Consider the following 288,358-nt stretch of genomic DNA (forward strand, 5'->3'; position numbering starts at 1 on the left):
GCGTCGAATTGCCGCGAGGCAACCGCCAGAGAAATGACGCGGGCGGCCCGCCGTCTGACCGCCGGTGGCATCTCGCAAGAAATGGGCGTGACGAATTCGGCGGCAAACGCTGGATCACCGCCAGTGGGACGCACCTATAGCCGACAGCTTGGGGACAGCGGCAAAAAGAAGCCGTGCGGACATTTTTTGCTATCTGGGTCCTGCAGAACACAAATTAGGATTTTTATAAGACTATTGGATAGATGCGTCCTGCTAAAGAGAGACGGACTCCATCCCTCCAGGGAAGGTGCCGATCTACTCTCTAGTAATTTGGCTCATAGTCTTAATAATGATATTATTTGACTAACTGGGGCCCAGGTCAGGAAGCAGACAAACTGGTTAATCCAAACGTCTGCTAGCTGCCTTGAGATGTCACACAGGTCACATAAACAACACAGAGACTGTATCACCTAGATATCTCATAGAGACTGTGTCTGTTCCCCGAACTACCAAACACAACACCCTCAATAAATAATTTAGAACAAATCTGATTAAGGTCAAATTTGAACAAAACAAACAAATTAAAAATAAACCGCATTTAAAGATAGGGCTACTAATCATTAGATCTCTGTCACAATTGACTGACATAAAGTGTTGGAGGTGGGTCTAGAACCTAGGTCTTCCAGTAAGAGAAAGCTAGTTCTCTACCTCTGGTCCACTGGGGAAGACAGTTTATAGAATTGATCTCTCTACCCCTTATCTATATATATATATATAACTGGATCGCTCATAGAATTCTAAACTGCCAGCAGTAGGTGAAGCTACAGGAAGTGCTCTGGCGGCCATCTTACTATTCCCTACCGACAGAGGGCATCGCGGCATGTGCAGCGTTTAACCGCGAAACAACACTCACTTAAGGATGCGGCTAAAGTGCCCACAGGTTGTAATTTATGACTATGTACATATTAAGCACACATTAGTCGTTATCCCCATGTAGAGTGGGCAAAACGATCATAATCTTTAATAATCAACAGTAAAAATACAACAACAAAGTGTATTAATACCCCTTTTTAAAGTTATCCATCTGCAGATTGTTACATGATGTAATGATTCTCTGCCTTCCTAGTTTAAATCTGTTGACGCTTATTGTTCATAATGTTGATATTGTAACTAGACAGTACCTCTTCAGAATAAATCCAGAAGAATCAAATATAAAAACGTAGTATACACACAAGTTCATATACAGTATGTGTGTGTATGTATATATCTATCTATCTATATATATCTATATATATATATATGTATATATATATATATATATATATACACACACACACACACACACACACACACACACACACATAAATTAATTTACTTAATGGAATTATCCATTTGCATTCATTTCTGGAATATGTACATCACAGCTTGTGAGAATTTAATTATTTCAACAATAATCTGATCTTTTAAATCATAATTAGAAATAAGTTTATTGACATATGCACACAAGGAAATCATACATATTTATTTGTTCAATAACAAAAGCTTCCAAGTACACACAAAAATTGACTTAAACTGAACAATACAATAAAAATTTGCAGATATGTGGGAACAAATCTGCTAATGGATTTAACAACAATCCCACATTATTCAGCTTTCAAAAGAATGGTAGCAAGACATGCCATAAGAGCTAGTGGCAACAGTTCTCCACCGGATAGCACAGTGACATTGGAGGCAGCATCTTCTGATACGCTGGCATTTCAGGCAGTGACGTTCAGCCTGAAACAGAAGACGCAGAGAAAAACATCACTGTATTTCTTCCCAGCTTGTCCATGTTCAAATAGGCTGTGGTAGGGTACATAGCAGGCTTTGCAGTTAAAACAACTATGAAGATGATTCTGTGCACTACCTGTTTATCAGCACTCAGTGTCGAGAGCTCTTCCCAAGATGAACACACTGATCGACATGAAGTCCTGAGGTGGATTTATAAGACCGTCAGACAGCGTCCTGAAAGTCTGCAAGACAGCTGAGAGATTTCTTCAACAGCACACACTCACAAGGCCCATCTCTGTCCCCACAAATGTTCTGGATCTCCATGGTGGTTCTGCATTCAAGGAACTTGAGGCAAACATGTTCAACCTAGAACCATACAACAATCACATCTTCATACTCCGTGCATTGCAGAAAGCTGCACAAACATCAGCCTCCACTTCATTGCCAAGGAAACATGTGCTGCATCACACTCCAAATGGCTTAAGAAAACTCTGGGCAAGCTTGTACTGCAAAATAGAAGAAAAAAGAAAAGTTTGATATAAAGATCAGGAGCCGGTTGCACCAGCTATACAAAAGTTTAAACTTAGCCTAGTTGTGGCGTAAATGGGCACGAAGTCACAATTTACCAGTGGTGTAAAGTAACGAATTACAAATACTCTCGTTACTGTAATTGAGTAGTTTTTTTTAGGAATTGTACTATTTAAGTAGTTTAAAAACAGTGTACTTTTACTTTTACTTGAGTACATTTTAAGTGCTGTATCGGTACTTTTACTGCGCTATTTTCCCTGAACCTGCCGTCGCTACATTTATATTAATATTTATTATTTTTATAATAAGTCATGTGACTCCATGCGTGATTCCCGTCAAATCAAACCAGCATCAACAGACTTCGAGACACCTGGCGCCAATTTATTTTAATCATGGAGGAAGAGCCGGAGGGAGGAAGGGTGGTGGTGGATGCGTCAGCATGCGACAGCTCAAATTCAGCACTTCAGCATCCTTGGCCATACCTGAAAGAGCTGTTTGAAGTGAAGACGAAGAAGGGCAATTGTATGATTATGTCATGCCAACTTTGCTTGCCTAAGCCAGTTGAAATCTCGGCATTCAAGAGTTCTACATCCAATTTGAAAAAACACATTGAGGTAAGTTTCGAATATCTGTTAAGTATAATTTTGTATAAAATTCATCATATAATGCGCATGTTTGTTCATGTATGGGTTTATTATGAGTGTGAATGTTTGACAACCAAAATTATTCTGCCAAAAATAGCACTGTGATCGACACAGATCGAATAAATTTTACCGGACAATGCATGGTGTTTTTGATGACGCGATCATAGCAACCATGATAGCAACCAGCCTAGAGTAAAGGCACGCACGCTTTATAATTGTTGCTGGTTACTGTATGATGACAGAAATCATGAACTTGCCTAAACAATTACTAAAAATAAACTGCAGAATGTTACATTTTCTAATACACGCACAAATGGTATGTATTCTGTTAGCACTGCACTGAGCTTGCGATGCCATCTGCTCGAAAAACTTAATTTAGTTTGTTTACCGGGCTTCAAAGTGCATTAGGCATTAACCTATCATCATCACTGCTAGATTTTTGTCCCTTACATCAATTTCGTTTAGCATAAACGCATTAACCTCCTTTCTGTTGACTTATTGAAGTGGATATTATTTTAATGTAACATGTTCTCAAATGGCGATTTACTCCCTTTCATAAAACATCAGATTTATGTTTAAATCAAGTTTATTTTTTTAATTGCACGCAAAAATGATCAGTGGTGAAAATTGTGAGTTACTCAATTCTGTATTCTTTTTACAGAGAAAACATCCAATGAAATTAAAGCAGTACAATGAATGCATCTTGAAAAGAAAGAACTCAGAAGAACAGAGGTGTGATTCAGCTGTGAAACAGATGAAGATTAAAGACTTCTCTGTGTCCTGCAGGCAGGTTACTCAGTCCACAGTTGACAGGCTTGTAGTTGATTTTGTCTGTGAAAGCCTTCAGCCCTTCACCATAGTTGAACTTCCTACATTCAAAAATCTAATCTGTACAATGCAACCTAGCTGTACAGTTATGTCCAGACCAACTGTGAAGCTGAGAATTGAGGAAGCAGCCGCAAAGATAAAGAAAAACATCATTGCTGAGATGGCAAAAGTCAACTATATAGGTACCACTACTGACTGTTGGACAGCACGACAACGCAGTTACATTGGTGTAACAGCACACTGGATTGATGAACCTACTCTGGAAAGAAGGTCTGCTTCCATTGCCTTCAGACGCTTGAAAGGTTCACATACATTTGATTTGCTCGCAGGGACCTTGGTTGACATCCACTCGAATATGGCATCTCAGAAAAAATTGTCAGAACGACAACTGATAGTGGATCAAATTTTATCAAAGCCTTTAGAGTGTATGGTGAACAGAGTCAGCAAGAGTTAATTGATGCTGAGGCTGACTCTGCTGAGGCAGTGACACTGGATGATGAGAATGATGCAGAAGGATTTGAAGTTCAGGACACCTGTTCCATTTTCAACGCTAACAGTGGGTTGGAGTATCATCTACCCAAGCATCAGCGTTAGCATGTCATCTCCTTAATTTGGTGGCTACTGTGGATGCTTCCAAGGCAGAGGACAGCAGTGAGGTATTTAAGAAGCTTTCCGTTCAACATTTGCGAAATGCCAGGCATTATACAATAAAACCAGCCGGTCTGCCATCAGTGCTGAGATTGTGCAAGAAGAATGTAAGCTGCAGTTCATTCAGCCCAACCACACACGATGGAATTCAGTGTACAATGCTGCAGAGAGGGTAATGCGGATCCTAAAGGAGCACGGAGAAGCATCCCTTCGGAATGTATGTGCAGCATTCAAAATTAAAATGTAAGTCTGTTTGCTCGATCTCACTTTGTTCTAATTGGAATATTAAAGGAATTGCTCACTTAACTGAAAACTGTCACTCACACTCCCTCAAGTTGTTTCAAACCTGTATGAATGTCTGTCTTCTGTTGAACATAAAATAAGATATTTGAAGAATGTCAGTATTCGGTAACCAAGAAGTTGATGGACCCTATTGACTTCCATTGGTAGGAAAAAAAATAATAATACTGTCAATGGGGTCCATCAACTGTGTGGTTACCAAAATTCTTCAAAATATCTTCCTTTGTGTTCAGCAGAAGAAAAAAACTTCATACAGGTTTGAAAAAACTTGAGTGTGTAAATGACAATTTTAATTCTTAAGTGAACTATTCTTTTAAGATGTTTGTTTTGATTTTGACTTTTATTTATTTATTAAATAGGCTAAATCCTGCTGAAGTTTCTTACCTCTCCGAATACTGCATTGTGATGAAGCCTGTATCCATGGCCTTGAACATCCTTCAGTCCGAAACAAACACTCAGATGGGGTGGCTGCTTCCCACAATCTACCATCTTGATTCAAAGCTCAAAAAGATGGAGGCTTCAGTCAAGGTATGTCTTTCCCTTATTCATGCTCTGCAGCAGGGTCTACAAAAGCGCTTTGGGGAGTTCATGGAAGATCCGGAACTCATCAGTGCTGCAATTCTTCTTCCCAAATTCAAAACGTCATGGACAGACAAGGCCCACATCATAAAAGCAGGTAAGATATTTTGTATAGGAGTACAGATTACTTGATGAAATTGATATTATGCCAATATCTGTTAAAGCGTGAAAACATGCAGCTTTTTGTTTTTTAATATCAGGCCGGACTCATGGGTACATTTCGCTTAAAATCCCACTTGTTACTGTTCCACTACCGCGTATGGAAAAAGTTTGTGTGGAGTTAAACTATCGGTTCAATGTTTATTTACTTGCCTAATCTAGCACAGTCAGACTGTGAAACGATGTTAGAAAAGGCAAGGGTATAGGGTTAAATGCAGCAGTGCTTATGTAGCAAGTGAACGGCTTTATTTAATTTCTAAATTATCCATGACAACCCCAATACTTGGTCCATACCACATATTTTGTCTATCAGCATTATCCACAATTATCACTAATTTCTGTATTATGTGTATATCATAGGTATGGATTACATCCTGCGTCGTCTTGATGCCATGAAGGACACCCAGGAAAACGAATCACAGCATGTCTCTGACGAGGATGACTTCTTTTCTTCCATTAAGACTGTTCCATCAACAAGAGCATCTGAATTGGATGGATACTTGGCTTGTGCCTCAGAAGAGATGGAACTGCTTCACTCATTTCCTTTGGTGAAAAAGCTAAGCCTTAAACTGAACACACCCTTGCCTGCCTCTGCAGCATGTGAGCGCCTTTTTAGTTGTGCTGGGCAGCTGCCCAGCACAACTGTTTGCTCGTCTAGGTGTAAACTGTCTGTTTACACCTAGACGAGCAAGGCTGGACAGTACAAATTTTGAGAATCAGCTCATTGTAAAACTGAACAACAAATTCAAAATGTAAGCTCGTTGTTGACCCCTACATTAAAATCGCTGCAAGTCTGCGTTCATGCTGAGAGACTTTGTCAGTTATTGCATGTTATATTCAATTTATTAATCCTATCACCTTTTATGTAAAATTGTTAATGTACAACGCTTTGCAACCTTTTTCAATTAACCTGCAAGAAAACCTCTACAGAATGGTTGTCATAAATGTTACCAGATTATTGGTTGCTTTCTCAAATATTACATGGCTGTATTTTTAGTGCTAGCAGTCAAAAATAGAACTGTTGGAGAAATACTGAAATACTGTTTCTTTTTTCTTTTTCTATGAATCTGTGATAAAAGAGTAAGCTACATTTTCAATTTACAGGGTATAAGGTGGACTAACATTCATAGCATAATACTTACTACTCACTACTCTTGAGTACTTTTAAAAGGGCTACTTTTTACTCCTACTTTGAGTAGTATTTAGGACAGGTACTTTTACTCTACTCTCACTACATTTTTTGACAAGTAACAGTACTTTTACTTGAGTATGCTTTTTCAGTACTCTTTCCACCACTGCAATTTACGCACTACTAAATATTTGAGCATTGCACCATTAAACTTCAGTACTGACGTAACCCTAAGTATAAACTAAATATTTACAGAAGACTGTAAGACTGTAGAGCAGGTGTAACTGATGGAATAAAAAGAAGACTGATGTTTTATGACATCAATAAGCTCATGTTTGGCATCAATCAAATAATTGTGATTATGACAATTAATTGCCTGTTTTAGGTGTTTCATAAATATGATGAATAATTACCATACAAACTAATTCATTTATAAACATTTTTACAAGCTTGAGTCATATAATAAAATAAGGGTATGATTTCCTTTTCAGGCTTCAAAATCATATGAATGACAGTCAAATATAAAAGTATAAAATGTTAAATAATTAAAATAATATCTTAATTATCAAAATATGTTTCTCAAGAGAGCTGCTCTTGTGACGTCCGCAGTGACAGTTACGTAAGCAAACAAGGTTTGTACATCAACCGTAACAAAATCAAATTGAAGTTCATGGATTTTTAATACTTCTGTGTACAAATATGAAGGTGCTTATTGGATCAATGCAGGTAAACGTCATAGTATGCGAGAGTTTACAACTTACTAGTTAAGACTTTAAGAACAGGTGGAGCAACCAAATTAAGCACCGACTTAGTTGCAAACTAACTAGTAGTTACGAAGCCTTGAACTTTATACCCCAACTTAAGACCTTACGCACAGCTATTTACTCAACCTCATGTCCTTCCAAACCTGTATGACTTTTTCTGTGAAACACAAAAGATGACATTTAAAAATAAATTTTGTCCATAAAATGAATGCCATTGGTGACCAAAACAAGCTATTTTGCTCACCATTCACTTTCCTAATATGGAATACAAAATACGTTTTTGGGGGTTCTGCAAAAGAAAGTCACATGGATTTAGAAGGACATGAGGTTGAGTATATGACAGAATTGACATATTTGGGTCAACTTTTCTATTAATATTAAATGTTATACTATCTGAAACACAGTAATTTTATGAGACTTGTACTGCATGTTGCAAAAGTATCTTCATTGCAAATAAAAACAGATAGTATAAAAATTTTTACTCTGTTAAAACAGCTCTTCAGTCAAGCCAGGCTGACTCCTCATACAGCTTTTCCTGCTGTTGCAAACCAATTCCAGCTTTATCTAACATTCAGTGCGATGTTTATTGAAATCCAAACGGCAAACTTACCTTGTTTAACTTCAACAATATCCATGTGCTCCTTGTCAGGGCTGGACTGGGAAGAGAAATCGGAACGGGATTTGACATAACTGGCCCAAAACTTGTTGGGGGGAGAGTGTTCGCTAACGCGGCGGCTCGTTTTAGCTTATCGCGGCCGACACTGCGGCCCGCTCGGTTCACCGGAAAAATGTCCGGTAGGCCAGATTACCAGTCCAGCCCTGCTCCTCGTCTATTCCAATTGATCACTTCATAAATGATGCCCGTGAGCTGGACCGTATTCAGGCCTGCAGTGCAAAAAGTACAAATCACACACAGAGAATTAGGCTAATGAAAGCCCACATTATATTTGTCATATGTAACCGGTGTTGATCTGCAATTAGATATTCAACTTGACCAAAAAAGCTAACTTGGTGAGTTATACTGTTATTCATTGTGGTTATTTTCCTAAGTTAACGTTAGCTGCATATTCATTTATCCTAAGAAAATAACCACAATGCACGTTCAACGTAAACAAAAGCTACAAAACATAATTATGTATTCAGAATAAAAACTTTAAAGCCTGCTAAAAATATGTTTGAAAATGTCTACTGATATCTATGGAAGCCGGTTTCCGCCACAGTTAAATAAAAAAAGGTGATTTTGTAAGTCAATATAATGAGATACTAAGTCATTATTATGAGAAACTTTCTCATAATAATGACTTAGTATCTCGTAATAATGACTTAGTATCTCATAATAATGAGAAACTTTCTCATAATAATGACTTAGTATCTCATAATAATGAGAAACTTTCTCATAATAATGACTTAGTATCTCGTAATAATGACTTAGTATCTCGTAATAATGAGAAACTTTCTCATAATAATGACTTAGTATCTCATAATAATGAGAAACTTTCTCATAATAATGACTTAGTATCTCATAATAATGAGAAACTTTCTCATAATAATGACTTAGTATCTCATAATAATGACTTAGTATCTCGTAATAATGACTTAGTATCTCATAATAATGAGAAACTTTCTCATAATAATGACTTAGTATCTCGTAATAATGACTTAGTATCTCATAATAATGAGAAACTTTCTCATAATAATGACTTAGTATCTCATAATAATGAGAAACTTTCTCATAATAATGACTTAGTATCTCATAATAATGACTTAGTATCTCGTAATAATGACTTAGTATCTCATAATAATGAGAAACTTTCTCATAATAATGACTTAGTATCTCATAATAATGACTTAGTATCTCGTAATAATGACTTAGTATCTCATAATAATGACTTAGTATCTCGTAATAATGAGAAACTTTCTCATAATAATGACTTACTGTGCGCATGCGCAATGTGCTCAGTCAGACGAATTGTGCGTTTCAGATTGAGACGGATCACACAAATGACAACAGCACAACTCTTTTGAAAGTAAGTATAGTTTTATAGCAAGAGGTTTGCAAATAACAACAATTTAGCGCGATGTAAGTGCAGGGCAAGTGTGTTGACTCGCGAATCGGTTTCACACCGCAAGCGAGGTGTGCATTATTAAAATACATATATAATAATCTCGTTTATAATACCACAGTTGTTACACCTCAAGACATTTTCAGGTTTTAATTCCTAAAACGCTCTTGTGAGTATAACTACGTTCTTACGTCAGGGATTCAGGGGTGAACCTCACTGTTTTTAGTTCTTCACCTAGGGTCTTGCGTACAAAGTCTCCGTTACGGATTCGAAAGCGTCACTTTAGACCTACTAACGGAGGTTTATTGGAGTAACGTGTGTGTGCGTGCGTATGAGCGCTGGAAAGAAAGTGTTCAGACCTGCGTGTGTACCTGTGGGTTCGAGCTGTTATGAATCAACTGGGGATCGTTTTAACTGTGGATGTGCGCTTGCACACTGTGGTAAAGTTAGTTTTACGTTTACTGTTACAATGTGATATGTAAATAAATAATAAAACAATGTGACAAGCAATACATCTTGGAAAAATGAACCTAACATTTATATACTTGCACTGTTTTAAAAAGATGCCCATCCAAAAACGTAGGTTTACATTCCATGTTTAAAAAAAGTTACTCTGGGTGCTATTGGATGTTATTTAAATAAAATACTTGATTTTAAATTTGTTATTTAGGTGATGGCTTAAATTTCATAACTGACATATGTTTGTCTACAGGATGGAAGATCTAAAGGGATTCTTGAGACAGAGGAATGTCCCTGAGGAAACAATAGAGACACTGGAACATGAAACGGTGAAACAGATACAGATTAACACAGATAATGTTCATAAAAGTTTAAAAGTATTGTGTTAGAGATTAACATTTTAGCTCCAAACTCAAATATAAGCCGCCAAATCCATTCTTGCACTGACATTGGTAGTATTACAACATGTTGCACAAGTAATTGATTAATCGAGTACTTGTTCAGCTTTAAACATTCGACTAGAAAAACTTGATTTTCATTTGTGCCAGCTGTGGGCAACAATGAAACTGCTTTTCTCACTAAAATCTTGCAGTTACAACCAAATGTATTGGCTGGCATTGTACACTCCTGAGCACAAAAAAAATGGGTCAAGCCCAAAATGTCAAAACATTAAGTGAGGAATATTAGCAAGAATTAAACAAATGCTCTCCGAGGCCTTCTGTGCCACCATTTGTTCATTAACTGTTTGGGGAAAAAGCTGGAAACGGGGAAATGCACTTGTTTTTTTACCAAATTTGGGGAAAAAAAATTATATTTCTTGTTGCTTAGTATCTCAAAAAATATTATCGTGAAGAAAAAACATATGTGTGAAAAACACTTTGTTGTCAAGTCACTTCATAGACTTCAATGTATTCTGCAGTGCTGATGCGAGTCATGTGAAAGATTCTTAATGTGTATAAATATCACTCACTTTTGCACATTAATCATTGTTCTTCACAATCACAAAAGTGACAGATTGTGGTTTCATAATGGCGAATTTCTCCGAAAGGTGAGCAGTTTAGATCCCTGAAATTATTATTATTTTCATGCATTTATTTATTTTGTGGAATTTGATAATTTTCCACGGCACACCTGACAATCTTTCACAGCACGTGGCACAGTGGTTGGGAAGCACTAACTTAAGCCAATTCAACTTTGAAAACATCAACATCAGACATCAAACAACATCAGCAAGATGGACAGTGCTGTTTTGTCACAGTATAAGCTTACATTAAGCAAAAAAAATAAACGGTAGAAAGGAATAAAGGTAAATCGTCCTCCACCTGCAGCCTTGATCTGTATTTGCTTTTAAGCAGGGTCAAAGCTGAAAACCCGCACTCACATAAGTAAGAGGAGGGAAGGGGATGAGGAATTTCATAGCCTTTCGAGAGAGCCTGCTGGAGATACGTCACAATATTTGTTTCACAAAAATGTAACCTGAAAAATTTAATGAAATACAGAAATAAAGAAAAGAAAATCTTAAAGAAAGCCCAAATGTTAGTTTGGGATTGTTTTGAAGCATTTACCTAACTGCAACAAGAAATATTAAAAAAACTATTTTGAATGTCTCAATTTACATGCTCATTTAATTGCAATTAATTTAAGTAATTTTTTGTACAATTAATCGCACTGAATTAATGCAATTAATCGCATGCCCACGGACCATAATAAGGAAGATTCCTGAGAAATGCAAGCTTGTAGTACCACCTAGTAAGTGAAATTTCAGCTGTATGAGCAACGCACAGTTTATACAGTGAAGAAAACACTTTAGTAGGCAGAACAACATGCGTTAAGTTCTTGCGTTCAAAACACTTGGAGCGCAAATGCAATCTAAGGGATCTCAAGATGTGTTTAAAGATTGAGTATTAAACTATATTTAACTTGACACAGTGACCTAAACATTTTATGTTTATGATGCAACACACCGAGACATCTGATGTAGGTGTAAATTGAAAATTTTGTATGGTCTTATCTATGATTAACTCTTCTGCTACAGGAATGTAATGCATTTTAATTATCTGAATATTTGTTTATTTTATATATATATATATATATATATTTTTCTTTTATATTTAAAGATAACTATGTATCATTATTTCATCATTATATATTGAATTATTGTTATATGAGGGGCTTTTTCAGCAAATATTTGTAAATGCGATTAATTAATCGGGACACCATGTAATTAATTCGATTAAAAATTTTAATCAATTGACAGCCCTACTTTATTTACATCGTTACTGATTTGGAGTGCACACAAGTTAGTTTCGTTGTGTCTGTTATTTATATTTGTTTCAATTTGAGTTTAAGTTTACCGGTGATGAGTGGCGATGGTCTTCAGACAAGGATGGCAGAAGCAGCATATTGTGGTGATGAAAATTAGAGTCCGGGCAGGATGAGGAATTTAAGCATTATTGGTTCCGATCCGCACATACCATTTTGCTCAGATTGCATGGGGGAGGAGGAAAAACTGATATCTTTATTAATTGACTTCTTTAGTTCTATATTTATGGTATCTTTATAAAATTTGCTTTTCTTCAATTTTGATTTCATAAATGTATTTGTTGATTTGATCATGATTTAAGTAGAGTTAATTGTTAAATGTAAAGTTACTTTGTTTTCCCTTCTTGTGATGTAATGGGCCCATCCTTTCCTTTATAAGCTGTTGCTTTGTTCATTACAGGGGACAGCTTTAGTTTGTTAGTTGTTTTCTATTGAATGTTGTGTTATTTTATTTTATTTTTGTTTGTGGATTTTGTTATAAGAAATTTATGAGTTTGTAAGTCCTTTTTTATTTGGGTTCAAATAAAGACCAATCTTTTCAGTTAAGAGCTTGTGTTCTTTGTTTCTGACCCTCTGTCCCTCAAAGTAGGCAAGTTCACAGTAGTTTAATTTGCTTCTTATCATTCATATTCTGTTAAAATTCACCTCTGGTGCCGTTCTAAATGCATGAATGTGAACCGAACTATTGAGCATCTACATCTGAGATGCTGTTCTTGAGTAGCGCTCAAATATTGCGCACCACTGTGAAGGCTAAGTGACATTTTTGGAAAATGTTATCAAGGTTTTACATTTGCCTATAGTAAGACTATATAAGTGAATTTCCCCATTTCCATCTTTTCCCCCAAACAGTTAATGAACAAATGGTGGCACAGAAGGCCTCGGGAGAGCATTTGTTTAATTCTTGCTAATATTCCTCACTTAATGTTTTGACATTTTGGGCTTGACCCATTTTTTTTGTGCTCAGGAGTGTACAATGCCAGCCAATACATTTAGTTGTAACTGCAAGATTTTAGTGAGAAAAGCAGTTTCATTGTTGCCCACAGCTGGCACAAATGAAAATCAAGTTTTTCTAGTCGAATGTTTAAAGCTGAACGAGTACTCGATTAATCAATTACTTGTGCAACATGTTGTAATACTACCAATGTCAGTGCAAGAATGGATTTGGCGGCTTATATTTGAGTTTGGAGCTAAAATGTTAATCTCTAACACAATACTTTTAAACTTTTATGAACATTATCTGTGTTAATCTGTATCTGTTTCACCGTTTCATGTTCCAGTGTCTCTATTGTTTCCTCAGGGACATTCCTCTGTCTCAAGAATCCCTTTAGATCTTCCATCCTGTAGACAAACATATGTCAGTTATGAAATTTAAGCCATCACCTAAATAACAAATTTAAAATCAAGTATTTTATTTAAATAACATCCAATAGCACCCAGAGTAACTTTTTTTAAACATGGAATGTAAACCTACGTTTTTGGATGGGCATCTTTTTAAAACAGTGCAAGTATATAAATGTTAGGTTCATTTTTCCAAGATGTATTGCTTGTCACATTGTTTTATTATTTATTTACATATCACATTGTAACAGTAAACGTAAAACTAACTTTACCACAGTGTGCAAGCGCACATCCACAGTTAAAACGATCCCCAGTTGATTCATAACAGCTCGAACCCACAGGTACACACGCAGGTCTGAACACTTTCTTTCCAGCGCTCATACGCACGCACACACACGTTACTCCAATAAACCTCCGTTAGTAGGTCTAAAGTGACGCTTTCGAATCCGTAACGGAGACTTTGTACGCAAGACCCTAGGTGAAGAACTAAAAACAGTGAGGTTCACCCCTGAATCCCTGACGTAAGAACGTAGTTATACTCACAAGAGCGTTTTAGGAATTAAAACCTGAAAATGTCTTGAGGTGTAACAACTGTGGTATTATAAACGAGATTATTATATATGTATTTTAATAATGCACACCTCGCTATGCGGTGTGAAACCGATTCATGAGTCAACACACTTGCCCTGCACTTACATCGCGCTAAATTGTTGTTATTTGCAAACCTCTTGCTATAAAACTATACTTACTTTCAAAAGAGTTGTGCTGTTGTCATTTGTGTGATCCGTCTCAATCTGAAACGCACAATTCGTCTGACTGAGCTCATTGCGCATGCGCACAGTAAGTCATTATTATGAGAAAGTTTCTCATTATTACGAGATACTAAGTCATTATTATGAGATACTAAGTCATTATTACGAGATACTAAGTCATTATTATGAGATACTAAGTCATTATTATGAGAAAGTTTCTCATTATTATGAGATACTAAGTCATTATTATGAGAAAGTTTCTCATTATTACGAGATACTAAGTCATTATTATGAGATACTAAGTCATTATTATGAGAAAGTTTCTCATTATTATGAGATACTAAGTCATTATTATGAGAAAGTTTCTCATTATTACGAGATACTAAGTCATTATTACGAGATACTAAGTCATTATTACGAGATACTAAGTCATTATTATGAGAAAGTTTCTCATTATTATGAGATACTAAGTCATTATTACGAGATACTAAGTCATTATTACGAGATACTAAGTCATTATTATGAGAAAGTTTCTCATTATTATGAGATACTAAGTCATTATTACTGAGATACTAAGTCATTATTACGAGATACTAAGTCATTATTATGAGAAAGTTTCTCATTATTATGAGATACTAAGTCATTATTACGAGATACTAAGTCATTATTACGAGATACTAAGTCATTATTATGAGAAAGTTTCTCATTATTATGAGATACTAAGTCATTATTACGAGATACTAATTCATTATTATGAGATACTAAGTCATTATTACGAGATACTAAGTCATTATTATGAGAAAGTTTCTCATAATAATGACTTAGTATCTCATTATATTGACTTACAAAATCACCTTTTTTTATTTAACTGTGGCGGAAACCGGCTTCCATAGATATCTTACCTCAGTTTCTTAAACTTGTTTCTATTGAGGTAGTAACACGAGCGCCGCTGAACGTAATGCTGCTGCAATAAAGAGTAACATAACACGCTCACATTCAGACTTAAGTAAAGTTAGTTTTATATTCGCACATTCGCGTTAAAGAACTTTTTCAATTAAATAGTCAATAAAGCTATTTTTTTTTTCAGATTCGAAGCAGCTACATGATATTGACAACAAAGGTTGTGAACTACAACATTTTTTACAATCGATCAAAATGGGCAAGTATATTTTTAAGCATGTACTTTAGAGATGAATACTCAATGTGTGTCGTAACCAAGATAGGGACCGTCTAAAAAGTTAATATTTTTTTCATCGTGTGCAAACAGACGACTACATTTTAGCCAACTGCAGATGTAGCCTACTGGCAAATATCTCTCACATTATGTGTTCTGATGCTATAGAATGTCCTTTAGCAACAAAACCTGCATTATAATGATGGTGTTTAAAAATGTGTTTATGAAATAATAATGAATGAATCTGTACATGAACTGTAATTTGGTAACAACTGCAGAACTGTAGAACTTCCAGACTGTAGAAAGGAAAATCATGTTTAATCTCCTGAACATAGTTAATTGCTTCATTTTACAACCGTTTATATTTATTTATTTATTTGAGGAAAAAAAATGATAAAGAACTGTGTAAGTGTGGTGGTTTTAATAATGACATATGATTTATTTCAAAAGGTTTTGAAAAGCATCGAGATGACTGCTACAAAGCAAGTTGGATCATCTTGTCTGGACTCTACAGAACATACTACAGGCCATGTCTTGCTGTTTTATTCACCTCTGTTTTTCTGTTTTTATCTGTGATAAAGAGTGTGTAACAGTGTTCTCCAGGTGTTGAATAAAAAGAATGGCTAAACTCTATTTTATGTTTTCCTGTTGTATGACATCTGTGTTTAACATGGAACTCTAACAATAACACAATTCATGTACATTGATTGATGTTTACAGTCCTGCAGAAATATTACTCTCCGTGGTACTGAATCCATCAGATTATTGACAAGTACTCAGAAAACATAACAGCAAACATGATGTTTATTTTGGGTGTGGATTTTGGAATAAACTGCTGCTTCAATGTAAATGTAATAAGTGACTTATCAAGGTATTCATCAATATTTTTCTTTCTAAATATCACATGAGTTGAATGACTTCTCTAGGCTTGTGAGATTTTACTTTGTTATAGAAGTTACCAGTGTAATTACTGAAATGTTCTTTTCATGTATTCTTTAATGTCTGTATCTGATATCTGAATGCAGTAACAGTACTTGCTAATTTAGCCCGGCTTCCAGAAATGAATCTGGAATCAGCAATGTTGAGATATTTTGTTGATATTAAGTCATTGAAGGAAAATTATATTGTCTGTTTTATAAAGGGAATTATGGGGCGGAGATAATTTGCCAGGACAAGTGGGGTGAGGCATACACACATTGTCTGGTACCCTAAAAGTGTCAGTCAGAAAGTTGTTTATTTTATGTTCATCTTAATACAATACACAATACAGAACTGCACAACATGTCCCTTCTGCAAGAGGTTTAGCTAAGAGAACATTCATTTGTCACTTTATTCTGAGACATTCAAGCATTTGTGGTCTGTCTATGGACACTTACAGACTTCTAAATCATTTGAGGCATACAAATGAATAAAAGAAAAGCAGCAAGCATACATTTCAAATGATAATAATGGTAAACACATCAACCTAATAGTAATGTTTCTTACAATATGAGTGATTAGATTTGGTTAAATGATATTTAATATACAAATGATTAAATGATAAAGCATAAGCAAAATTGATAAAACATAAGCAAGAAAATATATATACGTATGTATTTTTTCTGCTTCATCAAATACATTCATATTTTTTACAATTTAAACACACTTTTAGCATGAGCTCCTCTAACTGAATAGCTTACAAACACAAACCACAAATCCATGGTTCCTCTTTTGGTGGCAGATTAATTTCGAGGCACTGGACATGAAACCACCTCTGGCATAATTCACATTGAACCTGGAAGAAAAATAGGACATTGTTAGATTTATTCAGAAACTGTTGTAATTATGAAATGTATTTGTGAAAACTCATTTTCTCTTCAATTTCTTTTCACTTTCAACAAATAGGCAATAATGACATAAAGAATACCCAGGTGCAGAGCTTCTCTGTTTGGTCCTTAGTGTCTTTTTGTCCACATACAGAGCAATACTCATCTCTCGACACTGCAATTATGATAATGTAGATAATTATACTCCATCACTCTGTCTCTGGAAATAAACTGTTCTTTCAAAATAGTTTGCCAATACCTGATGCCTGCAAAATTATTTTGGCAACATTTTTCCTGATGTGGCACATCTCCTCTTTGCTGGGTATTATGTTGATGCTCTCAGGAATTTTTGGAAAGTGCTCCACCACCTGCTTGGCCATCTAGAAGGAGAGCGGAGAACATTACTAGTCTCATATGGGAAAATGTGAGAACAGTGTTTATGTAAAGTAGTTTTCCCTCCATTTACCTGCATCACAAAGACAACACAGCTGAAAGCATCCTCCTGGAACGAATGGTGTATTGTCCCAGGCTTCCACATAGTGTCCACCCAGTCTTTTCTTCCATGCTGGTTTCCTCTCTTCCTGAAATATTCCCTGTTGTAGGAAAAATACAGTGTGTGGGGTTGTGGTGGTCTTCAGCAACATCCATATGCTAATATTCCAATATTAGTGTTGTAGATCGAAAAAGGTTACAGATTTTTTAAACAACATAACATACACAAATTTTTTGCATGCTTGTGTGGCAAGTTTCATTTCATCACTACCACGTTGAGGGTCAAGTATGAAAATGGTGTTAGTTGTAGCATGTAGACACTAAATATTAAATATTAAAAAAAATAAGAATTAGTCATTCAATTAAATCTCTGTGAAAAGGTCAAACATTTATGTACGGGTGTATCAATGTTTATATGTAATAGTCATACAACACAATAATTGTATTTTTTACTTATAATATATTTTTACTTACCACAAACCTCCAGTGCACGTGTCTGATATTTACAACAGAGATGACCCCATCATATTGCTCAAAGTTGACCTATATATCAGAAATGTAAATAAACGTATTTGTGTACTGTAAAATACATGTACATATAAAAATGCAGAATCATAAGTAGTTGCACTCACTTTTTTCAAACCTTGTCATTTGACCAGGTCTTCTGGGCCATTTAAAATGACACCTGTGGTGTAATGGCTTAGCTGGTAGATATTTGCACCCTTTGCATTAAGTACAGCTCTTAAATAGCACTCGATCGTCTGGGGAAAAAAAAGATAAATCATTGCAATTATTCAATTTATTTAAATTAGTACGTACATTGAGAAAAAAACATTTAGTATCTGGCATTTACTTTTTCTTAGGTACAACATTTTTTATAGTTTATAAATGTATATATAGTACAATTTTGTATTTACTAGATATTTTTGTTATGATATGTGTACCTCTCCAAATAACCAGTCATGCGGCTTCAGTGTTAGGAACTCCTCGTGATGTAACAGGAACTCCAGATTCTGATCGTCAGACTTCACAATGGCTACAACCAGTTCATTGTGCGGTTTTGTCCATAACATGTCAATCTGTGAATGTTACACACTTCATATAGTCAATAATAAGTTAGCTGAATATATGCAATAAATAGTTTCATTTGTTGTACTAACTTAATTACCTCTTCCTCTACAGGGAGTGCCTCTGCAGGAAGCTGCATTGGCTCAGGACTTGACTGTTTGTGGCTTTTTGGCTTATCTTTGTGGATCCTTCTTTTCTTTTTTTGTGGAACAGTCATTCTCTGAGGAACAGAAAAGAATTTGGATTTGGTGTTTGGGAAACGTTCTTCCTTCTTCTTCATCCAAGTTTCTTTACACTGATCAAGGTTCAGAGGTGGCTCAGGCTGGAGCAACAGCTTTTGAGGAAGGTTATGCAGAATGATGTGCTCTGTATATCTTGTTTGCAGAGACTGATGTATTTTTCTTATGAAGATTCCTGGTTTGACATTTTGTTCTTTATGCATTATGGAATGTTGGACAATTCCAAACCACCTTTCTATGTGACAATTGGTATCTCTTGTTTTTGGTAGTGTCAATGTTGTCACCAAATCCTGTTCACAAGATTCATACCTACCGGTAGTCAGGTCTCCCAACAGCAAGCCACTCCAAAGAGGAAAAATGGCAAGGTAGGTATCAAAGAGGACAGTGAGGATGCCCGGACAAAAGTATGGGTTGTCCTCTTTGGCCAAACATGTCTCATCACCTTCCTCTTCTTCCTTCAGCTCTTTCATGATCTGCTGGAAGAAAGCAGTGAATGGTGATCTGCCAATGATGGTCATTGCATGTCTTCTCTCTTCACTTTCACACATTTCCCAGTCTTCAGATTGGGAAGTTTCTTCCAGTGTATCCTCTTTGGATCTTGAAATGACACTCTCCAAAACACACAGACTTTCTTTGACAAGGTCTGTGTTTTGTGGGGTTGTGAGCAGGCCACAAAATGCATGGAACACAATTCTTGATTCAGTCATGTTGTTGGCATTTTGGAGTCTTGCGAAAGCATACGTGGCAAAGTCTCTCAGTCCTTTGTCATCTGTTTGCCTAGAGATTGCCTGTCTGACAGCTTTCAAAATGTGTGCAGAGCAAATGTGCAAGACAGTATATGACTTCATTTCATCCCATGATGTTTTCCCAATGCAGAACTTGTATGCTCTGTCGAGGTAAGAGCTGATGTGCTCTTTGTTGAAAGCAAGCATTACACTTTGTATTAAAGCCCAGCTGTAATCAGTCTCGACCTGGTGAACATTTATTTGTGTGTATTTTGACAAATGCAATGTAAATAGCATGAGCCAGAATGTGATTGGTGGTATTGAGTGATTGTTAGAGAGCATTTCACAGATGGGAAGAGGTGGAGCATCTCTAGCGTTCCCTGGAAGAACGAGTGCATAGTACAGCACACGCTTCGGCTGTTCCGGTATTTTTGACACAACTCCTCCTGTGGCATCAAGATAGAGGGACACAGGAGACTTACTTCGCAAATGATGCACAAGAATGCTGATGCCAAGCTCGGTGTACGAATGAACAATGAACGGATTCATACTGAAAAGCTGTACATAGCCTGGTACCTTGAAGTATTTTGTGTCACATTCCTTGAGCAATGTCTGCATTAAGTATATTTCCATCATGACATTGGAGTGAATGGAATCCTTTTTCCTCATTTCTGAGCCTATAACTTTCAACACTTTTTTATTGAGAGATTCCGTCATGTTCCCAGCCAGGAGCTGCTCGTTTGGTGTTGATTGTAGTGCGCTGTAAAAATACTGACTGGGTCCATGCATTAGGGCCTTTGCTATTTTCCCTCTTTTTAGTTTGGTTGCTGGCCTAGCCTTTTTCTCTGAAAGTTTGTGGTGTATATCTCCAGTTTGTTGGACTAACATTTTCACATCACATTTTCCCAGTGCAGCAGGATTATTTTGCATGTGAAAGTGTATTTGGCTGGGCAAGTTGAAAATGTGCAGACTGCCTTTATATGTAAATATGGAAGTTTTTTGTTTCTGCTCCAGGGAGTCTTGGCATGTTGATATTTAAATGAGAGAGTACAACATGGATTTTGTTCTTTAAAGCTGTCATACACATGGTCTGTCCAAGGTGGTCTTAATTTTGAGGACCATATTCATGGCTTGATCCCATTCCACATTTTTCTTTTCATAGAGATAACAAATTGTTTTGGTACCTCTGGACATTGTCTCTGAATATTTACTCCAGGCTCTCCTTCCTGTACCTTTGTGGGCTCAGGTGTACTCTCTAGACCCTCCGAGTCAGTATCTGGCTCTTGGTAAATAGGTTGTGAGTCGAAGTCTGTCTCTCTTTTCAAAATCTCTGTGTCAAACTGGGTTTCCACATCTGCCACTTCTGTATCTGTGGTAGATCACTTTAATCAATTAATACATTTTTCCAATACAATAAATGTTTTTTTATGTGCAAATTTTACCAATCATTTCATTTATAAATGGAAAATGACTGAAAAAATATTTTATTTATTATGAATAAAGAAAATATTAGGAATGAATAAATATATGCACCGAAATAAAAATGTTGGTCCTTAAAAACAAACAACCAAAAAACAAATATATATATATATATATATATATATATATATATATAGTTATTAATTTCTTATTTTCAATAATTTTTTAGAATTGTATTAGTATTATTATTATTATTATTATTATACTTTTAAATTAAAAGCAATAATTTTACTGAATCTCAATAAAAAAAAAAAAAAAAGGCAATAATATAAAATAACCACACTTTTATTTAAAGTAACAGAAAAATGAAACAGAAAATATCCCTATATTAAAATAAGTGGGGCGTCATAGTTGCAGTTTATATTTTTGACTTTTTTCTCTTTCGGACAAAAATTCAGTGTATCCCTGTTAGGACCAAACAGAACCTTGTTATTTGTCATCTTTCATTTCTATATTTAATTACAGTTTTTTATTCGCTTGGGTACTATTTTCACAAGGTGAACATTTTCAAAACTCTTAGTACAAATATCCAAACTGATCACACTTGTAACACAGCTAGTCATTCAAAACCTGATCTCATGCTTTCATTACAGTTATACACTTTTCAGTCCACATAATCATTGTTTCAAACACAAGATTATTGTAATATGTCATGAGGACGTTTGGTTTAATCCCCGAAACAGTATGATCTTCTTTCAATTTAGTACTTTTAACAATCACTTCATTCAACAGCAAACAATGCAAGATACATGTTTCAAATCACCATTGTTGCTGAATTAATTACAATACAGTAATACAGGCTACAGTTGCCACATTAGAAGTAATTGAATCCATAATGTTTGTAATATTATCCAGTGTGTTATCAAAAGGTGTGATGAAGTACAGCCATGAGGTTCTGTGCTAACAGAGTTTGCTGGTAATACAGTGAATGATTTCACTCTTTGACCAAATCTATACAGTAGTGGACCTTTACAGATGAAGGTTGAGTTACAATAATGTAACTACCATTTTTACAGTATCACATGGCATACATACTGTAATGTAAAATGCATTTTATTCCATCTGTCTCCCTTCCACTGATGCATCTCTGATCAATCTGATGTTTTCATTGAGTGTTTCCTCTCCCTTATACTCTATTCTGCTTTACAGTGTTTGCACAAATGACAAATTTATCCATATCTCTCTCTCTCTCTGTCTCACTCTCTCTCTCTCTCTCTATCTGTCACACACACACACACACACACGTTGTGTTTCCATGTTTTATGGGGACTTTCCATAGACATAATGTTTTTTATACTGTACAAACTTTATATTCTATCCCCTAATCCTAACCCTACCCCTAAACCTAACCCTCACAGAAAACTTTCTGCATTTTTACATTTTCAAAAAACATAATTTAGTATGATTTATAAGCTGTTTTCCTCATGGGGACCGACAAAATGTCCCCACAAGGTCAAAAATTTCGGGTTTTACTATCCTTATGGGGACATTTGGTCCCCACAAAGTGATAATACGCTCACACACACACACACACACACACACACACACACACACACACACACACACACATGCTTGTGCACACACTTTGAACATTGTGGTGGTTAATATCTATAAATCACTTATGTAAAAATAATTCATTTGGTTATCCATATCGAAAAATTGCAAACAAGTTCTATAGAAACTGTGTATTGAATCAATATCTATAGAAATGCATAGGTGTACCAAATGATTCATTGATTAACCATTAAGATCATTTGGATTAAATAATAGACAAATGTAGTAAACTAAACAAGAAGAGATGCAAATCAAAAGTTTGATAGTAAGAGCTTTCTGAAAGACAGTGACTGTGAATGAAACATTTATAGATGAAACACTTATTTTGTGTTGTGAACAGGATACTTTGTGATTTTGTGAATTGTACTTACACAATTGAAAACATGATGAAATGTTTGAAAAAAATGCACTTTTGATGATCTGTTGTGATATTAGCACTAAGAGTTTGGAAAATGTACATCTTGAGAAAATAGTACCAAAGCGAATAAAAACTTTTAATACTTTTGTTATCTTAAACAAATAATATAAAATATTGAAATAAATAAGCACACTGTAAAAGCTTCTTATTTATTTTAGTATTGTGATTTAATTATTTTACCTTGATCTGTGGGTTGGATTTCTTCAGTCCCATTGGTATGATGTGGGGATTCCAAAGGTGCTTCTGCAGCCAGATGTACTTGTTCTCTCAGGCCTCTGCGGTTATGATGGTCCAGACGACCCATAACCAATGGCGATTTTTCTGTGTGTCTTCATTAAGTAAATCTATGGCAAGTTGGGACCATATCTCTGAGGAATATTCTGTGTTTCTATTCAAAATATCAGCTTTCTGCAGCGTCTTTATCATAGAATCAATCCCTCCAGCCTGTGACCATAGATCTGATCTTACAGGTTTGGTGCCTTTTTTAGGCCTCCCCATTCTACAGTGTGAGAGATAGTGTCAAAGTCTGACTATGCCGTCCACATCCCTATTCAATACTGTCTCACTAAACCTCTGTCCTTCTCTCTGTCTCACAGACTCATTGTTTCTGACTTCATCTGACCAGCAGATGATTACAAACTTTCTTATGGGAAAGTTTGGAGATGGACAACATTTTTACCCTATCGCTACTTGTGATAAGATTAAACAAAGTTCACATCGAGGCCTGTGGTAACTTTCCATTGTTATTCATACTTTCTTTGGGGGGGAATTAAAGTCGTTATTTCTGGGAAAGACAGGCACACACAGCCAGTGTATTGTGAGCTGAACACGCAGTGATACGGGCTGGACTTGAATGACCCAGATCAATTAAGGCCACTGGGAGCAATATGGAGCTACACCGACGACCATGGCATCCTATGAGACTTCCTGGACACTGCGGTCTGAGAGCTACGACATGCGTACTGGTTGTTCTGTCATTATTGATTGTTTTACTGCTCACTCCAAAAAAAGGCATTGATCCTGAGCCTGTGAGGATGATGATGAATGGTACTGCTTCAGTTAACCATACTTTGCGACCGAGACGAGTACGAGAAACAGCAGAAGATTTTTTAGCAAGCTTATCTGAGTCCTGGATGGACCATCCCAGCCCTCCTCATCCATATGCTACGAACCTGTGGTGGAGATTAACCAACCATACAGCAAAGAAAAGTGGGTTTCTGAACCGCTACGTGTGCACACAGTTTGCGCACAGTACCGCTGGAGCGGACTTGTGGCCGCAACAAGATCACAACACATCAACCTTCATATCTACATTGGCTGTGGCAGCAACTTTATATAACGACAATACTATCCTCTTTTTAAACAACAAGGAATGGACAACAATGAAGGTGACAAAAAGAATGTTTGGCAAGGCAGCAACTGTTCGGAACATACCAACTAATCTCACATGTTACAGCAGAGTTTCAGGAACTTATGCTTTAGGGGAAACACCAAAGAGTAAATGCAACGTAATCTACAAAGAGAACGACACTAATCCTATCACACAACGACGTTGTTATAGATGCTTATTTGAACCTAATATTGCCGTTGGGAGTTCGACACAAGCTGTAATGGCTTTCGAATACTTGAAATCACACAAAGCCATAGCCTACGTGATGCATGTAAGGCTGCTTGTGCATGTACCAGATGAAGAGGGCACAGGAGTACTAGAAAATGTATACTGGCAGTGTGGGTATACAATCTATGTGTCTCTGCCTATAAACTGGACAGGAACATGTGCTCTAGTTCAACTGCACGGAGGAGCAATGGTCATACAGCACCAACCACATGAAGTTATGAAACGAAAGAAAAGGGGACTGCTTAACATTGTGCAAGACAGCCCAGTGCCAAGAAATCATCACATCTGGAACATAGCTGAGAAATTGCTGGCTTTTTTTGTGCCTGGAATAGGTGTTGCATCAGTAATGGAAGAGGTACAGGTAACCAGGTATGAACTGATTTCTTTCATTGACACGACACATATTATGATGGAAGGCATCAAGGAGGAGCTGAGAGGACTAAGACTCACGGTTCTGCAGAATCGTTTAGTTTTAGACCAATTTACGGCATCACAAGGTGGAGTTTGTGTGATAGTGGGAGAAACGTGCTGCACATACATTCCAGATAATAATGCAAAAGGCCATGTCATTGAAGAAGGGATACATAAGTTGACCTTCATGTCAAAGACTCTGACAGATCGTTAAACTAATTCATTCTCTTTTGGATGGGGATGGTTTAAAGGTATTTTTAGTAATGTGACAAATGCGATGATGATGGTAATTTGTATAGTTTGCTCGTTCTTGTTGATCTTGTGTTTGTGGCCATGTGTAATGAAATTGATTAGAAATGCTGTGTCATCTACGTTTCAACATCAAACGCGTCATCATGATTTGCATGTATGTGACACATATGATTCCAGTCAAAGTGGCAGTGAAGATGACATTTAAACTTAATTACCTAGGGTGACAAGGTAATGATTAGAAGGATAAGAGCAGACGTTATCTGTGGTACGAGATAACCGTTGTAAGAGTTAAGAAGAAGGGTTTATGTTAGCTTGCTTAAATGTAAGAGATGTCTCACAAAAAAAATGCTTTTGCTTTGTTGTCTGAAAAATTATGGTGTGTTTTGAATCCATGTAAATTAGCATGTCTGATGATGTACTGTTGTAATGTAAATACTATGTGTGATCAAAATTATTTAGTTCATGCATGCATGTAGTTTACTGAGTCAATCTTAGTTTAATTTTAATCAATCATAATTAATCAATATTAATTATATTTTGTGCTGAAGGGTTGGGGTCAGAATCCCTTGTCTCTTCACTATATCTATATATCCTTTTGAGTTTTTATATTATTCCTATAACAAGTGCGAATCAAGTTATATAATCATTACTATATTCAACAATATAATCATTACTATATTCAAAGAGTGATTCATATATAGTTTTAATCATATTTTGTTGTCAGCATTTCTACCATTATATTTTTAAGTGCATTATGGTGTCTGATTTTTCTTGACCAAGTAAAGGTTACAGGGGTCAACCTCTATGTGATTTACATGATCTAGTTCACAAAATTTTACTTCTTTCATGTGTATGTCTCTAAAGAATAAAGTATAAATGTATAATTGTTTAGATTTTATGTTGTCTTAGCCAATCAGAAGTAGCAAAGATGTAATGCATGTCCTTGTAAAAGGCATACTTGTGTGAGATTTGTTTGTAAGGTAGAGTTGGCTTGCGACCTCCTCGTGACTTTGACGCTGGCTCTACCAAACTATTCTTCAGTAAAATTTTACTTATTTCATTGAATTTCACGACTCCTGGTCTTCTTTCATCATATCTGGACCTGGAGCTGACAGCTGTTAACCCCATAACAGTCCTAACCTTAAAAAACACTTAAATGTCAGCCCCTTTTTTGTGCATAGACATAAAAATGCACTAAATTAAAATGACGACTCGTTGGGCCATGTTTTCTCATTAAAATCAGATGATTTCCTATAGAATGTAAGGGAATAACTCTAGAATAACCTCCCTGATCATGTTTGGGGGCCCAGAAACACTATCCTAATTTAAATCTAGATTAAAGACACATCTCTTTAGCTAAGCATTCAATTAACACATATCATAATTTTGTACTATGTGATGAAATAGTAAAAAGTGCACATGACCATCTTTTGCCTGAAATAATATGACCAGCAGCAATGCTAATCTTTCTCCTGTTGTCTCGTTGTTTGTATCTCGGGATGCTCAGCATATTTTACTAGAGATTACAGCAGCTCCAGTTCGGATCCAGCCTCACTTGGTAAGACTTCTAATGACATCAACACTCTTGAAGACAATGTGTTTGAACAATTTTCAGATGTTAAATGATATTTTAAAGTGTTTAAACTAATTTCAGTTTTTATGTCAGGTGGTACAACAAAAATATTATGTTGTACCACCTGACATGGAAAGTGTACCACCAACCTACCCATACTTGAAATTAGCATTTTTTTTATCAGTATTTGAGAGAGCTCTACAAACTTTTTCACTCTGCCAAAGAGATCAGTTAGGCTCCTCTGGATGATGCATTATCATGTTTACTGTTATTACCTTGTAAATTCATAATAATATTTGAGAATATACAAATTGCTGGACAAAAGTTTCTCAATTACCTCAATAGATTTAAAACTACTGATATTTATAAAAAAAAAAAAAAAAACAATAACATGAAAGGCTTCAAACCTAAAATAATGGCACTGTTTTACATTTTTTATTATTAAGACACCATGTTAAATTGTTTTCTTAGTCTGTTCATTTGTTCAGACAGTTGCACCGCCACCTGACATTTTGGAGGTTTAATGCTGCCTTCAGCAATAATCATAAATAGGCCTAGTTTCCTAGTTTTAAAAAAAAATGATCGTAATCACGACTTCAGAAGAAGAAAAACAAAATAATATGTATTATTAAATGTAAAAAGTAATGATTTCAAACTAAGGTTTTCTAGATTATAGTGATACATGTCATGAAGTTATAAACATTTTGTAAAGGGAAATAATGCACTTGCCACAACATAACTTTGTGACAATGTTTAGAAAAATATATGAGCGATTTTTAAACAAAACTGTCTGCTTATACAGATTCTATCTTTCAATGCTAATTGCTTTGTGTATTTAAATGTTCAATTGGAAAACACTGAACTGTTCTTATTCTTGCATTTTTCTTTTCTTATTCTTGCTTTGTTATTAGGGCCACCAAAATGAAGACGTCAAGCTTTTGGGGAAAACCTTGTTCATTTAAATGTATAACCTGTTTGCATACTGTTTTTGCTGTTTGTGCTTTGTTCTATAGTAATTTTTGAATTTTTGAGTCTGTATCGTTCATATGTCGTTGAAAAAGTCCCTAAAATAGTTTTGGGCCAATGAGGACAACTTAAATTAGACCACTTAATGTCCTCCCATATTATTAAAAATGTTGCAGTTATGTAACAGTTACGTATTTGTGTTAGCTGGGTGAGAACCTCTGAAAGCATCAAAAGCAAAATATAAATATTTCTCAATAAAATGTTATTGTCACTAAATTGTTTTTAACCTCACCATGTCCAGTATTCAGAATGCAAAACATTTATTCACAAATGTTCTATTTTTTGCCAAGCGGATCCAACCAGTCCTTTGCACGTATGCCAATTAACCATGTGCGCCAAACAGAAGAAACTGAGAAGTCATACTAAAAATGTCTAGCAAGCAAGCGATAGCTAAACCAGAATGTATCACTCACACACTTTGGGTTCACATCGAAGTCAAGCCAAGGCATAATACTCTATTCTAACTTAAGGTAAGATGTTTTTTTTTTTTTAATTTTCAATCTTTGCAGTGACTGAATTGTGATTATAGAAATGATTTTTGAACATAAGATGAGTGTGTGCGCGTGTCCTTTCCGGTGTTGTGCCGAATTTCGACCCCTTGCCAAATTATTACCCCACCCCTCGTTGAACTCAGTACCTGATTGCCTAATCCTAACCCTAACCACTCCCCATAACTAATCCTAAACGTACCAATAGAGGGTAATAATTTGGCGGGGGTTGAAATTTGGCACAACACATGTTTTTCGCACGCTGGAAACGGCGCTGTCCATGGTTCTGAATTTCTTACATTATCCTGTATTCCAGAATCCACTTCTTCAGGACTTCATAACAAAAACTTAACTTGAATCATTACAATAAGGGTGTTGCTTATTTATAACGTTGAAAATATGATTAATCTAAAGTATCTGAATTTCTTTAATCAAAGAAAGAAATGTGTTGTACAAGGAACAGCAGTTATAATACATACTTTTACCTAATACATTGATTAAAGTTAATTGAGTAGAGTGATCACTAGGAACATGCTATAACCTCTGGAACATGAAAAAAGGTGAAATTAGAATAATTTCTTCAGAATAATATGATTGTAGTATACTTACAGTAAGGTAGGTATTGGCAGTATTCAACATGTAGTAAGTCAGTCTGATCACTAGGAAAGCACTACAACCATTGGAATCTAAATATAAAAAAACACTATAGGGGAATTACAGTTTATTACATAAACATATGTAATAAACACATGTAATAATGTTTATTACATAAATATATTTGATAATTGTACATTAAGGGAGTTATTGTGAAAATTTCACCTGTAGTAAGTCAGTCTGATCACTAGGAAAGCACTACAGCCTTTGGAACAGGAAAAAATACTTTAGGGGAATGACAGTAATGTTTTCTTGAACTTATTAGTTTATTGTACGTACAGTAAGGGAGTTATTGTCAAAATTTCACCTGTAGTAAGTCAGTCTGATCACTAGGAAAGCACTACAGCCATTGGAACAGGAAAAAATACTTTAGGGGAATTACAGTAATTTTCTATTGAACTTATTAGTTTATTGTACGTACAGTAAGGGTGTTCTTGTCAAAATTTCACCTGTAGTAAGTCAGTCTGATCACTAGGAAAGCACTACAACCATTGGAATATAAATATAAAAAACACTATAGGTGAATTACAGTTTATTATATAAACATATGTAATAAACACATGTAAAAATGTTTATTACATAAATATATTTGATAATTGTACATTAAGGGCGTTCTTGTCAAAATTTCACCTGTAGTAAGTCAGTCTGATCACTAGGAAAGCACTACAGCCATTGGAACAGGAAAAAATACTTTAGGGGAATTACAGTAATGTTTTCTTGAACATATTAGTTTATTGTACGTACAGTAAGGGAGTTATTGTGAAAATTTCACCTGTAGTAAGTCAGTATGGTCACTAGGATAGCACTACAGCCATTGGAACAGGAAAAAATACTTTAGGGGAATTACAGTAATTTTCTATTGAACTTATTAGTTTATTGTACGTACAGTAAGGGTGTTCTTGTCAAAATTTCACCTGTAGTAAGTCAGTCTGATCACTAGGAAAGCACTACAACCATTGGAATATAAATATAAAAAAACACTATAGGTGAATTACAGTTTATTACATAAACATATGTAATAAACACATGTAAAAATGTTTATTACATAAATATATTTGATAATTGTACATTAAGGGAGTTCTTGTCAAAATTTCACCTGTAGTAAGTCAGTATGGTCACTAGGAAAGCACTACAGCCTTTGGAACAGGAAAAAATACTTTAGGGGAATTACAGTAATTTTCTATTGAACTTATTAGTTTATTGTACGTACAGTAAGGGAGTTATTGTGAAAATTTCACCTGTAGTAAGTCAGTCTGATCACTAGGAAAGCACTACAGCCTTTGGAACAGGAAAAAATACTTTAGGGGAATGACAGTAATGTTTTCTTGAACTTATTAGTTTATTGTACGTACAGTAAGGGAGTTATTGTCAAAATTTCACCTGTAGTAAGTCAGTCTGATCACTAGGAAAGCACTACAGCCTTTGGAACATGAAAAAATACTTTAGGGGAATGACAGTAATGTTTTCTTGAACTTATTAGTTTATTGTACGTACAGTAAGGGAGTTATTGTCAAAATTTCACCTGTAGTAAGTCAGTCTGATCACTAGGAAAGCACTACAGCCTTTGGAACAGGAAAAAATACTTTAGGGGAATGACAGTAATGTTTTCTTGAACTTATTAGTTTATTGTACGTACAGTAAGGGAGTTATTGTCAAAATTTCACCTGTAGTAAGTCAGTCTGATCACTAGGAAAGCACTACAGCCTTTGGAACAGGAAAAAATACTTTAGGGGAATTACAGTAATGTTTTCTTGAACTTATTAGTTTATTGTACGTACAGTAAGGGAGTTCTTGTCAAAATGTCACCTGTAGTAAGTCAGTCTGATCACTAGGAAAGCACTACAGCCTTTGGAACAGGAAAAAATACTTTAGGGGAATTACAGTAATTTTCTATTGAACTTATTAGTTTATTGTACGTACTGTAAGGGTGTTCTTGTCAAAATTTCACCTGTAGTAAGTCAGTCTGATCACTAGGAAAGCACTACAGCCTTTGGAACAGGAAAAAATACTTTAGGGGAATGACAGTAATGTTTTCTTGAACTTATTAGTTTATTGTACGTACAGTAAGGGAGTTATTGTGAAAATTTAACCTGTAGTAAGTCAGTATGGTCACTAGGAAAGCACTACAGCCATTGGAACAGGAAAAAATACTTTAGGGGAATTACAGTAATTTTCTATTGAACTTATTAGTTTATTGTACGTACAGTAAGGGAGTTCTTGTCAAAATTTCACCTGTAGTAAGTCAGTCTGATCACTAGGAAAGCACTACAACCATTGGAATATAAATATAAAAAAACACTATAGGTGAATTACAGTTTATTACATAAACATATGTAATAAACACATGTAAAAATGTTTATTACATAAATATATTTGATAATTGTACATTAAGGGAGTTATTGTGAAAATTTCACCTGTAGTAAGTCAGTCTGATCACTAGGAAAGCACTACAGCCTTTGGAACAGGAAAAAATACTTTAAGGGAATGACAGTAATGTTTTCTTGAACTTATTAGTTTATTGTACGTACAGTAAGGGAGTTATTATCAAAATTTCACCTGTAGTAAGTCAGTCTGATCACTAGGAAAGCACTACAGCCATTGGAACAGGAAAAAATACTTTAGGGGAATGACAGTAATGTTTTCTTGAATTTATTAGTTTATTGTACGTACAGTAAGGGAGTTATTGTCAAAATTTCACCTGTAGTAAGTCAGTCTGATCACTAGGAAAGCACTACAGCCATTGGAACAGGAAAAAATACTTTAGGGGAATTACAGTAATTTTCTATTTAACTTATTAGTTTATTGTACGTACAGTAAGGGAGTTCTTCTCAAAATTTCACCTGTAGTAAGTCAGTATGGTCACTAGGAAAGCACTACAGCCATTGGAACAGGAAAAAATTATTTGATTATTGTACTGTTTGGGTGGGTACAGTTGTAAGACCCAGGACCAGATAATATGATGAAAGAAGACCAGGAGTCGTGAAATTCAATCAAATAAGTACAATTTTACTGAAGAAGAGTTTGCCGTTAAATTGGTAGAGCCAGCGTCAAAGTCACAAGGAGGTCGCAAGCCAACTCTACCTTACAAACAAATCTCACACAAGTATACCTTTTCCAAGGACATGCATTACATAATCGTTTACTTCTGATTGGCTAAGACAACATAAAGTCTAAACAATAATACATTTTTGATAGATAAGTGGGTATATCGCTGTTAATCTGAATATTTGTCGTCCATTTCCGAGATTTAAGTCCGTGGTGACCTTCTTCCAGGGTCCGAGAATGTTTTAGGCTATATCACAAAGTTCAGAACCTGCAAAGACTATCAAACGCACACACACACAGAACACTGACAAACAACAGTTCTCTTAGAGGCTGAAGAAGGCCTGAGCTCATTATCAGAACAGCAGTCCACCTTAACAGGCTGATAAAACATTTCACTCCAGGAAAGCAGGAACGATAATATGCCCCTTTACTCCACTCCCTAAAGAAATACACATGAGATGTTCACTTAATGAAAATAAGGTGAAATTATGTATAAATTGACCCTCAAACTTATACAAGTCAACTAAGACAGATATATAGATGCAGATATGTGGATATTGTTGTGAAATACGCAATTATTGTATTCTAATCATGGCTTTTGGTATATGAAGTATTTATGGGTCATAGTAAACCACAATTGTAACTAATAAAAAGTGGTTTTATAATGAAAGGTACCATAAGTAGTTGTTAAACAATTTATTAAGAAACTGTTTACTGTAAAACACTTGTATTAATAATCATTGTAACCATATATTGAGAAAATAGTTTATTAAGAAAAACACCTCAACTTGTTTTATAAAGATTTTTATCATGAAGCTGGTTTATTAAGGAAAACACTGTAACTTGTTTTATAAATATTTTTATTATGAAAATGGTTTATAAAGAAAAACATACCACACTGAATGTTGTAAGCATTTATTAAGCAGATGATGGTGGCAGAGTAGAGAGGAACTGAAAATGTATTTGAAAGAGCTTTGCAAAAGAAAGGAGAAAAATGCCATCATTACCGTCTATGTGTCTACGAGATACAGAAGATACAGCGATGATGGAAAGGTCCAGCAAAAGAGGACAAAGAGACAAAGAGTTTTATATGCAAAAGTCCTAAGGGGTCTTCAAGAAATAATGACAGTTCAAGATTTTGTGTTTGACCAATTGGCTGTAAAAGACTGAATGTATGCAGAGGGAGTTTCCAGGAGGGATTTCTGAACATGTCAAAAAGTTGATGGACTTTAAAAAGGACTGTAAAGGAATGTCCAGCCAGAGGCAGATTCACCAAGGACGTCTCCGGTGTTAGATACCTTGCCATTGCACCTCATTAAGTTAAAAGCTTGTAAATTATTTGGTTTTGATTTACTTACAATATATATATAATATATATGCAATACATGAGTACAGAGTCTCTCTCGCCGCTCTCTGAATCCCAAGACAATTATCATCAAAAGGCCCCTTGCATGTGAGCACAACCCAAGGGCACACACTGGAATGCACCTAAAAGAAAATGAATACAGAAATGATTAGGATACATACTTGATTGTTGAATTTTTAATAAGAATAAATTAATCATTCAAAAGGATATATATAAAAAGGATATATATAATTAAATTGAAGAGACAGGGGATTCTGACCCCAACCCTTCAGTACGTACAGTAAGGGAGTTATTGTGAAAATTCCACCTGTAGTAAGTCAGTCTGGTCAGTAGGAACATACTACAACCTTTGGAACATGAAAAATCCCTTTGGTGAATTACTGTAAGTTTTACATAAAACATTTTTGCGTACTGTATGTACAATAGCCTACACAAAAGTACACTAAAGCAGTCTTGGTGAATACGCACCAAATATCAAACCTGAAACTATTTTTACCCTGGTTGGGTTTTTTTTTTTAAACTTGACTATGTTCATGGTGCTGTCCACGTAGGCTATGTGGTCCTGAAGGTCGTACATGATCAAGTCTGCAAGTTGCTTTTTATATTCGCTTCGCATATTTGCGGAGTTCAGCGTTCAATATCTCATGAGCTGAATATTGTTACTACACAAAGAACATTGTTTTTAATATTTTATCACAAGCTTTCCTTCGGGTTTGCACTTTGCAGATGGTCCCTTCTTAGCAGCCTGCGCATAGAGATCAATGTATTTTGTCCAGTGCGAAGGAAAGATCGTTTTGAGGAAATTTATGTTGTAGCTTCTGGTGTTTTATCTGTAGTTATATGTGATAGGTGTTGTGTGTAGCAACAACGTTTAATTCACGAGTTATTGAACGCGGAAGTCCGCGAATGTGCGAATATGCGAATATAAAACCAACTTTACCTAAGTCACATTTAGAATAAGCAGGGGGAAAAAAATGAAAGTCAAAATAAATAATGAATTACATATTTAGGAAGATTGCATTGTGATGCAGTGTATGCAGACATAAAACATTTTTTTTATGTGACTAGATAGGTAAAAATTACTCAACAAAACAGACGATTTCCCTTTGAGACCCATAGGAATACAGAACGTTAGGGAATACCAAGATGGCGGCGCAGTAGCTTCACTGTTGTGACGTCATGAGCTATCCAGTTATATATATAGATCAGTGGGTGGAAGTGGTGATTTGGCCAAGAAAAGACAAGCAGTTGAAGACGAGGTTATTGAGAAGCTAGCGTTTCTTTCTCAAAAAGAGTTTCTATCTAATGAGGAAAGATGTGAGTATATGAAATTACAAAATAAATTAGATGACATTTATAAATCAAAAGCTAAGGGAGCCTATATAAGGTCAAGAAAACAATGGATAGAAGAGGGTGAACAAAACTCAGCCTACTTCTTTAGACTTGAAAAGAGTAAAAATGTACTGGGTACTGTAGATCAAATTGAAGAGGAGGGAAAAATTATTGAAGATCCAAAAGAGTTAGCCATCCACTGCTATAATTTCTATAACAATTTATACACATCTAATTACTGTGAGGTAACAACTAAATCATTTATGACCTCTATAGTCATTGTAGAACTATATCCCCAGAAGACAGAGACTATTGTGATGATAGCATTACCCAAGATGAGGTGTTGAAGGCGATCAAAAATCTCAAAAACAACAAGAGCCCAGGGTGTGATGGTATAACTGCTGAATTATACAAAATGTTTGATGAATTACTAACCCCCTTTCTAGTAAAAGTTTTCTCAGAGAGCTTAGCGAAAGAAGCACTTCCAACAACTATGACACAGGGTGTCATCACATTGATTCCAAAACCAGAAAAGGACAGAAACTGGCTAGAGAATTGGCGTCCTATCACTCTCTTAAATAACGATTACAAAATTTTTGCACTAGTTTTCGCTAATAGACTTAAAGAAGTGTTAGACTCTATTATAGATGAATCACAATCTGGGTTCATGAGGAAACGACATTGTAACGCTTCCCACAGGAAGGAGGACAGGAAACAGGTTTTCAGCACAAGGTAAGCTTTTATTCTCTTTCTTTACAACGTAATACAAGCGCACTGAGTTGGCTTGTCGTCACCTCCCGACTGGAGGCTCTGTGTCTGCTTTTATGCCGCTCTCCTCGTGCTCACTGGAATTAGAGACAGGTGTTAGGCATAATTTAGCTCAGGTGTAAGCGCCCTTACCGCTTTCCTCTCCCGGACGGGCGCTTGACCACGCCCCCGCTGCCACAGACATATTGCAAATAACATTAGATTAGTGCTAGATTTATTAGATTATAATGAGCTCATCACTGACAACAGTTTCATTCTGTTCCTTGATTTTTATAAGGCGTTTGACTCGCTTGAACATGGTTTTATCCTGCAAGCACTTAAAAAATTTGGATTTGGAGATGGCTTTTGCAGAACTGTCAGGACCCTGTATACAAATGGTAGTAGTGCAATAAAATTGAAATTCGGTACTTCCCCTAGATTCAAAGTGTCACGTGGAATCAAACAAGGGTGCCCAATCTCCCCATACTTGTTTTTGATCGCCTCTCAACTCTTAGCTCTACATGTCTCTAACAGTGCCTTGGAAGGGATAACACTGGCTGAAAGAAGTATCATCCTTAGTCAACTGGCTGATGACACCACCATCTTCCTGAGAAATGCCTCCCAGAGTTGATCAGAGGATTTTCACAAGCTTCAGGTCTCAAATTAAACTTAAGAAAATGTGAACTAATGGCAGTTAAAGATTGTGATGTTTCAAACATATGTGGCATTCTTGTGAAGGATTGGGTTACATACCTGGGAACAATAATAAATAAAGACCAAAATATAAGAAGTCCATTAAATTTTAGCCCAATCATTGAAAAAACAAAAAAAGTTAAACTCTTGGCTACAAAGAGACTTATCCTTGAGAGGAAGAGTATTATTGACAAAAGCGGAGGGAATTTCCAGACTTGCTTTTTGGCGCCTCTTTGGATGTTGATTGTGGGGTATCGAAAAGAATTGACGATATGTTGTTTAATTTTGTGTGGAAAAACAAAACCCATTATGTCAAAAAGTCTGTAATAATGAACACAAATCAGTGTGGGGGCTTAAACTTTTGGACTTCACAACTTTAAGCATTACCTTCAAAATCAGCTGGCTCAGACAATTGTCCAACATCACTTTGGAACTTTATTCCAAACTATATTTTCTCTAAAATCGGTGGCTTGAATTTTCTGTTATTATACAATTATAATATTAGCAAAATCCCAATCAAACTGTCCAATTTTCATAAACACATGCTTTTGGCTAGGTCTCTCTTTGTGGCAGCGGGCGTGGTCAAGTGCCCGTCCGGGAGAGAAAAGCGGTAAGGGCGCTTACACCTGAGCTAAATTATGTCTAACACCTGTGTCTAATTGCAGTAGCATGAGGAGAGTGGCATAAATAGCAGCAGCAAGAGAGCCTCGAGAGAGAGAACCTGACACCACAAGCAAGAAATGTGTGATGTCATTTGTTATAATTGTTAACTCATATTAAAAGGAAAAAACTTTACCTTTGACGCCGTTTCCTGTCCCTTCCTTACTGGAAAGTTCCACACTCTTATTTAAACATAACTTCTCACCTCATCATTATTACATTTGGAATAATAAAGACATTCTCTACAAAAACAAATCTTTATTTTTTGAAAACTGGTACAGGAATAATATTGTACTTGTTGGCCAACTCTATGACACAAGTGGCGGACTGTACAGTTATTCAGATTTCTTGCGGAAATTTAAAATTCCTGTTTCAGTCAAAGAATATGCAATTGTCTTTGATGCAATTCCTTCTGGTATCAGAATGCTGATGGGAGGCATTGATTTCCCATGGCCACTGATTCACAATATGGATTTATCTGATACTGCTGTGGTGAGTTTATGCTTTTCTGCGGTGCACCAGATGAAAAATAAAATGATTAGGACTTTATACCAGAGGGATATAGTTACTATTCCTTATATAATCCCATATTGGAACAGGATAATAGAGAATGTCCCTTGGAAAAACGTTTGGTCTTTGCCTTTCAAATATATGCTTACTAATAAAGTGAGAGAAGTTACACACATAAACCAAGATGGCGGCGGCGTGAGTGTTTGGTGCAGACTGGTCTGCTAATTATGGAATTATTTGCCTTCAATTAAATTTGCGATAAGAATTATATTTAATCTGAAAGCCTACATACAAAGTTTTCAGCTGATTATTGATTTAAGCAAGCTCTACAAAAGGAGCAGTCAGCTCTGATCTGTGCAAGTACTACAATGGAGCAGTCCGCGTCAAACAAATTTCTCTTGGACGCACTGCAACAATTGAAGTCCGAAATGGTTTCCCATTTTGATGTAAAGATGGACAATCTACAGATGAACTTAGATACAATAAAGCTTTCCTTATCAAACTTGGGAGAACATATATCGGAGCTTGAGCAAAGAGTCGGTGGCAATGAGGATAATATATCTGATCTTGGAAAACGAATCACAACACTTGAGAGTGAAAACGCTTACCTGCGGGACAAGGTGGATGATGCCGAGAATCGTAACAGGGTTTATAACCTGCGCTTTATTCACGTTCCCGAGGAGTCGGAGGGCAAAGACACATGTGGATTTATTTCCAGTCTGATCCAGCAGCTATTCGGGAAAGAAAGCTTCACTACACCCCCAGCTATAGAGAGGGCTCACCGCTCTCCAATGCATCGGATCAAGGACAGCGCCAGGCCAAGGGTGATTATGGTAAAGTGTCTCAGTCTCCTTGATAGGCATAAAATCCTCCGACTTGCCCGGGAGAAAAAACAACTTGAGTATAATGGTGATCGTATCCATATATTTCCTGACTTTAGTGCTGCTTTGCTTAGCAAGCGACGTCAATTCGATGATATCAAGAAACAACTCCAACAACGTAAATTGGAATATACTCTGATTTACCCGGCCACTCTCAGGATTATCTTCAATGGGAAACCTCATCTGTTTAAAACTCCAGCAGAAGCGAACTGTTTTCTACAAGGCGCTGTAAAACGCTGACTGACTTTACTTGTTGATTTATTGACGTTACTTTATTCGACGGAACTTGCTGCAAAATGATGTAATCTGTAAAATGGTGTAATTTAATTGCCTATAGATTTATTTATTTATTTATTTTTTTATTTTTATTTTTTTTTCTTTGAAGGTTTTGATTTGATTTGATCATTTTAATTCTCCCCTTACTTTAAGTAAATTGTGCTCTATAAGCCATTGCTGATAAAAAGTTGAAGCATATTCCCCTTAGTTGTATTGTGAGATTTACTTTTACAAGAATGTGCTTTCTATTGTTTTGTTCATATTGGGAGTTTAAAAAGTAAATAATGTAAATACAACATTCAGTAGGCTATATATTGGCAGATAGTCTGTTTCCTTTTCCCTTTTTTTTCTTTTTTTTCTTTCAATGTTCTGGATCATGCAGTCTGTGCTTGTTTATGTATGCATGGAGAAACGAGTGTGGATGTGTGTGTGTCTGTGTGTGTTGCTCTTCCTACAATCCCATGTCCCTCTCTCTTATCTACTTCTGAATGACTATGGTTAAAGGCTTATTAGTTATCCACTTAAATATTAGGAGTCTGCCTCATAAAATTGATCTTCTTAGAGCATGGCTCTCTTATAACGAACCTGCTGTTATTACTCTGTCTGAAACTTGGTTAAATAGTAATGTACGTGATGATGAAATAAGTCTTGATGGCTATAATGTATATAGAGCAGACAGAGGCAGTCGTGGTGGAGGAGTTGCTACTTATGTTTCCGCAAATTTATCTTCTGAACTTATTATTGCAAGTGAAAGCCCCATGCACTTTGAATGCCTTTTTGTTAGAATATGTCTTCATCAAAATAAACGGTTGATCATAGGAAACATATACAGACCCCCTAACTCTCCATCTGAATCAACTAATAATATTCTTCGTACTATTAATTCTTTAAATTGTTTTGACGAAATTATAGTATTGGGAGATTTCAATCGAAATTGGCTTGATAGGTCCTCTTTGAAAGCGAGGAATCAGTTTGAAAGCTTAAATCTTACTCAATTAATACAGGAGCCTACCAGAGTGGAGGGGAACTCCAGGTCTCTCTTAGACTGGATCCTGGTTACGCATCCCAACAGATTCGCTGATTCAGGTGTTTTATCCGACTGCTTCAGTGATCATTCAGTTATCTTTTGTATCTGGAAAATAAGGTTACCTCGTCTACCACCTAAAATAATCAAGGTAAGACAATTTAAAAATATGAATAATGATGCATTTACTCAAGATTTGTTATGTATTAACTGGGACAGGATGGATTTAATTCCTTATGTTGATGATGCCTGGAATTTCTTTCATACTGAGGTATTAAAAGTTATAGATAAACATGCTCCATGGGCATCAGTCAAAGTGAAGGGTAGACATCTACCATGGATTGCTGGTGACTTAATATATCTCTTTAAGCAAAGGGACAAGGCCTGGGAAAGATATCATTTAACAAAAGATCTGTCAGATTGGATTGAATATAAGCTGATTAAGAAATGTATGTACTGTTAAAACAAGAAATGCCAAATCTGACTATTATAAAAATTCATTATCAAATGATTTTACAAATCCAAAACATTTTTGGAAAAAACTTAATTGCCTGTTGAATAAATCTAATAAGAATTCCCTTGCAAAATTAAGAATAAATAATAATATTATAAGTGATCCAATTTCTGTAGCTGACGCCTTTAATCAGCACTTTTCTTCTGTTTGTAATTTACGTCCACCTGATTTCTGTTACTCCAACCCTGTAAATAGTAATGTAGTAAACAGTTCTTTTTCATTTACTACAATTCTTCCCACTGAGGTACAGCAGGCAATCTCCGAAATTAAATCTGGAAGTGGTGTTGGTATAGATGGTCTGGAGATAAAGTTTATTAAAATTGCCTCTCATGTTCTAGCATATCCATTATGTGATCTATTTAATTTATCTATATCTACTTGCAAAGTTCCAGTCATGTGGAAGTGTGCTAGAGTAACACCTTTATACAAAAGTGGTGATCCTCTCGATCCTAACAATTACAGACCAATCTCAATTATTAGTAATGTAGTAAAAGTATTTGATAAAATTATATTCAAGAGACTGTTTAAATACATTAATGAGTTTTCTATTTTTTCTTCAAACCAATCAGGTTTTAGGCCCAATTACTCCACCACTACTGCTCTTACAAAATTTGTTAACGATGTTACATCTTCTTTGGACAATAATATGTCTACTGGAGCAATATTTATAGATCTTTCCAAAGCGTTTGATCTGGTTGATCATTATATTCTCCTTGATAAATTATACAACATTGGTCTCTCTGAACAATCCATTTTATGGTTTAATTCATATCTTCACTTCAGACGTCAGTGTGTACATTTTAATGGGGCTTTCTCTCAGTTCATGATAATGGAAAAGGGTGTTCCTCAAGGTTCTTGTTTAGGCCCTCTTTTATTTTCCATTTTCATTAATGACCTCCCACAAATGTGCTCTGATAGTCAAATTCTCATGTATGCTGATGATACAGTCATTTTTTTTCAAAACGTGATATTAATTTAATTAAATCATCACTGCAACTTGATTTTAATACTATTCAAAAGTGGTTCTCGAATAATGGACTTATTTTGAATAAAAGTAAGTCTTATAGTATGTTATTTTCCACTAGATCTGCCCGACATAACCATGGTAATAGTTTAACATTTAAATTCTCAGATGGTACATTTGTGGAGAATGTTGAAGAATTTAAATACTTGGGCCTCTGGCTCGACTCCAGCCTCTCCTTTAGGCCTCATATTGACTATATAGTGAAAAGAGTAAATTATAATTTGAGACTATTCTACCGTTCAATTAATTGCTTTACACAATTGATTAGACTAAGAATTGTAACTCAGCTTCTATTTCCTATTATTGATTATGCTGACTTTGTCTATATGAGTACAACAGAATCACACCTTAAATCCTTAAATATAGTCTATAACAGTCTTTGTCGATTTGTGCTGAGATGTCCGTTTCTAACCCATCATTGTCATATGTACCAACAATTGAATCTTTTATCACCAAAGGCTAGACGTCAGCTACACTGGTTTCAGTTTGTTTATAAATGTATATTTTTTAATTATCCTTTTTATTTGAAGCAACATTTAGTCCTATATAGGTCAACTTATGGCCTGAGACACCTTGATCATCCCTTTTTTCTGTCCCAAAGATATCTAAAGAAATTGGAAGACGTGCTTTCAGATTCAAAGCCCCTCTGATTGGAACAGCTTACCATGTTCCTTAAGGTCCATCTCTTCCTTTACACTCTTTAAGTTAGCCCTTTTAGCTTATTTGCAATCTTGTGACCAATGTATATGTTTTCCTGGTATATGAGCTGTTATTTATATAATATCATTATAGACATGCATGCATGTTTGTGTGCATATGTGTATATAGGTATGTATTTTTGTATTGGTATGTATATGTAGGTTATATTTGTTTGTTTTTGTGGGTTCGTCAAATATGGTTCTCTCCTGTAATATCTTAATGTCATACTATATTGTTTATGTGAAAATGCTTTGGACAGAGGTGGGACAGGTTGGGGTGGTTGGTTGTGAGGAAGAGCTTTAGTATGTGCGAATGTGTAAGTGTTTGGTGTTATCTTGAGGACCCCCTCGAAAATGAGATGTTCCATCTCAAGGGGTTATCCTCTAATAAAATGAAATGAAATGAAAGTTACGTTTAAATTAATTCACAGATTCTACCGTGCTTAAGCGGTATAAACCAGATATTGAATCTGAATGCTCTTTCTGTAAAAGGTCAGATGAAGATATTTGCCATTTATTTTGGAAATGTTCATACACAGAAAAATTCTGGTCAGATGTCCTTGAATTTATCCAAACCTTTTTCGTTACGGATTTCTCATTTTGCTTTAAAGATGTTTTCTTTGGTGTGTTCGACCTCAAGACGGACAAGGAAGGAAAGTATTTCATTATTAATCTTTTATTTCTATTCGCTAAATATCACATCCATAAATGTAAGTTCAGGGGCTCTAAACCCTTCTTTCCTTTGTTTGAGAGTGAAGTCAATGAATACTTGGACTCCATAAGATATTCAAAGAACTGTAAACTCTGAAGACTGTGCAGATATATTCAAATCTTGTGACATCACGTGACTGAATGAAATTGGAACTTATAACTGTAAGTGATGCTATGAATTGGACTGCTTGTTGATTAACCTTCCTGGACTTTGCAGACCCCACTGGATATGATTTATTTATGTATGTACTTTATTTATTTTTGTATAGTTTATTTATGTATGTACTTTATTTATTTATGTATAGTTTATTTATTTATGTATTTGTATGTGTTTGTAACTGCAATTGCTGTCAAGAAATAAAAAATAAAAAAAAAGATCAGTGGGTGGAACACATTAACCTGATTAGCAGTCATAACTAAAGAGTTCACAGCAGGTGGTGCCACCTAGTGGCTGGGAGTGTAATTTCAGGAGGGAGCAGACAGCTCACCCTAGTGGTTTGGAGTGTCATTGCAAGAGGGATCAGACAGTGTTCCCTAGTGGTTTGGAGAGTCATTGCAGGAGGAGTCTTACAATATCTTTCTACCAAAGCACTAATTGTAAATTAAATTATTACAGATCACATTTGGATATGCTCTGTTTTACTGAAACCTGGTTTAAACTGGATGAATATATTAGTTTAAATGAATCTACTCCACCAGGTTATTGTTATAAACATGAGCCTCATCTGAAGGGTCAAGGAGGAGGTGTTGCTACAATTTACAGTGAAGTTTGTGGTGTTACTCAGAGGACTGGATATAAATGTAAGTCTTTTGAACTAATAATGCTTAATGTGATACCGTCAGATATAAATAAAAAACTCTGTCCTCTTTTACCCTTGCTACAGTATATAGATCAACCGGGCCTTATTCTGATTTCCTTGGTGAATTTGCAAATCAGATCTTGTAGGTACTGTAGATAGAGCTTTAATTGTTTGTGACTTCAACATTCACATAGATATTTAAAATGACACATTGGGATTAGCATTTATCGATCTTGTCAACTCTCTTTGAGTCGGACAAAATGTAACAGGACCAACTCATTGCCATAGTCATACGCTAGATTTAATTCTGTCATATGGAGTTGATGTTGATAATATAGAAATTCTATATTCTATAAAATCATTACCTCGTCTCTTGTAAGCTGCGATCAATTAATTTTACTCAACCTACACCATGCTATCGTTCAGGTAGGACTATTCTTAAAATAGGGTCACTAATAATCTACCAGATCTATCTCATACACTCATTAAACCCCAAAGCCTAGAAGAACTTGATCAAATAACAGAAAATATAAATACAGTCATCACTAGCACTCTTGATAGTGTAACCCCCCTTCGACTAAAGACAAACACCCTGCACCATGGTACAATGATCACACTCATGCTCTCAAGAGAGCAGCTCGGAAAATGGAGGACAAGTGGAAGAATACAAAATTAGAGGTATTTCAAGGTGTATGGAAGGATAGTGTCTGTAGCTACAGAAAGGCATTAAAAGCTGCCAGGTCAGCATATTTTAATTACCTCATAGAAAATAACCACAACAATCCTAGTAGTTTATTCAGTACTGTGGCTAAATTGGTTAGGAATAAAGTCTCAGCAGAACCAGATATTACGTTGCAGCACAAGAGTAATGACTTCATCAGTTACTGTCATAATCTCTGTTCCCTGAAGGAGGGAACGAGACGTTGTGTCGATGTAGTGACACTAGGGGTCACTCTTGGGATCCCCAAAACACCTCAGATCTTAGAGAAAAGGCTAATGAAAATTGGCGAGTGGAATTTGCATGCCACTCCCCCGGACATACAGATATAAAAGGAGAAGGAATGCCCACTCTCATTTAGGTTTTGTGCTGAGGAGCCGAGAAAGGTCCCGGCCATTTCAGTAGCTAGTAAAGCTAGACCCCACGGAGACCACATCCTGCCCAAAAGGGGAGGTCAACATGTGGCAATATGACACATGGGCTCACCAGCCGCGTGTGGAAATTGCACGGTGGTAGGTCCTGCCTCGAAGGGAGGAGCTCTACAAACACAGTGACCAGGGGGCAGAGAGAGCTCTGCCCAAGGAAGATTCTTATTTCCATACAGGGAGACCGTACCACGGAAAATACATCACAGGGGGTTACTGGAGTAATCAGCACCTGCGTGAGCAGGGCATATTAGTACTTTAGTGGGTCTGGCTGCGGAATCCTCAGCTGAAATCATGAGCCACAGGGCTAGGGAGGAAGGACATCCAGGGTCCACAACTTTGTGAACTCGACTGGGAGTAAAAGCATGCTTTCACCTCAGGGGAGGGAAAGGTGCTATATGCAAGCAATACACCCGGCCAGCTATTCCGTATTATCAAACTCTACCTGTTCGGTACCTGAAAAACACTGGACCGAAACCGGCTCAACTGGAGATTGAAAAATCTTGTGAAGGTATTGGGTGTTGCCCAGCAGGCTGCTCTGCAGATGTCTGGTAGAGAGGTGCCATTGGCCAGTGCCCACAAGGAAGCCACACTCCTTGTAGAGTACACGGCCTGAGTCTAGTAGGCCAATGCGACGGTGTCCACGATCCAGTGGGCAAGCCTCTGTTTGGAGACAGCATTCCCTTTCCGCTATCCACCAAAGCAGATAAAGAGCTGCTCAGAGCGTCTAAAGCTCTGAGTGTGATCTAAGTAGATGCTAAAGCATGCACCAGACACAGCGAGTGTTAAGGCTGGGTCTGCCTCCTCCTGGGGCAGCGTTTAAAGGATCACCACCTGATAATAATACTCAAACATAATACACTTATCTTGCTTAAAATGTTGAAAAGAATGTTTCATCTTTAACTTTATGCCTTTTGGAGATCAATTCAAATTCTACTCACTTAAATATTCACAGCAACAGAAATTTTGGCCAGGGGTGCCCAAACTTTTGCATGCCACTGTAGCTAACTCCATATGATGAGCCAAAGGGGATGTCTAACATGCATGTCAGCAGAGCATGAAGCAGTTGACAGTGCTCAATTGTGTCAAAGGCTTAAGTAAAATTGACAAAAACAGCATGAATGTCAATTTTGGGGTTGCTGTTAAGTGCTTCATGCCAGTATTGTATAATCTGAATCAGAGCAGTGACAGTTGATTTGTTCACCATAAAGCCATGTTACAATGGTGCAATCTTTGTAACTGTATCATTCAAAATGGCATCTCTGAGGATTCCTTCATACACTTTCCCAACACAGCTGATTAATGAGATCTATCGGTAATCTGTTGGAAAACTTGACTTTGCTTTTTAGGAACAGCTTTGACCATAGCCTCCTCCCATTGTTTTGGGAAAATGTTATAGTGAATACATGTGTTAAAGATATCACATAACACAGATGCCAGTTCTTCATAAAAGGTCTTTAATACCCAAGGAGGAATGCAGTCAGGACCTGCAGCCTTAGCTGAATTAATTTAGCAAAGCCTGGCCTTAACTTGCACTCTTAACTTGCACCCTTAGCCTCAGGGCCAATAACCTCATAAATGTGAGTAAAATTTGTAGTATTTATAATAATGTCAATTTGCATATTTGTCTCAGGGGTTCATTTTCTGCAGAAGATGTGCTGAATGGGCTTGGAGGGCAATTAACCAGCTTTCAACATGATATTCTGATGATCAGAGGAACCTACAGATGGCAAATACTCAGGGATTCATACATAGAAGAAATGTTGGTAAAAATGTAATCAAGTTGACTGGTCTTTCTTGTTGCTCCAGACACAACATGCTTCAGTCCATGTCTGCAACAGATGGTTTCTGACTTATTTGTCTCTCCAAGTAAGACAATTGCAGCTTGCTGATAGTTGCATTCAATATTGCCAAGGCAGCGATTCAAATATTGAGTAATTTGCATATAAATATCAAACAATACAACTTAACTCTCAAGGAAGACGATTGGGCCACAACCAGACCCTGAGACGATGGGTTCGGTTTCGCCGGGTAAAACCCCACGAACCACTGGCATGCTTGCTTGCTTCAGTCTGAGCTCGGGACGAGTGCGGCTTGCTTTGTGGCCAGCCGGCATTGTCCTTCGAGCCCCCGGAATTGGATGGCGATTTTGCCGCTGCATCGAGAGCGTCACAGCGATGTCTGATGCTGATGACTCGCCTGGGCTGCCACCTTCGGGTCCGCTCGCCCAGTCTGAGCCTGATGCACCGGATGTCCGCTATGCTTTCCTGGGCCGCCGTGAGCACGAGGCAGGCTGGAAACCTCCATCCCCCCTCACGGCTACTCGATCGGTTCCGCGGGCCAGGGCGCCGCTCATAGCCAAGCCCACCCTTACTTACCCACCCCTTACCTTACTTCCCGGAAGTGCATGACAAGCTGACGAGTTCGTGAAGGGCAACTTTTACTGCCGGAACCAACCTCCTCGCTCGTCCACTCTCACTACCCTGGACGGTGGGGTGGCCCATGGGTACACAGAGGTCCCTCAGGTGGAAAGAGCGGTTGCGATCCACATGTGTCCCGAGAACGCCACTACCTGGCGGGACCGTCCAGTTCTCCCCTCCAAGGCCTGTAGGACAACATCGTCACTGACTGCGAAAGCCTACAGCACCACTGGACAGGCAGCCTCCACCCTGCAAGTACACCAAGCCAAGTCCAGCCCCGGCAGGTCAGGCTGAGGAGTCTCGAGGACATCCCTGCAGGATCTCCTCCTCTGTCTATAACCTGCCCCTGCCGGGTACGCGGAGCAAGGTATGTACTTTGAGGTTTTTCTCAGCACTCAAGCCTCGGGATGCACCTTTGCCTACCGATGCATTACCTATGCATTACCTGCTCCCCCACCACGAGGCCCCACCTGGTACGTCCAAACGATCGTCCCGTTAAAGCCCCTTGCACGGAGCTTAGACACGTGGCTTGCACTTCCAGCCTGTCACGATGGCTGGCCAGGACCATCCGACTCAGCTACGCGATTCAATTTGCCAGGCTCCGCCTCGTTTCAACGGTATTCGCTCCACGCCAATGTAACCCAAAGAAAGGCGGTAGGTTGCGGCCAATCTTAGACTTGCAAGTTCTCAACCGGACTTTACACAGACTCCCGTTAAAAATACTCATGCAGAGGTGAATTCTAACCTGTGTTCATCATCAAGATTAGTTTGCGGTGGTAGACCTGAAGGATGCGTACTTCCACGTCTCCATTCTGCCTCGACACCGACCCTTCTTATGGTTCACATTCGACGGCCAGGCGTATCAGTACAAGGTCCTCCCCTTCGGCCTGTCCCTGTCCCTCAGCGTCTTCACCAAGGTCTCAGGGGCATCCGCGATACTCCACTACCTCAATGACTGGCTCGTCTTAGCGACTCTCGAGAGTTAGTATGCACCCACAGGGACCAGGTGCTCGTGCACCTCAGCCGCTTAGGGCTTCAGGTCAACTGAGAAAAAGAAAGCTCTCTCCGTTCAGAGCATCTCTTTTCTCGGTTTGGAGTTAGAATCAGTCTCAATGTCAGCACGCCTCACAACCAAGCATGTGCAGTCAGTGCTCACGTGCCTGGCTCACTTCAAGCCAGGCACAGCGGTTCCTCTCAAACAGTTCCAGAGGCTCCCGGGGCATATGGCATCCTCGGCGCGGTCGCGACGCTCGGGTTGATGCGTATGAGACTAGTCTGGGCATATTTTACATTCTGCATTGGAATAACACTGCTGTTCTGTTTTTGTTTATTGTGTTATTGTCAGTCTTGTGGTTTCATTTTTGTTTTGTATTCTCGGTTGGCTTGAGTTTTGTTGATCGTGTGTGTGTGTGTGTGTGTGTGTGTGTGATTTTGAATAGTGTCCTACGTGTTAGCTTGGGGATGCTCTGGCTAATGCTGTTTGTGGTGATGTAATGCCAGAGCAACGCTGTGGCATGTGATTTTTATTGTAATGTGTTTTTTCTGTATTTTAAGTGTCCTTGTGATCTGAGCTTTATGTAACCTCTTATGAGTGACACTGTTTGCATGTAGTATTTTTGTAGGTCATTTCTGGTTTAATTGTTTCTATTATGAATCTGTTTTTTATACATTAATGTGAGTTTAGCCAAGTTGTGCCAATGTTTTGGAGTGTTAAACTTTGAACACTAATGTGTTAATTTTATGTGTTCACAAGACTTGGGTGCCAAAGGCAGGAAGGCTGGCTTTATTCTTTCACAGGGGGGTGGTGACTGTGTGCAGTGCTCGTCACTGAAATCCTGATTTTAGGTGTGAGTGTGAATGCTGTGATTCTCTATTATAGGTGTAATATAATCTCTGGTAGCCCGCCCCTGCCGGAAAGCCCCAGGTTCTTTAATTGTTGTAGTTTATAATTGTTTTTATAAACTCCAGTGGCACCTTGGCTAAGGCCTTTTTCATTTTAAAGTTTTGTCTTAAAGTTTGTTAAAAAGATGAATATTTTTGTAATGTTATTCATGTCTCCGACCTTTCATTGAGTAAGAGATTTGGTCCTTTAGTTCCCTGGGTGAAATTCCCAGGGTGGCGTAGTCTTTGGCGTATTTGTGTGTTTGCCATACTGTAGTTACACTGTTCTTTTAGCGGCCTAAGGTCTATTGCCACATCAGCATGACTTTACCATGTTAATACCATGTTTTATACCATGTTTTTGTTTCAGGAAGTTTAATATGAAATAACAGGGCCTGGGGAATCTCAACTGTGGAGGCTGTGTAGCGAATCATGGGGAGGTTTTTGCAGCTCCTTGACTAAAGATGGAAGGATTTTTGTACTCCGTAAGTTAATGCATTATACATGTTTGTGTAGTACATGAGTCAGCAGTTAGTATAAAGCTAGTTTACTTAAATTTGTACTTTACATTTATTCATTTAGCAGACCTTTTTATCCAAATCGATTTATAAATGAGGGATACAGCAACAGCAATTCTTCCTTAACCATGACATCTGCAGCTCATGTTATTGGCTATTGGAGCCCAGACATCTCTGATCTTTGAGAAAGGCCAATGAGAATTGGCGTGTGGAATTTGCATGCCACTCCCCGGACATACGGGTATAAAAGGAGCAAACACACTCTCAGGTTTCAGCACTGAGGAGCCGAGCCAAAGACCCGGCCATTTCAGTGGTTGGTTCAGTGTTGTGGCAAGAGGGACACAACGTCTCATTCCCTCCATCAGGGAACAAAGGTTACATCAGTAACCTTGACGTACCCTATCTGTCATACACTCGACGTTGTGTCGATGAGTTGACACTAGGGGTCGCAAAGGAAAGCGCCACAAGAGCTGAACCGAGTTACGCAGACAGGTGGTGCGTAACAAGCCCCAACACACTGGCAGGCATGAAGTGGTCCCTTACACCTTGGGAAGCGGCTAACTGCTCAAAAGTTTAAGGACTGGCTGGCCCAGCCGTAGCCTTCTCTCTATTGTTCTCCCCGAAAAAAGCATGAAATCGTTCAGCCGGGGACCATATAAGTTCCATGTTGGGGGGGCTTCTAAGTGGAATACAACACTCTGTCTTACAGGTCGAGCGGAAGCACGTCGTATGGAGCGGTGCCGAAGTTAGGTCCTACACAAGGAGGGGAGGAGTTACTACAAACACGGTGACCAGGGAGAGAAGGCCATCTGCCCAAGGAAGACGCGGTTTACCAGCGAGGAAACTATTTTGTGGAATATACATCACACGGTTTACCTAAGGAGACAATCAGCACATGTGGAGCACTTACCTCAGTATGTATGCCTAAGTGACGCACGTACTGGGATGGCACAGAGCCTTTCTGAAGACACATTGGCAGCTGGGCTAAAGAGAAAGAACATCCAGGGTACACTCTTTTGTAAACGCCACTGGGAAAGAGCGCACAAGTGGTACACCAGGCCAGCTGACCCGAACTTACCTGTTTGTGTCACCTGATAACACACGGGACTGAAACTGGCTCAACCCTGAGGTTATATGCCGGTATGCCATAGTCTCCCCTGAGTGCTGAGTCTAGAGATATCAAAGCACTTACCTGGCTCCTTGTGACCGCCTCCGGAACAGCCTGGGACGGGGAGGAAGATCTTCCTCCTCGTAGCCCGTGGAGACCATCATGAGACCATCCGTGATGGAGTTGTGGTGCCGTGAGTGGGCTAAAGCACTGAACTGGTAAGCAGAAGGCACTTAACTACAGTTTGCTCTAGGGGATTGTCCCTGTAATATGTGCACTGTAAGCCGCTTTGTCTGCCAAATGCATAAAAATGTGAAATAAATATAAAAAACTAAACATTGGGGGCAGGTTTGAGGGTGCGCTGAAGCGGGAGGCCTGGTTCTGGGGCTCATACCTGCCAAAGAGAACCGGTGGCCGGCGGTCGGAAGAGAGACTGGAAATAGGGCCCAGGGAATGAGGAAACGGCTCTTTTATTGAAAATGTGGGTACCGCAGCAGAGGAGCAGATGGAGTGCAGGGTCTGTGGCTCTGCCGGGCAGGATATGTTGTATGGCCTCCACCTGGCAGTTTTCAATGGTAAGAAAGCAGACGAAGACTCCAATGGTGTCGCCAAACAGTCTGACCTAAGAGATAGGGCGCCAAGGAAACAAACGTTGTCGGCCTCTCGCGACTCGACCAGGTTGAGCCAAAGGTGGCGTTACTAGACCACCAGGGTGTCCATGACCTTCGTTGCTCGGAGGGCTGAAGTCGGTCACCGAGCACAGCTCCTACATTAGTCCCGGTCAGGACTACCCTTGTGCAGTTCTCTAAGTGCCTTGGCTAGTGCACCTGCAGGAGACGGCAACCTTGCCATCTCCTGCAGGTGCACTAAGCTCCAGAGCTCAGTCAGAGCATACGAGCGTGACAGGGAATGGAAGTTCCCTGGGGAATACCCGCTAAGAAGCTCCCATTGATGTCCCCATATCAGCCCCAGTGCTAACCGACCCCACCTCATACCCGTGAGGTAGAAGGACATAGTCGTGGAGCCGCTGGGGTAACTTGCTCTCTTACGGAGGCGAGCCGTGACGCTAACGTAGCCAAGGTCATGTCCTCGCAATGAGGACATGAACCATTCAAGAACGCTGACTCTACGTGGGTTGCACCCAAGCACGTAAGCCAGTGTTCGTGGCCAGTCAGAAGTGGAGAGATATCGACCGCAACCAGGAATTCTACACAAAAGGTGCTTTCGCTTGAGACACTCTTTTAGAGAAAATATATACTTATTTATAGAAATATATACTCTTTTGTGATTTATATATATTTATACGTACGAGGCTCTGCTGTACTGCCGAGCGCCTAGGGGTGTTGCTCGACACAACCATAGTGTGCGAGGGGGAGATCCACTGTAATACACCGTAGATCCAGCAGCTTTAGCGAGAGGGAGAGATGAATGGAATGGCAGGAAGGATTCAGCTCAATGAATGAGTCTGCTCGGCTCCGAAGAACAAATCTGAGTGTGTGTTTGCAAGCGGCACTCCTTTATACCCGTATGTCCGGGGGAGTGGCATGCAAATTCCACATGCCAATTCTCACTGGCCTTTTCTCAAATATCAGAGATGTCTGGGCTCCCAAGGGGGACCCCTAGTGTCAACTCATCGACACAACTTCGAATGAGTGACAAATAGGGAAACAAAGTTTCAAATTGCTCAGAGAAGTACAAGTAGTGAAGAAGGTGAGAGACAGTGGTAAAAGAATGTACTAAGAAAGGATAAATATTTACTTGGATATATGGTGAATGTGTATTTTTGCTGCTAAAACAAGCTATGTTTTGTTGTTTCGGTAACACTTTACAATAGGGTTCCATTTGTTAAAATATTTTAACAACATTATTTAACTTGAACTAACAATTAACTATATTTTTTTTACAGCATTTATTAATCTTTGTTAAAGTTTTTAGTTAATAAAAATAAAATTGTTTATTGTTAGTTCATAGTACATTAACTAATGCATATGTATTAGAATAATTTAATAAAAGTATTGTTCATTATTAGTTCTTGTTAGCTGATGTTGTTAAAATTGGAACCTTATTGTAAAGTGGTAACATTGTTAAACTATCATTGTTTCGGACCATGATGATAAAGTGTATAGCAATTCCAGCATTATGGACGTGACATTTGCAATGACAACATCAAATGTAACTTCTCAGAGAATGTAAAAATGACCACATACATACACATACAGTTTTATCATTTATTGTTTATGAACATGTCTAAGAAATGATTTTTACAATAAATAGTTAAATAGTACATTTAACTTTTACATACACTTGTAACTGAAAATATACCTGAATGTAGTAAAATGTTGAAATTATGAAATGTATTAAGCAATTAATCGGTTCCCAATCGGCCTGATGGGTCGCACGAGGGATAAAGGCGGCCAGACGGAAGCCACAGCCCACCTGGAGATTCCCAAAAGGCACCTGAAGGACTATCAGACCATGAGAAAAGAAAATTCTCTGGTCTGATGAAAGAAAGATTGCACTCTTTGGCCTGAATAGCAAACGTCATGTCTGGAGGAAACCAGGCATTGCTCATCACCTGGCCAATACCATCCCTACAGTTAAGCATGGTGGTGGCAGCATCATGCTGTGGGGATGTTTTTCAGCAGCAGGAACTGGGAGACTAGTCAGGATTGAGGGAAAGATGAATGCAGTAATGTACAGAGATGTCCTTGATGAAAACCTGCTCCAGAGCACTTTGGACCTCAGACTGGGGCAAAGGTTCATGTTCCAACAGGACAACGACCCTAAGCACACAGCCAATATAACAAAGGAGTGGCTACGGGACAACTATGTGACTGTCCTTGAGTGGCCCAGCCAGAGCCCAGACTTGAACCCAATTGAACATCTCTGGATAGGTCTGAAAATGGCTGAGCACCGACGCTCCCCATCCAGCTGATGGAGCTTGAGAGGTCCTGCAAAGAAGAATGGGAGCAACTGCCCAAAAATAGGTGTGCCAAGCTTGTAGCATCATACTCAAAAAGACTTGAGGCTGTAACTGGTGCCAAAGGTGCTTCAACAAAGTATTGAGCAAAGGCTGTGAATACTTATGTACATGTGATTTTTTTATTTTTAATAAATTTGAAAAGATTTCAAACAAACTTCTTTCACGTTGTCATTATGGGGTGTTGTTTGTAGAATTTTAAGGAAAATTATGAATTTAATCAATTTTGGAATAAGGCTGTAACATAACAAAATGTGGAAAAAGTGAAGCGTTGTGAATACTTTCCGGATGCACTGTACCTGTGGGGTGGGACATTCACATTACACATGGATCATCAGGCATTAACCACTTACCACTAAATGAGGTGACCTCACAGGAATGTGTTTTGTGCGCTGGACTACACGCTTGCTTTGTTTCTATTATGAGGTGATCTACCATCGGGCTGTCACAACTCCACTGCAGACGGTCTGTCACATCTTCCTCTGCCTGCTGAATCCATGGAAAATTATTCTGAAATTGAGCCTGAACTAGTAGCTATGCTAACCACAAAAGATTTTGCCACTGCTTCTTCCTCCTGCCCCGAGATGGGTCAACTGCACACACAGATACAGCGAGGCTGGCCGCCCTCTTCTTCACGTGTTGAACCTCTCCTGTTGCCATTCTACAAAATAAGTCATGAACTCTCTGCAATGGATTAATTTATTTTGAGGGGATCATGTCTCGTTGCACCTGTGTCATTACACCATAAGTTGTTGATGCTTGCGCACAAGGGTCACCAGGGCATCATGCACACAAAGCAACAGTTACGCGACATATACTGGTGACCGCAGATGGATGAGTTGGTTACGCACTTTGTTTCATCCTGCCAACTGTGTCAGGCTTTGGACAAAACCTCATAACTCTCTCCTGCTCCACTTCAGCCTGTGCCCTTTCCTGCTGAGCCATGGAAAGAACTGGCAATTGATGTGGTGGGCCCATTTGAGCCAGCTACGTGGGACTGCCACTAAGCTCTGGCTCTAGTGGACTATCATATCAAATGGCCCGAAGTTGCGTTTGTGTCTTCAGTGTGTGTGCAACAAGATATTAATTTCCTCACCACATGCAGGCCCGGATTACCCAATGGGCATTATGGGCACGGGCCCAGGGGCCCATGCGCACTTGGGGCCCAAGCGAGGGAAGATTTATTTGTTTTTTTTCATTTCCAAAACGGAGCGTATATTTGCACTACATGCCGGCCCGGTGCCTGTCTTTTAGCAAAAAGACGCTCGACACAAAATAACTACTGTAACGTAAGGCGTGTGGTGCATGATGGTAGCTTTTGACGCGTTCGGCCAGAGTTCGAATCCGCCTTTTGCCGAACTCGCTCTTCTCCCTTTTCCCAACACATGCAGGTACTTACTGCTGGTGGTGACACGTCACGCATGCATTTGAGCAACACTGGCAACAAAACTAGCACTAGTGTAATTGCTAAATAAGTTAATTGCCATTATGCAACGTTTTAGAAAAGTATGAATTAGTAGAATATCCAGTGTTATGAAAACAGTAGGTCAACATAACTACAATGCATTCTTTAATTCCCTGTCTTATTCTGCCCTCTGGCATATCGAAATTAATACAAACCTTAACATAAAGAGACGGACAGTGTTATTAACAGACAGTAAAAATCATACTAATAATACTATGTAAAAAAATCTGATGAGCCCAGAATACAAACTCAACGTGTTTAATTACACGTTATAAGCATTGCCGAATACACTCAAATGAGATCGACTCAGAAAAGACGTCAATAAATGCACGCGTCACCCGCTACATCCTCTTTGTTGCATGCGCAAATTATGATCACTAATACAAAATACAACATTTTATTCACAAAAATGTCTCTATTTGTAGAAATTGCTGCACATTCGTTGAATTCTAAATTTTGCACACATAAGTTGAAAGCAATTTGTTTGTGGATAGTAGGCACAAGAACAACACAAACACAAAAGCGCCTCAGTGCACTGTCACTGATGGCCATTGAATCTCAGCTGGTCATGGACTTGGATTTTGATGACATTGTAACTGAGTTTGCTAACAGGAAAGCCAGGAAGAAGTCTTTTAAGGGCAGCCGGAGAGAGGAGAGGAGGAGAGACAGACAGACAGACAAAAAGTGAGGAGAGGAGGAGAAAGACAGACAGACAGACAAAGAAGTGAGGAGAGGAGGAGAAAGACAGACAGACAGACAGACAGACCCTGAGGAGAGGATGAGACAGACAGCCCCTGAGGAGAGGAGGAGAAAGACAGACAGACAGACAGACAGACAGACCCTGAGGAGAGGAGGAGAGGATGAGACAGACAGCCCCTGAGGAGAGGAGAAAGACAGACAGACAGACAGACAGCCCCTGAGGAGAGGAGGAGAGCATGAGAGAGACAGACAGACCCTGAGGAGAGGAGGAGGTATTGTGTGTGTGTGTGTGTGTGTGTGTGTGTGTGTGTGTGTGTGTGTGTGTGTGTGTGTGTGTGAGAGAGAGAACAACTTACATGAAATATAGTATTATCAAAAAAAAAAAAAAAACAAGCTGCTTTATTTTACATTTGATTTACATTTACATTTAGGGCATTTGGCAGATGCTTTTATCCAAAGCGACTTACATGTAGTACATTTGTCAATAGTTGGACAGGTCATACACCAGCAATTGTAATTTGTATTGTAAGCAACCAATATTATACCATAATACTTACAGCATCTTGTAATGTGTCTACTACCATTTCACTATCATTCAATCATCAAACAAAGTGCCATTAGGGGCCATGAACAATAAAGTGCTAAATACATAAGTGCAGAATTTTTTAGTATAAAGAAGAGAGAGTATAAAGAAGAGTAAAAAAGTTGAGTTAAGATGACCTATACTGTTTGCATCCTTTTCATCACAGGAAGAGGAGAGGGGAGAGAGACAAAGAGCGGCAGCCCCTGTAGAGCCAAGGAGTAGAGGACAGGAGAGGAAGAGAGAGACAGACAGGAAAGCGCTTTAATGAGTGTGTGTGCGTGTTTGTGTGTTAATTATGGAAGAATTTGATTCATATAACTGGATTGGTAAAGGTGAGGCACTATGTGCTTGCATATGCCAGCTAGCTGCTCGCTATAGGTGTTACCAGCAAATAGTATCCAAAAATTCAAAAGCTTGATTGTGTGGGTGGGGTGGGGTGGGGTGGGGGCCCTACAAGACATTGTGCCCAGGGGCCTCTGAATTCTTAATCCGGGCCTGACCACATGTTTAGTAGTCATGGGAATCCAGAGTGCATAGTGACTGATAATGGGCCTAAATTTACAGCCACTGAATTTTGTGCATTGCTTAAAGTGAGGGACATCCAGCTATTAAGGTGGCACAACCAGCTATTAAGTTCAAGGGGCAGTTAGTTTTTCACATGGGTGATATAGGTGTTGGATACATTTTTTGCTAATATATATATATATATATATATGAGTCTACTCAGGTTGCCTTTGTTTTATGTTATCTCGTTTGAAGATCTAAAGCAATTTAGTATGAAAAATACACAAAAATAGAAGAAACCAGGAAGGGGCAAATACTTTTTCACAGCATTGTAAAATCTTAGTGATCTGATGATATCAGACAATGCTGCACAAAGAATAAAAAATTAAAAAACCTTAAAACGATTTAAAATATGTTCTAATAAGCAAAATTTCTTAGGTTAGAGTTATGTCTTTAATGATAAAAAAAAATTGCCAAGGGATTCAATACATATTCTCTGAATACAAGTTAATATCTTCAATGTAAATTAATTAAGGCTAAAAGACATAATAAAATATTAACAATGAACAATAAACAGTGATAAATAAACAGTGTTAGGTGTAACGCATTAAAAAGTAACGTGTTTCTGTAATCTAATTACATTTTGAGATAACGCAGTAAATGTAAAGTGTTACTTTAAAATTAAGTAATCTGATTATAGTTACAGATATGAATAAAATTTGGTTTCTTGGATTGCACATTTATTGCTAAGACAATAACATTATTTAAGTAGAATACATTTTAAAATGTGTTCCTAATACGTTCCTATGTTAGTACTTTTAAGTGTGCTGCTGTTTCAGCTAATCAGCATGCGCACCAACAAACCACCATGGCATAGACAATGTGTAACGAGGCAACGAAAGATGAGTGGATGCAGCTGAGTGTAGTTGATTATTCAAAATGAAATGAAAGTAAAACATTTCAAGATTTCATGCGCTCACAATCAATATCAGCGAGCTCTGTGTAAGCGTTGTAAGGGTATTTGGTATGCTACATTTAGAAGGGAACGTTAAAGTGCCCTCATTCTCACACCATTATATGTAAGGGAATTTAGGGTCACGAAATATGTAAGCTATGAACTAAATTAAACTGTCTTTATACTGCATTATCAGGTAATGCACTGTATAATGGAACTAGTCACATTTGACAACTATTATAAATGAGATAAATGACAAATAACTAGATTATTTGTCTGAATAAAATTCTCCACCATTAAAATCGTAATACAACATCTCATTGTATCTGCTGACAATTTCTACTGTAAGGAATTAGTGTTAATAAATTAATTATTATTAATTCACTTATTGGAGTGATATTATTCTCATGGCTTATTGAAAATAATATCACACGTATTTGAAGGACAGCTTTAAAGCTGAATCTTTTAGAAACAGGGATGATATTATTTATCAAAAGACAGGTTGGTGCTGAAAAGTGACAGAATGTGAAATAAATGATCAATACAGTGAAAATGAACTTTATGGAGTCTGTTGACAATGCCTCAAGAACCATTTAACCTTATTTGAGTCTACATCGAGTTGCTATCGGATTACCCAAAGTATTTAACAAATAGACCAGCATTTTGAGCACAATATAGGAGATGTACTTGCGTGTCGTGGTGTTTCCTTGCGTTCCTTGTGTTGCTTGGTTCTTGGCTCTTGGTCGAAAGTTCGTTCCGTCAGTGTTTTGGACCTCTGTAAGATCAGATAGTTGTTTTCTGTATGAATGATGAGGTTGGCTTTGAAGCGAGGCCTTCTCATGGAGGATCCGTTGGAGAGTGAGAGGCTTCCTCGGGACTTCGAGTCCCGAGCTTAATTGGACCTCACATGGCATGGATCTGGTTCCAAAGAGATCCATAGGAGACCACAAGGGAAGAGCCAGAGTGAAGTCTGAGCAGTCAGAAGAGCAGAAGCAGAAAGCAAGGGAGAAGAGACAAGAGAAGCTTCCTGTTTGGAAACATTTGACCTGAAAATGGACGCAGCCCCAAAGGTGTCCTGCGACAATCAAAAGTGACTTTTCAGAGTCACATGGTCAACTGGGCTGTCTTTTTCGACATTTGATTTTATGGTCCAATGTTTTGGATTCTTACAAATCTCCTGCTCAAAAATAGTGGATATTTAATCATGAACTTTTATATCTTGAGAATGGTACAAGAGACATGAGGCATTCATTGTCATCAGCTTCCACTATGTAATCAATCAAGCGTTTGCATTCTAAACTTGACATTCTTTCATGAATATTATACATGTAGGTAACAAAATATGAAAATCCCTGGTTACAAATCATACTGGTTAATTCCTTGGTTATACTGAGATGGATAAAACATTACACACATTTTAAAGAGGTACATCAGGCTATAATCATTCATTTGTCAGTTATACAAGTTACCACAGTTCAAAGCAATTGTCAGAATTACCTAGCATGTCTAGGTATTGTATAAATCGTGGATTTAAATGCATTCTGCACATTTTAGAAAGTTAAATCCATAAAGTACTGTGAATGTGTAGAATGTTCCTGGATTAAGATGAAATGTGTTAGTATTAGAGTCTGATGGTGTTTTGGAAACCTTTCAAGGAAAAGTCTGCTTTAACTCTGTGTGGAAGTTCAGAAGGTCATGCTGAAGGGCCTTTCTGACCAATGACCCTTTTTTCTTTAAATTAGGTTATTTAGATTGTCTTGACCATTTTATTGTACAAAGACAGGCCTTCAGTAGGAAGTTGATGCTTGGTTCGTTAATTTCAATGATGAGGAATTCCAGGATTAAAAAGGTTATGTTTTTCCTAGATTCAAATCATATAGTTTCAATTCATCTACATATATAATACTACAGTGTGTTTCCAGCCCTGGCTGGAAGAGAGATGCATGCAAGGCTGCACCGGTGACAAATCCTCCTCAAATCTCAGTGCTCTACCCCATCCTCACACGCCTCCCTCATGTGTCCCTCTGCAGCTTTCAGGGAGGAGAGGGATTGGCTTCATGTGTATATGGAAAATATTGCACGTTCCATTCTGACAGAGGGATATATCGCTCACAAGGTGGAAACATTTGCAGACCAGCGTCTTGAAAAAGCCATCGCTAAGGAAACGGCTCTTTTATGTTATTTATGTACTGTACAAAATTAAACACACAATGGCGTTGCAGATGTGCAAGTGATAAAGGATACTCAATTCGTCTGAGCTGCAAGCAGGAGGTGGAAATAATCCACTCTCTGTAAAGTTGTGTAAACAGACACATGTTGCACATGTACACACACTAACAGACATACTTTACATGCACACATACATACTATCAAAGCTGTTTGCAAATGTGTTTTCAGTTCATTAGTATTCTTTTTCTGTCTTTCATACCAACACAAACATAGGTAAACAAGCACACTCATACATGTCACACACAGCAAAGAAGGTTGTAGAGACAGGGACACACATACACACACCTGAAGATACTACTATAGCATATTTGAGATAAACAAGTTACATGTTTTATAAGTCCTGGCCTGAACACTTCTATATGCCAAAATGTAGCTATAGTCATAGCGCCACCTATTGGCAAAAGAAAATGACGACAAAAAATACAAAACAAGAAATGTGACATTCCCCTGGCACTGCAGCCCCAACATAATCCAGGGTGCGAGGGCCCATTCATCGCTGCTTGCAGCTTTAATTTTGTTATTGTTTTCAGTCAATATTAAAGTACTAAAAGAGCTATTAGTGTCACATTGGATTTTTCGCAGGTTTGATTGGTTTTAGAAAATAACATCAAAGTTAAAAAATGTTAATCTAATTACTTTCACGCAAAGTAATTGGTAAAGTAATCAGATTGCAATTTTAGAGAAGTAATTCACAATAAGTAGCGGATTGCTTTTTTAACTGTAATAGCAATTTTTTTAAATTGCTTTTAAGTAACTGTAAAGGGATTAATGGAAAGGAGGAGGCGGAACTGGCTTGAGAATATAAATAATATTTTAATTATGAACGTAACAAAAAGACAAACACACAAAGGTGTCGGACAGCTGCCCGAAAATCTCTCTCTCTCTTTCCCACTGCAGTTTCCAGTCGGCCTTTATCCCTTTCTGAGGCTTGATTAGCCTGATTAGGGGATGGGTGTGTAGCATCACGACCCGGCCCCGCCCTCCGCCCTGTCACAGTAACTTTTTACAACATTGGAAATAAATGAAATCACATTTTGATTGACAGCTAAATGCTCACCAAAAATAACGCTAGCTCCATCTAGTGTTCTGAAAATTATCACATTTGAATTCTTTTCTGATCGCTTTGACAGATATTTTCCCACAAAGAAATCTGAAGTAATCATATGAGCATATTTCTCTAAATGTGTACACTTCGGACTAAAAGTTCAAAGTTTATTCAATCATTGACATGACATGGCCTATTCAGCAGAGCTTGCATGAAACAGGTATGTAATTATTACATTCTTTATTACAAATCATTAGTCACACTTTGATTTTGCTTTGATGTGTACTCCTGACACAAGTTAAGATATTCCTTTGGATGCGGCATTTCTGATGTAAAATATGGTCTAATATTGATGCTGGAGAACTGGAGTTTGAGCTTTCTATTAATAATGTAAAGATTAAGTAAGAATTTTAAATATGATAAAAAATACATACCTTGTCCTTTCTTGACCATTTCACTTTCCTGGTGTTTCTCCTTTTTTTGTTCCTGACGTGTAGTAACCATAGCCATTAATATCTACTACGTTACGCATCTTATTTTACCTGCAAATGTTCGAAATGGAAACAAAATAAGTCATTATAATAATTATATCAACCCCTCCTCTACAGTTGACAATTTTCTTTGCATGTTATTATTATTATAATTATTATCATACTGTTATGGATATGCTGCATTGTTTTTTATTTTTTTATTTAACCTTTATTTATCCAGGTAAACTGTTTGAGAACCACTTCTCATTTACAAACATGACCTGCTAGCTATTGGCGGAGAGGAGATGGTAGATTGATGTAGCCAATTCAGGGATGGAGATTATTAGGAGGCCATGATATATAGGGGCCAATGGTTGCCTAATCAGTTAACGGCTTAACCGACACAGTTTTGAACTTTTGAATGAATGGAACTCTTAAGGAAACTGCCAACGTACAGTTAAAAACTTTTTTGATGAAGGATGTACTTACCTTATATTCATCCTACCTCCATACTGTAACGCTTGGTGTCAGTGGATACAAGAGGAGAGGAACTTTAAATCCTTTAATCATAAAGCTGGAGTAGAGCAAACACTGGAGTAGCAGCAAACACTGGAGTAGCAGCAAACATAACACATCAAACATCACGATTCATTACAATTCAAGGACTGACCCAGACTGACAAAACTAAAGAGTATATATACACTAGGATTAAACGAGGGAATGACACACAGGTGGGGATAATGGAGTGATTAGAGCAGTGACTTCTGGGAAATGTAGTGAGGGAGAGAACTTCAAAATAAGAGTCCTTGAATAAGGTGCAGACAGACTGTGACATTACCCCCCTCTTTAAATGGGCGACTCCTGGCGCCCCAAGGCAGATGACGGAGAGGAAATGGACAAGAATGATCCCAGGAGGATGATTGGGGCCTGGGAGGTGGCCGCAGGACAGGGACAGGTTCAGGAGGCCTGGGAGGCGGCCGCAGGACAGGGACAGGTTCAGGAGGCCTGGGAGCCGGCCACAGGACAGGGTTTGTTCAAGAATGATATCAAAATTATTTTATACATATTATTAAAATCGTCTAAGTTACGGATGTAACCTCTGTTCCCTGATGGAGGGAACGAGACGTTGTGTCGGAGAAGAGACACTAGGGGTCTCTCTTGAGCACCGAATATACCTCTGATCTATGAAAAAAGGCCAATGAGAAGTTGGCAGCTAGTATTTGCATACCCCGCCTCCGGACATACAGGTATAAAAATAGGAACTACTATGAGTTCATTCAGGATTTTTCTGAGGAGCCGGAAATGGTCCGGCCACTACAGTGGCTCGGCTCAGCGACGTTGCCGGGAGGACACAATGTCTCGTTCCCTCCATCAGGGAACAGAGGTTACATCCGTAACCTGGGAGAAAAAAAACGCACAATTTTACCTCAACCGAGGGAAAGGGCGCTATATGCAAGCGATTCAGCCAGTCAGCCCATCAGCGTGTTACCGAGTTCTACTGGCTCGGACCTGAGAAAACACAGGATGATACTGACTCAACCCTGAGATTGTAATATCTCGTAAAGGTATCTCATAAACCCGCTGCTCTACATATGTCTGCCAGGGAGGTTCCCCTGGCCAGTGCCCATGAGGACACAACACTCCTTGTTGAGTGAGCTCGGACCCGCAAGGGGTGGGACACGGCCTGGGTGTGATAGGCTAATGCAATGGCATCCACTACCCAGTAGGAAAGCCTCTGTTTGGAGACAGCGTTTCCTTTCCGCTGACCCCCAAAGCATACAAAGAGCTGCTCAGAACGTCTAAAGCTCTGCGTACTGAGAAAGAAAGTCCTTCCTCAGGGGAATTTGCCAGGGAGGGGCTGTCGTGAGGAGTATGAGTTCCGAGAACCAGACCCAGGTGGGACAATAGGGAGCCACTAGTGTGATTTGTCCCTCGTCCTACCTGACCTTGCACAGCAGCTGTGCAAAGACGGCTCACTGGGAGAAATGCGTATTTGCGCAGCCCCACGGGCCAGCTGTGTGCCAGTGTGTCTGCCCCGAGGGGAGCCTCTGTTCGGGCATACCAGAGTGGGCAGTAGGAGGTCTCTTGGGAGGCAAACAGATCTACCTGGGCCTTGCCGAATCGTTCCCAAATAAAAGCAGACGGCCCCCATCTCACGGACCCCCCTCGAGGACCCGGAAGGCTCCCAGGCACTCCTGAGACGGACGACCCAGAGCCTGAGATGTTAGCTCCGTCCCCGGTGGAGGGCCGGGAGGAGAATCTTCTGTTGAATTTATTTTATCTCAACAGTCCCGGCATGCTGGACGCAGTTCCCCCGCTTTCAGCCCCACGACTGTCCCCCGGCCGGCTGGTTCTGACGAGTCCAGAGGATGCCACTGCAGGACCTCCTCCTCAGTCACTAAACTCCTGTTCAAAATGCACATCCTAACAAGCATCCGGCACCTAGATTGGTTGGCAGCGGTAGACCTGAAGGACGCCGTACTTCCACGTCTCAATTCTGCCGCAACACCGACCCTTTCTATGGTTCGCGTTCCACGGCCAGGCGTTCCAGTACAAAGTCCTCCCCTTCGGCATGTCTCTGTCCCACCTTCGTGGCTGTTGCCTCGAGCACGGACGGAGTCAATGAGCGTGCCGGGGACGGGTGGTCCGAGGGGGTACCCGACAGAGCCGTACCGCTGCCATCCCCAGATCGCTTCCAGCACCACTCGCACTGTCCTCAATCCCGTGGGAAGGAGCAATGCGGGGAGGCTGGAGTGGCTTGCTTTCCGCTGAAAGCGAGCCGCGATCACTAACGTTGTCATGGTCATGCTCTCGCAGTGAGACCATGAGCCATCCACAAACACAGCCTCGGTGTGATTGCTGCCCAGACACATGAGACAACACCTGTGGCCGTCTGAAGCGGAGAGCCCTCTACTGCATCCAGGAACTACACAGAGGCGGAAAGGCATCTTTAGAAAGACGCGTCCTGAAAAGGACGCTCAACGCCGCTATGTATTGCTCTTTGTGGCAGGGCGGAGGGCGGGCCGGTCGTGATCCTACACACCGGTCCCGTGATTAGGCAAATCAAGCCTCCGAGAGGGATAAAGGTCGACTGCATAGGATCGCATGTGAGAGAGAGATCGCTTACGGACATGTCCGTCATGTGTGTTTGTCTGTTAAAGTTTCAGTTTATTATTAAACCATTATTTATATTGTCAAGTCGGTTCTCGCCTCCTCTTTCCATTGATCCCATTACACTGGTGACGAAATCTGGGAAGGAGGAGCGATACGCCGTAGTAGAGTTCTAGCCACTACCGTCCACCCCAACAGAGCAGCCGCGGCCATCTGCCGGGGGACGAGGAGCCCAGCCGCCTGGAAGAGGATGATGGCCGCTGACCGCGAGGGGAGAAGGGGCTCCTAACCGACCACCTGGAGCGGTCAGGGCCGCTGCCAGGGGCACAGGAGTCGCCTACCGGCCGCTGAAACGCAGCAGGGTTTGAGACCACTGACCGCAAGCGGGAGGGGCTCGCTGCCGACCGCCTGGAGTGGGAGAACCGCTGCCAGGGGCGGGGAGACCCCTTCTGTTCCCCGAGAACTCGGCGGGCGTTCTGTCTGCCAGGGGCTGGAGGTCTGCCTCTGATCCGCCTGGAGAGGCGCGCTGTCGCCTAATAGAGGGTGGAGGAGTGGCCGAGGAACAAGCTGCGGCATATCGGAGAACTGGCGAGTAAGAGTTTTATTTTTCATCTCTCTCTCTCTCTCTCTCTCTCTCTCTCTCTCTCTCTCTCTCTCACTGAGAGGCCTTTTCCCTCTCGTTTAAATTTTACAGTGTTTTTTTGTTTTTGTTTTTTTGGTTTCTGCACTGTCGAAGCGCCCAGGGGCAAATTGCACTGCCGTGCAAGAAGGAAAAATAGCCGCTGTAATGCGCCGTCAATCCAACAGCATGCAGAGCATCAGAGGAATACTGGAACTGGTGTGATTTCACGTGAACAGCATGCACAACCATTGGCTCCGAAGAAATTTTCTGAATGAACTCATAGTATTTCCTTGCCTTTATACCCGCGTATGTCCGGGGACGGGATATGCAAATACTAGCTGCCAACTTCTCATTGGCCTTTTTTCATACATTAGAGGTATATTCGGTGCTCAAGAGAGACCCCTAGTGTCGCTTCTCCGACACAACATCGAAGAGAGCGACAGACGGGGAACTGATAACATCTGGGATTTTCAAGTCACTTGCCCAAGGTTGGGGTCATCTTATAGAACATGCTAAACTTAAATCTAATTATGTTATAATTTTTCTTAACAGTTTGTTAAACAAAGTCCTACACAACTACCTTTTACTCAAATTGTTATTCTGAAAATAAAATTTGTAATGAATACATTGCATTAAGATGAGTTCCCACATAAATATACAAATACCAGTAAAACTTTTTACAGTGTCGAGTGGTCTTTAGATCTCAAGTTGTATGATATATTGATCTATGCTGATGTCGCTTTGGATGCAAGTGGTTCCTGATTTAAAACCTCTTCATGTAAAGGCTACAGCTTTTTAACAAAACTAAGTCAAATTGATACTGCATAACAGTTGATAGAAGAAACGGATGAGCAGTTGATTACATATTACGAGATTTCTTTGAAACAGAGGTCAGACCACGGCGTAATACATAAGTGGAATGTACACGGCCCGCAGTGTTGTTGGACAAGACTGAGGATTGATTTTAGTTCATTGAAAAGGGATTATGCAAAGATTGCATTCAAGATATGATGTTATTACAACTATCGACCAGAAGAGATCGCTTGTTCTTAGCAGACCTGCTAATTACTGTAAGATTATTGCATGCACTCTCTTGTTCATCATTTATATGGTATATTGAGCAACATTTTACCTCAGCTAGTCAGTGAGCTAGTGCGCACTAACGTTATAGGGATAATTCAACCAAAAATGAAAATTCGCCCATTATTTACTCACCCTCATGATATCCCAGGTGTGTATGACTTTCTTTCTTCACCAGAACACTAACACAGAAAAATATCTTGGCTCAGCAGGTCCTTAAAATGCAAGTGAATGGAGATTTTTCTTTTGAAGCTCAAAAATCAAAGACAGCATAAATGTCATCCATTTGACACCAGCTGTTATATGAATGTCTTCTAAAGTGACACGATGACTTTTAGTATGAAAAAGATAAATAAAAAGTGCTTCTGGTTATGTGTATGTCGTAATCGCATTGGCATTTGAAACACGCAAGAACTGACACACGTGCATCACAGCAGGAAGAGCAGTGTTGTTTATAAGTGAGAAGGAGGAATGCTGCACAGTAGCTTGTTTGGATTGGGTTTAGGTCTGTATTTATCTGTTTCTTTACTCACAATGGTGTGTTTTTTATCCTGGATGTCTCAACCCAAAGGAGAACATGAGATTATGTCTGTATCATAGCAACGCAAATTCTACCCTCTCAACAGAAGCGATGGTTTATAAAAAGTACTTAAATATTGATATTTTTTCACACCAAAAGTGATCGTATTGCTTTAGAAGACATTAATTTAACCACTGGAGTCATATTGATGACGTTTATGCTGACTGTCTGTGATTTTTGGAGTTTCAAAAGAGAAATCTTTATTCACATGCATTTCAAGGACCTACTGAGCAAGATATTTTTCTTCAAATGTGTTCTGGTGAAGAAAGAAAGTCATACACACCTGGGATTTCATGAGGGAGGGAAATAATGAGAGAATTTTCATTTTTGGGTGAACTATTCCTTTAATGTAAACAGGGAAACCCCTGCCTTTTGTTTGCCTGGATATGAAATCTGTCATTAAAGATTTCATTTACATTTACATTTATGCATTTGGCAGACGCTTTTATCCAAAGCGACTTACAGTGCACTTATTACAGGGACAATCCCCCCGGAGCAACCTGGAGTTAAGTGCCTTGCTCAAGGGCTCAACAGTGGCATCTTGGTGGTGCTGGGGCTTGAACCTCCGACCTTCTGGTCAGTAACCCTGAGCCTCAACCACTGAGCCACCACTGCCGAATTTCACAAATTTCAATTTTGCCATTACACCACTGATCAGAAACTTCTACAGTATGAGAGATACACACAACAATGCTGCCAGAGATGCTCTCCTCACAGATGTAAAAGGTAAAATACATCAGCATCAAAACTTTTTACGAAATCCGTGGTATTGACCATTTTGGCCAATTACAGTTTGAGGTGCAATAATTCTCTGGTGCGAGCGTGATTCAAAAGGTCGCCATTCTGACCATGAAGTGGTTCTTAAACTTTTATGATTTATATTTGTATGGTTAGCACGTTAGCACCAGACGCGGCGTCAGCCGATTTTGGCGGGGCTTCAGCCCCAAATGTTTTGAGTGTAGCCCCGAATGTATTTTGAAAAGTTGACTGACAAATATGAAACCGGACAATAGCCTATGTAAACCCCCGAAATCATAAGTTGCCTTATTTCATTGTGCTTTGGCTTTGCACATACTGCATACAGCCTGTAAAAATAGACATCGGTCTTAAAAATAATCTAGCCTATAGAATATGTTTCTTTGCTGTCGGTAGCCTATGGGCTACTCCGTTTCTTCCTCTCTGTTGAATATACAGCAGGTAGGGGAGGAGCTGACATCAACTAACTAGTGGCGAGTTAACAGCAGTTAGCAAGAAAGAGGCTTTGGGGATTTTTCCAAAAGTCGTCAGTGGGTAAGAATTCAAATTTCTTTTTGGTCTTTAAAGTCTGAAGATCATCATCTGGCTGGCTTTCACCCACAGTAGTAGGGTGACCATACGTCCTCTTTTTCCGGACATGTCCTCTTTTTCGGACCTTAAAAATGCGTCCGGCCGGGATTTCTAAATTTGCGAAAATGTCTGTGGAAATGTGGATTCGGCTGTAGTTGCATTTTGATGTGTATCTGGTCTAATACTTTATTGTGAGTGTGCGCATGTTTGCATTGCTTTAACCCCTCTTTGTAAGTCCCGCCTTCTCGCACACCAATTGGTCGATTATAAGAGGCTTGCAGCAACTATTGGCAAAATTCCTGCCTGTCAATCTCTCCACGAACGCACAAAGCGATTTTGTGTTCGGCATTAAACAGTTGCTTAACCGTAGCAGCAAATGACAGCTGAGTGGAAACAATGCCCAAAGAAAAGTGCAAATTTACAGAAGATTTGCACAAATAATCCCCATGCTTTCGTCCAGGTCGAGATCCGTAGGAAGCAGAAAGTATGACATGTAAAGATGGCACTTATGTGTCAGTTGCTAATAAAGGTGCAAGTGATTTAGAAGCACACATTAGCTCTGCGAAGCATAAAGGGTCAGCGCAAAAGGTGAAAGTTCATCAGGTAAATTAACTGACTTCTTTTTCTGACCAGGTCATATTGTTATGACATTGCTTCATCTTCCATGAACATTCAAAATAATAGTAATAGTAAATGAAGGTACAATAATGGCATCACATATTTTATTTTAGTACATGGACATTCAAAAGAATGTTGGAAATTGTTATTTATTTATATACATATTACATGATATGTTGTGCTAATTGAGTGTCTTTTTCACTGTATTAAAGTTTGCATTCATTGTAACACTGTTTATCAGGTGTTGTTTTCTCTAAGGATAACCAATAAGCATTAACATAAAATGTATGTGACTTGTTTTGTGATATTAGTTTGTAGTACATATACACTTTGATTTAATTAAATGGTTTTGTAGAGGGTAGGAAAGATGAGCTACAGACTGAGGAGCCAGCAGCAGCAGCTGTGCCAGAATCAGGCATGGAAACTGGTAACAATGAATCAGTCACTTTACTTTAGAGAAAGTTAAAAGTGAAACATTGTTTATACCAATGCTCCTAATGATCCTAATGAAAGGATTTTGACAGATGAACATTGAGAATTATATACAGTTCGATGCCATGGTGTGTCAATGAACTTAGACTAAAGTCATTCATGTATTGCTTTATCTTAGGATCTTATACATCATTTTGACTATTTATGTCCAAAAATATAAATTATTTATATTAAATATTTTTTTTTTTACCTCACTTTACTATAATATAACTCTTTTGTGATGACTTTATGGTAATGTACATGAACATTCAAGAATCATGATAGATCTTAGGGCAACCCCACTGATCTGCTCTTCCCAATACATTTTCTTCAATGGTATATGTCTACAATTTGACATATGTAGCGCTTGATGAATTAGTTGTTTGAAGCTGATTTGCAATACGTTATGTGCTGTATCTGTTCTTTTGCATCACAGATGATTCAGGGAGGAGAGAGGATGAGTTAGTCGAGGATAGTAGGCTACTAGAGTGGAAGATTTAGGAACTGTAGAAACAGGCCCAGCCAGAGCAAAACTCAAAGAATACCCTCTCACCAGCTTTGGACTACAGAGAAGTGGTTGCTAGTGTGAAAATAAAATTGTCTTGGCTAAGCCCCGGATGTCCTTCAATGCTGGAAATGCCTCTGGTACATGCTTGTGTATTATTAGCCAAAATGGGTTTATTCATGGCATAAGGTTATAGCCCACTGATGGCAGAGTGATGTAGCCTACTGCTGTGTTGTGATGCAACACAGGTCAATAAAATTCCTTTCTAATATTTATTTACATGTCCACTGTAGACATGCAACATGCAATTTACTTTCAAGCAAATGTAGCTGTCCCTTATCATTTTATTTAAGTTTATTTGGGAATGAGGGCTGATACAAATCATTATAACTTAAGTGTCCCATAAACATTGTTAATTATAGTTGGATTTCTTATTTATTTTTATGTATAATTATGTTTCAAATAAACCAAACATGCAAGACAAATATAAAGATAAATTATTTAACAGACAAAATGGCGGACGGCAAACAATTTCAGAGATCGTATTGTTTTTTGCACTAGTAAGAATGTTGATTCGAGATATCTCTTATTATAATTCTTCCCAGTCAGAATGCTTATTAGATATATCCAAATAAAGTTCTTCCTGGTCAGTAGGCTGATCAAATTGAGAGGCTGACTGGCCCATCGGGAGAACAGGTGTTCTGACAATAACGACAAAGACGTTTTCTAGCTTGGAAATTGCATGTCTGAAGACACCCCATAATTATTCCATAATCTTCCGATGGCCAGTCAGCCTTTCACTGTAGATATCTTGAATGTCAATTATGTCTAGTAAAAATCACATTATATGAATGATTAATCAAAACTGAATAACGACTAGTCATGCATCGGGCATTAAATAATAATTAGGCGATGTGCGATGCGAACACACCTATCCATTTTATCAGCAACAGCGCATGCCATGAATGTGCATCTCGCGATATCTGCTTTTGATCTCGAAGGTCCACTACGAGACGAGAGAACTGTATCATATTATTTCGCTCATTCCTTGACTGCAGCAGACTTATCTCGTCTACTTTCAAGGCATCTCAAACAAGCCTTTATTCTTGCCCTCGGTTTCGATAGTAACTGATAGTTATAGCGACTTTCAGAATGGTCCACACAGTTCCTCTTTCCAAATAAAAAATTACCAAGAGTTCTTCTACCATCAGAGGCGAACCAACATTGAGTGGGGGCCGCAGGCAAAATTAATCAATGAGGCCCTTCTAAAATATTTTTTTGTAAATATATCTTTGTTACCTAGAGATATAATTATACAACATACAAATTAGTCAAAACACATCTAACAGAACATAAATTGTTTATTGTTTACAACATTAAAGTACTTAAATGATATGTTGGCTTTAATTAACTTTTTTATGTCAACAGGTTCCATAAATTAACTTATAATTTATTTGAGTGTACATAAATCTTCATATTAATAATGTATTGTCACCTTAAAAACGCTGCTTACGAGCCTTAGCTACGGCAAATGCTGCCACTATGTCCTCCATATCCAAAGACCTTCGTGTGTTCCGTTCAATGGAAATTAGTGCCAGTGCTGAGAGCCTCTTTTGGTTCATTGTTGACCTGAGGTATGATTTAATCAGCTTTAAAGCTGAAAAACTTCTCCATCACTTACCGCAGTCATGTTTTCTCTTTTCCCCATCATCTTGTTTTTTTTTCCGCTTCTGGCTGCCAGATGGATATGTCCTCTTCATTTTTAATACACGAATTCATGCATTTTCGGGTACAGACAGTAAAAGAAAGACAGAAACGCGAGTAGGCGCTGCGACAGTTTGAAAAAGGCACCAGAAGCAGCAAAAGCATACGCAGCCTTGCGAGAGAGGGGGGCCCACTAAGGGGGATGCGGAGGTGTTGCGGCGTCACTGCGTGTTATATTGATATGAACATTTCTGATTGTTTAAATGATCGGCCCTCGGGGGCCCCCTCAAAATTCGGGGCCCCAGGCAATTGCCTGCCTTGCCTGCCCTATTGCAGCGCCTCTGTCTACCATGCACTGTTTGTGGAAGTCTTGTACTCTTTTTTCCATCTTTCTAATCAGTGACCTCAGCTTTACGCACGGAGGTCATGTCCTCGTGTTACCCGGAGAGTACAGTCACTGGACCACCATGCGCAACATCGTGGATGAACTATTAGACCGAAATCACAACGTGACAGTGTTGGTGAGCTCAGCCTCACCGTCTGTAAACTTCAGACAGCGGGAGAGGTTTGAATATCTGGTGTTTGATGTACCTCTGGATGCACATGAGGTGCACAGTCTGAGGGAACAGCTGCTGGATATCTGGATGCAACACCCCAGACCAAACATTGTCCGGATCGGTCTCCAGATTATGAACTTGCTGGGGAAACTGAAAGAATTTCAACGGACCATGTGCGACTCCATGCTGCGAAGTGAAGAACTGATCAAACGCTTGAAGGCGTTTAAGTTTGACGTGCTCTTATATGATCACATGTTTATATGCAGTGACCTGCTGGCTGAGATTCTGGATCTACCAATTGTCTTGTCCCTCAGGTTTACACTGGGATTTTCCATGGAGAGGATATGTGGACACATGCCCGCACCGCCCTCGTATGCACGGAGATGACAGATCACATGAGCTACGTGGAAAGATTAAAAAATGTGATCGTGTATGTTGTTTATTCCTTTGCATTTCGGATGGCCTCTATCAGTTTGGACAATTACTACAGCGATGTATTAGGTAAGATCCTTCAAACAAATTCATTCTTTATATCTGTTAAGTCTTATTTAGATTTAGGGTTATGTGAAACCAGACGCAGTCTCTGCGTCGGATAGCTAATTTTGGTAATTTGTGCCGAAACAGGTGACCTTGTTCAATAGACTTTTTTTTATTTGTATTTTTTTTATTAAATATCACAAAGCATAAAAGCAATACAGATAAACATGAAAAAAAAAAAAAAAAACATAGCCAAAGATACACAAATAAGTTGCCAGGGTAAAGAAAAAACCAAAACCACAACAATGCAATGCATTTACTTTAAGAGGACAAAAAGGATGAATATAGAGCTACAGTTTTCAATGCTTTGGGATTAACGGAGCTTTGGATAGTGTCCATGTATTTGTCTAGATCATCTTTGAATAGAGAAAAAGAGAGGTTTAGAGCCAGTACATTTTTGTAATGTATGTGAAATTTAGCTTAGAAAGAAACACAAATTAATTATGTAATATTGTCCTGTTTTCTCTTTTGAGTAGTCAGACAAACCAAAGAAAACATCTTTAAAACAGAAAGAAAAGTCACTTACAAAATAAGATTGGATAAACATGAACAAATCTGTCCAAAATTTCTCTGTGTTTGCCAAAACAAGTGAATGAAATCTTCCTCAGGAGAGTGACTAAAACAGCAATACACTTCAATGTCTGACTTATATTTCCTAAGAAAGGTTTTGGTTGGGTAACATTTGTGAATTAATTTAAATGTTATTTCTTTTACTTTATTGGTAAGCAGATACTTATGAGACAAAGACCACTTTTTCCCACGATAAATTCTCTACAATATTATTCCAGTATGGTATTACATAAGGAATTGTCATTATCTCTTTCTGGAAGAGAGCTCTGATTTTATAATAATTTTTTGTTGCTCTACAGAAAAGCATACATTTTCGATCATTGTGTCAGTTAGGTTCAAAGAGCAAGTACATGGCCATGGAAATGTAGAACATTGCAACAGAAAAGACACTCCAGAGGGAATTGCATTGAAAACAATAGCATATTCATTAGCAGTTATAGGAATTTTATATTTCTGTAAAAAATCTAAATAGTTGTGAAGTCTACCCTATGAATTAAAAAGCTGACCAACTATAAGAAGATCGTTTTTGACTCAGTTGTCAAAAAAAAAAGTGATTTATTCTTAAAGAGAATATCCATAAGTAATATCTGTGTAAGGAAAAGTTGTGTTTGTATATTAGGGACCATGCCAAGAGCATCTGCATATGAAAATTAGAGAGTTTGATAGGGATCTTTGTAACATTATAGGAGTATTGTAGGAAAAAAATTCAGGCCACCTACTTTTGAGAAAATATAATTAGGGATAATATTTCAAAGTGAAGAGGGACACTGGCGCGTCATCGGACGAAACCGTGGGAGACAGAACGCCGTTGAAACAGGGTGGCCGGTGTGCAAAAAAAGGATCGTATGTTCGATCGTTTTTGCACCCATTCTGAAATACCTGTTAGGGCTCGCCACGCATCCGCATAATGGGACAGAGAGCAGTTTGGTTTGCTCACTGTATGATATGATGCGACGCTCACTCTAGGGAAGCGGTTGCGCATAATGTGTGTGCTTTGAAGAGGAAAAAGGGGGCTCTTTATTGAGAATGTGTGAGCATCTCGTGCATTTGCAACGAATGCTGTATTCTTTTTTGCACTTATTGCATTTCTGGAGCATCTAAAAGAGTGGCTTTTCTTTATCACTCATTTCTGCCCTGGAGCACCGCCATTGTGTGGAGTGCTGATCCAGCTTGTTCTGCTGCTGAGTAAGCTTTTCCCGCCAGTGCGGACCTTTGTCAACACTGTTTGGAAGGATGTACGTTACTCGCTGGGCAGAGGTGTGCCGCTACCGCCTCCTCCACAGGGTGTAATTGGGCATAACCGTTTTCTTTCCCATGATCGTCACTGCGCGAGCGCGCCATATAAGGTCGCGCGCCAGGACTTGAATAGTTCATTATGAACTTCGGGGAAGAAATGTGCGGGATGCTGCTGTTTAACGGCGCCCGGACTGCTGGAACCATTCATCGAGGCGAGACGGTTACTCTGGTGGAGACCAGTCAGGGTGAAGCTCTTGTTTACCCTTACAAAAATTAACAGTAGCCTAGTTTAACCATGGTATTTAGTTAAACCATATAGTTACCACACAACTGACCATGGTTACTTCTACAATATTACTGTAGTAAATCAATGGGTTCAATGGTATAGTAACTTCATGCTAAATATGTATTTAAATAAATAGGTGTCATTATTGTTCCTTTTATTATGCTACTATGAAAATTGTTAATACTCGATTATTATTTTAACTAATAAACAAATTCATAATACGCAATAAACTTTTAAGCATTAATATGAGTTTAGTAGGCTAATGTTCATGTTAAAACTTTATCTTGTATTACCATATATAGCTTACATAAAAATTTATGTTTTTTTATTTTTATTTATTTGTGTAATATTATGTGCTTTTCTGTGTAGAGTGAAGTTGTTTTCCTACTTAGAAATATAAATTATTTGATGTCACGAGAAAAGGGCTCCACAGACAGCAGAAAAGGGCAAAAAATAAATAAAAAAGAGCTTCAAAAACTGTCAGGGGGTGCAATAAGATGCAGTATTTTCACAAAGTTTAATTGCACAAGTTACATTTTAATGTATATACAAATATTTACGTTTAGCAGGGAAATAAATGTGCAGTGCAAATTATACTTTCTCCAGGGCTGCTTGTGTGTCATACGCTGGAAATGTCCTGCCCCTTACTGAAACGGAAAATATGATTGGTTGGGAAAAATCCAATCTCATCTGAAATGAACGTTCTGATTGGTGGATCAGTTCAGTCGAACTGTCTGTCTTGCCAGTGCTCCCCATTGCATCTCCGTGCACGTTTAGAGAGAACCTCTGTACATTTTTTTAAATAATAATAATAAAACACAATTCACTCAACTAGATCAAAAAGTTCCGTGTTCTGGCGGCCACACGTGTCATCAGTTATTTCATCTGGGCATACGCAAAATCCTAAAACTGATAGGATAGCATAGGACATATATATGCCCTATATATGGCAGTTCCCCTCTGGCTAACATCATGAATATAATGCAAATTTTACTTATGTATAGTGCAAGTCATGGTTTAAAATTATTAAACTAAGTAACGACTAATGTCTTTGAAGTCCAACCTGGATTAACTGCAGAAGTTCACATAGATGCAATTGTCCTTGTTAGTTTGCTGATGAAGGGTTTTTTGGCAATTAATTGATAGTCTATATATTCCATTTCAAGAGTGAAGTCCATCATTAGACCAAGGTGATGCAGGAGAGATCAGTTAGGTGCATCTCAGTTCAACCTGGCTGAGATGCACCTAACTGCATGGTTCAGGTTCAGGCAATGGCATATGAAATATCCCATATCTTATGGTTTGAGTTGACATCAGTTCATCCTCTGAAGTCCATCGTAATGGACTGAAGTGATGTTTGGCTGGCACCGGCTACTATCATGAGGCTTTTCCACTGCACGGTACAGCTCGACTCTGCTCACTTTTTAGTGGCTTTCCACCGTGGATAGTATCTGGTACTTTTTTTAGTACAACCTCGGTTGATGTTCCAAGCGAGCCAAGCAGATACTATATGTGACATCAAAACCCTGCAGATCACTGATTGGTCAGAGAGAATCTTCACTACCAACGTCACTGGATTTGCGACATAGGACATGAACCCGCTAGTTTTAAAGTTAGCAACAGTGATAGCAGTATCATTTGTTCACGCGACTTTCAAAATGTGGAAAGAAATGGCTGTGCGCAAAACCACGCCTTGGTCAATAAACAAGGTGCAGACGTTCCTCTCGTTAGCAACGAACAAAACGTAAAGGTCTTTCAGGAAGTGTCACTGCTGTTGGCCACACTTGGCTACCATCGGACCTACCAACAGTGTAGGGAAAAGTACAAAAAACTTAAATGTGACTACAGAACCATCAAGGACCACAACAGCCAGAGTGGTTAAAACCGAAGAAAGTGGAAGTGGTTCAACCTAATGGACGCTATCTATGGCAAGAGATGCGAGCAATGGGAGGGAGAGTGCGTTGTTGGGGTCCACGATGGAGAATGGTATGTTTTGTTACGTTAACTCTATACTCTGCTTGAAAGCTTCACTTTATTTAGTTGACCAGCTACTGGAAAGCTTGCTTCTAAAACAACAAGGCCAATTTAACCGTTACAATTGTGTAAAATCACCATGCAATAACTGCTTTATGCACCACAATGAGCTAGTAGCTAACATCTAGCAGCCGTGTTATTGTTTATGGTCAGTAATGTTTGTGTCGCATTTAAGATGACGTCACGGCAGAAGAGGCAGCGCAACTATGACGATCAGCCTATAATCCCACCCACGTTGAGGCGGCACTAAACTGCAGTGGAAAAGCAAGCTCAGAAAAGTAAAGTGAGCAGAGTCGAACCGTAACGTGCAGTGGAAAGTGCCATTATAATCATCACACAGTGATGCATAGCAGTGGAGTCCATCACGAAGCAGGTATGAAGCTTGATCCAGACAGTTCGGGTGACCTCAGGAAAAGTGTCGGTTGAGACAGGGAAATTATATTATCATAGATGCCATTCAATTTGAGTTATAGATCATAGTCACGGTTTCTTTTCCGGCAGACCTAACTAAAGCAGCCTAATTGTGAGTTGAAGGATAAATGTGTATGGATGGCTATATAGATGACTTAAACTGAGTGTGTGTGTGTCTGCATCTCGAACAGTGTTAGGGAGACTATTCCATAGTTTAGGAGCCAAATATGAATAAAATGTACCTCCTTTTGTTTTATCTGCATTATTCTTATTATTTCTAATGAATTAATGAAACATATTATCTTCACTGATTGTTCAATTTCATTTAAATTTGTATAACTCATCTCACTCGTAAATTATATCCAATAATCTTTGTGTTTTAATCTGTCAGTAATTTTCCATGATGTAAAATTAAATAATTTAATCCATTTATTTCTATGAACGTCTGGAAAACATATACATTTAGTTGAATATAAAAACTCATAGCCAGATATCAGTCTTGTTGTTTAATTTATTTTTTTAATGTGATGGACAATAGTGTTGTCAAAAATACCGGTACTCCGGTACCAAGTTGGTACTGAAACAAAAGTTTTTTTAAGATACCAGGATTTCTGAAGGTACCGGAGTACCGAGTACTGGGTCTACCCGGTACCCATGCAGAGTCGGGAACTTTTGAACGCTCACAACAAGCAAAAGATGGCAACAAGCAAAGCTGCTGTGGAGTCTCAAATTAATCTTGTCGAAAAGAAAAGTGGAAAAAGCCAGGTTTGGAAATTCTTTGTATTTGAGGCTGGTGAAAAGGGAAACATCATACAGTATATCAGCAAAAACCTATTTGTAAACGCTGCTTTCACAATGTTCTGACGAAAGGAGGAAACGCATCAAACTTAATAAAGCACCTGAAAGACAAGACACCCAGATTTATTCAAGCAACCAAACCAGGTTAGTTTAAAAGGATATTATCATTTGCATTAGGGCTTAAATAATTAGTCGACATTATCGACAATGTCGAAAATAAAAAAAATGATTAGAAAATTTGTCATTGTCGAATAGTCGTTTGATCTCATTTAACGTAAAATGAAATCATATTAAACTGTAATGACGCGGGAGAGCAGCACAGCACAGCACAGCAGTTCACGCCTGACTGAGGAGAAGAATTAAACCGATCGGTCCAGATGCACTCTAAACTTTCACAGCTTCATTTTATGTAGATCCCAAAGTATTAGAGAATTATACAAAATAAAAGTAAATTCAGTCTTGTTGTGGAATAAGCGGAGGCGGAGCTCTTTAAAGGACACATCCCGGCGTTACAAATGCAGTTATATTTAATGTGTTATAGCTTTATTAAAATTCAAATAATACAGAAGCAAGTCATGTTAATAACTTTAAACTCAGAAACTGGCATTTCTCTGTGTGGTAAGCTCTCTTCAATGATTCTACGCAATGTCTCGATCTAAGGGGAGACATTTATACTGCACCGGCTGAGAGAGACTGCCTCGGGACACTCCTCTCTCGAGCTGGACGCTTAATGCAGCTAGATTAGAATGCGATGGCTCATGACTTATTTAATCATAATATATGTCACTGTGCATTTATTATCATGAAGAAAAATGGCAATATGAAGCTTTATTAATATGAGAGCACTTTGCACATTTGTTTGGAAATTGTTTTGATTCATTCTATTGTATGCTTGTTTATTTAGTTTTTTTTTAGTACTTGGTAAAAACTTAAGGTAAAAGTTGCAAAAGTTGAAGCAAATCTTATATAAGTGTATACTTTTAAGCATACATTGTACAGTTTTGTTATAATTCAAAAATAATATATTTAAATTAAAGTGTTGCTCAATGGCATATTTCTGTTCTTAGTTCTGCTGCTAATGTTTTATTAACTTTGTTAATAAAAGAGTGTTGTTTAGTAACCTGTTTTGCTACCGTGAAATTTCAATGGTATTGGTACCGACTACTGAAATTTTGGTACCGTGACAACACTAGTAGACAATACAAATGAATACTATAGGCATAAAATGGATACTGTATTTAAATAAAACAATAATAAATAGTAAAACAAATATTAATGTGTTGTAAACAGTATATTTAAACAAAATAATAAACAGTAATAATAAACACTTCCATACTTTATCCTTTACATGAACAAACGGCCTATGGCAGTGTTTTCTGAACTGGGCTACACATACCACCTATGCTCGAAGTTGGCCTGCAATGCTGTACTTGCAATGATGCACAATTCCAGGCACAGAATTGAACGCTATTCTTGCATACCATGATGCGATGAGGGGAGAGTTTTCAAGTTATGCAGTTATGTCATATCTAGCATTCCCATTGTAGGGTATCTAGGTTCAGGTTTGGGGAATGTACAATTAATTTTAATGATCGTAATCAATGATTAATCATACGGATTGAACTAGATAACAATACATACCAAATTGCCCCAAAAAGGGCTTATATAGTCCAAGAGTCTGCTTCAAATATATATAGATAATTAAACACAACGAATTATAATCAATTAGGAATATACATCATATGCAGACAGGCTATATTAATTTTCGAACACCTTAAGGGAATTGACCCGTATTGCAACTAACCAGTTCGGTCCAGCTGAACCGCTTTGCTAAATACTCTTGATCAATTCTCCAGAAGGTTTATTCTTAGTTATAAGCCAACTCATCAAAGCACGTTAACTTACTTTGATAATATCAGCTCGTAGCTTTAGATCGCACATTGAAGAGGCTTTGTTTTATGACCAGCAAACACAGACAATCAAGCGTATAATTGGGTTCAATACAAGGAACTAGGATATATCACTACACTTAACAAACAAACATTTAACATATAACATGAAACAAACAAAGTAAAAACAGTGAGGAAAATAAAGAGATTATGGTATAGCAAACTTGTTACAATTCGTTAAACCTTCAGAGCCATCAAGGAGTTACACACTTTAACGCATTGGAATTTAGATGAAATAATACTTGCACAATGGACCTTTGTGTCGCTGAACAAGACTGCGTGTTTATCGTGTCCTCGTGGCATCCGTGAGATGGAGGATTTCTCTTGGTGTTTCCCCGAGCGTGGGTCGCTCGCGGGGAGTTCAAAGCATCTTAGGAGGAACGGTTGTTGCTGAGAGAGAGTCCTTTCACCCGGAGGGTATCGGACTGCTCTAGAAACGTAAAGTGTTGAGCTTTGTCTGAAGACAAATAAAAGACTGAGATAAACGCCAAATAAAATAAAAGACATGTCTGACGAAAGTAACACAAAGAAAACGCAAGAGAGCTTGGAGAGAGATCAGAGGACACAGGACAAGAGAGTAAGAGGACGATTCAATGCCGGATGCTGACTTTTAAGGTAGGGAGGTCACGCCTCCTTTGGGAGGAATGGCCCAATGGGACTCCTCCGTTTTGGGCGCGAGATGGTTCCCTTTGTCTTGTCACGGCTAGTCATTTGCATGATTTATGACCAGGTCAGGATTTTGGGTTGAATCACTCAAAAGATGGTAACACATAGCAGAATACAATTTTAATGTAACCTTATATTTATATTCAGCTAGGACAAGTCGTAAGGTTTAATTTGATACCAAGAAGCGTGTATTTGGTGCACTTAAAAGGTGAATATAGATACTTAGGCTCTTTATTTAAGCCATCAGAGTTTAACTAACACAACTTATAATTTTAACTAGTTTGATCTAACAACAAAAATACACAAGCATACGGGGATAAAACATATTTCCTTAAAATTAAGCCCTTCTGGGTTTTAAATGTTAGGAACACATTGTGCCATTCAAAGTCTCACATTCCTTTCCCATCTCAGAAGGGGGTTTTAGAAGGCACAAGGATGTGTGGGGTTTTATGACCCTCTGCAAGAATGTGTGCATTGCATTCAGAATCATGCTTCTCCATTCATACTCTACACCATCTCAATCAGTAAGCCATTTATTCAATATGATTAATATACTGTAACATGTACAAATATAACATGTTTAATATATACCATTTTTCTCTTCCGGTTCCGCTACCTGAAATCTCAGTATCGGCCGATACCGATCCCAATCCGATAGCAGTGTTGTTTTTTCATATTCAGTTTAGAATAGAATGTCTGCTAATTGGGGATACTCTTTTATATGTAACGAAACACAAACCTCAAACTGCATATTATTTCAATAGAAATGTGCAGCCTAATAAGAAAAACTTTACAGTTGTTGTTAGTGTACTGGATAATTTAGCAGCAAAATTAACAGTAATTCCCATGAAAGTCTTCAGTAGAAAAGAAGGCAGTCAAACAACGGATGAACACACATTCTACATGCGTCCTCACTCAATCCAAGTAAGCAGTTAACGTCTGGGCAGAGATAGAATATTTAGGTGTGTTATTCTTGTGGATCAAGGTTATTGTTTGTACGGTTTACGGACCGCCGAGTCCGCTCATTGTTGCAAATAATACTCAAGGTATTAATGCAACATACTGTTATCACAAATGAGAGTTTGCTGTGTTGTAATCAAACCATGTTGGACTGTTGTGTATTTACACCATAGCGGATGAGACCGGCACACTGTGTTTATCCATTAAAGGACCAAAGGCCGCGGGACGGGTTACGAGCCGTTCGCCACGTCTCTTAGTGATAAACTAACAGTTGCCTTCTCTCCCACGATCGCGAAACCGGCTTCAGCACCGCCACATTATTCTCTCTCTCTCTCTCTGTCGTACTAACCACACACACACACACGCGTGCATGACCCCTCACAAACATTTGGCTAGTAGATAACTTTGTGATAAAGCTCAGCTTTGTCCCTAATTTATCGTACAAACGGAGACACGCGGTAAATTAGAGAGGTGGGGGTTTAGCTGCTCTTTTTAAAGATGTCTATCAATGTAAGCAAATATCATTTGGGAATTACCCATCTTTCGAATATCTGGGTAGTGTGTTAAAAGGTGCTCCACGCATTTTACTTAGCAAAGGCTGGAGAGTATTTTGGAGGCCTGTAAATAATGATGAGGACGTTACAGAACTGTTATCAACAATTACCTCAGAGTTTGACTGTTTTGCCATTGCTGGAGACTTTAACATTCACATAGATAATGCAGAAAACAATATGACAAAAGAAATCATAACTGTTTTAAAGACTTTTGATCTGACTCAGCATGTAGATGGACCCACACACAATCATGAACACACTCTAGATTTACTTATCAGTAAGGGTCTAAACACTTCATCGATTGTTATTAAGGATGTAGCACTGTCTGATCATTTCTGTATTTTCTTTGATATATTAATCTCTCCTGCCATTGAAGCTAGATCTGTGTCTGTCAAGAAGAGATGCTTAAATGAGAACACTCGTGTACTATTTATGAAGTCTATATCTTTAACACCAAGTATATCTGCTGGCTCTGTTGATTTTCTCCTTGATTCTTTTAACTCAAAAGTTAAAAGTGTAATTGATGATATTGCTCCTGTGAAAGTCAGGAAGAAGAGTGGCAGACAAAAAGCACCTTGGAGAAACTCAACAGCAGTGCAAAATATGAAAAGACAATGCAGAAAAGCAGAGCGCATGTGGCGGAAGACAAAACTTGTAGTCCATTATAACATCTACAAAGACAGCATCCATGCTTTTAATATGGAACTAGGCAAAGCTAGACAGACTTTCTTCTCGAATATTATAAACAGCAACTTAAACAACACACGCACTCTTTTTGCGACTGTTGAGAGACTGACAAACCCCCCCCAAGCCATATTCCCAGTGAAATGCTCTCGGACAGCAAGTGTAGTGAGTTTGCTTCTCTCTTCTCTGAAAAAATCTATAATATCAGAAAGGTGATCAGCACATCCTTGAGTTGTGCTGGGGTCAGACAAATCAAACTATGTCTGATTTCAAAGAAATTGATGGCAAAATTTTGGAAGAAACCATACAGCACCTTAAAACATCAACCTGCGCCCTTGATGCACTTCCCACATCTTTTTTCAAAAGTGTGTTCAACTGTTTAGAAGTAGATCTCCAAGAAGTGATAAACTCTCCACTTCTCTCTGGGAGTTTTCCAAACTCCCTGAAAACTGCAGTTGTCAAGCCCCTCTTGAAAAAGAGCAATCTGGATAAGACCATATTAAGCAACTATAGACCGATCTCAAATCTTCCTTTCATAGGCAAGATCATTGAAAAAGTTGTCTTCAATCAGCTGAACGAATTCTTGAACTCAAATGGATACTTTGACAATTTTCAATCTGGTTTCCGATCGCATCACAGCACAGAGACAGCGCTCATAAAGATAATAAACGATATTCGCTTAAATACTGATACAGGCAAATTATCAGTACTGGTATTACTCGACCTCAGTGCTGCATTTGACACTGTTGATCATAACATACTTCTTGACAGGCTGGAAAACTGGGTGGGGCTTTCTGGGATGGTCCTAAAATGGTTCAAGTCATACTTAGAAGAGAGAGGTTATTATGTGAGTATAGGAGACCATAAGTCTGAGTGGACGTCCATGACATGCAGAGTCCCTCAAGGCTCAATTCTTGCGCCACTCCTGTTCAACCTGTATATGCTCCCAATGAGCCAAATAATGAAAAATAACCAAATTGCTTACCACAGCTATGCAGACGACACACAGATCTACTTAGCCCTATCACCTAACGATTACAGCCCCATTGACTCCCTGTGCCAATGCATTGATGAATTAAACAGTTGGATGTGCCAAAACTTTCTTCAGTTAAACAAAGACAAAACTGAAGTCATTGTGTTTGGAAACAAAGATGAAGTTCTCAAGGTGAATGCATACCTTGACGCTAGGGGTCAAACAACTAAAAATCAAGTCAGGAATCTTAGTGTGTCTCTAGAGTCAGACCTTAGTTTCAGTAGTCATGTCAAAGCAATAACTAAATCAGCATACTATCATCTGAAAAATATTGCAAGAATTAGATTCTTTGTTTCCAGTCAAGACCTAGAGAAACTTGTGCATGCTTTCATACCCAGCAGGGTGGATTATTGTAATGGACTCCTCACTGGCCTTCCCAAAAAGACCATAAGACAGTTGCAGCTCATACAGAACGCTGCTGCCAGGATTCTGAGCAGAACCAGAAAATATGAACATCACACCAGTCCTCAGGTCTTTACACTGGCTCCCAGTTACATTTAGGATTGATTTTAAAGTATTATTACTGGTATATAAATCACTCAACCTCAATATATTGCAGATATGCTCACTGAATATAAACCCAACAGATCACTCAGATCATTAGGATCACATCAGCTAGAAATACCAAGGGTTCACTCTAAGCAAGGAGTGTCTGCTTTTAGCTATTATGCCAGCCGCAGCTGGAACCAGCTTCCAGAAGAGATCAGATGTGCTCCTACAGTAGTCACATTCAAATCCAGACTCAAAACACATCTGTTTAGCTGTGCATTTACTGAATGAGCACTGTGCCACTGTGTGTCCGACTGTTTGTACTGTATTTTATTTTATTTTATTCTAAACTGTTTTAATTATTTTATTTTAATCTCTTCTATGTAAAGCACTTTGAATTACCATTGTGTATGAAATGTGCTATATAAATAAACTTGCCTTGCCTTGCCTAAATGGGCAGACACCATTAACCGGCTTCTCACGCCCACATCCGCCCATACTCTCTGGCCAGAATTCTCGCATTCCACTAAGGTTAGCTTTTGTAGTCGAGAAATTCCGCACAAATATATTTGCTTCATCTCAGAGCAAATGATTAAAAAATAAATTCACAGATCGCGAGAAAAAGATGTCAAACTGTATTTTATTTTCGAATTTAATACCTCAATCAGCTGGACCGGTGTTCTGACGATTTGTGCTGCCTTGTCGAAAAATGCTACCCAAGCGTAATCGATCACAGAGAATGTCGATTCATATTAAGACATCGTTATTTCATTTAAAACAGGGTAAGTGTATGGGGAGCATATTTTTATATTTTAAATGAACCAGCAATTATCACATTTGATATAACAAGTAAAAATGACATTATTGTATATTATATGAAATACAATTATAATAAAATTATAAGTTATGAGTACTGTATACTGTACTGTTTTTATTTTTAAAACTGTGTGAAAACTAAAAATTATCATAAAATATTCATCTGTAAGGCGGTGCCAGTGAGTCTGGGCTACTCCTCGAGAAAACAAAAGGCTCTCATGAGAATTAACATCTGAACTCTCTCTGCAGATGTAACAGCAACATCCGAGATGCAACATACTGTGCAGCTAACACCTCCCTTCTAAAGTATCTTCATCTTACTCCTCCTCCTCACTTAAAGCTCACTAAAACCTATGCAATGTGAAGTGTGTACAAAAAGTAACTATAACATGTTTGGTATCATTTAAAGTCTCTCAGTGCGCCTGGTAAACTGGTCTCATCCTCTCAGCCATAATGAAAAGCTAAAAGAAGTTATAAAATATGTGAAATGTGGTGTGCCCCTTAAAGGTGTGCCCTCCCCAGATCCTCCATACCTCCTGTATGTTAATCTACAGGAACCCCTCAACAGGGGACCAAAATCTAATTATAATGACAGACACCACCATTTGGTAAGCATGTTGAATTATCGGGGTATTTAAGGAGAGGCCACACATTGCTCAGGGCTCTCTGTAATCAGATGATCCCAAACAGTTTACTGTTTGTAGTTTATTTCAGGTGATTGCAATTCGTATTTCTTATGTTTTGATAAAATGTCTAACTTTGACTTATCAATGTCTAATTGGAATTGATGAATTGATTATGTTACCTGGTCAATAAATTGTCAACATTTGATTTTATTCTGACTGACTCTGACATTGTGTTTCCCAAACAGATTGAATGATTCAGTATGTTACACGCAAGTCTGCGTCAGATTAGTGACGACTAATATTTGGCATCGATTCAAGTGTACTTGGTTTGCAAAGACAAAAAGGGAATTTCCGTTTAGAACAGCAAACGCTGCTTGACCAATCTAAATCTGGGTGTCTTACCTCTGTTTTAATTTGATGTTTCTCCAGATAAGTGTACGTGGGAAACCACGCATGGCCAATCCAAAGCTATTATAAGAGAAGTTATGTTGGTCAACTTACATCTATAATAGTGGCCGTGACCTCTACTGAAGAAAACGTTAAGTTACATTCAAGTGTATGCAATTCCATGGGGCTATACTGAAGTATCTTTGATTGTGTGAACTTAAAGATCTCCGGTATATAGCAATTACCTCTGTTTGATGATCCAATACTGGCCGCTTGTGATCGTGAGACCCGCGGTGTAGAGAAAAACACGCGAGGACCTCAAAGCGACATAGTTTCTTAATCTAAACGGGTAAAATATAATTAAAGAGTTAAAGGAATAATCAAACATTCGCTCACTTTTAATGATACTCAGATATCATTAAAAACCTTTTTCATTTATGGAGTCAGATGAAATAACGAGGTAATACATAAGAGAAAATGTATTTCATTTAATATTGTTGTGTTGCGTACAAGAAAGACTGTAACGCGCAGAGACCTTCACCCGTATTATTGGAGACCGTCATTGGACCGATAAACGGGCTTACACATCTTTGACCTGTCAAAGCACACCTTTCCTAACTGAAACTTTCAGTTATTCTTGTTCAGCTGGCTGACCGTACAAATATTCATATGGTAGTTAGCATTTTTTGATGCATGAATATTTACCTTATGTTCACTGTCATTAGAAAAAACAATACTACATAATAATGTCTTCAAGATGTAAGGAGTTGCATATTTTGATAGACCAACGTGCCCTATCAAATAATACTCCCAGTGCAAATTCACTTTATTTTACATCACTACTCACTCCATATGCACCTTATGAATATGGAGAGTATGTTGAGATATTTTGTAATTATGCCTTCAAGATGTCAGGAGCAGCATATTCTGTAATAGCATCTTTAAGATGTCAGGAGTTGCATATTTTGATAGACCAACGTGCCTATCAAATAATGCTCCCAGTTTTTTAAACTAAATAAATGATGAAAGTACTCTGAATCTGGCAAAACAGTACATTTATTTATTTATTTATTTTAAAGCCTCACGCCATATCACACTACATGAACATTAGCACATTCTGATTACTTACGTGTGAAAGTAACTTTGTACACATTTCACACACACTGGCACTTTTGCACGTATATGTTGCACAACTATCTTTTTCATATTTGGCACATTGAAAATGTGCCCACCTACAGCACAAATCACACTGCACCTACAAAAAATAAAAATCAGCATTAGATACATAAAACTCATTGAGGTACAATATATACGCATTTTTATGTTATACTTTACCATTTCAATCGTGCTCTGATCTGCATCTTTTTCAAGCAAGGAGCGTACAACACAGTATGTAAGCACATTTCAATCCTTGAAAGCATACAGGTTAAAAATCAAGAATTTTCCAAACTTTCAAAACTCTGAAAGAAGTAGAACACACGATGAACGTAGGTCATTCATAGCTAATTGCTATATTATGCTGAAAATAAGGTGTGCATGCTAACATTTACACGTTCACATGTCAAATTATGTAATAAAAAAAGGATTAAAGATATTGCAATGCTCACCGTCAAGTCTCCACAGCAAGGATGCATAGATTTATGGGCGTGGTAACGCAGAACAAAACTGTGAGTCTGCACATGCGCATAACCAGTAAGTAGCACATATCGATGGGTAGCACAAATCGTCAGAACACCTGTATTCTCTTCCGCTGAGCCCTGGCTGTTACAGACAGATCATGGTTCACGCTGTCAATGCAGTGGTCTGCGTTGCGCTGATCTTATCCACACTATTGAGTGTAGGTGCAGCATTCTAACATTTTGAGTCATAATGAGCTGTTTGTGAAGAAATTATCCGCTTCCAAATAATGTCATTTTAATCACGCAATAGGCCTATTTCACAAAATGGCGACCGCAACCGGAAGTAGGGTAACGATTCTTCCGGTCGCGCCGCCGCTCTCTACGATCCCCATTCATTCTTGGACATTCTTCGCAAAATGGACTGTGAACAGCGTGTTTTTTCTCAGTCATTCATGTACTTGCCAAAAGTACATATATCCGATGTTGTCCGTTTTGCTGACATTTTTCAGGGAGATGTGAAACGATCAAAATTGGACAAAGGTTACAAATTCTTTTTGAGCAATTTATTTTTGATTACCAAGGTATGTATTATTTACTGATAGGCGATGTACCTTTTGTTGGTTTTATGGATGAATTTCAAAGTGGTGTAATAAAAAAACCGAGTTTTAACCATGTTTGTGTGTATTTGGACACTTCAGTCTCAAATATTATTGCAGGGACAGTGGTAATTAGGGCCAGATGTTATAGGTCGTTAAGAAAGCATGAGGAACCACATCAACTTGAGGTAAATACATACTGGATTTAGCTAATGATGAATGGTATATTTTTTGATAACCAAGATAAATTCTACTTGTCTCAGTATCAATAGTAACGTCAGCAGCTATAGTTAGAAAAAACAAAACAATGTTACATTCATTAAAATGGCATTGCACTTGATGACACTTACTATACCAATCTTCACCCACAAAATCAATAAATAAATAGAAATGATGTCTGATTGTATGTGTGATATCTAGTGGCTTTAAAAAAAATCATGTTATTTAGTTGTCCAGGAGAGTGCAGCAATCTTACACTAGATTATAGCTCATTTTCATGTCATCACCATGAATGAAACTAAGAATTGTACATCTTTACAGTAAATTTAATTTAACTTTGCTATTTTATCTAAACATGAAAATAATGAAATTAAGGCAAATAAATAATAAAAAACTAATTTTACACTAATGATATTACATTTTAAAAAGTTACAAAAACATTTTTGTATGTCCCCAAAAAATCCCAGTGTACACCCTAAATGAACAACACACAAAAGTTAAATAAAGATGTGAAATATATGAGTCTTTCTATCACTTTCTCCAGATCACGCTTGAATCTAACCATCCACCTCAAATGGCAGCTTATACTTGTACTTGTGCTGCTGGAAGAAGTTTGTGCAACCACCTGGTTGCACTACTTTACCAGACAGCACATTACAGTACATTAGGAACCAAAAATGTTCCAGCTGCCCTTGCTTGCACAAGCAAACAGCAGACATGGCATAGGCCACGCACCCAGGTATAAAAACAAACTCCTCAAACAGTTTTAATTTAGCCAACAGTAAATAATAAATAAAAAAGTATGTAAAATGCATGTGCAAATCAGATTACAATCAAATGCAATATATACATGTTTTGTCAGGGCATCACTCCTGAACCAGTGGATCAGCTTGTAGTGTGCAAGCCGAAAGCCTGTGGTAGGAGCTGTGTGCAGTCTACTCTGTATAGAGCATATGGAGGTAATCTCCAAATACTAATACAATACATATTCACATTAGATAAGACACACTGATAATTAACACACTGAGGCATTATTTTATCATTTAATAATTTTACATTTACCCAGATTAATGTAGAAACAACATAAAATGACTAAATAAAGACATTAATAGTTATTATTGAAACACACAGTAGACACTTCAAGTAGACATACTTTGACAAATGTCATGTGGTTTTAATACTTATGGTTTAGAACTTTGAAATTATACATATTCAAAGTCAGTGGCCTACACACTATATCGGAGTTAAAAGTTATTGTATACTTAGCAGTGTTCGTTACTGGAAAAACTTGGAAACAGCAACCACCAGCATGTCTGAAAAAGAGAAAGGGTAATAGCATCTTGGCTTTAACTCTCAACACATCTAGCCTGGCTTAGTTAGAAGCCCACTCACCACGTCAAGGTGCAGGCTCAGAGTGGGTAGACAGGACAAGACAAACGTAACAAACAGACGCCTACAAACAGACAACACTGAAACATCTGAACATTTGAGTGTAACATTTGAACAGAACGTACTGTATAATCACAAAAAATAACAGTTTAACCTTAAAACTTCATATAAAACGTACTGTATAATCACAAAAAATAACAGTTTAATCTTAAAAACTAAAGGCAGGTTCTCACAGCAAATGCTTATGCCCCGTTGATGCGGGCTCTAAGCAAAGCAAGTGTGAGCTGGTATGTTCAAACTGTCCAGTATTTTACCTCACCTTCAAAATCTAAAGGACCCTGGTAATTTGCCATCATGCAACAGCAGGACCACATCTGATTCACTGTGCCTGCCAAGGTGAGTGGAATTGAGCAATCCCAAATGTGGTACTCTTTTACTCGCCTAATTACACGTTCAACCAGGATGCAGAGTCTGGCTATGGCCTGGGTTCTCTCTGTTTCCTCTCTGCTGAACTGGTCTCTATGTTTGAAAGGTGGAATGATTAGTTTTGCCCCAACAACCTCCAAAAGCTTTCCAATAAGGAAGCCCTTGTCTGCCATAACCTCATCACCTGGCTCCAGTAAGTCCAAGATTCCTGACTGCCTTGTCAACTCCTTATCAGAGATAGAGCCAGTGAACAACTTTGATGCAAATGTGATTGCACCACAGGGTGCAACTCCAATCAAAGCTTTGAAGGTGGTATGGCTCTTGTAGGTTGAGAATGTTTCAGAGTGAAGGGTAATTGCCTCTGGGCTCTCACATCTGAATTCTGTGCAGTCAATAATGACCCTCACATTTGGGCAGTACTGCTGAAATTTCACAGGCATTGTTCGTCTCACCTGTTCACGGGTCATCCATATTTGAATGGATCCCAACACAAGGTCAAGTAGTTTGCCCATGTGATTACAATGCGACTCACTGTAGAAGTGCTCACTCCAAATATCTCAGCTAAAACTCTCTCTAAGGCCGACAGCAACCCGCAAGCAATACATGAAAAACTCATCAATGAGTTGCATCTTACGCTGGGGGCTTGGCTTCACGACCTCTTTCTCTGCAGTTGAAATTCCAATCCTCTTGGCTTTGGACCAGTACACAATATTGGATGCAGAGGGCTCAATAGATCTCCAGAAAATCATAAAAATGTTTTTGGATGAGAACCTTGTGAAATACCTGAAGTCTTCATCAGACACACACCATCTATCCAGCAAAGATCGGGAGATGGTAAGCCTTGACACCAGTTCTTCCAGCTCCTTTATTTTTTCCAGTGCCTCATCAAGAGCACCTAATTAAATAGAACAAAATAAAACATTTTTAGTGTTAAACATGACACTTTATCATTAGAGGGGGAAAAAACGTATTCATTTGGTAAATTGCAATTACATGTATGCAGTTATAAAACAGTTAGAACATCAGTGTAAATTTTTTATTCACCCCAACAGCCTCACATACCATTTTTTATTTAGTTCTGTTTAATCAATTGTTCATATTGTCTCCATTGTTGCACATTTAATATATGCAACAATGGAGACAATATGAACATAACTGGACAAGAACTGAAATGGGTGTCAGACAAAAGAGACATGCAAAATACTGGGGTCCTCTGAGCTAAACCACAGAATGCAGTATAAAAGGGGCTGACAAGAGAAATGATGACTTATCGTGCTATCGAATGATCGTAAATACTAGTTTCCTAGTTTAAAAAAAAAAATGGAGACGAACGCCCTGACAAGTTAAAATTTGAATGCGCTCGTAGTCACAACTGTGTGACTACGAGCTTGAATGAGCTCGTAGTCACAACTTCAGAAGAGGGAAGTAGGATGTTTCCGATGGCACGTAAAGGCAGCAAAAAATTAGCTGCTACCAGTAATAGCTAACTTAGGCCTATATTTTAAATCGTGGTATTGGTCGCACCAGACCATGCTAAAAATAATTAAATACAAATTCATCTTCCTAACATGCTCCACTGCTAGCATAACTGCTACTATATGCTACAGCAATTTTATAAAATCTAACATATTGTATTGGATAATAACATGTTACACTCACCCGGGGGAGCGCGGCTGTCGTAATCGTGCTCCTGCACCAGCAGCGTGCATCAGCACTTTCCACTTCTGCTTCCTTGAGTACACAACAGACACCTCTTTTTGCCGTCAGTGTCTGGCGTAATTTAACTTCTCCCCAGTTGTTCCAGGAAAACCGAGAAGGTACGGCCTGCGGTGTAAGATACTTACGACCGGACTCTCTAACACAGACTTCGATCCTCCGTGAAGTGCTTAGCACACAAAAAAGTACTGCCTTTCCTCACTGTGAACGTCGGCCCCTCCTCTCTTCAGTATAGCCCATATCCAACGCCTTTTCAACATTTCATAGCAAGGAAAGCTGTGAAATGATAAATAGGGTTGTTTCTTTTCGAGTTGAAACATAAAGGTCGCTAACATGTCTGACTGCTTTTAGATTCCGCCATTGTTCTCCGACTGCTGCTGCTAGCGCGTTCACCGGAAAATAGTTTACCCTACTTCCGGTCTCGGCGGCCATTTTTGTGAAATAGGCTAAATGAAACATTAAAAACCATTTTGCTTTTTATGGTGTGCGAGTGATAGAGCGCGGCAGCAACGAACCAACTGATCAGCTTACAGCGTAACAACATTGAATTCTCGGCCGAACAGCTGATCATGATAGCTGTACAGGGCGTCTTATTATTCATCAACATAAATATATCTAGTAGTAAAGCAAGGGCTAGAAATCAATTAATCTTTTGCTGATACTTCCTTGTCATCATGGAGAGCGCAGTTCATGGTTGCATAGCAACGACAGACGCCACGGGAGAGCACGCGCTTGTAGAAAGGAGTTCTTAATATCAATTTGAAGGAGAGCATGGCGTATTTTGTATGAAGTTTAAAAAAAAAAAAGCAAAGAATTGAACTGAACTGAAACACATGAACGACACTGAAATAGAGAGACATTAATATATAGCCTAGGCCTAGTTTAAACTGAGGTCTTAATGTCAATTTGAAGAAGAGCATGGTGTATTTTGTATAAAGTTTTTTTGTTATTGTTGTTATTAACTGTTTTGAGAACTGGAAATGCACAATTCATGCATACAAATCTGTATATATTAATAAATGAAGATGATGAAATTAGCAATGCATCAAAAGTTACCCCCAATAATCTAGATCCCCCATGTGACCCATGTAAGGGGAATTCCCCCAGTTTAAAAAACGAAATTCAGGCCCTGAAACATAGACTTTTGCAATTCACAGAGCTATTGCGTGTCTTCAAGTGGCTTTGAATAAAATGCACAAGTTATATGGCTTACTTAAATGGTGCCTTTATTGTTATTTTATGTAATTTGTGGAGCTTGACAGTAACGAATATGACTAACACGTATTGGGCTCGTCGGACCAGTACCTGATGCGTCTAATAACGTCAGTAACGGAGCCAAAACAGATCCAGGTTTTTGATCGGTGCATCCCTAATATATATGTGTGTATATATATACACCGATCAGCCACAACATTAAAACCATTGCCTAATATTGTGTAGGTCTCCCTCGTGCCGCCAAAACCGAGCCAACCTGCCAACCATTCTAAGATGCTATTCTTCTCACCACAATTATACAGAGCAGTAATCTGAGTTTCCGTAGACTTTGTCAGTTCAAACCAGTCTGGCCATCCTCTGCTGACCTCCTTCACAGTTTCACAGACTTTCAAAAATGGCCAAGAGAACAGTACAAGGGAATTGTCTTTCTTAAAAAGAAGATAGTATAACGTAAGATATTGCTGTGAAAGTATACAGTTACAACATGTACATGTTTTTAACTCAAACAATTTTCATCGCTTTTGTGTGTAAAACTTTCATTATAGTTTGGTTATTGGAGTAGAATAAATGTTTTTGTGTATTAGTGAGTGAACAATTGAGAGAGCAAAACACAACATGATTCTTTTCACAAAATGAGTAAGAGAGGGTAACAGGTGCATATTATCAGAGATTATTTAGCAGAGATGGGCCACTTCTGTTAAAAATGAATGGGAGAAATTGGAACACACAGCAAGGAGCTCTGAGCTCCCAATGGTCAATGGATATAGAAAGGAAGTCCTTATAGTTAAAAGAGCCAATAACCTTTTAGAAACAGACAACACCTGTCAATCAACTCTACAATGTGCATAAGCTATACTAATATGATGTAAAGAATCACAAGTTATGATTCCCCTATTGTTCAATTTTATTGCTGATTTGAAATATTTTCTTTAATCGTAATCTTGACCAACCTTTTTTGAGATTTTGGTCTTTCTCCATTCATGACTGGAAATAGCCTCCCGAGAGTGTTCCAAAGATGGCTGATAGTGGACTGACTTGCTAAAAATACTTTGATATTATGGCCATGTATAAAGGCCTTAACATAATTCACACATGTATGCAGATGCGAGCACTTCGCCAATGCATGGTCCTGTTGTATGGGGTCCCTTTGGGGTAAAAATTATGACTGTATCACGCACTCGTCTCTTTAACACAACGTCTGCGAGAGCCTTCACATCGCTTCACTCACTCATCTGTATGAACGTGACATCTGCGTCTGCTACTTCACCTGCGCCTCTGAATGAACGGATTTTCTGCACCTTTTCACAACTGTTATGACTCTTTTCCACCTCATTTAGCAAGCAAACCATTTTTTTTAAAGATTGAGTGTAAGTTTATAAATTATGCTTTGTGCTATATTACCCTGGAATTAGTTAAAAAAATAACTTACCACAGCTGTGAGGGGGGTTTCGATTTACAGCTGCTGAGAGAGTGACAGTGAATATGGCATCATCTTGCATCTGTTTTAATCCACCGCACTCTATTTTTTTTTTATTGTTCTGGGAAGTCATTCAAATATAATAGTGGATTTTTTCTTTTGGTCTTGGAGCAAATGGGTAAGTGAAAATAATATTCACAATACTGTGATCTCCCATTCACTCCCATTCACCGCTGTCGAAGTTTATCCTGCAATTGTTTACTTCCGCGTTCCAAAACCCGGAGTGTAAAAATGGTCTATTGTTTTTAAGGAGTGTATGGCAGGTATGGGCTGAAATATGTGCCACCAGAAACTGAATTTGTACCATTTATATTTGAATTTGAATGGCTAAACTTGAATAATTGCATTGAAAAACTGAATTTGAATCACATAATTTGAAATTGTATTGTTTAATTAAAATTGAATTTATTCAAAAACTGAATCTGAATTGTATCATTTGAAATTGAATTTATTCGTTTGGAACTGAAGTCCAATAAAATTTGATCCTCACTGAAAATTAAACTCTCTATATATCTTCACATTCACTTCTCACAATTCAGATTCAGTTCTCAAATTCAATTTCAAGTTACTGAAACAGACATCCGGGTAGTTGGAGGATGAAGGAAGAGCAATCGAGCGCAGATCGATAGATAGCGTTCATTGGCGCACAGGACTCCTCTTGGGCCAATCAGCACCAATGTTTTTGAGCACAGTACGTTACCCGCCATGACGATTATTAGACGATCAAAGGTCTCATATAATATTAAATTATATAATTATAGGTCAAATATTATTTACATATTGTTAGTAAGTAATACAACAAAGCACGACGTATTACATAACTACAAATCACCGCTAGAGCTTTCCAATATGCGTGCCACTGAGTGACGCTCTGTACATCCGGGTCAGAGAGCACCTGTCCATCAAAAGCTCACTATCCAATCAGAGTAGATCACTGTTAAGCCCACCCCCACGAGAGGTTTGTCTCAAAACAGCAAACTAAAAACTGCTAAGCGTAAGCTTAAATCTGTGGCAATGTATTCAGAATCCACGATTTGCTAAAACGAATCTTTGAAAAACATTAACAAAAAATGCAGCATATTTGAAGAGCCTTTTAAATTGCATGCGACTGAGTTCATTTTTTTCATTTTAATTGTGTTTTTCTTCTTTTGTAATGGAATATTTTTGATAGTTTCTGAAAAAGTTACGCTCAGTTTTATAAAGTTACGCTCAGTTTTATAAAGTTACATTCATTATTATTGTCACAATCGTAATTCCATAGTTTCATGGCGGTAACGTACTGTGCTCAAAAACATTGGTGCTGATTGGCCCAAGAAGAGTCCTGTGCGCCAATGAACGCTATCTATCGATCTGCGCCGATTGCTCTTCCTTCATCCTCCAACTACCCGGATGTCTGTTTCAGTAACTTGAAATTGAATTTGAGAACTGAATCTGAATTGTGAGAAGTGAATGTGAAGATATATAGAGAGTTTAATTTTCAGTGAGGATCAAATTTTATTGGACTTCAGTTCCAAACGAATAAATTCAATTTCAAATGATACAATTCAGATTCAGTTTTTGAATAAATTCAATTTTAATTAAACAATACAATTTCAAATTATGTGATTCAAATTCAGTTTTTCAATGCAATTATTCAAGTTTAGCCATTCAAATTCAAATATAAATGGTTCAAATTCAGTTTCTGGTGGCACATATTTCAGCCCATAGGCAGGTCGGATGATTCAAAACATCTGATGTACCAAGTGAAATGTAGTTCTTTACCATGTATTCCGTATCAAACAACATTTTTAAACAGTGAAGTTGAGAACACAGATGGATAGATTCAATGGAAGCATATACCATCGATGAACAACCTCAGTAGCTCAGAGTAGGACTGTCTTTAAAGTTTTATAAGTAATGGTTGAAAATCAATTAGTCTATGAGATAAAGTAATGGGATTTTCAGTTCGGAACCAGACTGGTGCACCGTTCCTAGAATAGAAAGTAATGCAATACCACCACCTTGTGGGCTACTTGTAAAATATCTTACTCACAAGTCCCCGGCTGAGCACTGCTATGTTGGAGTTTACCCCAGTGGACAAGAGGGTCACCTCCCTACGGGTTGTGGGTGGGGGGGGGGGGGGATCTCTGACTGTTGTCTGTGCATATGCACTGAACAGCAGTTCAGAGTATTCTGCATTCTTGGAGACCCTGAATGGAGTCCTGAATAGGGCCCCAGTAGGGGACTCCGTAGTGATGTTGGGTGACTTCAACGCGCACATGGGAAATGACAGGGACACCGGGAAAGGCTTGATTTGGAGGAACGGCCTCCCCGATCTGAACCCGAGTGGAAGTTTGTTATTAGACTTCTGTGCTAGACATGGTTTATTTATAACAAACAACATGTTTGAACATAAGGATGCTCATAAGTTTACGTGGTACCAGAGCACCCTAGGCTGAAGGTCGATGATCGATTTTGTAATCGTGTCATCGGATCTGAGGCCATATGTTTTGGACACTCGGGTTAAGAGAACGGCGGAGCTGTCAATCGATCACCATCTGGTGGTGAGTTGGGTCAGGGGGTGGGGGAAAGACCTGGGAAGCCCAAGCGAGTAGTGCGGGTGAACTGGGAACATTTGGAGGAGGCCACTGTCCGCGAGATCTTCAACTCACACCTCCGGCAGAGCTTTTCAGGCATCCCTGCGGAGGTTGGGGACATTGAACTGGAGTGGGCAATGTTCAAAGCTTCCATTGCCGAAGCCACGGTGGAGAGCTGCGGCCTCAAGGTTTTAGGTGCCCGCAAGAGGTGGTAACCCTCGAACACCGTGGTTGGCACTGGTGGTCAGGGAAGCCGTCAGAAAGAGGCCTTACGGATTTGTTGTCCCGGAGGTCTCCGGAGGTAGTTGCAAGGTACCGACAGGCCCGAAGGGCTGCAGCCTCTGCCATGATGGAGGAAAAGGAGTGGGTGTGGGAAAAGTTCAGAGAAGCCATGGAGAAGGACTTTCAAAGTGCTTCTGGAAAACCGTCCGCCACCTTAGGAGGGTGAAACGGGGAACCATCCAAGCTGTATATAGCAAAGATGGGACTCTGTTGACTTCAACCAAAGAGGTTATTGGGAGGTGGAAGGAACACTTTGAAGAACTCCTAAATCCCAACACACCCTCTATGCTATAGGCAGAGCCGGAGGCTGATGGGGGATCAGATTTCCCTGGGGGAGGTCACTGAGGTAGTCAAACAACTCCGCGATTGGCAAAGCCCTGGATGAGATCTGACCAGAAATGCTGAAAGCTTTGAATGTGTAGGGGGTGTCATGGATGAAAAGGGGGATCAGAGAGTGTGTGCCAACTACAGGGGTATCATACTTCTCAGCCTCCCTTGTAAAGTTTACTCCAAAGTGCTGGAGATGATGGTTTGATCGATTGTCCCTCTTCAATCCGAGGTTCGACAATAGTTTCCGTCCTGGCCGTGAAACGACGGACCAGATCTTTACTCTCGCAAGGATCCATGAGGGGTCCTGTTAATATGCCCATCTGGTCTACATGTGTTTTGTGGATCTGGAGAAGGCGTATGACTGGGTCCCCCAGGAGAGACTGTGGGAGGTGCTGTGGGAGTATGGGGTGGGGGGGGTCCCCCTTCTTAGGGTGATCCAATCCCTGTATATCCAAAGCGAGAGCTGTGTCCGGGTCCTCGGCAGAAGTCGAGTTTGTTCCATGTGGGGGCTGGTCTCCGCCTGGGCTGCGCTTTGTCAAAATCCTGTTTCTGATATTCATGGATAGGATATCGAGTTGGAGTGGGGAAGGTGTGCTCATCGCTGCTTTTTGCAGATGATGTAGTATTCATGTCATCATCGGTCCGTGACCTTCAGCTCTCACTGGATCACTTGGCAGTCGAGTGTGAAGCGGCTGGGATGTGGATTAGCAGCTCTAAATCTGAGGCCATGGTTCTCAGCAGGAACCCGATGGAGTGCGTACTCTGGGTAGGGAAGGAGTTATTGCCCCAAGTGAAGGAGTTCAAGGACCTCGGGGTCTTGTTCACGAGTGAGGGGACAATGGAGCGGGAGGTTGGCCGGATAATTGGGGCATCGAGGTATTGTACTCTCTCTATTGCACCGTTGTCAGGAAAAGAAAGCTTAGCGAGAAGGCAAAGCTCTCGATCTACCGGTCAATTTTTGTTCCTACCCTCACCTATGGTCATGAAGGCTGGGTCATGACCGAAAGAACTAGGTCGCGAGTACATGCGGCCGAAATGGGCTTCCTCAGAAGGGTGGCGGGCTTCTCCCTTAGAGATAGGGTGATTAGCTCAGTCATCCGTGAGGAGCTCGGAGTAGAGCCACTGCTCCTTTGCATCGAAAGGAGTCAGTTGAGGTGGTTTGGGCATCTGGTAAGGAAGCCCCCAGGGCGCCTCCCTAGGGAGGTGTTTCAGGCACGTTCAGCTGGGAGGAGGCCTCGGGGAAGACCCAAGACTAGGTGGAGAGATTACTTCTCCACACTAGCCTGGGAATGCCTCTGGGTCCCCCAGTCAGAGATGCTTAATGTGGCTCGGTATAGGGAAGTTTGGGGCCCCCTGCTGGAGCTGCTGTCCCCGCGACCCGACTTCGGATAAGCGGTTGAAGATGGATGGAGGGTTACAAATTAAAATACAAACTTTTTGTTTGTAGAGTCATCTCTATGATATATCTATTTTTAACCATTTAATACACAGCTTATGAAACAATATAACAGTGAAGTACACACTTATAGCTACTTCAATTATTGTGTGGGTATGATCCAAGATGGCTGCGCGGTAGCACGCAGAGGCCACTCCGGATCCAAAATGGTGCTATTTTTGTCACTTAGCCCGACTTTTACAGCACATTGACATCGGAGAAACCGGTTTTCGTGTCTACCATCTCTAAAATATGAGATTCATGCAACAACTAAGCTGCAAACTCGGCTTGCTCCAGTCGTTGGCGTCACCTGATGCCGGTGACCGGGGGAGGGGACGTCGTAAGCGGTGTGCGAGGAAGCGAAAGTGTGGCAAGAGGGCGGCGGTCTTGTTTTGTCTAAAAACAAACCCTTGCCGGCCGGCTCTCCCGTCTATCCTGCTCTAAAATGTTTGCTCCCTGGACAATAAACTGGATAAACATCCGACTCCAGCAGACTACGCAGCGTGAGCTTAGAGACTGCTGCGTCTATATTTTCACGGAGACGTGGCTCAGCGATAGAGTTCCAGACGCTGCCATTCAGCTAGACAGTTTCGCCTCGTTTCGTGCCGACAGAAATGCAGCTCTGTGCTGTAAGACTCACGGTGGTGGCTTGTGTGTTTACATCAACACGGAATTGTGCAATAACTCTATGCTAGTCTCTAGTTATGCTAGTCTCTAGTTACTGCTCATCGCTGGTGGAGCTTGTGACTGGTAGATGCAGACCTTTATATTTACCACAGGAATTCACCACTGTTATCATATCCGGAGTTTACATTTACCCAAGTGCTAATGCTAAGGAAGCGCTCAGTGAACTGTAATGGGCTATTAGTGAACTGCAGAATGTTCCCCCTGACAGACTGTTTATAGTCGCCAGAGATTTAACCATGATTTAACCTAAAGACAGTGCTCCCTAAATTCCATCAGTACGTGGACTTTGCAACGAGAGGGGCGAACACGCTTGATCTTATTTACACAAACATCCCAGGCGCGTACCGAGCGGAGCCCCGCCCCCACCTCGTCTACTCAGACAACATCTCTGTTATGCTAATTCATCATACAGACCGCTCGTCAGACACACAAAACCGCCCCAGAAGCAGGTGAAAACCTGGCCAGCAGGAGCCATCTCTGCACTTCAGGACTGTTTTGAGTGTACTGACTGGCACATGTTCAGGGAGGCTGCAACATATGGCGACTCTACCAACTTGGACGAAAACACAGCATCAGTGACCAGCTACATCAGCAAGTGCATTGATGATGTCACCTTCTCCAAGACCATCACCACATGCTCCAACCAGAAGCCGTGGATGACTGAGGACCCGAGACTCCGCCTTTAGAGCAGGCGACAAGGCTGCCCTAATAACAGCGAGGGCCAAACTGTCCCGGGCCATCAGAGAGGCAAAGCGCGCACACTCCCAGAGAATCCACAGTCACTTCCAGGACAGCAGCGACACGTGGCACATGTGGCAGGGCATCCAGGCCATCACCAACTACAGGACAACATCAGTTGCATTTGACAAAGATGCCTCCCTTCCAGATGCGCTGAACGACTTCTACGCTTGGTTTGAGGCGCAGAATGACGTGGTGGCGAGGAAGACCACCCCTCCTCCCAACGACCAGGTGCTCTGTCTTACCATGGCTGATGTGAGGAAAACCCTACGTAGAGTCAACCCACGGATGGCTGTTGGACCAGACAACATTCCTGGCAGGGTGCTCAGAGGATGTGCAGACCAGCTGGAAGATATTCTTACCGACATCTTCAACATCTCTTTGAGCAGCGCCGTCGTTCCAACGTGCTTCAAGGACACCACCATCATCCCTCTGCCAAAGAAGTCTTCGGTGTCCTGCCTCAACAAGTACCGTCCCATCGCACTCACACCCATCATCATGAAGTGCTTCGAGAGGCTCGTCATGAGGCACATTAAGACCCAGCTGCTCCCCTCACTAGACCCACTACTGTTTGCGTATCATCCCAACCGCTCAACAGACGACGCCATTGCCACCGCCTCCATCTGGCCCTCACCCACCTAGATAAAAAGGACACATATACTCAAATGCTGTTCATAGACTTCAGCTCAGCATTCAACACAATCATTCCTCAGCACCTGATTGGAAAGCTGAACCTGCTGGGCCTGGACACCTCCCTCTGCATCTGGATCCTGGACTTCCTGACTGAGAGACCTCAGTCAGTCTGGATCGGGAACAGCATCTCCACCACCTCCACAATGAGCACTGGGGCCCCACAGGGCTGTGTGCTCAGTCCACTGCTGTTCACTCTGCTGACTCACGACTGTGCAGCAATGCACAGCTCGAACCACATCATCAAGTTGACCGTGGTGGGTCTCATCAGCAAGAACCACGAGTCAGCATACAGAGAGGAGGTGCAGCGGCTAACGGACTTACGAATTTATGGAACTGTTCTGTACTGTTTGCATGTGCACTTTATATAGGTATGTTATTTAGTCTGTGTAGTCTCATGTGGTTCTGTGTTTGTCCTATGTTGTTTTATGTAGCACCATGGTCCTGGAGGAACTTTCTCTCTTTTCACTGTGTACTGTACTAACTGTATATGGTTGAACGATATTAAAAACCACTTGACTTGACACCATGCGAGGTTCGGACGTGTGAACGGCGTGCTCTGTGCACTTTGCTAGTTTTGATACTTTTTGTGTCATTAACCGGTGAGATTCGATACACCCTGATCCATAACTGTTTTAGGAAGACAATATGTCAAAGATTTCAAAATCCTCGGGCTCTGGAGACAATAAAAGACACTTATGTGAAAGGATCCCGGCTCAGCGATCTGGTGAGGGAGACAAGTCTGATCAATTCTGCCAAAATTTCAGATATCATCCGATAAAGATCTAGTGTTATGCGAATCCAGGAGTAAAGGAAGGCTTTCTTGGAAGAACTTCTGCATTTTCTTGTTCCCAGACTTTGCAAATTCGACAAGAGAGAAACACGATTGATTCAAGGAATGCAAGATACCTTACATCAACAGAAATTCGCTTTTGCACTGATGTTCCCAGACAAATTGAGAATAGATACTAAGGATGGCCGTAAAGTATTAACATGTCCTCAGCAAGCAGTGTCCTTCATAAAGTCAATGGACTGAGTAAGTTTTGTGGGTCTCATGTTGCAGCCAAGTGAACCGACTCCCTGAACATCCACTTGATTGTCTGAGGAAGCTGAGCACCTTTTTTGTTTCTTTTTGTGCTGGTTCCGCCTATCGGCTGGAGTTTGTTTTGTGGAATAACACCCCTTCGGGACAGTTTGTGGATGTATCTGCACGTTCTCTATGCTTATGCCTCTTATTGGTTGGAGTTTGTTTTGTGGAGTATTTCTTGCAGGACAATGGTGTGATTGGGCTATTTGTTGCACTCATGTAGCAGTTGAATGGGACGGCTCACTGAAAACTTGTTTGACGGTCCAAGGAATATGCCTTATTAAATTGTATTTATTGTATTTTTTTTGTGCTGGTTCTGCTAGAGGCTGGGGTTTGTTTTGTGGAGGAACACACCTTCGGGACAGTTATGTGGATGAATCAACGTGTTGTTTGTACTTGTTCCGCCTATTGGCTGGAGTTTGTTTATTAGATAGATTATCTTCTGTTGTGTAATTCTGTTTTACACATTTTTGTATAGAAACACCGGACTTGTGCAATCAGATGACAAAGTTGTCAAGGGGGCTCTCAAAGGCATACATGGACTGTTTGAGTTTAGAGGGATGGATGCCGATTGGGGCTGTCGTGCGCAGGGTTAATGCACACGTGTAAAGCAGTTCAATGGAAAGGAGGTGAGAACCGGCTTGACAATATAAATAATATTTTTAATAAATAACTAAAACCAAAAATACACAAACACACAAACACATACATAGGAAGGACAGCTGCCCGTAAACGTTCTCTCTCTGTGTTGCACCACCATCCGCAGTCTGCCTTTATCCCTCTCGGAGGCTTGATTATCCTGATAAGGGGCCGGGTGTGTAAAATCACGACCTGGCCCCGCCCTCCGCCCTATCATAACACGTTTTTCTTTTTTCTGTTTGTTTGGTTTGTGAGGAAGTTTGGGGTTTGATTGTTGCACTAATGTGGAATGTGGTCTTTTTTATTTTTGACACAATCTATTTTCTAAAATATCAAATGTTAATATGCGTGGATTGTCTCTCTCCACGTGAAATGTGAATGGGTTAGGGCAACCTATTAAAAGAAGGAAAGTTATTTATCTTCTTAAATGTAAGAAATATGATAAAAGTGCATCTTCCCCTGCAGGAAGCTGAAAAATTTGGGAAGATATAGGGTGGACATGTTTTCTTTAGTGCTGGGTTAAGTTACAGCAGGGGAGTCATTACACTGATAAGTAAGCATCTACAATTCAAATGGTTTAAACAGATTAAAGATAAATTAGGAAGAGTCATTATTGTTTTGGCAGAAATTCAGGGGCAAATGTTGATATTATCTTACATAATAAGCTAATATTTACTTACCTAACGCTGGTGATCAGGGCTTTTTTATAGATCTTGAAGGGATGCTCAAGCCGCTGGCACTCCTTATGATATAATATTGGGAGGAGAATTTAAACTTTTGATGGACTCAGTCCTTGATCATAGTGAAGCAAATGTGTCTAAGCCCCCTAGAGCAACATTGATGCTTAAAAATGATAGATATTTGGAGACTTTTGAACCCATCTGGTAGGGACTATAAATTATTTTTATCAGTCAGATTTTTTAAGTACCTCATTGAATCTGTTGTTGATTGCTCAATTGGAAACATCTTAGTCTCAGATCATGCCCTGGTGAGTTAAGAGATGTTGCCACATATGGAGAAAAATAAATCACTTGTGAAATGGCGCTTTAATGTATCCCTTTTGCATAATCCTTAATTCCAACAAATGTTAAACTTTGAAATCAGTGTTTATATGGAGAACAACTGGTCCTTGGTATCCTCTGTGGGCGTGGCTTGGGAGGCACTTAAGGTGGTTATTAGATGTCAGATCATACAGTATGCCTCATTCACTAAAAAGTCCAAAGCATGAGAACTCGTGGAGATGGAAGGGAATATTAAAAGTGCAGAAGCAAGGGGCCTGGGTAGCTCAACGAGTAAAGACATTGACTACCACACCTGGAGTTGCGAATATGAATCCAGGGCATGCTGAGTGACTCCAGCCAGGTCTCCTAAGCAACCAAATTGGCCTGGTTGCTAGGGAGGGTAGGGTCACATGGGGTAACCTCCTCGTGGTCACTATAATGTGGTATAAACGCTCTCGGTGGGGCATGTGGTGAGATGAGTGGGGATGCTGCGGAAAATAGCGTGAAGCCTCCACACGTGCTATATCTCGGCAGTAACGTGCTCAACAAGCCACGTGATAAGGTGGTCTCAGATGCGGAAACAACTGGGATTCATCCTCCGCCACCCAGATTAAGGCGAGCCACTATGCCACCACGAGGATATGGAGTGCATTGGGAATTGGGCATTCCAAATTGGGAAGAAAAAGGGGAGAAAAAATGGATAAATAAAAGAGTGCCAAGGCAGAGCTGAAGCGCAGAATATTGTCTGATGGCCTCAAGAATTTACCAGATTGAAATACAGATATAATACTATTTTGTCATTTTTATAATTGGCCATAAGTATCAAGTCAGGTCTGCAGTCACTGTCTCATCCGGATACTCACGAGTGGAGAAAGAAGTGACACACACCCCAGAGCATATCAGATCATTCTCCAAAGTTTATTGCCCAGCTCATCATTATATGGTCCAGCAAAAGAACATTCCACTAGACCCACCAATGAAATAGTTCTTTACCCTTTATGGGGGTGACATATATGTATTAGCTACGTGTGAAACGTGAGAGTACTGACACAGGAAATACATTCCTATAGACACATCCTCTTGCAAGAACAGGGCCAGTTGCAACTGTGTTTTGTGATGACACAGCAAGCTACATCAACAAGAGAAGTTGTTGAGAGGCCTTTATTATTTTATATTGCCCACTTTGATCCTGAAAGGATCATGTAGCCTCTCAACCAACTTCAGTATCAGGTATACGTACAGTACATAGTGGAGCATGGTAATTTTATGCCTGTTTATCACCACATTCAACTTTTGCATTAGTAATTGTAGCAAACATGGGCCTAATAGAAACATAAGCAGAATACATTATTTCTAGGAATTGGAATTACACTTCCTTGCTGTTGTGTTGATGCTGAACGGGTGTAGGCAAGCACGACCCCCTGCCATATAGGAACATTTTCATGTTGACTGTTCCGGGTCCCTCTGCAGGTCCTCCTGATTCGCAGATTCCTGGTTAGGCACTGGCGCTGTGTGTTCAGCTCCTCCAGTGCTTTCACCATTCACCCTTGAATCAGTAAGGCCCCCCTCTGGTGCAGGCTTCACGCGGCTTGTGTGGATTGCACTGCGGTTGAAGGTCAGTCAGCACCCCGTTCTGGTCATCGGCAGTACAGTAATTGGGCCCAAATACTTTGGTTCACCTAACTTCGTAGGTTTCAAACACTTCACCAGAACCTGCTGATTTGGAATAAATGGATGAGTAGGGCTTCCTGCAGGCAGAGGGAGAGTGAGAGAGACAATGACATTTATGCCATTTAATGTCTTAATGAGGGAATCCACATATTCTGCAATTACCACCTCTGTGTCACCTGTGGAGAGAGAGCCAGTACAGCCTTTGACCCAAGGGGTCGGGAAAGGCCTACCCATTAGTATTTCAAATGGAAAGAGTTTAATAACAGAGGATGGTGACATTTTGAGTTCAGTCAGCACAGCCGGTTTCGGTTTAGGCTTTGTTTAAGCATTCTTTTAATAATCTATTTGTCTGTTCTACCACACCTGCTGACTGGGTGATACGATATGTTGAAATGCCAATTTATGTTCAATTCCTTCGAGTAGTTGCGTAACTTTGGAAGCTAACAGAGTGCCATTGTCACTTTCAATAATGGTTGGAATGCCGAATCTCGAAAATCTATTTGCAGGTGTTGGAACGGCAGTTTCGGGTGTGGTAATGAGTCGTGCTCATGAGTCCAGGATTAATTTGACTGCATTTCATACCCCATTTATACAATAAGTTTGATTTATTGACTGGATTTTTCTTTTGAAACGTGCGAAATACTGTGATAATGTCTAGAGAAAATTACTATTGTGGTCTTAGGCAGAGCCAGACACCCTTGTTTTTCTATTTACAAATTAGTCTGGTCTGGTTTCACTTCATTTGAGGCCCAATGTTGAATGTCAGATTCAGATGGATTTGCCTTTAATAATTTTATGCCAATGTCTCTTACCAGGGTTGATTATATCATGGAAAAAGTCTCTTCAGCTTGATTCAGGTCTGGGCTTACCAAAACTTCCTTTGCAGCCCACTTTGCTACTTATCAGCATACTTGGAGTCTGTATATTGATTGATTTGCCTTTAGCCAATTGGCATGCTCTGATCAACGCAAACAAATCAGCAGCTTGTGCAGATTTATATGGGAGCGAATAAGCTTTGATAATTTGATTCGGGAGTTCCGTTACATCATAACCAAACCAGTATACAGAATAATTTGGCTTGGAACAGGACCTGTCAAGTCAATATAACAATTGTCCCCCTCCTCCAGGGTGGATGATGAAACATCTGGCCTGCATAAAGTACATGTTTTCAGGTGATCGATGCAATCATGTGAATCGTTGTAAAATTCACCTTTAGTTAGTAATTTGTGTAATGATAAAGTCTGGGCTTGTACAACGGAGGTTGGTTTAATGGTCAGATTAGCAGTAGCCAATAAAATAGCTTCATACCCCGATCAACGTTGTGCTGTCATGTGTTGTGTGGTAATGTTGTGCATGATTGCACGTACCTAGTGAGAGGTGTGCACAACTAATGGATGTGAGAGTACAATGCATTCTGCATGTTGTACCATCAACGCCGCAGCAGTCACTGCTCGCAAACATGCAGGGAGGCCTTTGGCGACTGCATCTAAAATTTTTGACAAGTACACCACTGGTCTATATGTTCCACCAAGGGACTGAGCGAGGATCGCTGCTGCTGTGCCTGCCGCCTCATGCACGTAGAGATGAAAGGGTTCACCATAATTTGGTAGCCATATCCATTTCAGCAGTTCACTTGATAGGTTCTTCAGCCCATGAGAGTGTTGCTTCTCTTAGGATTTTGTGGTATTAAGAGCAGTTTGGCACCCATGCTCGACAATAGTTCACTAAACCCAAGAAGCTTTGCATTTGAGTCTTTGTTTTAGGGTGTTGGAAGGTGATAATCGTCTTCACACTGTCTGTGGAAAGACGAACTGTTCCTCTCTTTCACATGTCCCAGATTGTTTCAGTTTCACCCATTGCAGATTTCTTTTGATGCCTTGAAGCCAGCTTTCACTAATACATTGCACACAATAGTAAAGCAGCTGTGCATGACTCAACGTTCAGGCCGCAAACCAGGATGTCGTCAGCATATTGCAATAGACAGGTTCGTGGTGGCAGCTTGGTGTCCTTCAAAGTAGCGTGCACTACAGCAGAGAACACAGCAGGTGAGTCTCTAAATTTCTGGGGCATTCTGGTACTGTTGGCCTCCATATGTGAATGTGAACAGGGGCTGCGTAACAGGCACGACTGGCACACTGAAGAAGGCAGAACACAATCAATAACAGTAAAATGAGTGTGGTCTGCTGGAATTGAGTTAAATGGTAGTGCACATCCGGCACCACTGGTGACAAAGGAACAATTAAATCATTAATTTTCCTCAAATCTTGTGTTAAACGCCATATACCATTAGCTTTCCTCACAGGATTAATTGGTGTTTTATATGGTGAGTGAATGGGTTTCAAAATACCTTGTTTCAGACACTGTACTATTGGACCAATACCCTCCTCTTTTGACAGAGGATACTGTTTGCAGTATACTGGCAAGTTAGAGTGGAGTTTGGCAACATATGGTCTTATGTCAGTGAGGCCCGCCTCATTGTGGGCGGCCCACGGCGCTGGGTCAACTTTGAGCATTTCCTGTTTTGCAGCAGAAGTGTTGACAGACGTTGAGCTGCAAACTTCTCCACAATGTCCCACACAGACTGACAATATACTGAGGGAAACAGTAATTGTAGTGAGTTAGAATCAAAAGTTATTTTTGCCCCAAATGTATGCATCGGATCACGACCCAGTAGGCAGAACAGAGAGTCAGGCAAAATCGCAAAATCATGCATTTTAAACAAGTTTGGGTTATGTGGAGATCTTACAGGTAATTTTGGTGTCATATGACACTTAATGGGAACGCCATTAATTCCCACAGAGTTAAGAGTGCATCCCGTAATAGCGCCCTCATAGCAATGCACTGTTAATGAACTTTTAGATGCACCAGTATCGATGATAAAGGTATATTGTTTATATATGGTAATTCTTTGCATATAGCCAGTGTCTCTGACAATGTTAGTGGAATGATTTTATATCCGTCTGGGCACTAGGTAAAAGGAAATGCAGCTGTTGTACCTTCGCTCGTATCTTTCTTTGACACTGAATCAGATACGGCCGCGGCTGCAGTGATTGAGTTGCCTTTAAATTGTGTTAAGTCGGGATATAATAGTGCGCATGTTGTCGTTGGGGTGTTGTTAAGGCTCTGTTCATGACAATATAATATTTAATCGGTTGTTCTGACACAGAGACCGCTGCATGCATTTGATTAGCCTCTTTTCGTTCAAGATCTTTGTCTCAGAATGGTTTAATTTTTTTACACACCTTGGATGACTCTTTCATGTATTTATAATCACACTGAGGGTCCCCCCATCCTCTTTAAACCATAGATTTATATATCGCTCCTGAATCGATCACTAAATGAGCCATCTCTAGGATTTGGATCTAATTATGTTTTTAGTTTTTTTTCTTTCTTTCTCTGACCACCCAGCCAAATTGCTGATATACAGCTCAGTATTATAACCTTGATTATTGCAAAACATCCATTGTTTTGGTGTTTCCTCCGATAGAGGACGGCTTATCTCCTGTCCCATTATGAGTATTAACCTCAGTATGAGTATTCAGGTATATAATGGTTAGTCAAGAGAAATTAAGCAAGTTAGTAAAATGCTAAAATGCTAGAAAACAGGACGGCAGACCAATATCTACATTTTTGTACCCAGCTCAATTTCAACTATAGTCAGCTTTTGATGTGTAAAACCTCCTTCCTATTTATCTTTCAAAATAAGGCTTCCCTGACTATATTTGCACTTGAGATTAAGATGATCCTACAGGGACAACTGTGTTTTGTGATGACACAGCAAGCTACATCAACAAGAGAAGTTGTTGAGAGGCCTTTATTATTGGAATAAAGGCCCCTTTATACATGGAAGGTGGAGTTTTGTCTATTCAGGGCAAGATTGTCATACTTTGAGTCGGGGGACAAAGCAGGGAAGCTTTTGGCTAGATATATAAAGCAGAGTGAAATCTGCTGGTGGTAAAGTAGTTAGTAGTTACTAGTTATATTTATTGATATAAATAATGCTTTTAAATAATTCTATCTTGTTGTATATAGTTCCATGTCTTCGACTACTGATGAAGATATTAGAAACTTTGTGGAACCATTAGAACTCCCTAAACTGACGACTGAGCAAAATATTCTCTTGATTCTGAGATAACCTTGGAGGAGATTGACGAGGTAATTAAGGCCTTGCCTACAGGCAATGCTCTGGGGCCAGACTGCTTTGCCGCTGAATTTTTAGATATTATGCTACAGAACTGGCTCCACTTTTGTTAGAAGTTTATATGGAATCATTAAAGAAATTACAATTCCAAGCCCTAGTGACAGTTCTATCAACTGGCCTGAATCTCTTTGATACTGGCCCCAGGCCATCTGGCAGTCAGTTTTGTTGAGCCCTAAAAGTGAATGTTGAACATTTCACAATGCAAGTTAATAGTCTCCTTTATTTTAACTTATATAGCTTGAGGGCAAAGACATACCTTTTCACTGAGAATGAAGTGCATCCACCCTCCCTAATGCAACATGACCTTTGCACAAATCCTGTTGCACAAGTAAACTTAACCCTTGCTTCCAAAATCATACTCCACCATGTTTTTGGTTCTTTATTTGTTTTTTGCTCATGCTGGAAAAATGTTGGTGATGCCAGGCGAGTACAGCCACTGGCACAATCATCGATCAACAATCAAAACAACAATCTTGTTGATCGGAACCACAGCATGACAGTTCTGGTTAGTTTTTCCTCCCCTTCTGTACCGTTCACATGGAAGGAGTGTTTCATTTTTTATTTTCTTTTAAGTAAATAAAAAGAAAGAAGAGTCAGAGGCTTTGTGGATTGTCTTTATCAATCTCTGGATGAATGACACAGCCAACAAATATGAGAGAATCTTCTTGTTCTGGTAAATGTTGTCCAACTTCAAAGTGCTTGCTTTTGATGTATGCAAGGGCATGGTTCACAATGAGGAACTATTGCACAAAGTTAAGGAATCTAATTATGATATGATTTTATCTGATCTGATGATGCCGTACGCTGATTTGATGGTGGAGATTCTTAATACGCTGCACTTTACCTTTGCGTATAGTTTTGAGCAGATTTGTGGACAGCTGCCCACGCCACCGTCTTATTTTCCTGTGGTCGGTATGAATGACCACCCCACTTACCACATGAACTTCCTAGAGAGAGTAGAAATCATGCTCCTCAACATCCTACATACAACTATATTTCAGTTAAACACAAAGATTACTTTTGAGGGACTTTACACTGATATAAACGGTAACTTGTTTATTTTAAGAAACAAGCGATAACGGGAATTTGTGTTTGTACAACGCATTAGGCATATGGTCTTTTTATATTAGTATAGTGCAGTATGCCTCTGTATTTATTTTTGTATGAAATCTATGTAACATGAGATAGTGATTATACAAAATACATAACACAATGTGTAATACAGAACATGTGTATCTGTCTGAATTTCTGAAGTTTATCTACACATCAACAGATCAGAATAATTTATCTGTATGTTACAGGCAAACCTACAACAATGTGTGAGACCATTGGAAAAGCTGACATCTGGTTGATTAGAACTTACTGGGATTTTGAGTATCCATGACCGCTGCTGCCTAATTTTAAATTTGTTGGAGGATTACACTGCAAACCTGCAAAGCCTCTTTCACGGGTAAGAACTTTGCTTATGTTGCCAGATATTTCTTTGAATTGATATACTGTATTATTGGCCAATAACTGGGAAAATTCACTTATCACAATGTATTCTACTATAATTTGTTGCTGTTTATTTGCTTGTGGCAGAGAATCTCTTGACTGCTTGCGTCTTCCCTTCTTGTCAGGTAGTCTCAAGCAGTGCACGTGTGCACACAGAGCATGACCTGGAGAGATTGCATGTCACATTGCTCTGTAAGGAGCATTTCAACAGCTATGCAGTGTTACATTATTTTGCGGCTCCTTATTCATCTGGATTATCTGCTGTAAGTAATGATATGGCAACTTCTATATTCTGTCCATGAAGTAAGCGAAAACGTGACAAACATTATAAGGCACAACTAAGGGGCAATCATTGCCACGTTTTTGCCTATTACTTTATGAAACAGAAAACAGAATATGGACAATGCATATCATTACTTACAGCAGATACTCCTCATAAAAAAAGCCCAACATGGTGCATAGATGTTGAAATTATCTTCACAGAGTGACATAAGATGATAACATGGCTAAAACACAGGTTTGTAAGTGAAACTAATGTGCTTGTTATATTTTACTAGAGATGTTTCCAACGTTATAACACATGACTATCAGGGTATTTTGACCACTTGTGCTTGGATTTTGAGGGTAGAGTCTCTGATTTCATGAGGACATATATCAATCATTATGTCTGTGTATTACTGTATGACAATGAAGTGCAAAATAAGTTAAAAAAGTAAAAGAAAGCACTAAAAACCAGCACACAGTTTCTCTTAATTATACTAACTTTTAATCTAAGTGCAAACATGATGTTTAGAGCACAATTATTAGCATTTTTTTCTTTCTTTTTTCTTTGTTTTGTTTTGTGGTATACATGTTCTAAAACTGAGCTTCTAATGTGCGTTCTTCTCACATATGTGACTCATATATCAGACTAGTGCCCACCGGACGATGTTAGACTTTCACCAATATATTGGTATCGGCGTATGTTTACAGATATGCGCAAATATATAAAAAAAAATGTCAGAAAATATAATGCAGAAAACAATGCTTTAGAATTGGTGTCATAATGTAGTTTGTCAAGAAGGGTGCGCTCCGTCTCCATTGTTTACAGAGCTGAATCTGAACTAACGGTGGCTCTGCAGACAGGGCGGAGTTAAGCATTGCGGAGTTAAGTGGTGTCTTCTACGTAAGTTGCTAACTAGTTTATGAAATACATACTGGAAAGTTAATAAACAATGACCCCATCATTTTCCCGTCATTACAGCGGAAACAACATACAATTCTCTGTCATTTTGGGGCATACAGATAAGTGTAAGACATCATTAGAGACTATAAAGGGTCTACTTTTATTTGTGTAAACTCACAATAACAACAAAACCTTGTGCTTTTGTTGCAAAAATTAACTGAAACTCTGCTAATACTTATCACACAAACATGAAACATATGTCTAAAGAAAGCTTAAAATGTCTACTTTCAAATAAAACAATTACAATTTAAAACAAATATTGTCCTGCAGTGTAATCTGTATGAAACAAGTTTTCTTGGCTCAGCTAATTTATCTCTAATGTGATCCCACCCACCAGCAGAGTGCACCATTCTTACGCTAATGTGCTGAGGCGATCAATGCAAATGGTAAACGCTCCCGACTTTGTCTTAAAAACAACAAGTTCATTCATTTTTCTGCACATTTGAAAGACAGCACGATACACATGTGAGAAAACTCCTGGATAGTGACGAAGAGTTACAATTTTCCTCAGAAGTTCGGGATTCCGATGAACGTTTGTATTTTGAAGAGAGACCTGATCCAGCCGAGGATACAATTTTGGACGAGTAAGTCATTTAGTTTTAATTAGTTGACATGCTATTTTATATAAACATGTACATATTTTAGTAGTGGGACTGTTTCCAGACTTGTCAGCCAGGATTCAGAGTATTGACATTTGAAATATGTCCTAATAAGCAAGTTTTAGTTATATGTAAATGTTGTTTCGACTAAAGCAGGTATTTAAATTGTATGCTGTATGATATAAATATGATATGTAATATGATATCAAAATAATATGAATGTTTAGATTATATTTTATCTAGTGTTTATGCTGCCTCATTTTCATCAACAAAGCTTTTGATTGCAAATATGGGTTCAGGTGTAAATGAGTAAAATGCTCTTTAAATATGCCCATATTAGAAAATCTGCATATTATTATGATTTCTGAAGGATCATGAGACACTGAAGACTACAGTAATGATGATGAAAATTCAGCTTTGATCACAAATTGCATTTTACAATATATTCAAATAGAAAACTGTTCTTTTAAATTGTAAACATAGTTCAAAATATCACTGTTTTTACTGTATTTTGGATCAAATAAATGCAGCCTTGGTGAGCAGAGGAGACTTCTTTTAAACTGTAGTGTAGGTCTAAAATTAAGTAAAGTCTTTATGTAAAGAAAATGTATAGTCAGATTACTTCTTTTAACTTAAAACTTGATTTTGATCATTAAGTCACCTCACATTCATTCTCTTTCTGTCACATTCCTCATTGATAGGCCCATACAATCAATATTCATTATAGTTCAGGCCTCCATGCATATGACCTTTCTAACACTAAAAGTGTCATACAAAAGTTAAATTACTGTATTGTTTTGTATGATTATTTTGTTAAATTACTAAATTGTTTTGTATGAATGAGTGATCAGGATGGTTTTCACATCATTTTGTATCAAAAACTCTAGGCTACAAGATCCAGTTCTCAAACGGCTTTTGGACAAATATTTTGTATGTGTTATATGGCCTTATTTTAATGACTTAAAAATGTAGTTTTTTCAAAAACCATGCATAAACGATATTGTCTCAAAAATACAAACATCAGAATCAGCTTTATTGCCAAGTATGCTTACACATACAAGGAATTTGTCTTGGTGACAGGAGCTTCCAGTGTACAACAATACAAACAATACCAAAAACAGCAGCAAGACATAGGTAATTAAAACAAAAAACAAAAAAGAATAAAAAATAAATAATTATACATATACATATACATATACGTACGTACACTCACCTTCATACATACCCACATACACACACGTAGTGCAAATCTATTACAATCTGTTATATAAAGAACAAAAATACAGTATATTATGTACAGAGCAATGTAAGTAATGGCAGAAGTGGATATGTTGGATAATATAAATAGACTTAAACTGTGTATTGCACATAATTATTGCTCAATGGGGCAATTTAATTGTTCATTAAATGGATAGCCTGAGGGAAAAAACTGTTCCTGTGTCTGACGGTTCTGGTGTTCAGAGCTCTGAAGCGCCGGCCAGAAGGCAATAGTTCAAAAAGGTAGTGGGCAGGGTGAGTGGGGTCCAGAGTGATTTTTACAGCATTTTTCTTCACTCTTGAAGTGTATAGTTCTTGAAGGGGGGGGCAACCAATAATCCTCTCAGTAGCTCGAACTGTCCTTTGTAGTCTTCTGATGTCTGATTTCGTTTCTGCACCAAACCAGACAGTTATTGAAGTGCAGAAGACAGACTCAATGACTGCTGAGTAGAACTGTTTCAGCAGCACCTCAGCTGGCGAAGGAAGTACTACCTCTCGATGTCGATGTGTATCTCCCACTTCAGGTCCTGTGAGATGTAGTGCCCAGGAACCTGAATGACTCCACTGCTGCCACAGTGCTGTTTAGAATGGTGAGGGGGGACAATGTTGGGGTGTTCCTCCTAAAGTCCACAATCATCCACCGTTTTGAGCGTGTTTTGAATGCACCAGACAGCCAGCCGTTCAACCTCCTTTCTATATGCATACTCATCATCATCTCGGATGAGGCTGATGACAGTGGTGTCGTCTGCAAACTTCCGGAGCTTGACAGAGGGGTCCTTGGTGGTGCAGTCATTTGTGTAGAGCGAGAAGAGTAGTGGGGAGAGCACACATCCCTGGGGGGCACCAGTGCTGATGGTACAGGTGGTGGAAGTGAATTTTCCCTGCCTCACAAGCTGCTGCCTGTCCGTCAGAAAGCTGGTAATCCACTGACAGGTAGAGGTGGGAACAGGGAGTTGGTTTAACTTAGTCCGGAGTATAGCTGGGATGATTGTGTTGAAAGCCGAGCTGAAGTCCACAAAAAGGATCCTTGCGTATGTCCCCGGTCTGTCCAGATGTTGCAGGACGTGATGCAATCCCATGTTGACTACATCATGTAGTGTGTGCACAGGTCAGGTTTGGGGAATGTACAATTAATATTACTGATCGAAATCAATGATTAATCATACAGTGTGACCCGAACACCCATACATGTAAAAACGCCCCAAACTGGCTTATATAGTCCAAGAGTCTGCTTCAAATATATACAGATAATTAAACACAACGAATTATGATTAATTAGGAATATACATCATATGCAGACAGGCTATATTAATTTTAATAACACCTCAATGAAATTGACCCGTAGGCTACCGCAACCAGTCAGTTCGTCCGCCGAACCACTTTATTTGGTACTTTTGATCAATTCTCCAGAGGGGTTATTCCTAGTTATAAGCTCACTCATCAAAAGCACATTAACTTACTTTGATAATATCAGCTCGTAGCTTAAAATCGCACATTAAAGAGGCTTTGCTTTGTAACCAACACACACAGACAATTACGCATATAATTGAGTTTAATACAAGGCACTATGATATATCAGTGCAATTGACAAACATACATATAACACAGAATAAGCATAAAATAAACAAAATAAATGCAGTAAGGGAAAGTGAAGAATTATTGGAGGTATGGCAAACTTATTACAACAATTAACCCTTTAAGAGCCAGCAACTGGAATTACACACTTTAACGCGTTGGAATTTCAGGTGAAATCATACTTGCACACTAGACCTTTTGTGTTGCTTGAGCGAGACTGCGTGTCCTCGTGGCGTTCTTGAGACAGAGGACTTCGGTGCGGTGTTTCCAGAGCGTGGAGTTGAAACTCACTTGAAGAGGAATTGAAGGGTTGTTTCGAGAAGTTCGAAGCGTCTTAGGAATACTTGTTGAATAGTTGGCGAGTGTTCCGGAGGGTTGCAGAAGATCGGGAGAAGAAGTGAGAGATGTAAGATGGCTTGAAGAGGTCCGGGAGAAGAGGGTTGAAGTAAGCAGCAAAAGAGTTCGAAGACAAGAGTTCGAAGATAAGAGATGAGCAAAAGAGAGATAAGAGAGCGAAGGTCCGTTGTTGGTGCAATTTATGCCCTTAGCAAATGTGTCCCACCTCTCATTGGCTCGACCAATAAGAAGAGTGGAAGTTTCAGGCGGGAATTTGGTTTATGGCCCTTTGTTCTGAGAGGGGTGGTAGCTGATGAAGAAACTAGAAAATCTTCTTGTAATACTAATATGTTGTTGTTATTGACATATCATGTACACAGTCATTTCAATCTTCAAAATACCAAGTTATAGAGACCAAATATGCCACACATATGATTTCGGTTAACCATAGTATGCAACGTCTGAAACATTAACCCATTAGAGTTTGCAAGAAACATAGATCAAGCAACATTTAAGGAAATTGTGAGATGGCACATTAGATACATGTCAATATTTTTATCACGTGGATTACATATATATATATATATATATATATATATATATATATATATATATATATATATATATATATATATATCGAATATATAGGATTAAAAGTGTTCATTTCTCCTTCCCAGTACGAATTTAGTGGTGAGAGTCTGCACTCTCTAACATTCCTTTGGGTAGGAGAATGCTTCCTTTGTCAAGGCTCATTTGCATGTTTATGACAGTAAGAGATTTTGGGCTGAATGACTCTAAAGATAGTAAAACATCACGTAATATCATTCTACAGAGATCTTATATTCGAATTCAGCTCGGACAAATCGTAAGGTTTAATTTGATACCAAGAAAGGTATATTTGGTACCTTTAAAAGTGGGTTTAACATTCTTACACTCAGGCTATTAAATATAAAGCCTCTTATTAAATATAATGAGTTCTCCTACACTACTAAACAATTCTACTAATTTTGATCTACACCAAAATACATAGCACACAGGGATTACAACATATTTCATTAAAACTAAGCCCTTTTAGGCTTTATAAGAAAGACACACATTTTTACGTTCAAAAGTCCCCCCTTCCTTTCCACACGATAAGCACGTGGTGAGCATGTGGATGTCACATGCGGCTCTCCGTCAATAGTTCTTTGTCCTCTTTATCAACAGTTCATTGTACTAACAAGACCATTTCCGTGATTTTACAGAGGCTCTTTTGTCTCCAAAATAGCCGAGTCCATGATTCTCCATTCATTGATTCCTCCAGACGCTACAGTCCCCCTTTTTCGTCAGGTGACGTCCCTGTTGGAGACATCATCGGACGACAATCATCACAATGGCGGATGGCAGGTGAATCATGAGGGTGTTGTAGTAGGTGGTTATTCGGATGGACGGCTCAATTCGATGAGGTTCAGAGTGGTCTCTGTTGTGGTCCCCTCTTTCCGGGGGTTCCGTCGGAAACCTACGGACATGGCTTTCGTGAGCTTGGCTGTGGATGTTTGCATCTCGTTGAGCCTCCTGTACAGGATGAAGGCCAGGCCTAGTGTCAGGAGGTGGCTGATTCCCATAGAGATACACAGCGCAGTGTCCGCTGCGGTCCAGGCTCGGACAACAGGTGAGGTGGTCAAGATGGGCATTCGAGACAAGGCTTGGAGGGCTGTGTCGATAGGAGCAATGTCAATTAACTGGGAGCCCTCTCTTTCGATCCATAGTTCCAGTTCTGGATCTAGGGTGAGGTTTTGATTCTGGAAGAAAGATGGGATTTCCAGTTCTGTTTCGTACTCTTCACCTGGGAGATGGTATAGTGCCAGGTCATCGAGGTGGAGGATGGCACCTTTCGGGACTTGAATCCACATGCTCTGGTTGGGCAAGGTGAGACGGGTGGCGGTGTCATGCTGGTCGTAGGTGAGTGTCGCTGCGCGCACAGGAGTGTTAACGAGCCACCTGTCGCCTACGATCTCGGCTTGTGTCTCGCTGACTTGAGTGCGAGGCTTGGCATCGGCGGGGCAGCGGGTATCGCTGCCCAGGTGTTGCAGCCCGCAGATTCCGCCAGTGTTGTCTCTGAGGAAGGGTTTGCTGGGGCAGAGGTAGTGAATGTCTTTGGTCAACGTGCACATGTGCAGATTTGGGGCCAGGTACAGCCGTGGGTCGCTGTCGTGGTAGGCCACCACGTCTGGGGTGTGGATCTTTATGTGTGTGTTACTTTTCCAAAACCCGATGTTGACAATGTCCTTGAGTCGGTAGATTTGGCTTGACTCTATGATGGGTAGGTTCAGGAGAAAACCCACTTCCCTCTGCTCGGGGTCGACGTAGAGTGGGATGGCGCTACCCAGAGAGTAGGCAAGGTGTAGTTGTAACGGGTCAGTCGTTGTGGTGATGGCGGAAGCCAGCACGGTTTGTACAAGGCTTAAGGGTATCAGGTTAGTTTGCATTGGCCCCTCCCCGCTTTTCCCTGTCAGCCATATGTCGTTTTATTTGATTACGGTGGACCCATTTGAGAACCGGCTCTTTCTGTCTCCGGTTTAGTTGGATTCGGTACGCCACTGGGGAGAGTTTGTCAATGATCTCATGGGGTCCCGTCCAGTGGGGCAGTAATTTCTTTGACAGCCGATGGGAGGCTGTGCGGGATGGCTGAATGAAGCTATAATACCAGACCCTGTCGCCCACGTCCAGTTCTTGGTGCGACGCTTTCTGATCATAGTATGCTTTCTGTCCTTCGGCACTCTTTTGAAGCTGTTGCTGTGCAAAAGCAAATGTTGCTTTCAGGTGCCGGTGTAGCTCGTCGAGGTACTGGTGAGTGGTGCAGGCTGTGACGAGGCTGGAGTCTCCTGGCTGATACAGCAGATGCAGTGGCAGTGTCATCTGCCGCCCAGTCATTAGTTCGAAGGGAGACATGTGAGTCGAGTTCTGCGGGGTGGCTCTGAGAGCCATTAGCACCAGCGGGAGTTTTACATCCCAGTCCTTCTGATTGGCAGACACATACTTCTTCAACATACTGACCACGGTTCGGTGCGATCGTTCCACTTGGCCAGATGAGATTGGATGATGACTGACGTGTAGTTGAACTTGGACTCCCAGGAGTTTCCAGATCTGTTGCATAATCTCAGCCGTAAAGTGAGTGCCTCTGTCTGAGTTGACTCTCAGGGGCAGTCCGAACCTGGAGAAGATGTGGTTCATCAGGAGGTATGCCGTGGTCTGGGCAGTGTCGTTGGGTGCTGGAAGACACTCCACCCACTTTGTGAACTGGCACACGACTGTGAGGAAGTATTTGTTGCCCCTCGTCGACCTGGGCAGAGGTCCTACCCAGTCGATTTGGAGGTCTGACCATGGGAATGTGACTCTCCTGCGTTGCAGTGGAGCTCTGTGGTTTGGGTTTGCCGGTTGAAACTGGCAGCAAACCAGGCATTCTCTGACATATTCTGTCACATGTTCCTGCATGCGGGGCCAGTATGCCACTTGTTTCAGTGTCTCATAAGTGGCTCTGGCGCCGTGGTGCCCGGCACATGGTGCATCGTGGGCATAACTTAGCATGACCCCCCTTAGGCACTGTGGCACCACGAGCCTTGGCGCTGTGATGTCATCAGGTGCATACCACAAAATGTTGTTTATCACACGCAGCATGTGCTTTATGTCATGCAGTCGTCTGAGGCATGGGTCGTCAGTGAGGTCAGACGCTAGAGGGTGGTTGGTGGGGTCAGAGAGGTGGTTCAGGAAAGTCTTTATAGATGTGTCAGAGTCTTGCATGTCCGCTATGTCGTTGTTTGACATCTGCGGAGTCAGCGTTAGAGGCTGTGAGGGTGGCACTGTTGCAGGGAAAGTTCGTTTGCTTCGGGTTATCACTGCAACGTTCACGGTGGGTGGGAGGGTTGGAGGTGACCATAGAGTACCGTGCAGTGTGCCAGTCTTGGCAAGTGCATCGGTTTGGTCGTTCGAGTCTTTGTCAAGGCCTGGTTGCCTTGAGTGTCCTTTCACCTTCTTCCAGTAGACAATCATGTTGTGATTTCTTGTGATGTCGTCACATTCTTGGAACAGGTGTTGGTGTTTTATAGGCTTGCCGTTCGAAGTTTTAAAGCCATTTTGTTTCCAGTTCGGAAGGTGGCATGTGAAACTGAGTCTGGCGTAGTTTGAGTCTGTGCAGATCAGGAGTTCTTTGATGTTATGGGTCGATGCGATTTGCAGAGTTATGAGAATGGCTGCAACCTCCGCATACTGTGATGACTGCGGGCCCAGCTTGAAGTGTTGTGGTGGGCACGGCGGGTCATTTACCCATAATACACCTGCTCCTGCTTGACGAATGCCCTCTTGGTTGTAGGAGCATCCATCGACGTAGGCTGTGGGCATACCTTGGCAGGCATTTTCTTCAAAGAACCTGTGACAGGTTAGTTGTTGTTGGGGTTCTTCCACATCCATCGTCGTAGCTGGTGTGTTATCAGAGCAGTTCTGGCAGGCAGCCAGGCCATTGCCTAGCGCCGACTTGTGATTCTGAGCATATCGTGCCTCTACGTTGCGCCCTTGGAGGGCCATTAACCACGTGGCTATGCGTGAATTGGTGACCACGCCATCTCGGATACGCTGGCTGTTGAGAAACATCACAGGCTGGTGGCAAGTCTCTATGATAACCTTTTGGGCTCCAATGTAGTTGGAATCTCTGGATGGCCCATACAGTGCAGAGCAGAGCTTTTTCACAGTCTGAGAATTTACTCTCGGGTGGGAGAAGTGTCTTGCTGGCATATGCGATTACCCTCTTGTCTTGGTCATGCCGTTGGTACAGGCCAGCACTGAGACAGTGGCTGGAGAATCCAGCTTCTAAGTAGTATTAGTACTCTTTTTGTGGGTCCGGGTAAGCCAGGCACGGAGCGGTGCAGAGGTGTCGTTTTAGCTCGTCCATGGCCTGTTTTTGGACCTCTGTCCATACAAATGGGCAGTCTTTTTTCAGAAGGGCAGTTAGAGGTTTTGCAATGTCTGAGTAGCTCTCGATGAACTGCCGCGAGTAATTGCACACCCCTAGGAAACTTTGCAGCTCTGAGATGTTGGTGGGTGGCTTGATGTTTTGAATGGCTTGAATACGGCTGGACTGTGGTTCAATGCCCTGTGATCCTATGAGTAGGCCCACGTAGTTGACCTTGGTTTGGCACCACTGTCCTTTGTGGAGGGCGATCTTGGCGCCAGCAGTGGACAATTGGTTCAAAACATAGTCTATTTCTTTCATGTGGTCAGCCACTGTTGTGCTCTTCATGAGAACATCATCTACGTAGATAAGATTGCCTCTTGTTCTGGCATCTGGGCATGCTTTGTTCAGGAAGATGTTGAACTCAGCAGGTGAGTTGGCATAGCCAAACGGACACCTTGTGAAAGTGAATTGTCTGTTTCCGAAAGTGAAAGCTAGCTTGTGCTGATCTTCTGGATGCACTGGTATGGTCCAGAATCCAGAGGCCACATCGAGTGTAGAGAAGATGGTGGCTCCTCTGATTCTGGGTATTTCCTGCTCCAGCTGAGTCATGGGCCATTGTGACAGTGGCACTTGTTGATTCAGTTTCCTGTAGTCAATGGTGGGTCGCCACTTGCCGTTTGGTTTGAGGACGGGCCAGATGGGGGCAGAATAGGTGCTGTTGCATGGACGGATGACACCTTTTTCTAGCATGGAGTCGATGATCTCTTGCACCGGTTCGTGTGACGCGATGGGGATCTTGTACTGCCTGACAAACGTGGGAGGAGCATTAGGGTGCGTTGGGATGCGCACGGTGTGGAGCTCGGTGAGACCACAATCTAAAGAGTCTTTGGCAAATGATGCTTTGAACTTGTAAAGGACTCGTCTGAGTTCTTGCCGATCTGCATCGTTGTTAATTGCGTCAGCGTCTTTTAGAATTTGCTGAACTTGAGACTCAAATCCTGGGTATGGCTCCTCTGTCGGTGTGCCGTCTGTCGTGTTGGTAGGCAGAGGTGCGGCAGTGTCGTCAATCTCGCAGGTAGGCTGTTTGGAGACTGTGTATACTGCAAGGTGTTGGTCCTTTGTCAGTTCTGTTCTGCATACCTGGTCTTTGTCCACTGGCATGACTGAAGTTATGGAGATGATTTTGAAGGGGGTTGTGAAGACGGTGTTGTCTGTGTGCCCTTCGGGTATCATTGAAGCTGGGATGGGTCCAATGATTGGTAATGTTAGTTCAAAGTCATGAAAGTCGTGGTTCACTAGCCATCCTGCCCGGTAGGCTTTTGGAATTGTGATGTCCATTGCCATGCAGTTGTTGAAGAGGATGTAAACAGCACAGGATGACACTTCAGTGAGGGGCGTGGCTTCCAGCGTGAGTCCAAGTTCAACGCATTCGGGTGAAGGTTGAAAGAAACCCAGCGTGTGGTTTAGGGTTTGACCACAGCGCATGTTGAGCCGAACAGCGACCCCTTTGGTGTATGCTGGTACTACAGTTTCCTGTTCGTTGACCAAGGTGCAGACCTCTGGAATGGTCTGGCCTGACCGGAGGTTAGCAGTGTTGGTTGGAATCACAGGAGGCTGTAAAGTCAGTGGGGCCCATAAGACCTCATTAATATTGTCTACATGAGCGTTGAGGCGAATCAGAATGTCTGCTCCAATGTAGACATCATGGGGCAGGTCTGGAAGGACCAAGAAGTAGTGAGTCAGACATCGGTGGTTCCACTTCAAGTTCAAGGCGCAGATCCTTTTGGCAGTCACCATTGTTGATGGGAATGGGTTCAAAGGAAAACGGGTGCGCTTGCTGACAGATGGAAGGTCCGGTGTGTCTTCAATGAGAGCATTGTATAGGGAGAGGCTGATGGCTGAGTTGTCTGCCCATAGTGCTAGTATGATGTCAGTGGCAGTTACACCATTCAAGTGCAGGTCAGCTGTGACCTTGGGGCAGAAGGAGTCAAAGTCTTGGGTGAGTTGAAATGTGCAGAGTAGAGAACTTGAATCTCGCTCTGGTGCTGATGTTGTGTCACTGTGGCTGGCTGTGAGAGTTCCCGTGACCTTTGTGACCTGACAGTCTGGTTCAGGTGATCGGGGTGGCTGAAGGGGGAGAGGTTCTCGCACTTGAGCCCACATCTTCAGTTGTCTGAAGTCCAGCAGGGGCTCGAAGCGGTCTAGTAGATCCTTTCCGATAAGGAGGGGATATGTGTTCATTGGCGAGATGTATACAGGGTGTACCACACTCATAGGACCGATTGTCAGGTGAATGGGAGCTACCTGTTCAAGCCGGACCTCATTTTGGCTGTATGACTGGACATTCAGCACACAATTCTGAGAGTTTAGAGTTCGGTTTTGTGTTTTAGCTTCAAATTTGAGTCTTTCAAAAAGTTCAGCTGACATCAAGGTGAGGTCTGCTCCGGTGTCTACCAGGGCTTCAAGTCTCACCTCATGTTCCACAGTGATGGCGAGATAGAGTTTTCGTGCTACCCCCTTTTCGATCAGATTGCCCAGGAGTTTTGGTGTTGGGGCTTGTGTGGTGATCGATAAGCAGTTAGGGTCGGTCTCGGGTGACTCGGTGCAGAGACACACAAACAAAACAGCACTTTCTGGTATCTTCGGGGCTTGGTCACTGGTGTGAAGAATTGTGTTGTCCGCTGCAGGGTGTGTGGTTAGTGAGTGGGTGTCGCTGTCACTTGGTGATGTGATAGCTGGTTCGGTAGTCCGTGTCTGAAGAACGGTGCTCTGGGTGCCTGGTTCAGTAGGAGGGAAGTCAGGAAGGGTGTTGGTTTCAGGCATTACACTTAGTCATGAGGAGTCCGACCTGTCCACTTTGTCTTCCTTGTGAGGTTTCTTATGGAGAAGCTCTTTCAGGATTTTCAAGAGCTCTGCGGCCTCTGACGTGGCCTCACTGTTTTTCTTTGGGGTAGGCTCGGACTTGGACTTGCCTGAGGCATGCCGCGAGGTGTTCCGCTGTGGGCTGTCTGGGCTTGACGTTCTCGTCGACGGGGTTCGGTTCTGTCTGGGCCGTCGGTTGGCTTCCCACGTGGCTCCACCCTTTTGGTTGTGGGGTGGCCGTGGGCCGTCGTAGAATCTTTCAGAGCACCCGCTTTGGTGCTTAGGACGGGCACCATCACGGTTGTGCTGCCCTCTTCTGTCATGTAAGTCTTGACTCGTGGTAAAAAGGTCTGTTACTGTGGTGCTGTTGGGCGCCCTCTAGTGCCAGATCTGAGCGCTGATCAGTGACAGGGCAAATGGTTGGATTTTTTACAGTCTTTTCGGAAGCAATCTTCTGCTTAGTGAAAGCTTTATGGGCTAAGTCTCGCAGCTGTTGGGTAGTCATGCTACGAGGGCAGGCCAGGACCCCTAAGTGATGGCTCACTGTGGGATGCAGGTTTCGGAGAAAAAGAGTTTTGAAGTTGAAATCTTCTTCCATGCCAGGTTCGTTTCGTGCTCCGAAGTAGGCTCGTCGGATGCGGCTGTAGTAGGCCTGTGGAGTTTCCAGTCGGGCCTGTTTGAGGTCCATAGCGGCGATGAGTCCTTGTTCTGACTCTGGATCAGAGAATTCTCTGATGAAGGCCTGCCGTAGCTGTAGGTAGTCTAATTTGACTGGTTGTCGATCCAGGAAACTGCGCACGTCGCGACTAGACGTAATTCTTAGCAGGTACACTCTGTCCCGCATGGTTACGTTGGGAACAGTGTGCAAGTGAAAGTCTATGTCTTGCAGGTAGGCGTGCACGTCGTGGCCTCCTGCAGGATTTGGGGTGAAAGTGGGGATGTTTCTGGCCAGCTTGTCAAGTTCTTTGGGAGCCATGCCCTGGTCAGTGACCAGGCTTTGGTGTGCGGGCTCCCACCGTTTTGTTGCTGACGGGGGTTCTTGGAGGCTGGCTGGTGACATGTTGAACGGTGGGCTTTCACCCCCTTGTCAGCTCTGAGTTCTTGGCTGAAAAGATTGGGCCCACTGGTCAGGGAAACTCCGTGATGTGCGTTTCCTTTTCTGTTCACTTTGCAGTCTATAAGAATGTTTTAGTTCTCTATGAACAGTGTCAAGTTCATATCGGAGATGGTCTCTGTACTGAATAAGTTCATGGATTTCAGCTCGGGCCATGTTCAGGTGCTTTTCACAGGCTTTGGCTTTAGCATCTCTGTCTTTTAGTGCAGTCTCTGCTCTTGCAAGGAGAGACTCGGCTTGTTGCAACTTTTCATCGAGTTCCTCTCTGGCTTTTCTCTCCGATTGTTCTCTTTGGTCTGTGTCTCGGAGAAGGTTTTCCAGGGCATTTTGAAGTCTTTCTACTTCCTTTTCCTGTTCTGGGTCCGTTTCATCCTCTTCCTTTCGTTGTCTCGAGGCGTAGCTGATCTAGTTGACTCTGAGTTTTTGCTTGGTTCCTACGGGCCTTCTCAGCTTGGAGTTTTAGTGCTGTGGCCTCCTGCTCCAGGTCGAGGTTGCTTTTCTCATTTATCCGTGCCTGGGCGACGAGATTGTGGGCAAGACTTCCGATGATCTTGGTCCATTCTTTGTGGTTGTAGTTCTGTGTTGGATCGTGGGCCATTAGGCTGTCCAATTCGGCGTCCAGTTGCTCTCGACCTAGGGGCTGTAGGTCCCTGGCGTCCTTGGGTAGGACGGTGTCCGTCATTGCGCTCAACCAGGCCTCAAGGTGATCCCAGTGGGCTGCGGGACTGGACGAACGGGACATACTGGCTTACTGTAGGCGAGAGAAAAGAACAGCACACACAAAGAGGCCAATGCAAGTACGAGTAGGGTTAGCGAGCTACAATGAGGTGGCTATTATAAGCCGTAATTTTGGCTAACTGGGGTTGACAGTTAGACAGTTAGTGGGCCGAATTTCGCGGGTCAGTGCAGGTCTAAATAAAGACTTTGTCAAGGCGGCAGCCCACAAGGGTTATCTGAGGATGCGGGCTGCCTGTTTGTCTCTTTATTCAGTTTTCCTTGATGGCTCTTGTAGGCTCTGTTTTACTGTGAACTGGAAGTACAAACTACGACAGAACAGAACAGCAGAATAAAATAGAACACAATTAATGTTAGGAATAGATAGGCAGGAGAAAAAGGGCCTAAGTCTACCACCACTGCTAGGGTTTATGATAGGACCAACAGGGTGGGGCCCTATCGAGGTATAAACCCTAGGAAGATGGTGTGGCTTAGGGGAGAGAAAGAAGCGAAATGGGTCAAATGCTTAAATGACCAGGGGAATGTCTACTATTATGTGGCCTATACTGGTGGATGGATTTTACCTTCTTTTAGTTTGCCTGGGGTGGATCGATGTCACTCTGCCGGAGGCCAGCGCATGGTCAATCTTTCCAACGGTCCCGAACACTGGGCAGCAGTGTCCCCGGGCCCTCTGCTACTATCACGGTGCGCCCTCTCAAACAACTTGACTTTAAACACAACCGGCAACACCAAGGTGTCAACTGTCGGACGGCACAAAAAGATTTGGATTTTCCCTAGAACCCTCGTGAGAGTGGCCCCTCTTTAGGCCCTGGTTTAGGTAATTATTCCAAACTTGCCGTGTGTGTCGACTGACGGGGTTGACTCTCTTTGGAGTGCCAAATTGCTGATGTCGTTGCGTGCCGCACCAATGAAAAGAGACAGAGGACTTCGAGATTCACCTACGGCCAGCGTCGGTAACGCCGGTCGGACAAACCAACTTGCTGGGAACCAACCAGAGATGACGGTCGAATCACCACAGCACACTAGGGAATTCTACATACAAATACAGAACAGGATTTAGCAAGTGAAAGTCTTAAAGTGAATTAAGGCTTTCTTGTTTAAACCAAATTGAGTAATTATGTGCGTAGAAATAACGGGCAAAAGCTTGACCAAATAATGATAAATAAAGGGGAAGTTTGATAATGATGTTAATTATCAGAATAATCTAACCACAAGAAAAGACAGAAGTAAACAAGACAGGATGGACAGACAGCCTTAATTTAAATTAAGTTTAACTTGTTAAACTCAATTTAAATAAGCGTGTAAAAGGATGTCAAGTAGCATCTAAGATAGTAAGGATACAGTCGTAAAAGTATCAAAGAGGGAGAGAAAAATAAAATTAAAAAAAAATGTAAAAAGTAATAATTAAAAATTAAAAATAATTAATAATAATTAATCACATTAATTAATAATAATTGCAATGAGAGACTTTATTCAAATTTACATTCGAAATTTGTTTGTTTCAAACCAAATTTGAATAAGTGTACGACAAGTTAGAGATCAGAATTGTGTCCGACGATAACCAGATTGCTGTAAGATATCAGTGATGGAATCTGAGATAAACCAACTGGATTGAGACTTAACTTTAAATTTTAATTCACGTTTTGTTTGAAACCAATTAAATGTAACAGTCGGAGGTAGAGGAATTGTTTAACATCCAATAATATTAGCACATGCAAAGCTTGAAAATGCCAATATGTATTGACAGTTAAACTGCCCTGTAAATCTTCACAGGGTGAAAGGGTTTTGAGAAAAGAGATGACCTACCATGAATGTCCACACGATGGCGTACTTGTGCTCGCGCACAATGACGTCATGGGGTGGGAGTAATTTGAGAACTAAATTAACTAAATATATATGACCTGTCTGCTAATGTCCACACGATGGCGTACTTACGCACGCGCAAGATGACGTCATGGGGTGGGAGTAACTTGAGAACTAATCAAGCTTTTACAGGCTGCCCTCTATTGTTTGTTAGCAAAATAACACCCTATATTTCGGTGTGACTCAAATCTGAGGCAGTGTTACGCTGTGATTTTCTGCAAAATCACACTTATGCAATTGAGACCCCGGCGGTCTTTTCTTTCTTTCTTTCTGGTGCTATGCTTTACATAAATGGCGTGGCAGATTCTTTTTTCTGCCCTACGAGTAAATGTGAACAACAGGAATTGTACGCCTGTGTTCGGCTCCCATACACATTAGAAATATAGCACTTATTCAAAATGTATTAGGTTTCCAGTTGATTAGCTACGTCAATGTAAACCAGGAGTTAATTTTATAACGTTATAATCTCAGGCCTTATTTAAGATGAGGGAAGGAGCATCGCTTCACTCAATCTTCTATCGCCCCGACAGAAGAACGTCGTTCTGAACAGGGGGGTTTGTAATATTAAAATATAGCGCGTCTTTACAGAAGCAATTTTAATATTATGAACTGCAGTTTACTGTGGCAATCAACAGGGGCAAAAATAAATGTAAGACATATATTTAGCCGCTGTTAAATGCTGAACTGAGAATCGGCTTTGTGCCTTTCAGTTCGGCGCGCTCGCGTACAAAATTAACAACAAAAATACACAAAATTGACAATGCATTCGTTCACAAAACAAAGCTTAAAATGTGCCCGCATTCTCCACCATTAATAATATAGTGTGTGCACAGGTCAGGTTTGGGGAATGTACAATTAATATTACTGATCGAAATCAATGATTAATCATACAGTGTGACCCGAACACCCATACATGTAAAAACGCCCCAAACGGGCTTATATAGTCCAAGAGTCTGCTTCAAATATATACAGATAATTAAACACAACGAATTATGATTAATTAGGAATATACATCATATGCAGATAGGCTATATTAATTTTAATAACACCTCAATGAAATTGACCCGTAGGCTACCGCAACCAGTCAGTTCGTCCGCCGAACCACTTTATTTGGTACTTTTGATCAATTCTCCAGAGGGGTTATTCCTAGTTATAAGCTCACTCATCAAAAGCACGTTAACTTACTTTGATAATATCAGCTCGTAGCTTAAAATCGCACATTGAAGAGGCTTTGCTTTGTAACCAACACACACAGACAATTACGCATATAATTGAGTTTAATACAAGGCACTATGATATATCAGTGCAATTGACAAACATACATATAACACAGAATAAGCATAAAATAAACGAAATAAATGCAGTAAGGGAAAGTGAAGAATTATTGGAGGTATGGCAAACTTATTACAACAATTAACCCTTTAAGAGCCAGCAACTGGAATTACACACTTTAACGCGTTGGAATTTCAGGTGAAATCATACTTGCACACTAGACCTTTTGTGTTGCTTGAGCTGAGACTGCGTGTCCTCGTGGCGTTCTTGAGACAGAGGACTTCGGTGTGGTGTTTCCAGAGCGTGGAGTTGAAACTCACTTGAAGAGGAATTGAAGGGTTGTTCCGAGAAGTTCGAAGCGTCTTAGGAATACTTGTTGAATAGTTGGCGAGTGTTCCGGAGGGTTGCAGAAGATCGGGAGAAGAAGTGAGAGATGTAAGATGGCTTGAAGAGGTCCGGGAGAAGAGGGTTGAAGTAAGCAGCAAAAGAGTTCGAAGACAAGAGTTCGAAGATAAGAGATGAGCAAAAGAGAGATAAGAGAGCGAAGGTCCGTTGTTGGTGCAATTTATGCCCTTAGTAAATGTGTCCCACCTCTCATTGGCTCGACCAATAAGAAGAGTGGAAGTTTCAGGCGGGAATTTGGTTTATGGCCCTTTGTTCTGAGAGGGGTGGTAGCTGATGAAGAAACTAGAAAATCTTCTTGTAATACTAATATGTTGTTGTTATCGACATATCATGTACACAGTCATTTCAATCTTCAAAATACCAAGTTATAGAGACCAAATATGCCACACATATGATTTCGGTTAACCATAGTATGCAACGTCTGAAACATTAACCCATTAGAGTTTGCAAGAAACATAGATCAAGCAACATTTAAGGGAAATTGTGAGATGGCACATTAGATACATGTCAATATTTTTATCACGTGGATTACATATATATATATATATATATATATATATATATATATATATATATATATATATATATATATATATATATATATATATATATATCTGAATATATAGGATTAAAAGTGTTCATTTCTCCTTCCCAGTACGAATTTAGTGGTGAGAGTCTGCACTGTCTAACATTCCTTTGGGTAGGAGAATGCTTCCTTTGTCAAGGCTCATTTGCATGTTTATGACAGTAAGAGATTTTGGGCTGAATGACTCAAAAGATAGTAAAACATCGCGTAATATCATTCTACAGAGATCTTATATTCGAATTCAGCTCGGACAAATCGTAAGGTTTAATTTGATACCAAGAAAGGTATATTTGGTACCTTTAAAAGTGGGTTTAACATTCTTACACTCAGGCTATTAAATATAAAGCCTCTTATTAAATATAATGAGTTCTCCTACACTACTAAACAATTCTACTAATTTTGATCTACACCAAAATACATAGCACACAGGGATTACAACATATTTCATTAAAACTAAGCCCTTTTAGGCTTTATAAGAAAGACACACATTTTTACGTTCAAAAGTCCCCCCTTCCTTTCCACACGATAAGCACGTGGTGAGCATGTGGATGTCACATGCGGTTCTCTGTCAATAGTTCTTTGTCCTCTTTATCAACAGTTCATTGTACTAACAAGACCATTTCCGTGATTTTACAGAGGCTCTTTTGTCTCCAAATTAGCCGAGTCCATGATTCTCCATTCATTGATTCCTCCAGACGCTACATCATCCACAGACCTGTTTGCTCGATAAGCAAATTGAAGGGGATCCAGAAACTGTTTTGTTTAGGATTCACAGTTTGGTACCCCCACAACTGAACAATTCCAGTCATTGCATTTAAAAAATGTAATATTTAAAAGTCTGGTTTTCCACTGTTGAAAGTTTCCCCTGAACTTGTATAGCAGAATATGGTGTAACACCACTGCCACTGTTTATCTTTTGTCTTGGCAGGTGTAAATGCTTCTTGTTTTACAACCTGCCACTTATTGACTGGCAGTATTAAAATAGTCTGCATTTGACTGATAATAAACAGTACTGATGTTTATTTAGCTATTTATTGTATTTTTAGATATTCTTTATTTAAATGGTCGGCAACTGACTGATTTTGAACATACAGTACTGATGTTTTTTAAGCTATTTATTGTATTTTTATTTATTCTTTATTTTTTCAGTGTTCCTTTCTAGAATTAGTTGACAATGTATAATAATAATGTAAAATAATCTTTGATAAAAATATTTGTTTAAGAAAGCAGCCTTCGGAGTACCTTTGCAGGAATATGCTTTGTCAAATTGTGGCAAAATCGGTGAACAATCCACATAGAAAAGGTCTGTTTTCATTCCAGCTCAAAAATTAACTATATTGGCCACCATATCGATAATCAGTGAATTTTCCCCATCTAAAATCAGTATCAAAAATAATATATCGGTCAGGCTCTATATCAGACACAATTATATGTGCATGTACATGTATGGCTTTTGCCTGTTTTTGTTCTGATTTGCACTGAAAGGAAAAAGAAAAACAGCAAAAACAAAATATAGACAGCAGTTAGGGAGATGTTATGTTATGATGTAATGATTAAATATATAAAATATCTTTTTTTCCTCCTGCTTCCAATACCTTGCTCTCCCTTGAAATATTTCATTGGCTGTGGCTCATTATCGGTCTCTCGCTTGTCGGGAGACCTGATGACTAGATGTCTAGCTGATTTCAAATCAGTCATAGCGTCTGTGATTAGTCCTCGCATGTTGCATGAGTGTGCACATCACATGACTGTTTGTTGTGTTGCATCATTTAACTTTTAATATGGTTTAACAAATCAGAGATTAATCTTATAACCTGTGATTTAAAAAGGACAGATAATATGAAACGTGACACAAATGGCACAGGTCTCGGATCGATTTCCTCCCATCATACGCGACAGCGCCACTACTGTGGCCAGGAATATAGAGCCCAGGGTGCCGACTGAAGCTGGCATAAGGGAGAAGGGGAGCAAAAATGATTGCCTGTCGCTTGTAACTGCTCTAGTTAAATGCCGAATAAACTCTGTCCTCTGGCATTTCCTCGAGAGACCCATCTCTGTCTCATGTACAGGGAAGTGGCTAATCGCACCAACACCGAAATGAGCCATTACTCCCCGAATTTGAAACCAAACATTGCGGGCGGATGCACAAGATTTTGGGCTATAATAAACGTAAATAATCTGATAAACATCTCTGAGTGCTGATGGCCCATCCACTGTTCGCTTACTTAGTCATGCGTGATTATTTGTAGGTCTGTTTTTTTTATTATTTAAACTACGGTAAATGCAAATTTAAAGTTCTAAACATCTAACTGAGATTTAATTAACAGTTTCAAGTAATCAAGCAACAGGATTAAAGATAATCAATATTTACTGTGAAATTATATCAGAATCAACATGATGATTTAAATGCATCCAATTATTTTTAAACAAGTTTCAAAAGTTTGGTGCAACAGAATGATCTGATAAACCTTGATTTAATCTAAATTTAAGATGAATCCTTGTTGATGCAACACACCCTAATTTCACTAGGTAGACGGCATGTTCTTTGCGGTGCTGCATCCAAATGATGCGAGAGAGAAGTTAAGCTGTTTGTTGCTGGGCAGGATACGCTCTTCATTCAGCATTGGAGTGCAATCTAAACATATTTATCTACACAATTGTTTGTGATAGGTTTTTATGAAGCAGCATAATAATGTCATGAAAAAGACTTGATTAAAGTTGTGCACGCAATGACGGATGCACACACTTTCTTTTCAATAAATCTGATTGAATCCAGATGATCTGAGGTTAATTTCAGCAAATTATGGTTTATGCTCAGTTCTGTGTAAATTAACTACCATTTGAATGTAAATATGTTGTTCTTCATGTAAATTAGATTATGCCATTTTCACAGGTAAAACTTGATGTGGGAATTCAGAAAACTTCAATTTCCAGAGAATTTCATATATAGAATAAAGCTGCAATCTGTCAGTCAAAGCTCAACGTGAGCTTGCTGTTGTGCTGAAAGCTGACTCCCTGCTACTTGATTTGCCCTTATTTCCAAAGCCCACAGCTACATTCACCACTAACCCTAACTTTAGTAGGGATTGGCCCCCAAGGGGTTAAAAATTAGCAGAAGACCATTAAAGCACAACTTCGTCTTGCGTCCCGCAGGCAGAATATGTAACTTGATTACCTGTGAGGTAACGGCTTGTCTTTGCATGTGAAATGATTAAAAGTCGTTACTCAAGAATTAACTGAATGTCAAGATCATCAAGGGTATTTTACATGGTACGAGGCAAGTGCACAAGCCCAAAAATGCCCGCAACTGCTGCAGCTCAACTAAAGAGAGTGAAAACACTCAATGAGCACATTTATATGCACACCAAGTATATAATAAACGTTCTTTCGATTACTCTCTAAAATCAGCTTATTTAAAAACATAACAAACTGAAAAAGCAAGAAATCCACATGTATATGACTTTTGAAACAATTGTCTTAGTCTCTGATTTTGACTTCAAACCACGAAGAGACATGCTCTCAAAATGTGCGCACATTGGATAAGCCAGTAAGAACACCAATAATGCAATGAGAAATCGGGGTAATGGGCAAAAATCTACCCTTGTCTCTCAGTGTCATTCATGTCCTTACATTGTGTTTACATGACAACACATGTTGGCTTATTAAACATAATCAGGTTTTATGCAATTACTGCATATAGCCTATTGTGATGGTTAAAAACAGCCAAATAAAATTACTTTTATATCTACATATACTATTCTATAGAATTCTATCTTGATCTCTATAGTTCCACGTCTTCATCTACTGAGGAAGATATTTGAAATTTTGTGGAACCATTAGAACTCCCTAATCTTATAACTGAGCAAAATTATTCTCTTGATTCTGAGATAAACTTGAAGGAGCTTGGCGAGGTAATTAAGACCTTGCCTACAGGCAAGGCTCCGGGACCAGATGGCTTTGCTGCTGAGTTTTTTAGATCTTATGCTACAGAATTGGCTCCACTTTGCTAGAAGTTTATACTGAATTATTAAAGAATGGAAAGCTTCCGCCAAGCATGATGCAAGCCCGAATCAGTCTGATTCTTAAAAAGAATGAACGAATGAATAAAAGAGTTACCATCCAATTTCCCTGATCCAACTGGACATTAAAATATTGTCAAAAATTTTGGCTAATCGATTAAGTAAAGTTATGACATCTCTTATACATCTAGGTCATGTGGGGGTTTTGCCACTGATCTCTGTATTACCACAGCGGATGTGAGGAAAACTCTACATAGAGTCAACCCACGGAAGGCTGCTGGACCAGACAACATTCCTGGCAGAGTGCTCAGAGGATGTGCAGACCAGCTAGCAGATGTTCTTACCGACATCTTCAACATCTCTCTGAGCAGCGCCATCGTTCCAACGTGCTTCAAGGACACAACCATCATCCCCATGCCAAAGAAGTCTTCAGTGTCCTGCCTCAACGACTACCGTCCTGTCGCTCTCACACCAATCATCATGAAGTGCTTCGAGAGGCTCGTCATGAGGCACATTAAGACCCAGCTGCCCCCCTCACTAGACCCACTGCAGTTTGCGCATCGTCCAAACCGTTCAACGGACGACGCCTGGCCCTCACCCACCTAGAAAAAAAGGACTCATACGTTCGAATGCCGTTCATAGATTTCAGATCAGCATTCAACACAATAATTCCTCAGCACCTGATTGGAAAGCTGAACCTGCTGGGCCTGGACACCTCCCTCTGCAACTGGATCCTGGACTTCCTGACTGGGAGACCTCAGTCAGTCCGGATCGGGAATAGCATCTCCACCACCATCACACTGAGCACTGGGGCCCCCCAGGGCTGTGTGATCAGTCCACTGCTGTTCACTCTGCTGACTCACGACTGTGCAGCAATGCACAGCTCGAACCACGAGTCAGCATACAGAGAGGAGGTGCAGCGGCTAACGGACTGGTGTAGAGCCAACAACCTGTCCCTGAATGTCGACAAAACAAAAGAGATGATTGTTGACTTTAGGAGAGCACAAGGTGAACACTCTCTGCTGAACATCGGCGGCTCCTCTGTGGAGATCGTCAAGAGCACCAAATTCCTTGGTGTTCACCTGGCGGAGAACCTCACCTGGTCCCTCAACACCAGCTCTATCACCAAGAAAGCCCAGCAGCGTCTCTACTTTCTTCGAAGGCTGAGGAAAGCACATCTCCCACCCCCCATCCTCACTACATTCTATAGAGGGACTATTGAGAGCATCCTAAGCAGCTGCATCACTGCCTGGTTTGGGACTTGCACCGTTTTGGACCGCAAAGCCCTGCAGAGGATAGTGAGGACAGCTGAGAAGATCATCGGGGTCTCTCTTCCCTCCATCAAAGACATTTACAAAAAACACTGTATCCACAAAGCAACCAGCATTGTGGACTACCCCACACACCCCTCACACAAACTCTTTAACCTCCTGCCGTCTGGAAAGAGGTACCGAAGCATTTGGGCCCTCACGGCCAGATTGTGTAACAGCTTCTTCCCCCAAGCCATCAGACTCCTCAATACTCAGAGACTGGACTGACACACACACACATGTCCTGAGTTGCACTTTAATTACTGTCACTTTATATCTGTCTGCTACCTCAATAACTGCTATGTGCGTAGAACACTATCTCATAGTTTGTTATGTTTACGTTTTTAGAAACTGTCATCTTTTTGCACTACTGTGTACTGGTCGGTGCTGCACTGCCTCTCACTGTGCTTATTGTCCTGTTCATTGTTAGAAATTTCTTGTACTGTCCCGTACTTTTTGCACATGTTTGCACGTGCACTTTATATAGGTATATAGGTGTATATATAGGTATTTTATATAGGTATTTTATTTATTTGTGTAGTCTCATGTGGTTCTGTGTTTGTCCTATGTTGTTTTTATGTAGCACCATGGTCCTGGAGGAACGTTGTCTCGTTTCGCTGTGTACTGTACTAACTGTATATGGTTGAAACGACAATAAAAAACACTTGACTTGACTTTATTCTGGGCCACAGCTCTTCTGATAACATTTGGCATTTCATCAATATTATGTGGTCAGTGGCGAATGATCAGACTCCGGTTACTGCCATTTCACTTGACGCTGAAAAGGCATTTTGTATGGTAGAATGGGATTATCTTTTTAAGATTTTGGAAATGTACGGATTTGAGAGTACATTTATTGGATGGATTAAGTTACTTTCTAGACACCCGGTGGCAAATGGATTAATTTCAGATTATTTTACTCTGGATAGGGGCACCTGGAAGGGCTGCCCTCTTTCCCCATTATTGTTCTGTCTTGCCCTTGAACCATTAGCAGCCGCGATATGAAAGGAGGGTGAATTTCTAGGAGTGATGGCGCAATGTGTGGTGCATAAGCTTCTTTATGCAGATGATATTTTTTATTTTCTATTTTTTTTATACTTTATTTTCAAATTGTCTCATAAACAACACACAGTAGACATAGAAAACAGAAAACAACACCAAAAAAAATCAACACACAGGTTGAGGTACAAGATCAGAATTCGTTCAAATTAAGGACATAACATAGCAGCAAACCCTCAAATCAGACAGTTCCCCTTCTGTCGCTCTCTCCACGTTGTGTCGGAGAAGCGACACTAGGGGTCTCTCTTGAGCGCCGATATTCACCTCTGATTTATTGAAAAGGGCCAGTGGGAGTTGGCAGTCAGTATTTGCATACCCCGCCCCCGGACATACGGTATTTAAGCGGGGCAAATACAGGAGTTCATTCAGAAAATTTCTTCGGAGCCGATGGTCTGTCTGCAGTTGCTGCGAGTTTACACACCACTATAAAACGTTCCTGTTTCCTCTGACGATCTGCATGCTGTTGGATCTTGATGGGCTGGGGCTGCGCAAGTACACATTTCCCCAGTGAGCCTTCTTGCACCGGTGCTGTGCAAGGTCAGGGAGGACGAGGAGCAAGTCACGTTGGTGGCCCCCTACTGGCCCACTCGGACTTGGTTCTCGGAACTCAGGCTCCTCGCGACAGCTCCTCCCTGGCGAATTCCCCTGAGAAAGGACCTCCTCTCTTAGGGACGGGGCACGCTCTGGCACCCGCGCCCAGACCTCTGGAACCTCCACGTCTGGTCCCTGGACGGGACACGGAAGAGCTAGCCGGCTTACCGGCGACCGTTGTGAATACCATCAACCAAGCCAGAGCTCCCTCTACCAGGCACCTTTACGCCCTAAAGCACGGGTAAGCACGGGTAAGCACGACCTGATCCTCAGGTTCCTGAGAGGCGCCCGGAGGTTGAATCCCTCCCGGCCAGGCCTAGTTCCCTCCTGGGATCTCTCGGTAGTCTTGGCAGGACTCCAGAGACCTCCCTTCGAGCCGCTCGAAACAGTTGGACTCAGGGCCCTCTCTCTTAAGACGGCCCTGATGATCGCGCTCGCCTCCATTAAGAGGGTCGGGGACCTGCAAGCGTTCTCTGTCAGCGACACTTGCCTGGAGTTCAGTCCGGCAGATACGTCTGTGATCCTAAGACCGCGACCGGGCTATGTGCCCAAGGTTCCTACCACACCATTCCGAGATCAGGTAGTGAACCTGCAAGCGCTGCCCCGGGAGGAGGCAGACCCAGCCCTTTCGTTGCTGTGTCCAGTGCGCGCCCTGCGCATTTACCTGGACCGCACACAGAGCACCAGACGCTCTGAGCAGCTCTTTGTCTGCTTTGGGGGACGGCAGAAAGGGAATGCCGTCTCCAAACAGAGGCTCGCCCACTGGGTTGACGATGCCATCACACTGGCTTATCACACCCAGGCCGTGCCCCTACCCTTACGGGTCCGAGCTCACTCAACAAGGGGTGTTGCGTCCTCGTGGGCACTGGCCAAGGGCACCTCCCTAGCAGACATCTGTAGCGCCGCGGGTTGGGCAACACCCAACACCTTCGCGAGGTTTTACAACCTCCGCATTGAGTCGGTTGCGTCTCGTGTTTTCTCAGGTCCGAGCCCGTAGAACTCGGTAACACGTAGACCGACCGGCTGGGTGGATCGCTTGCGCCCAGCGCCCTTTTCCTGACGTCAAGGTAAAGTGGTGCGCCTTCTTCCCAGGGCGTGTAGTATATTTTTATCAAGTTAATCAGGAATAATCAATGAAAACATTGTTGATTTATACCACAGTTATGTCTGAGTGGCAAACATGCAGTTTACTGTATGTAAAGGCCTGTGACGTGATGAATATGTGCTCACATATGTTTGACTATTTGACTGTGTGTGCAGAAACATAAATAGCATTACTTAGGGGGGAGAATTGATCTCTTCCAAAGGACATTCTGTTACTTCTTAATATGGTCAAGACCAGAGTCAATGAAGAGCATGATAGATAATGCATGTAAGCCCCACCTTGTTTGAGGAGATGTATTTAAGTAAAACCAAACCAGAGATGCTTCAGTTGTTGTTGGTACTGTGGTTTCACCGTAGGCAACTCGGCTTTATTGTGTGATAATAAAGTCTATTCTTCTGAAATCAAAACCCCAAAGATGCTGAATGATTTTTCATAAAATTGGCATGAAAGACTACAACAATTGGCGCCCCACTCCGAGTCGGGCCCCTGGTCGATTCCTCCCCAGCCCTCCGGGTCCGCGGTTCAGCGGAGGAACTCGCCGACCCAAGCCACTGCGGGTACCCTGATGGCCACCCCGTACTGGTATAGGGGCTCCACAGGTAAAATAAGAAGGCCTCCTGTTCGGACTCCCCCTGTGTGTAATTCCACGGTTCTGTCCCCTTACGAGCGGACCCCCGTGTCTCCCTTAGGCAGCTACAGCTGCCTCGGTCGCCGTGCTGTAGCAACTCCCCCTTTCGAGGCTGGATCTACCACCGCACCATACTTTCCACACGAGCCCTAAGACGGCCGTGTGACGTGTCTACCACTTTTCCTCCCCAAGAAAAAGGCCAGGTGTGGTCTCCGCGAGGGTCTGGGTAAGACCCCTTCCCTATATGCGTGTAAGGGCCCCGGCCGTGATTGCTCTATGCGAGAAACATAGAGAGAAAAGAGGCCCAGCCAGGCTGGCCCGTTCCCATGTTGGCAAACATCGCCTTGTTCCCCTCCCAGGGTAACTAGAAGGACTCCGATGTTCTTATGGGGCATTGGGGAAGGGTACGTGCAGCCAGGTACAGACGATGCATGGCACTGGATGAAATCCCTGCCCGCCTCTGTATCGGCGGTCCACGTACAAGGTTCAGCGCATGGCAAGATTGGAATGGGTCCCCTAGTGTCGCTTCTCCGACACAATGTGGAGAGAGCGACAGAAGGGGAACGTTTGGTTACGTATGTAACCTCCGTTCCCCGAGGGAGGGAACGACACGCGTCTTTCCTCCGCCATGTCGCTGAACCGAGCCACTGTTGTGGCCGGACCATTTCCGGCTCCTCAGAAAAATCCTGAATGAACTCCCGTATTTGCCCCGCTTAAATACCCGTATGTCCGGGGGCGGGGTATGCAAATACTGACTGCCAACTCCCATTGGCCCTTTTCAATAGATCAGAGGTGAATATCGGCGCTCAAGAGAGACCCCTAGTGTCGCTTCTCCGACACAACGTGTCGTTCCCTCCCTCGGGGAACGGAGGTTACATACGTAACCAAACGTTAAGTCTCATCAAGCAAAATCAAAAATGTTTTCCACACCTTTAAGAAGTAGGTTTGTGAAGTCCCTTTGTTAAAGCGTATCTGTTCCATCTTAGCAATAGAACGCATTTAATTGAGCCACCACATAAAACATGGGACTTGTTTTATACTTCCAAATATAGTCATTTAAATTTTTTTGCTGCAAACATGCCTGCTCTAAAAAACTGCTTCTGATGGGAAAGAAGGGCCTTTGTATTGTCAGAACAACCAAAAATAGCCAGATTACAATCAGGCTGAATATTTATTTGACATTGTGACATATGTCACAAATCACAGAAATGATTTGGTACTGAACATTACCAGAAAAAGCTTGAACGTGATCCTTCTGCAGTACCACATCTGTCACACAGGGAGGAAACTGAATCCAAAAAAGTCCTACACAGACATAATGTATACCGGACAAACCTTCCTCCCAAAATTAGTTTGACACCGTAGCACCCAATTACGCATCCCAGGCCTCTCTGAGATGACCGGTTTCTACTGGTGTCACAAAAGTAGTGACAAATTTGGGCAATCAATTGCTTAGAGTCAGGCTGTGAGAGAAGGAAATCATAAAAAATTGGACTCTTTCGTTTGATTGTGAATTCTGGGATACGCTCCCATAAAAAAAGCCTGACTTGAAGGTAGTGATAAAAATGTTGTTGAGGAAGGCTATATTTAGTTTGAAGCTGAAGAAATGAAGCAAATGTATTATCTATGTATAAATCGCCAATGCAACAAAGCCCCTCCTCCAGTCCAGAAACACTCCATCCATCAGTGCCGACTTGAACAAATGATTGTAAGTTATGGGGTGTGTACTGAGACGTTTACCAATTCAAAAGATTTTTTTAATTTGATTCAAAATCCTCAGGGAATTTCTGAGAATGGAGTTATTACCATCTAATTTGTAGGAGAGCTGTGCTCCGGAAAGGAGCAACACCAGGAGGTAGGTTTCTGAATCTAACATGGATTAAATTTTTAACCAGAATGGGGAGACATCAGACTAGTCATCATTGGGAAAGCCCTGCTGCCAGAATGTGAGAGCACTCACATACACTTTTAGAAAAGGTACAAGAAGTGGAAGTGCAACCATTTTAATAGCATTGATGCAGACAATCATTGAAAGGGGAAGCAGCTTCCAATTCCTAATATAAAATTTTTATTTGTCTACCATGTCCAGGAAATTAAATTTAAATAACATTTTGGGATTTCTATAATATTTCTCTAATCTTCTAATATATTTCTCTTCAGTCCAAGATAGATAAAGTATGTGGTAACCAATGTAAATGGCAAGGATTTCAAGAAAGCCAGGCTCAAATTATTCGTCAGGGGCATGAACCCACTTTTATCCCAGTTTATTGTATATCCTGGCAGTTTACTGAATGACAATGTAATTCAGAAGGTTGGGAACTGACACTACTGGAACTGACACTACTACAAATTAATAGATTGTCCGCATATAGATTCACAAGACTAATCGTGCCATCCATAAGATTAAATCTTAATAAGGTGCTTTTGTTTTCTGACCCGAAACAGATAAATGTTTGCTTCAGAGACTTTTATAAGGAACTATATTAATTATTATACAGTAAAGTAAAGCCCACTGATGCAGTCAGTTTTTTATTTTTTCACTAACCTAAATATTCCACAACTAGATGATATATCTAGAGATGACATTGACACCCAAATCTCTAAGGAGCACCAGATGGCTTTGGCTGCAAATTTTACAAGGCGTTCATGGAAAATAGTCCCTCTAGTGTTAAGAATGGCAAATGACTCCCCATGGCTCCCCAGTTCACTCTATGAAGCTAATATTTGTTTGCTCTTAGAGACCGACCCTGCAAGCTACACACCAATCGCTCTTTTAAATTGTGACCAGAAGGTGATAAACTAAGATTTTGGCCACAAAATTAGGTAGGCATATCTCAACAATTATGCATCCTGATCAGACTGGATTTATACCAGGTATATTCTCACTTAGTAATGTTTGTATGCTTTTGAATATATTAGATTCGGTCCATGACTAGGACACACAAGCTGCTATCTTATCTCTCAATGCCCAGAAGGCATTCGATCAGATCGAATGGCCCTATTTGCAAGAGATGTTAAAACAATTTGGGTTTGGGGTGAATTTTATAGACTGGCTTAAAATAATTTACTCAAAACCAGTATCTTTTATTTTGACAAATACTGATAAATCCTAACCTTTTGACCTGCAGCATGGCGTGAGACAGGGTGATCCCCTTTCTCCTCTGCTGTTTGATATTGCTATGGAACCCCTTGCAATAGGAATCAGGGGTCACTTAGGTATCCATTATGCAGAATTTGGTAATGTTGAATGTCCAACAGCCCCATTTGCCATCAAGCAAGTATCAGTATGTGGCAACAGGTGCAAATTAAGAACTAAACACAATTATGAATGTAAAGATAATTATAATAATCATCATAATAAATAAGCCTAATAAATTCCCTTTTGTTCCCAAAAAATGCTGCCAAATGTGTGTTATTATCGAATGTGTTTGTACTGCGTTTCGGTAATGCAGTTAATGCTGCCTAAAGATAAGAAAATAGAACTACATTTTAGGTTCAAATTATTACTTTATGATTTAATAATTTTCGTCTTTATTTCTTTAATACAAAGATACCTGTATATATTACTAAACCTGCAGAGATGCATTCACAATGTGCAAGAGCAAACTAAACTTGCAGTACCTCACGAAATGATCGGAGGTCATGTGCAGCATTCTCATAGATTACATTATTCTTGCAAACAGTTTTCAGTTGAATGAAACAGATAAAAAGGAGTGAAAACTCTTACATGCACTTGTTTCACGAGACAGGGTCCCTTTGCATGCCTCTGAACAAACAGTGAATCAGACACGAGCACTGAAGGCTTTTCTTTTGTATGTTCTTAAAATTCTTCAAGCATGTCTTTTTGACTAACAGCATTTCTTGTCATGTGTCACTCCTCTTACATGTCATCCACCTGTTGCGGGTAGATGAGCAAAATTACTCATGCAGTAAACATTTGGACGAGGAGCTCGTGAACTGGATTGAGCCTATATATACATTTTTCTAAATTTTAACCAGTTAATTATACAAATTTTAACAATTCGGATTATAAGGTATCTAGAAGTATTCACAATATTTTTAAGTGCCCACAATAAAACTACCATGCATGTTCATTAATGCAATTTACTAATATATATATATATATATATATATATATATATATATATATATATATATATATATATATATATATATATATATATGTTAATCTTTTCATAGCAAAAATAAATAACTCAAAAATTAATCTCTATTTATTTTAGTACTGTGGCTTGACTCGACTTGACTTGAAACTCATCAAGACTTGACTTGACTTGCTTAAGGTGAGTCACTGACTTGACTTGCTTGATTTGTCTGCACTGGACTCGAGACTTGATGGTTAAGACTTGAGACTTGCTTGTGACTTGAACATGTGTGACTTACTCCCACCTCTGTTAAAATCTTGTTGTAGTCAGACTGTAAGAGAGAAGACCTGTACGTCTCTTCAAGTGCTGGAAGCATCTTATCAATATCTCTAAGACGACCATTAAATTCTCGATTTATTTGATGATTCAAATGAAATAATGTGGCCTCTCATCACAGCCTTAAAGGCCTCCCACAGAGTGTAATCAGAGACCTCCCCATTATCGTTGGTGGTGAGAAACTCATCTATACTTGCAGTCATATTATCAATGAAAGAGTGGATGAGAAGGACAGACTGCTTAGAGACTTGTTGTCAAAGCTAAATCACTGGGTCTACACTACAAACAATTATTAATAAAAAGTAAAATTAAAGAATTTTTGTCTTGTTTTCCAGTAAAAATATCTAAACATTCTTAAAATGTGTTTTATTTACTTGATGAGCAAACTGGCAAAATATTTTAAGTCTTGTTTTGAGAGAAATCTAATTAAATGTAGTGAGATATATGCTTAAAACAACAAAAAAACTGTTTGCCAATGGAGAAAGAAAAATAAACTTTACTTTGCTTACGCCATTGGCAGAGTTTTTGTTTTGTATTGAGTCTATAGTTCACTAAATTTTGTCAGATTTATCTTAAAACAAGACTACATATCCCATTTTGCTTGACAAGTAAATAAATCAAGTTTTAAGAATGTTTAGGGTAATTTTACAGGAAAACAAGACAAAAATACTTGTCTTGAAAATCATTTTTGCACTGTGTGGACTCAGATCAGGACAAAATAATTTTTAATAAATAAATAACTTTAAATAAGTTAAAAAAGAGAGCTGTCATCTACTCCAGTGCTAATAATGTATGATTCTGATATAGACATCAAAGTGTCAGCAGATGCTTCATCTTTTGGATTAGGGACAGTTTTGTTGCAGAAATGGGAAGACTGGTGGAAACCTGTGGAATGTGCTTTATGCTTTCTTACCCCTGTAGAGCAGATTTATGCACAGGTGGAAAAGGAAGTACTAACTTTGACCTGGCCATGTGAATGTTTCAAAAATGTCTCATTGGAAAACACAAAGCATTGGTCTCCTTAACACCCAAAATTAAATGGTTCAGGATGAGGTTTTCTTTTTCAATGGCTCAAGTTCCAGGGAAAAAATTGTGGACTGCCGATACACTCACAAACCTGTTGAAGCACAGCATAGCAGTAGTGATGCAGAGTTGTTGAAAAAAACACAAACATATACACAGGTGTCCAAAAGTTTAGAATAATATACAGAAATTGGTACTTTTATACACCAAAGTGGCATTCATCTAATCACAATGCCACTTTGGTGAATTACCAAAGTACCAATTTCCTTCCGAAACAGCAAAATCTGTACATTATTTCAAAATTTTGACCATCAGAGTATGTGGACATGTTTTTGAATAGTTTTCCTGATAGTTCCTATCTCATTGAACCAAGAGAGCACCTAAAAGCAGACAGCATTTGTGCGCAGGCCATGGAAATGTGCACAGGAGGCTGGCCAGACAAAGCACGGTGCTAGGGTCCATTGAAACTGTACTGGTTCAAAATGGCGAACTGAATTCAAAATGGAAACTAGTTTCAAAATGGAGGATTACATTGTAAAGGGCTATTTTTTGATTATTTGAATGTGGAGGGAAAGAAAGATGGCTGGATCAGATCCAGGTGACGGAGCTAATACCACGTGGGGTTGGAAATGAGCAGACACACAAAGGAACTGACCAAACAGGTGGGAGAATTTGAAAACACCAGCCTGAGTCAGACATAAACCATGGTGCTGATCGCTCCATGAATTTCAGAGTGTGTTTGAGAGAGAGAGCGAACAAACAGGGGTGCATGCAATTTAACGGAGGATAAATGCTATGTAACGGGGGTTAAGATGGGCAAGGAGGAGGCGAGAACCGGCTTGTCAATATAAATAATAATTTAATGAAAACTTAAACCAAAAGCACAAACATGAACACACACATGACGGACATGCCCGTAATTCTCTCTCTCTCTAACCATCGTCACCGGCCGCCTTTATCCCTCGCGTGCCCAATCAGGCCGATTGGGGACTGGCCGTGCGACATTCAAGCCCGGCCCAGCCCCCCTCCGCTCCACACTCTGGTAACAGCGCAATTGAATCATTAGTTCAGATCACTCAATAAAATAACATTTCACCCAAAAATGACGATCTGGCAAATCAAGACAGCAGTCAGCGATCATAGTTAAACATACAATTGTAATCAAAACATCAAACATTCAGCATCAAATATATGATTTAGTTTTATAAGAAAAGTCACAGTTTCTAACCTAAATCTGCCCAGATATCAAGCCTTACTTGGGAAATCCTGTGTGATTTCAGCAGGGTTGTCCGTTTGAATTCCTGTTGCATTGAGTGGTCAGGAGAAAATTATCTGGAGTGGGTCCTTTGTCTTATGCTCGTCAGCAAAAAGATGCGTCTATGCATTATTTCTCGGTTCCGGTGATGGAGAGAAATGCAGGAGGTTTGTCCAGAAGGAGGGAAACTCCTTTGAATGTGTAGATACACGTCTCTTTAAACCGCAGGCTTGCGCAGCTGTATGCAGAGAGGCCTAAATCAAATCTGTCCGCTAGTTTTGTTGAAAAGATGATGTCATCGGTCATAGGCCGCTTTTGACCAATGGCATTTGAGATTGGGTCCATGGGCGGGACTTCCCATCCAGCTATGAAGCATTCTAGGAAACCGAGTTCAATGTCTCACCTTTGATCATAGAACAAAGGGCCATGCGGTCTCCGCTGCCATTTTTATTTGAAGTGGCCCTACATTTGGTTTGTGGCAAATTTTTGGTGTATTATTTTAGAAAGACTTTGTTAAAAGTAAAAAATGTAAGACACTTTTGTGTTAAAGCTATAGCTAAATGCAATATTGTGTTTTAGTAACACAGCCCTGTTTGTTCATCTTCTTTATAGTGACTATGAAAGTGACTTTTGTTGCACATCATCACATTTTGTTTTAGAAACACATTTGACCCTTATTTGTAAAAAATTAAGTTTTATACCATGCATTATTTGGTCACCTAAGCATTTCCACGAAGTCAAGTCAATTTTATTTGTATAGTGCCTTTCACAACACATATCGTTTCAAAGCAGCTTTACAAAAGATCAGGCATTAACAGATGATAAAACTAATGTCTATAATGTCGATGAATCATCATTGTGTAATTAGATCAAATACGATTGTTTATCGTGTTTAAAAATAAGTAATTAAATAGTAATTGTATTAATAACCCCAGTGAGCAAGCTGAAAACGACTGTGGCAAGGAACACAAAACTCCATAAGATGTTGATTAATGGAGGAAAAATAACCTTGGGAGAAAGGTGAGGTTCGGTGTGGTCCATCCTAAATCCAAGGTTCAGACAATGGCATATCCCATGTCTTATGGTTAGAGTTGGCATCAGTTAATCCTCTGAAGCCCATGATAATAGACTGAAGTGATGTTTGGCTGGCACCAGCTGCATTTAGTCATCATCATTCAGCGACACATAGCAGTGGAGTCCAACAAGAAGCTTCAATTTATTGCAGAGATATAAATCATGATCAATGTTTCTGGTTTCTGGTTCCAGCAGACTAAACTAGCAGCCTAATTGTGGGTTGGAGGATAAATTAGGTGTATGCCTGGCTAAATAGATGAGGCTTTAGTCTAGACTTAAACTGAGTGAGTGTGTCTGAGTCCCGAACAGTGTTAGGGAGACTATTCCATAGTTTAGGAGCCAAATATGAAAAGGATCTTCCTCGTTTTGTGGATTTTGATATTCTAGGAACTATTAACCGGCCAGAATTTTGTGATCGTAATGAATGTGATGGAATATAGCGTGGTAGAAGGTCACTTAAGTACTGCGGACCTAGACCATTCAAAGCTTTGTATGTAGTTAACAGAATTTTAAAATGAATACGGAATTTAATAGGTAGCCAATGTAACGATGATAAAATGGGGCTAATATGATCATATTACTTGGTTCTCATTAGCACTCTGGCTGCTGCATTTTGAACCAATTGAAGTTTATTTATTGATTTTGCTGGACATCCTCCCAGTAATGCATTACAATAATCTAGTCTTGAGGTCATGAACGCATTAATTAGTTTTTCGGCATCAGCAACAGAGAGCATGTGCCGTAATTTAGCAATAATTCTTAGGTGGAAGAATGGTATTCTACAAACATTGGTAATTTGATTTTCAAAGGACAGATTGGTTTCACCTAAGTTCTTCACTGTTGAAGATGATGTAACAGTACATCCAGTGAGAGTCAAATTATATTGTAGTGGCTTATTTTTAGAGTTTTTTGGTCCAATAATTAGTACCTCTGTTTTGTCAGAATTGAGTAGAAGGAAATTTAGAGACTAAATTAGAAACTACTAATTTAGAGAATTGTGAAATCTCATCGGGTTTTGAAGAAATATAAAGTTGTGTATCTTCAGCATAGCAGTGGAAACTTATTCCACGATTCATGATAATATCTCCCAGGGGAAGCATATACATGGAGAAAAGCAGAGGCCCTAAAACTGATCCCTGTGGCACTCCATATTTTACTTTAGTTTGGTTTGACAATTCCTCATTTATATAGACAAAGTGGTAGCGGTCTGCTAAATATGACCTAAACCATGCTAATGCTAGGGGGCAGTGGTGGCTCAGTGGTTGAGGCTCAGGGTTACTGACCAAAAGGTCAGGGGTTCAAGCCCCAGCACCACCAAGATGCCACTTGGTCCCTTGAGCAAGGCACTTAACTCCAGGTTGCTCTGGGGTTTGCTTATTACAGTTGTCCCTGTAATAAGTGCACTGTAAGTCGCTTTGGATAAAAGCTTCTGCCAAATGCATAAATGTAAATGTAATGCAACTCCACAAATACCAACATAATTCTCTAGCCTATTCAAGAGAATGTTGTGATCTATCGTGTTGAATGCAGCACTAAGATCTAAAAGCACTAGAAGAGAAATGCAGCCGCGATCAGTTGATAAGAGCAAGTCATTTGTAACTCTGATAAGTGCAGTCTTTGTACTTTGATGAGGCCTAAATCCTGACTGAAATTCTTTGTATATACTATTTCTCTGTAGAAATGAACATATTTTGGAGGATACTACTTTTTATTTTTGACATAAACAGGAGATTTGAAATCGGTCTATAATTAGCCGATTCTCCAGGATCGAGTTGTGGCTTCTTAATAAGCGGTTTGATAACTGCCATTTTAAAGTTTCTTGGGACATGTCCTAAGCATAGCGAGGAGTTAATAATATTAAGAAGAGGTTCTGATATTACAGGGCATACCTCTTTTAAGAGCTTAGTTTGTATAGGATCTAAAAAACGTGTTGTGGCTTTTGATGTTTCGATAAGTTTTGTTAGCTCTTCATGGCCTATGACAGAGAAGGATTGAAGTTGCACATGAGGAAAATTATTAGACATTGTTTTCTGAGGTGCTATGACAGATGATTGCATAATTCCAATTTTATTTCTGTTTATTTCAATTTTATCTGTAAAGAAATTCATGAAGTCATTACTATTGTGCTGCGACAGAATATCTGGTTTTGTTGATGCTTTATTCCTAACCAATTCAGACACAGTACTGAATAAACATCTAGGATTGTTGTGGTTATTTTCTATGAGTTTACTAAAATATGCTGACCTGGCAGCTTTTAGTGCCTGTCTGTATCTACAGACACTATCCTTCCATGCACCATGAAATACTTCTAATTTTGTGTTTTTCCACATGCACTCCATTTTCCGAGCTGCTCTCTTGAGAGCATGAGTGTGATAATTGTACCATGGTGCAGGGCTTATTTCTTTAATTTTCTTTAATCGAAGTGGGGCGACAATATCAAGAGTGCTAGAGAAGACTGCATTTATATTTTTTGTTATTTCATCAAGTTCTTCTGGGCTTTGGGTTTTATTGAGTGTATGAGATAGATCTGGAAGATTATTAGTGAAGCTATCTTTAGTTTTCGAAAGAATAGTTCTACCTGAATGATAGCGTGGTGTAGATTGAGTAACATTAGCTGATTGCAGCATACAAGAGACAAGGTAATGATCCGAGATGTCATCGCTCTGCTGCAGAATTTCTATATTATCAACATCAACACCATATGACAGAATTAAATCTAGCGTATGATTATGGTGATGAGTTGGTCCTGTTACATTTTGTCTGACTCCAAGAGAGTTGAGAATATCGATAAATGCTAATCCCAATGTATCATTTTCATTATCGATGTGAATGTTGAAGTCACCAACAATTAAAGCTCTATCTACAGTAACTACAAGATCTGAAAAAACATTTGCAAATTCACCAAGGAAATCAGAATAAGGCCCGGGTGATCTATACATTCCTTTTTATTTATATCTGACGGTGTCACATTAAGCATTGTACACCATTAAAGATGCATAATTTAAACACATGTAAATAAACAGAGGGTTTGGGATGCAGGGTTACAGGGGTGGAACAATAGTGACGACTGCTGGGGTAGACCCTGAGAACATCATAACACCTGATCAAAAAGGGGTCATAAACATATCTTGTAACACCTGATCAAACCGAAAAATCATATTTTCTTCTCATGTATGCGGTTGAGGTTTAATAAAGAGTTTTTATTTGTGACATTAACTGTGTTAACCTATTTTGTACAAAACCTATTATTTTCCATTAAAGTGCTTTCACGAGATGCTCTGTAGAAAAATTAATGTGCTGGATCATGGTTATATCTTAATCATAATTTTTGCACTAATGTTCCACACAAACTGTTATGCTGATAATATTATTTGTAAAGAAAAAATAATTATTAAATTAGAAAAATGCTAAATAGGAACATTTAACTTCTAGGTTTTTTAGGAACTGGAAGAGTTTGCCCAGAGCTCAGGAGATCATGGCATTGTTGTATTTTCATTGGGTTCCATGATCAATAACCTGACAATGGAAAGAGCAAACACAATAGCTTCTGCTCTTGGTCAGATCCCGCAAAAGGTGTGTAATTACATGTTATTCATTAGGTGTACATTTTTACTGTGCCCATGAGCAACTGTAAATAAGTTCCCCCTATGTGTATTAGGTTGTTTGGCGTTACAGTGGGAAAACACCAGAAACCCTTGCCCCAAACACAAAACTCTATGACTGGATACCACAGAATGATTTACTTGGTAAGAATAGTGTTGTCATGTGTTCTCACTTTACATTATGATTATCAAGTATTATGGCACAGTGCTGTGAAATATGTGTGACATCTGTCTGATTTTCTGTGTTTTTGCATATTTTACACTGAATGTCATCAGATCTTCAACCAAAACCTATGAATGCTTAACAGTGAACCTATACGAAGAAAGAAAAACTCCACTTGGCTGTATATCAATGAAGGGACAAGAGTGTGAGTGAAGACAGTAGAACAGTTTGCTAATCAAAGATTTGGATATTATGTTCAATATTTTGAGAATGAATTGAGAACAGCACTCAGAGATTTCCACCAAAACAAGGTCAGCTTTGGGACTTAAATTCATAGATATACATTTTTTTATACAGCAATTCTGTAAATTTAATTGATTGTCAGGGAAAATTCTGATTTATATTGGCCAGGGACAGCCCAAAAAAGGGCTGCTCATTAACCAAAGCAATTCAAAACAGTCAATCATTAATAATTGCACCATTATGGGGGTATTTTTTTACACTTGAAATTGCATAATTAAAACTTAAAATTTTTTAAAACCAAAGAAATTATAGATGCTACATTTGAGGTCATGTTATAATCAGACTATGATACAGAGCATATAATAATTAAATGCACCATAAAATCTGATCACATACATTGTTAAAATGTGCACAAACTCAGAAATTCAGGCTTTTTCACAGTACTGTAGATACAGTCTTTATTTTTTATGATAGGACATTCAAAAACGAAGGCTTTCGTTACTCATGGAGGTACTAATGGACTATATGAGGCTATTTATCATGGTGTCCCAATGGTGGGCTTACCACTGTTTGCTGACCAGCCTGATAACCTAAACCACATGAAAACCAGAGGAGCTGCTGTTATGCTTGACATCAACACAATGAAGTCCAAATACCTGGTGGATGCTCTCAAGACTGTCATAAATGATCCAACGTAAGTTGAGTCTTTTATATACGTTTGAGAAAGCTATAAGAACAATAGCTGATGATGATGTTAAAAGTATATTGTATGAATGGTGAGGTTAGCTGTGAAGCTAGGCCTTCTCACTCCTTCTCGGGATGTCGAGTCCCGAGCTTCCGTGGATCTCACATGGGATGACCTGGCACGCCTATTTAGGACTGCTGAGGCAGATTTAATGATAATCTCGCAAACAGCTAGAGTCTTCTCATCTGCACTTTCGCAAGAGTGTAATCATGATCTGCTCTTCTCTCCGGCATGCACTTGCAACAACTGGGCTTCCCTCGATATTGTGGAGCACAGACATCAAAACTGATGTGACCAATTTTAATTCTAGTGAGACTTTTCTAGTTTAAAGGAAATCAAGTCAAACCTGTCAAACAGTAGGTAACCCTGACATGCCAAACAGCACTTGAGGAGGAAAAAAGCAACACTGCAATGCGCCAAAAAAAAAAAAATAGTTTCATGATTGTACATGAGTATGTAAGGCTGACATCAAGAGGTCGTAAAAGTCAAAGAACTCTGCGAGAACCAACGTCATAAAACTCTCACACAGATGAACATCTCCACCCAAGATAATACTCCTTACTTGCTAAGGACCATACAACGCAAATCCCATTTTGACCTCTATCTCACCTAAGGGCAATTTAGAATGACATAATTTTCTGTAATATAAGAGGTTTTTTGTTCATACATGTTTGATATCATTCAAGAGGTCGCAGTGCGACTGGTAAGGTGGTCTCATTCCCTTTTCAGAAAAACGGATAAGGTGGTCTCATTCCCTTTTTAGAACTTAACAGAATCATGCACTCTATTAGAGACATGTCCCTCCCAAATATCCCACAGGGACCACATGCTGTATGCAGATTAGGTATATTCTTTGTAAGCATCAAAGGACCTAATCAATCACAAGTTTCAAAGGTCTTTGCCAAATGCTGTATAATTCTGTATGTCTGTCCCATCCCTGCCTGTATGTTAATGAGGTATGTCCTCAGGACTACCAAACCTAACCACTCCCAAAATTCCCTTGTCCATGGTTTGGGTATTTAAGGAAAGGTGACACATTACTCAGGGCTCTCTGTAATCAGACGATCCCAAACAGTTTACTGTTTGTAATTTATTTCAGGTCATAGCAATTCGAATTTCTAATGTTTAGATAAAATGTCTAACTTTGACTTATCACTGTCTAATTGGAATTGATTAATTGATTATGTTACCTGGTCAATAAATTGTCAACATTTGATTTTATTCTGACTGACTCTGACATTGTGTTTTCCCAAACAGATTAAACGATTCGTATGTTACCGCAAGTCTGCGTCAGATTAGTGACGACTAATAATTGGCATCGATTCAAGTGTACTTGGTTTGCAAAGACAAAAAGGAATTTCCGTTTAGAACAGCAAACGCTGCTTGACCAATCTAAATCTGGGTGTCTTACCTCTGTTTTAATTTGATGTTTCTCCAGATAAGTGTACGTCGTGAAACCACGCATGGCCAATCCAAAGCTATTATAAGAGAAGTTATGTTGGTCAACTTACATCTGTAATAGTGGCCGTGACCTCTACTGAAGAAAACGTTAAGTTACATTCAAGTGTATGCAATTCCATGGGGCTATACTGAAGTATCTTTGATTGTGTATACGTGAACGTGACCGATCTCAGGTATATAGCAATTACCTCTGTTTGATGATCCAATACTGGCCGCTTGTGATCGTGAGACCCGCGGTGTAGAGAAAACACGCGAGGACCTCAAAGCGACATAGTTTCTTAATCTAAACGGGTAAAGTATAATTAAAGAATTAAAGGAATAATCAAACATTCGCTCACTTTTAATGATACTCAGACATCATTAAAAACCTTTTTCATTTATGGAGTCAGATTAATAAACGAGGTAATACATAAGAGAAAATGTATTTCATTTAATATTGTTGTGTTGCGTAACAAGAAAGACAGTAACGCGCAGAGACCTTCAACCGTATTATTGGAGACCATCATTGGACCGATAAACGGTCTTACAAGTAAAAGTAACTTATATTTTGACAAAATGTTATAGTTTCATATGAAATAATCTAAAGGTAGAATCTATTACACCTCATTTTATATCAACAGTTGCAGTTGTAGTTACATTTTCAAGATGTGTTTCAGCTAGTATTTATTTTTCATAAATGCTATAATTTGTTATTATTACTACTAATATTTAAGGCTAGCTACACTGACCTAACCATGGCAATGATGAGCCTTTCCTTCTGTGTAATATGTATGATCTGTTTGAATGATGTTTGAAATTAGGAAACAAACAAACAAGATAATAATGGGCTCATATAAGTAAATATGCTCTTAAATTTTTAAAAGGGGGAGAGAAAACTTCCTGTCGCTTTTGTTGTTGACATAAACAACAAAAATAATGTCACTTGATGCATGTCCTTGTACTGGAAAACCATGAACAAAACTATGCAACATAAAAGTAAATGCGACCCAGGATACATTAAAGACAGACTACATTTTTATTATGGTGGGTCGCCACATGATTTCCAATGTAAAATCTGTCCTGAAGCAAAACCAGTTGAGAAGCACTGAGATAAAGTTACAGACAGTCTGGCTGCACTGTCGTGCAGTATATGTTCATTGTTAATTATCAAAGGACATTACTTTAAAAGCTCACATAGCTGATGATATTTTTCATATAGTAGTTCATTTAACATGCTATGCTAACATTTAAAGTAACATACGTAAGTTATACAACATGTTATAGTTACATGCTATTTTTTATCATGTTTATTATTCGGTTTATTATTATAATTCTGTTAGCCTTTTTTCTATTTATTTTATTTATTTTCATAGCATTTATTTCACTTGAAACATTTCAAGTTTAAATTTAAAAAAAAAAGGTTTAAAAAAAAAAAAAAACTTCTGTTTTCACTGATAATAGTAATTGAATAATACCGTATACCGTGAAACCGTGAAATTTTCTGGGACAGTTATCCTACCGTGAAAATCTTTTTTGCAACCCTATACTACATATTTAATTTGAACTTAAGTACCCTTTAATACTCACCCATAAATACATTTTAGGAGCACATAAAAGGAGAGGTTTTAATTAACATCTTTTCAACACAATGGCAGTTGACAATACATCACTTTAAAGCTTAAAAAAGTGTATATATATTATATTTATTATATTTATTATAGTTATTATATTTATTATATATAATTTTTCTGTGTCAATAGTCTCTTCTGGAACACAGGACGTTTTTGAATGATTCTTGACCAATATCTTTGCAATATCACATTGCAGGAAGTCAGCATATTTTTCATATAGGGCGAAAAGTCATGTTAAAAAAGGCTGCAATTACACCCTCTTTGATTCATATTCCTCTGCACACCATCCATTTGATCAGGACTTGAACCATCCTGGTGAAAGCCTTTCTCATATGGTGTATCAGCATCACACTGTAAAAGGAAAAAATAATGTTATAACAGTATTAAAACCATGCTTGTCTGACAATATTTACTTCTCATATAATCCACAGTAAATAGCTGGAAGATCTTCTGCTAGCATTTCTTCTCTTGCTTCTATGTATATTTTGGCAAAAATTATTTTACTTGGACAAGCTTATGCACAATACTAGTGAAGCTCTCCTGGAAGCACTGGACAGTTGATGTCACATAACTGAAAATAAAAATAATTTTAGTAATGGAAAGTTAATCATTCACATTATCTTGATATTAACCCTCTGGGGTCGACGGACGCGTCCTGCTGGATATTTTCGTCATTACAGCAGAAACAACTTAAAATACTCCGTCATTTTTGGGGATACAGGTAAGTGTAAGACATCATTAGAGAAAATAAAGTGTCTACTTTTATTTGTGTACACTCACAATAACAACAAAATCTTGTGCTTTTGTAAAATAAAGAAAATAAAAAGGGAGAGCTTTCAGCAGTCTCTGTGTTCACAAGCATATTTCAGAAACATGTCACAAAAATTTACTGAAACTCCACAAATACTTATCACACAAACATGAAACATGTCTAAAGAAAGCTTAAAATGTCTACTTTTAAATAAAACAAGTAAAATTTAAAACAAATATTCTACTGCATTGCAATCTGTTTGAAACAAAGCGGTGTACAGTTTTTACGGGTCTATCTTATTATCTGTAATGTGATCCCACCCACCAGCAGAGCACGCCATTCATACGCTAATGTGCTGAGACGATCAATGCAAATGGTACACGCCCCCGACAGTGAGGTTGTAAACACATTTCATTCATTTTTCTGCGCGTTTGCAATGATACACAGGCGAGAAAGATCCAGGATATTATGGAAGAGTTAACATATTTATCAGAAGAATAGCGGGACTCCGATGAACGTTGTATTTTGATGAGAGAGACTTGATCCAGCCATGGATACAATTTCGGAAGAGTAAGTCATTTAGTTTTCATTAGCTGACATGCTATTTTATATAAACATGTACATATTTTACTAGTGGGACTGTTTACAGACTTGCCAGCCAGGATTCAGAGTATTGACATTTGAAATATGTCCTAATAAGCAAGTTTTAGTACATTTTAAATTCTGTTTTGGCTAAAGCAGGTATTTAAATTGTATGCTGTATGATATAAAAAATAATATGAATGTTTAGATTATATTTTATCTAGTGCTTATAATGCCTCATTATCATCAACAAAGCTTGTGCTTGCAAATATGTGTTAGGGTTAAACTGCATTTTGCAATATATTTAAATAGAAAACTGTTCTTTTAAATTGTAAAAAGAGTTCAGAATATCAATGTTGTTTCTGTATTTTGGATCAAATAAATCCAGTCTTGGTGACCAGAAGAGACCTCTTTAAATGGTAGGTCTAAAATTAAGTAAAGTCTTTATGTAAAGAAAATATATAGTCAGATTACTTCTTAACTTAAAACTTGATTTGGATCATTAAGTCTCCTCACATTCATTCTCTATCCCTCATTGATAGGCCCAGGGGAGGAGTCTTTGTCTCTCATGTGTGAATTATAATCCATATTCATGATCATTCACGCCTCCTCGCATATTACCTTTCAACACTAAAATTGTCTTACAAAAGTAAAATTACTATATTGTTTTGTATGAATGAGTGATCAGGATGGTTTTCACATAATTTTGTAGCAAAAACTCTAGGCTACAAGATCCAGTTCTCAAAAGTCTTGTGGACAAATGTTTAGTATTTAGAATATAAAATAAAATAAAATACAGTACAAACAGTCGGACACACAGTGACACAGTGCTCATTCAGTAAATGCACAGCTAAACAGATGTGTTTTGAGTCTGGATTTGAATGTGACTACTGTTGGAGCACATCTGATCTCTTCTGGAAGCTGGTTCCAGCTGCGGATGGCATAATAGCTAAAAGCAGACTCTCCTTGCTTAGAGTGAACTGTTTCAATTATTCTTATTTTTATCATTTTTATTTTAATCTCTTCTATGTAAAGCAATTTGAATTACCATTGTGTATGAAATGTGCTATTTGCCTTGCCTTGCCTTAAGGGGACCTGGCTTGAAGGAAGCGAGGCATTTCCTTTGGCATGTTCACCGTGTACTGTGGTAAAGCGAAGAGGGGCGGGGGCCTAGCAAACTGAATTGCGTAACCTCGTCGAAAGGTCCGGGCCAGCCAGCATGACGGGTTGGGCAGTGAAAGCCACGCCTCCAAACTCCGTGCTAGGGGCACCAAGGGGACGAGTATTTTTTGACGAACCCGGCGGGGCTTCGCAGCGGGGCGGAGCAGGTAATGCGGCGTCGGGAGGCAAGGGTGCGTCCCGAGGCTTTGGTGCTGAGAAAAAACTCAAAGCACTTACCTTGCTCCTTACACCCGGCAGGGGGCGGGTTCGTGACTGAGGAGGAGGTCCGATGTCAGCGTCCTCTGGACTCATCTGAACCGGCCGGCCGGGGAACAGTCGCGGGGCTGAGGGCGGAGGTACCGCGTTCAGGGATCCGGGACTGTTGATATCTGGAAGCAAAGTGCCGTGAGCACTTTGGGGTCTCTCTTCCCTCCATCAAAGACATTTACAAAAAACACTGTATCCGCAAAGCAACCAGCATTGTGGACGACCCCACACACCCCTCACACAAACTCTTTACCCTCCTGCTGTCTGTCAAGAGGTACCGAAGCATTCGGGCCCTCACGGCCAGACTGTGTAACAGCTTCTTCCCCCAAGCCATCAGACTCCTCAATACTCAGAGACTGGTTTGACACACACACACACACACGTGTCCTGAGTTGCACTTTAATTACTGTCACTTTATAACTGTCTGCTACCTAAATAACTGCTATGTGCATAGAACACTATCTTATATGTTATGTATGTTATGCTTATGTTTTTAGAATCTGTCATCTTTTTGCACTACTGTGTACTGGTCGGCGCTGCACTGTGTCTATTGTCCGGTTCATTGTCAGAAATTTGTTGTACTGTCCCGTACTTTTTGCACGTTTGCACGTGCACTTTATATAAGTATATATAGGTATTTTATATAGGTATTTTATTTCGTTGTGTAGTCTCATGTGGTCCTGTGTTGGTACTTTGTTGTTTTTATGTAGCACCATGGTCCTGGAGGAACGTTGTCTCGTTTTGCTGTGTACTGAACTAACTGTACATGGTTGAAACGACAATAAAAACCACTTGACTTGACTTGACTTGTGAGAACGGCATTTGCGGGCCAGGTGACCCAGAGACAAAGGAAATAGCTCTGTTTTTGAGAATGTGGGTATCGCAGCCCCGGCTAGGGGGAGCGGTCTTACCACCTCCGGAGCTAACTTCTCGGACTCTGGGTCGGATGTCTCAGGAGTGTCTGGGAGCCTTCTGGGTCCTCGAGGGGGTCCATGAGACAGGGGGCATGCGCCTCCTGCGGGGTGCTCGACCCTGCAAGAAGGAGAAAGCCACTGTTATGCGCCCTCAATCCAACAGCATGCAGAGCGTCAGAGGGAAAAGCAGGAACTGGTGTGTAACTCGCAGCAGACTGCATGCACTACCATTGGCTGCGAAGAAAATTTCTCAATGAACTCATCGTATTTGCCTGCTTAAATGGGGGCGGGGTATGCAAATACTGTCTGCCAACTTCTCATTGGCCTTTTTTCATAGTTTAGAGGCATATTGTGCATCACAGCTGGAAGAGCAGTGCTGTTTACCAGTGAGTAAGGGGGAATGCTGTACAGTAATTTGGTTGATTTTGGTTTAGATATGCTATTATCTGTTTCTCTACTCACAATGGTGCGTTTGTGTGCTTATCATGGTTGTCTCAACCGAGTGGAGAACGTAAGATTACCTCGGTATCCATGGCAAACGAATACATCACACGAGAGACCGCTTGAACTCCACCCTCACTTGAAGTCACTCCAAAAGTGATCATATCACTTTACAAGACATTAATTTAACAGCTGGTATTGTATTGATGATGTTTATGCTGAATGTCTGTGATTTTTTTTTTATATTTTTGTACCTGTACAATCGCCATTCACTTGCATTTTAAGGACCTACTGAGCTAAGAAATTTTTCTTCAAATGTGTTCTGGTGAAGAAAGAAAGTCATAACTGGGATATCTTGATGGTGAGTAAATAATGAGAGAATTAAATGTTTTGGTTGAACTATCCCTTTAAATATTGATCTGTTTCTCACCCACATCATATCACTTCTGAAGATATTGATCAAAACAGTGGCATCGTTTGGATTACATATCTGGTGCTTTTTGGAGCATCAAAATATTGCCACCCATTCACCTGCATTGCATGAACCTACAGAGCATAGAGAAATATTGTTCCAAAAATCATAATTTGTGTTCTGCAGAAGAAAGTCATAGACATATGAGAGTGAGTAAATGATGAGAGAATTTTCATTTTTGGGCAAAATATCCATTTTAAATGAGCGAAGGAGGTTTCTGTTGACAGACCTATGATTTTGACAGAGGGAGCGAGCCTACTCAGATGTATCATTCAGACAGCTCTCTATCCCATAACCCAGAAAACACAGAAATGTTTACAGAAATTTACTGTTTGGTGGAGGTTGTCACCACGGCGTCACAATGTTTTACCATTGTTCAGAGTCACCGATAAAGGTTGTGCTTCTGTTATGTCCAATACCACTTGACATTTACTGTACATATCACTGTCATGACGCGTGAAAATCATTTAAATTTCTACTGACAGTTGTGCTGTCTGAAGAGGATCTACAATGATTAATCAAGGATATAAGTATTTTTTATTTAAAATGATGGATCATGTCTCATATGTTATGCACCAAACAATGAAGTAAAAAAATTAATTATAAAGTAAAAAAATCTATAAGACTAAATTATCAATTTGCTGGGTCTCAGTAGGTTAGGGTAAAAATGTTAATTAGTGTTACTATTTATCTTTGCTCAACAGTCTGGGGTCGAAGTATGCTGGTTAAAGTATTTTAAGTCTTTCCTTAAATACAGATTATCTTGAAAAATAATATTTAAAACTAATATTACAACATTAATGTGTTATCTCCAAGAATGGAATCGCTGGGATTTGTGGTAAGTGTATTAATGTAGAAAAGCATATTCACTTAATTCACAGTATGACAAATGTTTCAGGCCAGTAATTTACTGATATATTGTTACTGGTCTCAAACATGGGTGGATGAGATTGTAACTGCAGAAAATTATGAGAAACAACACAGATTAGGATCTCCATCGTCCTGGTGCCCTTTTTCTTCTTCTTTTTTTCAAGTAACAGGTAAGAATAACACATTTTAAACAATATTTTCCTTTACAGGTTTAAAAAATAAATAAAAAATTCCCCACGGCTCATTACAGCAGTATTCAATTTGATTAATAGCTTGGAACTTTAAGCTTTAAAGGCACTTTAACTTTGAAATACACTGGGGACTTATTTTGAAACGTTTGCGCTTTACTGCTTCCAGCTGCTCATTCAAACGGATAAGGCAAATTAAACGTGCACCCCTACAATAATCTACAATGTATTACAATATAAACAATTAAAAGTAAACATTGTCATATTTCACTACATTATATCATTATCATTATCAACAGATGATCATTAGTGACAATATGACATACATTTCTGATATGGCCTAATGATTAACTGCTACGCAATAAAAACATTTCCCCACCCATATTCCGGTAACTCCCACTACTGATTTAATAAGACCTCAAATGATTGGGCGAAAGTTGTCTATACGTCACCAGCTTGGATGGTTATCTTATCCACTTTCTGACACTTTCTGATTACTTTTGGAAAATTGTTATTGGATTACTTTACAAATTAATTAAATCTGGATAATGATTAGATTACTAATTACTTTACTTTGAAGTTACTCTCTAAAACCAATCAAACCTGTAAAAAAAAAATGGGGCACTAATAGCTCTTTTAGTACTTTAATATTGACTGAAATATTAGCCAAATTACAGCAATATTGTCACGATTCCCTTGTTGTCTGCCCTGTGTTTCACTAGTCCACTTCCAACAATTCCCGGCCCTCATCACTGCCAGCACTCTGTCATTGTTCGCACCTGATTGTCATTTGTGATCATCCTGTGTCTGTGTATTTAAACCCTGTTTGTTCCCCGTTCCTTGTCGATCAATGAATGTTTCAGATGTTTTGTATGTTAATGAATGTATATGTTTCTATGTTACCTTTGCCTGTCGTGGATGTTTCCCCAGCCTGTTTATTCTTTTGATGTTTTTCGTGTTTTGGTTTTGTTTTCCCACCGTGGTTGTTTCATTTGTTCCTGTTTGTTTTGTGTTCACTCGAATTAATAATAAAGAACCCGCAATTAGATCCCCACTCGTCGTCTGCCTCCTTCTGCCAAACGTAACAGAATGATCGACCACAAATGGATCTAGCGGTTCAACAGGTGAACTACAAACTCCTCTGCCTCAAACAAGAGGACCGTCTGGTGGAAGACCACATCCGCGATTTCCTCGAGCTGGCGAGTGTCGCGGACTTCCCGGACTCCTCCCTGGTGGTCTTTTTCTGGGGCAACCTGAACAGTTCGCTCAAGGAGCGGTTGCCTCCGGCGACGCGTGGCTGGACGCTCCGCGATTTCGTGGAGGAGACTCTGCTGGCATGCGGCTCGCCGTTCACTGTGGGCGTTGTTGAGGAGGATCCTGCCTCTCCTCCCACAGTGGTGACCCTCCAGTCATCCATGGCTCGTCCTTTCATGCCTGCCCCACCTGCCAGCAAGCCAACCCCCACGCCTGCCTTGGTCAACGAGCCAGCGCTGCCAACTTCATCCGCCCGGAGGAGGAGGTTTCCGCTCCACAGCTCACGCCTGCCACGGTCTGCGAGCCAGAGCCAACGCCTGACACGGTCTGCGAGCCAGAGCCAACGCCTGCCACAGTCTGCGAGCCAGAGCCAACGCCTGCCACGGTCTGCGAGCCAGAGCCAATGCCTGCCACGGTCAGTGAGCCTGAGCCCACGCCAGCCACGGTCCGCGAGCCTGAGCCCACGCCAGCCACGGTCCGCGAGCCTGAGCCCACGCCAGCCACGGTCCGCGAGCCTGAGCCCACGCCAGCCACGGTCCGCGAGCCTGAGCCCACGCCAGCCATGGTCAGCGATCCAGTGTTGCCGGTCTCGTCCGCCCAGAGGAGGAGGAGAAAAGGAAAGGCCTCTGCTCTCCTGCCTCCACCTACCACGGCCAACCAGCCAATGCCTGCAGCCTTGACCGTCCCAGAGCCAGGGCCAGTAGCCTCGACCGTCCCAGAGCCAGGGCCAGTAGCCTCGACCGTCCCAGAGCCAGCGCCTGTAGCCATGACTGTCCAAGAGCCAGCGCATCTCGAGCCTCCCAGGGCTCCGCCTCTCGAGCCTCCCGAGCCTCCCAGGGCTCAGCCTCTCGAGCCTCCCAGGGCTCCGCCTCTCGAGCCACCCAGGGCTCCGCCTCTCGAGCCTCCCAGGGCTCCGCCTCTCGAGCCACCCAGGGCTCCGCCCCTCGAGCCTCCCAGGGCTCCGCCCCTGGAGCCTTCCTCGGCTCCACCCCTTGAGACTCCCATGGCTTCAGTTCCTGTGCCTTCCACGGCTCTGCCTCCAGAGCCTTCCATGGTTCCGCCTCCCACGGCTCTGTCTCCCGAGTCGCCCTCGGCTCTGCCTCCTGAGCCTCCCACGGCTCTGACTCCAGAGCCTTCTATGGTTCCACCTCCTGAGCCACCCATGGCTCTGCCACCTGGGTCTTCCACGGCTCCGCCCTCCATGACTCCGCAACCAGAAACTTCCATGGCTCCGCCTACCTCGGCTCCGCCCTCGGAGTTCCCCATGGCTGTCCTGTGGCTGCCTCCCAGGCCTCCTGAACCTGTCGCTGTCCTGTGGCTGCCTCCCAGTCCTCCTGAACCTGTCCCTGCCCTTTGGCCGCCTCCCAGGCCTCCTGAACCTGTCCCTGTCCTGTGGCCGCCTCCCAGGCCCCCTGAACCTGTCCCTGTCCTGTGGCCACCTCCCAGGCCTCCTGAACCTGTCATTGCCCTGTGGCCAGCTCCCAGGCCACCTGACCCAGTCCCCGTCTTGTGCTCCCTGTGGACTGCCCGTCTGCTCCCTGTGCCCCCTTGGACTTCCTGTTTGCCCTCTGTGCCCCCTTGGACTGCCTATCTGCTCCTTGTTCCCCCTTGGACTGCCTGTCTGCCCCTTGTTCCCCCTTGGACTGCCTGTCTGCCCCTTGTTCCCCCTTGAACTGTCTGTTTGCCCCTTGTACCCACTTTTGTCTGCCTGCCCCCTCTCACTCCTTGGACGATTTTTGTTTTTTTGGTATTCCTAATTTTTTGGGCGTCTGGAAGCCGCTCCTTTGAGGGGGGATTATGTCACGATTCCCTTGTTGTCTGCCCTGTGTTTCGCTAGTCTTTGTCAAAAACTCCACTTCCCACAATTCCCGGCCCTCATCACTGCCAGCACTCTGTCATTGTTCGCACCTGATTGTCGTTTGTGATCATCCTGTGTCTGTGTATTTAAACCCTGTTTGTTCCCTGTTCCTTGTCGATCGATGAATGTTTCAGATTTTTGGTATGTTGATGAATGTAGATGTTTCGTGTTTTGGTTTTGTTTTCCCACCGTGGATGTTTCATTTGTTCCTGTTTGTTTTGCGTTCACTCGATTTAATAATAAAGAACCCACAATTAGATCCCCACTCCTCGTCTGCCTCCTGCCAAATGTAACAAATATGACAAAGACAACAACTTGGCCAAGGAGATCCAATGCATTTAAAAAATGCAACTTAACTTTCTTATCTCAAATATGCTGTAGTAGCCTAGTATCTTCAGCTGTGTGTGTGTGTGTGTGTGTGTGTGTGTGTGTGTGTGTCCGTTATCTTCAACCTTCTTAGCTGTGTGTAGCATTTATGTGTACAGTAAGCTTATTTACCTGTGTTTGTGTTGTTGTGAAAGATAGAAAAAGAATACTAATAAAAAGAAAAAATTTCTGAAAATCCATTTGCAGACAGCTTTGATAGTAAAACCATTGTGCATTTGAATGCTTTTTGTGTCTTTTAGGTGTACATATACAGGTTTGCTTGTGAGTTGCATCATGCATGTCTGTGTGCATGTATGTCTGATTGTGTGTGTACTTATGCAGCATGTGTGTGATTACACAACTTTACAGCGTGTGGATTATCTCCCTGCTTGTGCTCGGACAAACTGAGTATTAATCACTTGCGCATCTGTAATGCTATAGCAGTGTGTTTATTTTATTGTGTACAGTACATAAAAGGCCGTTTGCTTAGCGATGTCTTTTTCAAGACACCATTCTGCAGGAGTTCTGGTGGCACCATACGAGGGTCGGACATGTGAATGGCGAGCTCTGCGCACTTTGCTAGTTTTATTTCTGTTTGTGTCATAAACCGGTGAGATTCGATACACCCTGATTCATAACTGTTCTATGAAGACAATATGTCAAAGAATTAAAAATCCTCAGGCTCTGGAGATAATAAAATACACTTATTTGCTCAAGCTGGCACCCCTGACAGGGCCGCAGGCCAGGGACTCAGTTTGGACGGTGCTGCGGGAGAGAACCAGCGCCAACTGTTCAGCATGTCAGTAATGTTGACGAAGGTCATAGCGGACTTGGAGATTGCTATAATATGTTGATCGATTATGGCCATGGAGTCTAAATTCACTGAGTTGGATACAAGAATGGGGGTCGTCGATAAACGGATCGATTATCTGGAGTCATCAGAAAGGGAAATAGCTGCTAATCTTCTAGTGACCAAGGTGGATTTGCAACACGTTTGCAGAGATTATATTTATTATTTGTCTCCGATCCATCTAGATCTATGCCTTGTCTCCACAGAATTATTAATTCCTTTTCTGTGTTCTCAGGATACAGAATCTATTGGTCTAAATCTGAAGCTTTGTCTCTGACAGCATATTGCTCAGTAACAGCTTTTCAGCCGGGCACAGACAGGGCATTAAGTATTTGGGCATTTTATTCCCAGCAAATTTGTCTGATTTATTTAGTTAATTTTGACCCCTTAAAAAAAGGTTTTCGTGTGATGTGGGCAGGTGGGCTTCATTACATTTATATATAAATGGGAAGGTTAATGTGTATTCCAAAATTCAACGACATGCTACAGTAACTCCCTATAGATGTCCCCCTCTCATATTTAAACAATTTGATAACATAGCGAATTCCTTCATTTGGAATGGTAAGCATCCCAGATTACATTTCAATAAATTACATAGGCCAATTGATAAAGGTGGGATAGGCCTACCCAAGATTTTCTTTTATTATTATGCATTTGGTCTCAGATATTTGGCTCAATGTTCGCTTCCACCTGACACACCCACATGCTGGTGATGCCTTTCGGAGGATGGACCAATGTATTTTGGTTTTGTATTAAGATCCAGGAATTCTGGTTGAAGGTTCAGAGTTTTGTGTGTGACGTGTTAGGCACTTCGGTTTCGTTTTGCCCCAGACACTGTATTTTGGGCGATGGGGGCGGTCATCGATATGGGGAATAGACACATAGAGAATTGGGTTCTGACCAGTGTGATGATTACCAAGCAGATTATTGTGAGGGGTTGAAGACAGAACTCGAGGCGCTTACCGAGTTTCCACATTGGATACACACTGTTTAAAAATGGTGGAGGACATCGCTGTTTCTATAGTGATCGACTCTTGCGTGGCTACCACAAAATAGGGAGAAATACCTCTGCTTGGATGCTATTTTTCCACTGAGAAAGCTGACCTTCAGAACACTGACAGCATATCTGCTTGGGAGTGGCAACAGGTGATCGCACTCTCTCCATCTCTCTCTCTCTCTCTCTCTCTCTCTCTCTCTCTACACACACAAAGACACATAGACACGCTTACACCCATCAATCCTTCCTTGTTTATCCAATAACTTGTTAGAAATGCACAAGCCGTAGAAGTTATCTACTCACCAAATATGTGTGTGGGAATGTTTGTGAGGGGTTGTGTGTGTGCGGTTAGTGAGAGAGAGAGAGCGAGAGAGAACAGAGTTACGGCACCGAAGCTGGTTTTTGAGATTGTGGGAGAGAAGGCAACTGTTAGTTTATCACTCAGAGACGCCGTGAACAGCTCGTAAACCATCCGCGGCAGTCTTTGTTTTTTTTAATGGATAAACTCAGTGTGCCAGTCTGTGACGGCGAAGGTGGATATACACAACAGTCCAACGTGGTTGGACAACAACACAGCAAATCTAATTTATGGTAACAGTATGTTACAGTAATACCTTGAGTAGGGTTGCAGCGGTATAATGGTTTCATGGTATACCACAGTATGAAAATGTATGGTTTTCATACCATGTACATTTGCTTATCTACGGTATTGAGAAAAAAAAAGCAACCGGACAGATAATCTCACCTGCGCATGCGCATTTCCTTTCCTCCTTGACTGCCAACTGTCAGACTTGTCAACTTGCACCACACACACACATGCAGCAGAGAAAATGTCAGAGAGAAGCGTGGCAAGGGGGTCTGACATAAGTGAGAGTTTGTGTGTGTGTGTGTGTTAAAGCAGTGTTTATCAACTGGTGGGTCGCAACCCAAAAGTGGGTCGCAGGTCTATTCAGACTGGATAAAATTCTACAAAGTTCTGGGCAAAATTCTACAAACAATACCCCATAATGATAATGTGAAAACATTTTGTTTGAAATCTTTTTAAATGTATTAAAAATAAAGAACGAAAAAAATCACATGTACATAAGTATTCACAGCCTTTGCTCAATACTTTGTTGAAGCACCTTTGGTACCAATTACAGCCTCAAGTCTTTTTGAGTATGATGATACAAGCTTGGCACACCTATTTTTGGGCAGTTTCTCCCATTCTTCTTTGCAGGACCTCTCAAGCGCCATCAGGTTGGATGGGGAGCGTCGGTGCACAGCCATTTTCAAATCTCTCCAGAGATGTTCGATAGGGTTCAAGGCTGGGCCACTCAAAAACATTCACAACATCAACTCAAACAGAGTTGTTCCGTAGCCACTCCTTTGTTATCTTGACTGTGTGCTTAGGGTCGTTGTCCTGTTGGAAGATGAACCTTCACCTCTGGAGCAGGTTTTCATTCAGGGTCCTTTTGGCAAACTCCAGGCTTTTGTGTGCCTTTTATGGAGGAGTGGCTTCCGTCTGGCCACTCTACCATACAGGCCTGATTGGTGGAGTGCTGTAGTGATGGTTGTTCTTCTGGAAGGTTCTCCTCTCTCCACAGAGAAATGCTAGAGCTCTGTCTGAGTGACCATCGGGTTCTCCGTTTGGCTGGGTGGCCAGCTCTAGGAAGAGTCCTGGTGGTTCCAAACTTCTTCCATTTACTGATGATGGAGGCCACTGTGCTCATTGGGACCTTCAATGCTGCGGAAATGTTTCTGTACCCTTCCCCAGGTCTGTGCCTCGATACAATCCTGTCTCGGAGGTCTACAGACAATTCCTTGGACTTCATGGCTCGGTTTGTGCTCTGACATGCACTGTTAACTGTGGGACCTTATATAGACAGGTGTGTGCCTTTCCAAATCATGTCCAATCTACTGAATTTACCACAGGTGGCTCCAATCAAGTTGTAGAAACATCTCAAGGATGATCAGTGGAACCAGGATGCACCTGAGCTCAATTTTGAGTGTCATGGCCAAAGGCTGCAGAATTTTGAGAAAAATAATGAATTTAATCCATTTTGTAATAAAGTTGTAACTTTAACATAAAATGTGGAAAAGTGAAGCGCTGTGAATACTTTCCGGCTGCACTGTAGACATACAGTCCTAGTGCTTAACACATGCACAGAGCACTAGGTAGAACCAGGAAGTTATTTAATTAATCATGATCATTAAGTTGATTACTGATGTCAAGATTTATAGTAGAGGTTTATTTTGGAGGAATGTTTTGGTCTGTTCTCACCCAAAATCATGAAGACATTTGCTTCAGAACACATTTATTAAACTACTGGAGTCTTATGGTTACAATTAAGCTTTTTTAGTCTTTTTCAGAACATGAAACTCCTATTCACTTGCATTTTATGGGTGTATTCACGTCATACATCCATCAAAATATAACTCACATGACTTAAAAGCAGTAATGTTTAAATAGTTGGGCGAAGTTCTGATATTCTGATACTTCTATACTGATATTTGATGATGCTCAGTGTTATGTGATTGTTTTTAATCTATCAATATTCTGCTTCACAGGTGCCAAAGGCTCCATCCAAGTCTTCTCTGTCTGGTTTTGCGAAAGTAAGTATTTTGTTTTCACCTTGCAAAAATACATGGTACAGTTACATTAGTGTCATTGCTTTTTTGATTCTTAATAAAGTGTGTAAATGTTTGTAGGTAAGCTCTTCCTGTCTGTAAACTGTCTGTCTGTAATAACATTTAATTTTATAATTTCTTTGTAATTTTTACTTTTATTAGTGTTGCAGTGATGCTAATTATGTAAGTACTTTTTGCTGAGGATTTAGGTCTGTACATACAGATTTGTTATGCATTTCTGTGATGGATGAAATGGCTGAATGAAAACTTAAATGTGTTTAAATAATTTATTTGAAAATAATGTATACTGTCAATCTCTTTTTATGTGATCACAACCACAGGCTGAGTTAGGACATGGCACAGGTATAACAATTCTAAAGCATCAATGGACTTCTGCCCTGCAGACACAAACATCCACTTCAATGGTACATGTTCTTATAATGGCCTCTTTCCCACTGGAGATTCTGATCCACAGCAATTTGAAAGGTAAACAGTTTCGAAGGCCAGGTCATAGTATAAAAGTTGCTAAATCTAGCAACAAAATTGTGAAGTTTGCATCAATGCTTAAGCCTGCTATACGCAGCTGCTTGTTGCCAAAGGTTCGCACACAAATGATGTCATCGCAGCGTTGCTGGGTAAAAACTACAGAGTAGTTTAAAAAAAAAAGGCTAATTCTACCTCTCCTTCATTATTTACTTTACTGTCCAAAACATACCCATAAACATATCTTTCAAATCCAGCATACCTATAGTTATTTTTCTTCAGTTCCACTGTTAAGGTGAACAAAAAAATTTGGAAATTTAAAACTAGTTTGTAGACAATGGTGCATGCCCTCTGTACCCTATTCAAATGTTCATGTATCGTGTATTGTCTTTTGTAGGAGGAATGAGTAAAACTGACTGTGGTTCAGAGAGAAGGAATGCCCTTGACAAGGACAACATGGCAGCAATATATGGTAAGTCGAGAGTTGCTGTGCGTCATACTGTTTGAGTAGGTACTACATTTGTATTTTAATTTACTTCACAACCATTAAAAATGTATGTTCTATATGAATTACATTTACACTTTTTTTTATTTATTCTTTTAAATACTATGAATTCGAATATACTACCATGTTGGCACACTGTTTTTCGAATACTGTATAGTAGATAAGTATTTCATTTTGGATACAGAGTTGGTGAAAGGAAAATTTACTATAAAAAATTCAGTTAAAGGATTAATTCAACCAAAAAATGAAAACAATTTCATAACTTACCCTCATGTTGTTCCAAACCTGTAAGACTTTAGTTCATCTTCAAAAACACAAACGAAGATTTTTTTATTGTTATGAATTCACTCTTTGAAGCATTAAATTGGTTGCTAATTGGCGTGGACTGTCAATGGAGGGACAGGAATCTCTCAAATTTCATTAAAATATCTTAATTTGTGTTTCGAAGATGAACGAAAGTTATATGGGTTTGGAACAACACGAGGATGAGTAATTAATGACAGAATTTTCATTTTTGGGTGAACCATCCCTTTAAAATATAGCTGTGATTTTTGTCTCTTACAGTGGCAGTGAAGAAGAAGTTTCCCAATGTGTCCAGAGGAGCTTTGGGGTTTGCAGTGAAATCTAAGATGGGGGAACTGAGATGGCTTGAAAATTTTTTTTTTTTAGAAATTTAAATATGTTCATTGCTTGATTTTTTTTTTTCAAATGTGTTACATACATGTTCACGTTTTAGACATCATATAAAGATTTTCTTCAAATCTTACATTTGTGTATTTTCTTGTATTGAAGGGCAAAATATATTTTTAAATGCTTTTAAAATATATTTAAAATATATTTTCAAAAATGCCCAAACTTTTTTTTTTTTTTGTAGAAAATGTATCTATATAAATGTATTTAGACAAATATTTTAACAAATATATTTTTTGTATATTTTGAAAAAGCCTCTACAATAGTTTGGGCAAATGAGGACAGAAATTAGATTGGTACTGCAAGTCCGCCCATAGAATATTAATTAATTTTATAATTACCAACTTGTTACCAACGCACAACTATTGATTCACGACGTTGCCACAACGTTGCTACGACAAGCAGGCATCGTCACAAAAGGCTTGTTTGAGATGCGCCTTGCCTCGCCTGAAATGTAGGTGAGAGTAGGCGGCTGCAGTGAGGGGAGGAGTGAAAAAAGTGCAGGCAAGCCGGACACTTCCTGAATCTCGCTGTGTTGTGGACTGCAAACGTCAGCAATGGAAGTGATCGCGTTCGCGTTTTTTATCGCAGACGAAGTGGATGCAATTGAAATACCACTGTTTTTACACAAAGATGGTTATGATGAGGAGAATCACCGAAGGTGAACAGTGCTCATTACTAAAAATGGCTTATTCAGTAAATGGTAGGGATATAAATATATCTGGTCTAGAGTGGTATGTTGCAACTTGCATCTAACGAACCTTATGTCGTGTAAAAAATAATAAAAAATCCCCATGATCATTTTAAATGTTATTATGGTTAAAAAAAAATGCCTTACCTTGTTTCTGTTCTGCAATGCTGAACTCATTAAATATCGAGAATAAAGTCGTTGTGTTTCGAGAAAAAAACTCGTTAAGTTTAATCTCGCATTATAATGACTTTATTCTCGATATTTAATGAGTTTATTCTCAAGATTGTATTTCGACTTTTTTCTCGAAATTTAACGAGTTTAATCTCGCATTATAATGACTTTATTCTCGAGATGGCTTTATTTATTTTTTTTATTGCTTGGCCCTAATCCTCTTCCGTACATTTCTCACTTGTTGCATTATATATGCTTCATATTTTTTATCTGTAAAAAGGAATTTCAATCAATAAAATAAAATTAATTCCATCATCAAGCAACCAATTTTTTTAATTTTTTTACTCCCCATTCTTTATTGTCTCAGCAATTTCTTTGCTTACTGTTAATGTTATTGCTCCCTGGGAGTCTGATAGTGTTAATAACACATTCTCCATCTTGCTACAATTGTTAACTTTGTGGGTGCCTTTTATAATCAAAGCCATAATGAAAAATGATGAGCATACAGATGCTGCACTAAATTTACATTGTTATCCCTAATTATGGGCTAAACATTTCAGAGTGGGATATGGCACAGCTGATTAACCTAATGATGTGTATCCTACTTAAGGGATAGTTTACCCAAAGAAAAAAACATATTTGGGTGAACTATCCCTTTTTTACATGAAAAATATTCTATATAAATATATTACACAATTGTTTGTCACCTTAATGTAAGTTTGAATTTCATGTTTAATGATTAGGAAAAGTGTGTACAGCAAATTATTATTCAAAAATAATATGAAACAAAAACACATTCTAAATTAAGAAATTAGCATGCATGTGTGGGTTTTGTTTACTGCACTCCAGGAATAAGACATACCCAGATAAAGATATCAGATAAAAACACACAAACATGAGGCCTAATTGTAAAACCGTCACATTAGATGTATGTATGCATGTATTGATGGATTGACTAATTTATTTAATGGAATAATGTGGTACAAAAATGTCAATGTACAAAATGAACACAAGCATACAATACAATAAAGAGAAAATTACAACAAACAGGACTTCAAACCAAGAAAATAAAAATAAAAGGGTAAATAAAGCACATGTACTAATTACTAATAAAGTACTATAGAAAAAGTAAATAGTATTAGGCTATAGGTAATGGACTTCTTAGAATTAAGGGAAAAAAATATCAGCTGACAATCGCAGCCAATGAGCATTAAGTTGTGTCGTCAGCAAGTCGTTTCCCATCATGCTTTTGATCAGCGCAGTCGGTGGAGAGCAACTGCGCGCGACTGCAGAATCCGACACGTGCGCCTTGCGCTCGCGAGAGTTTTTTGACATACGTCAGCATGACATCAGAGCAAGGCGGACCGCTCTCGGACACATTTCTAACCGGCATGCATTACGCGCTGATCACCGGTGATCGGTTCTGCGCAGATTTTGCTCATCTCAAACAAGCCTAAAGTTACGTTGTGGCGACGAATCCAGGAATTTCACTTTTCCGGTTGTCACGACGTAACCACTTACGTTGCCACGACGAAATATTCGTAATGTGATTACGTTGCCGTTACGTTATGGTCACGTAATTTGGCTAGCTGGGCAGTTTAACAAAGACAAAGTTTAACATTAGCTTAACAAACAGGGTTATGTTACTAAAACACAACATTGCATTTCATTTAATTAAAAATGTATCTTTAGCACAAAAGTGTCTTACATTTTTACATTTATCAAAGATAAGAAAGTATCTTTCTAAAATGATGAGTAAATTATGTGCCGCAAACTAATCCACATTCATTTAAAAATAATGAATAAATGGTTTAACAAACATAATGTTTGGCATTAGTTTAAGAAACAGGTTTATTTTTACTAAAACACAATGATGTATTTCATTTTAGCTGTAGCTCTTACAAAATTTCTTACATTTTTACTTTTAACAAAGATGTGAAAATGTGTTTCTAAAACAGTGGATATTGGCTGTGAAGCACATCTCTAACACTGTTCACTTTTAAAGATAATGAATAAATGGTTTAAGAAAGACAAAGCTTAACATTAGCTTAACAAACTGGTCTGTGTTACTAAAACACAACATTGCATTTCATTTAATTAAAAATGTATATTTAATACAAATGTGTTAGGTCAACAATGATTTACATATTTCAAGTTGTATCTTTAAGACTTGTATCTTTAAGTTTGTTGTTATTTTACTTTTAAAAGAGGAGAAAATTTGTTTTTTAAACAAAATGCATTAAGTTGTCAAGCACAACTAAGTCACTTAAAAATGATAAACAAAAAAACTTTAACATAACGTGTTTAAAAATTTTATTTAAAAAAACAATATTTTAAATAAAATAGCATGCATTACATTTAAAATGTATCTTTAGTACAAAGACTCGCATTAAAATTCCTTTCACAAGTGCATATAAACGATAATGACATTCTAACAGACACTCAGAACCCTCGGGTGGGAGGGGTTTCAAGTTAAACATATACCAACTGTAATGAAGGATTACATTTGTGTTGCTGGTTTGGAGTAATGATCACTGTGGAGTATCTGTTAGAATGCACAAGTCTTTCGTTCTACATCTACACTCTCTTTTATTCCAAACTTGCTTCTTTTAGGTTACAGGTGAATAAAGATGTGGTTAATTTCCTGCACGCACAAATCCACCAAAAACAATATTAACTGTATCAACAACACTTAAATTACTGGTGTTCCTTCTGCCTGTCACTTCACAAAATAAACTGTCCTCTGCGTAACAACGGATAGTATTTTAGGCAGACATATGATTAGGCAGTCCATTAGCACCCTCTGCTGGACTGTTTCACACAATCCTTTACAACAGCTGCCCCCAAATTTGTCCCATACATTTGCCGTTACTGGGGCAACCCTTTGTCCTCATCATCTGATATAGTGGGAAGACGGATCAGATGACTAGCAGGTCTGACATAAGTTCGATCCTTCACTTTAACCTCTGCTAAATGTATCTGCCCATCAGCTCCTGGCAATAACTTGATGACTCGTCCGATTGGCCATAGGGCTCTGGGCAGTTGAGTGTCCACTATGAGTACCACTGTATCTGGTTGGAGGGGGTCTTTTTGCCATTTCTCTCGGACCTGCAAGGCAGGTAAGTACTTTCTCAGGAATTGTGACCAGAATCGGTCAGCAATGACTTGATAGGCCCTCCAGCGCTGCCTGCTGAGTAACCTGGAATCATGATAGATGATTTGTGGCAATGAAGGGTCTAGCCGCCCCAACAGAAGGAGCTTGGGGGTAATTGGGTCTGGGTCGGCCACATGGGAAGAGATGTAACCTAAGGGCTTGGAATTTAGAATACCCTCGATTTCAATCAGGATGGTATTGAGCATGTCCTCAGTCACAGACTGGGCATTGAGGGAGGCATATAAAGCTGTCTTTGTGTATCAAATTTCCATTTTCCATGAATCTCCAAAGTGTGGTGCACAAGGGGGGTTAAAGATTAACTTAATCTGGTGCTCAGCCAGGTGAATTTGCAAGAAAGGGTGCATGGCTCCAAGTGTCTTGGAGTTCTTGGTCACCCCCTTTGAAATTAGTCATTTGTTCAATTCCGCAGGCTTGCCTCTGTGAGAAATTAACCTCCTCAGAGCAATCAGGAAGGAGTCTGAGTCTAGGCTTGTTAAGATCTCGATGTGTACTGCCCTTGTAGTTAAGCATTTGAATAGGATCCCTCATCTCTTTTCATTATGGTGACCTATTTTGACTAAAAAGGGCCAAAGCAGTCCACTCCAGTAGAGAAGAATACCGGGCAATGCAAGCAGAGACAGACAGGAGGTAGGTATTCCATCTGAGGAAGCACTGGGTGGGTTCTCCATTTCTGACATTCCAAACAGGCACGTTGCTCCTTTCGAACAGATTCACGACCCCGAAGTATCAAGTACTTACGCCGTAGTTCCCCAAAAAGTCATTCAGAAACAGGGTGCTTTAAGTTGTTGTCAACATGCCGAATGAGCGTCCTGGTCACTGGATGCTTTGGATCCATAACTATTGGATGAACCATCTCTGGTTCCAACTGGTTGCATCTACGTAGTCTGCCACCAACACAAATTACGCACATTTCTTTATCAAGTTCAGGTGCCAGAATTGCTAGGCGGCTTGATGATGATATTGGATTATTAGCAGTAATACACTTGGCCTCCTCAGGAAAACTCTCTCTCTGGACAGCTCTGAGGATCTCTTATTCTGCTTTTTGGTAAGTTTCAGCTGTATACCCTTGAGAATCAGATGGGGCCACCCCATGTAGGTACTCTGCAGTTGCCTTCATTAAGTCTTTAAAACAGTGGAACTCTTTGGGGTCAGGAGAGGAGGGGCAGGAGTTTGTAACAGTGTTAAGACAAGAAATAGGTTAATAGCTCCAGCCTGGACATTGAAAGCTGTTTCTTAGTAGCATGAAAGCTACATCAACTAGCCCGTGTGGGTCCTCAGTACGCAGATACCAACACACCCATAAGCCCTTTCTGACGCATCACAAAAGATGTGGAACACTTTGGTGCAGTTGGGGTGGTCAGGGCTTGCATAAGATCGAGGCAAACTGATTTTTTTCAGCTGGTAGAGTTCACTCTCCCATGCTTTCCAGGCTGCAAGAATATCACTAGGAAGCAGTGGGACATCCCATTATCTTTGTTTGTTCCACAACAGTTGCTCAAAAATCTTGGCCCTTGTTGTGAATGGGGTGATGAACCCAAGTGGGTCAGACCAACTGGCCAGCACTCTGTAGATGTTCCTCATGGTTGGGAGGCTTGCTTCCAGCAAGTGAGACTTGTATATTAGTGTGTCTGAGCTACACCTCCAGTGTAGTCCCAGAGCAGGTTCCTGTGGGTCCATCTGGCTTTGATTGAGCCACTTGTCACTATCGGGAGACAGTATTTTGGGGGGAAATGACTTATGACTTCTGGGACATTGCTTGCTCATTGCCTTAACTCAAAACCTCAACTAGCCAGTAAATCTCTCAACTTGTTAACCAATGCTTTGGCTTCTTCAGGGGAAGAGAAGCTCTGAAGCCAATTGTCTACATAAAAGTGTCTTTCAACAGCATCATGAACATCATGTCTTTCTTGATGTGCCTCTGAAGCGCGTACGTTGCACAACATGGGGAACGAGATGTCCCAAGTGGCCGGACCTGCCATTCGTTCACACTAGGAGGGATATATCTCTGCATATCACACCACAGGAACCGTAAAAGGGGTCTGTCCTCAGGGAGGAGACTCACCTGATGGAACATACCTTTCATGTCACTGCTGATAGCTGTGGACTGTTCTATGAATCGCAGCAAGACACCTAGTAGGGAAGAACTCAAATTTGGACCAGGCAGGAGCAGTTCATTCAAATGTTCTCCTTGATAGGTAAAGGAACAGTTGAACACAATTTGGTTCTTCTCTTTGTGAGTCACCATATGTGAGGAATGAACCATGACTCGCTAGAGGCCTCCATCACTTCTCGATCTACTTTCTTGGCATATCCTGCCTGTTCAAGTTGGATCTCTGAAGAGGCGTTTCTCTGTACTTTGTAGGTTGGCAAGGACTGAAGTTGGTGGGGCAGACAAAATGGGCATGGACTGCACCCTTAATAAAGGTGTGGCATATCACTGGACATTTATTTTCACTCGAACCATCTTAGTCTGCAAGAGTTCCACTGCAGTCTAATTCTGCCGAGACCTGGTGACCAGCTTCTCATTCCTGTATGGCACGACGTCAAGCTGCCAAAGTTTCTCCACATGATAATGCAGCTCAGCTGATGGGGAGAGTGTTGCTATGAACAAGCATGATTGGGTTCCATTCTGTTGTGGTAAGCACTTAGTAGGGCCCTGAAGTGTCCAGCCAAGTCTTGTGTTAACTGTTGTAGGCCCCCCAGGGTGTCATAACCTTACTGGCTGGATAGGGGTTATTATATGCGGAAAGTCTGAACCAATGGGGAGAAGGGCTTGGGCACCTTTGATCTCTGGCAGGGGCCATTTTTTCAGGTGTTCGTATTTGCGCTGCAATCGTTCCACTGGATATGTGTGCTCCGCCAGACCTAACTGAGAGGCTGTGAAGGCTCCTCCGATCTTATAAACTCTCTCGGGTTGATTGACTGGTGAGATAGTGAAGGACACAGATGACCCTTGTATTATTCGTAGGTCTTGTCACACCGTCCTTAGTATGAGGCTCTCTGTGGGACCCTGGAGTTTCAACTTCAATGCTGTATCCTGGAGGAGGATGGTTCGCTCAGATCCATCATCTAGGGTAGTGTACGTCTCTAGTGTATGATTGCCGTTATGCAGGAGCACCTTACTGACCTTGAAAAGGACTTGAATGCATCCAGCCTTCCTGCCTAAATAGAGAATGTCGCAAGTTATTTCAGAGCTGAGTTTTCCCCCTTTGGACTGTTCTTCTGTTTTAGTGTTTAAGTAATGAAGAGCATTCAGATGCTTGCCTTTACAGGTGATACAGTTGTCTCTCAGCCGACACTGTGCTGCTTTGTGACTGCGGCCACACCTCCAACAGCAGGACAGACTCCCGTTCAAAATGCTCACGCAGAAACAGATTCTCACCTGCGTTCGACAGCTAAATTGGTTCGCGGCGATAGACCTGAAGGACGCGTACTTCGATGTCTACATTCTGCCTCGACACAGACCCTTCTTACGGTCCGCGTTCGACGGCCAGGCGTATTAGTACAAGGTCCTCCCTTTCGGCCTGTCCCCTCACGTCTTAACGAAGATCGCAGAGGCAGCTCTTGCCCCACTAAGGGAAGTGGGCATCCGCATACTCAACTTCCTCGACGACTCAGGCACCTCAGCTGTCTAGGGCTTCAGGTCAACTGGTAAAAGAGCAAGCTCCTCCCTGGAAAGGACCCTGGCAGTGTTGGCACATCAACTGCCTAGAGTTGTCGGCTGTATCTCTTGCCCTACGGAGGTTTTTCCCACTAATCCGGGGCAAGGACGTCTTGATCCGTTCAGACAGCACTGTGACGGTAGCGTAAATAAATCGCCAAGGCGGCGTGCGCTCTCATCATATGTCACAACTTGCCCACCATCTCCTCCTTTGGAGTCAGCCTTGACTCAGGTCGCTGCGCGCCACTTATATCCCTGGCAACCGCAACATGACGCGGCAGGTTTCGCCCAGCGGAGAGTGGAGACTCCACCCCCAGGTGGTCCAGCTGATATGGGACCAATTCTGCAAGGCACAGATAGATCTCTTTGCCTCCCAAGACAACTCCCACTGCCTGCTCTGGTACTCCCTGACAGGAGCTCCTCTCGGGACAGACGCACTGGCACACAGCTGGCCCCGGGGGCTGCGCAAGTACGCATTTTCCACAGTGAGCCTTCTTGCACCGGTGCTGTGCAAGATCAGGGAGGACGAGGAACAGGTCATCCTGGTGGCCCTTACTGGCCCACCCAGTTCTGGTTCTCGGATCTTACGCTCCTTGTGACAGCACCTCCCTGGAAAATTCCCCTGAGGAAGGACCTTCTTTCTCAGGGACGGGGCACCCTCGTCCAGACCTCTGGAACCTCCATGTCTGGCCCCTGGATGGGATGCGGAAGATCTAGTGGATCTACCATCTGCAGTCATAGACACGATCAACCAAGCCAGAGCAGACTCCACCAGGCAACTTTACACCCTAAAGTGGCGCTTGTTTGCGAATTGGTGTTCTTCCTGAGCCGAAGACCTGCAGAGGTGCACAGTTAGGTCAGTGCTTTCATTCCTGTAGGAGAGGCTGGAGGGGAGGCTGTCCCCCTCCACCTTGAAGGTGTATGTAGCTGCTGTCGCGGCCCACCACGACACAGTAGACGGCAAGTCTTTGGGTAAGCACGACTTCATTATCAGGTTCCTAAGAGGCTGGTTAAAGGGAGGGAGGTTGAATTCCTCCCGGCCGAGCCTGTTCCCCTCCTGGGATCTCTCAGTGGTCCTCTCGGGCCTCCAGAGACCCCCCTTCAAGCCGCATCTCCCTGAAGATGGCCCTCCTGATCACGTTAGCCTTCATAAAGAGGGTTGTGGACCTGCAAGCGTTCTCTGTCAGCGACACCTGCCTGGAGTTCGGTCCGGCACATTCTCACATTATCCTGAGGCCACGACCGGGTTATGTGCCCAAGGTTCCTACGACCCCCTTCAGGGACCAGGTCGTGAAACCTGCAAGCGCTGCCGCGAGAGGAGGCAGACCCAGCCCTTTCGTTGCTGTGTCCGGTATGTGCTTTGCGTATCTATTTGGACTGCACGCAGAGCTTTAGATGTTCTGAGCAGCTCTTTGTCTGCTTCGGCAGACAGCGGAAAGGGAACGCCGTTTCCAAACAGAGGTTCGCTTACTGGGTCGTTGATGCTATTTCTTAAGCTTATCACACCCAGGCCGTGCCCGCCCCCTTGCGGGTTCGACCACACTCTACGAGAAGTGTGGCATCCTCGTGGGCACTGGCCCATGGCACCTACTTAGCAGACATCTGCAGAGCAGCGGGATGGGAAACACCCAATTCCTTTACCAGATTTTACAATCTCAGGGTTGAGTCGTTCTCGTCCCGTGTTTTGTAAGGTCCGAGCCGGTAGAACTCGGTAATGCGGCACAACTGACTGGTGTTCTGCTTGCACACAGTGCCCTTCACCAAGTTGATCCAGTCCACCTTCTATCCCAGGTTAGCCACTAAGCGTCGCTCCCTGGATGTTGTCCTCCCTAGCCTACTGGCCTGCGAATTCAGCGGAGCAATTCGCATCCAGACCCACTACGAGTCACAGGTGCTCTGTACTGGGGTCAGGCTCCACGGGCTTAGTTCCCTTTTCAGGCAAACTCCCTGTGATGTCCCCCTGTCGGTGCACCCGCATTTCCCTTGGGCAGCCCTGCTGCCCCTGACGCCATGCTTGTAGAGTCCCCCCTCATTAGGCTGGACTTACCACCGCGCCATTTCCCACGTATGGCTTCACAACCCTCATGGTGTATTTGCCACATGTTACCTCCCCCTAGACTGGGCAGGATTTGGCCTCCGCAGGGTCTCTTCCCCCTGAAAGAATGGGACCAGGAAAGACCGCCTTCCTCGACGCATTTCATAGCACTAAGCCGATTCACTTCCTGTGTGAGAGACATAGCGAGAGAGAATGCCGCGGCTGCTGGGCTTGCTCCAATGCTAGTATTGTTGCACCTGTTCCCCCCCTCAGGGGTGTGGGGAACCTAAGGTCTGTATGTGACATCTCTTTTGGGGACATTGGGTAGGGCTACGTGCAGCCGACACAGGTGCCTCTAGCACGCAGTAGCCTGCTTGCACCTGTCTCGACAGTTAAAGTAACACGGTCAGTGCGTGGCGTTTTTATATGGGACCCCTTGTGTCACTTAATTCGACACAACGTCGAGTGAGTGACAGAAGGAAAACGTCATTGTTACTGTTGTAACCTCCGTTCCCCAAGGGAAGGAACGAGACGTTGTATTCCTCCTGCCACAGCACTAGACCTACCACTGTAAACGGTCGTACCTTATTTTCGGCTCCTCAGTGTGAAATCCTGACTGGCACTCGCTGCCCTGCTTCCCTTTATACCCGTATGTCCGGGGCGGGGCATGCAAATTCTGTTTGCCAACTTGACATTGGCCTTTTCTCAGGTTCAGAGGTACGTTTGGCATCACAGGAAGACCCCTTTTGTCACTTCATTCGACACAACATCTTGTTTCTTCCCTTGGGGAATGGAGGTTACAACAGTAACCATGACGTTTTTATTTTAAGCCGCAGTAAGAACGAAGTACCATTAGGTTACATGTGTTTTTCATGCAGATAATTTGGGTATGACTCCCCACCACAACTACAACCCATTTTAAATAGATTGTGTTCAATAATCACTGTAGTGTCATTCATGTTTGTGTGCAAGACCACGGAGGGGTGTTAAACGTGTGACATTACTCTTTTAATGTCATTTAATTTTAGTGTTTTACCAAATTGGTTTGTGTTACTGCAACACAATATTAATTTTTATATATTTCTAGCTGTACCTTTAATACAAATGCTTGTTATTTTACTTTTAACAGTGAGATGTGTTTCTAAAACAAAGTCTTTGTTTTAGAAACACATCTCACTGTTATGTAGCAAAACTCAAATCCGCTGTAAACTTTATCCGCAAAAATAAAGTTTTTTGTTTTGTAATCCCACAAACACAATGAAGCATCTTGTTTAATTTTAGATGAAACTTAAACACAAATTGTCTTGCATTTTTACTTTTAACAGAGATGTTTTTTAAAAAAAAATGTATTAAGTTGTCAACCACATCACTAACATAGACACTTTAAAGATGATAAACAAAAAGGCTTAACATAAAACGTGTTTAACATTTATATTTCAACAAAAACCATTTTAAATAAAATATCATGCATTAAATTTAAAATGTATCTTTAGAACAAAGAATCTTACTTGATTCTGATCGTGTTCACACCTACAACCAGACCAGACGGGGTCCAGAAATATTTTTGTAATCACTTGCTAAATCAATAGTTCAAATTCAAAGTTTATTACAGTTATCATAATATCCCATGTAAATTCAAGTGTGAACATTACAAAGAAATGGGACGCTAGCATACTGGAAAATAATAAAATGACTATACATTCATGGTGCTGTTAAGTCAGATGTTTTATCACTTTTGTTTTATTATATAAAGCTTGATGTTATTTTTCTTTTCAGAAAGTTCACTTTCACAAAGTTCTACTGTCACTGAACGTGGTCATCTTTGTGTAGCGCCCCCTAGCCCTATTTCCTGGTACTAAAGGGCGTGCCTGGGCTCTTAAATTAATCCCAATAAACTAGAATTCTTGCTGACCTCCTGTTTAAATGTCTGTTTGTGTAACTTTACTTGTGCTTTGAATAACTAATAAACTTTTAAACCACAACCCTGTATACTTGTGTGTAACTGACTTAAACCACATTCACATGAAATATCATTTACATATTCAATCTATTACCCAATGATATCTTACACTAAATAAATACTCAGGACTCAGTTATTGAAATGTTAAATAAAAATAGAGTTTACTAAATAAATAAAATATTAAATTCACCAATAATGAATTCTCAATATAAACAAAACAACAACAAAAATAAGATACAAAATGTATCAATGAAGAAAAGTATTCAATAAATACTTAGCTTATTGAATCAAATTAAATCACCTCAAACCTCAAGTTTGAATTAACCTCAAAATGTAAAAGAAATAAAAAAGTTACACGTACCTCAATAGCCTCAAAATGTAGTAAGCTTAGAAACTTGTAGGCTAAAATACAGCACATAACACATCATGAAACACACACGCACACACACTACCCGTGATTCACCCACCCCAGTCCTAGCCGGCAAATGAGCTAAAACTTAACAGCTAACAGTTGCAGGCCTGGAGCGTCGCTTGTGTTCGGTGTGGCCAAACAAAATGACCCCTTCACTCTCTTTGGAGCAAAAGAAACAATTCAAAGATACCTTAATCCCAAGTGGTGGTTCTTCCGTCGAATTACCACACCGTCACAGGCAGTCTCTCACGTGCGATGACCAGGGGCTGGCAATCACTCACGCAACAGGCATCCTCTCAGTGACAAGATGTTAACTTCAGCAAACCGTCAACAACTACAAAGTCTTCGGCTTCCAAGTTCACAATAGGTTGGTTTCACGTGACGTCACGCTGCTGCATCGCGAGAGTGCGCAATTCAGATGGAGGGCAGGAAGTGAAATAGCTGAGGATCTGCCGTCTGGCAAAATGCCAATGTTTTGTGTAGTTTACGGCTGCTCCAATCGTTCTAATCGAGAAAAGGGAAAGGGTTTTTATAGAGTACCGAAGATTGTCACTCATAAAGGTGAGAAATGTAAAAAGCTCACAGAACAACGCTGTAAAAAGTGGATTTTTAACGTACGCCTGCGGTCGGGAGGAGCAGAGTCTGTTAATGCCCGTGTCTGCAGCGACCACTTCGTCGGAGGTATGTTAGCTAGCCAACGTGTTTTTTTGTGTCTGTGTTTATATAGCATTAGGTTGTCATTAAATGCTCATTTACTTTGTAATGCTTATTAAGTTACCGGTAGTCTAATATGGACTTCATTGGGGCTTTTTAGGTTGCCCTAGTGCTTTGGGTGACGTTGAGTCGGTAGATTGGGCTCCGACGGTCAACCTAGTTTACCAAAAAACTAAGCCCAAATCAGAGGCGTCTCTTAAACGAGAGCAAAGGATGAAGATCAAGGAAGACCAACAAAGACGGTCGGAATGTGCAGATGCTATGTTGGATCTCCAACAGACAGATGAGAGCCCGGATCTGACGCAGACAGCCGAAAGCTCAGAACTGAAGCAGCCAGCTGACAACAACCCACAATCAGAGGGGATCAGTGGGAATGGGACATTAAATGATAAAGGTAAATTATTGTACTAAGATGTGTAACCAGCATTATTATTCATTGTTATTAATAATTATTAATTGTTACAAATGTTGACCAGAAAACTTGTATGTTTGTAAAAAAGATTACTTCACAGCAATTCACATAATTCATATTAACTAAAATCACTCTGTATAATTGGACCAGAGAACTTGCATGTTTGTAAAAAGGTTGTCAAAAGATAACTTCACAACAATTCACATAATTCATATTCATGAATTAACTGATTATGCTCCCCACTGATATGTTGCAGGCTATGTAGATGCCGGATGCCAGACTGAGCTAACAATGGATGACATTGAGAAGATGGAGGATGTTCTGAGACAAAACACAACAGAGCTGGGAGATCTTCGAGCCAAAGCACTGGACACACAGTTCAACAAGGAGTCCTTTGAAAAAACGAAGACAAGACAATGTTCTACACGGGGCTCCCCAACTTCTTAGTTTTAATTCAGATTTTTGAGCTGTGCAAACCCTACATTAGCTGTGGTCCTATGTCTGTGCTGTCTAAATTTGAACAGTTCATTTTAGTTTTGATGAAGCTGAGACTAAATCTCCCGCTGAAAGATTTAGCTTTCAGGTTCAAGATCTCTCTGCCAACTGCTTCTAGAGTTTGGCATAAAGTAATTGACATACTTCATGAAAGGTTGGAATTTCAAATTGAGTGGCCAGAGCGACATGTTCTTCAAGCTACAATGCCAATGGGATTCAAACAGGCATTTGGATGTAAAGTTGCTGTGATAGTTGACTGTTTCGAAGTTTTTATTGAGAAGCCCTCTGTGGCAGCGGGGGCGTGGTCAAGCGCCCGTCCGGGACAGAAAAGCGGTAAGGGCGCTTACACCTGAGCTAAATTAAGCCTAACACCTGTGTCTAATTGCAGTAGCTTGAGGAGAGCGGATAAAGCCAGCAGCCACAGAGCATCGGAGAGAGAGAGCCGACAACAATGCCAAGAATACGTGTGTTAGATGAACAAATTAAGATTAAAAAGAAAGCTTACCCCTTAAGCTGACGCCTGTTTCTGTCCCTTCCTTTGATCGTTCCACACTGGTGCCAGAACCCGGGAAGAGAAGGAACACCTTTTTTTTCCAAGTTATGGAACAGAGTCGCCCCATAGAGTCCTCCCAACTGGCGGAAGTCCTCCAGTCCCTCGCTACTCTCCATCAAGGCCACCAACAATCCCTGCTTGAGCTCCGGCAGGATCAAGATCGACGTTTCTTCGAGATCATGCGGGCTCAGGCAGAGGACCGACTCGCTATCCGGAGCCTCCTCAGCCAGGAGACTGCGTCGGCCCCAGCCGCGACCCCGGACACCCGCGCTACGCTACCCCCACCCACGTTGCAGAAGATGGGGGCAGCAGATGATCCTGAGGCCTTCCTCGACTTGTTCGAGCGGACGGCAGAGATCTGGGGCTGGCCGCCTGAACAGTGGGCAGCCCGCCTAATTCCTCTCCTGTCTGGGGAAGCACAACTCGCGGCACAACAACTGCCGGCGACAAGCCTCCTGGCTTACTCTGACCTGAAGAGGGCCATTCTGCAACGGGTCGGTCGGAGCCCGGAAGAGAACCGCCAGCTCTTCCGGAGCATGAAGCTAGAGAAGTCCGATCGCCCGTTCGCGTTTGCTCAATGGCTCCGGGACGCCTGTCGGTGGTGGCTGCTCGCAGGGGACCGCGACGTCGAGGGAGTCATCGATCAGGTGGTGCTGGAGCAATTCGCGCAACGGCTGCCCAGGAGAACGGCGGAGTGGGTCCAGTGCCACCGCCCGGCGTCGCTGGAGGCAGCTGTCCAGCTTGCGGAGGACCACTTGGCGGCGACACCGAGGGCGGATGAGCCCTCCCCCTCTCTCTCTCTCTCCCCTTCCCCTGTGTCTTCCCCTGTTCCCCCCCCCGTTCCCTCTCGCTCTGCTCTCTCCCCAGGGCCCGTTCCTGCCCCGCGCAGGCGTGGAGGATACACAAGGCCAACTTCCCAGCCATGGGAGAACCCGCCTACCCCTTCCCCGTCCTTCAGCCGCTTTCCTCCTCAGGTGGGGGCGCCCGCCAGCACGGGTGCGGCCGTGGCGCCTGGGCCGGCCTGCTGGAGGTGCGAAGACCCGGACCACTTCTGGGATCAATGTCCGCTGATGGAGGTGGGAACGGTGGTGCGGGTCTCCGGTCGGGCTGGAGCGTACTGGATTCCGGTAAGGATCCAGGGGGGTACATACCAAGCATTGTTGGATACCGGCTGTAACCAGACCACCATCCATCAACGCTTGGTTCAACCCGGGGCTTTGGGCTCAGCTAAACGGGTGAGGGTGAGGTGTGTGCATGGGGATGTTCACAAGTATCCCATGGTGACTTTGGCAATCAAATTCCGGGGAGGAAAACAGTGTGGAGGCAGCGGTTATTTCCCGCCTCGCCCATCCGCTAATCTTGGGTACTGATTGGCCGAAATTTAGAAATGTATTAGAGGGAGTGTATGCGGATGGGTCCTGCATGAAAGTGAAGAGATGTGTGATGTGCGATGCTTTGGCAGGGGAGGCGGAGCCGGGGCCGCCCTCGGCTGCTCCGAGTGACGAGGGAAGGGGCGAGCTTGTCGCCCCTCCTTCTCAGGGAATTCCCTGAGGGGGACTTCCCCTTGGAGCAGTCGCAGGATGAAACCCTTAAGCACGCTTTTGACCACGTGAGAGTAATCGATGGTCAACAACTCCGGCCGGGCGTCGCCATTTCATATCCGTATTTTTCGGTTATTAAAGATCGGTTATACAGAGTGACGCAGGACGCTCAAACAAAGGAGGAGGTGACACAATTGTTGATTCCGCGGAGCCACCGGGAAATGGTTTTCCAGGCGGCTCACTATAATCCTATGGCCGGTCACCTAGGGGAACGGAAAACACTTCTCCGTCTAATAGCCCGTTTCTATTGGCCGGGCATTGGCGGCGACGTCCGCAGGTGGTGTGCGGCGTGCCGCGAATGTCAGCTGGTAAACCCACCAGCCACCCCAAAAGCGCCTTTGCGCCCCCTTCCATTGATCGAGGTCCCCTTCGAGAGAATTGGAATGGACCTCGTCGGGCCATTAGAATGGACGTCACGCGGACATCGCTTTGTGTTAGTCCTGGTGGATTACGCAACGCGATATCCGGAAGCAGTGCCTCTGAGCAACATCCCAGCACGTAGTGTTGCCGGGGCACTCTTCAAGATAATCTCCCGGGTGGGGGTTCCGAGAGAAATCCTCACCGACCAAGGCACTACTTTTATGTCACGAACACTTCGCGAACTTTACGAACTATTGGGCATTAAGTCGATTCGCACTAGCGTGTACCATCCTCAGACAGATGGACTGGTGGAAAGATTTAATAAAACACTAAAAAATATGATTTGTAAATTCATGCACGAAGACGCTAGGAATTGGGATAAGTGGCTGGACCCCCTGTTATTCGCAGTACGAGAGGTTCCGCAAGCCTCCACGGGGTTCTCCCCATTTGAGCTGCTGTACGGGCGACGCCCACGCGGGGTCCTCGACGTCATCCGTGAAGCTTGGGAGGAGGGACCTTCTAATAGTAAAAATGAAATTCAATACGTTCTTGATCTTCGAGCAAAACTCCACACTCTGGGGCAATTAACACAGGAGAATTTGCTCCAGGCTCAAGAACGCCAACGCCGGCTGTATGACAGGGGTGCTCAGCTACGGGAATTTGCACCGGGAGAGAAAGTTCTTGTATTACTCCCAACATCGAGCTCGAAATTACTCGCCAAGTGGCAAGGACCCTTTGAGGTCACACGACGAGTAGGGGACCTCGATTATGAAGTCAAACGTACCGATAGAGGGGGCGCGAGTCAAATATATCACCTCAACCTCCTGAAATTGTGGAGAGAAGAGGCGGCCTCTGTGACGTTGGCAACGGTAGTTCCAGAGAGTGCGGAGCTCGGACCGGAGGTAAACAAAGTCTGCAATCCTAACACCCCGGTTCCTTGTGGAGACCACCTCTCACCGCGCCAATTCGCAGAGGTTTCCGAACTACAAAAGGAATTTGCAGACGTGTTCTCTCCTCTACCGGGCCGCACAAACATCATACAACACCACATCGAGACCGAACCGGGTGTGATGGTACGTTGCCACCCTTATCGCTTGCCCGAACATAAAAAGAAGATAGTTCGGGAAGAATTGGACGCAATGCTTGAGATGGGGGTAATAGAAGAATCCCACAGCGATTGGTCCAGCCCGGTCGTTCTTGTTCCCAAGAGCGACGGGTCTGTACGTTTCTGTGTGGATTATAGAAAAGTCAACGCGGTGTCTAAATTTGACGCGTACCCAATGCCCCGTGTTGATGAACTGCTCGATCGGTTAGGTACTGCTCGATTGTATTCGACCTTGGATCTAACGAAGGGTTATTGGCAGATCCCCTTGACACCAATATCTCGTGAAAAAATGGCTTTCACTACGCCGTTTGGATTACACCAATTCGTGGCGCTTCCTTTCGGTTTATTCGGGGCACCAGCCACGTTTCAGCGTCTCATGGATAGGATCCTCAGCCCGCACACTGCTTATGCCGCTGCCTATCTAGACGATATCATCATTTATAGCAATGATTGGCAGCGGCACATGCAACATCTGAGGGCCGTCCTGAGGTCGCTGCGGCGGGCGGGGCTCATGGCAAACCCTAGACCCAAGACCAAAAAGGGGGTGAGGCAGTTCCTGGGGCTGGCTGGCTATTACAGACGGTTTGTGCCTAATTATTCGGATGTCACCAGCCCGCTGACTGACCTCACTAAAAAGGGGGCTCCAGATCCGGTCCAATGGTCGGAGCAGTGCCAACAGGCATTGACACAGATTAAAGCTGCACTTTGTGGGGGGCCGCTTTTGCATGCACCTGACTTCTCTCTCCCTTTTGTATTACAGATGGACACTTCAGACAGAGGGCTGGGTGCTGTACTCTTGCAGGTGGTGGAGGGAGAGGAGCGCCCGGTGCTGTACATTAGCCGGAAGCTCTCCTTGAGGGAGACCAAGTACAGCACCGTAGAGAAGGAGTGTCTGGCCATCAAGTGGGCGGTCCTCACGCTCCGATACTACCTGCTGGGGCGGGCCTTCACCCTCTGCTCGGATCATGCCCCACTGCAGTGGCTTCACCGCATGAAAGATACTAACGCCCGGATCACCCGTTGGTATCTGGCACTCCAGCCTTTTAAGTTCAAGGTGGTCCACAGACCGGGGGTGCAGATGGCTGCCGCTGACTTCCTCTCCAGAAATGGGGGGGGAGTCGTAGGCAGGCCGGATGACGCCCCGGCCTGAGTCGGGCGGTGGGGGTATGTGGCAGCGGGGGCGTGGTCAAGCGCCCGTCCGGGAGAGAAAAGCGGTAAGGGAGCTTACACCTGAGCTAAATTAAGCCTAACACCTGTGTCTAATTGCAGTAGCGTGAGGAGAGCGGATAAAGCCAGCAGCCACAGAGCATCGGAGAGAGAGAGCCCGACAACAAGGCCAAGAATACGTGTGTTACATGAACAAATTAAGATTAAAAAGAAAGCTTACCCCTTAAGCTGACGCCTGTTTCTGTCCCTTCCTTTGATCGTTCCACACCCTCTAATTTACTAGCCCAAGCACAAACGTGGTCAAACTACAAGGATCACCATACTGTAAAATTTCTGATTGGTGTTGCACCCCAAGGCTATGTCACTTACATATCTTGTGCCTGGGGAGGGAGAGTCAGCGATAAACAGATCACAATAGAGAGTGGCCTCCTAAAAAACCTGTTACCTGGAGATATTGTCCTAGCAGACCGTGGGTTCAATATTGGTGATATTGAAGTGTGGGATTTTACTGTGCTTCATTTCAGATACCTGCATTTACCAAGGGGAGAAAACAGCTGTCAGCGTATGCGGTGGCAGACACAAGAAAAATAGCGAATTTGCGTATTCATGTTGAGAGAGTTATCGGTTTAGTCAGAAGAAAATATCAGATTCTGCAAAGCAGGGCTATGCCCATAGAGCACATGGCAACAAAACAAGGTGAGGCACTAGCATTGATTGACAAGATTGGGGTTATTTGCTGTGTCTTGTCTAATCTTTCGGAGTCTATTGACCCATTGGAGTAAGGAGGAGGGAGGGATAGGGATAATAATCAGTCAGTCCAGTACCTGAGCCCTCACACATGTAGTGTCCAATACCTGATCCCTGCTTCTTGGCTCTGATGATGATAAGTAAGAGGACATGGAGTAGTAGTACCTGAGCCCCGACACATATCAGTCTGTTAATATGTTTTCAACAAGTGTAATACTTTTATCCACTAGTCCAATTGTACTGGCTATATGTATTATATGTAATGAAATGGATTCTAATCTGTTATTGCACACCATGTTCTTGTTATTATAACAATTGTTGAAAAATCTAATCTTGTAAATAAACCACCATGTATAATTCTGTCTTCTCAATGGAATTTAATCTTTTCATTTAAATTATACAACAGCCAGAACTCACAAAGACCACACTCATAACAATAGTCAAAATGTTATCTTGTCTCATACAACCGTATTGATATGTAGCGTGGCCACATAAGGGGAAGTTATATATAAGGTTTATGACAAAAAACTAATTATGTTTAGTCATTATTGCCTATTAGTGATATTATTTTCCCCTGTATTCTGTAATTGCCTCAGCTGTGGTGTATTTGTCCCCGATTTCTGTTCGCGCGAGAACTTCACGTGAATTCGCATCACGTGATTACTTGCCATGTAAACAGGAAGAGACTGTGACTTTCTATATAAGGAACCGGTATGCCGGTCGGAGGGTACGCTCATTCACAAAACCTTTCATTCATGCTTTGGATTATTAACGCTGACTGACCTGGAAGCGCTGGGGCGCCGTTCCTCGTGGAGTATTTACGTTTGGCTCGCAGCCTGGATTACTTTTTTCAGAGGACATAAGCCAGTCATCATCATCTTTTGATCATGCTCACGGACTACACAAATTCCCGGTGAGGCTGATCTGAACACTGTCATTAACTCTTTGCATGCTGGATTCCACTTATACACTTACACACACCTTGTCTTGTATTATTGTAAATATTATTTTGGTTTGTAAATACACTTGGGTTGATTGTTTATTCGTCAGTGTTGAGTATATTTTTTTCTACTCCATAGCCTATAAAAACGGGACATTTGTTCCCATTATATTTTGTTAGACTCTACTTTATTTTGTGGAGTTACATAGTGGTAGCCCATACGTGGTTGGACACTACGTTGTTTCTTTTTGTTATAGTGTTTTTTTTTTGTGTGTCCCTAAATATGGAGGAAGAGACACATGTAAATGAAGGAGGAATTAATCAGAATCTAAATACTGATGAAATTGAGACTGATGTTAATGAGTTAAGGTGTAGCTCTGATGAAACTCAGGTGGCTGATTTCACTGCAGGCCCATTTGTTACCAGACGTAATCCGGCAGGTGAAATAACATCTATGCTGAGTTCAATGTATATTTCTGATGATGATGATGCTGATGATGATGATTATGATGAAAGAGATGTAGTGAATATAAATGTGGAACAAACAATGCAAACAGAGATTGATAAATTAAGGTGGATTTATTGGCTCTTAGTGCTAAAATGCAACATAATGAACAGGAGTTAAAACAGTCTATAGATAGTTCCCTTAATAGAGAAACCAGTTTCCGGGAGTGGACGCTGTCTTAGCAGATGTAGAAGATCATTTCCAGAGGTCTATAGAGAAGTTGGAGAGAGCGGTGGTTGACTGTTTCCTGCGGAGAGATGCAAGATGGGAAAATCAGATGAAAAAGTTAAGATTCACCAGTACCCCATCTCATTCTCAAATACAGACTTTTTACCCTGCCTCTTCCCTATCTACAGTCAATGACTTGAAAACTCCCGTACCAGCAAGAAGACTTAAACTTCCCCCTGTAAACAGAGGCAACGCTACCTATGATGTCACTGTGGGAGCTCAACTACCGAACATGGCTCACCCTTCATGTATGCCCAGTATGTCGTCTTTCTGTGGGAGACCCCCTATCCGTCTGGAATTTCCTTCCTTCGGTGATTCTTGTGAGACATCAGACGTACTCCATTTCGTCGAACAGGTCGAAAATTATCTGGCTATTAGACCCCTGCCTAGTGTGGAGCTCGTTGGCACACTGAGTACAGTGCTCAAAGGACCCGCTCAGAGCTGGTGGAAGGCTGAAAAGAACAAGATCAATGATTGGCAATCTTTCAAAAATGCTTTTATGTCTGCGTTTCTCCCAGAGGATTACCTCACCGAAGTGGAAGACAAGTTGAGGTCACTGGTGCAGCAACGCTGACTGGGTTGCTGCACCAGTGACCTCAACTTGTTTGAGAGATTTCGCCTACGATTACCGAGCCCTCTGCCTCAAATGGAAGCCAGCTATCACAGAAGAGGAGATGGTGAGCAGAATCCTTAATAACATCAACCCAAGGGTTGCGGGCTGTCTGAGAGGGACGGTGAAATCTGTGGAACAGTTGGTGAAGGTGGGATCTATGGTGGAGAAGGACTGGATGGGGTCAAAAGATTACTGGCAGAAAGTGGGAAATTTGAATGGTAAAGACAAGGTGAATAAAAAACCACCTGAACGAAATGCCTCCAAAGGTCTAGCAGGATTGTCCATGGCACAACCCCACCCTATGACATCCCTTCTAGTAGTGCCAATAACCATAAAAGGACAAGAGGTGAAGGCGGTGCTGGATACAGGGAGCACATACACCCTTATTCAGGAAAGCCTGTGGAGACAGTTAGGAGGGGAAACGAAACCTGACCCTCCAGGCCCTCTTCAACGGTTCATTATGGCTGATGGAAAAATGCACCAGGCGATTAACAAGAAAACAGTCTGCTATGAGTGGCATGACAAGGTATGCAGGTTGGATACCTATATAATGAAGGATGCTCACCTGGCCTTTCCCCTTATAGCTGGTCTGGACTTCCTGAGAGCCGCTGAAGCCATAGTAGATGTAGGACAATGGAGATATGGACTGAAAATAGGCAAAGGATATATTTATCATCCATTCCTAACTGCACTTATAAATCCGGTGCTGTCTTCACATCTGATGGGTGAAAACATAGGCACGACCGCTGCTGTGAGTCTATATTATTTTACTAATTATTTTCAGCCTTACCTCCAACCTGGAATTCACCCATATATGACTTACACTCACAAGTTGTTCCCAGATGGGACTCCGACAATCAGGAGGAATTAAAGACGCTGATGGAAAATTGGCCTCGTACCACCTCTCAAGTCCTGGGAAAAACATCTGTGGAACAGCACAAAATTATACTTTCTGACGAAATGCCCTTGAGATCCAGAGCTTAAAGGGTCTCACCGTTCAAGAAAAAGATTATCGATGAGCAAGTAGAACAAATGCTACGAGACCATATCATCGAGCCTTCTTTCTCTCCTTGGTCATCACCTGTAGTCCTGGTCCCCAAACCTGATGGATCCTACAGGTTCTGTGTGGACTATAGGAGGCTTAATAGTAAGACCATACCTGACGCTTATCCGATGCCAATAATCCACGACATCTTGGAATCCATGGAAGGCGCCTCCTGGTTCAGTACATTGGATTTGCAGTCAGGATACTGGCAGGTAGAAATGGAGGAAAGTAGTAAAGACAAAACAGCCTTCATCACCTCCCAAGGACTATTCCAATTCCGCTCCATGCCATATGGATTACGGAATGCCGCTGCCACCTTCCAGAGGCTGATGGAGAAGGTCCTAGCAGAATTGAGAGGGAAGTTTTGTTTTGTTTACATTGATGATATTATAATCTATTCACGAACTTTGACTGAACACGTCCAACATCTGAACACCATTCTGCAACGCCTTAACAAAGCCTCACTTACCCTAAACATGAAGAAGTGTCACTTCTTTAAAAAGCAGTTGAAGTTTCTTGGACATATAGTCTCAGAGAAAGGAGTGGAGGTCGATCAGGAAAAGACCCGGGCGGTAGCTGAATATCCCCCGCCCAAAGACCTTAAGGCCCTACAACTTTTCTTGGGATTAGCTGGATGGTACCACAAGTTCATTCCCCATTTTGCTGACATCACAGCTCCATTAAATAACCTGAAAAAGAAAGGAGTTAAGTGGGATTGGACGCCTGAGTGCCAAACCAGCCTTGAGAACATCAAACAACTATTACAAGACCCACCTGTATTGATGCAGCCTGACCTCAATCAACCTTTCCAGGTACATACAGATGCCAGTGATGTGGGCTTAGGAGCCATCATTACCCAGCATACTCCTGAGGGGGAAAGAGTGATAGCATATGCATCAAGAACATTGCGTTGACCTGAGGTAAACTATTCAACTGCTGAAAAGGAGTGTCTGGCGGTGGTCTGGGCGGTGGAAAAATGGAGACATTACCTTGAAGGAAGACAGTTTGACATTTACAGCGATCATGCTGCCTTAACTTGGGCCTTCAATAGTCCTAAAACCTCCTCTCGGCTGACCCGATGGACTCTTAGGCTGCAGCAATTCATCTTCCAAGTTCATCACAGAAGAGGATGTCTGAACCTGGGACCAGATGCCTTGTCACGAGTCTGTGGAACTCAAGAAAGTGAAAGTGTGCCCTGTATGGCCATAGTTACATCAAAATTTGCCTCAGACATACCCCACACGTTAGAGGAAATCTCTCAAGCACAAAGTCATGACAATACGGTGTCTCTCCTCCAACTGGCCCAAAAAACCAGAAAGGTTCAAGATCACCAGATTACCTTTGAGGTCCACCAGGGGGTGTTATATCGCCGGGTTCCTGTCAAGAACAACGGAAATAAATTCCAATTGGTTGTTCCTCAGGCATTAATTCCTGGATTCTTACATTACGTACACGATAACCCGCTGGGAGGACATTTGGGACGACTGAAAACCTTACTGAGGCTCTTGGAAGTGGCGTGGTGGCCCACAGTCCGTAAGGATGTCTGGCAATATGTCAAAGGATGCGATACCTGTCAAAAATATAAACATGAAAATACAAAACCAAGCAGATTCTTACAGCATACGCAAGTTACGGAACCAGGTCACACTTGGGGGATGGATTTCATGGGACCTTTCCCGACCAGTAAGAAACAAAACACTTACCTACTGGTGTTAGTGGATTATTACACCAAATGGATAGAGTTGTTCCCCCTTCGAGATAGTAAGACCCCTAAGATCGTCAAAATTCTCAGGGAAGAGATCTTTACCCGATGGGGGGTGCCAAAGTACATCATATCTGACCGGGGAGCCCAATTCACCTCCAATGTGCTCGCAGAGCTCGGCAAATCCTGGGGAAGTATTCAAAAACTCACTACCAGCTATCACCCTCAGACAAACTTGACGGAAAGAATTAACAGGACGTTAAAAACGATGATTGCGTCATATGTGGGACAACATCATGAGAGATGGGACCAGTGGTTGCCTGAATTAAGATTTGCTATCAATACAGCACATCAAGAAACTACAGGTAGAGCACCTGCTGAATTAATGATGGGCAGACAGCTACACACGGTCCACTAGAGAGGTTAATCCTCAAAAACCCCACTCCTGACCAAACCTCGTATAATCTAATTGAAAGACAGAACATCATGGCAGAGGAGGTAAAGCTCCGAGTAGGGGTGCAACAAGCCAGACAAGCTAGATATTATAATGCCCAACGGAAACATGCGCAGTTTCAGCCGGGTGATCTAGTCTGGGTTAAAACTCAACCTCTCTCATCTTCCTCGAATAAATACTCTGCTAAGCTAGCGCCCAAGTGGGAGGGACCAGCTGAAATAATAAAAAAAATGGGGCCAATAAATTACACAGTTCGTTGGGGTGACCCATGTAAAACAGATATTTTAAACGTGGTTAACCTGAAACGCTGGTACGGACGATCTCCTCCTATGCCGATGGCTGGGGGGGGGGGGGGGTCTATGTAGCGTGGCCACATAAGGGGAAGTTATATATAAGGTTTATGACAAAAAACTAATTATGTTTAGTCATTATTGCCTATTAGTGATATTATTTTCCCCTGTATTCTGTAATTGCCTCAGCTGTGGTGTATTTGTCCCCGATTTCTGTTCGCGCGAGAACTTCAAGTGAATCGCATCGTAAACAGGAAGAGACTGTGACTTTCTATATAAGGAACCGGTATGCCGGTCGGAGGGTACGCTCATTCACAAAACTTTTCATTCATGCTTTGGATTATTAACGCTGACTGACCTGGAAGCGCTGGGGCGCCGTTCCTCGTGGAGTATTTACGTTTGGCTCGCAGCCTGGATTACTTTTTTCAGAGGACATAAGCCAGTCATCATCATCTTTTGATCATGCTCACGGACTACACAAATTCCCGGTGAGGCTGATCTGAACGCTGTCATTAACTCTGTGCACGCTGGATTCCACTTATACACTTACACACACCTTGTCTTGTATTATTGTAAATATTATTTTGGTTTGTAAATACACTTGGGTTGATTGTTTATTCGTCAGTGTTGAGTATATTTTTTCTACTCCATAGCCTATAAAAACGGGACGTTTGTTCCCATTATATTTTGTTAGAATCTACTTTATTTTGTGGAGTGTTACAGATATAACAGCAATATCACACAGCCCACTTTCAAGAGTGCCTGGATCCTTTCATTACATTACACATGTGAGTTTGTAACTTGCTGTCCCAGTATTTCTGGAAGTATACCGTTTCTAAAAAAGCACTCAACTTTAGGGATAACATCATCCCAAAGTTCAAGATCGGGCAAAATCCTTTCAACAAAAATGTCATTGTGGTTCCACACAACAAAATCACAGTACTCAGAATGTGAAGCTGTCCCTGAACTTGGTAGTAGTAGTCATGAGTCCGGTCCAGCATGACATTATCCCCATCATTGGTGAGGCAGAAGCCCTTTTCCCCAGCACACAAGCGCAGATTGGCTTCATCTTGGTGAGAGTGTGGACACTAAAATCACAGAGAGAAGGACACATGAACAATAGATTAACAAATATATTTTCTGCCTTTTTGCTCAGTTTAGGACTTGAGACATGACTTAGATGTGTTGCATGTTTATTGACATTATAGCCGTTACTGCTAGCATCTTAACACATAAAACAATATAAGAACAAACACTCACCCTAGCGAAGACCAAACGATGATCATCGTGGAGCCGTTTGGTACCGAGGTTGTGGACCCACCCGCTGACAAAAAAGTTGTACGCCTCCAGACTTTTATATGCCTTCATTTGCTGTCTGGTGTAGTACGATGTCTGAAGGACCAGATAGTTGGTGATGTCAACAGCCTCCACTGTCGGCAAATCTTCAAGTTCGACCGAAAACTCACTCATCTTCATGAGGAACGGGGTCACGTCCAACATATGCGTTTACTAACTCCTTGTATCTATTTCTTGAAACTGGTTCTAAATTCGTACAATACGGACTCTCCGCAACGGTTTCCTCCATAGACGTATTCTCCATGTTTACTTCCTGCCCTCCATCTGAAATCGCTCCGCCTTCGCGCGTCATCATAATCACATGACTGAAACCCAAGAATTCAGTCCGATTTGTGTGCACAAAACCTAAACAAAAGGCTTGTTCGACTTCATGCAGCTCTTTGCGCAGACCGATCGGCGGCTGACTTGAAGCAGTGCATGCCGGTTAGAAATTTAGTCCGACTTGATACAGCGCCGACGCCATGTGACTGTGACGTATGCCATCAAAGTACCGCGAGAGCGATTTGAGAGTAGCCGGAGGACTCAGCCAGCGCAGCTTCTCAAGAGCAGCTGCACAGGTTCTGATGACGACACAACTGATCCACGATTGGCCGGATTCACTGACAACACCGATGACATGCGTTTCAAGTTTATTGCGACTTTTAAATCAGTTCAATACCTTTTTATGTCGTCTTTATCTTAAAAATCATATTTATTAGATATTGTTTTACTGTATTTACTTTATTGTTAATAAAGAGTTTGTGTATGTTTATTTTGCATGACTTTCTTTTTCATACATACCTTTTACAGTATTCAGCTGCATAACCTATTCAAATGAGCATTTTTAATAACTCAAATGTTAATCTTAAAAACATACAATCTAATGTGGTCATAAATGTACAAATCCTGTACAAATGATGCATAATACATTGTTCTTCCATTTGTTCATATGGTTTCTTCATATTCTCTAGTTTATTTTGCTGTGGTCATACTTCACCTGCATGTGGTTAACAAACTGCTAACAACTTGCTATATCTTCAACTTAACAACAGTACAACATTCTGTTCACTTTCAAAGAGTTGGTCTAAATCACAATATAAATCCAACAGAATTGTGCTTTTCTGTATATGAAAATGAATGGTGTTTTGTCTCAAATGTTAAAAAGAGCTCATCTGGAGGGTACTGTAAATCCTGTTGCTGAAACCTTTTTTTTTTATAGGTTACTTTTATGATTTTGTATTAGCAGAAACACCCATGTCAAACTGCTAAAGTATATATCCAATATGTTATCTTGTTTTGGAAGACCCCCTTCCAAAACACCACTTATACACACACATCTCAAAAGTGTGTTAATACCATGGTCCATGGTTAATACATAAAGTTACTTAATCACTAAATCATGAAAACAATGGAAATCACTGCTAATTAATGTTGAGCCTGAAGGGTGAGGGTCAAAATCCCTTGGCTCTTCAGATATATCAATACATATATATATATATATATATATATATCCTTTTATATCAATATCTATCTGTATTCTGTTGCTTAACTTCTTTAATAAAGTGATGAATTAACTATATGCATGATCACATAATTCTATTTTCTTATGCATAATTGAAATATACTTTGAATCATATGTGTGTTGAATGTTAATTAGTCTCTTTTAGGAACATTCCAGAGTCTCTCTGTCCTGCACGTCGGCTGAAGGTCTTTTGGGGGATAAGCTTATTTGTGACGCTCTCCGTCTCTCAGGGGAGGGGGTCAGTGGGAATGCGTTAAACATGTGTTCCAGATGTATTCTGTGTTTGATTGTTACCTTTCCATGACTAATTATATGGTTTAAAGTCCTATGCAATACTACCTGAATAGTAGAAGTGTGATTTTCTATTATTATTTCTTTAGGGAAGAAATGTATGTTATTTCAACCCTCTCCTCTGCCCGAGGAATGAATATTTTATCTCTCTGTTTTGGTTTAAATGGCCTGATAATGTGTGCTCTAGCTGTCTTGTGCCCAGAGAAGGACTGTCGTTCGTCAGTGTTTTGTGTGTGCGTTTGACCTTCTACCTAGGTTTTGAACCATGGATGCACACCAGGCCGACTCGAAGACGCCCCGCGACCATCTGCGAGGTCACTTCAGACGTAAATCTCGGGCGCGGACGACAAGTGCGCTGATTAATGTTGATAGGCCATTTAACTATCTATATGTTGTGACTTTATGTTCTTTTAGCCAATCAGGAGTAAAATAATGGAATATACGTCCTTGCAAATGATATAATTGATGTAAGATTTTGTGTAAGGTACGAGTTAGCTTTCGATCTCCTCGTGAGACTTTGTCGCTGGCTCTACCAATTTCACTGCAAACTATTCTTCAGTAAATTTTGATTCTTTAATTGAATTTCTCGACTCCTGGTTTTCTTTCTCCATATCTGGTCCGGGTCATAACTGTTAACCCCTAACAAGCCAAAACTGAAAGTTGACTTAAAAGGGTAATTGCATTTGTTGCTAACTATTAGTAATAATGAATGGAACTGGTGTTGGCTATGGTCCCATGGTTCCTTATGATATATAAAGAACCTGCACTACCCTATGTAACACACAACAAAATGGACAACGTAACCATTAATGTGTTAGACAGCAAAGGTAATGTTGTCATGCTAACAGTTTCCAATGACATTGCTGAAAGGATGAAGAATGGTAATGAAACCGCATAACTGTGAAATAATTACAAGGCACCAATGATTTGTGCAAGTGTTTTATTTATCATTTGTTGAATATTGCTTTACATTCAAATCTTTACTTTTGTATGTTTAGTATACACATACAAGTTAGATCTGGCCACAAATCTGGTCTCTATAATGACATGCATTAGTGTTGTGGGGTTGCTGGGGGTGTGGTTCATCATCAACACCATCATCTACCACAACAACTTGATCACTGGGCTCTAAACAAAGATTATGCAAAATGCAGCAGGCTGAGACTGCTGAACTGATATTGGAAATGCTTCTCATTTGCAGGCAATGGAGCCTCCTAAACTTAGATTTTAGAAGCCAAATGCACCACGCGAGCTGCATTGAGCTTTCTGTTAAAGTATCTTTGCCTAGCAGACAAGTGGCCATTGTCTCTATAAGGCCTCATAAATTGAGGCAACAAAGGGTAGGCAGAATCCCCAATTATGTGCATTCCTTGTGGAACAAGGGAATGAGGATCTTCTTCAAGAACACGACAAACTTCTGTGAAGCGAAATGCTCTGGCATCATGCCAACTCCCAGGGTAACCCACACTGATGTGACAGAAGCGCCGCTGACTGTCACAAAACCCAGTTCAATTTACAGAATAAAACTGTTTCCTATTCATGTATGCTAGGGGATTATCACAGTGGGGTCTCAGTATAGGAATGTGACACCCATCCACTGCACATACAGTGTTGGGGAAACCTGCTGCGTCAAACCCTAACTTTGACATCTCCAGTCTTTGACCTCTGGGCCAGGAAATGTGGTGGGCCATGTATGGGTTCACATTGCAACAAAACTCATGGAGATGCTTGGCAAGAGTGGATTTTGACATGTTGAATCTATCTGCCACCCCACGATATGACTCCTGATTCGCCAATGTCCAAAGGCAGGCAAGAACACTGTTTGTGAGTGGAAGTTTGGTCTGTTGTAAATTCATATAAACAGGACCAAGGGTAGTAATGACATCCTGCAAAGGTAGAAAAATAGGTTATCAAGACAACATGCTAACACTTGTAATAGTTCAATGAATTTTATATTAACCAGTACAAACCTCCACTTGTTCTTTGGAAAGCCTGAAATGACCTCTAAATTCTGAGAGACTGTAGAGAGGGACAACATCCTCCACAAAATTGTCTATTTTTGGAACCATTCTAAATTAGAACAAGAGGAATTGTACTCACTATATACATGTAGCCTAACTGAACACACATGTAGTCAAACATTTATTTTCAGTGTTTTATGTTGAATTGGGATTTTAATCAAATAATTAGTGTATACAGAAGTGTTGAAATTGGAGTAAAACTCCATTATTTCTTTGTCAGAATGAGTAATTCTCTATTTAAACCAAAATAATAATAATTATTATTAAAAGGCAAGCAACAGTAGCTATTGATTACAAAAGCCACCCATTACATCAGTAATACATTGCAAAGAATTTAGACTTTCGATACAGTATTTTTATTCAACATATAATTTGCAGATTCTAGGTATAGTAACTTTAAAACTAAATTGATAATGTGTAATTTGTTTAAATACGTAGATACTTCTTACATTTAACCATTTAACTCACCTTCGTTGCTCATTGTGCCCAATGTCATGCAAAAATAATGGAATTTCTATCGCTTCCAGCTCGTCTGCAATAAAGCAAGCAAACACCACGTGATCTGCCATGACTGACGTAATTGCAGCAAACTACGGGAGCCACAACGTGTCCGGCTTCATATCTCCGTTTGCAGATCCTCCCCGCCTGCACGCGGCAACTCTCGCAGATCGGTTACATCCAGCAGCAGCTGATGTCGAACACACCTAAAGTCTTCTTCTTCTTCTTTGTTACGTTTAATGGCGGGTGGCAACCAGCATTATGGTGCATTACCGCCACCTACTATGTTGGAATGTGGGCCAGAGCTTTCCTTCCCTTGAAGAAACAAAATAACTAAAACTAATAATAGTAATAATACTAATAATATTTCCTGACCCTAAATTCTATTTATCAATCCAGTTTCTCTCAAATAACTGAATAACTTCCCTACTTCAGTATCAAAAATTTTTTTTAGACTTAATTCTTCCTGTTCAAACTTTCTACTTTCCTCCCTTAACACTTCCCGCTCTCGAGAGTATTTTTGACAGTGAAGAATTACATGCTCGACTGACTCCTCTATTTGGCAATGTTCACACACTCATGAAGGCTGTTTATTTATTAAATGCAAAGTTTTATTAAGCCTAGTATGTCCTACCCTTAGCCTTGTCAAGATGCTCTCCTCTTTATTGTTTCTTCTGGCTATCCTTCCTGTACCCACATCTTGCTGTAATATATAGAGATGTCGCCCTGTGTTTCCTGTATTCCAACTGTTCTGCCACTCCTTAATGATGTTTCGTTTGATTATTCCTTTAGCTTCAGACTTACTGAGTGGAACGTACAATACCTCCTCTTGCATCAGAGCCTGTTTTGCTAATGCATCCACATCTTCATTTCCCTTAATCCCTCTGTGTGCTGGAATCCACATAAATATTACCTGCATGTTCATATTTTTAATTCTGTACAATGTTTCATAGATCTCATTTACTATATCTTGCCTGCTGTTAGATGTAAATGACTGCAGTGACATTAATGCAGAGCATGAGTCTGTACATAAAATAACTTTTTTAATTTGTAATTCTTCTACCTTCTGTAATGCTATTACAATTGCCAACATCTCTACTGTATACACTGATAGATGATCTGAAGTCCTTCTTTTACCAGAAACAACCTGCTTTCCCTGTATTAGGATCCTTGGATCCATCTGTATATATATTTGAACGTAAGTTTGATATAGTGTTTGTATTCTATCTTCCACCAGTACTGCAATATTTCCAAATCCTTTTTGACCCTGCATTTTTTCCAGGAAATATAAATCTATTGACACTGGAGGAAACAACCAAGGTGGTGTCACTGATAATGGCACTGTCGGGATATATCCTCCTTGATTTAATGTCATGTCTCCAGCTATTTCCCCACATCTCCATGCAAAGCATCCCCGTTTAGTTCTTTCACTCTCCCAACATGGGAGAAGTATCTTAGTTGTAGGATGTCGATCCCCAGAATGCCCTTGTAAATTTATCCAGTAGTGCATCATTAACTGCTTACGTCTAATGTGCAACGGCAATTCCCCCATCTCAACCTGAAGAGCAGCCACAGGAGTTGTTTTCACAGCCCCACAGCATAGTCTTAGAGCTTGAGCTTGCACCACATCCAACGTCTTTAATGCCGTTTTTGCTGCCGATCCATAAGCAATGCTCCCGTAATCTAATACTGATCTTATCAATGCTATATACATGTTTTTACTAGCAACCCTACTTGCCCCCCATTCTGACCCTGTTATGCATCTCATCACATTTAGTATCTTTTTACACTTAGTATTTATCCTTCTAATATGTTCATTCCATGTTAACTTATCATCAAACCACATACCCAAAAACCTAAAAACTTTTACTTGCTCTATATCTTGTCCATACATCTTTACCTGAGCCTCAACCCCTCTCTTTCTAGTGAACAATACTGTCTTGGTCTTCCCAATTGAAAACTTAAATCCCCATGCAATTGACCATCTCTCCACCACATTAATTGCCTCTTGTATTTTACCTTTAATATGATTAATGTTCCTTCCCCTTTTCCATAAGGCTCCATCATCAGCAAACAGTGACTGTCTGATATCCCCCTGCACTTGTGAAAAAACATCATTAATCATTATGGAAAAGGGTATAGGGCTAATAACACTACCTTGAGGAGTACCATTCTCTACCATGTATCTTCTTGAAACAGCTGTCCCAATTCTTACTTGTATACTTCTCTCATCCAAGAATCCCTTAATCCAATTATATGTCCTACCTGCTATTCCTATCATTTTTAATTTTATCATTACTCCCTCCTTCCAAACCATATCGTAGGCTTTTTCTACATCAAAGAACACTGCCATTACAGATTCTTTATTAACTTGAGCTTTCCTTATCACGGTTTCCAAACACATAACAGGATCCATCGTTCCTCTACCCCTCCTAAATCCACTCTGATGAGGTGATAAAATTCCTCTTCTTTCCATATAAAAGGATAATCTATCTGTAATGATCCTTTCCATTATCTTTCCTACATGTGACGTAAGTGCTATAGGTCTATAATTCATTGGGCTTGACAAATCTTTCCCTGGTTTCCTGATAGGAATAATTACTGCTTCTTTCCACCCTGCTGGCAATTTCCCTAAATCCCATACTTTATTATAAAACCCCAGCAACTTTGTAGATGCTAAAACACCTAGATGTTCTATCATTACATAACAGATATCATCTTTACCCGGGGATGTTAATCCAGATCCTTTTATTGCCGTTTTCATTTCTTCCATTGTAATTGGCGCATCCATTATACTGTTACTATCCTCCCTTCTTTCAAGTAAATCTCCATATGCTAATCTTGTCATTGTCCTTCCTCTCTTGCCCTCCTCCGTTAAGTTATCAGAATTATGAATAAGAGTAAATGCCTTCGCTATCATCTCTGCCTTCTCCTGGTCAGACACTGCTGCTTCATCCCCCATCTTCAATATTGGATACTTCCATTCCCTTCTAATTCCTTGCATACTCTTAATCATGTTCCACACATCTCCAACAGGTGTTGCTCTACCAATTTTGTTACAGAAAGTCTGCCAGCTTTGCTTTTTTGCTTTTCGTATAATTTTCCTAACCTTTGCTTGTGTTTCTTTATATTTAATCAAATTATGAAAATTATGGGTTCTTAATATTCTGAGTGCTTTATTCCTTTCTTTCACTATTTTCCCACATTCATCTGTCCACCAGGGAACTGCCTTTCTTTTCATTTTCCCTTTGCTTTTGGGGATCGATTCTTTGGCAACTTGTAGTATTGTTGTTCTAATACTTTTATCAATCTCTTCTATTTCCTCATTTAGATCTATTTTGTCCATTTCTATCTCACACATATATTTAAATCTTTCCCATTTTGCACTACTAAATATCCACTTCCCCACTAATTCCCTTTGATCCTTATTTGTTTCCAATAAAACACTACACCATACTAGAAAATTATCACTACCTACCGATGAATCTTCAGATAGATCCCACTCACATATTCCGCTAAATTCCTAGAAACTAAAGTTAAATCTAATGCTGAGATGTTCCCTGTATGCACATCTATTCTAGTCCCTCTCCCATCATTTAAACAAACCATGTTTCTCTCTTCTAGCAATTCTTCTATAACCTCACCATTTGCATCTGTTCTTATTCCTCCCCATAAAGTACTATGTGCATTAAAGTCACCACACACTACCACCTTGTTACCATCCAATCCTACTATTTGTGATATCTGCCCCAACTCTAATTTCCTACAAGGATTATAATAATTTATAATTACACACTCTCCCTCATTCGTCCATATCGCTACACTAACATATTCTTGTTCTTTCACCCCTACCCTCACTTCTCTGAATGAAATATCGTTTCTAATAAATGTAGCACATCCTCCCCCTACTCCATCTTCCCTATCACACCTTACAGAGGCATATCCATCTAACATGAATTCTAAATTTGGTCTCAACCAAGTTTCCTGTACACAAATAATGTCAGGTTTATTGGGAAGATCATCAATATACTTTTTAAATTCCTGTCCATTGGCCATCAAGCTCCTAGCATTCCATTGTAGCAAGAGAACCATTATTAATACTATCCAGTCCCTACTTGCTCCTGGCTTGCTTGACTGCTTAGCTCATTCCTCACCTCCTCCCATGACAGCTCCCTGATATCTAGGTGATGAACTGCTGCTTTTACAATTAGTTGTATTCTCTCCGTTTTAGATTTAACCTCCATAGTTGCATTTATCACCCCTGCTATGAAAGTGACTAACTTCTTTAGATCAACCATTACTATCCCCTCCTTTGCCTGGTCTGGTACTTTTGTATTTTGTGTTTCAGCTCTGTTTCTTTCATCACTCTTATTAACCATTTTCACAGCTTCTGCATATGATATCTTATTTTGAATTTTAGCTCGTTGTACTTCCATTTCCCTTCTCATCACCTCACATCCACTGTAAGCCACACTATGACTACCCCCACAATTACAACACTTTGGTTGCTCGTGTTTACAATGACCATACTCATGCTCTTCTCCACATCTTGCACACCTTCTTCTGCCTTTACATGTTATTGCTGTATGTCCAAACCTTTGACAGTTATAACAACTCACTGGCTTTGGAACATACTCCCTTACACTATAACTCATAAAACCTAATGTTACATTCTTTGGGAGCACTTCCTCCTCAAACTCCAGAATCACAAGCTCACTGTTCTTCCTCATTGCCTCCCGAGTTATCTGCATCCTTCGAGCACCTTTTAGATATCCTCCTTTAAGATTTGCTTTAATTTCCTCTATTGTAACCCCGACTGGTACCCCCCCATATCACTCCCTTACTCCACATGTTTCCTTTTTCAATTTGACTTGTACTTATTACTTTAAACCTCCCAATTTCTTTAATCCTTCTAGCCCGCTCTCTCTGTTCTTCATTTTTACATCCGATCATTAGATTACCATCTCTCAACACCTTGGCTACTTAAATATCCCCGATCTGGTTTCTCAATACAGTTGTTAATTTCACCGGACTTATTGACGAAACTCCCCTCTCCTCACCAAATCTCAATATGATTTTAAACTCTAGTCCTTCCGTACCTTTATCTTTTATTACTTTCCCATAATCCTCATTACTCCTCGCCCTCTTTGTACTGATCCCAGCAAAAGTATTTCCTCTTTTGTCCCTCTTTCCTTCACCTTCTTGACTTATATCCATACCTCCCTCACTATCACCCATATAAGTGTCCCTCCACTCTGACCCATTCTCAACATAGTTGTGCCTACCCGCTGCCTTCTTCATCTTCTCCATTTTTGTGTTCTTTTTTTTTTTTTTTGTTTATTGTTTGCCCACAATAGAAAAATTTACATTTACAGTATCACAACATAAAGTTATATACGTATTACAGGGTGTACAGAACATAAAAGACAGGAATAAGTGAAAGAAATGAAAATAATAACAACCACAGATAAACAAGGTCACATTGACTTAGAGCATCCTTTAAATAGGAAGTCAAAGAAAATGAGGAGAAATTAGAAGTGGTCCGGTATGCCCGTTAAGGGAGTTCCTTTATATATTCCCAAAGGGGAGACCATATGAGCCAGAATCTGTCAGATTTGTTATATTTATCATAGGTGAGCTTTTCAAGTGGTAACCATGTAGCGATTTGTGATGTCCACATTTTAAAGGATGGAGCCTGTGATGCAGACCAAAGTAACAAAATGCATTTTTTAGCTAAGTATACCAGGACAACGAATAGTTGTAGTGCATCTTTTTTAAACAGACTGTTCACATTAAGATTCAATAAATACAAAGCTGGGGTCATCTCGAAGTGTAGTCCAAGAAGATCTTCCATCACACTATGTACTTTCTTCCAGTATAACAAAATTTTGTCACAGTACCAAAAACAATGCATGAATGTTCCTTTATCTTTATTACACTTGAAGCATAGGCCTGTAGCGTTGGTAAACATCCTCTTAATACGCATCGGTGTAAGATATATTCTATTGAAGAATTTGAAATTGAGCTCATGGATCCCAAGGGAGGTACATTTAGGGTACATGTTATCATATACGACAGTCCAGTCATTCTCTTCAATGGTTTGACCAATGTCCTTCTCCCAGACTTCCTTCAGTCCCAGCAAGGCAGAGGTGCAATTGCTAGACAAGATTTCATATGTCCTTGATATAGATCCCTTTAGACAGTTTGGATTTAGTAAAATGTCTTCAATCTCTGTTATGTCCATTCTTAACTCTGCTTTATCTATCTTTAATTTAAAAAAATGTCGCAACTAAAGATATTTGTAAAAATCAGACTTTGGTAGTTTATATTGCTCCACAATCTGTTGGAAAGACTTTAGAGTTCCCTCTGAATATAGACAAGAAATTTTTGAGATTCCCAATTTCAGCCATGTTGAAAGCCCAATATTCTGTAATGTTAAGGGGAAATCAGGGTTGAAAGATAGTGGAGAAGACAAGGAAAGAGAGGCGGGTATTTTAAAATATGATTTAATATCTATCCAGGCTCAAAGAGTGTTTGATATGGTGTCATGTTCCAAAATATTTTTTAGCTTTGTATAATTCTTAACAAATGGTAGAAATCGAATTGGTAGTGGAGAGCAAGTTGCTGCTTCCATATTATACCAGATAGAATTGGTCCTCTCACTGCACCAACTAATCATATTTTTTATCTGGGCTGCCCAATAATATAACTGAAGATTTGGCAAGGCAATTCCACCCTTGTCCTTTGGCTTCATTAGTTTGGAAATTTTGATCCGAGGCATTTTATTATTCCAAATAAACTTTGAAAGGTGTTTATTGAAGTCTTTGAAAAATGAACTTTTTAAATAACTAGGTATAGATTGAAATAAATATAAAAGCTTGGGAAGGATATTCATTTTAATTACATTTATTCTCCCTAGAAATGAAATCGGAAGTAAACACCAGGTTTTCAAATTGACCTTGATTTTTTCTATAAGAGGGGTATAATTATTGTTTATAAGATCATTAAGTGAAGCTGTGATAAAAATACCAAGATATCTAAAGCCTTCGTCTGATATTTGGAAAGGGGAGATTCATTTTAGGTGTTCTAAAGAGGAGATATTTAAAGGTAATGCAATGGATTTTGAAAGATTTATTTTATAGCCAGAGAGACTACTGTAGTAAGAAATACATTCCAATAATACAGGAATAGACTGGTCTGGTTTAAACATAAATATTAATACGTCATCAGCATACAATGATGCACAATGGTCTTCTCCTCCCACTGTAATGCCATGGAAATGTTTGCTCTGTCTAATAAGTTCTGCTAGGGGTTCAATGACTAGAGCAAAGAGCAAAGGTGAAAGGGGCAACCCTGCCTTGTGCCTCTCCTATGCAGAATGAAGCTGAAGTGAGACTGTTCACGACCACTGCAGCCTTAGGATTAGAGTAAAGCAACTCCACCCATCTGATAAAATTATCCCCTAGGTTAAATTTCCCAAGAGTGGCAAACAAAAAGTCCCACTCAACTCTGTCAAAAGCTTTTTCAGCATCAAGGGAGAGAACAAGTGCAGGGTGCCTTTCCTTTTGAACAAAATTAATAATATTTAACAGTCTGCGTATATTATCAGTACCGTACCGTGATTTCACGAACCCTGTCTGATCTGGTTTAACAATCTTAGGTAATATGCTCTCCAACCTACACGCCAGAACTTTAGCCCGTATTTTAGAGTCTGTATTGAGGAGACTTATTGGCCTATATGATGCACAGTCTTGTGGGTCTTTGTCCTTCTTAAGTATTAGGCAGATATTTGCCGTTTTCCAAGTTTCAGGTATTATACCTTCATCTAAAGCAGCTTGTAAAGCAGGCATAAAAATATTAGAAAGTTCAGGCCAAAATGATTTATAAAATTCCGGGGGGAAACCGTCAGGTCCTGGTGATTTATTAGATGGCATTGAATGTATTGCTGCCAAGACCTCTTCTGAAGTTATAGATGAGTTAAGGTAATTTCGGTCTTCATCTGAAATAACTGGGAGAGAAATATTATTAAAAAAAGTTTCAAATTCTGATTGTGATGCACTGTTTTGTGAACAATATAGTGATTCATAATAAGTTCGAAATGCATCATTTATAAGTGCAGGATCATATGTAGTGATGCCATCTGACATCTTTAGAGACTTAATTATTCTCTCAGATTGATTCTTTTTTATCTGATATGCTAACAGTCTACTCGATTTATTTGCGTACTCATGATAATTTTGTTTGGAAAGAAACAGTAATTTTTTTATATGATTGGTGTGATCAAGATTAAGTTCGGCTATAGCATGGCATAAAGCAGACCAGTTAGTTTGAGTGGGAGTTGTGCTATGTAAACGTTCAAATTTGTTTACTTCCCTTTCCAATTCTTGTTGTCTAGATATCATGGCTTTTTTATGTGCAGCTGTATAGGAAATAATGTACCCCCGGATTGTAGCCTTAGCTGCATCCCACATTACAGCAGGGGTGACGGGTGAGTTTTTATTATCTGACCAATAGTTTTTTATTGAATCTCTAACTACATTACAAAATTTGGGGTCCGACAACATAGATGAATTCAGTTTCCATACCTTAATATTTGTTGTCAGAGTCCCTAATGTAATATCAATCTGAACCGGAGCATGATCTGAGATAGCAATTGAGCCAATTTGACTAAGAGATGTAAGATTAAAAGAAGTGGTTGAGATAAAAATATAATCAATTCTTGAGTAAGAACCATGGGGATTGGAATAAAATGTGTAGTCTCTACTAAGAGGGTTCATTTCTCTCCAGCTATCAATTAAACCAGTCTCTTTGCACAGTTTTTTAAGAACCAAAGAGGATCTAGGATTGACTAGAGTGCCTGACGAGGATTTGTCCAATCTCTCATCCATCACGCAATAAAAGTCTCCGGCGCAGACTCCCAGTCCTTTACAGTGTTCATTGAATAACACAATCATTTTGGATATGAATTTGGGAGAGTCTTCATTTGGTGCGTAAACATTTAACATAGTAATATGCTGGCCAAATATTAAGCCTGTGACCAAAATAAATCTACCCTCTGGGTCTCTAATTTGATTTTCAAAAATAAATGGCAAGTGTTTACTAATTAAAATAATCGTGCCTCTTTTCCTAGGGTTAGCTGCGCATGAAGAATAGTATACTTGACCCACCCAGTCCCGATTCAATTTCAGATGCTCGCTATCCGATAGATGCGTTTCTTGACGCATGGCAATTGTGGTTCTTTCTTTTTTTAGGAAAGTCAGTATTTTTTTCCTTTTTACCACATGTCCTAATCCCTTAACATTCCATGTCATAAACCTAGTCGAGCTCTGCATGATAATCAAGTGTGACCAAGTAATAGACTGTCAATGTAGTATTGAAAAAGAAAAAGTAAAACAACAAAAGTGTCTGATGGGCAAACATTTTAACATCAGTGAACAAAGTAACAAAATAGCAACATCCTCCCCCCACCCCAGGCTCTGTCCCCAACTGACAGGGCCAACCAAATACCCCTAAGTCTAGGTCTTTGTACCCCGTTGGGCTCAAGGCAAAAACAGTTATACCTGCTACCAACATAAGGTTCAGAATCATACCCGTTGTGAGAAACGCTAAAGTTAATCCGCTCCAGTAAGTAACATTAAACATTATCATCTCGGAATACTCATAAATTTATTTATTTTTTAAATATAGAGACAGTATGTAAAGTCTCTGATGTAACAGTCACATGTAATTCCGAACAGATTAGAAACAAATATATGACGTATGAGAATCCGGGAAAATTGAAGTCACTCACTACCCTCTGAATATGGTGAAGTTGAAATAAAATAGGTAAGAATCTCTTTATCACTTATCTTGCAAGGTCTCTAGAAACTCCTTCACCGCAGTCGGTGTACTAAAAGTGCGAAGCTCCGACTCGTGAAGACAGCGCAACTGGGCAACTTGGAATCCTCTTCACAGCGTCGAATTCCCGGCGTTTCCTCATCACTTCGACTGAAAGATCTTGATAGAAGCGGATCTGCTTGTCGTCGTGAGTGATCTGACGTTTTTTCAACGCTGCCTGCAGAATGCGTTCTCTGTCTGAGAAGCGCAGAAATCTGACAAGTACACTTCGTGGTGGGTCATTCACTCCTGGAGCAGGTGCAAGTGATCTATGCGCCCTTTCAATTTCGAGATTGAGATCAGAAGAGAGGTCGAGCCATTTCGGTATAATTTCTCTCAGAAATTGAGCTAGCGGAGTAGATCTCTCAGCTTTTTCGTGTAGACCGACAATGCGAAGATTTTTGCGTCTTCCTCTGTTTTCTAGATCATCCACCTTAGTTTGAAGCTGGGCCACCATTTTCTTCAACGTCGAAAACTCACCCTCACGGGCCTGTAGAGCGTCTTCTGTGGTAGAGATTCTGTTTTCAGCTTCCGTTAAACGGGATTCGTTTGAGGACACTCTTTGTGATAAGTTGGATAAAGTCTCGTGCACTGCAGAAACAGAGGTGGATATGGCATCAAGACGACTTTCGATAGTGTCAAAACGACAATCGATGTTCCCCAATCAAGCACTAAGCACTCGTATTTCGTTCAAAACTAGGTCAGTTTGTTCCGATGGGGATGAAGACGTTTCTGCTGACGCAGTTTGTTTTTTCTTTTTCTGTGATCGCGAAGTTGTGAAAAGTGGAAAGTCCTTTGGATCTTGAGTCTCAGACATATTAGCCATGTGCAGAGTCTATTAATTAGGAGATTCTTTGACTTCAACCAAAGAGAGTAGTAATTTATTAAGCAATCAGGAGCGGAGCTACAATTTAAGCGGCCATCTTCTCCAGCGTCCGCGAGCGCCCCTCCATCTTCTCCATTTTTAAGTTGACCTTTTCCAAACTCCCACTTCCAGTCGCTCCTTTTTCCCAGGATCATCCGTCAGTTCTTGTTTAAACATTTGAACCATTCGTCCGAGCTCGCTACGTTCCAGTCCACAAACGCGTTCACTCACTTCACACACAGAGGTATCACCGTCGCGCGAAAATGACGTCTCTCCCAGCTTCCGGGTTTGAAGGGCTAACTCTTGCTTAGAAGTCGAATGAAGCCGCACCGTGAGCTCCCGCCCAGAGAATCTTTATGGACTAGCGTGGTCTAAACAAAGTCCAACTGGCAAATATACAACGTTTGTCACGTTATATTTTACAGTTTAACCACTAAAGCATGGAGCAAATCCTCGACGCAACTTCTCCTCAGCTATATCGTCTTTTCTCCTCTTCCGGGTTGCGACCTTTTACCTCACGTCACTCCATGCATACAAAAATTATATAGTAAAATATTTTTTACCACCAAACATCAAAATATTACATGTTACATTATACATTTCACTTCACCAATGAAATCCTTTAAACAAAAACTCTTAGAATAAATTAAACACATACTTGAAACAAACACAATTGTATATCAAACTACAACTCCCATAACCCCTTTTATTTACCTAAAATGAATAGAATGGATATGAACTACAATAAAAAAATTTCTTGAGCTTACTTCTAAATTCTAATATTGTATAACTTTAAAATAATTTCAATCTAAGTTATTTAGCACTTAGTTAACTTAAATGCTTTTTAGCACTGCGCTACACTAATATTAGAGTTTATAATGTAACAGGGAAGTTTTGTATATATATTGCATTCCACAATTAGCTCAGTCACAATAATTACTTATTTACTACAATAAATGGCACAAGTTTGTATTTACATAATCTTTACATTTTGTAACAACTAAACAGAGCTTGATAGTGTTCATTATTGAGATGTAATGAAATGTGCCCACCACCAACACATGTAAATAGTGGTAACCTAGTTGCTACCTTAAGGATCTACTTAACTTAAAAATGACTTTTGTTGGTATATCCTGATGTACAGTTTTAGGTTACCTGACAAAAAAATTTATTTACAGTAATATGTGGGTCTTAAATGTCTGTTCACTGACTTCTTTGCAATACTGTTCTAAAGACCACCATTGTGTTTTACATATTATGTAATCATTTATTGGTAGAAGTTTAGTTGTTTTCTTGAAATAAAAACAGTAAAGCTAAGATCAGTTGTCATCACAACAGTACCAATTTGGTTTTATTTGTAAACATTTCTGAGTGTGTGTTTTGATCCAAGAATGAGTAAGTTAATACCAAAAACATGAGTGTCAAAGGAAAATCAGCCTGCGCATTTGAGTGTGACACCCCTCTGACTCACTTCAGTAACTGTTTGGTTTGGTGAAGCTATGAAATCGGAAATCAGAAGACTACAAAGGAAAGTTCGGACTGCTGAGAGGATTATTGGTTGCCCCCTGCCCTCCCTTCAAGGACTATGCACTTCCAGATTGAGGAAAAATGCTGGAAAACTCACTGGACCCCACTCATCCTGCCCACTACCTTTTTGAACGGTTGCCTTCTGGCAGGCAGTGACGTGCGGTGATGTCTTAAAGAGGCTAGGCACTGAGTTATGAAAGCCAGATTACCTGATTTATTGTTTAAGCTAATAATACGTAATAACAGTAAACGTTACGCACAAGTGCGGCATATCAAGAAATGTACAAATCAGGATGTATATCGTGTACACTCTCTCTCTCTCTCTCTCTCTCTCTCTCTCTCACACACACACACACACACACACACACACACAAGCGCGTAAACAGTGAACGTTACGCGCAAGCGCAGCATATCAAGAAATGTACAAATCAGGATGTATATCGTGTACTCTCTCTCTCTCTCTCTCTCTCTCTCTCTCACACACACACACACACACACACACACAAGCACGTAAACAGTGAACGTTACGCACAAGCGCAGCATATCAAGAAATGTACAAATCAGGATGTATATCGTGTACTCTCTCTCTCTCTCTCTCTCTCTCTCACACACGCACACACACACACACACACACACAAGCGCGTAAACAGTGATTGTTACGCATTTATCAGATCCTTCAAATCCTCACGGTTTTCCTTTACCTTTTCATTGTGGTAGGTTATATTCAGCTTCCTTTGCTCATCAAGTGCAAGGTTGATCCGAGATTTTCCAAAGGTTTTCAGTGTAATTTGACACTGGATGTGAGCTGACGACTTTTCATGCTTGGTTAAAGCTGCTGGCAGGTTGTTCAAATCACAATATCCTGCTGAAGTCCAAACAGTCTGACTGGTTGAAAAAAGCAGGCAGGGATAGCAGTACAGCCGCTGATTGTTAGAACAGCCACATAGCCAATCTTTTCTTACATACAATCAGTTTGAAATGATCGGATAATTTTTGGGCCCTTTTGCTGTGCTAGTCCATCTAAGGCTGGCGTAGACCTCCCTCTTGCAATTAACTCATATTTGGTTATAAAATTTCCTAATTCCGTGATTACGGCCGGTGTTCTGTCATTTTGAATTTGGCGGGGATTAGGCATGAACGATAGCTGTGGTGTAATGACGTTAGCTACGCAAATGTCCAGAAATATCTCGATTTTAATTGGTCCATGTCTGATACGTAACGGAGATGATTACGGGCATAACATATTTACGTCAAAAGGCACAGCAGATTTGTGCTTTTTGCCGTACATGTTAAAGAATACAGGATCGAAGTGCGCATGCGCAACATGGGTTTTCCGCTTGTCGTCTGCAATGAATGGACCGTAAAAGCACTGCTTATTCTACCATATGTTTTTAGTTGATTATGCGTAACTGCTTTTGTCATCATAACGTCTAAACAATTGGAATAACACACATATTGCATATATAAATCACAAGAATAAAAAGTAAAAATACAAATACAAGTTTATTATTTAATAAACATTTTATTTTAGAATTTTGGCAGGGTAGGCAGTGCCTAGTTTGCCTACCCAGACCGCACGTCAGTGCTGGCAGGTGCTACAGAGCACTGAACACCAGAAACATCAGGCACAGGAACAGCTTTTCCCCTCAGGCTATCCATCTCATGAACAGTTAAATTGCCCCATTCAGCAATAATTAATGTGCAATACACAGCTTAGTGTATTTATATTTATCCAACATACATACCTCTTCTGCCATTACATTCCCTTGCTTCTGTATATGACAGATTTGTATATGTATATTGTACATACGTATCTATCTATCTATCTATCTGTCTATCTATCTATCTATCTATCTATCTATCTATCTATCTATCTGGAAATGGACCCATGGTGCTAAGGACCATCATCGCTGCTTGCAGAATTATTTGAGCTTTATTAACATTCAGTAATATACAGACGTAATGATTTATGTACTGTATGTCCTCATAAAACTGTGTACGCTACATTTAAAGCATCAGACTTCTCAACGCCATACACCAATAAGCTCTGCTGTATAAACCAATGAAATCGAAAGTGGGCGGAGCTGCACGTGTCGCCCTGTCCCAATGTCTCACCATGCCCCATTGTCCAGACTGCACTCTAAAGTACTTGGACAAAACCGTGCATGTGTACGGGGCTTGAGGGAAGTTAATGAGGGGATTTGAAGTGGATTACAGCCCAGGTGTCTGAATTATGTTTAGCCTATTTGTTCTCTAAATATTTAAAAAGGTGGGGTTTTGTTGTTGTTAATAAGTGCACTTTGTTTTCAGAGATTCTTGATTAAATTCTTCAATGTTTTATTGTCAGTGTGTTGCTTGGAATTATTCAATAATTAAAAAATCCAAGAGTTAAAGGTTTTCATTTACAAATGCCAATGTAGAAATTCGCTATTTATAATTCCCCATGATTAATTTAATCCAAAAGTGAAAGAGTCCAATAACAAGGAGGTTACTGAGATTAAGCAGTAGTATTCAGCTGGTCATGAGATTCTAAAATGGTAGCCCACATGAGGGCTCCCCTCCCCCATGTAAAATAAAATATATTTTACAAAGGTAACTGAGTTCTCATCTCATGTGTGGGGTGATGATTTTATACATATGTTTCAAAATCACAATAGGCCTACATTTATTTTGGAGCAAAAAGTTTTCATGGGAAAAAAAATTACTTTAAAGTGTGTTCCTTTAGCCTATGTTATGACTTTTCAAATAATAAAAAACGTAATGTTTAAATGCATCATTTGATTGACGTGTTGAAGTCTAACCCAAATGTACACTTTTATTACTCATGCATGCACCCACATGTACTTCCTGACTAGCGCCCCATCGGTCTGCACTCGTTGTACGTCACGAAGTCTGGACTCGGAGGAGGACCGCAAAGGTGCCATTTGGGACAGGGCCATTCACTGCGCTGTGGGAGGAAGAGATCCGCCATTTTGTCAAACATACACACTCTCAGTAAGAACAATAAACCGAGAGAGAGAAAGAAAAGGCGATCCAGAAATAGCTGTGAATTAGAGTTATTTAACACGCGTCAAGAAAGAGAGGGGGACTTAAAGTGTGTTTAATCCACGGAGGGATTAAACACTGAAGATGTCCGTCGACCAGAGAGATGAGAAAGGTAAACGATCATGTGTGAAGGATGTTTTTTTTTTACAAGTCGCATTTTAAAATCAGAAATCATCGTATGTCGTTTATTTTGTGTTTTTTTTACGAATACAGTGTTCAGTTAGCTATGTTAAGATGTTTTGATAAATGTAGGTAATGTCTCTTGTTGAGGGTACAACGAGGATCATTAGGCTAACTTAGCTTGGTGTTAACTCATGAGTCATGTAATAATGCAGGATTTTATATTTACAATAATTAATATGATTTTAGAGATGAATATCATAGATTGTAAAGCCATTAATTCCTTGAAAATGACTCGACCAATTCTGGAAGCGTTGCATATTTCACATGATTTCATATGATCCTACTCTTATTGTGTTTGATGTAGTGCACTGCACTGTGTGATTTATGTTGAATTGCGTTGTATATTGCTTTTAGATTAGACCTTAGTAGCGCCATCGATTTTTGACTGTAACGAAAACGAGGATGTAAAGCCGCCTTTTCACGGTCTCCGACGTCCTACTGTCGTATTTCTAACCCTAGTGGAGTTCGCGATGAACTGTCATTTTTCGCGAAATGGTTTTTTTTTTCTATTTATTGGAGAAGCTACCAACGGTTTACTTCAGAATTACATTACTGTGTGTGATTTTGTTGAGCAGATGAATTAATTCAATAAAATCCAGGATTAATATTCACTCAATATTAATTATTAATAGTAGAATTTATAATTATTACAGTTAATATGATAATTAACAGCAACAATAACCCTAATTCAGCAGTATGAATCAGAAATTCATAGATGTGATTTTAAATATGTAGGTTTTGTGTGTGCAGAAATAAATGACACATATACACATTTAATCAAGTTTATAAAGTTTACTGTAATTCCAAAAGCTTTTCGTGATATTAACAATTTAAACAATAATTCCTGACTTCTAAATCATTAATTGTCCAAAATACAGAAGTAGCAGGCGTTTAGAAAAAAGTTTAGGACAAAATATATTGATATTTCTCACTTCGCGCTGATAGTTTTGCATGAATACATCACTTCCGGTCAGGCGGTTGCATACGGTCACATGAGTTGAAATATTTAACATATCAGATGCTCAAATCGGATCCGAAAATGTAGCATCCGACATTTGCAACCTCATCAGCATCATGCATTGAAAAGGTGGCTTGATTGATAGACTTGCATAATCTTTAGTGATGGGTCTTTCATGAACGATTCATTCATTTTGTATATATCATTTGTGATTCAGAAAAAGGAGTAGATTCAGAGAGTGATTCACTCATTTTGTGTTGGCCACGCATGCGCATTGGGCAACCTCCGTTTGTTTGTTACGTGAAATCCGCATAGGCGCTGTATAGGAAACAGAAATTATTAGTTCACCTTTCAACTCTTGTCTTTCATTCTTTTGTCACAGCCATATACGCTACGCACAGTGTTGCCAGATTGGGCGGTTTTGTATTTGATTGTGCGGGTAAAAATTGGTTTGGGCGGGTGGACAAAATTTGGGCGGGTTTGGGATCAGTTTGGCGGTTTTCAAAAAAATGATAGGCTAATTATTTAACACAACTAACACAACCCAAGTGTGCATGTACTCCATCCAATCAGTCATTGTAATGTAACTAAACACACCCACTGCATACTCGGCTGTGTTGGTGATTTTGACAGTTGACGGGCGGCTTGACGCCAACGTTACGAGTCACAACTCAAGAGCCAATCGAATGATAGCAGAAGCTGCGTCAGGACTCAGTCAGCACTGATGTGACATCCTCACATTTTCACCCCTCACTTTGGCTCAGCAGCACTCAGCGGGAAATACAAATTAAAAAGATGTCGAAGTGGGCAAAATATAAAAAAACGTACCGAAAGGAGTGGGAGAGTGATTCGGACCTAAAGCCATGGATAACGCAGTCTAAATCGGATGATAGCAAAGCTCACTGCAAATTCTGCAACACCGACATAAGGGCTCACTTTAAGGATTTGAAGGACCATGCCGAAACCAGGAAGCACAAGATGCGGTGCCTGCCCACAATTAAGGCTTTCACAGTGAGTAAAGCTAGTTTAAGGAACTCGGCGGCCATCTGTGATGACCAGAAGCGCCGTGAACTGCGGATAGCAACATACGTTGCTTGCCACACGTCAGTTAATGCCGTGGACGACTTATCGGACATACTGAAGGATGAGATCGGAGCATTCCAGATGCACAGAACCAAACGTACGGCTGTCATTAAGTCAGTTCTTGCGCCATATTTTAGACAACAACTTCGACAGGACATTGGTGACTCGCCTTACTCTCTTTACTTGGACGAAACGATCGACATTACCGTAAACAAGTTACTTTGCATATGTGTAAAATATCATTCTAAGACACTCAATCGGTTTGTGAGCACTTACCTGGGACTTGTCGAACTTTTGGACGCTGATGCTAATGGGATTGTGGATGCTATCATCTGCTTTCTGCAAGCTAACGCGCTGGATGTAGCAAACATGGTTGGCATAGCAACAGATGGAGCAAGCGTAATGGTGGGGAGACATCATTCCGTGTATACGCTGCTCAAACAGAAACAGCCTAACTTACAACTAATCAAATGTGTATGCCATTCCCTGGACATTGTAGCTCACAAGGCAATGCAGCAGCTCCCTAGCAATATTGACTACATGATCAGGGAGACTTACAACTGGTTTGCACATTCATCTAAGCGTCAGAATGACTACCAAACTTTTTATGAGACGGTTAACAGTGGAGGATGTCCTTTGAAAATGCTTTCTCCAAGTTCCACCCACTGGTTAGTGACAGCAGATTGCATTGACAGAATCCTTGATCAAGAAGATGCACTTTACATTTCAGTGTAGCAGCAAGCTCTGAACACTGCTATGCAGCGCGGCTTCTGAGTGAAATGTACAAAGACAAGGCCAACAGCATTTACCAGCATTTTCGCCGTCCTTTACTGCTGGAAATCAAAGCTGTCAACAAGTGTTTTCAGTTAGAGTCCGCTGATAGCCTTGTAGTTTTCTGGGACCTCAACCGGCTGTACATGTCAAAACTAGGGCTGGGACAAAGCAAAAAAATACGTCGACGCAAAATATGCGCGCCGATTCGTCGGACCCAAAACAAAGATGGCGGCGCCGGCAAGTAGTAGCAACACGAGTGGCTCCTCAGACTATCAGAAGTGCAAGGCGGCATGCACTCGTTCCTCTAAAGTATGGGAATTCTTTAATTTAAAAGGAAACAATTCCGTGATATGTCGTCTTTGCAAAATGGAGATGGCCTTCCATTCTAGCACCACGGCAATGCACCAGCACCTTAAGGGGCGCCACCCAGTTGCAGCTGCAGATGACAGAGCACCGTACGTTTTTTTCAACTCCCCAATTTGCACTCGATGTTGGAGTAGGCTATAATACGTTGTCGACACCTAAAGTTTTCGCTTATAGCTATTAATAATGCGCTTATAGCTATGAATGTCGTGAAAAATACATAGAGGACACTGACAACGCGCTGACAGACAGGACCAAGCAGGTAACATTTAATAAAGTCTCAACTTTGAAATTTGGTCATTCAAAGAAAATTAAACCATAAATAGGCCTACTATTTTGTGGCTCTTTAATGTGTCGTGACAGATTGCCTCAGTTAAAGCTGCTCGTGAACCGATCATCTTTTCCTTGGTTAATTTATAGCATCAAATAGGCTAAACATGAATGTAGCCTACATCAGAAGGACTGTTGTTTTAACCACGGAAAGACGTCAGTACGGTAGCCTATAATCCATTATTCAAATTCAAATCCACCGACGTTAATCTTCTCTCTCCTGACTACTTTGTCGGACAAAAATGGAGTATTATGATTGATTGATCAGATCGCCAGTCAATCAAACTCCCGGCAAATGTTTTTTTTTTAACATTTTATACACCCCCCCACCCCCGATGAAACCGGAATTACGGTGTTGTCACAAGTCGATTAATCGAATCGGACTGAAAAATCGAATCGTTAGATTAATCGATGCATCGAAAAAATAATCCCTAGATTAATAGTTTAAAACATAATCGTTTATCCCAGCCCTAGTCAACACCGAGACGTATAATCAAGCCGAGCGTTTTCCGTATGAATAACGAACAACGACTCATGGACTTGTACCTAAAATCTCTCAGTATATACCTCTCACCTAAAGATGCTGACATGGGGACCACATTCAGTCAGAAGTTGGAGGCGAGCACTCTGTCACATGAGAAAAAGCAGGTGGTCTTAACACACTGTGTAGACCTCGTAAAAGAAATCATTGCCCAGTATCAAATGCGTTTGCCTGCATCCTTGGAGTTGCTGTGGAAGCTGGAACTCCTGTGTCCCGCTTCTGTTGTGTCAAACAAATCATCCTTCCGAGATCTGCCAAAGGAATTATTTTCAGGCTCACCAGATTTACTTGACACTCAGTGGAGAAATGTTGCCTCAGCAGGGTTCTCACCTAATTTAACCATTGATGCGTTTTGGTTAGAGGTAGACTCTTCAAGATGCTGGAGGAAACCACTGCTTTCATGATTTAGCACTAGGTGCAATTAAAATCCTCACTCTCCCCATATCCAACGCTCCGGTTAAAAGAGCATTTTCGCAAGTCACGCTGCTCAAAGATGACACTAGAAATAGAATGGGATTGCCGCTCCTTTCTGGTTTAATGGATGTGCGCTCAGGGCTGGCACGGAATGGATGGACATCGGCTACATTCCGTCCTCCCCAACAGTTGTTGGGGAAGTTTGACACATCCATGTACTAGACAGCTCAGCCAGACTGTAAATAGTTCTAAAACGTTGCATTCAGATCAGCTGTGTTCTTCAGCCTCCTGTCAAGTTACAACCGACAGCCTGTTACTGTTCTGCATTTAAAGGTAAGATATCTTGCTCTCTCTTTCACACACACATACACCCGTTTATCAGGAGTAAAATGTAGTAGTACTACTAATAATAATAATAATTTAAATATATAATATAATTTAAATAAATAGCCTATATAATTTATTAAATATAACAAAATAAACATTGGGTATTTAAATTATCGCAAAACATTTTAAATCTACACTGTGAAAGTGCATTGTGTGTGTGGGGTCGCATTTTAGTCATATTTGCTAATTCTCCTTAATTATTGCCCTGTTTTGATCCGTTTACCTGGGAAATTTATTTATTTTATATTTTATTTTGTTTTAAGGAGATCTAAATGGTGCTTATCAACCTTGAATGACATGGCAATACAATTATATCACATTATTTTGGCAGTAAAATTTTGGCCGTTTTTTTTCTTGGAGTGGGCGGGTTTTGGTGAGCTTTTGGGCTGGAAATCACCATCCCAATCTGGCAACACTGGCTACGCATTGCTCACACAGGAAACAGAAATGATTAGTTCACCTCGGGTCATCTGGTCCGAGTCGTTCGTTCTTTTGCCACGTGACAGCCGTATACTCTGTGCAAACCTCTAACTACACATTATTTCTATAAAAATGTATAGCTTATTAAGAAACACTTTATTATTAACTAGTACTGGATAATGTAGGAGCGAAATTAACAGTAATTCCAGTCTTCAAGTCTTCAGTAGAAAAGAAACCAGTGTTTCTTTGTTTTAGTTTTTTCCAATTTTTTTTTATCTTGCATCTGGACTTTAACCCATTGATACGCACCTGCTTTTTGAGCAAAATAACATCTGAACTTAACTGCTCGGAACTGCACACAAGACTTTCACATACTGTTGCACTTGTGTACATGGTAGTGTGAAAATAAAGTGATTTGATTTGATTTTAAATGGTTGTATTTACTGGACCCTTTGGAGTATGGACACAGTTGTAATATATTTTGAAAGAAGACACTTTGGGCAAGTTTCAGAATGAATATATGTTGTTATTGTTTAAAGTTAGAGAAGCTAATTTATAAACATATTACTATAAGTAATGGAAATATTTTGTGCTGAACATGTTTTTATAATCTACATTTTTTTTTTTTTATAAAAGTGCCAAGACGACCCAGAAATACATTGTTCTCAAATCCAAAAGTCTAAAGAAGTTATGTTTCAAATTTGAAGATGATCTATCAAAACATTTGGTTCCTGCAAGCTTTTTTCTTTGTAAAATTGCTGGAAGCATATAGAGTAAAATTAAGGCTCCGCCTTTCAAGTTGACACAAAATCTGACTGCACTGCTTGGCTATTATGAATAAAACTACTCCACATTTAAAAAAATTGACTTTGGAGACTTTTTGTTTACGTGACTCTAATATATACGATAATTTACAGTTTTACAACATGAATGCTGCTCAGATTGCATAGTTTGTTGAAGAATGATGACGAAGGGTAATTCTTTCAAGCGAGATCTCATGTAAACAATGGAGAATATATCAATATTTCTCAGATTTATCACTTTTATGGACAAAAAGTGCTATTGGATGTTTTTCAATGAACGCTTGCCATGGACTATTGACCCAAGGGTGGCGAACTGGATTCATCTGGCAATCGCGTTTTCATAACATGTATGATGTCCCGTTTTGATATTGCATTTTTTAATTTGTACTCCTGGCACAAATAACTAAATTGCTGTTTCTGGGGCATTGCTATCGTGAAACAGAAATCAGATATCAATGTTGAACCCTTAGACCTTCGAGAAGATGTATAATTTGTTAACATTCATTACATTTATAGACGGTAAATTATATATTAAACATAAGCAGAATGACGTCACCACCGCATGCGGGGAATACGCAATTCCCTGCATGCGGTGGTGATGTCATTCTGCTTAGCCAACTCACCATCTGTGAGTTTGTGTCAACAGAGCAACACCATTCAATAATGCACTGGCGCTACAGATACTACTTTTTAAACACAGCCTTTGTGATTCACAGAGCTATCGCATGTTTTCAAGTGGCTTTGAATAAAATACACGAGTCATATTAACTGCTTTAATGGTGTTTTTATGGTTCTTTTATGGCATTTTTAGAGCTTGACAGTAACGAACATGATTAACACACAGTACTGGATTTGGATCGGGCTTGTCGGACCGATACCCAATCCATCTAAAAGCTTGCAGTATCGGAGCCGATACTGATCCAGGTATCGGATCGGTGCATCCCTAATTGAAATTAGCCACCTTATTTTGATTTCACAAATAATTGCAATCAATGCCCTTCTGATATGACTTTAATATTGGTCCTGATGTTGTGACTAGGGTTGCAGATTTCGTGCATTTTCCTTAACCGATAGTTGAACACGTTAACAATCAATAATCGGTTAATAATTAATAAGATACAAAACACACGTCTTTTTCTAATTATGTATTTAAACAATAATAAAGGCACATTAGTTATGTGAAATATTACGAAGCACAAACTATTTAAACGAACAAACATTAAAACAGTAAGGCTCTTGCTCGAAACTGCTGCCTATCCTGATTCAACAAATGGCACCACCAAAAAAAACTATGTCAAATGGGGCACAAATACTGCCATTTCTAGACTAGCAAAGGCAGACCAAACCAAACCATTTTTTAAATAAACAAAGTGAAAAATTTGTATATCTGCATGTTCGGGGTGAGTCGTGTGTACAGTCTGTTTGCTGTAAGACCATCTGCAGAAAAAACTCTCTCTGATGGCACTGATGTCCCTGGGATGCCAACTTGGCCAGACTCAGGAATCCTTCCGCGATATTGCACGCACATCACTACAGCCTCTTCTAGGTAACATAAACATGATAGTTTGTTGGGAGGACAGTGTTCCACTTTCGACTTCCAATGCAACCGTCGGGTGCTGACTTTTCATGTGTTACAACAATGACATTGTACTGGAGCTGCATTTTAAGATGGTGCAATTTTTACATTGACCTCTTTTACAGTGTGATGCTCCCACGCTGGACTGACCGCTTCTTTCTTTATTGTGTGCCAGTAGATTTTCTCAACTGCAAATGTGAAGTATGCCCTCGTGTGGTATAAAAGTGAACATAGGCTATGTGTGCCCTGGAGTAATGGTACATATAACATACATTGTCGGTTAATACATTTTTAATCGGTTACATTCTTAAATGCAATTAACCGATTAACGGTTAGTCATTGACATCCCTAATTGCGACGATTGCAGGTTGCCACCGGTTCCTACCCAAAAGCGAATCTTCGTTGCCCTGTTCAAGCTGGCAACCTGCACCAAGTAGTGTGGGAAACTTTCAGTCTTAGTAAAAGGACCATCCATCGAAATGTATGTGTGCATAGCTATTAAAGATTAATTGATGGGTTGTAATATCAGGATTTACATATATGATACATTCCTGATATTCAATAGGCTATTTTAAACAATCATCTAATTTAAAACATTGCCATCACAACTGCATTATGTCCTGCATATTTGTCCAGCAACTTTTAATGACCAATTGTCGACTTTCAATTGTCATCTAAAATGAGTTCCCTCTCGAGAGGTCTCTCCTATTGCGTAAGTAGCTTACGCTATGGGAAAACTCAGTTTCTCGAGAAATATTGTAGTCTTTATGTAAAACGCATTGCAGCTGCACAGCATACAGCAATGAGCGAGGCAGCTCGGTCATTGGCTGTGCTGCGGCAACTTGCTCGAACCAATGATGGGGCGACTCTGAACACGCGACCAATGGGCGTGCTTGCGCTACAGCGCTCGAGCCCGCCAAGATGGCGTGGCTAGGGCTATATATTAAGCGCCCGTCATGAGAGTTCTTTTGGATTTAATCTCCTTCAGCGAAGACCTTCTCTTCGCTGGATCCTCCGGATTGTTGGAGTCTTTTCAGCCCGCCGTTGACAAGCCTACAGCAGGACTGCTAAGAGGACGCCCGGCGCCTTCAGCCGCCTCGAAGCCTTCTGCTACGCCATCCGGCGCGATCACTGATATCCTTTTTTACTTACAAGTGTTCGCCTCTGCGACGCTTTTGATTTAAGTAAAAGAGCAATTTTCGAGGCGTTTTTCCAAATGCCTTTAACCTGCGCCTCGTGCAGAGGCCCTCTTCCTGACGGGGTATCTGCACTCGCTGCCTGGCCACGCAGAAGCTGCTCTCATTCAGGGCGGATGCCCCGAATGTGACTCCCTTGGCCTCGCCGAGCTGCGCGCTCGCTTTGCCGCCTTCACCGCAAACGAGCCTGCTTCCACCGTGCTGCCGTCTCCTCCGTTCGAGCTGCGCAAGAAAAAGCACCGCTCACAGAGGCTGCCAGAGCACGCGGAATTCAGTGACGTCAAGCCGGGCCAGTCCCCCGCCGCCAGTCCATTTCACGCAGGCGGACCAGCACCCCTCCAACAGAGCGGTGGGTCTCGTCTCGTTCGGCGCGTCAGGGGACGGCGGTGAAAAGGATGACAGCCTTTCTATTGACGCTGCATCCGACGACTGGCCCGGCTCGGTCTTCGACCCCGCGCCGTCGACATTAGCGGACACGAGCACAGGCACCAGCATGGACTCTGAGATCGTCCGCATCCTGTCCAAAGCCGTGGAAGACCTCGGGCTCGACTGGTCTTCTCCGGAAGAACCCGCCCGCAGCCGGCTGGACGAATGGTTCCTGCAGGGGCGCCGGCAGGCCCCTCAACAGAGACCCTCCCCTTTCTTCCCCGAAGTTCACGACGAACTCACAAAGTCGTGGAAGCCCCGCACTCTGCTCGCCTGAAGCCTTCTTTCTCTTCCTCGCTCTCTTCGGTGGACGGCGCGAGAGAAAGAGGCTACGAGGGAACCCCGCCCCTCGAGGAGGCTGTGGCCAACCATCTGTGCCTACCCTCCACCGCTGGATGGAAAGCCAAAGCTTCTCATCCCTCGAAGCCCTGCCGATCTACCTCAGCTCTCGCCGGCCGCGCATACGCCGCCACCGGCCAAGCTGCATCAGCACTTCATTCCATGGCTGTTCTACAAGTTTATCAGGCCAAACTTCTCCGCACCATGGATGAGTCGGGACCTGAACCTGAGGCTTTCAAGGACCTGCGCAGCGCCACTGACGTAGCCCTGCGAGCCACAAAGGCCACCGCCCAATCCATCGGCCGGGCCATGGCTAACCTGACTGTCCTTGAGCGCCATCTGTGGCTGACGCTAACATAGATTAAGGACGCGGATAAGGCGCCATTTCTTGACGCGCCTATCGCTCCAAGCGGCCTGTTCGGACCGGCGGTAAAAGAGTTTGCTGAACGCTTCACTGAAGCTCGGAAGGATTCGCAGGCTATCGTCACTTCCTGCCCAAGCGCTCCAGCTCGTCTCAGAGCCGCCAGAGACCGCCTCAGCAGCAGCAGCGAGCCAGGGCGGCGCCTCCCGTCTCCCAGCCAAAGAGCAGACCTGAAGCGGACGCTTCGGCGCCGCTCGCATTCCGCTAACCGAAGGAAGCCGCCTGAGCAACGGGGTCCTCGGCCCAAGATCGTGCTGAACCCAGAGCCTCGTAAGACTTCCTAGCAATAGGAAGAAAAAGAGAGTGTGTGTCTCGCAAAAGCCGGACCACTCTCTCTAAAACGTGTGAAACATTACCCAGTCCCCTTACAGGCGGCTGGAAATGTCTGTACAGCAGTCAATGGGCCAGTCACAGAACTCGCTCACCTGCAATCAAACGCCGTTTTAACGGCAACACACAGAAATCACAAAAAGAGTCATTTTCTGCCTGTGTCACTAAGGGGTCATGTGTCCACACTAAAGTGCGCATTCCCACGTATCAGTACTGTCCAAACAGTGCCGAATACTTCCCCAGCTCCAGCTGGACGCACCATATATGTAGATCGTGTGCCTATTGTCCTGCATGCACCCCTACACACAAACACTGTATGCATAGCCAAAAACCCCCCGCCGCGAGCGGGAGGCTTTATGAAAGTGGCGCGCGTGCCTACTACATAAGCACTGCCCATACAGTTTCAAACAGTTCTCTGTCTCATGCCGCAAGCATCACAGATGCGACGCGCGAGCCAAGAAACTCCCCGCTAAGAGCGGGAAGCTTTATGACAGTGGCGCGCGTGCCTATTACGATGTATGCACCCCCACCCGAAAACACTGTCCATACAGTTTCAAACAATTCTCCAGCTCATGCTGTGAGCATTTCGGAGATAGCGCGCGTGCCTGTAATCTCACACGCACCCCTGCACTCGGCACTCAACAAGGCTGCTCAGCGGGTGCCCGCGCCTCTGACAGCTGTAAGCTCAGTGTTAGCACAAGGCAATTTGCCGGTGGGGCCCATACGTCACTGCGACACGGCCCCAGCCAGCATTCAGTCCATATCTGTGCGAGCAAAAGCCTGGGAAAAAATCCCCGACATGCCGAAATGGGTTTTGAACATAAACACGGTTACTCGCTTCAATTCAGCTCGCAGACCACCCGCTTTTCAGCGGTGGTCGAGGCGAAAGTGAGGAGAGATGTGTCATATGTTCTACGCGCGAGGTGCTCAAACTAATAGAGACGGAGCTATAGAAACTGTTCCTCCCTCTATGAGCTGAGGCAGGTTTTTACAGCCGCTATTTTCTCGTCCGAAAAGGGCGGTGGCCTCCGCCCCATCCTAGATCTCAGACATCTGAACAAAGCTTTAATGATTAGCTCGTTCAGAATGTTAGCGACCAAACATATCCTCGCGCAAGTTCAGCCCCAGGGATTGGTTTCTATCAGTGGATTTGAAAGACACTTACATTCACATTCGATAGCGCCTCATCACAGGCCTTTTCTGAGATTCAGCTTTGAGGGACAGTCATACCAGTACACAGTACTACCATTCGACCTATCATTGGCCCCCCGTACATTCACGAAATGTATGGACGCAGCACTTTCCCCCCTGAGACAGCGGGGAGCACGAATACTGAATTACCTCGACGATTGGCTAATCATAGCACAATCAGAGAGTCAGTTAACGACGCACAGATCTTGGATTATCAGCCATCTAGAATGCCTGGGTCTGAGAATCAATTTTGCAAAGAGCGTGCTATCCCCCAGCCAGAATATCTCCTTTCTGGGAATAGTGCTAGACTCAGTGCAGATGACGGCGCCTCTCATCAGAAGCACGCGCTCTCTATTCGGCGCCTTGCAACATCATTCAGACCGGTGCGCGTGCCCCCGTCAAACGATTTCAAAGGATGCTCGGTCTCATGGCCTCGGCATCAGCTGTACTCCAGCTAGGATTGTTGCACATGCGTCCTCTCCAACGCTGGCTCAAGAGCCGTGTCCCCGCTCACGCGTGGCGCTCGGGCCACTTTTTAATCAGAGCAAATCACGGCTGTATAAAAGCCCTGACGCCCTGGAAAGCCGTCGACTGGTATCGAACCGGCGTGAGTCTGGGCGTGAACACAGGGAAAAAAATGATCATGACAGATGCCTCCAAAATAGGATGGGGGGCCCTTTACGAGGGCAGGCCTGTCTCCGGCATTTGGTCAAACCCAGAAAAGCGCCTACATATAAACTGTCTGGAAATGAAAGCGGTCGCCTTGGCTCTCAGAGCCCTGCTTCCATACCTGAAAAACGAACACGTCCTGGTCCGAACGGACAACATGACGGTAGTATCGTATATAAATCGCCAGGGTGGACTCAGGTCGAGCTCCCTGCACTCTATGGCCAGGGAGCTCATCTCATGGTCACAGCACCACTTGCTTCGCTGAGAGCAGCGCATGTGCCAGGCGTCCTGAACCAGGGAGCGGACATGCTGTCCAGAGACAAGGTTCTCCCAGGAGAATGGTCTCTCCACCCCTGGCGGTTCAGTGGTTATGGCAAACCTTTGGCAAGGCGGAGGTCGACCTCTTAGCCTCCAGGGAAAATGTGCACTGCCCCTTTTCTTCTCAAAGAGCACGGACCGCTCGCCCAAGTCTGGCCGAGCAGCCCCTTGTATGCTTTTCCCCTATCGCGATGCTACCTCAGGTCATCAGTCGGATCGGGAAGTGAAATGTGCAGTGCTCCTGGTAGCCCCTCTCAGGAAAAACCAGGCGTGGTTTCCAGAACTGATGCAGATGATGCAATCTGCCCCATGGCCGATTCCGCTGAGGCTAGACCTCCTCAGGCAGGCCAGCGGGATGATTCTTCATCCCGCCCGATCTGTGGGCCCTCCATGCATGGCCCCTCAGCGGGTTCCAGAGAACCTCCCAGTGGAGTTTTGAGAACCATCACGGAGGCGCGAGCGCCCTCTACGAGACGCTTATATGCCCAAAAGTGGAAAGTGTTCAGTGACAGTGACAAATCGTGCGAGATACCAAGTGTACTCGCCTTTTTGCAAGAGCTGCTGGAGGCGGGCCGCACACCCTCCACGCTCAAAGTCTGCCATAACGGCGTCACACAATCCTGATAAAGGACGTTCATTAGGGAAAAACGACCTAATCATTCGTTTCCTAAGAGGCGCTAGGAGGATGAACCCCCCTCGCCCCCCCTCGGTGCCGATCTGGGACCTGGCCACGGTCCTGGACGCACTCAAGAGTGCCCCGTTCGAACCTCTCCGAACCGTGCACCTTAAACAGCTCTCGAATTTGGACCTAACGACTGCAGAGTTGTCCTTAGGCCAAAGCATGGGTATATTCCTAAAGTGCTCTCCACACCCTTCAGAGTACAGGTGATATCTCTGGCAGCACTATCGTCCCCAGCGGACGAAAGCGACGCTAATTTACTCTGCCCGGTCAGGGCGCTCAGAGTATATTTGGAACGTTCTGCCCCGTTCAGACAGATGGAACAATTATTCGTATGCTTTGGCGGCCGCACTAAAGGTCTCGCAGTTTCAAAGCAAAGAATATCGCGCTGGATAGTGGATGCTATAACGCTGGCTTATGAAGCCAAGGGCCTTCAATGCATCTTAGGCGTCAGAGCTCACTCTACGAGGAGCATGGCCTCCTCGTGAGCGTGGTCGAGTGGGATACCCATTGAAGATATTTGTCGCGGCGGCAGGCTGGGCCTCGCCTTCGACATTTATCAGGTTTTATAACCTACAGGTCCCCTCATTGCATTCCAACATTCTATCAGCCTGACTGTAGAATGGACTGGAGTATGTATATGCTGAGCATTATCTCCTCCCTTATAGGTCCGTCTCTGACTGACTTAGAGGATTTTTATGCATATCAATACATAGAAAAATCAGTACATAAGTTATGTGCTTGTGTTTTTACAATGAGCGCCCCGCCATGGACCTCCTTGGGGCAAAGGCGTTCTGTATTTTCCCATTATATAGCTCGCCGTTGGCCGGCTTGTTGGATAATCACTTTGCTTTAAGGCTCAGGCATCCGCCTCTGGCTTTATAGAGCTGAAGTCAGCACGCACTGGCGTTTTGCATGGTGTTCCCATAGCGTAAGCTACTTACGCTAATAGGAGAGACCTCTCGAGAGGAGCGACTCTGTTACTAACGTAACCTCAGTTCCCTGAGAGGAGGGAACGAGTATTGCGTAAGCTGCCGTGCTTGTGCTTGGTCAGTTCGCTTCAGTCGATTGAACCTAAAGAACTCTCATGACGGGGCGCCTAATATATAGCCCTAGCCACGCCCATCTTGGCGGGCTCTGAGCGTGCGCCAATGACCGAGCTGCCTCGCTCATTGCTGTATGCTGTGCAGCTGCAATGCGTTTTACATAAAGACTTCAATATTTCTCGAGAAACTGAGTTTTCCCATAGCGTAAGCTACTTACGCAATACTCGTTCCCTCCTCTCAGGGAACCGAGGTTACGTTAGTAACCGAGTCGTTTTAGCATCATAATGCAATTTACATTTTCTAAAGAAGCTTAGCAAATGCGATCCGAGGTATATAGGGTTAAATTTAAAATATTTTGAACGTTTTAAAATGTTCAAAAGATAGTTTTCTGAAAGTGAACTCTGCATTGGACAAATAATTCTGATAGTTTATAGTCTTGAAAAAAGATAATTGGCTTTCAAGGAACCTTGTCATCATGATTAACAAAGGCTAACAATTGGGGTACGTGACACAATATTTTTACGTTAATGCCAATTTTCTCGACAAAAAGTTTTGTTGAGAAATATGCGCTACAGTTAAACAGAAAAATATTATGTCGACACTTTTGAAATTTTTGCGATAATTTGCGTTTCCATCAGCTTAATGGCAAACGTTTTGATGCACTACGCCTTTTGTCGCAAAAAATCCTTTGGATGGAAATTCATGTGGATTGTGGGTTGTCTTTGTAATTTGCTTTTAGGCAATATTTATCAGTTTATTTATTTCAATATATTGTTAATATGGGAAATAATTGCAAAATATTGGTATAACGGGCCATGTTATGACAAATATAGACAAGTAGTCCGAGTTCCAACGTATCATTTGCATGTAAATGTGGGCCGCCTCATGTAAATTACATTTCATGAAAACAATCTTTTCAACTGTTATCAAAGAACCTCTCCTGATATCAAGTTTGTATTTACATTCCTTGTGTAGTAGGTTGTGTTCATATTTAAAGAGCAGAGACTCATGTTGTTGTGTTATTAATTTGGCACTTCTCTGCCCTCTGTGGCCCCCTCCTTTAAAAATGTATAAATCCGCCCCTGGGTCACACTACACTATGCTCCATTCACACTTAGTCAAACTCATCCGAATGCAGGAGACCGGAAATGCAAGCTCATTCGACGAAATTTCATACGACACTGCATACCCAGAGATTCTTTTAATTACTGGGATAAGGATAAGGGAGGGTTACAACTAACTATCATATTAAACTCCACACGTATTTCATTTCAAAAGGATTGTTTCATTTAAAACATTTTGAAGATTTATGGACAGGCGGTTAATTAATTAAGTGTTGTGCTGTTTCCTTTCAAAAGCAGTTTATTCAGCACACTGAAGCATCTCCTCCATAGACATCCATTTTTTACTCCAAACTTGTAGGCTCCAATTTTTAGAAGGGTTCTGGTGTACCAAAGTTCAAGATAGGTAAACTCTTAACCATGAGTGTGTACGACAAAAGGACGCTTGACCAATAGAAGATTGAAACGTCACACCCTCACCTTTTGGCTCAATACAAAGAGTAAATTAAAGCTGCATGATTTATTGTTGCAGAAAAGTGAGTAAACAATATATTTTAGCATTTTTAATATAGTATCATTTGTTATTTATGATGTATTATTTATTTACACCAGATGCACTTCCACGTGACATCCAACGGACCAAAATATGATTGTCATGCAGTAGAGCTTCTGGTTTTAGTAAAAAAACTAAATTACATAAAAAAATTTCAAATGTACACTCTACTCACTTTCCAGCAACAATAAAAACACACTGGTTTGAAATATGTATCCTTTTAATAAAGCCAAGAGGTTGTTTCGATCTTCTGTCCATTTATCTTTTTGACAATGTACCAGTAAACATTTAAATTCTTCTCCAGGCTCTCTCTCCACAATCACCATCTTTTAGCCTGACAGAAAATGATAATAGAGGACAGGGAATGAATACACTACATGTATGAGTTTGTCCGCCATGTTTTTTCAATTTCACAGCGCAATTAGTCCTGCTTCTCCGAGATTCCCATTGGTCAACGAATGCCTACATCAGAATGCATTGCTGCAAAAGTTTAAATGTTTTCGTCACACTCGTAGTAAAAACATTTAGTCAGTGAAAGCATAGTGCATACTTTAGCAAAGAGGCACGCTATTTTACCCACAGATTACAAACTGTTTATTTGTGCATATCATAGTTACAGATGGAATAAACATTTGTCTTGTTTTTTTAGTTTTTTTTTTTCATTAAACATAAACAGAATATGAGAAATTGTTACACAAGATTAATTTGAGCAAATACTCCTGATAAAAGTAGGCTGGGATTAGCAGTAGCGGTTCTTGCTGGCTGCCGCCCCGGGCTGCTGCCCATTTCGCCTAAATACCTAAATCTACCCCTGGTGATAAGATGCGTAGATGCTGAGGTAATCTTCACACTGGAGTGGGTCTGATATGCTGCTGATGTTTGAAGGGAAGTCAGGTGGTCCTAATGCCGCGTGCACCCTCTGTCAGTGCGACTTGTACACAGATGCGATTATTTGTATTTGTTTCTCTAAACAACGCATTTTTGACCCGATGCGACTTTATTTCCAGAAAATACAGTATACTTTTCCCTTAAGTCTGTCCCTCACAGCCTTCTTTTTATCACTGTCAAAAATCAGTTGTGCCACTTATGTGAATAATGTCCTTTTTAATAATAATAAAAAAAAACTTTCAGTCATTCAAATAGTTTTACACAAAGTGCTTTGATTTGCAGATGGGGAACTGAATGTGCTGGAAGACATTTTGACTGATGCTCCTGACCAGGATGATGAGCTCTACAACCCAGAGAGTGAACATGATGTAAATGAGAAAAAAGGTACATTTCCATTTGATTTGGAGAAAACCATTTTAAAAAGCAGCATTGCCACATTAGGCATAGTGGTGGGAATCGTTATGCACCTCACAATTCAATCCGATTCCAAAAAAGGGGAGGTTACTTAAGAAAAGTATCAAATATCTTGTATGTGCTGTTCCATCTGCTTCTCTCCACTCGAGCTCTCTCTATACCATTGCCTGTTGCTCATTGCCGGTCTCTCGCTCGACAGGACAGTACTCATACCTGAAGACTCAGGGTTGAAATCCATCGTAGCTTTTGAGACTTGTCACAGAGCAAAGGCATTGGGAAGCAGGAGACAAATTTTTTTTATTAAAATATCACCCATGTCGAAACGCAGTCCCATCATTATTTTCATTGTTTATTTATTTTAAATTCCTGTTCTGTGCAAATCATTGCAATAGCAGATGCAAGTCCTTTCATGTTGTTTTTTGACATGTTATTACAAATAAACTCTCCCATTGCTTATTATTTGTGAATTCATTTCGGGATTTTATTTTTATTTGGGCATGAATGGTTGTGTGCTTGATGCGTATTATCATCCAGCAATGTTTATTTAGCTGCTGTCTACAGAATCGTTGTGTTTTGTTTATGCACATCTAAGTGGCAGCTGTTAAACAGTGCATGCTCTCATTCTTAGAGTACAGGCTCTTTCTGGATTGTAAGGTACAGTATATCCCGAGACCCTAAGTATGATGAGAGAAACTCAATGAAGAGAAAGACTGGAATATGTGAATGAGTGAAGACCCGTACCTCGTTTGTGTTGTTTCCACCAGGAGGAGAATGAAATCTCTCACATGCACTATTTATCACATCAATAACAACTAGTTTTTCAGTTTGGTTCCGTACACACTTCGTGGCAATTTTAAAAATGTGGTTGTCACTGGTATAAATTAATGAAGTGTGTGTGTACTGTAGGGGGTAACAGCTGGGTCCTCAATATTGATATTGAAGAATAAAACTCAGAGTCAAGTTTTGCAGTACCTTAATTTCCGGACTATTGAGCGCACCTGAATATAAGCCGCACCCACTGAATTAAAAAAAATATATATTATTTTGGACATAAATAAGCCGCACCTCTCTATAAGCCGCAAGTGCCTACCGGTACATTGAAACTTACCGGTACATTGAAACAAATGAACTTTACACAGGCTTTAACAAAACACGGCTTGTAAGAAAAATAAAGAGGCTTTAACGAAACACGGTGTGGCAGCGGGGGCGTGGTCAAGCGCCCGTCCAGGAGAGAAAAGCGTTAAGGGCGCTTACACCTGAGCTAAATTATGTCTAACACCTGTGTCTAATTTCAGTAAGCATGGGGAGAGCGGCATAAAAAGGCAGCAGCCACAGAGCTGAGAGAGTGACACACGTCACTTTTGAGAAACTTTATAAAATTGATTGTAAACATTGCTGTGGCCATTAAAAGCCTTACCTGGAACGTCAAGTGCCCTGGTGAAAACTGTCACACTGGTGCCCGTGTGACAGTTTTCCCAAGAAGGACACGTGAAGCAGGGCACTTGAAATTAGACACAGGTGTTAGACATAATTTAGATCAGGTGTAAGTGCCCTTACCGCTTTTCTCTCCCGGACGGGCGCTTGACCACGCCCCCGCTGCCACACACGGCTTGTAACAAAAAAAATTAGCAGTAAACAGTAGCCTACCAAGAAAGTCATTGGTCATTATCTTCCTCGTCCTGTGCACTGAAACCACTGAAGTCATCTCCTTCGGTGTCGGAGTTGAATAGCCTCAGCTTTAGTTGTCTTTTTGCACTGAGTCAATTACTGGATGTTTTTCCCTTTTCACACCATTCTTTGTAAACCCTAGAAATGGCAGATTGTGAAATACTCAGACCGGCCCGTCTGGCACCAACAACCATGCCACGCTCAAAATTGCTTAAATCACCTTTCTTTCCCATTCTGACATTCAGTTTGGAGTTCAGGAGATTGTCTTGACCAGGACCACACCCCTAAATGCATTGAAGCAACTGCCATGTGATTGGTTGATTAGATAATTGCATGAATGAGAAATTGAACAGGTGTTCCTAATAATCCTTTAGGAGAGTGTATTTTGTTAACTGAAATAAAAATGCCAATCTATTTCAATGAAATACAGGAGGCAATTAATCCCCACATTTGAAAAAGCCTGCTCTGCTGGAACAGAAGTTGCAGGCATGCAACGGTTGCAACATGCAAACCGATAGAGCTTGGGTAACCATCTGACCTTCCTGACAAGTATTGCAAATGCCAACTACAAGCAGCAGTACCGTTTAGTCGCCGGGTCTCACACATCCCTAATAAACAAGTACATAAATAATTAGAGCAGGGAAATTTAACGGTTAAAAATAAAATGCAAGTAATGCTGTTTTTTTATTTTATTTATTTATTTACTTCCTGAAACTTCATGTGATGGGTGAGGTGTCTGAAGTTGTTCCTGGCTGGCTACTCAACCTTACAGGCTCCACATATGGTTAGGAATAGGATAGGGGCAGGGTTCGAACATCTGCTGCCTACCAGGAACAAACCTTTTTCATTACAAACAATTATTCGTTGTGCATACCGCATGTCATAAACACAAGAGGATTTACTGGATCGAGAATGAAGACTTAACCTTAAAGTGGTACAATAGGATGCTAGAGATATGGGCAAGCTTTCAGAAATCTGCAGCCAGGTATACTTGTAAAACCTTTATTGTTTATCCTTTTGATCTTTCATTCCAAATATTTACAAAAATCTAAACCGAAAATCTCATAATGAAATATTTTTCACCAAAACACATTTGCCACAATTATTAACACTCCTAGAAATTCTTCAGAGTAAAATATATCTGAAGGATTTTCCCATTCATATTTTATATTTTTTTAGTACACCTGGGTGTCTAGGAACATTAAATTGTTCAGCCATGCCTTCCTGTTTCACAGGGGTATAAATATGAGGTAACGCATATTTATATCGACAGCGTTTGCATATGAAGGTACCTCCAGAAACTGGTTTTGGACAGGTTACTGAGGCAGCACAAGGTCATATCATTGCTGGGATACCAGTTTGATTTATCACCATCTGCTGTCCACTAAATATAACATGTCTGCTTCATTGTGGTTCAGTTGGACTGAATTGTCTAATTAGAACAAAATCAAGAGAGTTTTGGCAATAACCAGGTGTATATTACTTATTAATACGTATTATTTATTACTACAATAATACTTTCGTTGCTAGAAATGTAATCAAAAGTTGGAAAAATTTAATAAAAGCTTAGCTATCAACTGCGTCTTCAGCCACCATTTGTTTCTTCAGCTCAACTGTTGTGGAATGAGTGTGAGATTTTATAGGCAGAGAAGGATGCATCTATGCTGCCTTCAAAAATCGATTAGATGAAGGTATATCAGTAGATAGGTTGTGAAGCGAAGACTGGATTCAGTTGTGCCTTGTAAATTAGTTGGGTCTCCAAAACTAAAATCAAGTTATTTGGAAGGGTTTCAAGAAAAAGCTTCTGCGCTCAAACTCAAACCAACATCAAATTCAAGCATCTTCAGTTTACCAGACACTACTGGAACTTCAAATGGGACTGGGTTCTATGTTTAGATGAAACAAAAATAGAGTTTTTTGTCAGCAGAGATTGGTTTTGCACGCACAGAGAGGTAACCATATGTAAAAGTACCCCATGTCCACACCAATATGGTGGTTTAATGTAGTTTAATGTTTAAAATTGGCCGCGTTCCCCAAAGGTGTTCTGCGCCAATCAGAAGTGACTTTTCAGTGTCACATGGTCGACTGAGCTTTCCTTTCTGATAGCTGAAAAGTCTTTGTTAGAAATTCTCACTATTTTCCTACTCACAAATCATGCATATTTAATCATGAACTTTATATCTTGCAAATGGTAGAAGAGACATTATATTTGTTGTCATTAGCTTTTTCTATGTAACCAAACAAATGCTTGCATACCAAATATAATATTTTTTTCATGGATATTATACGTGCAGATAACAAAACATGAAAATCACTGGTTATTAAATCATATTGGTTTTACACATCATTGCATTTTATCAAATTAAGCCTTCTAGTCACCATTCGTAGTAGAATTAGATGAATCATACAAAATTAAAGATTATATTTATCAATTATAGGTTATTGCACATCGCTACACACATTTTAAAGAGGTCCATCAGTCTATAATCATTAATTTGTCAGGTACAAACATTACCACAGTTCAAAGTGATTTTCAGCATTATCTATCAAGGCTAGATTAAGATGAAATGTCTTAGTTGTGCAAATCAGATGGTCCTTGTAACCTTACAAAAGAGAAGTCTGCTTGGTTTAATTGTGTGGCGGTTCCGTCTGAAGGCCGGTAATTTATGACGTTGCAACAAGGAAAACCCCAGTTGCCTAGATCCAGATATATGTTGTTTCAATTCTTCTGCATATATAATCTTACGATTGACGGCATTTGAAGTGGAGGCAAACCTCTGCAATCGCTGGAAAACAAGCAGAAGACAAACACTAACAACAACAAAACAACACCTCCAAAGCTAAAGCACTGGTGCAGAATAACTAATTATTCAGTAAGCATTCTAGTATTGAGGATTCTTGGGATGTTTCGGTACTCGTGGACTTCTACGATTGTTCGTGTTTTAGAGTCATCCTTAATGATCTTAAGTGGTTCAGAAACCTGTAAAGGGTAATTTGGGTTTTATTGGGGTGAATCATTGTGAAAAGGAGTAGAGATGCACCAATTGCAATTTTTTTGGCCATTTCCGATTTTCTTCTTGCAAGTGTGACCTGCCAATACCGATTTTTTTTTTCTTTTTTCAATTTTCTTTCTAAGATCTATTGACCGCATATACAAACAAAATCTACCTTCTATGCAAAATTGTATTTTCATAATAAAATAAATTATTAAACATTACAATTTCCCCCAAACTGCACTAAGTTACAGGATCTTCTCTCACTTAAACAACTCTCAAAATAAAGTGCTCTGTGACTGGAAAGAGGTAGAAATAACAATTAACTGCAAATGAGTTGCTTTATATAACAGATGTCATTTTCCACTATTTTTATAAATGGACCTTTTTCTCTTTATTACTCGTCTACAAACAATTCCAAAGATCTGAAAAACTGAAGTGTCCAATACGCTCAACTTACGTTAGATGTACAAATATCAGTGTTAAAACGGAACACTGCTTTGGGAATGGCTTGAACGCGTTGTTCATTATAAACGTGGGATTATGAATTATATTGAGAACGTCGTAACGTTATGGAAAACATGCCGTAATGTACCCTGAGTGTAAACATTAGCCACATTCATTGTGAAGTGTGCAAGCGATTTGCAAAGATTAATATAAAGGTTAATAAAACGTTACACTTCTTCTGGAGGTGCAGAGGGAATATAAATAGTTGGTACCGAATCTTTTTTCAGCAGCAGCTTCTTAGCAAAACCAGCTTTATACTGACCCTCGTTTATAAAGCAGTCTGGTGAAAAATGATTCGCGCAAACATGAACGCATTGACGTTGCTCGTGGGGAATATTCCCATCGTAAACAAAACTCAGCCACTGCGTCTTCAGCGGTTCAGATTTAGGAACATCCAAATGACTGCTGTGTTTGTTATTACACCGAAGAACAGAACACCACAATCGCTTAGGCGCCATTCTGCTCCAGTGTATCAACAATGATGACGGACTATGATTGACAGCTCGCTCACAAGCGAGGGCGGGTCTGTGTTGAAACACTGCTGTCAATCAACAATCCTGGGAGGGGCGTCCGACCGCGTGACATCACATGGTCGAACGGCTCGATTTGAGACAGGGGAAAATATATAAGGAGATTAAAACAAAAACAATGGATGGATTTTTATCATAATAGGATGGTTGTGTACAGGCACAGCCAACACACATTTCAGTACAATCAACTTGAAAAAGTGCATGTACCATTATATGACCCCTTTAATAGCAATAACAGGGATCCTGATTGAGAATTGGTGCTTGTTGATGGTGTAACAGAATTTTATTGCAGGGATTTTATCAATTTAAAATTCCACGATGGACTGAGTCGATTATGTCTAAAGTGGAGGGCCCATCCACATAGAACAGAATCACTCAGTACCCAACACACACGTGAAATACAATGAAAACAACCAATAGGAAATTAAAATAAAGTGGAAATTAACCCTCTGGGGTCTGAGGGTGTTTTGGGCCCTGGAGAAGGTTTGACATGCATTGACATTTGTGCTTTTTTCAGTTGCTTAAAAACACATTAATTTCTAAAGTCTGATAACACTGTATTAAGCGTACACGTTTGTCAGGAAGTACACGTTTGTATTTTTGAGAAAATAATGTTTTTTAAGTCATTGAAATAAGGCCATATAACACATACTAATCATTTGTCCACAAGCCTGTTAAGACCTGGATCTTGTAGCCTAGAGTTTTTGCTACAAAATTATGTGAAAACCATCCTGATCACTCATTCAATACAAAACAATATAGTTATTTAACTTTTGTAAGTCACTTTTAGTGTTAGAAAGGTCATATGCGAGGAGGCATGAACTATCATGAATACTGATTGTAATTTACACCTGAGGAGACAAAAGACCCCTCCCCTGGGCCTATCAATGAGGAATGTGACAGAAAGAGTGAATGTGAGGAGACTTGATGATCAAATTGAAGTTTTAAGTTAAAAGTAATCTGACTATACAGTTTCTTTACATGAAGACCTTACTTAATTTTAGACCTACACTACATTTTAAAAGAAGTCTCTTCTGCTCACCAAGACTGCATTTATTTGATACAAAATACAGTAAAAACAGTGATATTGTGAAATATTTTTACAATTTAAAAAAACAGTTTTCTATTTGAATATATTGTAAAATGCAATTTGTGGTCAAAGCTGAATTTTCAGCATCATTACTGCAGTCTTCAGTGTGCAGGTACTTCAGAAATCATTATAATATGCTGATTTTCTAATATGGGAATAATTAAAGTACATTTTACTCATTTAACCTGAACACATGGAGTGGTCTAACTAGTAATCTGGTAAACAGAAGGTTCGATCCCCACAACCACCACCATTGTGTCCTTGAGTAAGGCACTTAACTCCAGGTTGCTCCGGGGGGATTGTCCCTGTAATAAGGGCTCTGTAAGACGCTTTGGATAAAAGCATCTGAGAAATGAATAAATGTAAATGTAACACATATTTGCAAGCACAAGCTTTGTTGATGATAATGAGGCAGCATAAACACTAGTTAAAATATAATCTAAACATTCATATTATTTTTATATCATATTACATATCATATTACATATCATACAGCATACAATTTAAATAACTGCTTTAGCCGAAACAGCATTTAAATGTAACTAAAACTTGCTTATTAGGACATATTTCAATACACTGAATCCTGGCTGGCAAGTCTGGAAACAGTCCCACTAGTAAAATATGTACGTTTATATAAAATAGCATGTCAACTAATTAAAACTAAATGACTTACTCGTCCAAAATGATATCCTCGGCTGGATCAAGTCTCTCTTAAAAATAAAATTCATCGGAGTCCCTCTCTTCTTCTGAGGTAACTTGTAACTCTTCATCGCTATCCAGGAGTTTTCTCACTTGTGTATCGTGCTGTCTTCCAAACGTACAGATAAGTGAATGAACTTTGTTTTTACGGCACAGTCGAAGGCGTTTACCATTTGCATTGATCGCCTCAGCACATTACCGTATGAATAGCGCCCTCTGCCCGTGGGTGTGATCACAGTAGGGATAAGTTAGGGAGAAATTGTACATCGCTTAGTTTCATACCAATTAAATTGCAGGTGAATATTTGTTTTAAATTTGAATAGTTTTATTTAAAAGTAGACGTTTTAAGCTTTATTTAGACATATGTTTCATGTTTGTGTGATAAGTATTCGCTGAGTTTCAGTTCATTTTTGTGACGTGTATCAGATATTTGCTCACGAACCCAGAGACTGCTGACAGCTCACCCTTTTTATTTTCTTTATTTTACAAAAGCACAAGGATTTGTTGTTATTGTGAGTGTACACAAATAAAAGTAGACCCTTTATAGTCACTAATGATGTCTTACACTTATCTGTATGCCCCAGAATGACGGAGAGTTTTATGTTATTTCTGCTGTAATGACAAATCCAGCAGAACTTAAAGTGTTTAAAGTTTGTTCACACTCAATCTGTATTTAACCGTAACGGGCTGCTGGATGCTAATTGCTAGCTTTTGGTGCTAGGGTTGTTATAGACTTTCAATGAAGATTGCTAACTTGTTAGTTTAGCAGTGCTGTGTTATGCTATTAGCTTTAGCTGTGTTTTGCTAATAGCTTAGCCGCACTTGTTTACACTATGGCGTAGGCAGGTTGCGCATGCTCTGTAAGTTTCCCTGGAATAGTCTCTTTAGGACTTCTTGTGAACTTTTGTCATCATAGCAACCAACACCAGTGATCTGTGTTCTTGGTCAACACTAATGAAAACACAGCTTCAACAATGCATATGAACGTCGGCGCGTTCAACAAGGCACAAATAAACGGTTAACTTAGCAGTTTGCAGCTTGGTAGTTTCACTCTAGTTCTTGTTAAGAGCAATTTCAGCAATGCAAGTTACTTTCAACTTGTTTCAAATTGACTGCAAATCTTTAGCAATCAAACATTTACACTCCCATTCAAAATTACACTCGGAAAATTATGCACATTACACTAGTTATTTTCAAATTCCCTCAGCGAGCAGACACAAAAATATGAACTTCAACAATTAACTACAGACAGTTACAAATAGTCTAGTTGAATGCATTGGAACATCGCAATGTCATCAAACTAGCTATTAAATACTGCCATTCAGAAAGAGAGAGAGGAACATTGCTTGTATCTTTTCTTACCTCACTGCAAAGAGATTTCTTCATCCTTGCAGGAAAATTCCTTTCGTGGAGTCTTAGTTTAACTGGAACTTTATTCCATAGTGTCTGTGTTTCATCAGATAGTTCAGTTATATGAAGTCATGAGCGCTGAAGGTGGCATTCAGCCTAACTTATAATGGTGGTAAATACAAGTTCTTTCTCTCTCGTTGTCATGACACTTTGTAGTTTCTATGTTATGTTTCTGGTTCAACGAAAATTACTGTGTATAAAATGACAAATTACTCATTAAGATTCTTGCCCGCATTCCAAAATCATTATATGTATGGTATTACATATATAATTTAGAGATGTGGATGGGATCAGTTATGTAGGGTATTTTGCACACATTCTACCACCATTATATGTAGGGTAATTTGCACGCATTCTACCACTATTATATGTAAGGATATTTGGTATGCTAAATTTAGAAGGGAATTTAGGGTCTTGAAATATGTGAGCTATGAACTAAATTAAACTGTCCTTATTGTACCTTATTAGGTAATGAAATGTATAACGGAATTAGTCGCGTTCAACAACCATTATAAATGAGATAAATTACAAATAACTAGATTATTTGTCTTAATAGATTCTCCACCATTAAAATCGTAATGCAACATCTAGTTGTATCAGCTCACAATTTCTACTGTCAGGAATTAGCTTTAATAAGTGAATTATGATTAATTCACTTATTGGAGTGATATTATTCTCATGGCTTATTGAAAATAACATCACATGTATTTAGGTACAGCTTTGAAGTGAAATCTTTCAGAAACAGGGATGAGATTATTTATCAAAATATACCACAGTCAAGTCGTCTTTGAACACAGACAAACTTTATTATTATTCTATATAATATTCTTGCAGTGAAAACTGAACTGGATATTATAAGTATACTAGAAGACTTGAACAAAGCTACGTTAATCTTACTCTACCGTGGCCAAATGGTGAGGTTAGAAAAACTTGGTCTCTTTGTTCTTAGTCCAAAAAGGAGGGAAAACTCCTTCAGTATGTGCACAATATTTACATTTATGCATTTGGCAGACGCTTTTATCCAAAACGACTTATAGTGCACTTATTACAGGGACAATCCCCCCCCGGAGCAACCTGGAGTTAAGTGACTTGCTCAAGGACACAATGGTGGTGGCCGTGGGGCTTGAACCAGTGACCTTCTGATTAACAGATATGTGCTTTAGCCCACTACACCATCACCACTCCACTCCATGTCCCTTAACAGCCAGCCGGAGCTTAGCACTGAGAGACCGAACTACATCTGTCCGCTTGTTTTATTGACAATATAAAGTCATCGGTCATAGGCCGCTTTCGACCAATGGTGTTTGAGACTGTGTCCATGGGCAGTACTTCAAATCCAGGTGTGAAATTGGGAATGACCCTGGGAAACTGGGTTCAATGTCTCTCCTTTGATTGTAGAACAAAGGAGCATGCGGTCTCAGCTGCCCTACAAAGGTCAGGACACTGTGGTGGCCAATTGATGTGTAAAAATGATTCCTGAACCACTCTTTCAGAATTTAAGCCCGATGAATGTTGGCACTATCATCCTGGAATATGCCTGTGCCGTCAGGGGGAAAAAAACATTGATGGGATAACGTGGTCATTTAGTGCATACAGGTTCTCAGCTGACTTAATTTTATTGCTGCGTAACGTTGCTGAGCCTAGACCTGACCAATTGAAGCAACCCTTGTTCATTATACTGCCTCCAGAGGCTTGTACAGTGGGCACTATGCATGACATATCGCTTCAGGCGCTTCCCTTCTTGACCCATTGCTTTGGAGTAGGGTAAATCTAACCCTAACTCTCTTTCCATTGCTCCACAGTCCAATCTTTAGTCTCACTAGTAAATTGAAGTAGTTTTTTCCAATTAGCCTCACTAACAATTGGCTTTCTTGTGTCCACAGAAGAGTCCCAATCCTGTAAGTTCTTGTCACATTGTGTGTGGAAATGCTCTGTGCCATGAGTTCTACTTTTGTTTTTATTACTTCACAAATCGTTTTAGTGATCATGATCATTCAAGATTTTTTCCCAACTTGATTTCTCCTTCGAAGCTGATGGTTCACCACTATACTTCCAGGTTTTAATAATGTGTTGGAAAGTTCTTAACCCAATTCCAGTGATTTCAGCAATCTCTTTGCTTGATGCAGGGCAGTAATTTGCCCCTTCTGAAACAAGGTAACATCTTTTCCATGACCATGTGATGCTTGTTCTGACATGGTTGTTTAAGAAATAAGAAGCTACACTCTGCATCAGTTAGGGTTAAAAGAATTGTTGCCAGCTGAAAGATATTAATCACTGCAATAATGTTCCAGTCATAGGCTCTTAAGGATCTGCTTATTTAAAACTGCGAATTTATTTTTTTTGGCCAGGCAGTGTATTTAAATATTTAAATAAACAATGACTAACCAATTTCTTGCAAGATGTTTGAGACAAAGTATTAAATAGATGGTTCACCCAAAAATTTTAATTTTCTAATTTACTCACACTCATGCCATCCCAGATATGTATGAGTTTCTTTTTTTTTGCAGAACATAAATTATGATTTTTAAAAGAATATTTCAGGTCTGTAGGGCCATACATTGGAAGTGAATGGGTGCCAAAAATTCAAAGCTCCAAAAAGCACACAAAAGCATCTTAAAAGTAAACCATACAACTCCAGTGTTTATTCCATATTCTCAGAAGCAATATGATAGGTGTGGGTAAGAAACAGATAAATATTTAAGGCATTTTTTGCTTGTAATGCTTCTCCCTGCCCAGTAGGGGGCAATATGCATGAATTATGTGAATAAAAAAAAAACACAAGAAGAAGATTTTATGCAGATTTTTGGAGCTTTTGAATTTTGCCACCCATTCACTTGCATTGTATGGACCAAAAGCAGTGGTTCCCAACCTGCCCTGGAGGCCCCCCAACACTGCACATTTTGGATATCTCGGTAATCAAAAACACTTGATTCATCTTAGCTCATTAGTGGAGACTCCTAGACCTGAAATTAGTGTGTCAGAAAAGGTATATATACAAAATGTGCAGTGTTGGGGGGCTCCAGGAATAGGGTTGGGAACCACAGGCCTACAGAGCTGAATTTAATTTTTTTTCTAAATATCTTCGTTTTGCAGAAGTCATACACATCTAGGATGGTAGAAGGGTGAGTAAATGTTGAGAGAATTTTCATTTTTGGGTGAACTATTCCTTTAAGTAAATATATTTATGGTTATTTTTTTTAATTTGTTTTCTCCATGGAAAAGTATGCAAAAGTTTTCCTACTCCCTTAACCTCTTCCCAATCCTGTAAAATTAGCCTAAAACGCCTAATCAAGGCATACCCAAAGTAAATTTAAAGCTGTTCTTGAACCGTTTGGAGTACATGCATGGTTTTGGTCACATTTGAAAGGGGACGCTCTGAAGTTTTTTCTCCAGCAGTCAGAATTACTGTAAGTGCTACTGATTTTGAGTAATAGAAGTTTGAACACAATGAAATAGAATTTTCTTTTTCCGCCTGAAATTTTTTTTGCATACAGATGCCTGCAGATGACTATAACTTGTAGCTATTAGCTTGAGAACACAATGGGATCACAGCATGAATCCTTACCTAGTCCAGGTTCAAATGTTATAACAATATCATAAAAAAATGAATATTTTACACATGTTTTTCTAAGGGTACACCCAGGCGTTTTACAAAAGTGCCTTTTGGATACTCCAAAAGGTCACTTTGGAAACCTAGGACAAAAAGGCTGCAACTTTTGAACGCTTCAACGTACAGTCATAATTGTGGGCTCTAATGAAAGATGACACTTAGAGCTATCATATTCCATATCCAGATCCACTATTAGTTTTGCTGACACAGAGTAACTGATGCATAAACACATTAGAGTGCCTTTTCCCTTCTTGAAACTAAATGTTGTGCATATAAAAGAGTCAAAACTAGTGCTATGGTGGACAATTTGTTTATATAAAAAATACACAACAAACTATTTACATTAATTTTTACATAAAGTATTTACAAACCATTATAAAATTGTACATGTTTCTAGCAACATGCCAGTCATTGTAGCAGTCACATTTGTGTACAAAGCACATAGGCACAACACAGGAGAGTACTTCACTGGTGTCTTTGCATGACACTGCCTGCACTTCAGACCGACCAGCTGTGCAAGATTTGGTGATGTGCAACAGCCTGTGATGTGCTCTTCGTGGAGCAGGAGATACTGGTCTGGCTGTGGATTGAGACCCCAACTCTGCCATGCTCCTCAGCAAGGGTCTCTCTGAAAGCCCTCCTCTCTTGATGAGGTGCTGTCCTGCTGCTCCACTTTATGTGGCCGCTTGCTGAGTGGGGGATAATAAATAAATGTAATTTACAAAGCTAGACACAACTTCTCCATCTTTTCTGTATTCTATATATATATATATATATATATATATATATATATATATATATATATATATATATATATATATATATATATATATATATATATATATATATATATTAGTTTTCTTTTCGAGTGTGTAAAATGTATTATTGTATGTATATTTACTGTAAATACTGTATACTTTGCCAATGTACTATGGAACAAAGAGATGGGCCTACACCTCCCCATGAATTCAGCACTGTAACAAATAGATGGCCCTACACCTCCCCAAGCATTGTAACAAATAGACTCTCAAACACAACATATATTCTTATTTTCAACTTATATTTATTGATTTATTTACTATATATATATATATATATATATATTTTACAGTAAATATACAAAACATCTATATAGCATGTCAATAGATCTGAAACAAACAATGAACTAAAAACACGCACAAACGGTTCAAACACTCACTGAGGAAACACAGGACAAAGGGTAATTACAAAATGTGTATTCATTATTCAAACTAAAGCTTATTTATGCGAATATACAGTAATATATGTTATAAACACAAGAAAACACTTACTTGTCCAGAGCCGTGTCTCATCTCTCCATCTGCCTCTGAATCATCTGTATTGTTTTCAGAAATTTCATCTCCAAACTCAGAATTCTGACAATGAATGCCTTCTTATATCACATCCTGGGGTGAAAATCCTGTTTTTCAAGGTCCTGCTTTCACCATATTTAAATCGCCAAATGTGTAAACAGTTCCAAAGCAGCTCTGCATGCATTTACGCACGGAGGCGCACAGCAGGGGTAAACTCGAGGAAACTTTAGCACAGGAATAACAGAGCCGCCATCTAATAGTTCCACTAAAGCCGCGATATCACTGTTTTCAGAATTTCATTGGCTATACGATGCGCCAGTCATTTCCACTCTTCAATGTAATTGGTTTGATCAGTAAACAAAGGAAAGTGGGTATGCCCTTACACTCTGACACAGATGGTGGTTGGGTATTGAAGGCTGTGGACAGGACATGGAAGCTCCTATTGGGTCAAATGAGGTGTCAATCGAAAGGCCAGAGTGCGTGCTTCCATTTTGATACCGGATATAGGAAATGTTTACATCTGAACTGAAGTTATTACGGTAATATGTGAAAGATTAGGCACAGCTGCCAGGTGCTTTGAAATGATGCAACAAGAGTCTGTGGATATTTATTGATGTAATACTGTGATTTGGACTAAACATTTTACTTGATTTGATCATTTGGACATTTGACAATGAAACAACACCGTTTTTGTCGGGAAGTTATGGCTCAGTGTACAACTATGAGGCATCATAGGTGAGTTGCCTAAATTTTGTTATTGGTTGTTTATATGTTGGTGGTCTGACAAAGATATAGATTGTACCTGCTGTTGTGATTGTATCTTAAAATGGTTTATATCAATAGAAAATCAAGAAATGTAGCTTTCCAAAGATATGTGGCATGTGTACCAATGTAACACACAGCTGTTTTGTTTATCGCATACTTTTATTTTGTACATTTAAGGGCCCGTCCGCGGGCCTAGATTTCCATGGTGTTAAATATATTAATTAAATAAATAGGGATGTCCCAATAGAGATACTGGTATCGGAATCAGGTCCAATACTTGGCTCATATACTCGATACCAGGCTCCGATACCACAAACCGATACTATCTGACAAACGAAGATCATTCATTCAGTGTAAAAATGAAATCCATGATCTGTGTATGAGAATATGGAATTTGTGTTGTTCACATGCAGAGATTCTTCTGTTCATGAAAACCTTAAATTAGCAAAAGAATGCTTATTGGTAGATGACCTTTACATCTTGGTTTTAATTTTGAGTTGCTGAAACCAATCAAGTCTGAATCAAGTGCTGAAACTCTTGGTTTTGTCTTTAGTGATTATTTTATCTAGATTTTTTGAAAACTGCAACATTGCAAAAACATTTTTACAAAAAAACAGGTATCGGACTCCGTATTGGCGAGTACTGAAAAAGAAGTAGCGGTGCTTGTACTCGTTCTCCAAAAAATGGTATCGGGACATCCCTAGAAATAAGTGTCCTGAGATATTTCACCAGTCTCTGTGACAGCTGTAGATTTTGTAAACCGCAAACAAAAATGTGTCTGCGGACCACGGTCATTTTCACCTGGCAGTCATTTTGCTTGTTCTCATAGTTGTATTTCAAATGGATCATTGAGACTATGATTCATAATATTTGTCAGTTGAGGGCACAATTGTGCCACTGTTGAATATGACAGCCACAGGAACAAACAATGCTACTCTTTTGCTCCGTATTGGTCTCATAATTATCTTTGGAGGGTGTTGCTAAGTCAATGGCTCAGTCACGTGAAAGCTTCAGAATGTTGAAATCGCTTACAGCACCTTTAATTTTTGTTGTAATGTACTGTATTGTGTATCATAATTTAATAGCAATTATTCACAGAAAACGATGCAATTTAATATTTAAAAAATGTTTATCGATTCGAAGCCCAAATAAATAAATATACATTTTTGATCTAGTAATTCTTCTATATGGATGTGCAAAAAGTAGGGCTGTGTATTGTAAAAAAAAAAATCAATATCGATACCGATACCTTGACTCAATACCAATTACTAAACTTTACGTTTTTAGTTACTTTGTTCGGTTGGAAAAAACAAACTCAGCTTGAAAACGATGAACACCACTGGTTGGATAATAATAGTTTCTATTATTTTACAGGCTGCAGAGTTGCGTTCACAATAAACTGCTCTGTGGAAATAAAGTGAACTGAACTCAAAGCACCTCTTGAACTGAGATGTCTGAGGTCATTTGCAGCACTCATAAAAAATTTAAATCAAAATGTAGAAACAAAGTGTGAGATCTTTTAGATCAGAGACTGCACGCCTCTGTATCAGCGCATCATATATGCCCATTTACGGCTTTTCTGTCATCTGTACTTAATAATATAATAAAGAGCGTTTCTTCAAACTTGTGTCTATGTCTTATATGGGCAAATCATTTTTTATATTAGAAAGAGAAAAAAAAAAAAAAAAGAAAAAAAAAAAAATGTCCAGAGTGCTCAAGGAGTTCAAAAAAGTATATGAAGGTGCTCTTTGGGGTCGAGAGTTCAATGTCATGTGGGGGAGGTATATTGACGGAGGTATATCTTTTGATTTGGGGAGGTTCTTTTGATGAATTGTTACAATTTTATGAGTACTTGAATAATAATGATAGGAATATAAAATTGTATATGGAACATTCCAAAACGACTATTAACTTCTTAGATCTAACTATTTCTATTGGTAAAGATGGGAAACTCCACACTACTGTATATCGCAAAACAACAGATAGGAACACCATGTTAAAAGCAGATAGTTTCCATCCAAATTGGCTAAAGAATAATATACCTTTTGGCCAGTTTCAACGTCTTAGATGGATTTGTGACACAGATAATGAATATGAAGTGCAAGCTAAAATTCTGTCCAACCGATTTTTAGAAAGGGGCTATCATACAGAGATTATACAAAATGCTTATAAGAAAGCCCAGGCTATCTCTAGACTAGAGTTATTCCAGAAGAAGAAAAAACCATCCGCTTTACAAAATCAGGCCTATTTTGTGACAGAATATAGCTCCTTGGCCAATTCCATAAAAAGAATTATACATTCAAATTGGAATCTTATTAAGAGTGATCCTGTTCTTAGAGAAGTATTTTCTGCATCTCCAAAAATAAGTTTTAAGAGGGCTCCAACTCTACTGAGATAGGCTAGTATCTAGTCATCTTCCTGCCGAAAAACGGACCACCTGGCTTAACATACATTTAAAAGGAGTTTACAAATGTGGGTCTTGTAATCATTGTTCTAGTATGAAAGAGTGTAAAGAATTTTTTAATTTCAAGACAGATAAAAAGTATGACATAAAGACATTCATTAATTGCAATACCACTTTTGTGGTATATAGGTTATCATGCATATGTGGATGCTTTTATGTAGGCCGGACCAAGAGACGTCTTAAAGACAGAGTATCTGAGCATAAGAATGCCATTAGAAAAGCCAATTTAGATTACCCTATGGCAAAACACTTCCAAAAGCGTGCACAATAGTAACCCAGAAGGTCTAATGGTTGAGGGTTTAGAAACGATTAAAAAGAGTATTCGGGGTGGTGACCGATTAAAATTACTTCTACAGAGAGAAACGTTTTATATATATGAATTACAGGCCACAGTATATCCTGGTTTAAATGAAGAAATAGATTTCAGCCCTTTTCTGTGATTTTTTTTTTTTTTTTTTTTTTGTTGTAACCACCTCCCAGTGGACCTTCTCTGTATGTGCAGGCTATTTGTCATCCAGGTGTTTCCAATTAGCATCTATAAAAGAGGAAATTGTTTGTTTGGAAAATATACCCTGAAGAAGGCTGTTTGTGCGCTTCTGCGTGGGTTGTATCTTTTCCCCACATGTTTTAATTATTTTTTCTATCATGATATAGCCAGTCCAATAAAGGCTTCTTTATTTTCCTAAGAAGAGTGCCTTGGATTTCCTTTTTCTAAATTTTTTATATTAATTTGATAATAATAATAATAGTCCAGTAATAATAATTTAATAGATTAATCGGAAAACGAGCCAAATATCGTCATGACATGGTCAAAGGCATCAGCTATTGGCAATCACTCTGACCGTCATTGATTCTGAGATCATTGTCTATTTGCTCAACCCGAATGTGCATTTCTCTATAAATTAACAAAATGTGCAGACAGTCTCTTGCTGGTTTTTCCGACACATTCAGAGTCATTACCACTTTTCCCTGTGTCGCTCCGGCTCGCTTTGTGCGTGCGCTTGCAAAAATTGTATTTTAAAGGCTCGTTATTACGGTTTAGTATTTCTCTGTAATGTAGAACAGTGTTAGCAATGTTACTGATAACATTCTTTCTCAGCCCTGGAACTCAAACCATTTTCTGATACTAGTTTTTTCCTTGATGCCTAAACACAGCCAAATCACCAGCACTTTTAGATTTGGGCACATCTAGCATGCTACATGCTTATCAATGACGTTGACGAGATTAACCCCTTAGGTATCGAAATTTGGTACCGAATGACAAGACATTTTTCGACACTCGATTGTTTAGAGGCAATTCGGTCTGTGCCTAAAATGTATCGAACTCTATACCCAGCCCTAGCAAAAAGTTAGTTTCACACTCTGCGCATTAGACCACAGCTTTGTAGACATTACCGTATTTTACACATTGCACTTGCATATATTATGAAAATAAGCACTAGCGAGAGACAGACAATGATGACTCTTAAGACTTTATAGATATTACAGTTTCATATTCTGCTAAAGTAGGATTTTTTGTAAAGCTTTGAAACGATGTGTGTTGTAAAAAGCGCTATACAAATAAAAATGACTTGACAGTCAGTAGACAAGAGCAGTCTAACAATGGCAAGCTCTAATCTGATAGGTTGGCTTTAACCAATTTACAAAAGTCAGGATGCACTGGTTTTTGTTAGTCTCCCGGGAAGTTATGTTTACAAGCTTTTTAGGAAATATGCTTTGTTTTCTAGTTATGTCTGTCAAATAGGGGTACTTTATACCTTTGATATGATGCCATTTCTGACTAGATAGTCTTCCATATTTTCCAGTAATTCATCTAGTTATTCGTTTTGCTTTTCAATTTATTAATTGAAAGGATAGAACATTCAAGTAAATAATTTACACTGCAGGGGTTCATCTTATGAAAAAGTCTGGGTAGCGCTGAAAAAATGTATACCTTATTGCATGCTGGGCTATAATTTCATTATCGTCATTTTCAAATGTTCCTTTACCTTAAACGTCACGTAAATGAAACTAACTGGATGGATGATTTACATATCAGTCAATTAGTCTCTACTGGTCTAAGTGTTCTAGGCCAGAATAATGTAAGTAGTAGTAGTAGTCTGGCTCTTTTGGGGCTATTTCCACTAACCCATCTCATTTAACTCATGTCTCAGGGTCTAAAAGGAAGAAAGAGCGAGGAGACAGCCAGGATGCAAAACGGCTCAGATCCTCTGGGCATGCCAGCAGACAGCCATTAAAGAGAGCCCCCCCTTCTGCTGGATCAAATGGCAAAAAGAGCAGCAACCCCAGAGGAAGACATGCCCCTGAAAATGTGTATGATGAAAGAAAGAACCATGCTGGAAGAGGGGATGCATCCCGGGGGGATCATCCTAAAGGATATAGTGAAAAAGGCCTGTCCCGCAGCAGAGACTCCCAGAGACGAATCAAACCCCTGCTGCCTGAGTTGACCGAGGTAAGAGAGATTAGTTACAATGCACATTCAACCAAGGACATGCTGTGCTTCGCTAATAAACATTCCTTAACAGAAAAGCTTTCTTAAAACAGTGGTGTCATTGCCACAAATAAAAGTCCAACCTGCTTTATTCCAACTTGCAACAGGTCCCGATCCTATTCCTCCTCTCTCTCTCACCACAAAATGTGCCGTCACTCTATTATCTCTGAAGAAGAAAACATAAAAAATAAGTAAACCAGTAAAAGCTGTAAACTCTTGGCATTAGTAATTTTTGTTCTCTGAATATTGTTGGGAGTTGAGTTTAGGTTCTGCATTGTGAATTTGTGTAATGTTACACTGCAGAGGTCAAATGATGTGGTTTATATACATACATACATACATACATACATACAGTGCATCCGGAAAGTATTCACAGCACTTCACTTTTTCCACATTTTGTTATGTTACAGCCTTATTCCAAAATGGATTAAATTCATTATTTTCCTCAAAATTCTACAAACAATACCCCATAATGACAACGTGAAAGAAGTTTGTTTGAAATCTTTGCAAATTTAAGACTAAGTTTCTTTTTTTTTTTAAACCTCCATCGCCATAATTTGCAGCTAGTTGGATCACATTAAGATCATAGTGCAGAAATACGGTTTAACCTAGCGAATATAAGCAAACTGTGCCCCAAGCTTGGCAAAATGTAATTAGTGTTGTCTCGAGGCAAAAATGTCAGTAGTTAGTACAAATACCAGTGAAATTTTATGATTCTCAATCAGGGATGCAAAATTCTGCATTTTGAAACCAAAATTGGTCACTTCTGTGATTCGTGCATATAAGAAGAGTTTTTGTTTTGGAGGGAGGGGATTGGACTACCAATCCCCACCACGTGATTGATTACAACTGTGGATAATCGTGTGCTTTGCAGCCACGGCCCTACCGAAGCAGATCGCTTGATTGTTTACAGCTTCGGCTAATTGCACGCTTGTCTACAGCACAGCATGCACAGTAAATTTGTGTCTAACGGAAATGGAGCATGAAGGCCACAGAAGTGGCACTTGTGAAACAAACGGCGATCTGGGTCCGGTTGCACCAGCCATACGTAAGTTACAACTTTATCTAGTTCTGGCGTAAATGAGCACTAAGTCATAATTTACGCACTACAAAATATTTGAGTGTTGCACCATTAAACATAAGTAGGACGTAACCCTACGTATGAACAAAATATTTACGGAACCCTCCGACTAGGGGTTATGGTTGGAATAAAAAAATCTGACTGATTTAATGACATCAATGAGCTCATGTTTTGCGTGACAGACGTCAGTCCTTTAGACATATATGTTGATGTTGATATTTACACTAGTTTTCATTTACAAGAGAGAATATTATGTAAAAGAAAAGAAAAATTGCTTCTTAGTGGCTCTTCAGCAGGAAACCGATCTAACGGTGCACTTTCTGGGGTGCGTTGTCCTGTGTCAAGTTTCATCACTTACAAAATATATAGGATATTAAAATTAATAAATGTCAGTTTTTCCAGCCTATTGTAGTAGTATTTATTTATTGCCCCATATAAATAATTTAGACAGTTCATGAATAATGTTATTTACATAGGCTAAATATACTATTTATTAACTCTACTTTTATTACGTGTTGTAGTTCAATGGCAATATAATTTATTACAGCTGACAGTCACGTGAGCAAACAAGGTTTAAACATCAACTGTAACAAGATAAAACTAAAATGCATGGCTTTTCAACACTTCTATGTACAAATTTGAAGGCTGCTATTGGATCAAAATGGGTAAACGTCATTATGAGACTACGCATTACTTTATAGAGAGCTTATGACCGACTAGCTAAGTCTTGCCTTAAGAACAATTTGGTGTAACCAAATTAAGCACTGACTTACAGCCGTGGCCAAAAGTATTGGCAGTGACATTTTGTGTTTTGCAAAGTTTGCTGCTTCAGTATTTGTAGATTATGTTTTCACATGTTTTTAAGGTATACTGGAAAACAGTGATAAGCATTTCATGAGTTTTAAAGGCTTTTCTTGCCAAAAACATTCAATATATGCAAAGAGTCAATATTTACAGTGTTGACCTTTTGTTCTTAATAACCTCTGCAATTCGCTCTGGCATTTTGGATATCAGCTTCTGGGCCAAATACTGACTGATGGCGATCCATTATTGCCTTATTAGTGCTCGGAGTTGATCACAATTTGTGGGCTTCTGTTTGTCCACTCTGCTTTTGAGGATTGACCACAGGTTCTCTACGGGATTAAGATCCGGGTAGTTGCCTGGCCACGGATACAAAATATCAATATAATGATCTCTGAGCCAATTCATTATTACACTTGCCTTGTGACATGGTACTCCATCATGCTGGAAAATGCACGGATCATCACCAAATTGCTCCTGGATCGTTGGGAGAAGTTGCTCTTGCAGGATGTTTTGATTCCATTCTTTATTCATGGCAGTGTTTTTGGGCAGAATTGTGAGAGAGCCCGCTCCCTTGGATGAAAAGCAACCCAACACATGGATGGTCTCAGTATGCTTCACTGTTGGCACGACACAGGACTCGTGGTAGCGTTCACCTTTTCTTATCCGGGCAATCGATTTTCTAGATGTCCCAAACAGTCGGAAGGGGGCTTTATGAGAGAAAATAACTTTGCACCAGTCTTCTGCTGTCCAATCCTTGTACTTCCTGCAGAATTTCAGTCTGGCCTTGATGTTTTTCTTGGAGAGATGTGGATTCTTTGCTGCCCTTCTTGACATCAGGCCATTGTCCAAAAGTCTTCGCCTCACTGTGCGTGCAGATGCACTCACACCAACCTGCTGCCAATATTGAGCAAGCTCTGCACTTGTGGTGACACGATTCCATAGCTGACTCCTCAGGAGGAAATGGTCCTGGCTCTTGCTGGAGACACTGGGATGTCCTTTAGCCTTCTTCACAGCAGTTGAACCTCTCTCCTTGAAGTTCTTGATGATCTGGTAAATGGTTCTTTCAGGTGTAATATTCTTTGCAGAAATGTACTTGCATGTGAGTTCATTTTGATGCAAAGCGATGATGGTTGCACGTCTTTTTTAGAGGTACCCATTGCTAACAAGAACACAACGATTGGAAGCACTTCTTCCCTCCATTTATAGCAATCAGTCTGCTCTTATAATCCAATCAGAATGATGGTGATTTCACCTGACTAGTACTTGTTCACACTTTCCCAGGTGCTGCTGATATGATTATTGAAATTATGTTAGCTGGTCATTTTGTGCCAGGGGCAAGAAATTGTGAAATTTAGGTTTTTGTGATAGTTAATTTGTTTTGTCCAATGAAGCTTTTTGCAATTATTTAAAATGCATCTGATCAATCTGCACAATAATCTAGAAACAATGTGAATCAACACCACAACAAGTGGTGGAGTGGTGGTGGTGTAGTGGTCTAAGCACCATAACTGGTAATCTGGTTATCAGAAGGATGCTGGTTCGAGCCCCAAAGCCACCATCATTGTGTCCTTGAGTAAGGCACTTAACTCCAGGTTGCTCTGGGGGGATTGTCCCTGTAATAAGTGCACTGTAAGTCGCTTTGGATAAAAGCGTCTGCCAAATGCATAAATGTAAATGTAATGTAAATGTACAACAACTGAAGCAGAAAACTTTGCGAAACACTAAATGTATTTCACTGCCAATGATTTTGGCCACGGCTGTAGTTACAAACTAACTAGTAGTTACTTAGCCCTTAGTGTGAACTTTTACATCTCAACTTGAGACCTTACGGAAAGCTGGTACAACCCTACCCTGGCACATGTACCAACCGACTGAATGAAAAGGGGCATGTTGTTTATTCACTTCAGCATTAGCATTGTTCATTAAGGAGAGAAAGGTGTGGAAGCATCCTCGGCTCCAAGTTTTTGCCTCACAAATTATGTCTTTGAGAATACAAAGCAACAAGAACTATTTAAAAACTCTCCAAATTTATGAAGAAATATTGAATGCCTCGTAATTTCTTTTAAGTAAATATTACCTTATTGTTTCCGAGTGTTTTGGCCTGGCCAAAAAAAAGTTGCTATTCTAATATTTTGTTCGACCACCTTTAGCTTTGATTACGGTGCACGTTCGTCATGGCATTGTTTGACAAACTTATGCAACGTCACAACTTTTATTTCTGTCCAGAGTTGCATTAATGTTTGGCAATCTTGTTTGGCAATCTTGTCTTGATGATGGGAGATTTTAACCACTCTGTAAAGTCTTCTCCAGCACATCACAAAGACTTTCAATGGGGTTAAGGTCAGGACTCTATGGTGGCCAATTCATGTGTGAAAATAATTCCTCATGCTCCCTGAACCACTCTTTCACAAATTGAATCTCGACATTGTCATTCGGGAATTTGCTCGTGCTGTCAGGGAAGAAAATATCGGCCCAGTCTGAGATCCTGAGGGCTCTGGACCAGGTTTTCATTAAGGATATGCATTCAGCTTTCTTTCAAACCTGACCAGTCCCAAAGTCCCTGAAAAACATGCCCACAGCATGATGATTTCACCACCATCACCGCAGGTGATAAGCGGTGCCTGGTTTCCTCCAGACTTGATGCGTGGAATTGAGGCCAAACATTTCAATATTCGTTTCATCAGACCATAGAATCTTGTTTCTCACACACTGAGAGTCCTTAAGGTGCTTTTTTTGCAAATTCCAAGTTGGCTTTCATGTGTCTTGCACTGATAGCCCATAAAGCCCAGATTAGTGGAGTGTTGCAGTGATGTTAGCTTTCTGCAAGTTTGTCCTATCTCCACACATGATCTCTGAAGCTCAACCAGTGTGACCATCGGGTTCTTGGTCACTTCTCTAACCAAGGCCCTTCTCTCCTGATTGTTCTGTTTGGCCAGCTCTAGGAAGAGTCCTGGTTGTTCAAAACATCCATTTAAGAATTTTAGAGGCCATTGTATTCTTGGGAACCTTCATTTCAGCTGGCATTTTTTTTTGTAGCCTTCCCCAGATCAGTGCCTCGACACAATCCTGTCTCTGAGCTCTGCTGGCAGTTCCTTTGACCTCATGGCTTGATTTTTGCTCCGACATGCATTTTCAGCTGTAAGACCTTAGGTGTCTTGTGCCTTTCCAAATCATGTCCAATCAATGGAATTTGCCACAGGTGGACTGCAATCAAAGTGTAAATACATCTCAAAGATGATTCAGACAAATGGGATGCATCTGAGCTAAATTTCAGGCGTCATAGGGTCTGAATTCTTATGTCAATGTGATATTTCAGTTTTTTCTTTTTAATAATTTTGCTAAGTTATAAAAAAGTTTTTTTTGCTTTGTCATTATGGGGTATGGAGAATAGATTGATGTGAAAAAATTATAATAATATAAATAATTTTAGCATAAGGCTGCAACATATAATATGAGTGGTCTGAATACTTTCTAAATGCACTGTATATTAATTATATTAATATATAAATTTCATCCTATAATTGATCTTTAAAATATAAATAATCTATTTTCCATAAACATGAGCCTGTTTACACTTGGCCACTTCATACATTGATAGCATGATAGCTGTCCGATCATGAAAAGACCAGGTGTAAATACCCTCCAAAACACATTTGAGATGGATTGCAAATTTAACACTGACATGAGCACAGCTGACGCACATGATGCATCATCCCTACAGCAAGCGCAGAGGGGAAAAACACACAGCGTGCCCATATACAGACAAATGAGCGCAGAGACGCAATTTATTGCCATTTGTGTGTCGAATTAACAAGATTTTATGGTGTAACGTTGTCAGTGGAAAGGAGGAGGCGAGAACCGGCTTGACGATATAAATAATGGTTTAATGATAAACTTAAAAGAAGACCCAAACACACACATGATGGACATGTCCGTAAACGATCTCTCTCTCCCTCACGATCCCCTGCAGTCGACCTTTATCCCTCACGGAGGCATAATTAGCCTAATACGGGACCGGGTGTGTAGGATCACGACCCGGCCCGCCCTCCACCCTGCCACATTCCTCCCTCGTTCTCTCAGGCTGGGGAGCCCCCGGCCTGACGTACACCCCCCCCACGTCTAGTCTGCCGGCAGGTCATCCCCCATCTACCTGGACGAGGGAGGGGACAAGGGGAGGGAAACAGAAATAATTAAAATGGGGGCAGGGTACTTCCTGTAACAGTGTAGTACCCCCCCCAAAAAACTGTAAAATTTTAAAGAGGGAAAAGGCCAACGCAGAGCGACAGTGAGAGAGAGGAGAGAGAGATGATTAACAGATGATTTTTTTTATTTATTATAATTATTATTGACTAATCTGTCAATTTCTCTAAAGCTAATAATCTGAAAATGGCTAAATATTGGCTGAATATTCAGTCTGGCCAACATATCGGACTATCACTATAAAATAGCAAGCTTTATGTATAATATACTCTTGTTTTCAGAAGATGAGGACTAGTGAGGACAGCACGGGCAGAGCAAGCCGCTCCCCCAGAGAGGAAGAGGCTCATTCAGAAGAATACGCATCGGAACAGGAGACGGGCAGCTCTGTGGCTTCCTCTGAGGGCAACCGGTCAGATGTTGAGGAGGAAGAGGTCATGGAGGAAGAAGGAGAAGAGAAGGAAGTGGAAGAAGAGGAAGAAGAGGAAGAAGAGGAGGAAGAGTATGAACTAGAGGAAGAGGATCCTCGGGAGGGAAATGAGCAGAACGACTATGATACTCGCAGTGAGGCCAGTGATTCCCAGTCTGAGTCTGTTTCCTTCTCAGATGGAGAGTCTGTGCATTCAGCTTCAGGCTCAGAGGCATCAGGTATGAGCTTCTGTAGCAGTCTTACAGCTTGAAATGTGACACTAATATTAATCTTTCTTCTGTAAGTTGCAAAAGAAATTCTGTTCCAAACTTTATTACAGTTCCTTAACCATTCTGTCAATTATTCTTTTAGTACTTTTGAGGCATACTTATTTGGAAATAATATTTGTAATTCTAATTGGATTTACTGCCCTCAGCAGCCTGTTGCCAAAGATGAGATCATCTTAGATTTCTACAGAGCAGATACAACAAATCATAAATAAATGTTATACAATTCTTTTCAAATTATTGGTGCAATAATTGTTACATTACATGATTTGCAAATCTAATCTTGCATATTCTGCGATTTACATACTTTACCATCTGTGTCACGATGTGAATTTTTGATGGTACGATTATTGTGTCTGCAAATTTACCTATTATGCAACAATAATAACCTCCACAATCATATCACAACTTAGTTTTATTGCAGCATTCATTAGAACATGCAGTTAACGTATATATATTCCTAGTTTTAACAAAACAAGATGGTAAATTACTTGTATTGAAGTTTTTGCCATTTTCTCAATCAGCCCTCTGACACCAAAACGTACTGTACATTTTCAACAAAAAAGTATGTATAAATAAAATACATTTTAAGTATCTGAATATTGTTTTATTTTATTTATATATATATATATATATATATATATATATATATATATATATATATATATATATATGTATATATTTAAAGATATATATATATATAAATTTTTAATATTTAAAGATAACTATGTATAATTATTTCATCTTTCTATATTTAATTATTGTTATATGAGGGGCTTTCTCAGCAAATATTTGTATATTCAAAAATATTCAGATAATTAAAATGCATTACATTATTGTGGTAGAAGAGTTAATCATTGATAAGACCATTCAAAAAGTGGCTTTAGAATACAATGTATTGTTCATAAGACAATCATTGGCATGCAGTTCACAGCAATCCATTTCACAAGTGAATTTGTCAATCGGTTGGAGATTTGTTATGAGGGCTTGTTCAATACCCGTCAATGTACCCGTCAATGCCTGTCAATGTACACCTGCGTCAGACATTTTTTATTTTTAAGCCAGGGAATACTACAGATATATTTTACAATAATGCCAAGACATTATATTCATTACAATGCTTTGGAGTTGTTTGAGGTACAAAGAGTATTTAAATAATATTTTAAAGTGCAAATAGGGGCTTTATATACATTAAATTTACACTTATGTATAAAAAAAACTTGGCAAGTAAAAGAAACAGATTAATCAGAAAATATTAACTTAAGTTATCAAAACTGTGAAAACCAAATAAAACATCTTTTATAAAGCAAAGAAAAACCAGTTAAAATAGAGGTACGTACACAGATACAAAATGTTCTCAAATACTATAGCGTGGACAACAAAGGTGAGGGGCAGATTCATCTACAGCATTACAGGAGCAGCAAAGTGGATTTATTTCAGGGAGCATGTTCCTTAAATAAAGATTGACTGGGTAAAAATTGTGTAACAGTTTAAAGGACCTCTTAACCTTGTTGGTAATTCAATATTTGTGAAGTAAAGACCATACGACCTGCGTCAGACATGCTTGTGTCGCGTCTCGGGTGTGTTGCGTCATAAAAGTAAAATGTTTAGGTCACTGTGTCGGAAGTTAAATATAGTTTAATACTCAATCTTTAAACACATCTTGAGATCCCTTGGTTCGGATTTGCACTCCTTCGTGTTTTGAACACAAGAACGTAATGCACGTTTGTGTCGTGTGTCCGCTGACGGGTTGTTAATGTTTTGTTCACTGTAATAAACTGTGTTGCTCACACAGCTGAAATTTCACTTACTGCCTTCTGGAGTAAACAGGTGGTACTACAAACTTGCATTTCTCAGGAAAGCATTGCGATTAAATACGTTAATTTTTTTACACGTTATTTTTTGTAAAATTAATCGCACGTTATTAACGCGTTAAATCGACAGCCCTAGTTTAAACATACAGATTAATGTAATCCATCGTTATTATTGCTCAACAAGATTGTCAGAGACAACATCTACGCTGAAGACGACAGGTAATGTAATTGCATTATATTGTATGAACTATGGCTTAACTTGCTAAGTTCTGTAAACTGTTACAGTGGAATCATTATTAACATTGGTGTAGCACAGGGGTTGGGAACCTTTTTTCACAAAGTAGCCAATTTTTTTATTTTTGGTTGATTAATTTTTTTCCAAAGAGCCATACCACAAACGAATAATTTAATATTTTATTAAGTTTTTCAATAAAATACAATGTTTATATTGCCCATAGACTACTAAAAACAAACAAATATGCAAATAGGTAACATGTTGCGATATGGAATTGAGTACACGTGCAGGTCTCAAAAATACATTTTCTTCACTTTTGGGCTGGGCGATATGTAAAAACATTTTAATGATAATCGCATTTAAAAATATCCGATCATATGGTCAATCCCCAAGGTCGGTGAATATTTTCGCTAAATTGATTTTGCGTTGTTGCAAATTTATTTACTATATTTTAAACTGCAATTTATTGAAACACGAAAAACTTGGAACAAAAGACATTTCTAAATTCTAATTGCACTTTAAACGAAAAATCAATACAAATAACGAAGTGATAAAAAAATCTTATATATAACCACCTCCCCAAATCCAAACATTTACTGTCTCCAACGGCTCCATTTGCCATCATTCAAGTATCAGTTTGCAACAACAGGTGAAAATTACTAGCATTAGGGCTGGGACAACGCGTCAACGTCATCGATGACGTCGACGCAAAATATGCGCGTCGATTCGTCGGATCCAAAACAAAGATGGCGGCGCCGGCGAGTAGTAGTAACACGAGTGGCTCCTCAGACTATCAGAAGTGCAAGGCGGCATGCACTCGTTCCTCTAAAGTATGGGAATTCTTTAATTTAAAAGGAAACAATTCCGTGATATGTCGTCTTTGCAAAATGGAGATGGCCTTCCATTCTAGCACCACGGCAATGCACCAGCACCTGAAGAGGCGCCACCCGGTTGCAGCTGCAGATGACAGAGCACCGTACGTTTTTTTTCAACTCCCCACTTTGCACTCGATGTTGGAGTAGGCTATAACACGTTGTCGACACCTAAAGTTTTCGCTTATAGCTATTAATAATGCGCTTATAGCTATGAATGTCGTGAAAAATACATTGAGGACACTGACAACGCGCTGACAGACAGGTCCAAGCAGGTATCATTTAATAAAGTCTCAACTTTGAAATTTGGTCATTCAAAGAAAATTAAACCATAAATAGGCCTACTATTTTGTGGCTCTTTAATGTGTCGTGACAGATTGCCTCAGTTAAAGCTGCTCGTGAACCGATCATCTTTTCCTTGGTTAATTTATAGCATCAAATAGGCTAAACATGAATGTAGCCTACATCAGAAGGACTGTTGTTTTAACCGCGTAAAGATGTCAGTACGGTAGCCTACAATCCATTATTCAAATTCAAATCCATCGACGTTAATCTTCTCTCTCCTGACTACTTTGTCGGACAAAAATGGCGTATTATGATTGATTGATCAGATCGCCAGTCAATCAAACTCCCGGCAAATGTTTTTTGTTTTTTTTTTACATTTTATACACCCCCACCCCCGATGAAACCGGTATTACCGGTGTTGTCACAAGTCGATTAATCGAATCGAAATCGAATCGGACTGAAAAAATGAATCGTTAGATTAATCGATGCATCGGAAAAATAAATCGCTAGATTAATCGTTTTAAAAAATAATCGTTTATCCCAGCCCTAACTAGCATACAATTTAAGAACTAGCATAAAATTTAAGAACTAAAGACAATTATAAATGTAAAAATTATTATAATTATCATAATAAATAAGCCTAAAATATTCTTGTGTTCCCAAAAAATGCTCTTTTGGTCATTTTTATGCTGCCTAAAAAAAATGGAACATAATTTTAGGTTCAAGGTGAATGTGTCTTGTATTTCCTTCTTACATCTTTGTTTATTTAATACAAAGATATATATATATATCTGAACCTACGGAGTTGCGTTCAATGTGTAAGGGCGAACTAAACTCGCAGTACCTCACAAGATGATCGGAGATCATTTGCAGCATTCTCATAGACTACATAATTCTTAAAACAGTTTTCAGTTGAATGAAACAGAAAAAGAAGTGATAACTCTTTACATTTGCTTATTTCACGAGACCGGGTCTGCACACCTCTTAACAGTGAATCAGACACAAGCACTGACGGCTTTTCTTTTGTCTGTTCCTAAAAATATAATAACGTGTGTTTCTTCCAGGTGAAATCTTACAGGTCACCCACCTTTTGCAGGTAGATGAGCAAAATTACTTGTGCATGAAATGCATTTGGAGAGGAGCTTGCAAACTGAATTGAGTCTCGTTGCATTTTGCGGTTGCTATATGACACCCTGGTTGCACATAAAAAATTATGAACGTTCATAAAATCGCTCATAGAAAACGCTCTTAACAGCTAAGATCAATAGTTATTGGTAAACGAGACCAAATTCAAATCAAAATCAGATGCCTAACGGCGGCATTTCTTTCATCTGTTCTTCAAAATATAATAATTTTTCATCAAACGTGCATCTTTGTGTCTAATTTCTTGTTATATATCTCTCAGACAAGTGTTTCAGGTCGCCTTCAACAGTGGCTGGTACATCAGCAAAAATCTGCATTTGGCGGGTGTTCATTTCAAACCTTGTTCACCAGAAGTAGGCTGTAAACTTTGGGAGAAAGGAAACCAAAACAGTGTCATTGACTTCATTGACTGTGGGTGCGACTTTGCAATCGCACCCACGCTTTCTGTTGGAAAAGTATCTCTTAAACGATCCCCTTACAGAACAAAAATGACAACAGTGTAAGAAAGCTAACAAAGTTGGTAAATGTAACAACTTTCCACAGCGATTCACTTTTTATCACAAGCGTTACTGGCTGAATTCAATGCCCCGGTTAGTTAGCAGGCTGGTCGGTGTCTGAGTTGAAAACATCGTTGCTCTGTCGATATTATTTAAAAAAAAATTGTTTTTTTTGGCTTATGTCCTCCTTATGGTCCTTGTACTCCCTTAAGTGTTTTTCAATTTGTTTATGATTTGGTCAGTTGTCCGATTGAAGGTAGCATGCATCATTTTGTGCTGTATCATCATTCTCGTAGAGGAATATTTTTCCTTTGCAATCTCTCTAGTTTATCTCGGATCTTCATAAATACCATATCACAAGTAGAGCACTCGTTTCGTCATGTTACGTGAACGCATTTGATGTCTGTCTGATAATATTGTTGTTTTTTTATTGTTGTTATAGAGCGAACAAGTACTCTTTGCTGCAGACGGTAGCTACTGTTGTTATTTGGGAAACTTTACCATGGTGACGAATAGGGATGCACTGAAATTTCCCCTAGGAGGGCACCAGAAAGTCCGCCGGGTGCCCTTCCTCGCACATTATATGTTATTCAAGGACCCGAAAGCAGTTGCGGAACACAGACAATTGCTTCACGCTCAAATCACTCGAACGCGACAATCCTCTTGACTACTGGTTCAGTAGTCAAAGATTGCTTCCCATTGCTTTGCACGCAGGTATTTATCTGCCCCAAGCACCAGCACACACACAGAGAGAGAGAGACTTTTCAGTGCAGCATCTCATGTTCTTGATGAGAAGAGGAATCGTATCTCCTGCCAGAAAGCTGAGCAACTTTTGTTCTTGAAGAGACACCTGCCACTTTTACTTAACGTAATTTCCGGAATATTGAGCGCACCTGAATATAAGCCGCACCCACTGAATTTAAAAAAAAATATTATTTTGAACATAAATAAGCCGCACCTGTCTATAAGCCGCAGGTGCCTACCGGTACATTGAAACAAATGAACTTTACACAGGCTTTAACGAAACAGCTTGTAACAAAAATAAATAGGCTTTTATGAAACACGGTGTGGCAGCGGGGGCGTGGTCAAGCACCCGTCCGGGAGAGAAAAGCGGTAAGGGCGCTTACATCAAGTGCCGAAAACTGTCACACTGGTGACAGTTTTCCCAAGAAGGACACGTGAAGCAGGGCACTTGACGTTCCAGGTAAGGCTTTTAATGGCCACAGCAATGTTTACAATCAATTTTATAAAGTTTCTCAATTCTTGGTCTTCTATGCGCCAACACTAGACTGACGTGTGTCTGTCTGTCACTCACTCACTCACTCACTCACTCACTCACTCACTCACTCACTCTCTCACACTCTCTCTGCTGCCTTTTTATGCCGCTCTCCCCACGCTTACTGAAATTAGACACAGGTGTTAGACATTAGCTCAGGTGTAAGCGCCCTTACCGCTTTTCTCTCCCGGACGGGCGCTTGACCACGCCCCCGCTGCCACACACGGCTTGTAACAAAAAATAAAAAATTAGCAGTAAACAGTAGCCTAGCAAGAAAGTCATTGGTCACTATCTTCCTCTTGTGCACATGAAACCACTGAAGTCATCTCCTTCGGTGTCGGAGTTGAACAGCCTCAGCTTTAGTTGTCTTTTTGCACTGAGTCAATTCCTCACGCTGCTGTTTCCAACGTCTCCCGTGCAGCAGCTCTATTTCCTTTTCCAACAGCCAGATCAATCGCCTTCAACTTGAAAGCTGCATCATATGCATTTCTCCGTGTCTTGAGGGTGACAAATTGACTACCGTAATCAGAATGATGGGAAGTTTGAGCGTGCTCGATTTAATCTAAACAGTAAACAAAAAAGTTGTTTGACCTTATCCCGTTCGGCAATTTCATTGGTCTAATGAAAGCTGCATGCCGCCAAAAAACTGAGCACGTCAAAATGTTTTTTTTTTTTTTTTTTTAAATAAAATTTGAAAGCGGGAAAAATCCATATATTAGCATATATTATATGTTTAAGCCGCAAGGTTCAAAGCGTGGGAAAAAAGTTGCGGCTTATAGTCCGGAAATTACGGTAAATAGAAAGTAGTCCAATTTGCTACGTGTATAGCAATTACATTAAAATTTGTTGAGCCCTGCAAAACTTTGTTCTTCACTTGAGGCTACACTATCATTTACAGTTGAGGTTGGTTTTAGTTCTATTACTGCTTTTTTGCACTGTTGTTTTGCATAATAATTTTATATTAAAGTATAAATACGTTTACATAAACAGAATAGAGGCCCTCTGCCATTCTGTGTTTTGTCTGTTGTTTTCATTAAAATGACTGTGTAGCATATTTACATTTACATTTATGCATTTGGCAGACGCTTTTATTTAACCTGTTGATACGCAATCGCTCGCACTCGAGAGGACGTCACTCTGTTTACATTTAATATATAATTTACCTTCTATATGTGTAATTAATGTTAACAAATTATACATCTTTTCAAATATTAACAAATTATACATCTTTTCAAATGTCTAAGGGTTCAACATTGATATCCAATCTCTGTTTCACGATAGCAATGCTCCAGAAACAGTAATTTAGTTATTTGTGCCAGCAGTACAAATGAAAACGTGCAATATCAAAACGGGACTTCATACCTTTGTTATGAAAACGCGATCGCCAGATGAATCCAGTTCGCCACACTTGGGTCAATTGTCCATGTCAAGCGTTCATTGAAAAATATCCAATAGCACTTTAATCCATAAAAGTGATAAATCTGAGAAATGTTGATATATATTATGAGATCTCGCCTGAAAGAATTACCCTTCGTCATCGTTCTTCAACAAACTATGCAATCTGAGAAGCATTCATGTTATAAAACTGTATATTATCTTATATATTAGAGTCTCATAAACAAAATAAGCCTGTCTCCAAAGTCTGTTTTTAAAAATGCGGCATAGCTTTATTCATAGTAGCAGAGCGGGGTAGTCAAATTTTGTGTCGTCTTGAAAGGCGGAGCCTTAATTTTACTCTGTATACCGGCAGTGATTTTCAGGGAAAAAATGCTTGCAGGAACCTCATTTTTTGTTAGACCATCTTCAAACTTCTTTAGGCTTGTGGCTTTGAGAACATTGTATTTCTGGCACTTTTATTATTGTTTTTCTTTAGATTATAAAAACATGTTCAGCACAAAAATTATAAATACTATAAACTTCAGCTTCTATAACTTTAAAGAATAACAACATATATTAATTCTGAAATAAAACCCAAAGTGTCTTCTTTCAAAAGATACTACATCTGTGTCCATACTCCAAATGGTCCAGTAAATACAACCATTTAAGCTCAGGTATGTCATTTTCATGGTTTGTGCTCATAAAGGGGGTACATATCAACAGGTATTTGTATTTGCAAGATGCTAGCCTAGAGCTGCTAAGTTTCATTACTTGACTGCTGTTTTGCATAATCATTGTAGTTTTCTAGAACATTACATTATTTGGATAATTGGTAAAATTGGTAAGTTCTTTGTTAAAGAACTGAATAAAGAATAATATATTTAATATTGTTTTAATATATTTTCTGTCCAATTTTGGTGTTAAATAAAAGTTTGATAATTTTATTGGTTTGCAGTTTTTCAACTCAGAATCATTAATTTCATGAAATTTATTAAAAAGTATAATATTAATAAAAAACACTCACCTAAAGGATTATTAGGAACACCTGTTCAATTTCTCATTAATGCAATTATCTAATCAACCAATCACATGGCAGTTGCTTCAATACATTTAGGGGTGTGGTCCTGGTCAAGACAATCTCCTGAACTCCAAACTGAATGTCAGAATGGGAAAGAAAGGTGATTTAAGCAATTTTGAGCGTGGCATGGTTGTTGGTGCCAGACGGGCCGGTCTGAGTATTTCACAATCTGCTCAGTTACTGGGATTTTCATGCACAACCATTTCTAGGGTTTACAAAGAATGGTGTGAAAAGGGAAAAACATCAAGTATGCGGCAGTCCTGTGGGCGAAAATGCCTTGTTGATGCTAGAGGTCAGAGGAGAATGGGCCGACTGATTCAAGCTGATAGAAGAGCAACTTTGCCTGAAATAACCACTGTTACAACCGAGTTATGCAGCAAAGCATTTGTGAAGCCACAACATGCACAACCTTGAGGCGGATGGGCTACAACAGCAGAAGACCCCAACGGGTACCACTCATCTCCACTACAAATAGGAAAAAGAGGCTACAATTTGCAAGAGCTCACCAAAATTGGACAGTTGAAGACTGGAAAAATGTTGCCTGGTCTGATGAGTCTCGATTTCTGTTGAGACATTCAGATGGTAGAGTCAGAATTTGGCGTAAACAGAATGAGAACATGGATCCATCATGCCTTGTTACCACTGTGCAGGCTGGTGGTGGTGATGTAATGGTGTGGGGGATGTTTTCTTGGCACACTTTAGGCCCCTTAGTGCCAATTGGGCATCGTTTAAATGCCACGGCCTACCTGAGCATTGTTTCTGACCATGTCCATCCCTTTATGGCCACCATGTACCCATCCTCTGATGGCTACTTCCAGCAAGATAATGCACCATGTCACAAAGCTCGAATCATTTCAAATTGGTTTCTTGAACATGACAATGAGTTCACTGTTCTAAAATGTCACCAGTCACCAGATCTCAACCCAATAGAGCATCTTTGGGATGTGGTGGAACGGGAGCTTCGTGCCCTGGATGAGCATCCCACAAATCTCCATCAACTGCAAGATGCTATCCTATCAATATGGGCCAACATTTCTAAAGAATGCTTTCAGCACCTTGTTGAATCAATGCCACGTAAAATTAAGGCAGTTCTGAAGGCGAAAGGGGGTCAAACACAGTATTAGTATGGTGTTCCTAATAATCCTTTAGGTGAGTGTATACAGGTGAAAATCGAAAAATTAGAATATCGTGCAAAAGTTCATTAATTTCAGTAATTCAACTTAAAAGGTGAAACTACTATATTATAAAAATTACAAGCAAAGTAAGATATTTCAAGCCTTTATTTTATATAATTTTTATGATTATGGCTTACAGCTTATGAAAACCCCAAATTCAGAATCTCAGAAAATTAGAATATTGTGAAAAGGTTCAGTATTGTAGGCTCAAAGTGTCACACTCTAATCAGCTAATTAATCCAAAACACCTGCAAAGGGTTCCTGAGCCTTTAAATAGTCTCTCAGTCTGGTTCAGTTGAATTCACAATCATGGGGAAGACTGCTGACCTGACAGTTGTGCAGAAAACCATCATTGACACCCTCCACAAGGAGGGAAAGCCTCAAAAGGTAATTGCAAAAGAAGTTGGATGTTCTCAGAGTGCTGTATCAAAGCACATTAATAGAAAGTTAAGTGGAAGGGAAAAGTGTGGAAGAAAAAGGTGCACAAGCAGCAGGGATGACCGTAGCCTGGAGAGGATTGTCAGGAAAAGGCCATTCATATGTGTGGGGGAGCTTCACAAGGAGTGGACTGAGGCTTCAAATGTCGTATTCCTCTTGTCAAGCCGCTCCTGAACAACAAACAACATCAGAAGTGTCTTACTTGGGCTAAAGAAAAAAAGAACTGGTCTGTTGCTCAGTGGTCCAAAGTCCTCTTTTCTGATGAGAGCAAATTTTGAATCTCATTTGGAAACCAATGTCCCAGAGGCTGGAGGAAGAATGGAGAGGCACACAATCCAAGATGCTTGAAGTCCAGTGTGAAGTTTCCACAGTCTGTGTTGGTTTGGGGAGCCATGTCATCGGCTGGTGTTGGTCCACTGTGCTTTATTAAGTCCAGAGTCAACGCAGCCGTCTACCGGGACATTTTATAGCACTTCATGCTTCCTTCAGCAGACAAGCTTTATGGAGATGCTGACTTCATTTTCCAGCAGGACTTGGCACCTGCCCACACTGCCAAAAGTACCAAAACCTGGTTCAATGACCATAGTATTACTGTGCTTGATTGGCCAGCAAACTCGCCTGACCTGAACCCCATAGAGAATCTATGGGGCATTGCCAAGAGAAAGATGAGAGACATGAGACCAAACAATGCAGAGGAGCTGAAGGCCGCTATTGAAGCATTTTGGTCTTCCATAACACCTCAGCAGTGCCACAGGCTGATAGCATCCATGCCATGCCGCATTGAGGCAGTAATTAATGCAAAAGGGGCCCAAACCAAGTACTGAGTACATATGCATGATTATACTTTTCAGAGGGCCGACATTTCTGTATTTAAAATCCTTTTTTTTTTTATTGATTTCATGTAATATTCTAATTTTCTGAGATTCTGAATTTGGGGTTTTCATAAGCTCTAAGCAATAATCATAAAAATTATATCAAATAAATGCTTGAAATATCTTACTTTGCTTGTAATGAGTCTATATAATATATTAGTTTCACCTTTTAAGTTGAATTACTGAAATTAATGAACTTTTGCACGATATTCTAATTTTTCGAGTTTCACCTGTGTATATATATATATATAACTATTTTAAAATGGGTATTTAAAAAAAAAAAGGAAAAAAGTAATTTTCGGCCAAGTGCATCCTGAATTTTCGGTTTCGGCCCAGAATTTTCATTTCGGTGCATCACTAGTGACGAAACATTATCCCACCCTCCATCCCCTGACATAATTGGTTCCTGCGTAGAGACCAGCAAGCTTTTGGGGGCCGGTGCAGGACCAGGTTTTCGGCCCCTGAGCAGCCTTTTCTGCAGTGGAATTGATTGGAACATTTAGAGAATTCCTAGGAATTCGGCCTAGGCCTAGGAACCTGCACCCGAACCATGTCGGTAGAAAAGGACTAATGGTTAACTCAATATTACAAACGGTTATCATGCATGTCCCTATTGTTGATCAGTATTACAAACGGTTACCATGCACATCCTGATTGTTTATCAAAAAGTACAAAGAAACATTCATTGTAAACTGATATATGGTGAATGCTATAAGTAAATCGTGCAACTTTAATGTGCACTCAATTGGAAAACATTTGCAAGTCGCTTGCTCTGAACTGCTGGTTTTCAGAGACAGAAGCCTACTATTTTAGCGCTTTAAGAAATTACCCCCGAATGTCCCAACTTTGCAATGTTGCAATCATCTGATTTGAAATGAGTGTAAAATAACTATTAAATTCACAAGGTAAAACATCGAATAATGTGTTATTGTAGTGTTTTCAAATAGCACAGGGTGAATGGAATTTTTTAAAAAGCATTTTCCAAACTGCCTTAATTTTTTTCAGAATTGGAGTTGTAAGTATATTATAACATAGCACGTTGCTAAGCTAATAACTAGATTCAGTGGGTAAATAGTGCATTTTTAGTCAGATGAAAATATTTTGTGTAGATGGTTTTTAAATGCCAGACAAAATACTGTATAGATTATAACAACATTGCCCTTGACTGTTTTATTTGTTTAAAGGTTTTTTTCACAATGCATTCTGGGATTGTTTTATCCATGAAGGAAATGCAGTGCTACCTTAGATTTTGTCCAAACTCTTGCAAGGCATTTTGCTGCCTACCTTTTGGAACATCCTTAAGGCTGGGAGCATGTGAAAAATAGCAGGTAGGCAGGAGTAGCATATGAAGACGATGATGTGTGAACCCAAGTGCAGTTTATTATATCCAACTTGAATACAAGGTGAAATCAATAACGAATATAAACCAAAACATATAGTTGACTTGACTATGACTATAACTAGACAATGCATAAAAAGACGTTATACATTCACAATACTCAACCATGGACATATGAACATAAGGGCTATAAATACACAAACCAAATGGTTACAAATAACGAGACAAATGACAAAACTGTACTAATAAACAGGTTAACAAGACATTAACACGCGAACCAATGACAAGACAAGACCACTGAAACAAATGATTAAACAAGAAGGTCATATGACACAACCGGAGAAATCACATTACGTAGACAAGAAATAGGAAGTGGCTTAGACATGGAAACTAAACTTTAAATTAATTTAATAATAAAATGGTTTACTTTCCACTCTTTCTTTTTTTTTTTTTTGTGTGTGTGTCTTTCAAGGGTGTGTTGAGAAACAAGATAACATGCCTTGCCACTGTATTCTTCACCAATGGCTAGATGATCATTGTTGTTAGAAGTTTTCACTATGGTGCGCTACCTGGCTGTGTTTATCATAGGAAAGTAAATATATTTGGCTATGAATTGAGCCCAAGCAGTCTCAATTATTGATATTTTTACATAAGGGGCGTTCAGCTTCAGAATCCTATACAGGCATTAAATAATCCAAAAACAGCTCAATAATAACAATATCAACTATGATAGTAATATAATACTAATAATTCTGTTTAAAAAAATTGTAATTACAACAATGACTTCAGATTAGATTTGAGTCATGTTTGTGTCCATTCAGCTGTGTAAAATGACTTATTTGTCCTGGTGGGTAACAAAGGAGGAGCAAAATCTCCCATTGTGAAATTAAATACATAGTTCGATAAATAATTATTTTATAATAAATCAAGCAGTTATAAATCAAACCATTGTTTAATGGTAGTTCTTGGGCAATATTAATAAAATCCATTTGGAACTGTGTAGATGAGCAGATTTCATCCTCGGTAGAGCGGGTCATATTACTGGAAGATGGATCATAATTATTAAAATTATACACACCTGATGGCAACCTGTAATAGTGTGAATTTCTCTAACTTTATTTTCCCTTTTGAACCATGATGTTAAGGTTTGTCGTCATGCTTCTGAGAGTGAATCTTCAACAATAATCATTGTTTAATCCAGCTGTACAGTGCTAGAGTCTTTAATGTTCTGCAAGACCATCTTTTTGTAGATAAAACAGCAGTAGCATATTTTTATCTGCATGTTGATTGGAATGTATAAGCTTGGTGTGTCTGAGTTTTGTTTTTGTCTGATTTTTTTTTTAGGGTCTGAAAAGAAACATGAGAAACTGCCCTCTTCTGTCAGAGCTGTGAGGAAGGGTAAGAAAAATACATTCACATAATGTTTACTGAAGACATTTGAATGTATTGCACCATGCATGTCTATTTTCTCCAGAAGTAATGTTTAATCTGATGGTATTGTTTTGTCCAGAATCTTTATAAACCGTTTTTGCCCTCTTGTCTTTAAAGATCAAACTAGCAAGCTGCAGTACATCCTGAGAGAGGCCAGGTTTTTTCTAATTAAGAGCAACAACCACGAAAACGTATCTCTGGCCAAAGCAAAGGTGTGCCGCTCACAGCACTGTTTACTCTTTCAGCAATACGAAAACTAGAGTGTTTTATAGAAAAAGACATGAGTACTTGGAAGTCACAGCAATGATCAATATTGAAAACAGAATTGTGTAACTCAACTCAAAACATTTTACTCCGATTGAAATTCAGTAACAACTATACGCAAATGTGTACTGTTTTTAATTTAATGTTGCTAGTGTTTAAAATACACTTTACTCTGCTAACATGGCATCTTTTTTCTGTCCACAGGGTGTGTGGTCTACTCTGCCTGTCAATGAGAAAAAACTGAACGCAGCTTTTCGGCTCTGCTCGGAGTGTTGTGCTGATCTTCTCTGTCAGAGAGAGTGGAAAGTTTCAAGGTATGTTGTGCAAAATTAATTCATTAGTAATTTGCTATATGGAACATGTATAAAAAATATAGCTTCAAGCCACAATTAACAGAATGCAAATTTTAGCTGTTCGTGGCGCTAGAGCAGGGTTCGGGAACCTATGGCTCACAAACCACAAGTGGCACTTTGTTAAAAATCAAGTGACTCGCAGGGTGTCTCACCATTCGCCCAACACATGAACCTTTAATACTTTCTCGAGATAATTTTTTGAGATAATTGTGTGGGTGCTATTGTAAAGCTTGAAGTCAATGACAGTTTTGATTTCCTTTCTTCCGAATTTTAGCTACTCCTAGTGAACAAGGTTTGATATGAACACCCGCCAATGCGGATTTTTCATGCGGAATATTTTGATGATGTACCAGTCACAGTGGAAGGCGACCTGTAAGACTTCTCTGAGTGATATATTACAAGAAATTAGACACAAAGACGAGCGTTTAACAAAACGTGATTATATTTTGCAGAACAGACGAAAGAAAAGCCGCCGATGCGCGTCTGATTTGATGTGTGTGCGCTTTTCACGAGTGTAATGAAAGCGCTTCTCCAACACATACACATTCATAGTGTTCTGGGCCTCGTTTCCCCAATATCTATGGATCTTAGCTGTTAAGAGCATTTTCTACGAGCGATTTATGAATGCGCGCTTGAAGAAACACACTTTATTATGTTTTTAAGAACAGACAAAAGAAAAGCCTTCAGTGCTTGTGTCTGATTCACTGTTTGTTCAGAGGCATGCGGCGGGACCTTGTCTCGGGAAACAAGCACATGTAAAGAGTTATCACTCCTTTTTCTGAAAACTGTTTGGAAGAATAATTTAGTCTTTGAGAATGCTGCAAATGATCTCCGATCATCTCTTGAGGCGCTGCAAGTTTTGTTCACTCTTACAAATTGTGAACTCGTCTCTGCAGGTTCAGTCATATATACAGGTATATTTGTATTAAAGAAACAAAGACGAAAATTAATCATAAGTCATGTTCACCTTGAAGCTAACATTTTGTTCTATTTTTTTTCTTTAGGCAGCATAAACTGTATTAACAAACACAATACAAACACATTCCATAAGAACACATTTGGCAGCATTTTTTAGGAACACAAGGAAACTTATTAGGCTTATTTATTATGATGATTATTATAATTATCTTTACTTTTATAATTGTCTTTAGTTCTTAATTTGCACCTGTTGCCGCATACTGATGGCAAATGGGGCCGTTGGAGAACATAAATGTTTGTATTTGTGGAGGTGGTTATATATAAAATTCTTTAATCACTTTGTTATAAAAACAAATTTTGTTTCGTGTTTCAATAATTTTATTGTATTTTTAAAGCAAAATCAGTCAAGCAAAAATATTCACCATATAATCGGATGTTGCGATTATTTTAAATGCGATTATCATTAAAATATTTTTTACATATCACCCAGCCCAAAAGCGAAGTTACATTTTTCAGGAACAATTGTAAAATGAAGTAATTTTATGGAGACCCGCACAAACTAGTGTACTCTATTGCAACATGTTACCTATTAATATTTGCATATTTGTTTTGTTTTTGAGTAGTCTATGGGCAATTTAAACATTTTATTTTATTGAAAAACAGTAATTTATACGTTTGTGGTATGGCTCTTTCAAAAACATGCATCAACCAAAATTTGGCTCCTAAGTGGAAAAAAGGTTCCCGACCCTTGCGCTAGATGGTTTAGTAGTAGACCACATAGTTTATCACATTGAAGATCAGACTCTCCACAGATGTTGTGCCAAAGCTCACAACTGTTCACCCTATAGTTCTAAGTGTTGACATAGACTAACACCCAGTATAAGAGGAAAACTAAAAATTACAATTGATACCTGTACCCCATTGGGGCTTGACCCTTAATATGTGCAATGTGCATTTTAGTCACATGCTCAAGATCACGTTTTATAAATTCTTGAAATCATTATCATTTTCTTTTAAATCTTGAGTCACTGTGCAAATTAAAGCTCAGTGTAAATAAACTAATTGCTGTGGCTTTAAGAGGTAATGCAGAGGTTCTTAAACTTTCTCAGCCCAAATATGAATATAATTCAGAAGAATATAATTTCTTCGGGTTATTTGACTAAAATAACTGTGAAATAGACTCCTATAGAAATCATTAGTATTTTTTGACAGACTTAAAACATTTTAACTGAAAATAATGTTTAGAAATCATATTTTTTGAGCATGCAAACAAGCATGCATACTATCAATTTGTAGATATACTTAGTGGGTCACTTAGTTTCCAGAAATATTTTAATCGATTCAAATTCCTCAATGCAATTGATTTCAAGAGTCAATTCCAGCATCATTTTCTCTTATTTTTCGATTCCGAAAACAAAAACATAAAGCAAAGTTACATCACATAATAAACAGCCCAATGCACTGTGATTGTGTGAATGATAAAAGATCTTGACATTTTCTATTAATATGTCTATTCCAAAATAAATAAAGGGTCTATATGCACATCCCAAAGCACACAGCTTCAATCCCATAACATAAATTTGAGGGAATGTTAGCTAAGCAGATGCACCTGTAGTACCATATTGCCTACAGTGAAATGAATGGTATTGCTCATCAGTTGTTCTTGTTTAGAAAGAGGTGTTACATTAGTATGTCATTGTCCATTAACATGTACACTGAATAAAATATTCAAACAATATACTTTTGTTAAAAAAATCCAGATTGTTGTACAAATTTATTTCATAGCCTACAATGTAAATATATTTTTCTTAACATGCATTTGAATGTAATTTGTCTTAATAGAATGGTTTTAATGTTAAAGTTGTGTAAATATAATTTAAAAGATAACTATTTGTGAAAGTGTCAAGTAGAGAAGCATTTAAACCTTATTTTGAGTGCAGTCCATTTGTCATTTAAACTTTTACCTAATTATTGATGTAAAGCGGAGAGCTAACTCTACGAGAGAGTTACTAGATCCTCTTTTTCCATCTTCCGGTTCCAGACACATGTGTTAACATTAGGGAAGTTGTTATTTTAAGCCAATTTTCTGTCACAAATTTGGCATTTTATTTGTTTAATACAAAGTAAAGTACCGGCAGACTACGGATGTTGTCTGGAAAGAAGCTGTCTGATGTGCTGAAGGGTTTTTTTGTATGATTGCTTCATATGGTGCATTCAAGTCATGTGTATAATTAATTGTATGAGTTAAGGGCACATGATTGCCTCCACAAAGTCTTATAATGAGTGGGAAACCCTCCACCAGTCACGACTTTGAGATGGGGGCATATCGATTTAAGAATCATGGCGGAAGCAAATTTGTGTCGGTAATAATTAACTTAAGGATTTTTACTGTGCAGTTTAGTTGGAATGCATTTTTTGTTCTGTTAATGAAGAATAATGGTAAAACATGCCAGAAAATAAGACTCATTTAGCTTGTTTATGCCTTAAGCATTTGCAACAAAACTGCATTTCCCATCTATATATGTGGCCGAACAAGTATGATAAAATAGATAAATCATTAATTACACAATATGGCTATTTGCTCATCAGTAGTGAAAAATGTATATGAAATTGTTAAACTAAATTCACTTGAATGCACATCACATCATATTCTAGTTTCTAGTATTTTAGACATAAATGGAAGATTTGTGAATTAGCCAACAGGGTCAAGCTGTAGTTTCTTGAAAACTAGTTTAATAACTGCCAATTGAAAAAGTTTTGGGTACATATTCTAAAGTTAGCGAGGATTTAATAATATTGATAATAGGTTCTGAGATTACAGGAAATACCTTTCTCAGTAGCTTAGTTGGTATAGGGTCTAGCATAAAAAATATTGGTTTTGATGCATGTACAAGTTTTGAGCGCTCTGAGACAGTTACTTAGTGGTGAAAACTGTGTGAAAGAGTTAACTAAAGAGAGTGCATTTGCTCTTAGAAATTTAAGTTGGTCTTAACTAAGGATATTTGTCTAATTAATGGCAAGTTGGGTCTCATCCGTTTAGAGGAAGTTTACTTTAAAATTGTATAATTATCATTTACTCATGCTTATGCTATTTCAAACCTGACTTTATTCTGTGGAACACAAGCAAAGGCATTTTGAAGAATGTCTGACAGGTTGCATGAAAGTAATTTATATGACTTGAGTGGTTAAATCCATGTATTCTGAAGTGATATGATAGGTTTGAATGAGCAACATTCTAAAATTTAACAGACCATCCACAGACCATATTCACTTAAATTCTTGACACCCACCCAATCTGTTTATGGTGCGTTTTAATGTCCATGTGAGAACTTGCTTTTTTTGATACAACCAAAAGTGCAGTGACAACTGAGAAGGAAGAATGCTGCACACAAGCTTCATTATTTACACTCCAAATTATATTTGCTTGAGATCTTTATTTATTTTTTCAAAATTATGCAAATATATACTTTTTCTTAATGCGTCAACTGACCAAAAGACATATTTTGGTCTGTTTCTCATTCCAAACCTATCATATCGCATTAGAAGACTTGGGAAATTCCACTCAAGTCATGGATTACTTTTATGCTAATATACTTTGGAGCTTGATATTTTTGATCCCAATTGACTTGCATTCTATGGGGAAAAAACAGCTCAGACATTCTTCAAAACATAATCTATTCTTCAGAAGTAAGTCGTACAGGTTGGAATGGCATGAGTAAATATTATGTCATTAAATAAATAATAAATGTCATTTTGTTTAACAGTGGGTTAATGAAGAGGTGTGTGCTTTTGTTTCAGGTTTTGCTCGTCTGTCCTCTGAGTCTCATCATGGAGGTTCTCCTATTCACTGGGTTCTGCCTGCAGGCATGAATGCCAAAATGCTTGGAGGAGTCTTCAAAATTGACTGGATTTGCAGGTACTAAAAAAAAAAAAGATATATATATATATATATATATATATATATATATATATATATATATATATATATATATTTATTTATTTATTTTACATCGGCGCTGTTTTGTAGTAGTTTGTAGTTTAGGTTTCTGAATTAATAATGAAGTTTATTTTCTTTGCCTGAAGGCGGGAATTGCCATTCACAAAAACATCCCACCTCTCAAACCCATGGAATGAGCACAAGCCTGTGAAGATTGGACGTGATGGACAGGTTAGCCTTTTTTTTTTTTTTTTGTTCTTTGTCTCCATGTAACAGGTATTTTGCACTTCAGTCATGTATTTAGTGTTTTATTACACCATTTTACAACCCTTTTTGTTTATTTGAATGCAGCATTGTTCATATAATGCTGAGTGTTAAAATACATTTTCTTTCTCTCTGCATCTGTCCTTGGATGTCTATGAATGGCCGGGTACAGGAGATTGAACCAGATTGCGGGACACAGCTGTGCATGCTCTTCCCTCCGGATGAGAGCATTGACTTGTATCAAGTCATTCACAAAATGCGCCACAAGAGGAGGATGCACTCTGAGCCTCGATCTCGGGGCCGACCTGCCCACAGAGAGCCGGCCCCACGAGACCTGGGAAGGTTAGAAATGTTCTTTGGACAGATAGTACGCACTTGTGTCCCTGTCACCTGATGCGAAGAAAACAAAAGTGCTTTTTTTCCACCGTCGTCTTCATCATCACTTGTGCGAATGTCAGAGAAGAGCCTTGAAACGAGCAGACCGGACCAGTGGCAGCTTTCGTGGGAAAGTCGCAAAGTGAATCTCTATTGTTAATGTTGATGGTGGTGTGCAAGTCTGAGTTGAAATGGTAACTTGGTGTAACGAATAACCTGATAATCCTTTGTTAACAACTTTAGCCTCACTATGGTAGTTAACTTTGCTGTTGTAGCACTGAGGTTCGTTTCTTTCTGTAGTTGAGACTGTATAAATTTGTTCCCAAAGCCTTTTCTTGCAGGAGTATCCATGGGGGATAGAGCCAGTCAAATATGGGACTCTTTTAAAAAGGAGCCTTAATTATTAAGCTGAAGATGGCACATCGAATTGAGGGGCAGAAAGCTGCCGTTGTTAAAACAAACAAAAGCTTTCAAGAGGAGCAGATTTGGGACTTCTTTGCTGGTTTTCTTTTCCAGAACAAAGCTCCAGTGTGTGCTTGCGAAAATAGATAGTTGAAGTGTGCGGGGTATAATAGCAAACAGTGAAAGAAAGAATGAGAAAAAAGTGGTGGAGACAGGGAGAGAGAAAAAAACAAGTATGTGTTCTTCTGCAAAGCTACCGAAAAGGGGTAGTCACCCTTTTTCAGTGCCAAAGGACTCAAACCACACCAGGGACTGTCCCTATTGAGCACTGCCTTACATGAACTCTCTTCCATATCACAGTGCTCAAAGAAAGGCCTAAAAGATGCTCTAAATGAGGTTGCCTTCACTTTTCCTCAAAAAATGGCCCAAAAAGGACTTTAACATCCATAATCTCTCCAGAAAAACGTTATAAGGAAATTTGTTTGTTTGCATTATCTGGCCCCACCCCCAACTGATGGACTCAAATTTGGAGGTGATCTTGGCATTACATGAGTACACGTCCCTCCCCTTTCCCCACCCCCTTTGTTACAAAGGCCCCTCGCTCTCAAACGATGGGATATTCCACCAGGTGGTAGGTAGGCAGTTTGTTACCTTCCTCTGGACTAATGATGGTGTAAAATGATGCCTCCACCCTGCCCTACTTCTGTGTTTCTCTGAACCTTCCATGGACTGAGTACCCCAAGAGAAGGTTATTTTCGAAATGTCTGGATCTTCTCTTGGTCTTTTTGGTTTGATATACAATGGACTGCACCACTCCATATTGCTTCCCCTTCTTCCGCCTTACCAGGCCCTCCCATTTAAAACGTGTTAAAGCATAAGATGGACTATTATATGAACTTTTACTCTATGTATTTGCCAACGTTAACAGTCACAAAACTTCAAGAATGCGGTATGTCACACTCTTAACCAGATTTTTTTTTTTCTGCTGTAGATGATGTTTTTATAATTTTATTGGGTTTACCATTTGTTAGAAAGACATTTTTACTTAGTTCACACATTTAAAAGTATGTCAGAAGGAGAGTAGTTGAGTATTTAATGAATAGTATTTTTATAATATCTTTCTATAAAGACTCATCCAAGCACATTTTACTCTTTAGGTGAATCTCACAAAGAAAAGTCTGGGTTATATATACACCCCAAAATAAAAGAAAGAAATTTGTTCCAAATCCACAACTTTCTTATGTAGAAAACAAAGGGAGATGTTTTAATAAAAAGCCCTCAGTCTTTTCAAAACATTGGAATATTTGCTTTTAAAGTGAGGCACTATCCATTGGCAAAGACATACAATAGGTTATGGTGAGAATCAACCAGGAATCTGTCATTTTTCAGTGAAAACCTTGACATTGTTTTATGTTCATAAGCACTATGAGAGAAGCTCATTCCCAGTGGCTCACGTGATTATACGAGAACTTGCATTGTTTATCGCTAAAAAGTGTTCTTGTGAACGCATGCAACTGTAAACAAGCTTCTCTTTTCACTTACCCCCCAATTTCCATTACTTTAATGTGGAAAAAATCTCATTCGGTTTACTTTAACTCGAATAAAAATCACCTTGTCCAGGCACAGTGATGGTTTTATTAATTTTTAAATGCATTTAGTACAAATATAAATACTACCAGTAATGAGAGAAATTTGGAGAATCTAATTAGAATAATAGGAATTTCAAAAACAAAACCTCTTCTAAAACTTTCATACACATTACAGCAGGGGTGCTCACACTTCTATGGAATGAAATACATTTTTTCGTAATGTTATTATAGCAAGATCTACCATGCACAATATTTACATTGAAAGCAGTGTTGACACGATACCAAAATACCATAGTCGGTAGTGACATTTGCATATTCTCAACCAATTTTTTTTTAACAACAACAAAAACATAATACTGCTAATAATTTGTTAATTATGTAAGCATTGTTTCTGAAGAAAGTATTCAAGACAAATAAACAGTCAGTAATAAAGTAATTTTAACACTAGACAGCGACAGGTGACAATCTTAATGGTCATAGAAAGGCTTTTTTTTTTATCAAAATATAATACATTTTTTCTTTATTGATTTTGGGGTGAAATGACCTGGACATTTCTTTGGAGTTTTTGTGTGATTTACCTGTTTATCAGTCCTTCATGGCACAGTTGAGGGCATGTGTAAGGCTTGTTCTGGGTTAAGGTTACAAAGTCAAAGCTAGATTGAAAGTTGTTCACATTTATAGTTCTGTATAGTGAGAGGGTGAGTGACAATTAAGAGAAGTACAAAATCATGGTTTTTGTCAAGCTGGAAAATGGCCTTGATATACAGTAAAATTTGGATGTTAGCTTTGTGTGAATGTGCAATGTTTGAAAATTGCAGCTATGCTTGCTGTTTAAAGTAGCTTTAATATTTCAGTTTGTTACCAATTTTATACAATGAATTTAAATATTTTACAGTTAATTCCACACATACAGATTAAACAGAAGGGAAATAAATGTTATGGATGAAACATGTTTATTTATGTATGTTTTTACATCAGTGCCATCTTTCACATTAATATACCTGATTCACGTAGGCGTCGTCCAGAGGAATATGACATGCACAACCGCAAGCGGCCCAGGATTGATTACCCTCCAGAATTCCCCCAGAGACCAGGTCAATATTTGCTACATGTAGATCCCTGTTTCCTCTTGTCTCCCTGTTTAACACTTGACTTTCTAGAAGAACGCCACAGAAGGTTCCCTTTTTTAGTTCTTTGTTAAGACAAGTTATTTATGTTTTGTTTATGTTAATGTTACATTTATGGTGTATTTCTTGCATGTAAAAAAAAAAAAAAGTATGAGAAAAAGGCACACTGATTATGTTTTAAAATGTTCGTTTTTGGCAGGATTGTTTTAAAAAAAATATATATATATACGCTAATGAAACTCTGCATTTGGCACTAGTAGTTTGTTTTCAATGTTTCCATGCTTTATCATTATTGATTTTTGAAAAAAAAAAAAAAAAACTTTTTTTTTGCTGTCTGCGTAGGTTTTATTCAAGACCCTCGCAATCCACCAATGGACAGGTAGATGTCTTTCCCTCCATCTCGTTTTCTCTTCTCCTTTGTGAACGTGACATCAAATAAACCTCTTAATCTCCTCATAGGCGCTTCTCTGGTGTTAGAAGAGATGTTTTTCTCAACGGAGTGAGTTTCCCTTTTGTCTTTTTAATCTTTAAAAAAAACATTTAGCAATCAAAAACCATTTACTTCCATAATCTGTCATAATTCCAAGTGGAAGTTCAGCGAGAACAGCTGTAGGCTGGGACTGAAGGGGAGAGGTTGAAGAGTGATTGTGACATAAACAAAAAAAAATTTCATTGAGGCAGAGGGAGTTATATTTAGATTACTTTGTATTTTTCTTAGGAATTACATACAAAACTGAACTGTCTAGACCCAGAAAGTACATTTAACAAGTCAATTTTCATTTCATGTTGACTGACTTTAAATGCCAGTTTGCTTTAATCACATAATCATCTTCAAGTGATTTGAAGTGATGAATGAGCCTTTTTAATATTAACACATCTTTTCTTATTTCTAGTCATACAATGACTATATGAGAGAATTCCACCACAACATTGGGCCTCCGCCACCATGGCAAGGGATGGTAAGAGCTTCTAAGTCTGATTATTTTGATGCCCTGCTGTTGTAATGGGTTCCAATTCTGAAGTGCTTTCTTACAGGCACCTTACCCTGGAATGGAGCACCCCCCCCAGCACCCATACTACCAGCATCATCCGCCTCCGCCCCATGCTCACCCTCCTTACTCCGGACACCACCCCATGCCACATGATGCCCGCTTTAGGGAGAAAAGGGTTGTACGCTCTTTCGCCTCTAGTCTGGTAATGTTTGGCCACTCAAAACTCTATTAAAATGAAATCTAATACAATTAGTAAGCTGTTCATATAGGCAGTTTTATACACTATATGGCCAAAAGTATGTGGACACCATAACACCACATCTGCATGTTCTTGTTGAGCATTTAATTTTTAAATCATTGGCATGAATAGAAGGTTTGGTCCTCTATAACAGCTTCCACTCATCTGGGAAGGCTTTCTACTAGATGTTGGAACATGGCTACTGGGATTTGCTCCTATTCAGACACAAGAGCATCAGTAGACTCTAATGTTGGGTGATGGGGCCTGGCTCACATTTGGTGTTCCAATTCATCCCTAATAGGAGTGTCCTTAAAAAGTATTACAATTTCTTAAATTAAGGTTTTATAATTTAAGGCCATCAAAAGACTGAATATTACATAACAGAGAAAATGTCTTAAATGTAATTTACTGAAGTCTTAAATTTGTTGGTGGAAAGACAAGAGAAGCTGCTGCTGAGTTAAGAGGCTTTAAGGTAAAGATGCAGTGCTGCAAATAAAATGCCATCAGTTACTTTTATCTGTCATTTGCAATCAGGTTCAGTATTTTATCAGCTGAGTTGGGCATGAGAATTAATAATCTGCTTTTAAGTGTGTGACACACTGTGCCGTGTGTATGTATATATGTATATATAAAATTGCACCTTTTAATGCATTTGCGTTGATGAGAAACAGATAAATATTTAAGTTTTACTATAAATCTCCACTTTCACATTCTTGTGTTTTGGCAATTTGCATTCTTCATACATATTGCCACCTACTGGGCAGGGAGGAGAATTTATATTAAAAAGGACTTCTATATTGTTCTGTTTCTCATCGCCTCTGAAGATGTAGATTTAACCGCTGGAGTCTTAAGCTTTACTTTTATGCTTCCTTTATGTGCATTTTGGTGCTTGAAAATGTTGGTACCCATTCACTTGCATTGTGAGGATCTAAAGAGCTGAAATATTCTTCTAAAAATCTTAGTTTGTGTTCAGCAGAAGAAATTTATACACATCTGGGATGGCATGAGGGTGAGAAAATGATGAGAATTTTTATTTTTGGTTGAACTATTTTAATCGACTCATTTTATGAGTCCATACCTTGCTTTGTGCACAGTGGCATTGTAATGGTGGAACAGAAAAGTGCCCTTCCCAAACAGTAGAAATAAATTGGAAGCCCAGAATAATCTAGAATGTCACTAAGATTTCTCTTCACGTAAATCACAGGAATAGCCAAACCTGTTAATTAGAATAGGGTGTCCACATTCTTTTGGCCGTATAGTATGAAGTGTTAATGTAGTGTGGTAGAAAGCATTACTATGCTGTCTTCAAAGATACCTTATTTTTTGCCAAAGGCTGTATCGCATGTACAGTACTGTGAAAAAAGTCAGGTTCATCATGCCACAAGGGAAGGAATTTTCTGAAGAATTTTACAAAAAAGCTGAATCAGTCTGGAAAAGATAACGGAGCCTTTTAAGGCTCAAGGGCTTCCACAAACCACTATCAGAGCCATATTGACTAAATGAAGAATGTTTAAAATAGACATTATTCACAGTAGCACCATGTTTAAGTTTTTACAGGATTGGAAAATGGGTCTGTGAGGGATGGGACTTAGTCTCTTCATGTATATGTATAAAGCTCCTCGATCACATCTAATTTTCTACAAAATTTTCTGGAGTTTTTTTGTCTACTAAAATGTCTTGGAAAGTTGTTTTTTCCCCCCTTCAATGTTTCGTCAGCGGAATTATCAAAAACACTAAACAACAGAACAACCCATTGAAGAGACTGCAAGTCTGCAAGCTGCAGACACCAATCTGGATGAGCTCACAGATACTGTGACATCATATATCAATTTCTGTGAGGTTATGTGCATTCCTAGTAGGACTTATTTAACATGCAACAATGACAAATCATGGTTTGCAGCAAAACTCAGGCAGCTTCGTCAGGCCAAAGAGTATGCTTACAGAAGTGGGGATAAAATGTGTTTTACTGTAGATTTGAAAAGCACAGTCTCACACCCAGCACCCACTCGGACCTTCACTTCACACAAACATCAATACCTCCTGCAACCCCCCTCCTCCCCCTCCTGCACTTAAGATTTTGAAGAGGAGGTGTGCAGTGTCTTCTGGAAACAAAAGTCAAAGAGAGCACAGGGCACAGATGCTATTTCACCCACTTGTCTAAAATCCTGTGCTGACACGCTGGCCCCCATCTTCAATAAATCACTGGAGCAATGTGAAGTTCCCTGCTGCTTCAAATGCTCCACCATCATTCCTGTCCAAAAGAAACCCAAAATAACAGGACTTGGTCTGTCACTATATCTATGGTCTTGAAGTCATATGAGAGACTGGTGTTGGCCCACCTGAAGGACATCACTGGACCCTTTCTAGATCCCTTTCAGTTTGCTTATCGAGCAAACAGGTCTGTGGATGATGCAGTCAACATGGGATTGCATCATATCCTGCAACATCTGGACAGACCAGGGACATATCCAAGGATCTTTTTTGTGGACTTCAGTTCAGCTTTCAATACCATCATCTCTAAATTACTAAGTAATTACTAAATTACTAAATTACACCAACTCTCTGTTCCCACTTCTATCTCTCAGTGGATCATCAGCTTTCTGACGAACAGGGCTGCAGCTAATGAGATGAGGGAAATTCACTTCCAGCACATGTACAATCACCACTGGTGCCCCCCCAAGGATGTGTGATCTCCCCACTACTCTTCTCCCTGTATAACAATGACTGCACTGCCAAAGATCCCGCTGTCAAGCTCCTGAAGTTTGCAGACGACACTTCTGTCATCTGCCTCATCCAAGATTACGATGAGCCTGTATAAAGAAGTGAGGTTGAAAGGCTGGCTCACTGGTGCAGTGAAAACAAACTGGAGCTGAACACGCTTAAAACAGTGGAGATGATATTAGACTTTAGGAGGAACACCTCAACATTGACCCAGCTCACCATTCTAAACAGCACTGGGGCAGAAGTGGAGTCATTCAGGTTCTTGGGCACTGCCATCTAACAGGACCTGAAGTGGGAGACCCACATTGACTGACTGTGGAAAAAAGCCCAGCAGAGGTTGTACTTCCTTTGCCAGCTGAGGAAGTTCAACCTTCCACAGGTGCTGATGATACAGTTCTACTCTGCAGTCATTGAGTCTGTCCCCTGCACTTTAATAACTTGTTTGGTTCACCTACGAAATCGGACATCAGAAGACTACAAAGGACCGTTCAGACCGCTAAGAGGAATATTGGTTGCCCTCCCTTCAAGAACTGTACACTTCCAGAGTGAGGAAAAGGGCTGGAAAATTCACTCTGGACCGCACTTACCCAGCCCACTACCTTTTTAAACAGTTGCCTTCTGGATGGCGCTATAGAGCATTGAGCACCAGAACGGTCAAGCACAGGAACAGTTTTTTTCCCTCCGGCAATCCATCTCATGAACAGTTAAAACTGCCCATTGCCCAATAATTATGTGCAATACACAGCTTAGTCTATTTATATTTATCCAACATACCCTACCTCTTCTGCCATACATTCCCTTGCATCTGTATTTAACAGATTTGTATTTTTACATACATATATACACTGGCAGCCAAAAGTTTGTAATTGTGGTAATTTGGTACTAGAAAATCACTTCATTATATCAAACACAGCTTAAAGCTATTTGGTTCATTAAATGAAGCTTTGAGCATGTCTTAAGGTCAATATTAGGTCAAAAATGGCATACAAAAAAAAGAAACGGATTTCTTGTCAGTCAATCATCAAGAAACTTGTCAGTCAATCATTGTTTTGAGGAATGAAGGTAATGCAATGCTTGAAATTGCCAAAAAACAGAAGATTTCATATAAAGGTGTACACTACAGTCTTCAAAGACAAAGGACAACTGGAACTAACAAGTACAGAAAGAGATGTGGAAGGCCATATGTACAACTAAACAAGAGGATAAGTGCATCAGAGTCACTAGTTTTAGAAATAGACGCCTCATGTGTGCTCAGCTGATGGCTTAATTTAATTCTACCTGCCCAACACCTGTTTCAAGGGAAGACTCAGGGGTGCAGGCCTTACGGGAAGAATTGCAAAGAAAATGCCACTTTTGAAACAAAAACAAAACGACATTGGACAACCGATAATTGGATAAAAGTGTTATGGATTTTAACCCCATTGAGCTTTTGTGGGATCAGCTAGACTGTTAGGTGCATGAGAAGTGCCTGACTAGACAGCCACATTTGTGGCAAGTTCTATAGGAAGCGTGGGGTGAAATTACACACGAGTATCTGGACAAACTGACAGCTAGAATGCCAAGGATCTGCAAAGCTGTATATATATATATATATATATATATATATATATATATATATATATATATATATACACATATATATATATATATATATATATATATATATATATAT

General features: G+C 40.1%; 2 protein-coding genes, 1 long non-coding RNA gene and 1 pseudogene across 3 annotated transcripts in view; 3 read left to right on the plus strand and 1 right to left on the minus strand.

Moving 5' to 3' along the window:
* The first annotated feature begins 71,886 nt into the window (after positions 1-71,886).
* Positions 71,887-169,999, plus strand: LOC127641703 (UDP-glucuronosyltransferase 2B18-like; annotated as a pseudogene).
* A 20,442-nt stretch (positions 170,000-190,441) lies between these two features.
* On the plus strand, positions 190,442-192,322 carry LOC127641718 (uncharacterized). The gene is made up of 4 exons (XM_052124630.1): positions 190,442-190,598; positions 191,020-191,443; positions 191,502-192,229; positions 192,261-192,322. The coding sequence occupies exons 1-4, from the start codon at positions 190,442-190,444 to the stop codon at positions 192,320-192,322; spliced, it is 1,371 nt and encodes a 456-aa protein (XP_051980590.1).
* A 7,500-nt stretch (positions 192,323-199,822) lies between these two features.
* Positions 199,823-200,700, minus strand: LOC127637931 (uncharacterized). Its single transcript, XR_007969813.1, has 3 exons — positions 200,633-200,700; positions 200,114-200,213; positions 199,823-200,029 (listed from the first exon to the last, which is right to left on the minus strand). It is a non-coding gene; the product is annotated as an uncharacterized LOC127637931 (long non-coding RNA).
* Positions 200,701-215,846: 15,146 nt separating this feature from the next.
* ythdc1 (YTH N6-methyladenosine RNA binding protein C1) overlaps positions 215,847-288,358 on the plus strand; it is a 79,617-nt gene continuing 7,105 nt past the window's right edge. The window contains 16 exon segments of the mRNA XM_052119063.1: positions 215,847-216,087; positions 233,207-233,308; positions 252,559-252,857; positions 259,263-259,626; positions 273,420-273,473; positions 273,624-273,718; positions 273,975-274,028; positions 274,030-274,084; positions 278,840-278,957; positions 279,125-279,209; positions 279,415-279,584; positions 282,623-282,702; positions 283,078-283,114; positions 283,195-283,234; positions 283,629-283,694; positions 283,771-283,929. Of these exon segments, the coding sequence (XP_051975023.1) occupies positions 216,060-216,087; positions 233,207-233,308; positions 252,559-252,857; positions 259,263-259,626; positions 273,420-273,473; positions 273,624-273,718; positions 273,975-274,028; positions 274,030-274,084; positions 278,840-278,957; positions 279,125-279,209; positions 279,415-279,584; positions 282,623-282,702; positions 283,078-283,114; positions 283,195-283,234; positions 283,629-283,694; positions 283,771-283,929 (1,806 nt within the window). The 5' untranslated portion in view covers positions 215,847-216,059.

Source organism: Xyrauchen texanus, chromosome 4 (genome assembly GCF_025860055.1).
Source record: "Xyrauchen texanus isolate HMW12.3.18 chromosome 4, RBS_HiC_50CHRs, whole genome shotgun sequence".
Taxonomy (NCBI): Eukaryota; Metazoa; Chordata; class Actinopteri; order Cypriniformes; family Catostomidae; genus Xyrauchen; species Xyrauchen texanus.

Excerpts from the sequence above, each read along its gene's own strand:
- LOC127641718 (XM_052124630.1), top strand. The coding sequence starts at position 190,442 with ATGGAGGAAGAGACACATGTAAATGAAGGAGGAATTAATCAGAATCTA. Across the intron at positions 191,444-191,501 it reads GAAGTGGAAGACAAGTTGAG|AGATTTCGCCTACGATTACC; the intron begins GTCACTGGTGCA and ends AACTTGTTTGAG. Across the intron at positions 192,230-192,260 it reads GCTGTCTTCACATCTGATGG|TCTATATTATTTTACTAATT; the intron begins GTGAAAACATAG and ends CGCTGCTGTGAG.